Source organism: Pseudophryne corroboree, chromosome 4, assembly GCF_028390025.1.
Source record: "Pseudophryne corroboree isolate aPseCor3 chromosome 4, aPseCor3.hap2, whole genome shotgun sequence".
Classification (NCBI taxonomy): Eukaryota; Metazoa; Chordata; class Amphibia; order Anura; family Myobatrachidae; genus Pseudophryne; species Pseudophryne corroboree.
The window spans coordinates 662,602,382-662,890,739 of NC_086447.1; the positions used below are offsets into that span (position 1 = coordinate 662,602,382).

The 288,358-nt window shown below is 46.6% G+C and overlaps 1 protein-coding gene across 4 annotated transcripts; it reads right to left on the bottom strand.

The window, feature by feature from the left end:
* Positions 1 to 1,791: 1,791 nt before the first annotated feature.
* Positions 1,792 to 213,894, bottom strand: EFCAB2 (EF-hand calcium binding domain 2). Of its 4 annotated transcripts, none has more exons than XM_063919766.1 (8): positions 213,599 to 213,671; positions 124,772 to 124,856; positions 121,231 to 121,389; positions 55,147 to 55,219; positions 8,796 to 8,875; positions 2,268 to 2,310; positions 2,111 to 2,177; positions 1,792 to 1,986 (listed from the first exon to the last, which is right to left on the bottom strand). In XM_063919766.1, exons 3-8 carry the CDS (start codon positions 121,332 to 121,334, stop codon positions 1,871 to 1,873), a joined length of 483 nt encoding a protein of 160 aa, XP_063775836.1. In that variant the 5' UTR covers positions 121,335 to 121,389; positions 124,772 to 124,856; positions 213,599 to 213,671; the 3' UTR covers positions 1,792 to 1,870. The 4 variants fall into 4 exon arrangements, with proteins under 4 accessions (XP_063775836.1, XP_063775835.1, XP_063775834.1 ...); XM_063919765.1 differs by lacking the exon at positions 213,599 to 213,671 and adding an exon at positions 132,454 to 132,546; XM_063919764.1 differs by lacking the exons at positions 121,231 to 121,389; positions 213,599 to 213,671 and adding an exon at positions 213,787 to 213,894.
* Positions 213,895 to 288,358: the final 74,464 nt, after the last annotated feature.

Below are 288,358 nucleotides of genomic sequence, written 5' to 3' on the forward strand. Positions count from 1 at the left end.
GCTGCTGCTTTCACTTAGGCGCAGAACGGAATGCTCGCATTCTCCACCAAGTTGTAACACTGTAGGGGAACAGGGTGCCGTCTCCTGGGGTAGATGGCAGCAAGCAGCAGCTGAGAAATCATACAAGTCCAGGTTTGTGGTACAACTGGGCGCAACCAGTTTTATTAAGCAGAAAATAAAATAAACATCAAAAGAAAATACCTTGCCTGTCCGGTGCTAACTATACACAAGACGTTCCTGACTGTCTCTAAACAAAACACAGCATTTTCCAGTAAATACTGTATGGCTCACTTGTATAAGGAAGCATGTTTCTCCAACAAAGGTTCTGCAGTGTCTCCCCAGGCAGTCTGTGCACACTGATCAGGCTAGCAGCCCTATAACACTCTTGCACAGCTGAAAGCCCTGATTAGCCCTCTGTGAGGCCAAAGACCCGAACTGGGCCCGATGTCTGGAACTTGCCCTCTCTCTCTCTCTCTCTCAGGGCCCTTATCCAGCTTTTCCAACAGACTGAAAAGGTTCTAACAAAACAAAACATTTTCCTGGAAGTTTTCCTTTTTCTAAAACGTGTAAGACAAGAACCTGGGACAAACATACCTGCCCTCAAACACTATTCCTGTGATCTTGTAACAATATATATATATATATATATACACTGTATATATATATATATATATATAAGTAAATTATGGATTAGCTACCATAGGCCAATAAGGGGGTAAATCTGTGGCTCTATGGTATAGAAGAAGGCAGGAATAGTGTTCCTGGCCTTGCAAAAGATCCCAGAAAGGGATTGAAATGCATTGGGATCTGCTTTATACGTGAACACCTAACTGTAGAATATAATTTGTGTTATTTGAATGTAAAAAATAAAAATACAGCTGAAATAGTTGGCAATAAGCGTATCTCTTATCTGCTTTACACTTCCTGTGCTCACATAGTCGGTTGTTGGTAACAAAATCTGCCTGCTTAACAATAGAATGGTGTAGAAGCTCAAATCTCCTGTCTCTTATTATTCTATTAATTAATTTCAAGTTAGTTTTTTATTTTTATTTGCATTTGATTTGCAAATCGGATGTTAGTTAATGAGGAGATCCTATATTTGACTATGGTAAAACATCTATGTTTTACAGAAATTTGATTTTGAGTGGGATTTTAGTGTAATTCTGTTTTATGTTTGATTTGACATTCGATTTTGCCTTTAGTAAGTCTCCAAAGTCAAAATCGAATGGAAATTGAATGTCAAATCCCCCAAAAATGAAAATCAATTATCAGTAAATATACGCCCAGATCCCCACAAATTACTGTACATTCATTAACATAGACCCTCGAGGACTCGCTTTGCTCACCTCACTTCGGGCAAGGTTATGGGTAGGTTACTATTCCCAATCAAATTCCATGTGGAAAGTAAACCAATCAAAGGTTGAACAAAATGTGAAAAACTTGTGTCGACCTTTTGTACTGTCCGCCTTCTACCTGTTGACCTTTTGACCCGGTCGACCATGTGTCTAGATTGACTGTCTATCCATGGTCCAGATGCCGATCCTTACATGGCCACTGAGTTAAAAGCATAATTAAGTATTAGTCAAACAGCTGTTAAAATGTCGTTATTGCTCCCCAATATCCTCATGTGAGAAGAAACAAACTGACATTATTATTAATGACCAGAGCTAGAGTAAGAAATCTTGGGGCACAAAGCAACACACTGGTTTGGGCCTCATTCACACCTCTGTTTGTTTGTGAAAAATAGAGAGGTAACATTGTAAAATATAAAACCAAGAAACAAATACAGCATGAGCATGAAAATTTCACACTTTTAATAATTTCATTTTACAAGTCACATTTGCATATCAGACAATTAGTAATTATTCAGTCAGTAATCTTCTACAACCATCATTGCAGTGTAGTCCTTGTAAGGAACAATGTTTTTGTCTGGGTCCACAGCAGCTGAGATCATCTCTTCCATTTCCTCTTGTGTGAATGGTTCTCCTGAGGGAGTCAATACAACCATTTGTCATATCATTCAAATTTCCCCAAACATACCTTGTCAATAAAAACAGATAATCATTACAAGTACTTATAGAACAACATAAACTAAAGCAATGTGCATTACCTTCTTCAGTCATGTATTTTATAAGTTCTTCTTTAGTGAAGAATCCCTTTTTCTTGTCATCTAAAACCTAGAGAAGAGAACTAGACATGAAATCATCTCCAAACCCTAGTACAAGTAACCATTACTAATAATAATGACATCACTAATAATGCCCAACCTCAAATGCTCGCAGGAGAACATCTCCAGGTATTGGTCTGTACCTGCAAGGAAAAGTGAGAAGGAATCCCTATTATTTCCAATCTGGTACCTGTATATCAGTTTTTTGCAGAAATTTAAGAGTATACATATAATTATATATGTGTGCATGTGTAATAAATGCTTTAACTCAGGCCTATGGAGTGCTGCATATTTTGAACAATTATATACATTTTTGCTCGGGTGTAGTATGGTATGCCCGTGGGCGGGCTCCCGGCGACCAACATGCCGACGCCGGGAGCACGACCGCCGGCATACCAACAGTGTGGCGAGCTCAAATGAGCCCCTTGCAGGCTCGGTGGCGCGCTACGCGCGCAACGCTATTTATTCTCCCTCCAGGGGGGTTGTGGACCCCCACAAGGGAGAATATCTGTCGATATGCCAGCTGTCGGGATTCCGGCGCCGGTATACTGTGCGCCGGGATCCCGACAGCCGTCAACCCAAAGACCACCCCTTTGCTCTGTGTGCTATAATTCGCGTTAGACATAATGCGTGAGTGCCGTTTAACTTGGTAGCGTTGAGCATCTTTTTTTGTGATTTTCGAGTACCGCCACGGCATGGCGCAAATTGAGGGTCTGTTTAGCGTGACTTTAGCAAGGATGTAAGAGGACACATCTGTAGGTTCTAGCATTTATCGGTATCTTCCATGAACATTTTCCTATATTGTACTCTGTATTGTATTTTCCTATATAGAACGTTATATATATATATTTGATACATATAAGTATGCCCTGTGCAGTACTCAGTGGATTTTGAAGCAATGCAATGCAATGAAATAGTTAGAATTGGACTACAATCTCCATCACATCATGTATAATGACACTTTTTGCATTGTACAGTAAAGGTGTGTACACACGGTGAGATCCTTGCTAGATCCGATTTTGACTATGCGATTCCCCTTGAACTTCCCCAGAGCCCAGATAGCACAGATAGTACAGATTTTGACTATCTGTGCTTGAGATTTTGTCTATGTACGATTTTGACTAAGTGCCAATTTTGACTGTACTTTGTATTAGATCCAATTTTGACTGTACTTTGTACACTAGATCAGCAGTGGCCAACCCGCGGCTTTCGAGCCGCATGCAGCTCTTTCATCTGCCGCATGCGGCTCGGTCAGCTCCTGGCCACCGCTGCTCCCAGCCCGAGACACATGCACGCCTCTCTGGCGGCAGTGTCTCTCTTCATACGGCGCCGGCCCGTGAGCCAATCAGAGCTCGCGGACCGGCAGCTAAGGCTCCTGATTGGCTGCCGGACCGCGAGCTTTGATTGGCTCACGGACCGGCGCCTAATTCAAGAGAGACACCGCCGCCGGAGAGTGAGCACTGAGCAGCAGCAGCGCGGTGAGCGGGGCACGGGGGCTGGTGAGCACTGTGGGGACATGTATCTGCACTGGGGGCATATCTGGCACTGTGGGGGCAAGTGTAGCTGGCACTGGGGGCATAGCTGGCACTGTGGGGGCATTTGTAGCTGGCACTGGGGGCATAGCTGGCACTGTGGGGACATGTGCAGCTGGCACTTGGGGCATAGCTGGCACTGTGGGGACATGTGTAGCTGGCACTGGGGGCATAGCTGGCACTGTGGGGACAAATGTATCTGCACTGGGGGCATATCTGGCACTGGGGGCATAGCAGGCACTGTGGGGACATATGTATCTGCACTGGGAGCTTATCTGGCACTGGGGCATATCTGGCACTGGGGGGACATGTGTAGCTGGCACTGGGGGCATAGCTGGCACTGGGGGCATAGCTGGCACTGTGGGGACATATGTATCTGGCACTGGGGCATAGCTGGCACTGTGGGGACATGTGTATCTGGCACTGGGGGCATAGCTGGCACTGTGGGGACATGTGTATCTGGCACTGTGGGTATAGCAGGCACTGTGGGGACATATGTATCTGCACTGGGGGCATATCTGGCACTAGGGCATAGCTGGCACTGTGGGGACATGTGTATCTGGCACTGGGGGCATATGTATCTGCACTGGGGGCATATCTGGCACTGGGGACATAGCAGGCACTGTGGGGACATGTGTATCTGGCACTGGGGGCATAGATGGCACTGGGGGCATATATGGCACTGTGGGGACATGTGTATCTGGCACTGTGGGCATAGCAGGCACTGTGGGGACATATGTATCTGCACGGGGGGCATATCTGGCACTGGGGCATATCTGGCACTGTGGGGACATGTATCTGGTACTGGGGGCATAGCTAGCACTTTGGGGACATATGTATATGCACTGGGGGCATAGCAGGCACTGTGGGGACATATGTATCTGCACTGGGGGGCATATCTGGCACTGGGGGCATAGCAAGCACTGTGGGGACATATATGCCTCCACAGTGCCAGATACACATATGTCCCCACAGTGCCAGATACACATATGTATCTGGCACTGTGGAGGCACCCATTTTTTGTCATTTTCATATTTACTGTACTGGGGCATTGTATGTATGTGGCACTGTACAACATGACAAAAAAACGGGGTTATGATATGAGGTCATACACCTACAAACGTCATACCGAAAGGTGTGCGCACAAAAATGGGGTGTGGCTTTGTGACAACTATGCCATGCCCCCATTTTTACGTGCGCACCATAGGCGCGTGCATGATAGTGGCTCTTGTTCTTGACTACAGATCTTTTCTGGCTCTTTGCTTCTGAATGGTTGGCCACCCCTGCACCAGATAGTCAAGATTGACTTGCCTGCACAGTCTATCAAGCCTTATGATACCGACCCCACGGGAGCATGCATTCAGGACCAACCGACCTAGTACAGTGGGCCTGTACAGATTTTGGACATGGCAAACCTGCCGGGGAATAAGCATGCTGGATAGTAAGCCTGATCCAGCGTGCAATGGACTGCTTTGATGCAGGACACCCAATTTTATTGGGATCATAAAGAACAAACAGCGAGTCCAATTTTCTGTGACGAGCTGTTTGCTTGACATACACCTTCAAAGCCCTCACAACATCAAAAGACTTTGAAGTAGCAGAGGTGTCGGTGACAACCGGAACGACCATAGGTTGGTTGATGTGAAATGCAGACACCACTTTAGGAAAAAATTGCTGATGAGTTCTGAGTTCAGCTCTGTCCTCATGGAAAATTAAATAGGGACTTTTCTAAGACAAAACCCCAGCTCCGACACACGTTTTGCTGAAGCCAAGGCCAACAGTGTGACGGTCTTCCACATAAGATATTTTACGTTCACCTCCTGTAACGGTTCAAACCAGTCCGATTGGAGGAACTACAGCACCAAATTGAGATCCCAAGGTGCCGTGGGAGGCACAAAGGGAGGTTGTATGTGCAGAACACCTTTCAAGAACGTCTGGACCTCAGGGAGAGAAGCCAATTGTTTCTGAAAGAAAATAGACAAGGCCAAAATCCAGACTTTTTTGGAGCCCAGACGCAGGCCCACATCCACACCTGACTGCAGAAAAAGCAGGAAACGTCCCAGATGAAATTCCACCGCAGAATAATTTCTGCTCTCACACCAAGAGACGTATTACTTCCAAATACGATGGTAATGCTTAGACTTTACCCCCTTCCTGGCTTGGATCATAGTCTGGATAACCTTGTTAGGGATCCCTCTCCTGGCCAGAATCAGCCGGTCAACTTCCATGCCGTCAAACAAAGCCGCGGTAAGTCCTGATACACGAACGGGCCCTGTTGCAGAAGATCCTCGCAAAGAGGTAGAGGCCACGGATCTTCGGGGAGCATCTCCAGAAGGTCCGCGTACCAGGCTCTCTTTGGCCAATCCGGAGCAATGAGTATTGCTTGAACCTTTTCCCTTTTTATTCGCTTAAGAATTCTTGGGATCAGAGGAAGTGGAGGAAACACGTACACCATCTGATAGACCCGTGGAGTCGTCAGAGCGTCTACCACCACTGCCTGTAGGTCTCTCGACCTAGAACAATACCGCCTGAGCTACTTGTGGAGACGAGAGACTATCATGTCGATCTGTGGATATCCCCATCGATGTGTCAAGCACCTGAACACTTCCGGGTGAAGGCCCCACTCCCTCGGTTGTAGGCCGTGTCTGCTGAGGAAGTCTGCTTCCCAGTTGTCTACTCCCAAAATGAAGACCGCTTACAACGCCACAGCGTTTTTCTCTGCCCAGAGGAGAATTCTTGACACCTCTGACATTGCTGCTCTGCTTTTCATTCCGCCCTGTCGGTTTATGTATGTTACTGCCGTCACATTGTCCGACTGGACCTGAATGGCCCGATCTTGAAGAAGATGTCAGGCCTGTAGAAGGGCGTTGTATATGGCCCTGAGTTCCAGAATGTTGATTAGAAGGATGACTTCCTGACTTGACCATCTTCCTTGAAACTGCACCCCCTGAGTGACTGCTCTCCAACCCCTGAGGCTTGCGTCTGTGGTTAACAGAATCCAGTTCTGAATTCTGAACCTCCGATCCTCGACGTGGTGAGAAGTCTGTAGGCACCACAGACTTCTATAGTAGCTGTGGAGATCCATTTGTCTAGTTCATCTCCAAATAAGGCCTCTCCTGTGAATGGTAGGCCTTCCACGCCTTTCCTGGCATCTGTGTCAGCAGTCCACTCGCGTAGCCACAAGCCCCTGCGTGCCGACATTGCCGTAGCGGTGGTGCGTGCATTAAGCAAGCCTATTTCTTTTATGGCTTCCACCATAAAGTTCGCAGAGTCCTATATATGCTGCAGGAGTAAAACAACATCCCCCCTAGACAATGAATCTAACCCCTCAGTTAGGTTACCTGACTATTTTGCAATGACTTTTGTTATCCACGCACATGCAATAGTGGGTCTTTGGGCCACCCCAGCAGCTGTGTACAATGATTTGAGTGTAGTCTCAATTTTACGATCAGCCATGTCTTTTAGGGAGACTGCACCAGGAACAGGCAAAACAATTTTACGTAACAGCCTAGAGACTGATGCGTCCACTATCGGTGGATTTTCCCTCCTCCATGTCTGACCTGTCAGCGTGCAGAATATGGGCCAGAGATCGCTTTTGCGGACAAATGGGAGGGGATTGAGACGCTGTTTTGGGGACTGAATTTCTGTTCATAAACTCATCCACAGTCTGCCTCACATCGTTAATGACGCCCTCCCTCGTCTGAACAGTTCAGACGAGGGAGGACGTCGTTAATGAGAGCCATGCTGCAGCCCCCGTTCCCCCCCATCGCTCCTCCCACCATCTCTCCCTCCCCGCCACCATCAGCAAGTGTGTATGCACTTGCCGATGCCGGAACCCCGCCAGGTCCCCACCGAAGCCAATATCGCAGGAAACACACATTGGCTAGTGTGTACCCGGCTTTAATTAAAGGTTACCTCCATTTTTACATGTATAAAATGCTTAGACTCCAGAACAATTTACCTAATAAAAATTAATTACCTGTCTTCTTATTTTGTTAGATGCCCTTTATAGTGTATATAACAGTGGCATCTATCTATCTATCTATCTTCTGTGTTCCAGCGAGGTGGCCACATCTTCACTGCTTCTCCGGATGTTATAGCTTTTGTTTTCTTGTTTTTTAAAACATGTTTTTATTAAACATATCACAAATATACGGAGTACAATTAGCAATGATGTAGTATGTTTTTAAAGAAGTTTCCACTAATCGCATCATCACTGTGCAAGTCCATACCCCAATACAGAAAGGATGGTTACATTACAGCTGGACGCTGACTGCTTCATGTATGATTTAGTACTGTCTTTCTTCATGCTTTTTTATATGTATATGAAGACTATATACTTTGTTTAATGGAGCAATTATGCAAACGTGATGCATTATAAAAGTGGCAAATACTACAAGAGTGGATGAACTCAACCCCCGTCAACTTTCAATTATACAGAGAGAACTTTAATTTCTTAGAAAGCATGGATTAGGTGTAGACGTTATTTGAAAAAGAAAATAAGGTTTCCTCCTGTTTTGATACATGGAAACTATATTACACTTTTATTAACCTCAACACAATCTCAGATTTATCACAGCATATGACTCCCCCAATGGTATGAAACCCAAATTCTCCTGGACAACCCTCCTATTACGTTGCCTGATGAATGAGCACCAACACCTTTCTTTCTCTTTTAAAGTTTACTTGTACAAATTATCTGCACCCATGTTTGAGTATCATATACTTACCTATAGATTATACAAGTCTCAAGCTACATGAGGACCCTTACATTGTACATGTCCTATATCTGACTGCCTTCTGACTGCTTTGCTCGTATATTTATATCTGTATTTGTTATCCTGTCTATACAATGTATGTCTTTGGAAATGCACTATGGATTGCTTATTGTATATTATCTTCTAAGGTGAATACTGGTCGTAATGTTTGTCCCACACACATATGAATTGCTATTTTGTTAGCTGTGTTTTGCATCAATAAAAAAATAAAATAAAAAAAAAGATATATTCATCGCGCCCTACTGGTGCTCTGCACACCGTCGTAAGGGGCTACCTCCATACATAATTGTGTGAGTGTTTATGCTATAAATCTGATACCTTCTCTCCAGTAATACTTTGGTCATCATCGGTAAGAACTTTTCAAAACGAATATACCCAGTTGGCTCTTCTTCCTCCACCTTATTGAAAATAGAAATATAGCAGTGACTAACAACAGAATGAACACATTACACTGGTTGCTACCAAGATATAACAACAGTTGTTGATTATTATTATTATTATTATTATTATTATTTTATATTATCAAAACCATATTTCACACTGTTCTCCATGACTTAGACAACCAGACAAAAACATATACAGTATACAGAGGCAGATTTAGACCTCATGGGGCCCTAAGCAAGATCCCAATTTGAGGCCCCCTTCCTCAAACGATCCTTAGTGTGCCCCCCACCCCCTTCAATTGTAGCAGACAGGTCCTGGTGCCCCCCAGTCAGTGCATGCTCCCCAATTTGCCCATAGGCGATTATACCAGGCGGATGGTAATTGTACTAATGTATTGATTATTATTTATTACCAGTTATTTATATAGCGCACACATATTCTGCAGCGAGTAACAGAGAACATTTTGGCCAGGCAGATGTTAGACACTGTACTTAAAACAACAGTTTCTATCCCCCTCTCCCTTCCCCACCCCTTCATCCCCCACTCACGCCTGTTTGGAATTTTAAGTAGGTGGTGGATATTGTTGAGAAACAGCATTCAATAGATTCAGACTTGATGTGTTACACAGGAGGGACAGCAGGTGGAGCTGTCGTGTATATATATATATATATATATATTATGTGTTTTACAGTCTGTGATGTATGTCTTACACTTGTTTGTTCCTGTATTCTGAAGGTTGCATGAAGGTGAGAGATGGAGCATGCATGATGGCAGCTCATGCACAGATATACTGTTTTGACTATCAGTTTGTATTATGATCCGTTCCAGTTTCAATATATAAACAAATTATACCACAAAGAGCTTTCCTGTGTGTGCCTACATAATTCAAAGATAGCTCAGAGGTGATCCTGACTGCGCTGGTAAAGTACTCTGTAATGACACAAGGGTTATGGGCCCAGACACAGGCAAGAGGATCCCAGTTACCAGGAGCAAAGATTACAAGGATCAAGGCACAAGAAACATCTCTGAGAGATCTGCTCAGCAACTGTGAGTAAACCCAGTATTATTACTAAAGGGGAATAGCAGACAAACAGAAAGAGATGGCAAGCAGCACAGATCTTAGACTGGCAGTAACCAAGCTGTCTAATGATAACTACCAACTGTGGAAATTTAAAGTTGAAATGCTGCTGACTAAAGATGATTTGTGGGAAGTTATAAACACAGCAAGACCAAATGTTGATAACCAGGAATGGGACAAGAAAAACAGATGGGTGGTCTTCAGGTTGCCGACTGTCGGGATCCCGGCGCACAGTATACCGGCGCTGGAATCCCGACAGCCGGCATACCGACAGTTTTTTTCCCTCATGGGGGTCCAAGACCGTACACGCGCCACCGCGCCCGCAGCGTGGCATGCTTTAGATGCAAGAAGATAGGACATTTAAAAAAGGACTGCTCTATATGGAAAGGAGAACAGCAGAAACTATTTTTAAAAGGATCCAAGCAGAAAGTCAAAACTACACTTACAGACATATGCACAAATAAGTGGAATATCACTTTTAAAGCGACAGTAACACATACGAACTTTAGTTGGTACATAGATTCAGGAGCGACAAGTTGCATGACAAGCGACAGAGATTTTTTCACCAAAATTGACACAAGTCATAGAGAAGCAATCTATCTTGCAGATGGTACCAATATCACTGCAGAAGGTAAAGGGCATGGTATGCTCATATGCTCCAGTGCTAATGGAAGTGATAGAATAATACCAATTAAAAACATATTATATGTTCCCAGATTGGAAGGCGGATTAATATCTGTAAAGTGTTTGACGGATAAAGGGTTTACCGTTAAATTCAAAGATAAAGTGTGCATCATTCAAAATGGAACAGAAACAGTAGCCACAGCCAAAGCAGAACAACACCTGTATCATCTAGACACTGCAGCACAACAGGTGAGATTAAGCACACACGGACACACAGACTGTATTCACATGTGGCACAGATGACTAGGACACAGGCACCCAGACAGCATTAAGGAACTACAAAAGAGAGGCCTAACAAAGGACCTCACAGTATCAGACTGTTCAGAAACCATGAGGTGTGAATGCTGTATAAAAGCCAAAGCCACAAGAATGACAATTCCAAAACAAAGTGAGAACAGAGCCCAAAGACCTCTAGATCTCATACACAGCGACGTGTGTGGCCCAATGCAAGTACGTACACCAAGCGGTAACAGATATATAGTGATGACTACTCCAGATATACAGTTACTTATCTGATCAAAAGCAAGGATGAAGTACTGGACAAGTTACATGATTACAAAACAATGGCTAGAAATAAATTTCAAAGAAATCCACTAGTATTTCGTAGCGACAATGGAGGTGAATTCACAGATCACAAAATAGAACACTTCCTGAGAAGACTCAGTATAGAGCACCACAAGACAGTACCCTACACACCTGAACAGAATGGGGTAGCTGAAAGAAAGAATAGGACTCTGACAGAAATGATTAGATGCATGTTAACAGATTCAGGATTACCTGACAAATACTGGGGTGAAGCCGAAACGACAGTCACAAATTTACAGAACAGATTATTCTCAAGAACAGTGGAGAAAACCCCATATGAATTATGGCATGGCAGAAAACAATGTGAAACACATAAGAGTCTATGGATGTAAAGCATTTGTGTATATTCCAGCAGAAAGACGCAGTAAACTGCAGAACCGGGCAGTGGAAGGAATCTTTGTTGGACACAGTGAATGCTCCAAAGGATACAGAATTATGAACCCAAACCAGATACGATAAGCATAAGCAATAGGGGGACCTTCGTGGAGGAACTAAGAAATGAAGTGATGATTCCAGCAGATCTGGATAACGAAGACAACGCTGACTCTAGTGACACCATCACAACAGATGCTGACCAAGAGGTTGAAATTAGTCTCGAACCAGATACCAAAGGTATGCAAGAACGCACCACAGATGAAGTAAGGCGCTCGACCAGAGAGAACAAAGTCAAAGCACCAGTGCATCTCTCATATAAAGCTAGCACCAACAGTATACGTGGACCTGCATCATGGGAAGAAGTATCTGACTTACCAGAAAGGGAAGCTTAAAAATGGATAGAAGCAGCAAAAGAAGAAATGAAATCCATGCGCGACAATCAAACATGGACACTAACAGAACTGCCAGCAGGAAGAAAAACCATAGGCAGCAAATGGACATTAAAAGTCAAATACAACACAGATGGAAAAGTGGAGCGATACAAGGCCAGATTAGTAGCCAAAGGATATTCGCAAAAATATGGAGAAGACTATGATGAGACATTTGCTCCAGTAGTAAAGCACACAACCATAAGGACATTACTTACAGTAGCAACCGCAAAGGATATGCAAGTGAGACACTTCGATCTAAAGACAGCGTTCTTACATGGTGAGCTAAAGGAGGATATTTACATGTAACAGCCACCAGGTTTCAAAGACCCTGAAAGACCAGACCAAGTATGCAAGCTCCAGAAGAGTATATATGGTCTGAAGCAGGCAGCAAGAGCCTGGAACACAAAATTAAATGAAGTACTCATACAGAAAGACTTTGTGAGAAGCAAAGCAGATCCCTGCTTATATGTTAAGAAAATAGCTGACAGGTGGATCTACCTGTTAATCTATGTGGACGAGCTTGTAGTATGTTTCGAGCAAGAAGGGGATAAAGTGGAATTACTGAAGATTCTAAACAAGGAATTCAAAACAAAAGACCTAGGAAATATAACATACTATTTAGGTATTCAAATAGCTAGAGAAGAAAATGGCGACTTTACCTTAAACCAGAGACAAAAAATACAGGAAGCCATTGAGGAGTTTGGGATGCAAGATGCAAAACCGGCAATTACTCCCATGGAGACCAACTACATAAAGGAAATGTACATGGAAGGTACACCATTACCAATCACCAGTACAGAAAGTTAATAGGAAAATTGCTTTACGTTGCCACTATTACCAGACCCGACATTACCACAGCAGTAGCAATTCTAAGCAGAAAGGTCTCCAAGCCGAGTCAGATGGATTGGAATGCAGTGAAAAGGGTTATACGTTACTTAAAGGGAACCATCAGTTTAGGACTTAGACTTCCAGCAAGCAGAAAGTGTAATCTGATTGGATATGTAGATGCAGATTGGGCTGGAGACTCTAAAGACAGAAAGTCCACAAGTGGTTACCTATTTCTACTTGGTGAAGGACTAATCAGTTGGATAATTAGAAAGCAATCATGCGTAACACTTTATTCCACAGAAGCAGAGTATGTTGCGGCAGCTCAAGCAAGTCAAGAGCTAATATGGCTGAGACACATGTTAGCTGATTTGCAGAACCAACAGAAATCTTTGAAGATAATCCATGATGTCTCGCATTAGCACTAACAGAACGTGTAAATCCAAGGACCAAGCACATTGATGTGAAGTACCACTTCTTGAAGGATCTACAGGAACAAGGTCTTCTCAACTTGGAATATTGCCCAACAGAAGAAATGACTGCAGACATTCTCACCAAGCCATTGGCTGGAGAAAGACATCACAGACTATCTAGAATGATGGGTCCCGTGGATCAAGTCTCACCTATTGAGAAGGGGTGTTGAGAAACAGCATTCAATAGATTCAGACTTGATGTGTTACACAGGAGGGACAGCAAGTGGAGCTGTCGTATATATGTTATGTGTTTTACAGTCTGTGATGTATGTCTTACACTTGTTTGTTCCTGTATTCTAAAGGTTGCATGAAGGTGAGAGATGGAGCATGCATGATGGCAGCTCATGCACAGATATACTGTTTTGACTATCAGTTTGTATTATGATCCGTTCCAGTTTCAATATATAAACAAATTATACCACAAAGAGCTTTCCGGTGTGTGCCTACATGATTCAAAGATAGCTCAGAGGTGATCCTGACTGCACTGGTAAAGTACTCTGTAATGACAACAGATAGTATATAAAGTGTAAAAAATACTGGCTCTTCTCTCTAAGCATCTGACGTCATACACGTGTGTCATGACTGGTCACACGCACAGTACTGCAGGACTGGGGACACAGGCATGCACTGGAGCCGGTACCCAACAGCTGTCTAATTACTGACAGCCTGCTGGGAGTATTCAGTCAGCTCAGCTCGCGCACAATTTCAGTGAAGCTCGTGGTCTGCAAGAAATACCCTTTATACAGCCTTCTTGGCGGGCTCCCTGAGACCAACAGGGCCCGGTTGCCTTGTGGTAAATCCTCACGCAAGTGTGTCGTCTCCTGTTGTGATTTATAAACTGGTTATTATAGTTATTATATTACAGCAGTATACAGCTTTAAATCTATTCATATGTATTTTTACAAGTCACAGCACAGCCAACACATACTGTATTTTAAATAAATAAGGAATATAAGAAACTGTTATTGATAATAATAATAATAATAATAATAATAATAATAATATAGAAAAACACTTATCATTAGATACATTTACATTTGTGAACCAGCAGGTGGAGCTATAGGAATACAATTCAAGGTTAGAAAATGGCAAAATAGCTCTAGAATTTTCTCACTTCTCATTTGGCAGTGACTTTCCCATGTTTTGCTAGATCTACACAGATCTCTTCACAGAACAGAATTAACTGACTGTAGCTTTGCCAGCTATATTAATAATAGCTCATACGAAAGAAATTAAGTCCAGGCACTTACACTACCACCAGAATTATAAACTGCCACAAATATAAAAATGCAACACCCCAGATGCCAAGCTTGTATTGCCACAATTTTATGAGGAAAAATTTTTTAATAAATATCCCTAACATGGCTCATAAAACAATTAACAATGTAAAAATGAATTACAAAATGTATTTATTCACTAAATCATATAAAACATCACAGTACACAATAATAAAAATGACCATTTCACTATTGGCAGTTATAAACCCATACCATCCAACATTTTACACAAGAAAACCGGTACAAATTAGAGAAGGGGCGTGGCCACGAGTAAAAGTGATGTGACCACGCCCCTTTCCTATACTTTCAATGTTAATTTCGAGAGTCAAAAATCAGTACAAAGCCCTTTTTGGCAGGTACAGACCATAAAAAAGGTACTGTACCTGCCAGTACAGTACAGTACCGTTGAAGGGTATGTAAACCTAAACGATATTATGCAAAAACAAATGGGAAATATTCCATAAAATGTCCAGCTCCAATAATAACCAGTGTTTGCAGTAATGATTATTGCTTGGGTGATAAAGAGATTAATTATGCTGAATATCTCTTTTATCTGGATCCTTATTAGCAGTCCCTTTAGCACAAATGTTTTGCCATAATAGTGTCCCTCAGGGGAGAGTGCAGGCTGTTCTATGTCATGCAGTGCGCTATACTCCACGCTTACGCTGTCACAAAAAGAGGCAGGCGTTCTAGCTGCTGATGATCTCTGGCTATATCGCTATGTTCTCCTGGCATAAACCAGGTACATACTATATATCTCTGGCTGGCTATAGCGCTATTCTCTCCTGGAGTAAACCAGGTGCATATACCACTAGAAAAGATTATACCTGATGGCGCAAGCGATATAAAATAATTATTGTTGTATAAAATTCTGCCACCTTGTGATCATAAGAAAAATGGTTCTATTTCGTCAGACCCCAGAAGCCTGTCTCTAATGGCTTCAATAAAGCAATTATAGTTAAATGGAAAAGAGGTCGCGCTATAGAACCAATTTAATTGTTCCACACCGTTCTTAATTGTAAATATTTATTAAAACATATAACCATGTAAAAACATCGATGTATAATTTGTTTCTAAAATATTAAGATCTGGTGTGGTCACAACACCCTCAACTGCATACCAATAATCATTTAATAATTCTCATTCGTAAAATTAAGTGTGCTGATTAGAATAATGTCCAGACCGGCAATATATTATGCCACAGATTCAGTCCGTAATAGGATCCTTTATATTAATTTACACCCAATAATAGAAGGACACCGGTGTTTTCATCCAGAAACTGTGCACCACAAATAAATACAGTCACAGGTACCTTTGCTCACTCTGTCCCTTGTGCTTGTGATACGGGACCTGTTTGCAAGTTTGAGGAGCTTTAAGTGTGACCCGAGCGTCCCCGGGATTACACAGTGTAATGGACAACTGTTACCTGTGCGTTGTAGCGGTGTGGTGATATATGAGACAGCTTCTGTGTCCGTGCTGCAGGGTGAAATAAGGTTTCCGTACGGGCAACCCGACTGTTCTCACGAGGGGGCTAATATTGTTGCTCAACCCACTTCAGCAATCAGCCGCCTCGCTACTCCGGCTTCAAAAGATCACTGTTCTCTCCGACACTGTGTGGATATAATTTCCACGGTTTGCTCGTAGCAGGTGCCAAGTGCTCTGGAGATGCCGGAAGACGGTCTGGACATAGGCGGAAGAAGTAACTGGATGTTACGAAACGCGTCTAGGACTCCTCGTTTAAGCGACTGCTGACTGCTGAATTGTCCAGACCGTCTTCCGGCATCTCCAGAGCACTTGGCACCTGCTACGAGCAAACCGTGGAAATTATATCCACACAGTGTCGGAGAGAACAGTGATCTTTTGAAGCCGGAGTAGCGAGGCGGCTGATTGCTGAAGTGGGTTGAGCAACAATATTAGCCCCCTCGTGAGAACAGTCGGGTTGCCCGTACGGAAACCTTATTTCACCCTGCAGCACGGACACAGAAGCTGTCTCATATATCACCACACCGCTACAACGCACAGGTAACAGTTGTCCATTACACTGTGTAATCCCGGGGACGCTCGGGTCACACTTAAAGCTCCTCAAACTTGCAAACAGGTCCCGTATCACAAGCACAAGGGACAGAGTGAGCAAAGGTACCTGTGACTGTATTTATTTGTGGTGCACAGTTTCTGGATGAAAACACCGGTGTCCTTCTATTATTGGGTGTAAATTAATATAAAGGATCCTATTACGGACTGAATCTGTGGCATAATATATTGCCGGTCTGGACATTATTCTAATCAGCACACTTAATTTTACGAATGAGAATTATTAAATGATTATTGGTATGCAGTTGAGGGTGTTGTGACCACACCAGATCTTAATATTTTAGAAACAAATTATACATCGATGTTTTTACATGGTTATATGTTTTAATAAATATTTACAATTAAGAACGGTGTGGAACAATTAAATTGGTTCTATAGCGCGACCTCTTTTCCATTTAACTATAATTGCATATACCACTAATCTATGCTGGAGTAAACCAGGTACATATACCACTATTCTATCCTGGAGTAAACCGGGTGCATATACCACTATTCTATACTGGAGTAAACTAGGTGCATATACCACTATTCTCTCCTGGAGTAAACCAGGTGCATATACTGTACCACAAATCTATCCTGGAGTAAACCAGGTTTATATACCACTATTCTATGTTCGGGTAAACCAGGTGCATAGAACAGTATTCTCTCCTGACATAAAACAGGTATATATAGCACTATTCTCTCCTGGAGTAAACAAGGTTCATATACTACCATTCTCTCCTGGAGTAAACCAGGTGCATATAACACTATTCTATCCTGGAGTAAACCAGGTGCATATAACACTATTCTCTCCTGGAATAAAACAGGTACATATACCACTATTCTCTCCTGGAGTGAACCAGGTGCATATACTACTGTTTTCTGCTAAAGTAAATTATATTCATATATCACTATTTTCTCCTGGAGTAAACCAGGTGCATATATTGCTATTCTCTCGTGGAGAAAACCAGGAGTATATACTACTAATATTCCCTGGAGTAAACCAGGTGCATATACCACTATTTTCTCCTGGAGTAAATCAGGTGCATATGCTGCTATTCTCTCCTAGAGAAAACCAGGAGTATATACTACTATTTTCTCCTGGAGTAAACAAAGTGCATATACTGCTGTTCTCTCCTGGAGTAAACCAGGTGTACTGTATATACTACTATTATATCCTGGAGTAAACCAGATGCATATAACACTCTTTTCTTCCTACCTGCTGCACCAATGGTAGTTCCGTCTCTGCTCCTGGAGTAAACCAGATGCATATACATATACCACCATGGCCGGATCCAGGGCGGAGCACCCGGGCCTGTGCTCCCCCCCCCCCCCCGTCATTTCTGACTTCTTCTTTTTTTCAAAAGGAGAACAGCAGCAGCACCAGTGTTGCCTACCCTCCCGCATTCCGCGGGAGGCTCCCGTTTTTTACTTGACCCTCCCGCTGCCCCGCTAAACCTCCGGATCCTCCCGGTTTTTCAGTACCGACCACCGAAAATGCGGTCTGCGCATGCGCGATCCAGAATGACAGGGGGCGGGGCCTGCACCGCAACGTCATTAAGTAGATCCTCACATTCCCGGACGACGTCACGATAAGAGCAGCATCTTATTCAGATGAAACCAGGGGGCGGGTATGTGGGGAGCAGAGGGCAGCATTTAAATAAAGTCAAGAACACCTCATGACGTCACGGTGCGGGCCCCGCCCCTTGTCATTCTGTACTAGCGCATGTGCAGGTTGCATGTTTGCGAGTCCTGAATGCTGGGGGTGGGGGCTGCACGGACGACATTATAAGGGCGGCATCATATTGAAATAAGTGAAAGCGGGCGGGAATGTGGGTCGCAGAAGCACGCATTTAAATAAAGGACATCCCCTTCATGACATCACGGTGCTGGCCCAGCCCCTTGTCATTCCGGACTCGCGCATGCGCAGATTGCATTTATGCGAGTCCTGAATGCTAGGGGTGGGGCCTGCATGAGTCACCTAAATACCGCCCACTGCGGGTTTCTGGCTGGGTAGCGGTGGCCGCATAAGGTAAAAAATCGATGGTCACTAGCATCAGGTAGAGGCAGGAGCAGAGTGGTGGTCTCTCTCTCACCCCTATAGTAGTATATACTATTATTATAATTAAAGTGTAAGTTAATTAATTTAAACTGCATCATGGAACTGCATGATGGCTGGGGTGGGTTGAGGTGTCGCCTGTGCAGTCCCCGTCCCTGGCATTCCGTACTCGCGCATCGCAGTTCATTTTTTTCAAGAGCTTGCAAGGGGCGGGTCTTCATGGGCGACGTCATGACGTGGATGGTATTTTATGGAAATGTCTTCCACCGCGGGGTTCCGTGCGCTGGGCAGCGGTAGCCACTTGGAAGCGGCTTTTCTGGTGGGCGGCAGTTTCACCAGCAGAGGAGGCAGCAGTGAGGGTCTCTCTCTCCCCCCCCATGGTAGTCTCAAAGAAAATCTCAAGATATTAAATTGTGTCACAGTAGGCATGTGCATTTTCCGGTTCCGGTATGAAGGTCAACAGTCACTATTGGTTGACAATGATATGGTCGACACATGAAAAGGTCGACATGAATTTTTGGGGCATATATGTATCTGGCACTGTGGGGACATGTATATCTGGCACTGCTGGGGGCATATCATGTGTATCTGGCACTGCTGGGGGACATATATGGTTCTGGCACTGCTGGGGGGCACATCATGTGTATCTGGAATTGCTGGGGGACACATCATGTGTATTTGGCACTGCTGGGGGGCATATCATGTGTATCTGGCACTGCTGGGGGGTATATCATGTGTATCTGGCACTTCTGGGGGTGCATATCATGTGTATCTGGCACTTCTGGGGGTGCATATCATGTGTATCTGGCACTGCTGGGGGGTATATCATGTGTATCTGGCACTTCTGGGGGTGCATATCATGTGTATCTGCCACTGTTGGGGGGCATATCATGTGTATCTGACACTGCTGGGGGGCATATCATGTCTATATAGCACTGCTGGGAGGCATTTCATGTCTATGTGGCACTGCTGGGGGGCATATCATGTCTATGTGGCACTGCTGGGTGGCATATCATGTCTATCTGGCACTGCTGGGGGGCATATCATGTGTATCTGGCACTGCTGGGGGGCATATCATGTGTATTTGGCACTGCTAGAAGGCATATCATGTGTATCTGGCACTGCTGGGAGGCATATCATGTCTATCTGGCACTATACTGGAGACATTATGTATAAGGAACACTAACTGTGGCTGTTATGTGTAAGGCTGCTAATTGTGTGTGCAGAGGGGGTGTGAAAATATATTTATGTATTGTTTGATAATATGAAGTTGCGAGGCCACACCCACTTTAACAGAAGCGCGCGCTCCTTCGGCGCACGCATGGGAGGGGGGCTTCGAATTTTTTTCACTCAGGGTGCTTGTAGGCATGGAGCCGGCCCTGGAATATCACATGATACATGATTGCCATCTTCGACTGTACAACTTCTGGAAGTATGCTACACATACACATTCCTGCTCTGATGGTATGTTGCTCTTCGTAATTTTTTTTTCACCTGCCACTGCAGGACACACCCCTGAGTGGAAATAGATACGCCCATAGGTGGAGCTAGACACGCCCCTTGGGTGGAACATGACACGCCCACTCAATGGGGTGCCACACATTCTGCTAACATCTACAATCTCCCTGAAACTACTTTTCAAAAGTAGGCCAGTATGAGCAGCACTAGGACCCGCCGCTGCTCTAACAGCAAGTCCGTGTGGTAACCAATGGGGATGCTGGAGCTGCAGCTCCAGCCTCCCGCTGCTCACACTGCAACCTACCTCCCCCATTGCCAGCAAGCCAGAGTCCAGCCCAGGCGCGGGGTTCAAAATGCCAGCATCGAGTAAGACTGTTACTTATGTCGGCGCAGAAGGCTTCATTAGCCCTCACTGCACCGCACAATAATCCCAGCGCTTCCTCCTCCACTTCCTTTACCACCATGCTAGGTGCAGCCACACACAGCTCAGCTTTGAGAAGGCGGCCCGTGTGATTGTGACAGGGCTGTCCTGCAGATGTCTTATGCTGCTTGTTGAAGATCCAGCTGGCTGCTTCTGCTAATCAAAGATGGGCAGTTTGTGTCCTGCAGTCTGAGTCTCACTGCAGTGCCCAAAACAAGGTATGCTGCACCTGCCACCACCAACTAAAAACTATAATAATTATACTGTGCTGGGGTGCCTTCCAGGCTCCCATAACTAATGGAACCGGTGACCAACACTTCAAAGACCAACATTTCAACCCTTTAGGCAGCTGTCTATGGGTGAGGGACCTGAAGGGGCGGCCCGCAGCCGCCCCCTGTCATCATCCGAACTAGAGTCACACTGACTCATTACAGTTGGTCACGAGCCCTAAAGAAAAAGGAGGAGGCGGTCCGGCTGGAGAGGAGTAGGGGGAGCACGATCACTCCACTTCCCTACCATTCTCCTTTATACCGGATCTGTCCCCCAAGGACAGAAATACAGTGGTGAGTGGTCAGGCGGCAGCCCTCTGGATTTCCTCCCCCTTCTTCTAATAGCCCGGTGCCGCACTGGCCCATCCTCAGTTGAAGGCGATGTGTGATGTCCTCTCTGCCTGACTGCTTCCTTAGTCCCCCACTCCTGCTCTACAGTCTGCACAGCCAATGGCGCACAGACACCTCTTCATCCAGCCCCCCTCAGTAACAAATGCTTGCTGCCGAATGTCCCCCCCCCCCCAGCACGCTGCGCTGCCACGGTGGTTGGTGCCAGTGCACTGAGCCACCCTACTCCGCAGTGGTCTCGGCACCCTCCCTCCTGCAGCAGCCTCCCGGACACAGGTCCTCTACTTCTCTAATTGCTCTTTCCTGTGGCCGCTTCACAATGAGGCTGCATAGTCACTGGATCTCGGATCCTCCTGCTGCTGGCCTCCTATTCAGGCTGTGTCTGGCTCCACGGTGAACTGCCATGTTTACACTCTACTGCATCTGTAGCTCACTCCGAGGTTGACTCGTCATGGTGGTGGTGAGTGACTGGAGAGCCCTGTGCCCTCCACCCCTCCCCCGTGTGTGGCCCCTGTACCCCCTGCCTCTGTGTGTGACCCCCTCTACTCCCCCTGACCATGGTGTGCCTCCCTGACCCTGTGTGTGTGACACCTTGTGCCCCCCTGCCCTCCCCCCTCGTGTTTGACACCCTGTGCCTGCTGCCTTTGTGTGTGTGTGTGTGTGTGTGTGTGTGTGTGTGTGTGTGTCCCAGTGGCCCCCTACCCCTGTTTTACCCTGCCCCCTCATGTGTGCCCCCTGCCCCTGTGTGTGTGACACCCATGTATGGTGCACTGTACACCCCCTGCCACCCATGTGTGATGCACTTTGCATGCCCTGTCCCCCCCCCCCTTGTGGGACACACTGTGCACCCTCTGCCTTTGTGTGTGTCACCCTTTACCGACCCCAGGGGTGAGTTTCTGATCTGTGGGAGGGGTTTAAATTGGCATTTTTGTTGTATTTTTTTTTCACGCCTTTCCTCTCCCCCAGTTAGCATCCGCCGGTTCCTCGGTCCCCTGGTCACAGCCGGGCACAGTCCATCACCCCTCACCCTTTGCCTCCCCAGTCAGGACCCGTCAGACCAAAGCCTCTAACTCAGTTGCATCCCAACACCCATGATCAGGAATGTGCTCACCTCTGTCCACCGGTCACAGCCCATCGCCCTGGGACCTCTGTCTTACGGTCGCAGCCTGTACCCACACACCTTCTGCCACTGGTCACGGGCTGTCGCCTCGCACAGTGTGCCACCTGCTTACAACATCCAACATACAACTGTTGCAGCCAGTCACCCCATACATCTGCCCACTGGTCACGGTCCATCGTCCTATGACCTCAGTACCCTGGTCGCAGTGCATCGCCCCACGGCATCTGTCCACCAACCTGTTGCCACATTGCCTCTGATGTTTTTAGATGTATTTCTACGTGGGTCTGGCATTTTTGTGGTTTTGTGTGGATCTGTTGTTTTGTTTGTGTATTTTCAGTTGATCTGGATTTTTTCAGTGTATTTTTGTGATCTAACTTTTTTCTGTGTATTTTTATGTGGATCTGGCTTTTTATGTGTTTTTGATGGATCTAACTTTGTTTTGGTCTATGGGTGGTCATTCAGAGATGATCGCTCGCTAGCAGTTTTTAGCAGCCGTGCAAACGCTATGCCGCCGCCCACTGGGAGTGTATTTTAGCTTAGCAGAAGTGTGAACGATAGGATCGCAGAGCGGCTACAAAGTTTTTTTGTGCAGTTTCTGAGTAGTTCAAAATCTACTCAGCGCTTGCGATCACTTCAAACTATTCAGTTCCTGTTTTGATGTCACAAACACGCCCTGCGTTCGCCCAGCCACGCCTGCGTTTTTCCTGGCACCTGTGTTTTTACGAACACTCCCTGGAAACGGTCAGTTGACACCCAGAAATGCCCACTTCATGTCAATCACTCTGTGGTCTGCAGTGCGACTGAAAAGCTTTGCTAGACCCTGTGTGAAACTACATCGACCGTTGTAATAGTACGTCGCGCATGCGCATTGCGCCGCATACGCATGCGCAGAAATACCATTTTTTTTGCCTCATCGCTGCACAGCGAACGAATGCAGCTAGCAATCAACTCGGAATGACCCCCATTGTGTAGTTCTGGCATCGTGGATCTGGCTTTTTTCAACATGTCTTTATGTGGATCAGACATTTTTGGTGTATTTTTATGTGGAACTGAATTTTTTTAGATTTATTTTTATATGGATCTAGCTTTTTTCAATGTGATTTTGTGTGAATCTGTCTTTTCAATATGTTTTTTATGTGGATCTGGCTTTTTATGTATTATTAGTGAATCTGGCTTTTTTCAATGTATTATGTGGATCAAGCTTTTTCAATTTGCTTATGGGTCTGGCATTTTCAATGTATTTTTGACTGGATTTTGCTTTTTTAATGTGAGACAGAATTTCACATACTCCACCATCAGGGCCGTCTTAACAGCAGTGTAGGTCCCTGGTCACAGCAATGCAGTGGGCCCCCTACCCATCCTCCAGCGGTAGGGGTGGGGGGTGCTATCAGCGGCAGCTTTGATGTCCAATAGGGGGTGTTCTATCTTCCGCTCAGCATGTAGGACCTGGAGCGGTAATCTCTGCTAATTACTCCTTTACTGCACAGATGGGGCTAGACTGTAGAAGGGGGCATTTGGCTGAATGAAGAAGCTCTGGTACATGACTTCCAGGGGGTGTTTAATATGTAGTTGAGGGTTGGATAGTGGAGTGGGCTTAATATTTATAATTTTCCGGTGGGGGGCAGATTGCTTGACTGCAGATATCTCAAGTTCCTGAAAATATATTTCTTAGCTTTGAATGGGATAAAACAACTAGAGGGTCCCACCTTTCAGGAGGTACTGGAGACTTGGGGATCAGAGTTCAGAAGCCAGAGCAATTCACCAACGAATATCTAAAACTGCATATTTGGCATGTGGAGCTGGAGCAGGGACCAGCTGCTTGAAGGCTGATATCTCTGGTTCTAGTAGAGACAAGCTGCCAGTGTCCACCAAAAAGGAAGAGTCACAGCTTTTGGAGTATACCCTCTGAACTCGAGATATCTGGCTGGGAAGAGCAATTAACAGGCTTGGATGGGGACCACTGCTTTCAAGTCGGATATCTCTGGTTCCCCAGGGACGATTTTAAAAAATCTGGTACCCATGGAAAGAGGAGACCCTCAGCTATCATCCTAGGGCCCTTATACTCCTGGGGCCCTTCTGCAAGAGCCCATTGAGCCCATACATAAAGACGGCCCTGTCCACAATCCAGTCCGGGTTTTGGGATGGCCATTCTTGAGCACTGGTGACTTAGTAGCCATGCTTGAGCACAGGTGACTTAGTGCCTCACTTTGAGTAAGCTATCTGGACTCAAGCATGGATATCCTGGGAGCCTGGACTGTAATGGCGGAGTTTGGGGGGCTCTGGTGGGATCCGTGGTGGCGGTGTCGTCAGTTCATCATTTATCTCTTCCAGTGGCTGCCTGCCCGTAGTGGTGCACCGATTGCTTCCTTGCGTCAATGTATCTCAGCTGTAGATTGTAAACTTGTGAGCAGGGCTTCCCTACCCCTCTGTTATTACCCAGTTTTGTTTTATTAGTATTGTTTACAATTGCAAAGCGCAACGGATTTTGCTGCACTATGGGGGTCATTCCGAGATGATCGTAGCTGTGCTAAACTTAGCACAGCTACGATCATTCACACTGACATGCGGGGGGATGCCCAGCACAGGGCTATCCCGCCCAGCACAGGGCTATCCCGCCCCGCATGTCAGTGCCGCCCCCCCCCCCCCCCCCCCGCAGAAGTGCAAAGGCATCGCACTGCGGTGATGCCTTTGCACTTCAAGAGTAGCTCCCAACCAGCGCAGCTTTAGCGTGCTGGCCGGGAGCTACTCATCGCTCCCCTGCCCGCAGCGGCTGCGTGTGATGTCATGCAGCCGCTGCGGCCCGTCCCCCGTTCGGTCCGGCCACGCCTGCGTTGGCCGGATCGCGCCCACAAAACGGTGGCCAAATGCTGCCGTTACGCCCCCCATCCCCGCCCAGCAACCGTCTCTGCCTGTCAATCAGGCAGAGGAGATCGTAGCAGCCCGACGGCGCACTGCGGCGCCGGGCGCATGCGCAGTTCTGACCCGATCGCACCACTGTGATAAACTGCAGCGTGCGATTGGGTCAGAATGACCCCCTATGTAAGAAACTGTTACTAGATAAAATAATATTGGCCCTCATTCCGAGTTGTTCGCTCGCAAGCTGCTTTTAGCAGCATTGCACACGCTAAGCCGCCGCCTACTGGGAGTGAATCTTAGCTTATCAAAATTGCGAACGAAAGATTCGCAATATTGCGAAAAGACTTCTCTGTGCAGTTTCTGAGTAGCTCGAGACTTACTCTGCCAGTGCGATCAGTTCAGTGCTTGTCGTTCCTGGTTTGACGTCACAAACACACCCAGCGTTCGCCCAGACACTCACCCGTTTCTCCAGCCACTCCCGCGTTTTTCCCAGAAACGGTAGCGTTTTTTCACACACTCCCATAAAACGGCCAGTTTCCGCCCAGAAACACCCACTTCCTGTCAATCACATTACGATCACCAGAACGAAGAAAAAACCTTGTAATGCCGTGAGTAAAATACCAATCTTCATAGCAAATTTACTTGGCGCAGTCGCAGTGCGAATAATGCGCATGCGCAATTAGCAGAAAATCGATGCGATGCAAAGAAAATTACCAAGCGAACAACTCGGAATGACCACCATTGTGTACTACGACTTGTGGTGCTATTTGTTACCTGTGCTCTGTTTTTTAGTTACTGTAATGTTAAGTTCTGTGTACCCTGTATTGTTCTGGTTTGTGCCGTATATACGGCGCTGCAAAACACTTGTAACACCTTACAAAGAATATGTAATAATAATAATAATGTTATGGGGGGGGAGGGGCAGCAGGCTGCAGTTTTGCCTAGGGTGTCGAGAAACCTTGCACCGGCCCTGGCCCGCTCCCCATTGCAGGTAGCAGTGCTCCCCAGGCTCCCAGACTGCAGCGGGTAGTGCTCCCACAGCCCATTCCTCCGGCTCCCTTGCTCCCTTATTGCAGTGGGCAGTTCTCCCACAGCCCACTCAGTGGGGAACTGAGGAGGAGGGGGGGTTCCGAAAACATACTATTTTTGATGAGGACATTACGCAGTGGTGGCTTGACTAGTCCTCAGATCGGACCGCTTTCGGAGCCTCTGTGCATGCCCATGCACCGTTGCGGAGCTCAAGTGAGTGACGCCACTGCAGCTGTGAGTCCTGGTTCCCAAGTCCCTGCTCCGGCAGTGGCACTGAGGTGAGGGCTGTTGGCTGGAGTGCAGCAGTACATCCATCGTTGCTGCTCTGGGACTTTCCGATTCTTCCTGAGCTGGGCTTTTCTCATGTGAGAAGCCACTCCCGACCTGTCCTATGTTGATCTTCCCAGCAAGTAGCGTCAAAGAATTCTGCAAACAACTCTCACTTCACAACTATCCAATCTTCATATCACTCAGGTGCCATGCAGCAAACAATAGTAATGACTGTAATGCCTTGGTGGTGCATTTAATATTATTATATCAGTTTCACCTGTGTTCCAGGGGCTCCAGCATTCTTTAATTACTATACAAATACCTTGCCTAAAACATGCCCACTCTGTTATAGGTCACCTGTACAGACATTTCCACACATTACATCACTACTGGGAGGAGAAAAAAAGGAGCAGGGGGTTATGGAATAAAGATTAGGTATATGGGTCTGGGACTCCAGGTCGACAACAAAAAGGTTGACACACCTTAGGTCGACGCCAATTGTTCGACACACCTTAGGTCGACATGGACAAAAGGTCGACATGGACAAAAGGTCGACAGGAACAAGGTCGACATGGAAAAAAGGTCGACATGAGTTCTTTATGTTTTTTTGGTGTCGTTTTCTTCGTAGAGTGACAGGGAACCCCAATTAGTGCACCGCGTTCGCTCGCCATGCTTCGGGCATGGGCCCTCATTCCGAGTTGTTCGCTCGGTAAATTTTTTCGCATCGCAGCGATTTTCCGCTTAGTGCGCATGCGCAATGTTCGCACTGCGACTGCGCCAAGTAAATTTGCTATGCAGTTAGGAATTTTACTCACGGTTTTTTCTTCGTTCTGGTGATCGTAATGTGATTGACAGGAAGTGGGTGTTTCTGGGCGGAAACTGGCCGTTTTATGGGTGTGTGTGAAAAAACGCTACCGTTTCTGGGAAAAACGCGGGAGTGGCTGGAGAAACGGAGGAGTGTCTGGGCGAACGCTGGGTGTGTTTGTGACGTCAAACCAGGAACGACAAGCACTGAACTGATCGCAGATGCCGAGTAAGTTTGAAGCTACTCAGAAACTGCTAAGAGGTGTGTAATCGCAATTTTGAGAATCTTTCGTTCGCAATTTTAAGATGCTAAGATTCACTCCCAGTAGGCGGCGGCTTAGCGTGTGTAAAGCTGCTAAAAACAGCTTGCGAGCGAACAACTCGGAATGAGGGCCATGGTGCATTCGCTCGGCACAGATTACCGTTCCAATCGTAGTCCATGTGGATCGTTAAGCATGAAAAGGTTCCAAAAAAGAAAAAAATTGTGAAAAACTCATGTCGACCTTTTTCCATGTCGACCTTGTTCCTGTCGACCTTTTGTCCATGTAGACCCAAGGTGTGTCGACCAATTGGCGTCGACCTAAGGTGTGTCGACCTTTTTGTTGTCGACCTGGAGTCCGGATACCAGGTATATGAGGGAAAATGTAAGTGCCCTAAAGAGACAGAGGAATGTAGAAGGGGCATATTTACTAATTTAATAATTACAAGAAGGGGCATATTTACTAATTAGCTGGTTATTCAGAGCGATAATAAATTATATTTTGTCCAAATGTACACGTAGATCATCCATGTAATGTGTAGAAAGTGAAATAATCGAAAAGCAAACATTTCTAAGACCGTAACTAGGGTGATGCAGAAGGTGCCTCACACACCGCACATTTGTTGTCTGGGTGCACCGCCCACAGCCACCTCGATTAGCCATCTATATGTGCTGACAGAAGTAGCGCTGACCGCTGTATACATTACAGCAGCAGGCAGTGCTGTGAGAACCCGTTCACAGTGCTCTCCGCCCATCCACCTCTTCTGTTGCAGTGCGTGAAGAGGGACTTCTGGGTAATGGGAGCGGACTTCTGACAGCTGATGCTCAACACATGGGAGAAGTAATTTAAGCCACTGTACTGTTCCTTCGGGTCCGGGGATGACAAAGCAAACACACAACACACACACCCTCTACCTGGCACCTGGCATGTAATGTGTATAAGGGGCTTTACTGTGGTGTAACGTGTATAAGGGTCTCTACTGTGTGGCAAAACATGTATAAGGAGTACTACTGTGTAGTGTAACATGTATAAGGGGCACTACTGTATGGTGTGAATAACGGACACTAATGTGCAGTGTAATGTGAATTGGTTCTATTCTGTGGCCACACCCCTTTCCCATAAAGCTACGCCCCTACAACTGTACCCCCAAGGATACAGGGCGATAGTAAGTGACAGGGAAATATAAGGGAACTGGACAGGCAGGGATGACCGGGAGATAGGGGGTGACTGAGGCAGGGGTGACAGGGAGATAGTGAGTGAATGAGGCAGGGGTTGAGCGCCAAGCTGTGAGGGTGCCGTCTCCTGCTGTTGCCTCCTGGCCTGCCACTGCCCGCTGGTGCTGACAGATTCTCTGGCTGCCACCTTCCTCCCCACCTGCTATCCTACCCCCAGTGGATATCTGACCATTTAAGGGGTGCCTCTGCTGGTAAGGGGCTTCGGTCTCCAGACTCCAAAGTGTTTAACTCACCCCAACCCCCACTGCAGACAGACTCAGATGACAGCACCCATCACCCCCCCCCCCCCCCATCCCCTCCCCTACTGGAGCGTGCAGCCATCACCAATAGCAGAAGCAGGGGAGGAAATGTCATAGACAGTGGACGCTGCAGTCATTGCACCTCTCTCTACATTGTCCCAGCCAGCTTTTGCCATCACATAATTAGTGCCCATAGCTGCGCCACATGTAATGGAGCAGGAAGGGGGGGGGGGGGGAGGCATATGGGGCAAATGTTTGAGAGCTGCATCTGGATGGTGATTCCTACAGCCTCTTCCCTCCTGACAGCCCTTTTCTGCTTGCCTCCAGGTCCTTCCTCCCCCCTGCACCTAGCTCTGAGAATGTATGGCTTGACGTGGGCTGGCCCCTCCTCTGAGACCAGCCCTGCGCCTATCAATCGTCCTCCCTCTCATGTTCCTCCCCTCTTCTTCCGCCTCAGCTCTCACTCCTTGCCCTTCTCTCTCTCCCCTTAGAACCCAAATGCTTAGCCCTGTTGCGGGTCAGCCTCATTTCCTACTCCCACACACCTTCCTTTCCTTGCATCACCCGACCCCAAGTCCCCTGCCATAGAGCCTGCTGTGCTGTCAGCCAGGCACTGGGAGATTCAGAGCAGCCTGCACTCTGACCCCTCCCTATCTGTCGCAGCCTACCCTCTGACTCCTCCCTACCTGTCACGGCCTGCCCTCTGACCCCTCCCTACCTTTCGCAGCCTGTCCACTGACCCCCTACCGGTCACAGCCTGTCCTCTGACCTCTCCCTACCTATTGCAGCCTGTCCACTGACAACCTCTTGTCACAGCCTGCCCTTTGCCATATACCCAGTAATGGCACAAGGGACATTCCACATGAGGGTACCGCCCCATATTGTTGCTGTTGCTGGCTGCCCCCCATAAGAGACAAAGGGGTAAATTTACTAAGGTGGGAGTTTTTTTTAGAACTGGTGATGTTGCTTATAGCAACCAATCAGATTTTATCTATTATCTTCTAGAAGCAGCTAGATAAATGTTAAGTAGAATCTGCTATGGCAACATCACCAGTTCTATAAAACTCCCACCTTTGTAAATTTACCCCAATGTGTGTATTTTCCCCCGTGGGAGATAATGTGTGTGTCTTTTCCCTGTGAGTGCTGGCCAGACGCATACACAGTGTACGCGGCTGCGTAGAGGGCCAGACTGTAGAGGGTGCTGCTACAGACAGTGAGTCACCACCCTGGACGCATGCCTCTCTGCTAAATGCACAGCTGTGTGACTGCCTGGCTCCTAGCCCTCCCCAGATGCCTGGAAACAGGGAGAGGGAAACACTGCAGCATGTGATGATGAGGGGGAGCTGGAGCTGCCCTATGACAGAGGTGAGAAGGAATGTGCCTCTGCATGGCTGCCAGCTCTCTCTCACCCACTATCTCCTTGTCATCCTTGCCTCAATCACCAACTATCTCCTTGGCCCCCCTGCCTCAGACACCCACTATCTCCCTGCCCCTCCACCAGTCACCCACTGTCTCCCTTGCCTCAGTCACCCACTATCTCCCTGTCACCTCTGCCTCAGTCACCCACTATCTCCCTGTTACTCCTGCCTCAGTCACCCACTATCTCTCTGTCACCCCTGCCTCAGTCACCCACTATCTCCCTGTCACCCCTGCCTCAGTCACCCACTATCTCCATCATCTCTGCCTCACCAGTCACCCACTAGCTCCTTGTCATCCCTGCCTCAGTCACCCACTATCTGCCTGTCATCCCTGCCTCAGTCACCCCATCTCACCAGTTACCCACTGCCTCAGTCACCCACTATCTTCCTGTCATCCCTGCCTCAGTCACCCACTCACCAGTTACCCACTGCCTCAGTCATCCACTATCTTCCTGTCATCCCTGCCTCAGTCACCCACTATCGCCCTCTCACCCCCACCTCACCAGTAACCCACTGTCTCTCTGTCACCCCTGCTTCACCAGTGACCCACTATCTCCCTGTCACCCCCACCTAACCGGTAACCCACTGTCTTCCTGTCACCCCTGCTTCACCAGTCACCCACTATCTCCCTATAATCCCTGCCTCACCAGTCACCTACTCTCTCCCTGTCATCCCTGCGTCAGTCACCCACTATCTCCCTGTCACTCCCGCCTCACCAGTCACCAACTAACTCCCTGTCATCCCCGTGTCAGTAACCCACTATCTCCCTGTCATCCCTGCTTCAATCACCAACTATCTCCTTTTCCCTCCTTGCCTGAGACACCCACTATCTCCCTGCCCCCCTCACCAGTCACCCACTATCTCCCTGTCACCCCTGCTTCAGTCACCCACTATCTCCCTGTCACCCCTGCCTCAGTCACCCACTATCTCCCTGTCACCCCTGCCTCCCCAGTTACCTAATATCTCCCTGTCACCCCTGCCTCAGTCACCCACTATCGCCATCATTTCTGCCTCACCAGTCATGCACTAGCTCCCTGTCATCCCTGCCTCAGTCACGCACTATCTGCCTGTCATCCCTGCCTCAGTCACCCACTCTCTCCCTGTCACCCCATCTCACCAGTTACTCACTATCTCCCTATCATCCCTGCCTCAGTCACCCACTATCTTCCTGTCATCCCTGCCTCAGACACCCACTATCTCCCTGCCCCCTCCACCAGTCACCCACTGTCTCCCTGTCACCCCTGCCTCAGTCATCCACTATCTCCTGTTGCCTCTGCCTCAGTCACCCACTATCTCCCTGTTACCCCTGCCTCAGTCACCCATTATCTCCCTGTCACCCCTGTCTCCGTCACCCACCGTCTCCCTGTCACCCCTGCTTCATTCACCCACTTATCTCCCTATCACCCCTGCCTCATCTCCCGGTCATCCCTACCTGTCCAGTTACTTAATATCTCCCTGTCACTCACTATCGCCCTGTATTTTTGGGGGTACAGTTGTGTGGCCACGCCCCTTTCTTATCAGACCACATACCTTTTTGTGGTGCATGCCAAAGGCACGTGCTATCCCTTTAAAAAGTTTATCAAGGGATGCCAAAATTTATTTTTGCTTACCAAAAAAAATAAGCCCTGCCCTGCTCACGGGCTATCACCTCACACAATCTGCCAACAGCTCACAACCTGTCACCCCACACTATCTACTGGTCACAGTCCCATCCCCTCACAACCTCTGTCCACCAGTCACAGTCCATCACCCCACAACCTCTGTCCCCCAGCCTGTTACCACAGAACCTCTAATAGTTTTAAAATATTTCATTTTATGTGTATCTGCTGTTGTTGTTTTTTAATACAGTTTTATGTGGATGTTTTTATGTTTACGTATTTTCAGTGGATCTGGCTTTTTTAATGTGTGATGTGGATCTGGCATTATAGATCTGGCTTTTTCCAACAAATATTTATGTGGACCAGGAATTTTCAATGTACTTTTATGTAGATCTGTATTTGTTTTATGTATTTTTAGTGGATCTGGCTTTTTTTGCAGCATATTATGTGGATCTGGCTCTTTCAATATATCTTTATGTGAGTCTGGCTTTTTCAATGTACATATGGGTCTGGCATTGTCAATGTATTTTTATTTGGATCTAGCTATTTTTAATGTAGGCCAGAGTTTTGCATACTACGCCATCCAGTCCAGGTTTTAAGGACACCCATGCTTGAGCATAGGTGACTTAGTTATTACCTCAGTCAATTTGATTTAACTATCTATACTCAAGTATAGATATCCTTAAAACCTGGACTGTAATGGAGGAGTTTGTGAAACTGTGATGGGACCCATGGCAGCGGCATCATCAGTTTAAATGAAGGGTAATGAGATCAATCATCATCTTCAAGATGACGACACGACGCTGTGACTAACTCGCAAGCTAGTCTCTGTTGGCTGTGCTCAGCATGCTGGGAGGAAGGAGGAATGGGATTACTTGCTAGGGGCACCAACAAAAATCTTGCCTGGCTCTGCTTGGAACAGATGGAGGGGTAAGTGTATCCATTGTCAGAGTGGAGAGAACAGGGAGGAGATACATTGTAATTTCTCTTACGTCCTAGAGGATGCTGGGGACTCCGTAAGGACCATGGGGTATAGACGGGCTCCGCAGGAGATAGGGCACCTAAAAAGAACTTTGACTATGGGTGTGTACTGGCTCCTCCCTCTATACCCCTCCTCCAGACCTCAGTTAGATTCTGTGCCCAGAGGAGAAAGGGTACAATGCAGAGAGCTCTCCAGAGTTTTTCTGTTTTGAAGAATTTGTTAGGTTTTTTATTTTCAGGGAGTCCTGTTGGCAACAGGCTCCCTGCATCGTGGGACTGAGGAGAGAGAAGCAGAGCTGGCTTGTCAAGTTGGGCACTGTTTTTAAGGCTACTGGACACCATTAGCTCCAGAGGGAGTCGGAACACAGGTCTCACCTGGGGTTCGTCCCGGAGCCGCGCCGCCGTCCTCCTCACAGATGCCAAAGATAGAAGCCAGGTGAGTATGAGAAGGCAAAGAAGACATCAGGCGGCAGAAGACATCAGATCTTCGCTGCGCGCCATTGCTCCCAGTACACACACACAAGCAGGCACTGAAGGGTGCAGGGCGCAGGGGGGGGCGCCCTGGGCAGCAAGTTTCCTCATTTTTTGGCAATATAAAGCAGGATTAGGCTGTGGGACAGTAAATCCTAAAATCCCCCGCCATTTTTTATATATAATTACTGGGACCGAAGCCTGCCGTCGGGTGGGCGGGGCTTGATCCTCAGCACTAACCAGCGCCATTTTCTCCACAGAAACTGCATGAGGATACGCTGGCTCCCTGATCTCTCCCCTGCTGAACTTCACAGGCTGGAAAAAAGAGGAGGGGGGCACTTTGGCGACGCAGTGAGTGGGAATTAAGGTTATATATATAAAAAGCGCTATCTGGTCATATATATTCCAGTGTTTTTAAGCGCTGGGTGTGTGCTGGCATACTCTCTCTCTGTCTCTCCTAAGGGCCTGGTTGGGGTTTTGTCCCCTTATAGGTTAATCCCTGTGTGTGTGGGGTGTCGGTACGTGTGTGTCGACATGTCTGAGGCGGAAGGCTTCTCCAAGGAGGAGGTGGAGCAAATGAGTGGTGTGTCCCCGTCGGTTGTGCCGACTCAGGATTGGATGGACATGTGGCATATGTTGAATGCAAGTGTGGCATCTTTACATAAAAGGCTTGATAAGGCTGAATTAGGGGGGACATCAGGGGGTCAATCCTCGGATTGAACTGACTCACAGGGCCCGTCGGGGTCTCAAAAGCGTCCCTTAATACAAGACACTACTACCGACACGGATTCTGATTCCAGTGTCGACTATGACGAAGTAAAATTGCACCCTAGGGTGACTAAAACCATTCAGTGTACGATTGTGGCAATAAGGGATGTGTTGCATATTGAGGATGAACCCTCGGTCCCCGACACAAGGGTACACATGTTTAAGGGAAAGAAACAGATTATTAATTTTCCCACATCTCATTAATTAAATGATTTCTTTGGAAAAGCTTGGGAGACTCCGGAAAAGAGACCGCAGATCCCCAAAATAATTTATATGGCATACCCCTTCCCTAAACAGGACAGGGAGATTTGGGAATCACCCCCCACTGTGGACAAGGCCCTGACGCGCTTGTCCAAGAAAGTGGCGCTACCGTCTACTGACACAGCGGCCCTTAAGGACCCTGCAGATCGCAGGCAAGAAACTACCTTAAAGTGTATTTACTCTCATACGGGTGCTGTGCTAAGACCGACAATTGCGTCGGCATGGGTGTGTAGCGCAATTGCAGCTTGGACAGATGAGCTGACAGATCACTTTAATAATATGGATAAGGATACTATGGGGGTAATTCCAAGTTGATCGCAGCAGGTAATTTTTTAGCAGCTGGGCAAAACCATGTGCACTGCAGGTGTGGCAGATATAACATTTGCGGAGAGAGTTAGATTTGGGTGGGTTATTTTATTTCTGTGCAGGGTAAATACTGGCTGCTTTATTTTTACACTGCAAATTAGATTGCAGATTGAACACACCACACCCAAATCTAACTCTCTCTGCACATGTTATATCTGCCTCCCCTGCAGTGCACATGGTTTTGCCCAATTGCTAACAGAATTCCTGCTGCGATCAACTTGGAATTACCTCCTATATTCTTAACTCTAGCCCATATAAAAGACGCAGTCTTATTTATGAGGGATGCTCAAAGGGACATTGGATTGCTAGCTTCTAGGGCCAATGCCATGTCTATCTCGGCGAGAAGATCCTGATGGACTCGCCAATGGACGGGTGATGCGGATTCCAAACAACATATGGAAGTACTACCCTATAAGGGAGATGTATTGTTTGGGGATGGGCTGACGGACCTGGTTTCCACAGCTACAGCAGGTAAATCAAATTTTTTACCATATATTCCCCAACAGCAAAAGAAAGTACCACCCTATCAGATGCAGTCCTTTCGGTCGCACAAGTCCAGAAGAGGTCGGGGATCCTCTTTCCTTGCCAGAGGTAAGGGCAGAGGCAAAAGAGCACCTGCTTCGGCAGGTGCCCAGGAACAAAAGTCCTTCCCGGCTGCTCCAAAACCCACAGCATGACGCTGGGGCTCCCCTGAGGGAGTCCGCACCGGTGGGGGCACGTCTTCGACTTTTCAGTCAGGCCTGGGTCAGATCAGACCTGAATCCCTGGGTGTTGGAAATAGTTTCCCAGGGTTACAAACTGGAATTCGAGGAGGTGCCCCCGCGCCGATTTTTCAAATCGGCCCTACTAGCTTCCACATTGGAAAGGGATGTAGTGTTAGCTGCAATTCAAACGCTGTGTATACAGCAAGTGATAATCAAGGTTCCCCTGCACCAGCAGGGAAGAGGTTACTACTCAACCCTATTTGTGGTCCCGAAACCGGACGGTTCGGTCAGACCTATTTTGAATCTGAAATCCCTAAACCTGTACATAAAAAAATTCAAATTCAGAATGGAATCACTCAGAGCGATAATAGCCAACATGGAGGAGGGGGAGTTTATGGTGTCTCTGGACATAAAGGATGCGTACCTTCATGTCCCCATATATGCCCCCCATCGGGAATACCTGAGATTTGCTGTACAGGATTGTCATTACCAATTTCAGACGTTGCCGTTTGGACTTTCCACGGCCCCGAGGATTTTCACCAAGATAATGGCGGAAATGATGGTGGTCCTGCGCAAGCATGGAGTCACAATTATCCCAAACTTGGACGATCTCCTGATAAAAGCGAGATCAAGAGAGAAATTGCTGAGCAGTGTGGCGCTCTCTCTGAGAGTGCTCCAGCAACACGGTTGGATTCTAAATCTACCGAAGTCACAGTTGATTCCGACAACTCGACTACCGTTCCTTGGTATGATACTGGATACGGAACAAATGAAGGTCTTCCTCCCAATAGAGAAAGCCCAGGACATCCAGAACATGGTCAGAGACCTGCTAAAACCGAAAAGGGTGTCAGTTCACCAATGTACTCAAGTTCCGGGGAAAATGGTGGCGGCCTACGAGGCCATTCCCTTCGGAAGGTTCCATGCAAGGACTTTTCAATGGGACCTTCTAGACAAGTGGTCCGGGTCCCATCTGCACTTACATCGGAAAATAACTCTGCCCCCAGGAGCCAGAGTGTCTCTCCTGTGGTGGTTGCAAAGTGCTCACCTGCTGGAGGGTCGCAGGTTCGGAATTCAGGATTGGATCCTGGTTACCACGGACGCGAGCCTCCGAGGATGGGGAGCGGTCACACAAGGAAAAAATTTTCAGGGACTTTGGTCAGACCAGGAGTCCTGTCTACACATCAATGTGTTGGAACTCAGGGCCATTTACAATGGCCTTCGACAAGCGGAGAGTCTTCTTCAAAACCTACCGGTTCTGATTCAATCAGACAATGTCACAGCAGTGGCTCATGTGAACCGCCAAGGCGGGACAAGAAGCAGAGTCGCGATGGCGGAAGCCACCAGGATTCTTCGCTGGGTGGAAAATCATGTAAGCGCTCTGTCGGCTGTCTTCATTCCGGGAGTGGACAACTGGGAAGCAGACTTCCTCAGCAGACACGATCTCCATCCAGGAGAGTGGGGACTTCATCAAGAAGTCTTTGCAGACATAACACGTCTTTGGGGAACTCCTCAAATAGACATGATGGCGTCACGCCTCAACAAAAAACTTCGGAGGTATTGTGCCAGGTCTCGGGATCCTCAGGCAGTGGCTGTAGACGCTCTAATAACACCGTGGGTCACATTAAAAGTCCTTGAGTATTTTCCCTTTTCTCTGTATATGTATAATGATGCAATTCATCCCAGCCCACCTAGAGGCCACCGGCATCTCCCCTCTGAGAGGTGGTGGTGGGGGGATTGCAGCTTAGGGGGCGCTAGACTGAAGATTTGCCTAGGGTGCAGAGAGACCTTGCACCGGCCCTGCGCATGAGGTACACAGGGAGATGATAATATCTTTAGGGATATTTATTGAAGAATGGCATAGAAACTATACTGCAATTAGTTAAACTTGAACAGTTGACAAATGCAGGAAAGGATTAACTTGAACCAGAATAGCAGTACAGACAAGTAAACACTGGATGGATTGCTCTGGGACTGGAATTGCAACACACTCTAGCACACACTGGAGAGATAGCGTAGCTCCTGAAATCACAGTACATGTGCAAGTACTTAATGCTGGAAACACTGAGCTGGCAATGCTGCTGTAATCACAGTACAGGTGCCAGTACTTAGTGCTGGAAACAGTGCTAGCAATGCTGCTGGAGTCTTTGTATAGGTGATATACCTGGAGCTGAATCACAGTGATGGTAATGCTGCTGAAGTCTTAGTGTAGATGAAGTACTCTGAGCTGCATAACAGTGCTGGTAGTACTGCTGGAACTTGGGATCGCTGGTATAGAACAAGGCAACAGGAACATGAAATGATCACTGGAGTCTGAGCCTGAACGTAGCTGAGACAGCGACGTTGATCTGGGCGATTTGCTAGAGCTCTGTCTAGCCCTTTTATTCCCCTTGCTGGTTAACCATTGAACAGTGGAATCATGTGACCAACTGATGCTTGTGGTTGGAGAACTTGCGATCAGCTGAGCCACAGCAACATGGCGGCACCCGTGACAACGGGGGCCAGAGTCAGTGCAGCAGAAGGCAGAATGGGGGGCGACATGGACCCCACGGGACCTCCGGAGTCAGACCAGAGTGCGCACTCTGCAAGGTATGAGATGCTAAGTCCCGGTTCCTGAGAGTACTTCCCCTTTTGAGGGTGGACACCGAACACCTTTTAGGCTTTGAAGGGAAATTACTGTGGAAGGCTTGGATTAAGCGAGGAGCATGTACATCAGAGCCATTGATCCATGCTCTTTCTTCAAGACCATATCCACTCCTATCAATTAAATATTTAAGATGACCATAACGACATCTTGAATCAAGGATTTTCTCAACCTCCAATTCCACACCACGGCTAGTAAGGACCTTAGGAGTCTTTGGCAGTGTTTGTTGAAAACGGTTGAGGACCAGAGGCCGAAGGAGTGAAATATGGAACGAGTTTGGAATTTTTAGATAAGTCGGCAAAGTCAATTTGTAAGCCACTGGGTTAATTACCGGTTCCACAGGGAAAGGTCCAATGAATCGTGGAGCAAATTTCATAGACGGAACTTTGAGTCTAAGGTTACGAGTGGACAGCCAGACTCGATCTCCTGGCTTTAATCTGGGAACAGCTCGTGTCTTTCGATCAGCAAAGAACATAACTGGCAGAAGCTTTTTTCAGAGACTGGTGAATTGGCTTCCAAACTTTAGAGAATTGTTGCAAAGAAGCAGAGGCTGCCAGGACATCAACTGCTGGCAAGGACTGGAAATCTGGAACTCGAGGATGTTGACCATAAACTGCAAAGAAAGGCGTTGAGTCAGTAGCAGTATGATAGCGGAAGTTGTGAGCAAATTCAGCCCAAGGTAGTAACTCTACCCAGTCATCTTGTGACGAAGACACATATAGTCTGAGAAATGTTTCAAGCTCTTGATTCACCCTTTCAGTTTGACCGTTGGTTTGAGGGTCATATGCTGAGGAGAATTTCAACTTGACCTGAAGTGCTGAACAAAGAGCTCTCCAAAACTTTGCCACGAACTGTACCCCACGGTCAGAGATGATTTCTGTTGGAAGTCCATGGAGACAAAAGATTTCACGTAGAAAATGTTGAGCTAATTTGTTTGCTGATGGAAGACCGGAAAGAGGGACAAAATGAGCCATCTTAGAAAACCTGTCGACAATTACCCAGATTGTATTGTAGCCACGGGAAGCAGGTAACTCGGAGATGAAGTCCATGGAAATATGGGACCAGGGTCGAGTTGGAATAGATAATGGCTGCAAACTCCCTGCTGGAGACTGTCGAGAAGTTTTATGCTAAGCACATTTGGAACATGATTGTACAAAATCTTGGATATCGGACCTCATATTAGGCCACCAATAGGCTCTCTGAAGATTCTTGTAAACTTTTAGAACGCCAGGATGCCCAAAGAACTGAGAAGCATGTGCCCAAGTCAATAATTTTTTCCGAAGATCGGGTGCTATAAATATCTTGCCAGGAGGAGGAGTAGAATTTGTCCCTTGAGTGGTAGCAAAGGAGACAGGATTAATGATGGGACGCTCTTCTTGAGAATTTGTCTCTGTATCTGGAACCATGGAACGTGATAGAGCATCAGCTTTCGCATTTTGAGAACCAGGACGAAATGTAATTAGGAAGTTGAATCTAGAAAAAAATAAGGCTCACCGGGCCTGACGTGGGTTAAGACACTGAGCAGACTTTAGATACAACAAGTTTTTATGATCAGTAAGAATCGACACAGGAAGCTTGGCTCCCTCTAGAAGGTATCTCCATTCTTCTAGAGCTAACTTGATTACTAATAATTTTTGATCTCCAATGGAATAATTTCTTTCGGCCGAAGAGAATTTCCTAGAAAAGAATCCACAGGGATGTGATTTCCCATTGTCTGAAGTCTGTGAGAGTATGGCTCCCACACCTACTGCGGAGGCATCCACTTCTAATACAAAAGGTTTCAGGATATTAGGCTGGTGGAGAATTGGTGCAGCAGTGAAAGCTTTTCTTGATGAGATGGAAAGCAGACAAGGCCTCTTCAGACCAATGAGCTGGATCAGAACCTTTACGGGTTAAGGCAGTAATTGGAGCGACCAGTGTTGAGAATCCTTTGATGAACTTTCTGTAGTAATTAGCAAATCCTAAAAATCTCTGCACCGCTTTCAAAGTTGTAGGAAGAGTCCAATTGAGTATCGCATCCAGCTTAGCAGGATCCATACGGAGTTCAGAACCGTAGATAATATATCCGAGGAAAGGAATGGACTGAACTTCGAACGTACACTTAGATAATTTTCCGTACAAACGGTTTTGACGAAGACGACCAAGAACTTCTCTGACTTGTTGACGATGTGTTACAAGATCTTGAGAGAAAATAAGAATATCGTCCAAGTAGACAACAACATACTTGTATAGAATGTCTCTGAATATCTCATTTACGAAATGCTGAAAGACTGCAGGAGCATTACTCAAACCGAAAGGCATCGCTAGATATTCATAATGGCCATCTCTGGTGTTAAAAGCAGTTTTCTATTCGTCTCCTTCACGTATTCTGATGAGATTGTAAGCACCTCTGAGATCCAGCTTGGTGAAGATGGTGGCTCCTTTTACTTTATCAAATAATTCTGTAATCAATGGTAATGGATAGCCATTCTTGACTGTGATATAATTAAGAGCACGATAATCGATACAAGGTCGAAGACCGCCATCTTTCGTTTTTACAAAAAAGAATCCAGCACCTGCGGGTGAAGAAGAAGGCCGAATAAAACCCTTTTGAATATTTTCTTTAATATACTCAGACATTGCTTGAGTCTCAGGAACGGAGAGTGGATAAGTGCGCCCCTTGGATGGAGACTTCCCTGGAATGAGGTCAATGGGACAGTCCCACTCACAATGAAGTAGTAACACATTTGCAGCTTGCTCGCTAAATGCATCAACAAAGTCTTAATAGGCACTTGGTAGCACAGAAGAAGTCTCAGTTTGACGGAGAGGAGTAACATGCTGTAGACAGGACTGGAAACAGGAAGGACTCCAAGCACAAATCTGAAGAGTAGACCAATTAATGGATGGATTGTGTAACTGGAGCCATGGAAGACCTATGACCATCTCATGGTTAGCTTTGGGTATCATGAGGAACTCAATCTGTTCAGAATGGAGAACTCCAATACGCAAGGTCAGAGGTTTTGTCTGAAGATTAATTTTGCTTTCAGGTATACGACTTCCAACTACTGCAGTCAGAGCTATGGGATTGGACAGTAATCTAGTAGGCAGTCCCAATTCCTGAACTACAGAGAGAGTAATGAAATTGCCTGCCGCTCCAGAGTCTAAGAGTGCAGAAAGAAATCTTGTACCATGGGAATATTCCAAGGTTGCAGGCAGAATACAGTCTTTATGTGGAGAAGCTTTCTGAAAATTTCCTAACCTGACTTCCCCTTTGCAGGCTAGGATCTGGCGTTTCCCGGACGAATGGGACAAGCACATAGGAAACGTCCAGGATCAGCACAATAGAGACACAACCTCTCTTGATGTCTCCGAGAACGTTCTTCAGGAGAGAGGCGTGAGTGATTAGTTTGCATTGATTCATCTGCGGATACAAAAGAAGACACACGAGGAGCAAACTGTACTTTAATGGGGTCACTTTTGAATCGCTCCCTGATTCGTTCCCGCATCCGTAGATCAATTTTAATGCACAAGGAAATCAGATCATCTAATTCAGTAGGAAGGTCACTCCAATAGTGAAGGGTATTGCACTACAAAAGGTAGCTATCATACAAAGATATAGGTAAAAAAGAGTCTTCTGTTGAAAAAATGTGCAGTACACATGCACATGCTCTTAAACAATGTCTGACAGTTGGTGAGCAGCTTTATGCCAACCCCAGCTTCATGTGGTGCTAGTGATGTACTCTTGCACAATGGATCACAATGGTGGGGGGCTCTGGTCACCTTATGTGTGTTATCCAGCTCAGGATACTTGTCGATAAATCCACTTACCCAAGTTGAACTTTCCCATTTAACTGATAAATTGTCTGCAGAGTGTTTAGTCACTAGTTCATCCTTTAATTTATCAGAGAGTCCATGCAAAAAGGCTGCCACCAGGGCATCATTGTTCCAACTTAACTCAGAGGCCAGAGTCTGAAACTGGATCACGAATTGCCCAACAGAGCGGGATCCCTGTTGTATCCGAAGAATGTCAGCCGAGGCAGAAGCGGACCTGCCAGGCTCGTCGAAGATTTTCCGGAAAATGCACACAAAGTTCTTGTAGTTAAATAATAGGGAATCAGCACGCTCCCATAATGGTGATACCCAATTTAAGGCGGAGCCGGACAGCAAAAAAACAATATAAGCCATTTTGGTTCTATCGGTGGGAAAGTTATGAGGCAGTAACTCAAAGTGTACTTGACAGACATTTAAAAAGCCTCGGCAGAGTTTTGGGTTGCCATCAAACTTGCAAGGGGTGGGCAGCTGAAGTTGTGAACCCCTGGTGGCGATCGATGCTGGCTGTGTTGAAATGACTGGTGTAGGACTGGATATAGGAACAACTGGGTTTAAGGATGACTGGAAACAATCCATTTGTGTAGAAACCTCTTGCAAGAACTGTACCGCTTGCCACTGGAAGGATTACTGACCTTCAACTCTGGTTATAAGACTTTGAAGAGCCCCCGGACCAACACTCTGATCTTCACTTGAATCCATATACGCCCAGATCAAACTGTCAGAACTCTGATATTTTGTGAACCCAAGTTTGAATCTATGTGTGGTTCAGTGGTAGGCACACGGTGCAGGAAACTCGGTGGATGTAGGTATGTCTTGCGCATGAGGTACACAGGGAGATGATAATATCTTTAGGGATATTTATTGAAGAATGGCATAGAAAATATACTGCAATTAGTTAAACTTGAACAGTTGACAAATACAGGAAAGGATTAACTTGAACCAGAATAGCAGTGCAGACAAGTAAACACTGGATGGATTGCTTTGGGACTGGCATTGCAACACACTCTAGCACACACTGGAGAGATAGCGTAGCTCCTGAAATCACAGTACATGTGCAAGTACTTAATGCTGGAAACACTGAGCTGGCAATGCTGCTGTAATCACAGTACAGGTGCCAGTACTTAGTGCTGGAAACAGTGCTAGCAATGCTGCTGGAGTCTTTGTATAGGTGATATACCTGGAGCTGAATCACAGTGATGGTAATGCTGCTGAAGTCTTAGTGTAGATGAAGTACTCTGAGCTGCATAACAGTGCTGGTAGTACTGCTGGAACTTGGGATCGCTGGTATAGAACAAGGCAACAGGAACATGAAATGATCACTGGAGTCTGAGCCTGAACGTAGCTGAGACAGCGACGTTGATCTGGGCGATTTGCTAGAGCTCTGTCTAGCCCTTTTATTCCCCTTGCTGGTTAACCATTGGACAGTGGAATCATGTGACCAACTGATGCTTGTGGTTGGAGAACTTGCGATCAGCTGATCCACAGCAACATGGCGGCACCCGTGACAACGGGGGGCCAGAGTCAGTGCAGCAGAAGGCAGAATGGGGGGCGACATGGACCCCACGGGACCTCCAGAGTCGGACCAGAATGTGCACTGGCAAGGTATGAGATGCTAAGTCCCGGTTCGTGACACTTTGCATATAGGGGCGTGGCATTGCAGGAAAAGACAACCTTATACCCCAGTTTTGCAACCTGCACGCCCAGACGTTGGCCACCACAGGAAAAAAAATAATCCTGATTCATGCCCCTTACATTATTTGTAATTTTTTCTCCTTATAGTAATGCCCAGTATACATTATGCCACATACTGCAATGGCCCTTAGATATTATGCCACACACCATATTGCCCCCGACACATTATGCCACACACTGTAATGCCTGTGATACATTATGCCACACACCGTAATGCCTGTGACACATTATGACAGGAATCGCAATGCCCGTTATACATTATGCTACACACTGCAATGCCCGATACATTATAGCACATACAATGCCTGTGACACATTATGACACACATCGCAATGTCCGTGATACATTATGCCACACACTGCAATGACCCTAAGACATTATACTACATACCACAATGCCCCGTGATATAGTATACCACACACCGTAATGGGTGGTCTTCAGTATGCCGACTGTCGGGATCCCGGCGCACAGTATATTGGCGGAGGGAGAATAAAATAGCATGGCGAGCGTAGCGCCCCACCGTGCCCGCAAGGGGCTCATTTGCGCTCGCCACGCTGTTGGTATGCTGGCGGTTGGGCTCCCAGTGCCGGTATGCTGGTCGCCGGCAGCCTGGCCGCTGGCATACCATACTACACCCCACCGTAATGCCTGTGACACATACCGCAATGCCCGTTATACCCTATGCCACACACCGCAATGCCCGTTATACATTATGCCCCACACTGCAATGCCCCTGAGACATTATACCACATACCACAATGCCCGTGATATAGTATGCCAAACACCGTAATGCCTTGACACATTATGACACAAACCGCAATGTCTGTGATAGATTATGCCACACACCGCAATGCCCATTACACATTAAGTCCTACAGTAAGGCTTCTAATTACTTTTAAATTACCTGCTCATTGCTAGGAGTTTTATGCTCTTGGTTCCATGCACGGTGCCAGGGGTTTTCATGCCCAGGGTGTCATGCTCGTTGCCTGGGGTTTCATGCGGTAGGTTTTATCAGTGGCGTGCGGTGAGGTCAGTGGCTGGTGATGCACTGCAGCAATAATGTCCGCCGAATCCTGCCGATGACCCCTTCCGCCGCCGAGCCAATGCCCGCTACTGCCCCTGAGCCGATGCCCGCTGCCACAGCCAATGGCTTACAAACTCACCCACCACTCAACTGACCCAGCCCTCTGCCACTAATTTGCATCACTGCATTCTCAATCACTGCCGACAATAGCCAAACACTTCCGGGAAACCATGGAATTCGTAATAAAATTGAGCTTTTTGCTGGTGTGTTGTGATAGTCATGCACGGATCAGTAAGATCTGTGCATGCTTATCTGTGAAAAAGGGTGTGAATGGGTTAAAATTTAAAAAGAAATGCGTGGGGTCCCCCCTCCTAAGTATAACCAGCCTTGGGCTCTTTGAGCTGGTCCTGGTTGTTTAAATACTGGGAAAAAAATTGGACAGGGGTTCCCCATATTTAGACAACCATAGTATAACCAGCCTCGGGCTCTTTGAGCTGGTCCTGGTTGTTTAAATACTGGGGAAAAAATTGGACAGGGGTTCCCCATATTTAGACAACCATATTTAGTCCGGTCCTGGTTCCAAAAATACTGGGGACAAAAGATGTAGGGGTCCCCCGTATTTTTAAAACCAGCACCGGGCTCCACTAGCCAGACAGATAATGCCACAGCCGGGGGACACTTTTATATTGGTCCCTGCGGCCGTAGCATTACCCCCCCAACTAGTCACACCTGGCCGGGGTTCCCTGGAGGAGTGGGGACCCCTTAAATCAAGGGGTCCCCCCTTCAGGCACCCAAGGGCCAGGGGTGAAGCCCGAGGCTATCCCCAGCACCCTTGGGCGGTGGGTGCTGGGCTGATAGCCATAAGTGTGTAAATAAAAAAGGATATTGTTTTTTTGTTGTGGAACTACAAGGCCCAGCAAGCCTCCCCCACTTGCTGGTACTTGGAGAACCACAAGTACCAGCATGCAGGGAAATAACGGATCCGCTGGTACCTGTAGTTCCACAACAACAAAAAATACCCAAATAAAAACACAACACACACACACCGTGAAAGTAAAAAATTATTAAAACACACTTACGAACTCACACATACTTACCTACATCCCACGCCGAGAATCACGTCCACTTGTCCAGTAGAATCCCATAGTGGGACCTGTTAAAATGAGAGATTACTTACCTACATCCCACGCCGATAATCACGTCCACTTGTCCAGTAGAATCCAATAGGGGGACCTGTAGGGGAGAAAAAAGTAAAAAAAAAAAAAAACAAGAGAGGAGAGAGAGAGAGAGAGAGAATAAACATGTGAGAAAGGGCGGGGTGTACTAACCTCTCCGGCAGCGTTAACTGCCTTTCTTTGCGCTCCCCTGACATCTCCTCGGTAACCTGGCTCCTCCCCGTCCCAGCGCTTTTATTCGCTTCTTGTTGTTCACATGCACCACCTCCTCACCGCCGCAACCACTCAGGACTCAGCATTGCGGATGCCGCGCTGAGCCTTGGTATTCACTGGCGACGCATGTGCTCATATCACAGCATCTGGAGAGGTAGCTGTGACATGGAAACAACAGGAGCGAATAGCAGCGCCAGGACGGGGAGGAGCCAGGTTACCGAGATATCTGGGGAGAGTAGAGAAAGGCATTAAACGCTGCGGGGAAGGTTATTACATCCCACCCAAAAAAAGACACAGGGAATGGGAAAGAGATGAGAAAGAGAAGTGGGAGGAAGGAGTACAGACATGAGCTACTTAAGAACAAAGACAATAAAAATAAATTTACCATGGAGGGGGGGGAGACACAGTGTGTGAGAGTGTGAGAGTGAGAGAGAGAGAGAGAGATAGTGTGAGAGGGAGAGACGAACCTCGGATCAGGCGTGCAGCTTCCGGACTCCAGGGTGATTCCAGGTCCTCTCTTGCCGGCGGAAGCAGCAGGTGGCTTCTGTAATCTTCAGGCCGCTGCAGGAGAGACAACTACACGGGGAGGGAGGCGGAAGGCTCCGACCCTCCACCAGGTGTGGATCAGCAGCAAGCGGCCACCACACACTCCGGCGGGGTCACAGAGGTTAACGCACCGGCGGCGGCGCGATGACAGGACAGGAGGAGAGGGAGGTGAGTGACGCTGCAGCGTGTGGGTGATTGGACCAGCGGATCCAGCCCTGGATCCGCTGTTCAATCACATCAGGCCCTGTTGCAGAGGCACTTCTACTAGTGCCGCTGTATCATCGTTTTTTCAATGGGCTTTTGCAGCCCAGTCCTTGGCCCCGCCCCCCACTTTATGCCCATTAACACTGACAACGGGAGGCACTGCTAGCAGTGCCTCCTATACTAGTTTAATGTCTCAAAAGGATTAGAGTATTATAACAAAGATACATACAGTATGACACATAATATGTGTCATATGTATCTTTCTTGCATTATTTTCACCATACATGACAGGGGAGGCACTGCCTCCCCTGACTGCACGTCCCTGGGTTTTATGCTTGTTGCCACAGGTATCATGTGCTGGGTTTCAAGCTTGTTGCCAGGTGGTAATATTCGTAGCCAGAGGTTTCATGCACTGGGTGTCATGCTCGTTGCTAGGGGGTAATGCTTGTTGACAAGAATTTCATGAGCTGGGTGTTGTGCTTGTTGCTAGGGCTGTGCTCCCAGTGCCACATATGCCCCCAGTGCCAGATATTCCCCCACATTGCCAGGTACACATATGCCCCAGGTGCCAAATATGCCCCCCCCCCCCCCCAGTGCCAGGTACACATATACCCCCAGTGCCAAATATGCCCCCCTAGTGCCAGGTACACATATACCCCCCAGTGCCAAACATGCCCCCCAGTACCAAACATGCCCCCCCCCAGTGCCAAATATGCCCTCCCCCAGTGCTAAATATATGTCCATCCCCAGTGCTAAATATGCTCCCCCAGTGCCAGGTACACCCCCCCCCCAGTGCTAAATATGCGCCCTCAGTGCCTGGTACACCCCCCTCAATGCTAAATATGCCCATCCCCAGTGCTAAATATGCTCTCCCAGTGCCAGGTACACCCCCCCCCCCTTCCAGTGCTAAATATGCTCCCCCAGTGCCAGGTACACCCCCCCCCCCGTGCTAAATATGCTCCCCCAGTGCCAGGTACACCCCCCAGTGCTAAATATGCTCCCCCAGTGCCAGGTACACCCCCCCAGTGCTAAATATGCTCCCCCAGTGCCAGGTACACTCCGGCGGCAGCAGCGTGTCTGTTAAATGAAGTGCCGGGCACTTCATTTAACAGACACGCCACTGCCGCTGGAGACCCAGGAGGGACACACAGGAGAGGTGCGCGCTGTGCCCTCTGTGTCCCTCCTTCCCAGCAGAAATCAGTGGCAGCGCTAGGGCGCCCCACAGCCCTGCGCGCCCGCCAATTGCTCGCAGGAGCTGCGGGTCCCTAGTTACAGCACTGCATGCACTGGCTAAAAATGATACCCTAGACCCTTGAAATGTGGCAGAAGTAAGGGAGATTAGGGGACTAGCACATTTATTCTTTTCTTTTGCTGCTCTGGTTGGCTACACCACCTCAAAAGACTGTATGCAGCCCTTTCTTATGAGCCGCCTCTGCAGCTCATCTCCGCAGCTGGTCCCAGTCGTTACTAGGCACCCGGGACGTCACGTCACTCTGTCGCACTGCCCGATGATCCCACTGCCTGAGCGACCAGGACACTGGGCGGCTGCAGGGCACTTTGGGTCTGCCGGATCTTGACAGTCAAGGTCTGGCTGTACATGTTGCGCTCAGCTGCATTGGATCTGTGATTAGGAGGCTGGTCCTCTACGCTGCGGGTCCATTCTCCTTTTATAAATCATTCAGCCCTGCACTCCCATGCCGGTGATATATATCTTAGTGTTTTCTACCTGGTCTGTTCATTGACCTTTTGACCCTGTCGACCTAATGCATGTTTACCATTAGTGGTAGACCTATTGACTGTAGACCTTTTTAGTGTAGATCTATAATCTGTATACCCCATCTCTGCTGTTTATCAGATTCAAGCTGCATATACCTCTGCTTATACAGTGTATCCATCTCTGCTGTTTACCAACTACAAGCTATATGTATAACTTGCTGTTACAGTGTATCCATGTCAGCTGTATCACCATTTGTAAATAATCCTCATTCAGTATATATTATTGTTGGGATTCTGTGCTGTTGCAAATCTACAGACTTTGTTATATTGTGGCTACCATTGCTGTCTACTTCCATCACCTGCAAGTAATTTCACATCTAGTCCTGTCCTGCAATTAACCCAGTAGGTGCTGGCCTTAGTTCTCTATTTTTGCTCTGGTGTATTATTCTGCATCTACTCCAGCCTATACTACTGTGGTCACCTCTTGTATAAGCCACTACTGCCCTGAGCTTAAGTCCTGGTGGTATCCTAAGTACCGATGAGAGCATTTAACACGGGTGGTTGTTATAGGTGGAAGATATCATTAGTTGGCTCTAGGGGTCTTATATATAATACAGGGGTATTTTATAAAACCTTTCAGATTTCAAACTAAGAAAAACCCTAATGTTTGTGGGGGGCTAGGCAGTCCCCAAGCCTCATGCCATTCACTTGGTTCTATGTGGTTTTATACGAACTGTCAGATCTACAATAGTGTTTCACGTTTATCTAAATCTAAAAAATAAAATAAAACAAATTATGTTGGATAAAAACCACAGGCATCAGAAACCATGACCTGAATATACAGATTAAACTACAAAACTTTATTGCCTAACTAATGGTCCCAAGTGGCAAACTGTCAAGGTGACATATGTTCTGAGTCTGACAAGGTATTTGGAATCGGGACCACGCATTACCAAATGTCTAGTTTTGCCTATGCTTCTGGTGTAAAACAGGTGCATATACCTTTTTATCTCCTGGAGTAAAACAAGTGCATACCCTGCTATTTTCTCCTGAAGTAGACCTGTTCTCCAGGCATTTTTACACATGAGATTTAGACACAATTTCTATCAAAGCCAGCCTGCGCCCTACAGGGGCGATTGGCATTCCACACAACAGCAAAGCAAAACAGAAATGGAAGATTGTATGTAGGAGCTGTGCACCCCTATACTGCAAAATGTTGCCACAATCTCACTCACAGCTAACTACAATGCATGTGATTATACTATTATGCTACAGTGCCATAAAGACACCCAATTCTATGTAAACAACAATCAGATCTAAGCACAGAGAGATAATACTCAAACATAGCAGCATTTGTTACTCTTTAGTAATGGAATGTTTTACAGCACTCAATGAGTCCATTTTTGTTTTCAGCATACAACATGATTGGCCATTGCAGCACATTGTTTTCTGCAACAAAAGTACTCTTCATTTAGTTTCCATAGTGCCGTAACTAGACATTTTAGCGCTGTGTGCAAGAAACAGCATCGGCGACCCCCAGAGGCGTCATGAGGGGGGTGCGGGGGTGCGGCCCGCACCCAGGTGTCACCCTTCCATGGGGTGACACCAAATAGAGCAGTGCAGCACACTCACACCCGCACCCCCATCCCATCTACTGACCTGGGACACGTCCGCGGCGGCGGCGCAATCACCGCCCGCACCCCCGCCGACTGTATAGCTACTTTCAAAAGTAGCTATACACCGTGATCCGCCCTCACATCACCACCGCGGCTGGGTCCATCCAACGGCCACACAGCCAAAAGCAGCGGCTCTTCCTGCTTCAGCGCTGCGTGCTGGGAGCGCAGCGTCATAGCAGGAAGGAAGAGCCGCTGCTTCCTTCTGCTGCACTCTGCCCTGCTTTCCCTCTGCCGGCGCCTGGAATGGAGAGATAGAGGTTAGGAGTGTGGTTAACGCAGGCTGAGAGACAGAATTAAGGGGTGGGGGGGGGGGGGGGAGAATGCAGGCTGAGAGATAGAATGAAGGGGGGGGAGAATGGGGCTGAGAGACAGAATGAAGGGGGGGGGGGAGGGGGAGAATGAGGCTGAGAGACAGATTGAAGGGGTGGTAGGGGGAGAATGAGGCTGAGAGACAGAATGAAGGGGGGGAATGAGGCTGACAGACAGAATGAAGAGGGGGGAAGAATGAGGCTGAGAGACAGAATGAAGGGGGGGGGGGGGGTCACAGTCTGAGAGACAGAATGAAGGGGGGGAATGCTGAGAATAAGGGGGTGGGGTGGTAATTCAGTTTGAGAGACAGAATGAAGGGGGGGGGGAATGCAGGCTGAGAGACTGAATGAAGGGAGGGAGGGAATGCAGGCTGAGAGACAGAATGAAGGGGGGAGGGAATGCAGGCTGAGAGACAGAATGAAGGGGGGGGGGGGGCGCATGCTGAGAGAGAGAGACAGAATGAAGTGGAGGAGGCGCAGGCTGAGAGAGAAAGAATGAAGGGGGACATACATGCAGGCTGAGAGACAGAATAAAGGGGTGGGGTGGTAATGCAGGCTGAGAGACAGAATGAAGGGGGGGGGGGGGAATGCAGGCTGAGAGACTGAATGAAGGGGGGGGGGGAATGCAGGCTGAGAGACAGAATGAAGGGGGTAATGCAGGCTAAGAGACAGAATGAAGGGGGGACGGACGCAGTCTGAGAGACAGAAAGAAGGGGGGGGCGCAGTCTGAGAGACAGAATGAAGAGAAACACACGCAGGCTGAGAGACAGAATGAAGGGGTTGGAGACGCAGGCTGAGAAAAAGAATGATGGGGGGAACGCAGGTTGAGAGAGACAGAATGAAGGGAGGGGGGATTGCAGGATGAGAGACAGAATGAAGGGGGGGACATGCAGGCTGAGAGACAGAATGAAGGGACGGACGGATGCAGGCTGAGAGACACAGAATGAAGAGGGGGGGACGCAGGCTGAGAGACAGAATGGAGGGGGGAGACACAGGCTGAGAGAGACAGAATGAAGAGGGGGGGACGCAGGCTGAGAGACAGAATGAAGAGGGGCGGACGCAGACTCAGAGACACACAGAATGAAGGAGTGGAGGAATGAAGGCTGAGAGACACAGAATGAAGGAGGGAGGAACACAGGCTCAGAGAAACAAAATCAAGGAGGGGGGAATGCAGGCTGAGAGACACAGAATGAAGGAGTAGAGGAATGAAGGCTGAGAGACGCTGGGGGGAGATAATGGTGTGGCTGAGAGTATTGGTGGAGAAGACGATGTGGCTGAGAAATCCAGGGAGGAGATGATGGTGTTGCTAGGAGACGCAGGGGGAAGATAATGGTGTAGCTGAGAGACACAGGGTGTAGAAGGGGACACAGCTGGCATGAATCTGGCTGAACCTCTGTTGTATGACTATGACTTAAGTTATATTCCTACACAAACAGGCATCTTACGGACCATGTGATTTCCTAAAGACAATGGCTCTCATTCCGAGTTGATAGCTCGCTAGCTGCTTTTAGCAGCATTGCAAACGCTAAGCCGCCGCCCTCTGGGAGTGTATCTTAGCTTAGCAGAAGTGCGAACGAAAGGTTAGCAGTTCTGCTATTTAATATTTTCCTGCAGTTTCTGAGTAGCTCCAGACCTACTCCTAGATTGCGTTCACCTCAGTTAGTTTAGTTCCTGGTTTGACGTCACAAACACGCCCTGTGTTCGGCCAGCCATTCCCCCGTTTCTCCAGCCACTCCTGCGTTTTTGCCTGACACGCCTGCGTTTTTTAGCACACTCCCGGAAAACGCTCAGTTACCTCCCAGAAATGCCCCTTTCCTGTCAATCATTCACCGATCAGCAGTGCGACTGAAAAGCGCTGCTCTGACCTGTGTAAAATTGCTTTGTTTGTTGTAAAATTACTTTGCGTGTGCGCACTGCAGCCCATGCGCATGCGCAGAAATGCCAATTTTAGCCTAATCACTGTGCTGCGAAAAAAATGGCAGCGAGCGATCAACTCGGAATGACCACCAATGTCTGACCAGGGAGGATACATTTCTTCAGAGGGTCCCCATTCTTCAGAGAAACCACCATAAAGGTAAGATGCATATGGATTGGAATGTAAATTAATGTTCCCAGAGTGACGAGAAATAGGGGCGTGTCATGTCGACAAGCCCATTTTCACTGACCTCGCCCCTTTGTGGCACATGGACACACCCATTTTTTCAGCACGCGCCTATGGCACGCGCGCACAGTACCACTAAGACATTTTTTTCTACTTACACCACTGGGTGTTAGCAATGCTCCTGATACCTGTAGTTATTGCAGTAATGTTCAGGCCGCTAGCGGGTGCGTGCATATACACACACCTGTGACTATTAGCGTATCAATGGATTTTGGGCCTAATTCAGACCTGATCGCAAAAGGAAAATCTTTCTCTAATGGGCAAAACCATGCTGCACTGCAGGCGGGGCAGATATAACATCTGCAGAGAGCATTAGATTTGGGTGGGTTATATTGTTTCTGTGCAGGGTAAATACTGGCTGCTTTATTTTTACACTGCAGTTTAGGTTTCAGTTTGAACACACCCCACCCAAATCTAACTGTCTCTGCACATGTTATATCTGCCCCCCCCCCCCCCCCCCCTGCACATGTTATATCTGCCCCACATGCACTGAACATAGTTTTGCCTATTAGAGAAAAAATTTGCTGTTGCGATCAGGTCTAAATTAGGCCCTTTGCTAGCTGCGGGAGGCTAAGGCAGCAAGAGTTTTAGAGGACACATCTGTAAGTGCGAGTCTGCAAATGCATTTTTTTGTAATGAAACAGACGTCCGCATGAATGTACATACCTGAAGGTGGCCATACTTTAGAAAGATGAATCGCATGTGATCATCGCATGCGATTTCTCTTGAACTCCCCAGAAGCTCCCCAGCAGTCCTGGACTCACAATATCGTACAGAAATGCTCTAAAACTAGTACAAAAACATTACTAAGGGTTCCGTGTGTGTGTGTGATACGGAAGGAGGTCCATGGGGGTGACACCATGAGTTACCATACCGGGTGACACCAACCCTAGTGACGCCTCTGGCGACCCCCCTCCCCCATATATACAAAACTAGGCCAGTGCACATCGCAGGTGTGCATCAAAAATATAGAAGCGTGGCTTCATGGGGAAGGGGCGTGGCCACAAAATAATACAAATTCATATTCGCTGTACAGTAGTCTCCATTATTCAAATTACGCCACACAGTAGCACCACTTACACACATTACACCAGGTAGAACCCCTTTTACACATTACGGCAGGTAGAGTACCCTTTTACACGTTACAGCAGGTAGACCCCCTTTTTACACATTATGCTGGCAGAGACCCCCTTTTTACACATTAGGCTGGCAGAGACCCCTTTTTACACATTAGGCTGGCAGAGACCCCTTTTTACACTTTAGGCTGGCAGAGTCCCCCTTTTTTCACATTAGGCTGGCAGAGACCCCCTTTTTCACATTTGGCTGGCAGAGACCCCCTTTTTCACATTAGGCTGCAGAGACCCCCTTTTTTCACATTAGGCTGGCAGAGATGCCTTTTTACACATTAGGCTGCCAGAGACCCCCTTTTTACACTTTAGGCTGCCAGAGACCCCTTTCACACTTTAGGCTGGCAGAGACCCCTTTTTAAACTTTAGGCTGACAGAGACACCCTTTTTTCACATTAGGCTGGCAGAGACCCCCTTTTTACACATTAGGCTGGCAGAGACCCCATTTTTTACACTGTAGGCTGGCAGAGTCCCCCTTTTTTCACATTAGGCTGGCAGAGACCCCTTTTTTTCACAATAGGCTGGCAGAGACCCCCTTTTTTTACATTAGGCTGGCAGAGAGCCCTTTTTACAAAAAGAGAGAGAGAAAGAAAGAAAGAAAGAAAGAAAGAAAGAAAGAAAGAAAGAAAGAAAGAAAGAAGACACATACATCTGCACTCACCGGTCACTGGGAAAGGGGGTCAGCACTCTCCCTCCAGTGCTGAGGCTGGCCAAGTGCTGTGCTGCTGCCGGGATCGTGGACTGGCAGCTGGCAGGCTTTCTCCTCAGTGGCGGCGGGGGCTCAGGCAGGCTGCAGACGAGGCCCTGGCTGGTGCTTGTAGGCGGGTAGGCAGGTACACCACGTGTCGTAGCTCACACCACTGCGACTGCTCCCAGAATGTTGTGCGCGAAGACCTCACGCCCACACCGGCATTCTGGGAAGGTGGGACATTCTGGAAAGGGGTAACTAGACGCTACCGGGTGCATTGTGACTGGGAGTGTCGAGTGGGAGGCGGGGCAGCTCAGGCAGGCAAATGGACAGCACAGGAGCTGTCCTGCTTGCTTATTCCTCCATTCAGTGTAGTGGCTCCCAGCTGACCCCGAAGCACAGTGATGCGCTCCCTCCACAAGTGCGCTGTGTGCAAGGCACACTTCGCACACACCTAGTTACGGCTCTGAGTTTCCAAGTCAGGATTTTGTAAGCAGCATGTTTTTAACCAAACAGGAAAGGCAAGGAAACATATATCAGTGACCTTTACACTAAAGATAAGGCCTCTTACCTCTGCAAGCATGTCATGCAGCTCCCCTTCAGTTGGGCAACACCCTAACGACCGTATGATTGTTCCAATCTCCCTGTGAAATACAACAGTTGGGAATAAACATGAAAATTCTTTCAAAGAATCACAGAAATGAACATTGGGCATAATTCAGAGTTGATCGCAGCAGCAAATTTGTTAGCAGTTGGCAGGGCCGCCATCAGGGGGGTGCTGGGGGCACAGCTGTCCCGGGCCCAGCCTCTATGACAGAGAAAGGAGGGCCCGGGATGCTCATGCAGCCACCTGCCCGCCAGCCGCCGTACCTGCCGTTCCGCGGTCGTCCCCGCTGTTCCGCCGCTGTCCTCCGACCCTCCAGCAGCTCTACATTGAAAACTTCCCTCCCAAAATGGCCACCGCCACAGAGGAGACAGTTATTCAAGATACTAGAGGAGCCCTCTAGTATCTTGAATAACTGTCCTCTCTGTGGCGGGGGCCATTTTGGGAGGGACGTTTTCAATACAGCTGCAGGAGGACGGAGGAGAGCAGCAGAACAGCGGGGATGGAGGAGGGCAGGCAGAAGCAACAGCATCCCGGGTCCTACGGACAGTGCACATGTATGTATGCATGCATGTGTGTGTATATAATACACACACACACACACACACACACACACACACACACACACACACACACACGTGTTAACTGGTGCTATTCTACAGTGGGGGGGGGCACTGCCTATTTTGTCAGGCCCGGGCCCTGCAATTTCTGATGGCAGCCCTGCCTGTCACCCACTATCTCCCTGTGTGGCCATGCCCCTTTCTTGTCAGACCACACCCCTTTTTGCAGTAAGTGCCGCTGTCCCTATATAAAGCTTATTCCATCAAGGGCGCCAAACTCTCTATTCGCTATATTCTCTCTCTCTCTCTATCTCTACATGTCTGTCTATCTCTTTCCCACCTCATGCCTTCCTCTCACCCCACGTATCCCCCCATTTCTCCCTTAGCTTTGTGTGTATTCTCTCTCTCTCTCTCTCTCTCTCTATATATATATATATATATATATATATATATTCATATCTGGCCCTTCCCCCTCCTTCCTAGAAATCCATGGTTTGCCCCTGATTACTGTTTGAGGCGTAAAAGGGGCATTACAGTGTTTGGAGTAATGTGTAAGAATATTAGGGGTGATTCCGAGTTGATCGCAGCCAGCAACTTTTTGCTGCTGGTGCGATCAACTAATCCTCACCTATGGGGGAGTGTATTTTAGCTTAGCAACCTAGGAGTAAGGCTTGAGCTATTTACCCTGTGCAACGGATCCAGTGACGTTCCTCCCGGCTTTGACGTCAGACACCTGCCCTCCGTTTGCCTGGACACACCTGCATTCAGATGACCACTCCCCGAAAATGGCATCCAACGGTGAGTATCCTCCCCGGAATGCCTCTCCGCTGTCAATCTTCATGCGATTGGCGCTGCGTCCTCTTTTTCCGCTGTGCATGTTGTTGCCCGGCGGCGCATGTTGCTGGGCAACGACGTGCGTGTGCAATGTGCATGCCGCGCATGTGCAGTTCCGACCCGTTTGCCCTGCAGCGAAGAACCACTGCGTGCGAACGGGTCGGAATGACCGCCATTATTGTATGGTGCATAATGTGTAAGGGGCATTATGGTGTGTGGCATAATGTGTAAGAAGCAGGAAAAATGGCGTAATGATGTAAGTGGCATGAATCAGCAACGCAAATATAGTGCTATAGATTGTTTGAGGGAGGGGGCCCCAAACCAGTATCTTGCCTAGGGCCCCATAGGGTCTAAATCCACCTCTTCTCCAGACCGTATCATGTTTCCTTGCCCCAGGCCCTGTACTGTCTCCTCTCCCCCTTGCTCTCTTATATCTTCATGCCCCCTAGCACTCTCATGTTTCTTTACCTCCTAGCCCTATAATGTCTTCATGCCACAAGTTCTTCTAATGTCTCTTTGTATACTAGCCCTAACATGAATCCTTGCCACATGGCTCTCTCATCTATCTTTACTGAAGGCCTTCTCATGTCTCCTTACCCCAGACTTTATTTCTCCTTGCCCAGATGGAAGGGGTGAAGCTATGCTTTCTGTCACTCAGGACAAAGACGCATCTCGGCGTCCCACCCTTGTCCCATTAGCTAGTCACCCTCTACCTATATGACTACCATATAATACAGACAGCATCAGTGACTAACCACCATATAATACAGACAGTAATAGTGACCACCATATAATATAAACAGCATTAGTGACTGCCAAATAATATACAGTGCATCCGGAAAGTATTCACAGCGCTTCACTTTTCTAACATTTTACAGCCTTATTCCAAAATTGAATAAATTCATAATGTCCGACATTTATTAGCCATAATATAATAAAATAATTACATTGAAGTACATTAAATTACTAATTACATTCCTCAGTCTCATAAAAAACTTTAATCCTAATTAACCCCAGTAAATCATTACCCACTCCTAATTGTTAGTTTTACCTTCCATAATCTATATAAACTATACCCAACCTCCCCTTCCCACCCATATACCCTATTTGTTCTAGATCTAAACTGACCGTTTCCTGTTGCAGCCACTGTGAGCAGGAAGCATCATCAAGATGCTGCCTGTCAGGCAGGTCCCGTAGGGGTTGCTGCTGTCAGTGAGGAGGGGGCAAGCCCATGCACAGACATGGGCTGTACAGTCTAGTGCTAATGAGCACAGCCATGGTTCCCGGCATCACAGCTGTGCAGGCTGAAATTCAACATCCAAACCCCAACAGGCACCTCCCTCCCTCTGTTACCTGGAGCACGTGCCCCATTTGCCCCATTCTAGTGTCTTCAATTCCAGGTGCTCTCATGTCTCTTTGCCACTTGCCCTCTCATGTCTTCTTATCATCTCATTGCCACTCTTCATGATTCACTGCTGTCCTCCTACATTCAACCCTATGCCCCTGACCCCTAACTTCACAATTATGAATAGTTTATTTTCTGAATACACTGGTGTTTGGTATTCGGTCTATTGATCTACACTAAAAAGGTCTACAGTCAATCGGTCGACCACTAATGGTAGATATGCAAAAGATTGATAAGGTCAAAAAGTCGACATAACAATGGTCGACATGGGGGTTTTATTTCAATTTTTTTCTTCAATTTTTCCAACATTTTCATACTTTACCATCCACGTAGAATAGTAACCTTGCCCATGTGAGGGGACGTGGTACACTAATGGGGCTTGTTTGTGGCAGAAAAGTGACAAAACACAAAACACCCCCCCCCCCCAAAAAAAAAAGTGTCTACCTTTTTTGTTGACCATTTCCATGTTGACCTTTTGACCCTGTCGACCTTTTCTGCTGTCTATTCTGTGACAAGCTTTTGACCTTGTCGACCTTCTGACCCTGTCAAGCTAATGCATGTCTACCATTAGTGGTAGACCTATTGACTGTAGACCTTTGTAGTGTAGATCTAATAATCCACGTCCCTGGTGTTTATCTTAAACTGGGTACACATTAGACGACCAGCAAATGATGCAATGTCATCAACGATTTCCCTCTAACTCCTGGACAAACAACGTGTGTACACACTGTACAATCTTGCAAAAGATATCGTCAGTGGTTACATCAAGCAGTATGCCGTCGTTGACGACATTGTCAGATTTTGCTGCATACAGGTACGAACAGAAGACATCGCTGACGACCAAGAGAGCACGACAGTAGTCCATATACACTGGAAGATTTGAACGATTTGTTGTTCCGATCCATCGGAATCGACCAAATCGTTTAAAAAAAAAGTCTAATGTGTACACAGCTTTAGACATGATCAAATTCTATTACTACTCATTCTACGTATGATGCAATTTCCTTTATAGTATCATACAATTTTTAGGCAACATATATCCTGAGGTGTATTATTGTATTTTCAGATTTTTCTGATTAACAAGACTCCAATGTGCCCCAAAGTTTTAGGGACTGTGCAGGTGGTCACTAATTAAATACAGGTGAAACTCAGAAAATTAGAATATCGTGCAAAAGTTCATTTATTTCAGTAATTCAACTTAAAAGGTGAAACTAATATATTATATAGACTCATTACATTTAAAGTGAGATATTTCAAGCCTTTATTTGTTATAATTTTGATGATTTGTGGCCTACAAAATCTCCGAAAATTTGAATATACATAAAATTAATAAAAAAAGGATTTTAAATACAGAAATGTCAGCCCTCTGAAAAGTATAATCATGCATATGTACTCAGTACCTAGTTTGGGCCCCTTCTGCATGAAATACTGCCTCAATGCGGCGTGGCATGGATTCTATCAGCTTGTGGCACTGCTGAGGTGTTATGGAAGGCCAGGGTGCTTCAATAGCGGCATTCAGCTCTTCTGCATTGCTCAGTCTCATGTCTCTCATCTTTCTCTTAGTAATGCCCCATAGATTCTCTATGGGGTTCAGGTCAGGTGAGTTTGCTGGCCAATCCAGCACAGTAATCCCATGGTCATTGAACCAAGTTTGCTACTTTTGGCAGTGTGGGCAGGTGCCAAGTCCTGCTGGAAAATGAAGTCAGCATCTCCATAAAGCTTGTCTGCTGAAGGAAGCATGAAGTGCTGTAAAATGTTCTGGTAGACGGCTGCGTTGACTATGGACTTAATAAAGCACAGTGGACCAACACAACAGATGATATGGCTCCCCAAATCAACACAGACTGTGAAAACTTCACACTGGACTTCAAGCATCTTGGATTGTGGGCCTCTCCATTGTTCCTCCATACTCCTGGACCTTGGTATCCAAGTGAGATGCAAAATTTGCTCTCATCGGAAAGGAGGACTTTGGACCACTGAGCAACAGACCAGTTCTTTTTTTCTTCAGCCCAGGTCCAGGATCCGCCTGTTTGTGGTGGCTCTTGATGCACTAACTCCAGCCTCAGTCCACTCCTTGTGAAGCTCCCCCACACTTTTGAATGGCCTTTTCCTGACAATCCTCTCCAGGCTGAAGTCATCCCTGCTGCTTGTGCACCTTTTTCTTCCACACTTTTCACTTCCACTTAACTTTCTATTAATGTGCTTTGATACAACACTTTGAGAACATCCAGCTTCTTTTGCAATTTCCTTTTGGGGCTTTCCCTCCTTGTGGAGGGTGTCAATGATGGTTTTCTGCACAACTGTCAGGTCAGCAGTCTTCCCCATGATTGTGAATTGTACTGAACCAGACTGAGAGACCATTTAAAGGCTCAGGAACCCTTTGCAGGAAGTTTGGATTAATTAGCGGATTAGAGTGTGACACTTTGAGCCCACAATATTCTAATTTTCTGGATTTTGGATTTGGGGTTTTCTTATATTGTAAAGCACAATCATCAAAATTATAACAAACAAATAAAGGCTTGAAATATCTCACTTTGCATGTAATGAGTCTATGTAATATATTAGTTTCACCTTTTAAGCTGAATTACTGAAATAAATGAACTTTTTCACGATATTCTAATTTTCTGAGTTTCACCTGTATATTACTTGGAATTTTCTCTGATTTCTAAGTATCATCTGAATGTATGTAAGTTTTTCGATTTTATTTATCAGGGTAATTTTTTCGCTAAATTTTACTTGTCTGGATTTTTTCCAACTTCTATTGAAAATGAATGGGAACCTTATGCATCATTGTTTTTTCGTGTAAATTGTCTGAAACTTTTCATAACTATTTTTCGCCAGCTTTTACTGGCGAGTTTTGCAAAAGGCAAATGATTGTTCTTGTAGTTACACCTGTAAATTGTGTTTTTTTTCTAAAAGTATATGCTTAAATTAATATTTTTTTAAATTATATATATATATATATATATATATATATATATATATATATATATATGTTAAACTAGTTTAAAACTGCTGTACTTAATTTACTATGGGCTGCATTCAAATGATATATCACACCCAATTTCCCTTCTAAAGTGATCCCCGTTATTGCGCATATTGCACCCACAGTAATCAGGTTTAGCTGTGTAAAGGGTGGGGCGCCCTCGCTACCCCAGGGGTAGCGAGCTAAAATAATGATACCACGCTTATCAGCAGAAACAGAACAGGTGTAAAAGGGGGTGAAAAGAATTGAATACCGCCTTATATGTATACTTGTAAAATTATATTTATATAAAAATTTCTCTCATATATGTATTATAAGGGCACGGTCGTGCCCTTATATTAAGGCTGAATCGAACAAACGGAATTCTCCCATAGGGAACTTCTGAGATGGGGGCATGGTGTTTGAGGGGCTACACCTCAAAAGTGATTAGACGTACTGAGCTGAAATTTGTCATGGATGCGTAGAATCGTCACCCGGTGCTGCATGCCAAATTTCAGGGTAAAATTATAAAAAATGAGGAATTGGGAGTAACCTAAAGTTCCAACTGTCAGTTTTTTTCTGCCACTCCCTCTGTGGCTTTTTGACATGGTTTTCCTATAGAGTGAATGAGGAGATTTTTGGGAAGGCATAACTCAGGATAGTGGACGAATTAAGACTTGGGGTTTGTTTTATTAGATAGAGTATGTCCCTGTGTAGTGCCTTTTGGGGTTGTGGTTTTTCAGAAAGTTATAGTTTTTTTTTAATTAAGTAAAATATGCCCCATTATAGAGATAGGGCTTTTCAATTTGTTGCGGCTGCTCAGTGGCCGCCAGCAGGGGGTGTACAGTGGCAGCTTCACTTGGGTGTACTAACATGGACGACTTTTTCCTCGCCTCCGGTTTCTGTTGGTAAACTGGAGGTGAACGGCCTACACTTGGGTGATACAGTGGGGTAAGGGGGTGTTTTGGGGTTACTGGGGGCATAGTGTGACAATAATAGGCCCTGGCACGGCTCACGTTAGTTTTATTGTTCCGTGGTGTAGGAGCGGTGGCAGGGCCGGCTCCTACACCACGTGATCACAGCACAGTCAGCCAGGGGCGGGAAGTTCAAAAGTGCTTAGCACTGTGCAGTATTTACCCAGTCATCATAGACGCAGCCTCGCACTGCAGCCAGACTCTGGGTCCCCATCCTCCTCCTCCTCTACAGGTTCACACGCAGCAAGAGCACTCCGATCCCCCCTCCAACCCACCTCTCTGCTCTCCGAATTCTCTGCCTCTCCATGCTCCAAACCCCCCCCCGTGTCTCTCTCCGTCTGCAGGAATAGGCCCCGCCCCCTTCTTCATTACTTTCTTAGGAAAGGGAGGAGGAGCCGAGGAGGAAGGTGTACTCGGGGAGGCCGGGAGCTGCGGCGGTGTAGAGGGGCTGATGAAACACTTTGGCCACTCCCCATCCAGCGGACCTTGGAAACAGCACCTTATAGGGGGAGAAGACCCGGACACCTGCATTCTACCACCCCCTTCCCCCGCTGCTTCAATGAAGACAGCTCTGCCAGGCCAGTCACAGTGGCGTGGAGAAGAGAGGGGGGAGGCGCACTCACAGATCTCATCTAGCACACAGCGGCAGAGGTGTCTGGGTAAGAAAACAGTGGCATGTGATCAACGTCTGGATGTGCCCAGCACAAGGCTGACTGGCAATTACTTGCCACTCAGCAGCACTGCTCAATTCCCTGTTCCGCACCTCTTCCCAGCACCTTCCCCCTGTTATGTGTTGTGTCCACTAGTGTGACCTGCTGGCACTCCAACTCTCATGTCGTGTGAGCTGTTTTACTTAGCCTCCAGCTCACCAACCCCCCCCCCACGTAATGTGCACCTATAGCCAGACTCCAAATTCCCCTCCCTGCTGTGTGTCCGGCCAACCCCCCTCCTCCTCCCTGCTGTGTGTCCGGCCACACCCCCCTCCCCCTCCCTCCTCCCTGCTGTGTGTCCAGCAACCCTCCTCCTCCCAGCTGTGTGTCCGGCCGCCCCCCCCCCCTTCCCTCCCAGCTGTGTGTCCGGCCGCCCCCCCCCTTCCCTCCCAGCTGTGTGTCCGGCCGCCACCCCCCCTTCCCTCCCTGCTGTGTGTCCGGCCGCCCCCCCCCTTCCCTCCCAGCTGTGTGTCCGGCCGCCCCCCCCTTCCCTCCCAGCTGTGTGTCCGGCCGCCACCCCCCCTTCCCTCCCTGCTGTGTGTCCGGCCGCCCTCCCCCCTTCCCTCCCTGCTGTGTGTCCGGCCTCCCGCCCCCCCTCCCTGCTGTGTGTCCGGCCACCCCCCAGACACGCAGTGCCTGACACACACAGACATGCAGCGCCTGACACACACGCACACACGCAGCACCTGACACACACACACAGACGCAGCACCTGACACTCACACGGACCTGACACACATGCACACACTCACACGTACCACCTGACACACACAGACACGCAGCGCCTGACACACACAGACACGCAGCGCCTGACACACACAGACACGCAGCGCCTGACACACACAGACACGCAGCGCCTGACACACACAGACACGCAGCGCCTGACACACACAGACACGCAGCGCCTGACACACACAGACACGCAGCGCCTGACACACGCAGCGCCTGACACACGCACACGCAGCGCCTGACACACACGCACAGGCAGCACCTGACACTCACGCACAGGCAGCACCTGACACTCACGCACAATCAGCACCTGACACACACGCACAATCAGCACCTGACACACACGCACACTCAGCACCTGACACACACGCACACTCAGCACCTGACACACACGCACACGCAGCACCTGACACACACGCACACGCAGCACCTGACACCCACGCACACGCAGCACCTGACACCCACGCACACGCAGCACCTGACACTCACACGCACCTGACACACACACTCGCACCTGACACACGCACTCACACGCAGCACCTGACATACTCACACGCAGCACCTTACACACACGCAGACATGCAGCACCTGACACACACACACGCAGCACCTGACACACACGCACAGGCAGCACCTGACACACACGCACAGGCAGCACCTGACACACATGCACACTCACCACCTGACACACACGCACACTCAGCACCTGACACACACGCACACGCAGCACCTGACACCCACGCACACGCAGCACCTGACACACGCACACGCAGCACCTGACACTCACACGCACCTGACACACACACTCACGCACCTGACACACGCACTCACACGCAGCACCTGACATACTCACACGCAGCACCTGACACACATGCAGACACGCAGCACCTGACACACACACACACGCAGCACCTGACACGCAGCACCTGACACACACGCAGACACGCAGCACCTGACACACACACACGCAGACACGCAGCACCTGACACACACACACACACACAAACACGCAGCACCTGACACACACACACACACACGCAGACACGCAGCACCTGACACACACACACACGCAGACACGCAGCACCTGACACACGCAGGCAGCACCTGACACACACATGCAGCACCTGACACACACACACAGCACCTGACACACACACACACACACATACGCAGCACCTGACACACAGACATGCAGCACCTGACACACACATGCAGACATGCAGCGCCTGACACACAGACGCAGACATGCAGCACCTGACACACACATGCAGCACCTGACAGACACACACACGCACCCACACACACAGACATGCAGCACCTGACACACCCACACACACAGATATGCAGCACCTGACACACCCACACACACAGATATGCAGCACCTGACACACCCACACACATACAGACATGCAGCACCTGACACACCCACACACACAGATATGCAGCACCTGACACACCCACACACATACAGACATGCAGCACCTGACACACCCACACACACAGATATGCAGCACCTGACACACCCACACAGATACAGACATGCAGCACCTGACACACCCACACACACAGATATGCAGCACCTGACACACCCACACACATACAGACATGCAGCAAAGCACCTGACACACACACACAAAGGCAGCACCTGTCACACATATATACATGTAGCATTTAACGCACACACGCACAGCACCTGACACACAATCATATACACTCAGAGCACCTAACACACACATACACTCGCAGCACCTCACACACACTCGTATACACATGCAGCACCTGACACTCACACATATATACACATGCAGCACCTGCCACTCCCACATACATGAACAGCACCTGACACACACATATACACATGCAGCACCTGACACACATACGCGCGCAGCACCTGACAGTCACACACATACAGATGCGACACCTGACACAAACACATACGCGCTCAACAACTGACACCCACGTGGCAGCTGACGCATACAAATGCAGCACCTGAGATACACACATATACACGTGCAGCACCTGAGATACACACATATACACGTGCAGCACCTGAGACACACACATACACTTACAGCACCTAACATACACACACACACATGTATGTACACACGCGGCTCCAGGCACACACATACGTACGTACACACGCGGCACTTGACACACACACACACACACACACGTACACGCGCGGCACTTGACACACACACACACACGTACACGCGCGGCACCTGACACGTACGTACGTACACGTGTGGAACCTGACACACACATACGTATGCACACGCGTGGCTCCTGACACACACACACACACACACACACACGCGCGCGTGGCTCCTGACACACACACATGTACGTACACGCGCGGCTCCTGACACACACACACACACATATGTACGTATACGCGCGGCACCTGACACCTACACGTATGTACGTATACGACCGGCTCCTGACACACACGCATGTACACGCGCGGCTCCTGGCACACACACACACACACACACACGGCACCTGACACATACACGCGTGTACGTACAAGCATGCACAGCACCTGACATACACACATGTAGGTATGCGCCACCTGACACACACACACGTACACGCACGACACCTGACACACACGTACGTGCACGCACGGCATTGACACACACGTACATACTAGTGTTGAGTGGGTTCGGTTCGTCGGAATCCGAACCCCCCGAACTTCACCCATTTTACACGGGTCCGAGGCAGGTTTGAACCTCCCCGCCTTGCTCGGCTAACCCGAAAGCGGCCGAACGTCATCATCCCGCTGTCGGATTCTCGCGAGATTCGGATGTCTGCATTCGTGGAAAGGGGTCCCATGTGTAAACATGGGACCCCTTTCAGTCCGTCTGGTCCGGGTGTTCGGTTTGTTGTTTTGCCAAGTACGAGGATTTAATCTGGAACCTGGATCAGGTGAGTATAATTATCTTTTATTTTCAGGTACCCGTGGATTCTACTTGGAGAAGAGGACCGACTGCTTCGTGTCAACATAGGTAAGTATGTGTGTGTCGGCAGGTGTGAAATAAAGTTATACTTTCACGGTGTCTGTGTCCTGTTTTTATTTGGGTATTTTTTTTCCAGTAGAACTACAGGTACCAGCGGGCCCGTTTTTCTCCCGCATGCTGGTACTTGTGGTTCTCCAAGTACCAACTTGCGGGGGAGGCTTGCTGGGACTTGTAGTACTACTGGAAAAAACAATATTCTTTCAATTTTCTCAAGGCTATCAGCCTCCCATCCGCAGCCCTTGGATGGGGGGGACAGCCTCGGGCTTCACCCCTGGCCCTTGGGTGGCTGGGGGGGGGACCCCTTGATTGAAGGGGTCCCCACTCCCCTAGGGTACCCCGGCCAGGGGTGACTAGTTGGATGTTTAATGCCACGGCCGCAGGGCACTGTATAAAAGTGACCCCCGGCTGTGGCATTATCTGTCCAGCTAGTGGAGCCCGATGCTGGTGTAAAAAATACGGGGGACCCCTACTCTTTTTGTCCCCCGTATTTTTTGCACCAGCACCAGGCGCAGAGCCCGGTGCTGGTTTTAAAAATACAGGGGATCCCCTGTCCGTTTTTCCCCCGAATTTTTAGAACCAGGACTGGCTCGAAGAGCCCGAGGCTGGTTATGCTTTGGAGGGGGGACCCCACGCCATTTTTTTTCCGGGTTTTTCACATTCCTTTTATAAATAAATAAATAATCTTTTCAAAAATATATAAATAATACTTGTGCCTCCAAAAAAGACAAACCAAGTACCTAATCCAGGCATTCCCAACCGCGGTCCTCAAGGCACACCAACACTGCAGGTTTTAGTGATATCCAGGCTTCAGCACAGATGGTTAAATCAAAATAACTGAGCTACTAATTAAGTCACCTGTGCTGGAACCTGGATATCACTAAAACCTGCACTGTTATAGGCCCTACACACTTGGCGATATTTTGAAAGATATGAACGATCTCGTTCATAAATGAACGAGAACTCGTTCATATCTTTCAGTGTGGAGACTTAAGCGATGAACGATGCGCGTCCCCGCGCTCGTTCATCGCTGGTCTCCTGTCGGCTGTGCATGCAGGCCAATATGGACGATCTCGTCCATATTTGCCTGCACTTCAATGCAGCCGGGTGACGGGGGGAGTGAAGAAACTTCACTCCCCCCATCACTGCCCCCCCGCCGCCGGGTTGCTCGTCGGCCGTATCGGCCGTCGGGCACCTCGGCGGCACATCGCCAAATGAGTAGGGCCCTTTAGTGTGCCTTGAGGGCCGCGGTTTGGAATGACTGACCTAATCCCTTCTAATATAAATAGATATGCTATTACCAAAAAAAAAAAAAAAACAGCAAAAAAAACATGTTTTTACATTTTTTAGTAGATTCCGCCAGCTAAGTGTGGCGGATTGAAAATGACGAATTTACTGTTTAAAAGCACTGTTGTTGAATTTACAAACTTCAATGGAATATACTTTTGTCGAATTGCCGCATTTGTACCATTGCAGAAAAGTCAAATTTGTCAAATGTCGAATTTTAAAAAGTAGAATTTTGAAAGCCTGTAAGAATAGGCCCGGCCCCCTTCTTCACATCAGCCGTCCCCTTCTACCCCTGTACCTTGCTCTCTCCTGTCTGTGCTCTCTCCCATCTGTAGGACTAGGCCCCGCCCCCTTCTTACCCTCCAGTGCCTGCTCTCTCCTGACAAGTGGACCAGGCCTGCCCCCTACACGCTGCTGGTGTCTTCATTGTTACTTGGTCTGGAGCTCCGTTGGGGAGAGAACTCACGTGAGCTCATTAAGAATGAGGAACTGGGATGTTTTAATTTTATTGTGAGTAGTGTAGTGTAGTGTGGTGATGTAGTATGTTGTATGGGGGGTATAGTGTAATTATGAAGTGCAGCATATGAGAGGGCTATAGCATAGTGATGTAGTGTGGCATATGGTGGGTGGTAGTGCATAGGCGTGCGTACAGGGGGTGCCTGGTGCGCACAGGCACTCCCTAATGTCCAGCACCGCTGCACGCCACGCTTGCTGTAGCACAGTGATCGCTGAGTGTGTGATCGGTGGAGCCTAGCCTGCAGCTCATTTCCGTACCTCCCACCACCGCTGCGCCCGCCCCCCCCTCTGCCTGCTGCTAATACTATGCTGAGTGCATTCATCGGCGGCCTCACTGGGAGGACTGGCGTCACCTTGCAATGTGACGTGGTGATGTCCGCCCATGCTCTCCTCCCGCCCATCTGTGCTTTCCTCCCGCTGCAGTCTCTCAGTCCTAGTGTTCCGTGGCCACCACACCACTGGCAGTGTTCCTCTAGGGGGGACTGGGAGCCGCCGGCAGACACATTCTGCTGAGACTTACTTGTCAGTGCGGGTTCCGGATGGCAGGCGGCGGGTGAGAGGGCAGACGGGGAGCAGGTGTCACAAGGAGTGTGTGGGTAACTAATTCACAATACTTCCGCTCAACGTGGCACTGCTGGTCCTTCATCTCCCATGTCTTTTCACCAGGTGGCGGGCGGCCCGGAAATTAAGTGATGTGTTGTGCAGCAGTCAGTGTGAAGTGACTGTGAGTAACACTGGTGGTGCTGATGATGCTGCTGCAGAATCGGGAAGCAATTAATTCATAAATATAATGTACTCTATCAGTGTATTATACATACATAAACATGTACATACGTGTATTTGTGTATACATGTATATGCATGTATATACATGAGTGTGTGTGTGTGTGTGTGTGTATATATATATATATATATATATATATATATAAAAATAAGACTTGGGGTTTGTTTTATTAGATAGAGCATGTCCCAGTGAAGTGCCTTTTGGGGTTGTGGTTTTTCAGAAAGTTACAGTTTTTTTTTTAATGAAGAGAAATATGCCCCATTATAGAGATAGGGCATTTCAATTTGTTGCGCCTGTGCAGTGCCCGCAGCAGGGGGGGTACTAGAGTGCCTTCACTTGAGAGCCGCAATATGGCCGCCTTCTCCCCGGTTATTCTGTAAATAGGAAAATAACCTCACAGGTTCACATAGGGCAGAGTTGCCACTACTAGTGCAGGGCTGTAACGTACAGTACTAAGGAAAAGCCATATACTAAAGCGGCACGGTGACCTCACCCCTCTCAGAGACACCAGGGCGCAGCACACTGTATGGGGTACACTTGGTACACACACCTGTTAGCTCAGGGCAGCACTATAGGACCCTCCTGTAATGCTGTGCTGGCGGCGTGTAGTGATCAGGGCACTGGGAGACTGGCTGGCTGGTCTCCGTCTCTGCTGCCTATAGAACTTCCACCTCTGTTATATATCAGGGCTGCTCTCCTGTGTGTTCTCTTCCTCTCCTACCCCACACTGGAACTGGCCGCCCAGAGAACGAGAGGGCAGCGGCTGACATCAGAGAGGGTGCAGCAATCTGTGTGGGCAGAGCCCCTCACAGCAAGGTGTCCTTATGCTGTGCCCCGTGTAATCACTGTGATCCATACAGACTCTCACCCTGGTATGCTCTCTATTTATTATTTATTTTTTTACTCTGTGACATGCTCGACGGAAGGGAGCAGGCACCCCACCATCACTGCCGAGCCGGTCAGTGTTCCGGCGGCAATGAGCAGTAGGCAGCCACCAGCAACAACAGTCAGGAAGCTGTTACTCTCGGCAGCAGTAGCATCAAGCTGCAAATCAGCCAGCGGCACGATGATCCGGGAGACAGTGGCAGCACAGGGAAGCAGTACCCCCTCCAATCACTGCACCAACCAGGAGACTGAGGCAGCAACCCGTCCCCAGCAGCAGCAGCACCCTGATGATAGGTAAGATGCATTTTGGTGTCACAAGAAGGTAGCCGGAGTAGTGGCTGGCTGTGGTCACACCCCGGGGAAAAGTGATAGTGATTTCAGTGTTCCCTTGCGCGGGGATTGGATGTGTAGATGTATGGAGGCTATGTATGTATAGATGTGAGCGGAAGTGGTTGGATGTATGAGAGCGGCAGTGTGCGGTTGTATGAGAGCGGCAGTGTGCGGTTGTATGAGAGCGGCAGTGTGCGGTTGTATGAGAGCGGCAGTGTGCGGATGTATGAGAGCGGCAGTGTGCGGATGTATGAGAGCGGCAGTGTGCGGCTGTATGAGTGCGGCAGTGTGCGGCTGTATGAGTGCGGCAGTGTGCGGATGTATGAGTGCGGCAGTGTGCGGATGTATGAGTGCGGCAGTGTGCGGATGTATGAGAGTGGCAGTGTGCGGATGTATGAGAGTGGCAGTGTGTGGATGTATGAGAGCGGCAGTGTATGGCTGTATAACTGCGTTGGTGTGTGGATGTATGAGTGCGGTGGTGTGTGGATGTAAGAGTGGCAGTGTGTGGATGTATGAGAGCGGCAGTGTGTGGATGTATGAGAGCGGAGTTGTACGGATGTATGAGAGCGGGGTTGTACGGATGTATGAGAGCGGCAGTGTATGGATGTATGAGAGCAGCAGTGTACAGTTGTGTGAGAGCGGCAGTGTGCGGATGTATGAGAGCGGCAGTGTATGGATGGCAGCGTCATAGGGAGGGATGTCGGAATGCTGTTATAGGGTTCCTAATACAAAATGGAATCCGTATAGTGGGCGGGGCTGGCACCATGGCACCACGTTGGGCTTGATGGGCAGGTAGTGCGGCAAGCACACCCAAATTGGCGTCTGAAGTCGCCCGCAGTCCACACTGTTGTGAGGAGTCAGAGTTAATTTTGACTGTGTAGTGTACTCACAGAGGACCTACCGCCCGTCCCCTCCTCGCATCTGAGCAGCAGGTCAGGCTCTTATTTTCTTTTTAATCAGGAGAGGCTGAGTGAACTGTGAGCAGGGGGGCAGAGCTACATGGGACCCAGAGGGGCTGCTGTGCTGTCAGAGAGGGAGAGGAAGAGAGAGATGAAGCTACTGCAGATCCCCAGCTGATTGTGAGGTGCCGGGTTGAAGGGTGATGTGATCACCCTTCTCCCTCGCTGCCGCTGGGGACCGCATCTAGGCTTCCTCCATCGAGGGCATGCGGCGCAGCAGTGGGCAGCGTGTAATGAGTTTGTCTGACTGATTATACTGCTGCCTGTTGTGGACACCTCCGTCCGTACGGACTTGTGTACATGCCCAGCACAGAGGTGACAGTGTTGGTGGAAGTGCTGCCCAGCTCTGACCCTGCAGGCCTCCGTGATCTGGCTGCGGCCGCTGCTGCTGCGGCCTGAAACCCCTGCCGGTCCCCTCCATAGACTTCCGCCTGGCCAGCGCTGAGGTACTAGGGGTAGCCCAGCTGCGGGAAGGGTATGTCTCTGGTTTTCTCTCCGGCAGGGGAAGGTGACAGCGGCGGAGGAAGTGCTGCCCACCTCAGACACTGCAGGCCTCCCCGATCCAGCTGCGGCCACAGCTGTTGCTGCCAGAATCCCCTGCTGGTCTCCTTTGTTGACTGCCGCATGGCCAGTGCTGAAGTACTGGGGGTAAGCCAGCTACGGGAAGAGTGTCTCTGCCTCGGGCTCTCTCTCTCTCTGGCAGGGGAAGGAAGGGTTGATTCTCTGGCACAACAGGGAGGGCTGGGCTGCAGGAACACAGCACTGGAAGAAACAGGAGGCCGAACTCATGACCAAAAAGTGAGCAGTGCAGTGATCAGCCACCTGGTCTTTCCCTCTCTCTGGGTGCAGAGCTGTATTCTACAGAGAGAGCTGGGATGGGAAGAAGGGGAACGGCACTTGACATACACATACACGCGCAGCACCTGACACACACACACATACACGTGCGGCACCTGACACACACACACGTAGCATCAGACACAATAAAATAAACATGCAGCACCTGACACATGCATATACACGCAGCACCTGACACATACATATACACGCAGCACCTGACACATACATATACACGCACACCATCAGACACACACATACACATGCAGCACCTTACTCACACACACATAGACACGTGTAGCACCTGACGCACACACATGTACACGTGCAGCACCTGACGCACACTCATGTACACACGCAGCACCTGACGCACACTCATGTACATGCGCAGCACCTAATGCACACTCATGTACACACGCAGCACCCGACGCACACTAATGTACACGTGCAGCACCTAATGCACACTCATGTACACGCGCAGCACCTGACGCACACTCATGTACACGCGCAGCACCTGACACAGACATAAGTATTCATGCACAGCACCAGACATACACTTGTACACACGCGGAGCACCTGATACTCACACACATATACACCCGCAACACCTGACACACACACACGTGCGGCAGCTGACGCATACACACGCACCATCAGACACACTCATATATACACGCAGCACCTGACACACACATACACACACACAGGAGCTGATACACAGGCAGCACCTGACACACACACACATATACACGCGCAGCACCTGACACCACGCACTCACAGGTACAAGCGATGCATTTGACGCCTACCTCCAGCCTCAGTCACAGGCTGCTGCCGCCTACCCCCCTCCCTGCATCAGCTGCAAAGGCAGCAAAATATTTTGACCACACATTAAACGATGTTTCCCCTCCCGGGCCGGCCGGCGGCCGACTGTACACACTGAGCGATATGACCGCTCATATCGCTCAGTGACGTCACGCCCCCGCCAGCCCTGCATGAAGGTCGTGGACGACAGTCCACATCCTTCATGCAAGCCCTACCGACAGCGACGATTGTTGCCGACCCGTTGGGCCGCGCATCGTTTGTCGCTGGCTGCATACACACTTAACGATAAAATGAGCGACGTCGCTCAAGGAGGGGGAAAATGAGCGACGTCGCTCATTAAATCGTTAAGTGTGTACGGACCTTAAACAATTCGGTTTGGTTAATAAAATTATTTTGCACAGAACAGTGATGTTATACGAACATTTTCATTAAACATTTAAAAAATCAAATGTTTATTCTTACAGTGAAATTTTACATTTCTGAATAAAAATAAATAAATTAAAAAAAAGCGATGAAATTCCATAGACAAAAAACCTTACGGTTTCACATGTCCCATTAAGGCTTCTTAGACATGATCGAAATTTCAGAAACCTGTTGTAACTCTTCCACTCAAACTCCAAAAAGCAATGAAATTCTGATCATTAAGGCTGACGCCTTAATGGACGTGTTCCTTGCGCAATACAGATATGGTATGCCATCACAGCCTGTGGGTAAGTGCAGATTCAGCACTCTCACAGAGTGAGATTGCTGTCACTCACACAATGGTGGAGCTGCTAATTCACAGATTTGTGTGCTCATTGGAATACACACATGCAGTCTATGCAACTGAAGGTCTGAGCGGAAGACAAAGCTGCTCAGATGAGGTAAGAGTGTTGTTGATTGGAGGGAGGAGAGCGGTGTGGATAGGGGAACAGAAGTGTGTGGATAGAGGGAACACTAAGCAGCACTGATGGGGGGGACAAAGAAACACAGGGGGTAATTCAGACCGCAGCAGCAGCAATCGCAGTCTGAATTAGTTTGTGAGGTGCGCACGTGCAATGGCCGCACTGCGCGTGCGTACCCCAGGAGCCCAGTGAGATGCTATCAGCATCTCACTGGCTGCGATCACCCTGCCTGATTGATAGGCAGAGGTGGTTGCGGGGAAGGAGGGGGGCGTGCAAACAGCGTTAGCATGCCATTGGCAGGGCATGGTCTGCACAACGGAGGCATTTCCGGACCACTGGGGGGTGGGCTGTAGCGGTTATCCCCCTGCCAAGAGCGCAGGATCCACGAAATTTACCTTCAGGATGTCAGCTACATGAATGGGGTAAGAGTGGTGTGGATAGGGGGTAGATTAAGCAGCAAGTATGGGAAGGGAGACAGAGCGGTGCAGATGGGGGAAATGGTGCAGATGGGTTAAAAACACTGGCATGGATGGGTAGAAAACTGGTGCAGATGGGAGAGAAGATAGTGTGCCATGTACTGAAGGAGGCAGAGTGACGTTGAAGAAGGAAACACTGAGCAGCACAGAGAGAAGGAAACGGTGGTACAGACAAGGCACAGGTGGGGAAAGACAGATGGTACAGATAAGTTAGTACAGACTAGCAAAGATGGGAGAACACAGCAGTAGGGATTGGGGAAGACAGGGCAGCATGGGGGTGTATAGGGGAAGTAAGTGTAGATGCATAGACCGTAGATAGGGTATTATAGTTTTAGCAATAACCAAGATGTTTGAGGGAGCTAAATGTGTATACTAAGTGAGATGGATGTATGGAGTTAGAAGGATGTTGTAACAAGGTGGGATTGTTGTGGTGACCGAATGGGATGGTTGTGGGCACTGTGTGGGATGGGAGCACCACAAAACTGCTCAGACCTTCAGTTGCATAGACTGCATGTGTGTATTCCAATGAGCACACAAATCTGTGAATTAGCAGCTCCACCATTGTGTGAGTGACAGCAATCTCACTCTGTGAGAGTGCTGAATCTGCACTTACCCACAGGCTGTGATGGCATACCATATCTGTATTGCGCAAGGAACACGTCCATTAAGGCGTCAGCCTTAATGATCAGAATTTCATTGCTTTTTGGAGTTTGAGTGGAAGAGTTACAACAGGTTTCTGAAATTTCGATCATGTCTAAGAAGCCTTAATGGGACATGTGAAACCGTAAGGTTTTTTGTCTATGGAATATATATATATTTATATATATATATATATATATATATATCCTCCTTACGTGCGGCACTGATACTGAATAAAGACACACGCTGTAGCTGAATATCAATGTTTCAATCAAAAGATTTTCGTCATACTCAGTATCAGAGTGCTGCCTTCATCTTAGTAACATGATGTTCTTAGCAGTCATTTGAATAACCAATAGAATAGTCTCATTAAAAGTTCCCTCCGCTTTCATTGTTTTCTTATAGTGTCCCCTAGTAAAATAGCTATCCTTTTCTCCAGCTCTGAAACAGAGCATGCGTACTTCATTTATTTTTTTCAAAATGCGATAAAACCACCGAAAAGTAGATTGCGATATTATCGCACTTTTGGGCTTTTATTACAATCACATTTTCAATAAAAAAAAATAATACATGCTTCGAAAAAATATCGAAAAAGTCCCCCAAAAAATAGGATTTTAAATACCTACCAATAAATCCTTTTCTCGTAGTCCATAAGGGATATTGGGGACAGATTAATACGATGGGGTATAGACGGGTCCAAAGGAGCCAGTGCACTTTAAATTTCTTCATCTGGGTGTGCTGGCTCCTCCCCTCTATGCCTCCTCCTACAGCTCAGTTATAGGTAAACAGTGCCCAAAGGAGAATGACATACTTGAGAGAAGGAAGATAAAACAAAAAGTGTGGTGAGATTTTCACACCAGCACACCAATATATAAGTTAGCCAGCAACATCTGGCAACATTAACAGCAACAGCTGAACAGGAACACATAACAGAGAACCTGCAGAAAGTCACCACACAGAGGCGGGCGCCCAATATCCCTTATGGACTATGAGAAAATAATTTACCGGTAGGTATTTAAAATCCTATTTCATATCCATAAAGGATATTGGGGACAGATTAGTTCCATGGGGATGTCCCAAAGCTTCCGGAACGGGCGGGAACGTGAGTAGACATCTGCAGCACCGCTTGCCCAAACTGGGTATTCTCTTTGGTCAGGGTATCAAACTTGTAGAACTTCACAAAGGTGTTCTTCCCTGACCAGGTAGCAGCTCGGCACAGTTGCAGGGCTGAGACTCCATGGGCAGCCACCCAGGAAGAGCCCACCGATCTTGTAGAGTGGGCCTTCAGAGACTGCAGAACCAGTAAGGCTGCCGACGCATAGGCCTGTTGGATAGTAAGCCTAATCCAACGAGCCATAGACTACTTAGAAGCAGGGCAAGCCTTTTTCTGCGCATCATAGAGCACGAACAAGGAATCCGTCTTTCTGATCCAAGCCATCCTTTTTTATATAAATTTTCAAGGCATGCACAGCATCCAATTCCTCCGGAGGAGCAGAAGTGTCAGAACTGGACGGAATCACCATAGGTTGATTCAAGTGAAACGCGGAGCCCACCTTCGGCAGGAACTGCTGTCTAGTCCCGAGTTCCGCTCTGTTCTCGTAAAAGACCAAGTGCGGACTTTTGCATGACATGGCCCAATTCTGAGACATGCCTAGCAGAAGCCAGGGCAAGTAACATCACCGTTTTCCACGTGAGGTACTTATCTTCTACTGTCGCCAGAAGTTCAAACCAGGAGGACTGTAGAAAACGTAACACTACATCCAGATCCCAAGGTGCTGTAGGCGGCACGAATGGAGGTTGTATGTGAAGCACCCCTTGCAAGAGGGTCTGAACTTCTGGCAAGAGAGCCAGCTTCTTCTGGAAGAGCTGAAATCTGGACCTTAATGGGTCCCAGACATAAGCCTTTATCCACTCCAGCCTGCAGGAATCGTAGGAACCTTCCCAAGTTGAATTCTTCAGAGGAATATGTGCGTTCCTCGCACCAAGAGACATATCTCCGCCAGATATGATGATAGTGTTTTGACGTCACAGGTTTTCTGGCTTGCACCATAGTGGCAATGAACTTTTTGGAAAGCCCTTTGTGAGCTAGGATGTTCCGCTCAACTTCCATGCCATCAAACGAAGCTGCCGTAAGTCCAGGTAGACGAAAAGTCCTTGTTGAAGAAGATCCCTTCTTAGCGGTAGAGGCCAAGGGTCCTCTACGGACATGTCCAGAAGAGCCACGTACCACGTTCTTCAGGGTCAATCCGTGGCAATCAAGACTGCTTCCACTCTTTGATCTGCTTGAGCACCCTTGGGATCAGCAGAATTGGAGGAAACAGGTAGTCCAGCTGGTAAGGCCAAGGCGATGTCAGCGCATCCACTGCGCTCACCTGCGGGTCCCTGGTTCGTGAGCAATAGCAGCGAAGCTTCTTGTTGAGACGAGAGGCCATCAATTCGATCTGTGGGCATCCCCACCTGTCGATAATATGCTGAAACACCTGAGGGTGTAGTCCCCACTCCCCCAGATGGAGGTGGTGGCGACTTAGAAAGTCTGCTTCCCAGTTGTCCACCCCCGGAATGAAGATTGCGGACAGTGCTCTTGCATTTCTTTCTGCCCAGAGGAGTATTCTTGACACTTCTCACATGCAGGCCTTGCTTTTCGTCCCTCTTTGTCGACTGATGTACGCCACCACCGTGGCGTTGTCCCACTGCACCTGGATCGCCTGATCCCGGAGTAGAGGGGATGCCTGAATCAGAGCATTGCAGATAGCCCGAAGTTCCAGAATGTTGATCGGAAGAAGGGCCTCTTGGGCAGACCACCTGCCTGGTACTGAGCCCCCTGGGTGACAGCTCCCCATCCTCTCAGACTCGCATCCGTCTTGAGGAGAATCCAATCCTGAATCCCAAAGCGTCGACCTTCCAGAAGGTTGGAAGACTGTATCCACCACAAGAGAGAGATTCTGGCCTGAGGTTACAGCCAAATCATCCGGTGCATCTGAAGGTGGGAACCGGACCACTTGTTCAGGATGTCCAATTGGAACGGTCTGGCATGAAATCTTCCAAATTTAATTGCCCCGTACTAGGCCACCATCTTTCCCAACAATTTTATGCAAAGATGAATGGAGACTCGAGCAGGTTGGCGCACCATGCGAACCATTTCTTGAAGTGTTCTTACTTTGTCCTCTGGGAGGAACACTTTCTGTGCTACAATATCCAGCAGCATCCCCAGAAATAGGAGCCGTTAAGACGGTTCCAGGTGAGACTTCTGCAGATTGAGGATCCACCCGTGGTGTGACAGAATTTGGATAGTGCGATCTATATGGAGCAATAGAAGCTCCCTTGAGCTCACTTTTATCATGAGATTGTCCAGGTATGGAATAACATTGACCCCCTGGACCCTGAGTTGAAACATCATTTCCGCCATCACCTTCGAAGGGTAATGCCTGAAATTGGTAGTGATCGTTCAGCAGGGCAATCCTCAGATAGGCCTTATGAGGAGGCCAAATTGGGATATGTAGGTAAGCGTCCTTGATATCCAGGGACACAAGTAATTCCTGTTGTTCCAGGCCTGCAATCGCTGCTCTCAAAGATTCCATCTTGAATTTGAAAACCTTCAGGTAAGGATTCAAGGACTTTAGATTCAGAATGGGTCTCACAGACCCATCTGGTTTTGGTACTATGAACAGACTGGAGTAGTAACCCTGTCCTCATTGTAGTAGGGGTACTGGAACAATGACCTTGGACTGGACCAACTTGTTTATGGCCAGCAGTAGCATACGACGCATATTTTCTAAAGCTGGTAAGCTTGATTGGAAAAATCGTTGTGGGGGAGTACCGTTGAACTCCAGCTTGTAACCCTGAGAGATAAGGTCCTTTACCCAAGCATCTTAGCAGGAACCATCCCAGATGTGGCTGTAGTGATGTAACCGAGCTCCCACCACGAGATCCCCTCGGGGTGGGTGGGCACCGTCATGCTGGAGTCTGGTTTCTTAGGTTTACCTCTGGAGCCTCTAGCTGCGTTGGAGGCCTCTCTGGTCCTAGATCGAAATCTGGAGGACCGAAAGGACTGAGTAGATGGTCCCGTGTAGGTACGTCTAGCAGGCGGAGCTCCCGAAGGGAGAAACGTGGATTTTACAGCAGTAGCTTTGGAAATCCATGCGTCCAATTCACCTCCAAAGAGCCATTCACCTGTGAAGGGAAGAGATTCCACATTATGTTTGGAGTCAGCATCAGCAATCCACTGATGGAACCATATAGCTCTGTGCACAGACACAGCCATAACCATGGTCCTAGCATTAATGCTGCCAATCTCTTTAAGGGAGTCACAGAGGACTCATGCCGTGTCCTGAATGTGATTCAGGAAAGTAACAGTATTAACTAAGGTCACATCACCCAAAAGAACAATGAAACAATCTTATTGTCAAGGACAGGAGGGGAGGGGGAAAGCACAGAGCATCTTCTAGGAGATTGTATGTTTTCAGCATTGATTCTTTTGTTTTGTTTGTGATACATACAAAATGCTGTGTAATAATTTCTTTGCCTATAAAAACCCTGGACAACGAACCAATACAGATTCATTCTGAACATACCTCCTCCGTGTGTGATGTTTACTGTGAGTCTCCCAATGCATTGGTAACAGGTATTTACACAGACAACCGAAGGAAGTTAATACAGTATTATCTCCAAAATTACATGGGGGCTCGTCTGGGATCACTAACAGCTCCTGCCAGTGGATGACGAGACAGCTAACGACGATCGTGCATAACAACTGATAAAACCCGGGTGAGTGATTCAAACTTGATCACTCTTAGTTTTTATGTTCTGTCTATTGGTCTGTTCATCTATGCGCAGGTAAGCTAAACGTGATTATATTTTGAACCCGTTTTGTCTGTTTAAAAGGTGCACATTTTTTATGTTTCTGTTCTGTGTTTTTTTGTTGGTACAGTTAAAACAGGTTTTGCTGCAGTTATGGGCTGTCATATTAATCCTGATATATTATTGCAGTTCGTTGGTGGGGCTTATCTCTATTGTTTACGCTTATTACCTATTAATTATTTGTCACCAGAATTTGTTCAAATAATTTTTACGTTAAAGCTATTATTGACAAAGGTAATTTATTCATATCTCAGTGGTTAAAGAGGTCTTTGTGGACTAGGTAGAGTCAAGTCAGTAATAACAAAGTTTTGGTTTGTTTGGTATCTACCTATAAGTAAACAGGGTGGGATTCAAATGATATATCACGCCCAATTTCCTTTCTAAAATGATCTTCGTTAATGCGCATATTGCGCCCATAGTGATCAGGTTTAGCTGTGTAAAGGGTTGGGTGCCTCACTACTCTGGGGGTAGCGAGCTGAAATAATGATACCACGCCCCTGAGGGTAGAAACAGAACGGGTGTGGAAAGGGGTGAAAATAATTGAATCCCACCCTTAAAGTCATAAGTATGATGTTTAAAAGAGCAGGTCTTTTAAACTGAGAAGCACTGACTTTTATTATTCGATACTGCGCAGTACAAGTAAAGGTGCGGCCCTGAAGGATTTCGCAAAGTGAACTGAAGGGACCGCATAACATTGAGCCCCTGGAGATCGTCAGTGCTAGGGAGGGGAAACAGGCACTTCATGGTATTAGTGCAATTTGTTTAAGGGGCAAACTTCCCAGAGGAAAGGAAGGGCTGACCAATGAAGGAGATTTGAAGCAAACAACAAACACTGGATTAATAAAACAAGGGTTTTTCTGACACTGTAAAAATTTGGCCAAAGAACAATATTTAATCCTTTGTTATAATTTTTATATTACATGCACATCACTGTATATGTACAGGGAAGCAGCAATATGTACATGTAATGAAAACTGCAGGTCTGCTGCTCCCTCGTTTATAGCTAAAAGGTTTTAAATGTGGCTCAGGAAAAATAAAAGGAACAGTATGTGTAGATAATGCTTCTACATCAAAGAGCATACTGTAATAGTACATACATACGGATGTAAAATGTTTATGACTGCTAAATATGGATGATATGACAGTAAATAAAAGTTGCATGAAATTAAATGCCTTATAAAATTTTAAAAGATAATAAGAAAGCAGTGAGTTTAATTAAATAGAACATGCTACTGCAAATTATATTAATGGGTAATCACGTAGATTTATACATTCCCATGTGTCATTTTACATATAAGAAACATAGTTGTCATAACTTTATATGCAAGTTAAATGTTTTGTTTTCGCAGCATTTTACAGTATAGTACTAAATTACTTACTCTTTTTAAGATTATTTATTCCTACAAGTACTTGTATGGGTATGTATGTATGTATGTATATGGATATATGTGTATGGAGTTTTCTTGGAACATAATCAAAAGCCATTTGTTTCCTGAATGTTAAGCATGATATGTAAGCACATATAGCTTGGACAATGAGAAAATATTTATTTAATTCTCCCAGGGAAGACGGCTGCTAAGAGCGAAGTTTTGGCTGAAGAAAGCTGGAAGATCGATGAGCAAGTGCAACCATGTCACCTTCACAAATCCGAACAATAACTTGGGGGTTAAAGCCTATTTGTCTTAAGAAACTGCCTAAAAGGGACTGGTTTTGTGTAAATTGTGTTTTAGCTGCTGTCTCACGTATGAATAAAAAGTTAGAAGTGTATACAAATGTCGACAGGTGACGTATGCTCGGTGTGTTTGTGTGTAGCATTTATAGAAAAGAAGGGGCAGGGCCCTTTTATCTTAAGAGCTATTTCATTTTGTGCTGATCCAGGGGTGTGGATAAACACTACTGACTCAGTGGAAAGTGTTTATATATTGATGGGGTGTCACTTTGTCCCAAAACTGAGCGATATCGGCAAAGAGTGGTTGAGTTTCCTTGCTGATTCAGGAAATCGAGCTCACAGCTGGATATCCCACGATCCTTTAGATCCTGGATATTGATACTTGGAAAAGTATCGACGTGTTAATATTACTTAAGTTTGACATACTTGAGTGTTAAGAATACTTAAAAGGTTTAATTGTACCCAACCTCCATAATAATTTTAATATGTCATCCACAAGAACAGTGGGTCCAAATTGTTCCCCGATTTATACAAAACTATCAGGATGCAAAGGTACCAAGAGAGATTGTCAAAATTGTAATGTTCCTAGGTCTGAAAAATGCAAAACTAATAAGTTTGGGGTACTGTCCACAGCACGTAGTACTAGACACTGTGATAAGGAAAGGTTAAGGGTTACTCCCTATACGCAAGGTTCCTGGAAATGTGAATGTTCTCAGACCAAGTTATGCGTGACAATACGTTGTCTAGGTTGCAATAGCAAAAAGAAAGGAACCGACAAGCAAAGTAATCATACAGAACCACAGCTACAACCCGTTTATGTTGTAAATCCCACAGGGAAGCCACAAAAGCTGGTTCCGTATGGGCAAAGTACTAGTATAAAAATCCAGAATATTACAAAATCAGAAAAATAGATAATTGATATATACAAGTTTATTGTAATAGTAATATTATAAATTATAATCTGTTATTCTATGTGCTTTGTAAATATACAGGTTAGGGATGCCAAAATATCGGATACTTACTGAGTGATGAAGCCAGTGTCTAGATTTTCGTGCACACATTGCACTGCATATGTTGTAATTCCACATAGAAGTCCCATACATGATATTGTTAATTTTTTCCTTGTATTTGACACTAAATCTACCAACATTATTTATGTTTTGGTATATTGTAAGGTGTTTAGCGGCAGCCAAAAGCACTGGTTGGCCACATTGTATAGACGAATCCACAATTACACTACACTATAGGTCTTTGGCCTAAGAGAATCCCACCATGATATTAAGTATGTTGTCAAAAGTCACAGGGAACACAGTGTGGAGGTGGCATAATCTTGTATAAGTACCAGCTGATGTCTATCGCTCCACTAAACCTGTTTCCAAGAACCTGTTTCCATATTAGATTTTCATTGGCACATGCTCAAATTCTATAGTAAGCCATGCCTGAGAGAAAAGAAACGAGTAACGAATTTTGAGATGTGCACCGGACATTTTTTGTGTTTTGTGTTTTGGTTTTGGATTCGGTTCCGCGGCCGTGTTTTGGATTCGGACATGTTTTGGCAAAACCTCCCTTAAAAAATTTTGTCGAATTCGGGTGTGTTTTGGATTCGGGTGTTTTTTTTCAAAAACCCTCAAAAACAGCTTAAATCATATAATTTGGGGGTAATTTTGATCCCATAGTATTATTAACCTCAATAACCATAATTTCTCATACGTCCTAGAGGATGCTGGGGTCACTTCAAGAACCATGGGGTATAGACGGGATCCGCAGGAGACATGGGCACTTTAAGACTTTCAAAGGGGTGTGAACTGACTCCTCCCTCTATGCCCCTCCTCCAGACTCCAGTTTAGAATTGTGCCCAGGCAGACTGGATGCACTCTGAGGCAGAGCCGGATTAAGACCATGGGGGGCCCGGGGCACTTAAGACAGTGGATCCCCTAATAAAGAGAAGGCAGATGAATATATATATTTCATATATATATATATATATATATATATATGTGCGGCAGCTTAGTAAAACTTGCCTCCCCAAGCAGCACACGCTGACCTCCTGCCCAGTGGTGCAAGTAGAAAAAATGTCTTATAGGTACTGTGTAAATGGGTGTGGCCAAATGTCACATGGGGCATCGCCAATGAAAATGGGGGTGTGAACACATATTGGGGGAGGATGGTAGATACACATATGATCCCAATAGTGCCAGATACACGTTGCCCCACAGTGCCAGATACACATTGCCTCACTGTGCAAGATACACAAATGCCCCAAGAGTGCCAGGTATACATTGCCTCACAGTGCCAGATACACATTGCACCACAGTGCCAGATACACATTGCCTCACTGTGCCAGATACACAAATGCCCCCAGAGTTCCAGATACACATTGCCTCACAGTGCCAGATACACATTGCACCACAGTGCCAGATACACATTGCCTCACTGTGCCAGATACACATTGCCTCACTGTGCCAGATACACAAATGCCCCCAGAGTTCCAGATACACATTGCCTCACAGTGCCAGATACACATTGCCCCACAGTGCCAGATACACATTGCCTCACTGTGCAAGATACACAAATGCCCCCAGAGTGCCAGGTATACATTGCCTCACAGTGCCAGATACACATTGCACCACAGTGCCAGATACACATTGCCTCACTGTGCCAGATACACAAATGCCCCCAGAGTTCCAGATACACATTGCCTCACAGTGCCAGATACACATTGCACCACAGTGCCAGATACACATTGCCTCACTGTGCCAGATACACAAATACCCCCAGAGTTCCAGATACACATTGCCTCACAGTGCCAGATACACATTACCCCACAGTGCCAGATACACAAATACCCCCAGAGTGCCAGATATAAATTGCCTCACAGTGCCAGATACACAATGCCGCACAGTGCCAGATACACATTGCCCCACAGTGCCAGATACACAAATGCCCCCACGTTGTCAGATATACATTGCCCCCCAGTGCCAGATACAGAAATGCCCCCACAGTGCCAGATATGCCCCCAGTGCCAGATACATATATGCCCCCAGTGCCAGATACAGAAATGCCCCCAGTGCCAGATACAGAAATGCCCCCAGTGCCAGATACACGTCCCCACAGTGCCAGATATGCCCCCCAGTGCTAGATATGCCCCCAGTGCCAGATACAGAAATGCCCACACTGATAGATACAGATATGCCCCCACAGTGCCAGATATTCTCCCAGTGCCAGATATGCCCCCAGTGCCAGATAGAGATTCCCCCGTGCCAGATACAGAAATGACCCCAGTGCCAGATACACATGTCCCCGCAGTGCCAGATATGCCCCCAGTCCAGGTACACATGTCCTCATATATAATAGTCAATACTGTGATATAGGCTTAATAGCCTATGTTGCCCCCTATCTAGACAGGAACAACCACGAGCACACCATGGCAATTGTTGTTGGTGTCCCCTTCCACCGCTGACTGCCCCTACATGAACCGCGGTGCTGTCCTGCTGCGTAGGAAGTCCCCTCCCGGATAGCTGTCTGTTTGTGCAAGCGGCGGCAGCAGTAGCTGATTGCGGACACTGGCGGTGGCTGGGTCTGTGGAGTGGTGGCGGGCGCAAGCCGGCGTCACTGTTCCCCCGGCGGTGACCGCACTACAGGAGCAGAAGATGATCTTTGGAGCAGTGCCGGGCGCAGGCCAGTGGCACTGTTCCCCACGTGGCGGTAGCGCTAGAGTACAGCCGCGAGAGCAGCAGGTGATCTATGGAGTGGTGCCCAGCAGCACTGATCCCACCCCCCAGCGGCGGCAGCGCTACAGTACAGCCGCAGGAGCAGTAGGTGAGCTGCAGCGGAGGGAGGGAGCGGCGGCCCGGCGGCAGTGGGTACAGGGTACGCCGTACCCGTGAGTATCCAACCACTTGCACCGCTGCTCCTACCCTTCACTCCGGTCTCCACTGCAGCAGCGGCCACACAGACAGTACAGCTGAGCTGAGCGACGGCTCAGCTGTCCAGTAATGTATGGATGAAGCAGCCTGCCGCTCAGTCATTGGCTGGGCACGCAGGCTGCTTCATTCATACATTATTGGACAGCTGAGCTATCGCTCAGCTCAGCTGTACTGTCTGTGCAGCCGCTGCTGCAGTGGGGACGGGAGCCGGGGACCACAGCACCACAGATCGGATCGGAAGAGAGATCCGATCTGTGGTGTGGCAGGGGGCCCTTTTGGAAACGGGGGCCCGGGGTACGTACCCCTCGGGCCCCCTCCCCCCCTTAATCCGGCTCTGCTCTGAGGAGCTCTACTGAGTTTCTCTGAAAAGACTTTAAGTTAGGTTTTTTATTTTCAGGGAGTACTGCTGGCAACAGTCTCCCTGCTTCGTGGGACTTAGGGGAGAGAAGTCAGACCTACTTCTGTGAGTTTAAAGGCTCTGCTTCTTTGGCTACAGGACACCATTAGCTCCTGAGGGTCTGATCGCTAGGTACGCCTAGATGCTCGTTCCCAGAGCCCGCCATCACCCCCCTTGCAGAGCCAGAAGTCAGAAGACAGGTGAGTAGAAGAAGATCAGAAGACTTCAGTGACGGCTTTGAGGTACCGCACAGCAATCGCGCTGCGCGCCATGCTCCCACTACACAGCGGTACTGCAGGGTGCAGGGCGCGGGGGGGGGGGGGGCACCCTGGGCAGCATATCTAGCCTCAATAACCACACCAGCCTCAGGACCCCCGCCAGTATAATTTCTTTTTTAAAAAGAGCGGGTCTGAAGCGTGCCATTATGGGGGCGGAGCTTAGCCCTCACAGCACACAGCCCGGCGCCATTTCTCTTCACAAGGCTGCAGAGACGCTGGTCCTTCCTCACACTGCTGTACGAGCAACAGGGTGCAAAACGGGGGGGCACAGTGATTTTGGTGCATTATACGTATATTATAAAAGCAATGCAGGTCTGGGGCATTTTCTGAGGTTTTTCAGACCGGGATTGGGCGCTGGGGTGTGAGCTGGCAATAACTCCCCCTGTGTTTCTCTGACAGGCTTTACTGTGGGTCTGTCCCCTATAGGCCCAGTGTGTTTGCGTGTGTTGCATGCACGTGTGTCGACATGTCTGAGGCGGAGTGCTCTTCCAAGGAGGAGACTATGTTAGGGACACAAACGGCTGTGGGAGTGACCCTGTCGGCAACGCCGACACCTGATTGGGTGAATGTATTAAGTGCTTTGAATGCTAATGTGGCTCTGATAAATAAGAGATTGGATAAATCTGAGGCTCAGAACCAGGCATGGAAGAAATCCGTAGAGGATGTGTTTTTCAAGTTCAGACCCCCTCGGGGTCACAAAAACGTTCATTTGCCCAGCTGGCTGACACGGATACCGACACGGACACTGACTCAAGTGTCGACTATAGTGATGCCAGATTAGACCCAAAACTGGCAAAGAGCATTCAGTACATGATTGTGGCAATAAAATACATTTTACATATCACTGAGGACCCTACTGTTCCTGATTCTAGGGTCTGTATGTATAAAGGAAAGAAACCTGAGGTAACGTTTCCTCCCTCTCAAGAACTGAACACGCTTTGTGAAAAGGTTTGGGAAAATCCTGACAAAAAGTTTCAGATTCCCAAAAGGATTCCACTGGCGTATCCGTTTCCCTCTGGGGATAGGGAAAAATGGGAGTCACCCCCCGTTGTGGACAAAGCTCTATCTCGGCTGTCCAAAAAAGTGGCTCTTCCGTCCCCTGACACGGCAGCCCTAAAGGATCCTGCGGATCGTAGGCAGGAAAATACATTGAAATCCATTTATATCACCACAGGTACGCTACTCAGACCAGCCATTGCTTCTGCGTGGGTGAGTAGCGCTATCGAAAAAATGGGCAGATAACTTGTCATCTGAATTAGATACCCTGGATAGGGATAGCGTTCTTTTGACACTAGGTTATATCAGGGATGCAGCAGTTTACCTAAAGGAAGATGCGAGGGATATCGGCCTCTTGGGATCAAGGGCTAATGCCATGGCAGTCTCAGCTAGGAGAGCATTGTGGATTCATCAATGGAATGCTGATGCTGACGCTGACTCGAAGAAAGCTATGGAGTCTCTACCGTATAAAGGTGGTGTATTGTTTGGTGACGGCCTCGCTGATTTGGTGTCTACGGCTACCGCGGGTAAGTCATAATTTTTACCTTATGTGTCTGCACCACAAAAGAAAGCACACCACTATCAGATGCAGTCCTTTCGGCCAAATAAATACAGAAAAGGCCGAGGGTCTTCCTTCCTTGCCACTAGAGGAAGGGGAAAAGGTAAACGATCACTGGCCGTGGCCGGTTCCCAGGAGCAGAAGTCCTCCCCGGCTTCTGCCAAGTCCACCGCATGATGCTGGGGCTCCTCTGCGGGAGTCCTCACCGGGAGGGGGGGGGGCACGTCTCGAACTCTTCAGTCAATTCTGGGCTCATTCGGCCATGGATCCATGGGTTTTAGAAATAGTGTCCCAGGGGTACAAACTGGAGTTTCAAGACGTTCCCCCTCACCGTTTTTTCAAATCGGCCTTACCAGCTTCTATTCCGGACAGGGAGGTGGTATGCACCACAATACAAAAATTGTGCCACAATCAAGTCAGTCTCAGGGTTCCCTCGTCGCAACAGGGAGAAGGCTTTTATTCGAGCCTGTTCGTGGTCCCGAAGCCAGACGGCTCGGTCAGACCAATCCTGAACCTCAAATCCCTCAATTTCTACCTAAAATAATTCAAATTCAAGATGGAATCTCTCCGGGCAGTGATCTTCAGTCTGGAGGAGGGGGATTTTATGGTATCAGTGGACATAAAGGATGCCTACTTACATGTTCCCATTTATCCTCCACATCAGGCTTACCTGAGGTTTGCAGTTCAGGATTGTCATTACTAATTTCAGACGTTGCCGTTTGGTCTGTCCACGGCTCAGAGGATTTTCACCAAAGTAATGGCCGAAATGATGGTTCTCCTGCGCAATCAAGGAGTCACAATTATCCCGTACTTGGACGATCTCCTGATAAAGGTGAGATCCAAGGACCAATTACTGCAGAACATTACGCTCTCCCTGACAATTCTGCAGCAACATGGTTGGCTCCTGAACTTGCCAAAATCACAGTTGGTTCCGACGAGATGGCTGTCATTTTTGGGAATGATTCTGGACACAGACTTACAGAGAGTTTTTCTTCCAGTAGAAAAGGCGCTGGAAATTCAGAACCTGATCAAACAAATTCTGAAGCCAGCGAGAGTATCGATCCATCAATGCACTCGGTTGCTGGGGAAGATGGTGGCGGCCTACGAGATCATTCAGTTTGGCAGATTCCATGCCAGAGTGTTTCAGTGGGACCTGTTGGACAAGTGGTCCGGGTCCCATCTGCACTTGCACTGAAGGATAATCCTGTCTTCCAAGACCAGAATCTCATTCCTGTGGTGGCTGCACAGATCTCACCTCCTAGAGGGACGCAGGTTCGGGATCCAGGACTGGATCTTAGTGACAACAGATGTGAGACTCCGAGGCTGGTGAGCAGTCACACAGGGGGTAAGCTTCCAGGGAAGATGGTCAAGCCAGGAAATTTGTCTACACATAAACGTTCTGGAGCTAAGTGCCATTTACAACGGCCTTCTGCAAGCAGAACATCTTCTTCGCTATCGGCTCGTCTTGATTCAGTCGGACAACATAACAGCAGTAGCGTACATAAACCGACAGGGCGGAACAAAGAGCAGAGCGGCAATCGCAGAGGCCACAAAGGTTCTCTGCTGGGTGGAAAGGCATACATGCGCTCTGTCAGTGATCTTCATTCCAGGAGTGGACAGCTGTGAAGCAGACTTCCTCAGCAGACACGATATCCATCCAGGAGAGTGGGGTCTTCATCAAGAGGTCTTTGCAGAAGGGACAAGTCTCTGGGGAATTCCTCAAATAGACATGATGGCGTCTCGCCTCAACAAGAAACTTCAGACATATTGTTCCAGGTCGAGAGACCCTCAAGCAATAGCAGTGGACACCCTGGTGGCACCGTGGGTGTTTCAGTAGGTGTACATGTTTCCTCCGCTTCCACTCATTCCAAAAGTGATAAAGATAAGAAGAAGAACAAAGGTTCAAGCAATCCTCATTGTTCCAGACTGGCCAAGGAGGGCTTGGTATCCAGATCTTCAGGAATTACTCATAGGAGATCCCTGGCCCCTTCCTCTACGAGAGGATCTGTTACAGCAAGGGCCGTGCATGTTCCAAGACTTACCGCGACTTCGTTTGACAGCTTGGAGGTTGAATGCCGGATCCTAGCCCGAAAGGGTATTCCCAAGGAAGTCATCCCCACTCTTATTCAGGCCAGAAAAGGTGTAACGTCTAAACATTACCACCGTATTTGGAGAAAATACGTGTCTTGGTGTGATTCCAAGAAGGCTCCTACGGAAGAATTTCAGTTGGGACGTTTTCTCCATTTTCTACAAGCCGGTGTGGATGCGGGCCTAAAGTTGGGCTCCATTAAAGTACAAATTTCGGCCTTATCGGTTTTCTTCCAGAAACAATTGGCCTCCCTTCCAGAAGTTCAGACGTTTGTGAAAGGCGTGTTGCACATCCAACCTCCCTTTGTGCCCCCTGTGGCACCGTGTGATCTTAACGTGGTGTTGCGATTCCTTCAATCTCATTGGTTTGAACCCTTACAGAATGTAGAGTTGAAATTCCTCTCTTGGAAAGTGGTCATGCTGTTGGCCTTGGCATCCGCAAGGCGGGTGTCTGAATTGGCGGCCTTGTCTCACAAGAGCCCTTATTTGATATTCCATGAAGATAGAGCAGAGTTGAGGACTCGTCAGCAATTTCTGCCGAAAGTGGTTTCGTCGTTCCACTTGAACCAACCTATTGTGGTGCCAGTGGCTACTGACGCCTTGCTGAAATCAAAGTTTCTAGACGTTGTCAGAGCTTTGAAAATTTATGTGGCCAGAACGTCTCAGTTTAGGAAAATGGAGGCTCTGTTTGTCCTGTATGCTCCCAACAAAATTGGGGCTCCTGCTTCCAAGCAAACTATTGCGCGCTGGATCTGTCATACGATTCAGCAGGCTCATTCTACGGTTGGATTGCCGTTACCAAAATCGGTGAAGGCCCATTCTACCAGAAAGGAGGGCTCGTCGTGGGTGGCTGCCCAGGGGGTCTCGGCATTACGGCTTTGCCGAGTGGCTACTTGGTCGGGTTCAAACACCTTTGCGAAGTTCTACAAGTTTGATACCCTGGCTGATGAGGACCTCATGTTTGGTCAATCGGTGCTGCAGAGTCATCTGCACTCTCCCGCCCGTTCTAGAGCTTTGGTATAAACTCCATGGTTCTTTAAGTGTCCCCAGCATCCTCTAGGACGTATGAGAAAATAGGATTTTAATACCTACCGGTAAATCCTTTTCTCTTAGTCCGTAGAGGATGCTGGGCGCCCGTCCCAGTGCATACTGTATCTGAAGCTATTAGTTGTGGTTACACACATGTTGTGTTACGTTTATAGTCAGCCTGTTGCTGATGTTGTTCATGCCGTTGACTTGTGTTGTGTTAAATGCCATGTTGTACGGCGTGCTTGAGGTGTGAGCTGGTATGTATCTCACCTTAGTTTAACAATAAATCCTTTTCCTCGAAATGTCCGTCTCCCTGGGCACAGTTCCTATAACTGGAGTCTGGAGGAGGGGCATAGAGGGAGGAGCCAGTTCACACCCCTTTGAAAGTCTTAAAGTGCCCATGTCTCCTGCGGATCCCGTCTATACCCCATGGTTCTTAAAGTGACGCCAGCATCCTCTACGGACTAAGAGAAAAGGATTTACCGGTAGGTATTAAAATCCTATTTCTCCTACGTCCTAGATGATGCTGGGGTTCCAAAAGGACCATGGGGTATAGACGGGATCCGCTGGAGACATGGGCACACTATAAGACTTTGAATGGGTGTGAACTGGCTCCTTCCTCTATGCCCCTCCTCCAGACCTCAGTTAGACTTTGTGCCCAGAGGAGACTGGACACACACACTAGGGGAGCTCTCCTGAGTTTCTCTAAAAAGACTTTATGTTAGGTTTCTTATTTTCAGGGAGACCTGCTGGCTACAGGCTCCCTGCATCATGGGAGTGAGGGGAGAGAAGCAGACCTACTTCTGTGAGTTTCAAGGCTCTGCTTCTTAGGCTACTGGACACCATTAGCTCCAGAGGGTCTGATCACTTGGTTCACCTAGCTGCTCGTTTCCGGAGCCGCGCCGTCACCTCCCTCACAAAGCCAGAAGAAAGAAGCCGGGTGAGTATTAGAAGAACAGAAGACTTCAGTGATGGCAGAAGACTTCAGTGTCTCGGAGGTAATGCGCAGCGGTCACACTGCGCGCCATTGCTCCCACATACCAGCGGCACTACAAGGGTGCAGGGCGCAAGGGGGGCACCCTGGGCAGCAATATACCTCACAGTTTAACCCTGGCAAAGATGTATACAGTGCATAGGCACTGTATATGGACCCCCGCAGGTATAAAACTGTAAAAAGATAGCGGGGCTGAAGCTCGCAGAGAAGGGGCGTGGCTTAGCCCTCACAACTTCTGTACAGCGCCATTTTCTCCTCTCAGAGATCCTGGTCCCGCCAAAACACCTAACAGTGTAAAATGAGCAGGGGGGCACAGTTATGTAGTGCAATTATTGGTTCACCAAGAGGCACTATAGATATATGTATATAAGGTGCGTGTGTACACAGAGTTGGTTAGAGTTTTCTATGGTTTCCCTGTCAATGCTGGTCGGTATTTAGTACACGTGTGTCGACATGTGTGAGTGATCTACCGCAAACAGATATGGGTATCCCTCTGTCGGCAGTGCCGACTCCAGTGCCAACTATGATGACTGGGTGTAAAAATATATGTAAGCAACCTATACCTGTAGGTGTATATATGTATGGTACCTTGCAGTGAGCTGTAGCTCGAGCACAGACGTGATAGTATTTGTGGGGGTGTCCTAGTGAAATTAGGTATATGTTCCCTCAGATCCTTCGGGGTCACAAAAATGTTATTTTGCCCAGTCACTACTCCCGGTCGTCGACACGAATACTTTGTTCTATGTCGGCCATAATGTTTCCTGATTAGATCAACAACATTGGCATTCAGTACATGTTCATACACATTCAGAACACATAAATGTCACTAGGGACCCTGATGTTCCTGACAGATTATATATATATATATATATATATATATATATATATATATGAGATGTATATATAGGTAAATGTGTATATATGTGTATTTAAATGTGTACAGTTATATTACAATTTATTATGAATGCTGAAGTAATGTTATTCCTTCTCATGTGCTGGTCGCTCTGTCGATGAAGCTCTAGGTCAGCCATGACAAGATGGTCTCGAATTCTCACGAGGAGTCCGAGTGTTTATTCTTTTCCCGCAGTGGATAGAATAAAGTGAATGTCTACCCCTGGTCTACACGGGGCCATGTCACCAAGGATCGTATACAGGAAGCTAAGTTATAATTTTAATTATATGCTTTGATGATATTTGCATTACATGCGCATGGGGGTGTACTTGTATTCAAAGATGGTCGGTTACTTTGTTATCCGATATAATTACCCTGGGGAGAAATGGGATATTCCTTGGGTCTTGTCTAGAACATTGCAGCATGCTGCCGTGCGACTACAAGAGGTATGCACTGACTCCGAGAAATACTGGAGCATCTTCCCTATGAAGGGATAATCTGGTTTGGGGATGGCTTGGTTAAATGGATCTCGGCAGATACCACTGGTTTGTCTACCGTCCTGAGCTATGTTCCCTCACAACGGTTGGTGACGCACTGTTTGTGGGATGCAGTCATTTTGACCGGTTCGATACCGTTTTGTTTTCCCCTTCTTTGCAGGTAGAGGAAGGTGAAAAGGTATGAGGTCTGCGGCCTTTTCAAGTTCGCAGAGCAAGATATCGTCCTATGTTTCTACCACGTCCGCCGCAGATCGCTGCGTCTATCTTGCTGGAGCCCACACCAGTGGGAACTCGTCTAATACTCCTCAGTCAGTCCTGGAATGGACTTGGCACAGTGAGTTAAGAATACAGTCCAAAGGGGGACATGCTCGAGTTTCCAGATGATTCCCCTCGCTGATTTTTAAAATAGATCTTACCGATTCTCCTATGAACGGGGAGTTAGTAGGCGACGCCATACAAGGCTTGGTTCAGGGTCAGGACATTGTCCTGCTGTCCCTGTCAAAAAAAAAAAAAAAAAGAGGGAATAGGCTGTTATCCAGTTTTTTTCGTGATTCTGAGACCGGACAGCTCGGTCAGAACAATCCCAAAACCTTTCTTCTTAAAAGGGTTGAACAACAGGTTGGAATCTCTCAGGGCAGGGATTTCCGACCTGTAAAAGAAGAAAGAGGTTTTCAGTGCGGTGTCATCCGCATTAAACTTACCTATTTTTGCTATTCAGGATTGTCATTGCCATTTCACCTGAGTGATAGTGGTATGATGGTTTCTTTTTATAGTAAGAGCCATTATTTTTCAGTACTGGGACGCTCTCCTGACTGCGGCGAGGTCAAGAAAAAAATGGTACAATTCGTTGTTTTCTCTCTGACAGTTCTTCGTCACAAAGAATTGCTGTTGAGTCCAACGACGCTGAGATCGGAGTTGGGAATAAGTTTAGATACTGATCGGTTAAGAGTTTGTTTTTTCCTGTGGAAAGAGATCTGATGATCAAGAGTCGGATCAGGTTTGCAACAGTGTAAACCCGTCGATACCTTTCGTTGATGCGGAAGATAGTTGCGGCCTACAGGGTCATTAGGTGAGCAGGTCAAATGCCAGAGTTGTTTTGCGGGACCAGTTGGACATATGGTCCGGGTATTACCTGCACATGCACCGGTAAATATTCCTATTTTACAGGACCAGGATATCTCTCCTGGGGTAGCTTCACAGTTCTCACCTCCTACAGAGACGATGGTTCGGGATCCAGTCTTAGATCCTGGTGTCCATGGTTACAAGTCTCCGAGGCCAGAGAGCAGTTTTTCCAAGGGAAGTTCAAGCCGAAAAGTTTGCCTGCAATAAGCATTCTTGGATTAAGAGCTATTTACAACGGAACATCTTCTTTATGTTCTGCCCGTCTTAATTCTGTCGGACAACTGAACAGCAGTGGCATAAGTAAGCCACTAGGGCGGAATGAGAAGCAGAGCGAAAATGGTGGAAGCCACAAAAGTTTCCGATGAGCGGAAAGGCAGGTAAGCGCTCTATTAGAGGTCGTCGTTCCGGGTGAAGACAACGGAGAAATAGACATCCTCAGCAGACACGATCTTCATCCAGGAGATTGGGGTCTTCATCAAGAAGTTCACAGAAATGTCAAGTCTTTGGGGGAATTCCTCGATTAGACGTGAGGGCGTTTTCGCCTCAACAGGACACTTCGGGGATGTTGTTCCAGGTCAAGGGACACTCAAGCTATAGCAGTGGACCCACTTGTGACACTTTGGGTGTTTCAGTCGATCTATGTGTTCCCTCCACTTTCACTCTTTCCGAAGGTGATAACCATAAGAAAAACAAAGATTCAGGCGATCCTCATTGTTCCGGTCTAGCCGAGGAGGGCTTGGCATCCAGATCTTCAGGACTTACTTATAGAAGATCCCTGGCCTCTTCCTCTAAGAGTTATCCTGTTACAGCAAGGACAGGGTGTGTACCAAGATTTACCGGGGCTGTGTTTGACGGCTTGGCGGTTGAACGCCATATCCTGGCCCGAAAGAATATTGCCGGTGAAGTCATTTCCACATTTCTTCAGGCTAGTAAAGGAGTAACGGTGATGATTTACCACCGTATTTGGTGGAAGTATGTGTCTTGGTGTGAACCCAAGAAGGCTCTTACGGAAGAATTTCTGCTGGGTCGTATTCTCCATTTTTTGCACGCTGGTGTGGATGCTGGCCTAAGGTTAGGCTCCATTAAAGTGCAGGTTTCGGCCTTATCAATTTAAAAAAAAAAAAAAAAAGTATGGGCCACCTTTCCAGAAGTTCGGACTTTCGTGAAAGGAGTGCTGCACTTCCAACCTCCATTTGTGCCCCCAGTGGCACCATGGGACCTTAATGTGGTGTTGCAGTTTCTTATGTCACACTGGTTGGAACCTTTACGTAAGGTATAAATTTCTCTCTTGAAAAGTGGTCATGCTATTGGCATTGGCATCTGCAAGGCGGGTGTCGGAATTGGCGGCTTTGCCTCACAAGAGCCCTCTTTGAACTTCCTTGTGGATAGAGCGGAATTGAGAAATTGACAACAATTTCTGCCTAAAGTGGTTTCTGCGTGTTCACAGGAACCAACCTATTGTGGTGCCTGGGGCTACTTAAGCCTTGGCTGATTCGAAGTCTCTTGTGGTAGTCAGAGCTTTGAATATTTGAGTCGCCAAAACGGCTCAGATTGGGGAAACATGGCCTCTGTTTATCCTGTCTGCTCCCAACAAAATTGGGGCTCCTGCTTCTAAGCAGACTATTGCCCACTGGATCTATGATACGATTCGGCAGGCTCATTCTACGACTGGATTGCCGTTACCGAAGTCGGTGAAGGCCCATTCTTCCAAGAAGGTGGGCTCTTCTTGGGCGGATGCCCGTGGGGTCTCGGCGATTCAACTTTGCTGAGCAGCTACTTGGTCGGGTTCAAACACTTTTCCTAAGTTCTGCAAGTTTGATACCCTGGCTGAGAAGGACCTCAGGTTTGCTCAATCGGTGCTGCAGAGTTGTCCGCACTCTCCCGCCCGGTCTGGAGCTTTGGTATAAACCCCATGGTCCTTTTGGAACCCCAGCATCCTCTAGGACGTAGGAGAAAATATGATTTTAATACCTACCGGTAAATCCTTTTCTCTTAGTCCATAGAGGATGCTGGGCACCCGTCCCAGTGCATACTGTATCTGCAGCTATTGGTTGACGTTACACTCATGTGGTGTTTCTTTGCAGTCAAGTTTGTTGCTGCGGTTATTCGTGCCATGACATGCGATATGTGATTATCGGTCATGATACACACAAGTTGTGTTACGTTTTCGGTCAGCATTTTGCCGAATGATTTTTCCATGCCGTCAGCTAGTGTTCTATTGAATGCCACGTTCTGCGGCATGTTCGAGGTGTGAGCTGGTATGACACTCACCGTGTTTAAACAATAAATTCTTTCCTCAAAATGTCCGTCTCTCTGGGCACAGTTTTCTAACTGAGGTCTGGAGGAGGGGCATAGAGGGAGGAGCCAGTTCACACCCATTCAAAGTCTTATAGTGTGCCCATGTCTCCTGCGGATCCCGTCTATACCCCATGGTCCTTTTGGAACCCCAGCATCCTCTACGGACTAAGAGAAAAGGATTTACCGGTAGCTATTAAAATCCTATTTTTCCACTCATTTTACACCTCACACCTCACAATGGTGGTCATTCCGAGTTGTTCGCTCGCTAGCTGCTTTTAGCAGCATTGCAAACGCAAGGCCGCCGCCCTCTGGGAGTGTATCTAAGCTTAGCAGAATAGCGAACGAAAGATTAGCAAAACTGCTACTAAATAATTCCTTGCAGTTTCTGAGTAGCTCCAGACCTACTCCTAGATTGCGATCAACTTAGTCCGTTTAGTTCCTGGTTTGACGTCACAAACACGCCCTGCGTTCGGCCATCCACTCCCCCGTTTCTCCAGCCACTCCTGCGTTTTTACCTGGCACGCCTGTGTTTTTTAGCACACTCCCTGAAAGCGGCCAGTTTCCGCCCAGGAACACCCACTTCCTGTCAATCACACTACGATCATTCGAGCGATGGAAAAACGTCGCTCGAGCTTATGCAAATCTCCAAAGTTTTGTGTTCAATTATTGAACGCATGTGCGCTGCGTACCATGTGCAAGCGCATTTTCCACCTAATCCCTCTGTTGCGAAAAACGGCAACGAGCGAACAACTCGGAATGACCACCAATATTATTTTTAGTCCTAAAATTTGCAACAGGTCGCTGGATGACTAAGCTAAGCGACCCAAGTGGCCGGCACAAACACCTGGCCCATCTAGGGGTGGCACTGCAGTGTCAGACAGAATGGCACTTAAAAAATTGGCCCCAAACATCACATGATGCAAAGATCAATAAAAAAAAAGAGGTGAAAGATGGAATTGTCCTTGGGCCCTCCCACCCACCCTTATGTTGTATAAACAGGAAATGCACACTTTAACAAACCCATCATTTCAGCGACAGGGTCTGCCACACGACTGTGGCTAAAATGACTGCTTGGTTTGGGCCCCCACCAAAAAATAAGCAATCAATCTCTCCTTGCACAAACTGGCAGAGGCAAGATGTCCACCTCCTCCTCATCGACCGATTCCTCACCCCTTTCACTGTGTACATCCCCCTCCTCACAGAGTATTAATTCGTCCCCACTGGAATCCACCATCACAGGTCCCTGTGTACTTTCTGGAGGCAATTGCTGGTAAATGTCTCCACGGAGGAATTGATTATAATTCATTTTGATGAACATCATCTTCTCCACATTTTGTGGAAGTAACCTCGTACGCCGATCGCTGACAAGGTGACCGGCTGCACTAAACACTCTTTCGGAGTACACACTGGAGGGGGGGCAACTTAGGTAAAATAAAGCCAGTTTGTGCAAGGGCCTCCAAATTGCCTCTTTTTCCTGCCAGTATACGTACGGACTGTCTGACATGCCTACTTGGATGCTGTCACTCATATAATCCTCCACCATTCTTTCAATGGTGACAGAATCATGGGGGTCATTCCGAGTTGTTCGCTCGCAAGCTGCTTTTATCAGCTTTGCACACGCTAAGCCGCCGCCTACTGGGAGTGAATCTTAGCGTATCAAAATTGCGAACGAAAGATTAGCAGAATTGCGAATAGACACTTCTTAGCAGTTTCTGAGTAGCTCCAGACTTACTCGGCATCTGTGATCAGTTCAGTGCTTGTCGTTCCTGGTTTGACGTCACAAACACACCCAGCGTTCACCCAGACACTCCTCCGTTTCTCCTGCCACTCCCACGTTTTTCCCAGAAACGGTAGCGTTTTTTCACACACACCCATAAAACGGCCAGTTTCCGCCCAGAAACACCCACTTCCTGTCAATCACATTACAATCACCAGAACGAAGAAAAAACCTCGTAATGCCGTGAGTAAAATACCTAACTGCATAGCAAATTTACTTGGCGCAGTCGCACTGCGGACATTGCGCATGCGCATTAGCGACTATTCGCTCCGTTGCGAGAAAAAAATAACGAGCGAACAACTCGGAATGACCCCCCATATGCAGTGACAGTAGACGACATGTCAGTAATCGTTGGCAGGTCCTTCAGTCCGGACCAGTTGTCAGCTATCGCTCCTGGCTGCCCTGCATCACCGCCAACGGGTGGTTTGGAAAATTTGATCCTTTTCCTGGCAGCTCCAGTGGCGGTAGAAAATGAAGGAGGAGCTGTTGGCGGGTCACGTTCCGCTTGACTTGACAAGTGTCTCACCAGCAGGTCTTTGAAAATCTGCAGGCTTGTGTCTGCCGGAAAGAGAGATACAACGTAGGCTTTAAACCTAGGATCGATCACAGCGGCCAAAACGTAGCGCTCTGATTTCAACAGATTGACCACCCGTGAATCCTGGTTAAGCGAATGAAGGGCTCCATCCACAAGTCCCACATGCCTAGCGGAATCACTCCGTTTTAGCTCCTCCTTCAATCTCTCCAGCTGCTTCTGCAAAAGCCTAATGAGGGGAATGACCTGACTCAGGCTGGCAGTGTCTGAACTGACTTCACGTGTGGCAAGTTCAAAGGGTTGCAGAACCTTGCACAACGTTGAAATCATTCTCCACTGCGCTTGAGTCAGGTGCATTCCCCCTCCTTTGCCTATATCGTAGGCCGATGTATAGGCTTGAATAGCCTTTTGCTGCTCCTCCATCCTCTGAAGCATAGAGGGTTGAATTCCACCTCGTTACCACCTCTTGCTTCAGCTGATGGCGGGGCATGTTCAGGGCATGTTCAGTGTTTGTTGTGCTCCAGTCTATGGCACGCGGTGGCTGAATGCCGAAAGTGGCCCGCAATTCTTCGGGCCACCGACAGCATCTCTTGCACGCCCCTGTCGTTTTTTAAAAAATTCTGCACCACCAAATTCATTGTATGTGCAAAACATGGGACGTGTTGGAATTTGCCCACATGTAATGCACGTACAATATTGGTGGCGTTGTCCGATGTCACAAATCCCCAGGAGAGTCCAATTGGGGTAAGCCAATCTGCGATGATGTTCCTCAGTTTCCGTAAGAGGATGTCAGCTGTGTGCCTCTTATGGAAAGCGGTGATACAAAGCGTAGCCTGCCTAGGAACGAGTTGGCGGTTGCGAGATGCTGCTACTGGTGCCGCCGCTGTTGTTGCTGCAGGAGGCAATACATCTACCCAGTGGGCTGTCACAGTCATATAGTCCTTAGTCTGCCCTGCTCCACTTGTCCACATGTCCGTGGTTAAGTGGACATTGGGTACAACTGCATTTTTTAGGACACTAGTGACTCTTTTTCTGACGTCTGTGTACATTCTCGGTATCGCCTGCCTAGAAAAGTGGAACCTAGATGGTATTTGGTACCAGAGACACACTACCTCAAGAAATTCTCTACGTCCCTGTGAACTAACGGCGGATACCGGATGCACGTCTAACATCAACACAGTTGTCAAGGCCTGAGTTATCCGCATTGCAACAGGATGACTGCTGTGATATTTCATCTTCATCGCAAAGGACTGTTGGACAGTCAATTGCTTACTGGAAGTAGTACAAGTGGTCTTCCGACTTCCCCTCTGGGATGACGATCGACTCCCAGCAGCAACAACAGCAGTATCAGCAGCAGTAGGCGTTATACTCAAGGATCCATTGGATGAATCCCAGATAGGAGAGGACTCGTCAGACTTGCCAGTGACATGGCCTGCAGGACTATTGCCGTTCCTGTCTAAGGAGGAAATTGATACTGAGGGAGTTGGTGGTGTGGTTTGCAGGATCTTTGGTACAAGAGGAAGAAGGGATTTAGTTGTCACTGTCAGTGGACTGCTTCCACTGTCACCCAATGTTTTTGAACTTGTCAATGACTTCTGATGAATGCGCTCCAGGTGACGTATAAGGGAGGATGTTCCTAGGTGGCTAACGTCCTTACCCCTACTTATTACAGCTTGACAAAGGCAACACACGGCTTGACACCAGTTGTCCGCATTTCTGTTGAAATAATTCCACACCGAAGAGGTGATTTTTTTGGTATTTTGACCAGGCATGTCAATGTCTTTATTCATCCCATGGACAACAGGTGTCTCCCCGGGGTGCCTGACTTAAACAAACCACCTCTCCATCAGAATCCTCCTGGTCAATTTCCTCCTCAGCGCCAGCAACACCCATATCCTCATCCTGGTGTACTTCAACAGTGACATCTTCAATTTGCATATCAGGAACTGTACTGTGGGTGCTCCTTCCAGCACTTGCAGGGGGCGTGCAAATGGTGGAAGGAGCCACCTCTTCCCGTCCAGTGTTGGGAAGGTCAGGCATCGCAACCGACACAATTGGACTCTCCTTGGGGTTTTGTGATTTAGAAGAACGCACAGTTCTTTGCTGTGCTTTTGCCAGCTTAAGTCTTTTCATTTTTCTAATGGAAGGATGAGTGCTTCCACACTCATGTGAAGCTGACCCACTAGTCATGAGGAACATAGGAGAGGGCCTTAGCCGTTCCTTGCCACTCCGTGTCGTAAATGGCATATTGGCAAGTTTATGCTTCTCCTCAGACGCTTTTAATTTAGATTTTTGGGTCATTTTACTGAACTTTTGTTTTTTGGGTTTTACATGCTCTCTACTATGACATTGGGCATTGGCCTTGGCAGACGACGTTGATGGCATTTCATCGTCTCTGCCATGACTAGTGGCAGCAGCTTCAGCACTAGGTGGAAGTGGATCTTGATCTTTCCCTATTTTACTCTCCACATTTTTGTTCTCCATTTTTTAATGTGTGGAATTATATGCCAGTAATATATCTGGAATTAGACAGCAGTAATGTCTGGAATTAGATACCACTAGATAGATACCAGATACCACTGTGACTGGAATGATGATGACCTATGCACAGTGACAGGACACTACCACAGCACCCTACAGCAGCAAGATGCAGCACAAGACATTGGACTTTTAGTCACCACAATGCAGCACTGATAATAGTGAGCACAGATACACTGTTCACTGTTCAGGATAATAGAATTAACACTGGGCAGCGAGAACAGCACTGGACTACTGGAGTGTACTACCATATACTGGTCAGTGGTCACCACAATGCAGCAATGATAATAGTGAGCACAGATACACTGTTCACTGTTCAGGATAATAGAATTAACACTGGGCAGCGAGAACAGCACTGGACTACTGGACTGTACTACCATATACTGGTCAGTGGTCACCACAATGCAGCAATGATAATAGTGAGCACAGATACACTGTTCACTGTTCAGGATAATAGAATTAACACTGGGCAGCGAGAACAGCACTGGACTACTGTACTGTACTACCATATACTGGTCAGTGGTCACCACAATGCAGCAATGATAATAATGAGCACAGATACACTGTGCACTGTTCAGGATAATAGAACTGAGTGACAGTGGGCAGCGAGAACAGCACTGGACTACTGTACTGTAATACCATATACTGGTCTCCACAATGCAGCACTGATACTGAGCACAGATATTGAGCTGAGATTTGCTGATATTGGGCTATTCGGACAGAGAACGTAGCCACGTCCTCTCTCTATCTCGACAATGCACAAGTGAAAATGGCTGCGACGTGCAGCTCTTTATATGGAATCCGAATCTCGCGAGAATCCGACAGCGGGATGATGACGTTTTCCCCCGTTCAGGTTTTGCATGTAAGGTGGGAAGAACCGAGGCTGACTCGGACTCGTGTAAACCACATGAAGTTCGGGGGGGTTTGGATCTCGACAAACCGAACCCGCTCATCTCTAGTTATAATACATCAGAGCACAGTCTCCTCACAGGCAAACAGCAATGTTGGGAGTAGCTGGCATGATATGAAGCCTGGTGAGTTTATGAATAGTCTGTAAATCTCTTTTCAGGTCTTCCTACAGATCATTGGGGAAGGACCATGTCAAAGACTACCTCCATTTCCAGAAATGTTGCTGAGAGAAGCCCACTTGGAGAAGCTAAAAGCACCAATAAGGGGGGCTGATCTCACCCTAGCTTTGGAGGTACTGTTTAAAGGACAGTAAATAGTTCCATGCCTTGGATGTGGGACAGATGACACTGTCCTGCAGGCCTGAATGAAATACATAAAAAGGATCACTAATCCCTATAAGGAGTATAATGTTTAAAAATAGATCTGCCCATAGTAAATTGGATGGCAAATATTATATACTACATATGTTTCATGCTTGGTTGAACAAGGGGGTGGGGGTGGGGGTGCAGGACAGGGAGCTGAATCAAGTTCCTGGTACTGTGACAAGTAATGTAACAATTCGACTGTGTGTACTATGTGATTAATGACATTTCTCCCTACACCATGGTCCATAATGGCTTAACATATGGTATGTTCCCCACACTGATCATTGCATATAAAAATATAATGAGTAACGCTAGGACTATGTACAAAATAATGTTTCGATAAGATACTGATAAATATGCACTTCAGCAGAAGCTTTTACCAGCATTAATAATAAAATGTGTTGAATCTCAAGATTCAATAGGAGAAACAGATTATCTTCTCCATTGATGGATCAGCAAGAAGTTCATAAGGACCAGGAGGATGGTCCAGAATTCTAATAATCAAATTTTTTCTTTTTCCCATGATGATTATGTGGCTTTAATGGAACAAGAAACGCAACCCTTGCCACATGTTACAGATACAGGGAAAAGTTGGTTAGAGTGTTTACCAATAACTTTGTTCAGTATTAGAACCACACCCAGTAAAACTACAGGTTATTCGCCTTATGAAATCTTGTTTGGTAGCATACCTAAGTTAGGATGTTATTAAATTTGACTGCATATATTAAAGAGTCTTACTGAAAAACTAACATCTTTGCATTCTCAAGCTTTTGCGTCTCTCCCAGATTCAGAAGCAGAACTGAATCCCCACAGGCTTCAACCAGCAGATTGGGTGTATCTGAAAAGACACGTGAGAAAGTCACTTGAGCCCAGATTTGATGGTCCATACCAAGTGCTGTTGACCACGCCCACTTCTGTGAAGGTTAAAGAGAGGGGAACTTGGATACATGCATCCCACTGCAAACTTGCTCAAGTTAAGTTTGGATAAACAAACCCACTCACACATAATCATGCAAATATTATTTGGACCTAAGCCAGACAAGCCATTATGGAGAGTCATATTGGAACCTCAGTCATTATGTCAGAATCCGTTTGGATTTCCCATTGTGAGAACATATTAGCAGGGACTGATGTTCACGGTACAATAGCAAGTTTATTAAAGCAGTGTACAACTGTAAACAATATATATAAATCAGGAATAACTAGAGAACACAAAATGAAAGGGAGAACTGAGGGGACATGGGATGCCAGGAGACTGAGTACACGGGATGCCAGGAGACTGTGAGTACATGAAAACGGTGTAGACTGTGGAAATACTAGAGACACTGTGGACTGTGAAGGCACTTTGCAATAGGATTGTTCAGTAGCGGATATTGCACCATAGCAGGATGCACTTGAACAGGGAATGCAGGGTTGCAGGATTGCACTGTGGTAGACTATGTAACATACCAGGATAACACGATTGCACTGTAGCAGGATCACAGGATAGCACTGTGGTAGAGTATGCACTGTAGCAGGATAACAGGATTGCACTGTAGCAGGATCACAGGATAGCACCGTGGTAGAGTATGCACTGTAGCAGGATAACAGGATTGTACTGTAGCTGGATCACAGGATAGCACTGTGGTAGAGTATGTACTGTAGCAGGATAACACGATTGCACTGTAGCTGGATCACAGGATAGCACTGTGGTAGAATATGCACTGTAGCAGGATAACAGGATTGTACTGTAGCAGGATCACAGGATAGCACTGTGGTAGAGTATGCAACGTAGCAGAATAACAGGATTGCACTGTAGCAGGATCACAGGATAGCACTGTGGTAGAGTATGTACTGTAGCAGGATAACAGGATTGCACTGTAGCTGGATCACAGGATAGCACTGTGGTAGAATATGCACTGTAGCAGGATAACACGATTGCACTGTAGCCGGATCACAGGATAGCACTGTGGTAGAGTATGCACTGTAGCAGGATAACAGGATTGCACTGTAGCAGGATCACAGGATAGCACCGTGGTAGAGTATGCACTGTAGCAGGATAACAGGATTGTACTGTAGCTGGATCACAGGATAGCACTGTGGTAGAGTATGCACTGTAGCAGGATAGCAGGATTGCACTGTAGCTGGATCACAGGATAGCACTGTGGTAGAGTATGTACTGTAGCAGGATAACAGGATTGCACTGTAGCTGGATCACAGGATAGCACTGTGGTAGAATATGCACTGTAGCAGGATAACAGGATTGTACTGTAGCAGGATCACAGGATAGCACTGTGGTAGAGTATGCAACGTAGCAGAATAACAGGATTGCACTGTAGCAGGATCACAGGATAGCACTGTGGTAGAGTATGTACTGTAGCAGGATAACAGGATTGCACTGTAGCTGGATCACAGGATAGCACTGTGGTAGAATATGCACTGTAGCAGGATAACAGGATTGTACTGTAGCAGGATCACAGGATAGCACTGTGGTAGAGTATGCAACGTAGCAGAATAACAGGATTGCACTGTAGCAGGATCACAGGATAGCACTGTGGTAGAGTATGCAACATACCAGGATCACAGGATTGCACTGTAGCAGGATCACAGGATTGCACTGTAGCAGGATCACAGTATAGCACTGTAGTAGAACCTGGCAGTTCTATGGATAATTTAGCAGTAGAGACCAGCATAACCAGGACCAGGAACTGAGACAGCCTTGACACGATGAACTGGCAACAGGGAGCCTGTGTGGCTGGCCTAAGTAGTGAGTTCAGGTGCTGCTCACATCTGTGGTAACAGCTAATAATCAAGCTGTAGATACAGAGCAGAGTGCTGAGCACCAGAGCAGAGAGCGCCACCCCAGGCATGGAGGAGAAACTGCATGGATCGTGACAGTACCCCCTCCCTAAGGAGCGGATTCCAGACGCTCAACACATGTCAGAGTCAATCAAAAGGTAGAGGGCATATCAGGGTATCCTCATGCTGCCAAGGAAGTCCAACAGTGGCTTTCAACTTAGACTTTCCCTTTTTCTTCTTTCTCCTTTTTGTAGATTTCCCAGCAGGAACAGTAGACTGAAGCTGAAGAAAACCAACAGGTAAGCTGATTGCTGGAGTCTCTGAGCTGGCAACAGGATTCTCGGATGAACCAAGATAGATAGGAACCTTAGATGGCCCCGGCTGGGCAGGAACCTCAATTGAGACTGAAGACTGATAAGACCATGAATTTAATTTCTTAATTACCACCTTACTGAAGGCCACAAGATTGAGAAGAACTGGGTCATTGGTTTCAATTAGTGGACTAGCCCATTCCAAGGCTTCTCCTCTGAAGGTCAGGAATAAAAATGTAACTTTGTGGGGTGGAGTAATTCCGAGGGAAGGGTCTGTCTCCATCATGGAAAGATATCGGTTAACTAGTGCGAAGTATTGCGTTAAATCTCCATCAAAGTAATCCAAAGATGGAGCATTGGATGAATTCTGTGAAGTGGAAGCTTGATTTTCTGGAAACACTGGAGATGGAATAAAAAATGGAGCATCAGGACACTGAGGAGGGGATAGACTTCCAGGAGACTGGTCAGGAATACACGATGGTCCTAACCAAACGTTGACTAGAGATTTGGATGGCACTTTCTGGATTTGGTCCTTCCTGGAAGTCCTGTGAGACTGAGTTGTACCCAAATCACGAGCCAATAAGTTAGTAGTAGGATTGGAACCCAGGACTACAGCAGTGCTTACATGCCTAGACATATGGCCTGTGTTGTGAGAAACGGGAGTACTAGATTCTTCTTCGGGGATTGGCATAATGCTCAGAGCCCCCTCTTCACGGGGCTGGGCTGAGGCAGGAGCCCCCTCTTCATGGGGCTGGGCTGAGGCAGGAGCCCCCTCTTCGCGGGGCTGGGCTGAGGCAAGAGCCCCCTCTTCGTGGGGCTGGGCTGAGGCAAGAGCCCCCTCTTCACGGGGCTGGGCTGAGGCAAGAGCCCCCTCTTCACGGGGCTGGGCTGAGGCAAGAGCCCCCTCTTCACGGGGCTGGGCTGAGGCAAGAGCCCCCTCTTCACGGGGCTGGGCTGAGGCAAGAGCCCCCTCTTCACGGGGCTGGCTGAGCCCCCTCTTCACGGGGCTGGGCTGAGGCAAGAGCCCCCTCTTCACAGGGCTGGCCAGCGCTCTGAAGACTCTCTGGCTGGCCAGCGCTCTGAAGACTCTCTGGCTGGCCAGCGCTCTGAAGACTCTCTGGCTGGCCAGCGCTCTGAAGACTCTCTGGCTGGCCAGCGCTCTGAAGAATCTCTGGCTGGCCAGCGCTCTGAAGACTCTCTGGCTGGCAAGCGCTCTGAAGACTCTCTGGCTGGCCAGCGCTCTGAAGACTCTCTGGCTGGCCAGCGCTCTGAAGACTCTCTGGCTGGCCAGCGCTCTGAAGACTCTCTGGCTGGCCAGCGCTCTGAAGACTCTCTGGCTGGCCAGCGCTCTGAAGACTCTCTGGCTGGCCAGCGCTCTGTAGACTCTCTGGCTGGCCAGCGCTCTGTAGACTCTCTGGTTGGGCAGCGCTCTGTAGACTCTCTGGCTGGGCAGCGCTCTGTAGACTCTCTGGCTGGGCAGCGCTCTGTAGAATCTCTGGCTGGGCAGCGCTCTGTAGAATCTCTGGCTGGGCAGCGCTCTGTAGAATCTCTGGCTGGGCAGCGCTCTGTAGAATCTCTGGCTGGGCAGCGCTCTGTAGACTCTCTGGCTGGGCAGCGCTCTGTAGACTCTCTGGCTGGGCAGCGCTCTGTAGACTCTCTGGCTGGGCAGCACTCTGTAGACTCTGGCTGGGCAGCACTCTGTAGACTCTCTGGCTGGGCAGCACTCTGTAGACTCTCTGGCACTGGATCCTCTGAACCCCTCACTGGGGCTGGACACTCTGAAGAACCCCCTCCTGGGGCTGGACACTCTGAAGAACCCCCTCCTGGGGCTGGACATTCTGAAGATCCCCCTCCTGGGGCTGGACACTATGAAGAACCCACTCTTGGGGCTGGACGCTCTGAAGAACCCCCTCTTGGGGCTAGATGCTCTGAAGAACCCCCTCCTGGGGCTGGACGCTCTGAACACCCTCTTGGGGCTGGACATTCTGAAGAACCCCCTCTTGGGGCTGGACACTCTGAAGAACCCCCTCTTGGGGCTGGACACTCTGCAGAACCTCCTCCTGGGGCTGGATACTCTGAAGAACCCCCTCCTGGGGCGACAGGCTCGGAAACTCCTCCTGGGGCAACAGGCTCGGAAACTTTAGGTGGCAAACCAGTTTTGTGACAGATGGTATTTAAAGATTGGAGATGCACTCTGCCCCCATTTCTTGGTTTTCGAATGGGGCAAGTTAGAATAAAATGTCCTTGACCCCCACAATACAGGCAAAGTTTATTGTCTCTGCGATGCTGGCATTGTTTCTGAGAGGCTAGGTCGAGGGAAACTTTGGAACCTGCCTCTTGTCTGTGGAGGAGAGGTGCCCCTAACATGCCTAGTCCATGGGTCAGAAGAAAACTCCTTTTCTGGAGCTATTTTACTGGGGTCCACCAGTCTCCCCAGGAATTCAGGTAGAATGCATAGAATACTGGATACTAAAGTCTGTAGCTGGTCTAACTTTTCCTTTAAAATCCCCAGTTGTAAGAAATCTAAAGAAGGAGATGTCCTGGGAGCTGAGGGGTTAACGAGCTGTGAGAAAACTCCCTCAGGCAGACTGCAATTATGTCCCCTGCTGTTTGTTTTTGGCCAGTTCATACTGTCAGAATCCGTTTGGATTTCCCATTGTGAGAACATATTAGCAGGGACTGATGTTCACGGTACAATAGCAAGTTTATTAAAGCAGTGGACAACTGTAAACAATAAATATAAACCAGGAATAACTAGCGAACACAAAATGAAAGGGAGAACTGAGGGGACATGGGATGCCAGGAGACTGTGAATACACGGGATGCCAGGAGACTGTGAGTACATGAAAACGGTGTAGACTGTGGAAATACTAGAGACACTGTGGACTGTGAAGGCACTTTGCAATAGGATTGTTCAGTAGCGGATATTGCACCATAGCAGGATGTACTTAAACAGGGAATGCAGGGTTGCAGGATTGCACTGTGGTAGAGTATGTAACATACCAGGATAACAGGATTGCACTGTAGCAGGATCACAGGATAGCACTGTGGTAGAGTATGCACTGTAGCAGGATAACAGGATTGCACTGTAGCCGGATCACAGGATAGCACTGTGGTAGAGTGTGCAACATACCAGGATAACAGGATTGTACTGTAGCAGGATCACAGAATAGCACTGTGGTAGAGTATGCACTGTAGCAGGATAACAGGATTGCACTGTAGCAGGATCACACGATAGCACTGTGGTAGAGTATGCACTGTAGCAGGATAACAGGATTGCACTGTAGCTGGATCACAGGATAGCACTGTGGTGGAGTATGCACTGTAGCAGGATAACAGGATTGCACTGTAGCTGGATCACAGGATAGCACTGTGGTCGAGTATGCACTGTAGCAGGATAACAGGATTGCACTGTAGCTGGATCTCAGGATAGCACTGTGGTAGAGTATGCACTGTAGCAGGATAATAGGATTGCACTGTAGCTGGATCACAGGATAGCGCTGTGGTAGAGTATGCACTGTAGCAGGATAGCAGGATTGCACTGTAGCTGGATCACAGGATAGCACTGTGGTAGAGTATGTACTGTAGCAGGATAACAGGATTGCACTGCAGCTGGATCACAGGATAGCACTGTGGTAGAATATGCACTGTAGCAGGATAACAGGATTGTACTGTAGCAGGATCACAGGATAGCACTGTGGTAGAGTATGCAATGTAGCAGAATCACAGGATTGCACTGTAGCAGGATCACAGAATAGCACTGTGGTAGAGTATGCAACATACCAGGATCACAGGATTGCACTGTAGCAGGATCACAGGATTGCACTGTAGTAGAACCTGGCAGTTCTATGGATAATTTAGCAGTAAAGACCAGCATAACCAGGACCAGGAACTGAGACAGCCTTGACACGATGAACTGGCAACAGGGAGCATGTGTGGCTGGCCTAAGTAGTGAGTTCAGGTGCTGCTCACAGCTGTGGTAACAGCTAATAATCAAGCTGTAGATACAGAGCAGAGTGCTGAGCATCAGAGCAGAGAGCGCCACCCCAGGCATGGAGGAGAAACTGCATGGATCGTGACACATTATTGTCCTAATTAAATACTTTGCATTTCTTTGAGAATAAAACAGGTGAAATAAGGGGAAATTTTACTCACCAACCTTTTCCCCATGAAAATCATAGCAACCGTGTAAGAGATAGAAGAAGTGCTACTATCTGGCCAAACTCATTGGTCCAGTCTCACTTTCAAGTAGCCAAGGCACTTAATTTGTCCAATTGTTGGGTATGCACCCGTCCACCAGTAAGTGCCCGATCCATGCATTGGTATGCGGTCCCCCTAACACTACGTGAGTTCCAGTCCTTGAATTATTCACTAGGGGAGTGCTATATCAAATCCATGGCTGGAAGACCAGTGAGCTTACTCACAGCTGAAATGACCAGTCTGACTAGCTCTTGTATACAGGCACCACCCACCACCAAAATCCGACCTATAAGTGATGGGATAATTTTAAAACCAGTCACTCGAAAACTAGGTAATGTAGATTGTTCCCAAACCCTAGAAAATTTCACAACTAACAAGGGGTTGGACATCACCACATGCGAGAGAGGAAGCTATACTTACCCATTTCCCCTTAGAGACATTAAAGTACAGGCAAATTCTTCTAATCCCCAAATAATTGAATGGCTTAACAGTTCAGAATGCAGCTCACATATTCATTCTAAATCTAGTTTTACAGGCAAAAAACAGGCTGAATACTTCCAATCCCCACAACCTGAATGGCTTAATAGCTCCATTGAAGGCATGTTCATTATAAATCAAGGTCATTCAGGCCCACTGTACATCCTACAGATTGCATATGGGGTAGTAATTAATGTGCCCTATATTTTACAACCAGATGTGTATTTTCTATGTGGGAAAAGGGCTTATAAATGGATACCCTATGGAGGACAGGGTACCTGTACCCTAGGGAAGGTAATACCTGCAGTTAGATCAATAGATAATCCCGAGATGGAAGATACCTCAGCCCATCTCAGTCCCTTAAAGAAAAGGGAACTAAAAAAGAGCAAGACTCAAGTCCATGATCTTATTTACATTCCATGGTACAAGAAAATGGAATTAGCCCTTGCGGGAGGAACGGTTCAGAACTCCAATAACATAGAAGCATTAGCAAAACTACTTGATAACATTACTGCTATGTATGATGACACATTTAAACTAGTTTTAGAAGACCTAAAAATGGTAAAGCGAGAGGTGCAGGCTCACAGAATGGTTTTGGATTACCTAACAGCCAAGTAAAGAGGAATGTGCATGATAGAACCAAACCACCTCTATTGAGGAGGCCATAGAAGATCACCTAAACAAAGTGCAAGAACTTAAAGATACATTCAGGGAAAAGCACAATGACCCTGAATATGATTTGGATGGGGAAGGGTGGTTATCTTGGCTAAACCCAGCTAACTGGTTCAGTGGGATTAAAGGTTGGATTGATGAATTTTAATGTTTTTGCTTAAAATTGTTGGCTTAGCAATAATTATATATCTGTTTTAATTAGTGATGTGCACCGGAAATTTTTCAGGTTTTGTGTTTTGGTTTTGGATTCGGTTCCACGCCGTGTTTTGGATTCGGACGCGTTTTGGCAAAACCTCCCTGAAATTTTTTTGTCGGATTCGGGTGTGTTTTGGATTCGGGTGTTTTTTTTACAAAAACCCTCAAAAACAGCTTAAATCATAGAATTTGGGGTAATTTTGATCCCATAATATTATTAACCTCAATAACCATAATTTCCACTCATTTCCAGTCTATTCTGAACACCTCACACCTCACAATATTATTTTTAGTCCTAAAATTTGCACTGAGGTTGCTGGATGGCTAAGCTAAGCGACCCAAGTGGCCGACACAAACACCTGGCCCATCTAGGAGTGGCACTGCAGTGTCAGACAGGATGGCAGATTAAAAAAATTGTCCCCAAACAGCACATGATGCAAAGAAAAAAAGAGGTGCACCAAGGTCGCTGGATGGCTAAGCTAAGCGACACAAGTGGCCGACACAAACACCTGGCCCATCTAGGAGTGGCACTGCAGTGTCAGACAGGATGGCACTTCCAAAAATAGTCCCCAAACAGCACATGATGCAAAGAAAAATTAAAGAAAAAAGAGGTGCAGGCATCGCAACCGACACAATTGGACTCTCCTTGGGGATTTGTGATTTAGAAGAACGCACAGTTCTTTGCTGTGATTTTGCCAGCTTAAGTCTTTTCATTTTTCTAGCGAGAGGATGAGTGCTTCCATCCTCATGTGAAGCTGAACCACTAGCCATGAACATAGGCCAGGGCCTCAGCCGTTCCTTGCCACTCCGTGTCGTAAATGGCATATTGGCAAGTTTACGCTTCTCCTCAGACGCTTTTAATTTTGATTTTTGGGTCATTTTACTGAACTTTTGTTTTTTGGATTTTACATGCTCTCTACTATGACATTGGGCATCGGCCTTGGCAGACGACGTTGATGGCATTTCATCGTCTCGGCCATGACTAGTGGCAGCAGCTTCAGCACGAGGTGGAAGTGGATCTTGATCTTTCCCTATTTTACCCTCCACATTTTTGTTCTCCATTTTTTTATGTGTGGAATTATATTCCAGTATCAATAGCAAAGGCCTACTACTATATATACTGCGCACAACTGAAATGCACCACAGGTATGGATGGATAGTATACTTGACGACACAGAGGTAGGTAGAGCAGTGGCCTACTGTACAGTACTGCTATATATTATATACTGGTGGTCAGCAAACTGTGCAAAACTGAAATGCACCACAGGTATGGATGGGTAGTATACTTGACGACACAGAGGTAGGTAGAGCAGTGGCCTACTGTACCGTACTGCTATATATTATATACTGGTGGTCAGCAAACTGTGCAAAACTGAAATGCACCACAGGTATGGATGGATAGTATACTTGACGACACAAAGGTAGGTAGAGCAGTGGCCTTCTGTACCGTACTCCTATATATTATATACTGGTGGTCAGCAAAATTATGCACTGTACTCCTACTATATACTACAATGCAGCACAGATATGGAGCGTTTTTCAGGCAGAGAACGTATAATACTGGTGGTCACTGGTCAGCAAAACTCTGCACTGTACTCCTCCTATATAATACTGCTGGTCCCCAGTCCCCACAATAAAGCAGTGTGAGCACAGATATATGCAGCACACTGAGCACAGATATGGAGCGTTTTTCAGGCAGAGAACGTATAATACTGGTGGTCACTGGTCAGCAAAACTCTGCACTGTACTCCTCCTATATAATACTGCTGGTCCCCAGTCCCCACAATAAAGCAGTGTGAGCACAGATATATGCAGCACACTGAGCACAGATATGGAGCGTTTTTCAGGCAGAGAACGTATAATACTGGTGGTCACTGGTCAGCAAAACTCTGCACTGTACTCCTCCTATAATACTGCTGGTCCCCAGAATAAAGATATTTGCACTTTTGCAGCCCCCTGAAACAAAGTGAGAGGACGCCAGCCACGTCCTCTCACTATCATTTCCAATGCACGAGTGAAAAATGGCGGCGACGCGCGGCTCCTTATATAGAATCCGAATCTCGCGAGAATACGACAGCGGGATGATGACGTTCGGGCGCGCTCGGGTTAACCGAGCAATACAGGAGAATCCGAGTATGCCTCGGACCCGTGTAAAATGGGTGAAGTTCGGGGGGGTTCGGATTCCGAGGAACCGAACCCGCTCATCACTAGTTTTAAGATACTATTTTGTTTCCTTTCAGCGTGCAAAAAGTCCATAAACTAGATTTGAAACCTCCAAGTTTAAGCAGCTACAGAAGAGCTTGGCAAGAAAGAGCCGTGAGCAGTCTACCTTGATGGATATGAGTGAACGGTCATCAACCCTCCGTCGGATAAAGTGAAAAGCACCATCATAGCTAGACTGTTTGCCTAGACTCGTTAGGTGGAGATTTTGTAATGCCTCATAGCTCAAGTGTAATGTCAGATTATTATAAAAAGGAGGGACTGAGAGGGATAGCATTGTACTACAGCAGTTATCAGCCATCTTGTATAACAGCAGCCATTTTAGAGATGTTTTCAGGCTTCATAATGAGTTATAAGTAATGCTGACATTTCAAATAGAAAGAAATTTCTGTGAGAAGCAAAGTCAAATGGACTTTCTGAAGACATATTGTGAAACAATCTTACTGTCAAGGACAGGAGGGGAGGAGGAAAGCACAGAGCATCTTCTAAGAGATTGTATGTTTCTTTTCAGCAATGATTCTTTTGTTCTGTTTGTGATACATACAAAATGCTGTGTAATCATTTCTTTGTCTATAAAAACCCTGGACAACGAACCAATACAGATTCATTCTGAACATACCTCCGTGTGTGATGTTTACTGTGAGTCTCCCAATGCATTGGTAACAGGTATTTACACAGACAACCGAAGGAAGTTGATACAGGAGGAGTCTTATCTCCAACAGACTGCAGGTAGAGCACATTTCTGTGCACCTGTAGTAGACAGGGGGGATGTTTAGCAGCTAGACTTGCCACTGCTTGTTGCAGTTCCTGAGTCTTATTTGCATTTGCAGTGAGCTGAGATGACATATTAGACATCACATTTTTGATAGCCCCCAACCAGGAGGGCTCTGGACTCTCCCCCACATTGAAATCAGCATTCTGAGATGGCGGACTACACTGCTCACATGATATTGAGCCAGATGAACTAGGAGAGAATCTAGCATTACATACACTGCATGACTTCTGTTTTACCATTGTGATTCAGAAAAACAGGTATACTACACATACAGCACAGCCTGATATTGATATATTGCAAGCCTGACCTACTGCATGTGAGAGGAGACACAGGAGAAAGGACCCCAACGCACCCAGCGCTGCACAGCCCCAGTACAACAATGTGTAAACACAGTGAGACTGTAATATGATAAAATCCCTCAGGGGGATGTTATTGTGCACTAGTATAGCGGCTCTCCCCCTCTATACCCGGTACCAGCGATCCAGGGACTGTTTGGAGGAGCTGTGGAGGTTGCTGCTGCTGCTATGCAAAGAAAAGCGACAAAATGCCGCTGAGCACGCTCTCGTGCAGCTCCACCCTCCGCCATGGCGCCAGAGCTACTTCTGTATATTTATACTGGCCATGTCTCCCAATATGTACAACCTCACATAAATGTTTGGTTTACTATATTTAGCCAGTCTCACGCAGGGGCTATAGCGGTTCCCCCCCAGGAGGGACCCGTACACCACACCTGCACAGTAAAACTGGGGGACCCCCCTAGTGGGGCCCCCTGTTGGTACTCACCACCGATCATCACCTTCAGACAGCGTTAGGGGTGTGCAGCATGCTGCGGCTGCGACAGCCAAGGCGCCATGCCCCGCTGAACAAACAGCCCCTCAGGACCGGGAAGTGGCTCTGCACCTCAAAAGGCCGGTGACCATTTCCCCCCTAACTCCCGTGGTGCAGGTATGCTGTTGTCCAAATAGCATACCGAAAGAAAAAACACTTTTTAAAAAAAATTGAAGAAAAACTCTGGAGCTTGCAGAGTGTGCATCCTCTCCTGAGAGCACTTTTTTCTAAACTGAGCTGTAGGAGGAGGCATAGAGGGGAGGAGCCAGCAAACCCAGTTGAAGAAATGTAAAGTGCACTGGCTCCATTGGACCCGTCTATACTCCATCGTACTAATCTGTCCCCAATATCCCTTATGGATGCTAGAGAAAGAACCAATAAGTGACAGAATAAATTTAGAAACTTATCACATTTTTTATACAGCTCCATTGTTTGATAAATTGGCCACTGAATCCCTAACTGAGAAGAATAGTGCTGGGAGAGGGCACAATCCAGCAGACCTCTTCTGTAGGTACAGAACCCGAGGAGCAATGAAGCATTATTACCATTATTATTAGGTCCCGAGGCTGTGAGAAGCTGGATCTCCCAAGAAGAATTAAACTTATTTGTTTCCAAACTCAAGACCTGGGGATAGATTAACTAAAGCTTCTAAAAATAAGAATTTACTTACCGATAATTCTATTTCTCGGAGTCCGTAGTGGATGCTGGGGTTCCTGAAAGGACCATGGGGAATAGCGGCTCCGCAGGAGACAGGGCACAAAAGTAAAGCTTTACGATCAAGTGGTGTGTACTGGCTCCTCCCCCCATGACCCTCCTCCAAGCCTCAGTTAGGATACTGTGCCCGGACGAGCGTACACAATAAGGAAGGATTTTGAATCCCGGGTAAGACTCATACCAGCCACACCAATCACACTGTACAACCTGTGATCTGAACCCAGTTAACAGTATGATAACAGCGGAGCCTCTGAAAAGATGGCTCACAACAATAATAACCCGATTTTTGTAACTATGTACAAGTATTGCAGACAATCCGCACTTGGGATGGGCGCCCAGCATCCACTACGGATTCCGAGAAATAGAATTATCGGTAAGTAAATTCTTATTTTCTCTATCGTCCTAGTGGATGCTGGGGTTCCTGAAAGGACCATGGGGATAATACCAAAGCTCCCAAACGGGCGGGAGAGTGCGGATGACTCTGCAGCACCGAATGAGAGAACTCCAGGTCCTCCTTAGCCAGGGTATCAAATTTGTAGGATTTTACAAACGTGTTTGCCCCTGACTAAATAGCCGCTCGGCAAAGTTGTAAAGCCGAGACCCCTCGGGCAGCCGCCCAAGATGAGCCCACCTTCCTTGTGGAATGGGCATTTACATATTTTGGCTGTGGCAGGCCTGCCACAGAATGTGCAAGCTGAATTGTATTACACATCCAACTAGCAATAGTCTGCTTAGAAGCAAGAGCACCCAGTTTGTTGGGTGCATACAGGATAACAGCAAGTCAGTTTTCCTGACTCCAGCCGTCCTGGAACCTATATTTTCAGGGCCCTGACAACATCCAGCAACTTGGAGTCCTCCAAGTCCCTAGTAGCCGCAGGTACCACAATAAGCTGGTGCAGGTGAAACGCTGACACCACCTTAGGGAGAAACTGGGGACGAGTCCGCAGCTCTGCCCTGTCCGAATGGACAATCAGATATGGGCATTTGTGAGACAAAGCCGCCAATTCTGACACTCGCCTGGCCGAGGCCAGGGCCAAAATCATGGTCACTTTCCATGTGAGATATTTCAAATCCACAGATTTGAGCGGTTTAAACCAACGTGATTTGAGGAATCCCAGGACTACGTTGAGATCCCACAGTGCCACTGGAGGCACAAAAGGGGGTTGTATATGCAATACTCCCTTGACAAACTTCTGGACTTCAGGAACTGAAGCCACTTCTTTCTGGAAGAAAATCGACAGGGCCGAAATTTGAACCTTAATGGACCCCAATTTGAGGCCCATAGACACTCCTGTTTGCAGGAAATGCAGGAATCGACCGAGTTGAAATTTCTTCGTGGGGCCTTTCTGGCCTCACACCACGCAACATATTTTTGTCACATGTGGTGATAATGTTGTGCGGTCACCTCCTTTCTGGCTTTGACCAGGGTAGGAATGACCTCTTCCGGAATGCCTTTTTTCCCTTAGGATCCGGCGTTCCACCGCCATGCCGTCAAACGCCGCTGCGGTAAGTCCTGGAACAGACATGGTACTTGCTGAAACAAGTCCCTTCTTAGCGGCAGAGGCCATAAGTCCTCTGTGAGCATCTCTTGAAGTTCCGGGTACCAAGTCCTTCTTGGCCAATCCGGAGCCATGAGTATAGTTCTTACTCCTCTACGTCTTATAATTTTCAGTACCTTAGGTATGAGAAGCAGAGGATGGAACACATACACCGACTGGTACATCCACGGTGTTACCAGAACGTCCACAGCTATTGCCTGAGGGTCTCTTAACCTGGCGCAATACCTGTCCCGTTTTTTGTTCAGACGGGACGCCATCATGTCCACCTTTGGTATTTCCCAACGGTTTACAATCATGTGGAAAACTTCCCGATGAAGTTTCCACTCTGCCGGGTGGAGGTCGTGCCTGCTGAGGAAGTCTGCTTCCCAGTTTCCATTCCCGGAATGAAACACTGCTGACAGTGCTATCACATGATTTTCCGCCCAGCGAAAAGTCCTTGTATTTGCCATTGCCCTCCTGCTTCTTGTGCCGCCCTGTCTATTTACGTGGGCGACTGCCGTGATGTTTTTCCCACTGGATCAATACCGGCTGACCTTGAAGCAGAGGTCTTGCTAAGCTTAGAGCATTATAAATTTACCCTTAGCTCTAGTATATTTATGTGGAGAAAAGTCTCCAGACTTGATCACACTCCCTGGAAATTTTTTCCTTGTGTGACTGCTCCCCAGCCTCTCGGGCTGGCCTCCGTGGTCACCAGCATCCAATCCTGAATGCCGAATCTGCGGCCCTCTAGAAGATGAGCACTCTGTAACCACCACAGGAGAGACACCCTTGTCTTTGGATATAGAGTTATCCGCTGATGCATCTGAAGATGCGATCCGGACCATTTGTCCAGCAGATCCCACTGAAATTTTTTTTTTTTTTGCGTGAAATCTGCCGAATGGAATTGCTTCGTAGGAAGTCACCATTTTACCAGGACCCTTGTGCAATGATGCACTGATTTTAGGAGGTTCCTGACTAGCTCGGATAACTCCCTGGCTTTCTCTTCCGGGAGAAACACCTTTTTCTGGACTGTGTCCAGAATCATCCCTAGGCACAGCAGACTTGTCGTCGGGATCAGCTGCGATTTTGGAATATTTAGAATCCACCCGTGCTGTTGTAGCAGTATCCGAGATAGTGCTACTACGACCTCCAACTGTTCCCTGGACTTTGTCCTTATCAGGAGATCGTCCAAGTAAGGGATAATTAAGACGCCTTTTCTTCGAAGAAGAATCATCATTTCGGCCATTACCTTGGTAAAGACCCAGGGTGCCGTGGACAATCCAAACGGCAGCGTCTGAACTGATAGTGACAGTTCTGTACCACGAACCTGAGGTACCCTTAGTGAGAAGGGCAAATTTGGGACATGGAGGTAAGCATCCCTGATGTCTCGGGACACTATATAGTCCCCTTCTTCCTGGTTCGTTATCACTGCTCTGAGTGACTCCATCTTGATTTGAACCTTTGTAAGTGTTCAAATTTTTTTAGATTTAGAATAGGTCTCACCTAGCCTTCTGGCTTCAGTACCACAAAATAGTGTGGAATAATACCCCTTTCTTGTAGGAGGGGTAATTTGATTATCACCTGCTGGGAATACAGCTTGTGAATTGTTTCCCATACTGCCTCCTTGTCGGAGGGAGACCTTGGTAAACCAGACTTCAGGAGCCTGCGAAGGGGAAACGTCTCGACATTCCAATCTGTACCCCTGGGATACTACTTGTAGGATCCAGGGGTCCTGTACGGTCCCAGCGTCATGCTGAGAGCTTGGCAGAAGCGGTGGAACGCTTCTGTTCCTGGGAATGGGCTGCCTGCTGCAGTCTTTTTCCCTTTCCTCTATCCCTGGGCAGATATGACTCTTATAGGGACGAAAGGACTGAGGCTGAAAAGACGGTGTCTTTTTCTGCAGAGATGTGACTTAGGGTAAAAACGGTGGATTTTCCAGCAGTTGCCGTGGCCACCAGGTCCGATGGACCGACCCCAAATAACTCCTTGCATCACCTGACCACTGTCGTGTCCATAAACATCTTCTGGCAGATATGGACATCGCACTTACTCTTGATGCCAGAGTGCAAATATCCCTCTGTGCATCTCGCATATATAGAAAATGCATCTTTAAATGCTCTATAGTCAATAAAATACTGTCCCTGTCAAGGGTATCAATATTTTTAGTCAGGGAATCCGACCAAGCCACCCCAGCTCTGCACACCCAGGCTGAGGCGATCGCTGGTCGCAGTATAACACCAGTATGTGTGTATATACTTTTTATGATATTTTCCAGCCTCCTGTCAGCTGGCTCTTTTGATAAGCGTGTGAGCGCCTTATCCACCCTAAGGGGTGTTTCCCAACGCGCCCTAACTTCTGGCGGGAAAGGGTATACCGCCCATAATTTTCTATCGGGGGGAACCCACGCATCATCACACACTTCATTTAATTTATCTGATTCAGGAAAAACTACGGTAGTTTTTTCACATCCCACATAATACCCTCTTTTGTGGTACTTGTAGTATCAGAAATATGTAACACCTCCTTCATTGCCCTTAACGTGTGGCCCTAATAAGGAATACGTTTGTTTATTCACCGTCGACACTGGATTCAGTGTCCGTGTCTGTGTCTGTGTCGACCGACTAAAGTAAACGGGCGTTTTAAAACCCCTGACGGTGTTTTTGAGACGTCTTACTAATTGTTTGTCGGCCGTCTCATGTCGTCAACCGACCTTGCAGCGTGTTGACATTATCACGTAATTCCCTAAATAAGCCATCCATTCCGGTGTCGACTCCCTAGAGAGTGACATCACCATTACAGGCAATTGCTCCGCCTCCTCACCAACATCGTCCTCATACATGTCGACACACACGTACCGACACACAGCAGACACACAGGGAATGCTCTGATAGAGGACAGGACCCACTAGCCCTTTGGAGAGACAGAGGGAGAGTTTGCCAGCACACACCAAAAATGCTATAATTATATAGGGACAACCTTATATAAGTGTTTTCCCTTATAGCATCTTTTTTATATATTTCTAACGCCAAATTTAGTGCCCCCCCTCTCTGTTTTAACCCTGTTTCTGTAGTGCAGTGCAGGGGAGAGCCTGGGAGCCTTCCCTCCAGCCTTTCTGTGAGGGAAAATGGCGCTGTGTGCTGAGGAGATAGGCCCCGCCCCTTTTTCGGCGGGCTCGTCTCCCGCTCTTTAATGGATTCTGGCAGGGGTTAAATATCTCCATATAGCCCCCGGAGGCTATATGTGAGGTATTTTTAGCCAAAATAGGTTTTCATTTGCCTCCCAGGGCGCCCCCCTCCCAGCGCCCTGCACCCTCAGTGACTGCCGTGGGAAGTGTGCTGAGAGGAAATGGCGCACAGCTGCAGTGCTGTGCGCTACCTTAAGAAGACTGAGGAGTCTTCTGCCGCCGATTCTGGACCTCTTCTCGTTTCAGCATCTGCAAGGGGGCCGGCGGCGAGGCTCCGGTGACCATCCAGGCTGTACCTGTGATCGTCCCTCTGGAGCTAATGTCCAGTAGCCAAAGAAGCCAATCCATCCTGCACGCAGGTGAGTTCACTTCTTCTCCCCTAAGTCCCTCGTTGCAGTGATCCTGTTGCCAGCAGGACTCACTGTAAAATAAAAAACCTAAGCTAAACTTTTCTAAGCAGCTCTTTAGGAGAGCCACCTAGATTGCACCCTTCTCGGCCGGGCACAAAAATCTAACTGAGGCTTGGAGGAGGGTCATGGGGGGAGGAGCCAGTACACACCACTTGATCGTAAAGCTTTACTTTTGTGCCCTGTCTCCTGCGGAGCCGCTATTCCCCATGGTCCTTTCAGGAACCCCAGCATCCACTAGGACGATAGAGAAATGAAAAATGGTGGTGATGCCCACCTCAGATTCTGTCTATCATTTTCTAGGATGCAATACAGATCTGATTGCTATGGGCAAAACAACCACATATTAAATCTACCCACAGGGGTAGGTGTTAAATCAGCAGGGGTAGGTGTTAAATCAGCAGGGGTTCCTACCTGCCTGTAGGAGGGGGGCTGCCCGGAGAGGAGAAAGCCATGGCAGATGGGTCCCGGCACTTGTGCAATGAATCTGGCAGGCTCCGGGAACAGCGCATGTGCATAAGCAGCAGAGGGACCGCGCATGTGCAAATCACCAGATTCTATGGACTGCATCAGCTGCAGCATAAAAAAAGAAACAAAGATGTATATGTTGGATATTGCTTGTTTCTTCTTTTGTTGTATATAGGGCAGATGTGTAATCCACACGACTGATTGGTGGTGTGTTTTGGATGGAATACATACCATAATTTTAAACACTTATTAAAAGTGGCAAAACCAAAAAAAGGGAGTACATAAAAACTCCAACATTTTTTTTTTTAGAAATTTATGTTTTTCATGTGTATTTATAACAAAAGGTGGTGAAAAGAGCATCGATATTTCCCTATACCAAACTATTGACAGGTGAATTGTGGGAAATTCCATTCCGAATACCTAACTTTATTTTCTCGCTACTGCGATAACAATTTGATGTTAGATGTGCTATTTTTTTGAGGATTAACCTGTATATGTCACATGAAGCCTTGCATTTTAAAATAAGTAATTAAAAGTTCATTTTTAACAAATTAATTACAAGTGTTCCCCAGAAAAGGCATTGTCGCTTTCTTTTTACGTCTTCTGTAAAAACCCTTTTCTCCATATAAGGTGAAGTGATTAGCCCAGCTGTGGCTTACTACAGATTCAGCTAAAACCATGACTGTATTCCATCTGTACTGCTGCTCCAATCCTGCAAATCCTGCCGTTCCACATTAACCTCATGTGGAATCATGCTGACCCTGCCACACATGGTGCTTGGTGTGATTACAGCATCTCCATTGCAGCTGGACAACAGAATGACAACACTTCCGGCCGCCTGGAGGGTGCCGTGACCAAAAGTTATCAACTCAGTTCCTCGGGATCACATGCACGTGGAGACAGCTGCAGGGAATCATGGGGTAAGTTCTATTGTATTTAGATTTCACATTTTGAATTGACTCACTTGTTTGTATTATCCTGAAGAAGAGGAGCACATCCCCGAAACAATGATACGGAATAAAGTAGCACATCACTTTAGAATAAAGTCTTGGAGTGCCGCGTTCATCTCCAATGCTGATATATATATATATATATATATATATATACATACACACACACACACACACACACACTTTGTTCCTACTATGGACTTTTGACATCACTTTCTGTGACCTTCATGTCTTTTTACGGCCATGGAACTCCTCGGAAACATCACTCTTATTCTTTGCAGTAGAGGCGGAAATAGGGGTTTATTCAGACCTGATCGATCGCTAGCGTATTTTGCTGCGCTGCAATCAGGTCAGAACTGCGCATGCATATGCACTGCAATGCGCAGGCGTGTTGCACGGGTACAAAGTGGATCGTTGCTGTGCGATGGGTTTTACAAAGAACACAAAAGGCTGGGACTGCGCAAATCAATCTGATGTGGATATTTATTTTTACATAGAATTACTTTCTACACATATACATACAAACTGCTTGATACCGGCCAGCATCACATAAAATATTCTTACATAAAACCAATTAATATAATAATAGATTTAATAATAGAAGATATCCTTCAACTCCAATTTAAGTAGCTAATATATTCCGTACCCTTAGCTCATATACTTTAAATGAACCATTTATAACTCTCTCATGCAATATTAGTAATACTGTAAACAATTTAGGCAAACGTGAAATGTCCAGCGCTTTTGGTTAGTGTCATGCAACCATGCAAAGGTTTTTCCTTACAGATGTTAGCATTTCATCAAAGCATGCATTATTGTAAATCCTTAATCCCAGATGAAACTTTTCTCTCTCTCCTCAGGTTAAGGACAACCACACTTATTAGTCACTTAGAACCGCTTTGTCCACAGAAAGGGCTTCTGCCGTTTAGCTAAGCAGATCATGCGTGATTACAGCCTTTTATATAGCAATTCATAGCGTTCAAATGATCAAAGTATGATACTATGCCTGTGCAGTGTCCTGGGACAAACCCCTCCCGGCTGGTTAAAGCCTTATCTGGAGCCTCCGGGTTCTTTCAAAAGCGTGTTTTCCTCCCCAAATATCAATGGGGTTTCTTACACCTGTGGCCGGCCGGCCCGCTGATGTCTCTACTGTTGAATCCTGTATAGGGAATAATGACAGGCGCGTTTCCCCGCCTTTGATTACGTCGGCGGCTTCCTCAGTGTCGACACTGAGGAAGCCGCCTACGTAATCAAAGGCGGGGAAACGCGTCTGTCATTATTCCCTATACAGGATTCAACAGTAGAGACATCAGCCGGCCGGCCGGCCACAGGTGTAAGAAACCCCATTGATATTTGGGGAGGAAAACACGCTTTTGAAAGAACCCGGAGGCTCCAGATAAGGCTTTAACCAGCCGGGAGGGGTTTGTCCCAGGACACTGCACAGGCATAGTATCATACTTTGATCATTTGAACGCTATGAATTGCTATATAAAAGGCTGCAATCACGCATGATCTGCTTAGCTAAACGGCAGAAGCCCTTTCTGTGGACAAAGCGGTTCTAAGTAACTAATAAGTGTGGTTGTCCTTAACCTGAGGAGAGAGAGAAAAGTTTCATCTGGGATTAAGGATTTACAATAATGCATGCTTTGATGAAATGCTAACATCTGTAAGGAAAAACCTTTGCATGGTTGCATGACACTAACCAAAAGCGCTGGACATTTCACGTTTGCCTAAATTGTTTACAGTATTACTAATATTGCATGAGAGAGTTATAAATGGTTCATTTAAAGTATATGAGCTAAGGGTACGGAATATATTAGCTACTTAAATTGGAGTTGAAGGATATCTTCTATTATTAAATCTATTATTTTATTAATTGGTTTTATGTAAGAATATTTTATGTGATGCTGGCCGGTATCAAGCAGTTTGTATGTATATGTGTAGAAAGTAATTCTATGTAAAAATAAATATCCACATCAGATTGATTTGCGCAGTCCCAGCCTTTTGTTTTCTGTAGTTTCTGTACTAAGGGTTAAAACCAAAAACCCTTGGGGATTGCTGCATCCATCTGTAATCAATCACAGCGCCAGGGGATTGTGGCTTTGTATTGTCTTGTGGGTTTTACAAAGAATCCATTTGCACAGCCGATCGCAAGGAGATTGACAGGAAGAAGGCGTTTGTGGGTGGCAACTGACCATTTTCTGGGAGTGGTTGGAAAAATGCAGGCGTGTCCAAGCGTTTGTAGGGCGGGTGTCTGACGTCAGTTCTGGTCCCGGACAGGCTGAAGTGATCGCAGCAACTGAGTAAGTCCTGGGCTACTCAGAAACTGCACAAGATCTTTTTGTACCGCTCGGCTGCACATGCGATCGCACACTTGTACAGCTAAAATACACTGGGTGGTGACTATGCGAACTCAGGACTGCAAAAACCAGCTAGCGAGTGATCAGGTCTGAATGACCCCCATTATCCAGCATACAGTATAATGCTTATGTGTAATATATAGGTGAGTGAAAGGGTTAAATGCATAGCAGCCTTACCTGACATCTACAGTTTTGTTGCTTTCATGGTCAAAAACTTCAAACGCTTCTGTGATTTTCTTTTGTAAATCTGACACAAGTGCCTCTGTAAAAGACAAGTATAAAATAGTATAAAACATAATGAGCAGTGCATTTTTTTCCAACCACAATGCTCCTATTTCTACCTTTTTCTAATGTCCCCAAATATACTGTATAAGAATATCCTAATCTGTTAATGGTTTTGTTTATGTTTTATGTAATTTCTAATAGATTTACATTTATCTGCAGTGAATAGATGCTGTGTGCATGTGTGCAGTGTCTATTCACGGGAGACAGTGACTGGGGGCATGTCCAGCAGCTCCCAGGGGGCGTGGCAATTCATGTAAGTCCACGTCCCCTAGCTTTAAGCCCAAGCCCCGGAGCTGGCCCTAGGCAAATGCCTAGGGGCACAAGCAAATTCTGCTGATTAAAATGATATGCGGCATGCCTATATTCTGTGTGTGATCGCAGCTGTATGTGCATACAAAATGCTACGTTACAGTGTATTCCTGGAAATCACTATAACGTAGCATTTCGCACACAGAATATAGGCATGCTAATGATCTTTGTAATCAGCAGGAGCTGCTTGTGCGTCCTAGTCACATAGCAAAGAAAATAAGATGCATTTTCTGCAAAAAAGGCACCCAACATTAGCAGAGCTGGATGGGAGCAACAAGGCATATTGAGGCAAGATGTAGGAGGACACATTTGTATCCAAGCAGAGGCAGAGGTCACAGTGTTAGCAGCTGTGTGAGTGCTGTGTGTGGGTAGGTTCATTGTGTTTGGCATATGTGTAAGGGGCATTATGTGTGTTATGTGTATAAATGTATTTATAATGTGCAACATATGTGTAAGGAGCATTATGTGTGTCATTATGTATATAAGGGCATTAATAATGTGTGTCATATGTGTAAGGGGCATTACTGTAAGGTATTATGTGTATAAAGGCATTACTAATGTGTGGCATTATGTGTATAAGGTGCTCTACTGTGTGCCATAATGTGTAGAAAAGGCACTACTGTGTGGTCTAATGTGAATAAAGAGCAATATAGTATGGTGTAATGTCAATAAGGATCAATTCAGTGTTTTGTAATGTGAATAAGGAGCACTACTGAGATTAGTAATATATATAAGTTAAAGTGGTTCTACTGTGTGATGTAACGTGAAGAAGGGACACTATTGCATGATATAATGTGAATAAAGTTGCACTTCTGTGTAGTGTAATTGGAATTAGGGGAACTATTGTGTGGCCATGCATCTTCCCAAAAGAACACGCCCCTTTTTGGGCTGCGTGCCGTATGTGCGCACTGTTTCTGTTTAAAATATAGGAGGAAGGGAGGTATGGCTTGGCTAGCAACTGAGCCAGACGTGTATGCCGTGAGCTCCTCCACATCTGCCCACAAAAAGGGTCCCCAAAACAGTATTTCCATGATTTGGCCCTACTTACAGCTCCCCCATCACTATCTGCATGCTTCCTGATAGTGGGCATAGGCTCCATAGCCGGAGGACGGGTCTCTTCGTCCTTGCGGGCTGTGACCTACCCACCTCTCTGGAGTCGGGGCCTCGATATCTGATCTTCCTGCCGAGAGTTCTGGAGCAAAGAGGACCAGTGGTGACATTTCCCCTGCACGGCGGCTAATCACCTACGGCTGCCGATCCGGGACTTACTGCGAGCACTTCAGGCGTGGGAGCCCAAGCTGTGTAGGCAGCGAGAGCGTCTGTCCGCTGGAGACCTCAGGTGGTGGCTATCTTACGTTGCTGGGAGACGCTGTGTGCTACAGCTGCTGCTGGCCGGCTGCTGCAGAGTTATTGGCACTAGCTGAGTGGTGCCCGGACCTCTTTACAACTGAGGCTGTAGACTCGCTGACTGCCTGCCTTGTTGGAATCCTGAGGGAGGTGAGTGTGGAGACACTGTGCTCTGGGTGTTCTCTAACTGTTCCTCCCCCTTCAACCTTGTCTTCAGGGGATTACTGAGACTTTCTGCTGGTGGCATCCAATATATGTATTCCTGGCTCCTAAGGCTGAGGCTGTGACTATGTCTATTGTTTACATGAGTCCTCACAGAAAGTTCACAGTCCCTTATCTCAGCTCTCCTGTCCCAGGCCCTGGCGTCTGCTGCAACTAGCCCACGCCACATATCTTCACACATAGGAGACTATGCCTTTCACTACAGGACATTTGGTCTGCAATAGCCTGTACCATTTAGAGTGCTAGCCTCTCAAGTGCTAGAACCCCCTCTGGTGTTCATACGGCAATACTGCACTCTTGTATTTAGCTTTGACACCCTCCCATTTGCATGTATTGGAATGGTATTCTCACCTTTTGGAGACACTACTTACAGAGAGGTGACACCGTACATCCTGCCTTTGTGAACCCCATCTTTTTGTGAAATATCTCTGTGGAGGTGCGCCCACTTCCAAGGATATGCTGCTGACTCTTCCTTAATGGCTTGTTGTTGCCAATCCACTGGGAGTCACCGTACTAAAGTCATCTATCTATACACTATGTGAACACACTACTAGTGTACATCGTATCCTTTGGAGCTTCCGCTTCTTCCTTTTAACTACACTATGGTCAGGGGCAGGAAATCTTCTCAAAAAGAAGACATGCCTCGTCCAAAAGAAACCATGTCCCAGACGGATATGAGATTGTTTCTACAACCCGCTCCGTCCAAGCCTGTCGACAACCTTCCTGCTTCCAGCCCCTCCGCCATCTCTTAAATCCCCCCCCCCATCTTCTCCATCTGCAGATAGGCCTCACCCCTCCGTCAAGGGGGACACCAATCTTCTAGATGTTCTGGCATTCATGAAAACCCTCCCTACAAAACAAGATCTCCAAGATACTATCAGACGTGAATTGGCAACCATTAGACAAGATATTGCGCAGCTCTCTGACCGCATGTCTACATCAGGATTCCACTGATGGGTTCCTGAGTTCTCTTAAAGATGTAATTTCGGCCCAATCTGATGAGATCCGATCGATACGCACACAGTTGATGGACCTTGACAACAGGGGTAGGAGAAACATTCGTGTTAGGGGCTTACCGGAAGACGTCCCACAATTGGGGTTGGTGGATGCCATTACGAAGATTTTCAATGCGATTATGGGAAACAAGCCTAACGACACTAACCTTTGACAGGGCCCACCGTGCTCTTAAGCCAAGGGGGCTCCCTACGGATCACCCTTGTGATGTCATCTGTCGCTTACACTATTATTCCCAAAAGATGATATGCGTAAAGTTCGACAGCTAGACAGAGTTGATTTCAACGGCACGACAGTCAATATTTATAAAGATCTGTCTTGGCACAGCCTTCATCAGAGGAGAGCCCTTAAACCTGTTACAGATGAACTCCGAAAGCATCAATTAATGTACCCATGGGGTTTCCCCTTCAGCTTGCAAGTCTTCTCTTCCAGGAAGATTAACCACTCCTTCCAGCCTCTCCTCATTCTGCTCTGGGCTTACTGAAATTGGAGATCCCCAACTGGGAATTTACTGTTCCTAATCTACAACCCCCACAGCTAGTGGTCCTTCGCTCATCATGGCAAGAAGTGCACAATGTTGGAAGGAAGAGGTCGGAAGTTCCCAATGCTATTCGTGACTCCAGCATAACTTGATTAACATTCCTACTACAGTAGATGGTGTTATTTTTTCTCCTTTACACTGGTATAACTGAACTCTACTGTGTCAATATTGGTGAAATCAATCCTACTTCACTTTATACTGTTGATATTCCACCTGTTATGTTTTTCAATTTATTTTTCAGGATTACGCTAGTTGTGATGTCTCTCTGTATTTCACTTCCTCTGTATATTTTATGTTGATAGTTGTGTTTACACTACTTCTGAACAGCTAGATGCTATAGTTGTTTGCAGTAGCATAATTTATCGAGCTCATAATGTACCTTTAGTGGTGACTCCCATTCCCCATTCTCGCATATGGCCCTAGGGCCTATTTGGGTTACTGGTCTCTCCGGTTTCCAGTATCCTCGGAATTTTCTTGATGTTATTACAGTTGTTATTTCCCATTTTTTGTCCTCTGTTCCTTCTCTTTCATACCTCTTTTCTTGGCCTCTCTTTCCAGAGCCATCCGAGAGCTGCAGCGCATTCCATTAATTCATGGACCATATGACACCTCCGGGTAAACTTAAAATTGCATCAATAAATGCTAGAGGTCTCAACATCCTGGAAAAAATGCTCCACTCTTCTCCGCTCTCTCTCGCACAACAGGGTGGATGTTGCCTTAATCCAAGAGACTAATTTTAGAATTTCTGCTCACACTCACTCACTGGTCAGCCTCCGTTGCCCACTAGCGTTTTACTGTAAATTGTAAGGTAAATCCAAAGGAGTAGCGATTCTGTTCTCTAAAAACGTGCATGTTACTGATATATCTGTCCATAATCCAGTCCTTGGCAGGTTAATGGTTGTAAATTGTAAAATTTACACACAAGCTTACACATTTATAGTGCTCTACGCTCCCAACCGAGATCAAACATCCTTTTTCCAGTCCCATCTGCTTCATCTAGATTCTCTACTCACAGGTATTGTTATACTGGGAGGGGATTTGAACTGGGCTATGGATCCGTCCCTTGACACCTCTTCCAAAGCCCCTACATTTCCTGCATGAAAATATCGCCAGGTTAGGTGACTGTTACACGAGCTTCAGCTAGCTGACTCTTGGGGGGGGGAATTCAAATGTTTGAAAAGTCGGTTGGGTGTCTGTTTTTTCCTGTCTATTAGATAGGAAAAAACAGACTCCCAACTGACTTTTCAAACATTTGAATCTCCCCCTTGGAGGGTGATGCACCCATCTGGACGTGATTACTCTTTTTATTCTAAACCGCATCAAGTTTATCCGCACCTAGACTATTTGTTTTTAAGTCCCAGACACCTTCCCCTGCTACCAGAGACATCTGTAGGCTCAATAACATGGTCGGACCATGCTCTGGTGTTTATGACCCTATCAGCGATATTACAACCCATAGGTATGTGGACATGGTGTCTTAATGAAACCTTACTGCATGATAAATACTGCAAGGGCGAAATAGACAAGGCATTATCTGAATATTTTTTTTTTTAATGAGACAGCCGAGATTTCTAAAATTATTCTTTGGAAAGCTCATAAATGTACCTTGCGAGATAAACTTATCCAACTTGGCTCTTTCATGAAAAAAACAAAGATCAGCCAGATTAACTAAACTGCTGAAAACAATCCATTCACTGGAGACTTCGCATAAGTCTTCTTTGTCTGAGATTGAGTTTGTGGAGTTGTCTGAGGCTCGGGCTCAACTGAACAAAATCCTAAACGATAGTGTTCAACTCTCTATCTGTAAATGTAGTAATAACAGCCAATAAGCCGGGTTGGCTTCTCGCTTAAGCTCTTAGAGCCCAATGTGCGACTTCCTTCATTAGTATTATGAAATAGCGGCCTGCTTCAAACATTACTACTCCACTTTATATAACTTAGACAACCCTTCCCTAGGCACTGATCCTCTCACAGACATTTTTAGGTCTAAAACTTATCTGGAAAAGGTTGCTTACCCCTCTCTTTCACCTCCTGAAAGAGATACATTAGAAAGTCCCTTTACTCTTCAGGAAGTTGAGCATGCTATTACTTCTTTACCCTTAGGCAAAAGCCCTGGCCCTGACGGATTTTCAACCACCTATTACAAAATGTTTAAAGACACACTAGCCCCCAAACTTCTTCAAGCTTTTAATTCCATATCAGCAGACACCCACTTTTTAGAACAATCCCTGGAAGCCCACATAACTGTTATCCCCAAATAGGGTAAAGATCCCTTGGTATGCTCCAGCTACCATCCCATTTCTCTACTGAATATTAATGTCAAATTGTTTGCGAAATTGTTGGCGAACAAGCTGAATTCATTTCTTCCTTCCCTTATTCATAATAATCAGGTGGTGTTTGTACCAGGCCATGAGGCGAAGGACAATACTACCAAGATCCTTAACTTGATACATCTAGCCTCTGGAGGCCAGATCCCCACTATGTTACTATCTACTGATGCCGAGAAGGCATTTGACAGGATTAGCTGGAGTTTTATGCAGTCGGTGTTGGAGCACATCGGGTTAGGCCCACGGGCACTTAGTTGGATCATGGCCCTCTATAGCACTCCTTCAGCTAGAATCCGTATTAACGGGTCCCTTTCTGACTCCTTTTCTATAGGTAATGGGACTCGGCAGGGATGTCCTTTGTCCCCTTTAATCTTCATCCTCTGCATTGAGGCATTAGCTAGAGCTATCAGAGCCAATGACCATACTTCTGGCTTGCAGGTTGGGGTTACTGAATATAAACTTGCAATGTTTGCTGATGATTTGCTGACAATTATTACATGCCCTACTCACTCCCTTCCCCATTTTATGCAGGAATTAAGCCCTTTTGGTGATCTCTCAAACTTCAAGGTTAGTACGTCGAAGTCTTGTGCCCTGAACATTACAGTTCTTTCCTCCATAGTTGCTAAGCTGAAATGTTCCTTTCCATTTATCTGGAGGGACTCTCGGATTACCAGGGGCATAGCCAGAACTTTGTGGGCCCTATAGCAACATTTTGAAGGGGACCCGTCCCAATGCTTCTAGAGAGACACTTCTCTGCAGCAGTTGTTAATTTTTTGCCCTATAATAGTGCCCTAGTTCATTTTCTGAACCATAGTAGAGCCTTATTTAATGTTATGCACCATACTAGTGCCCTAGTTTCTTTTATGAATCATAGTAGTGCTTAAGTTCACCCTATGTCACATTTCAGAGCTGCCATTACACATTATGCCGCACAGTACCACCAATTCACATTATTATATAAAGTGTTCCCCGTTCATATTGTGACTCATTACAGTGCCCCGGTTCATATATACATATGGCTTATATAACATTAAAATGCACTACGGTTCATTTTATACCACACTACAATGAGCAGGTCCAGGAGCAAACCTAGATATATTGCAGGCCCCAAGGAAAAAGTTTGAAAGGACCCCTATATAGCACCCAATGGCAAAAAATGTATATAGCACATGTTACTTTGACATGCAAGGTGGGCCCCTCTCAGCTCTGGGCCCTATAGCAGCTGCACTGCCTGCACCTATGGTAGCTAAAGATTTGTATCGTTTATTTTTCCAGAATTTCCAACCGCTCCTCCACATGGTGAGGGCTGATTACAGTAGATGGCACCTCAAGCATCTTTCTTGGTTAGGCAGGGTAAATGTGGTTAAAATGAACACTCTTCTTAAATTGCTTTATGTACTTCAAACATCGCTGATACAAATGTCAGATTCCTGGTTCAGATCCATTTGACTCCTAATCCAACTATTCATTTGGTTTCGTAAGAGACCCAGAATTAGTAGAACCACCATGTCACGACCAGTTCGGCATGGTGGATTTCAATTACTAGATATAAAAAATTATTACTGTGCTATTTTGCTTAATAGTCCTGGATTGGACCAGGAATCGCGAATCCAAACAGTGTGTGGGATCGGAAGGTTTATGTATGCAACAATACCCTGAAATTTTTCCCTGGCATCCTTCCCTGCCGAAACCCCTTTCCCCACACCCAACTATTTCTCCCACCCTTTCTTTCTGGAAGAAGGTGCGCCGCCAAACATTTATCTCATCTGAGTTCGGACCTCTAACTTCCTTCCTAGGTAATTCCGATTTCTTACCTGGTTCCTCTCTTTCTCATTTTAGTACGTGGGCGGTAGAAGGACTTTTTAGAGTGGGTCAGCTTGTGACATCTCAATGAGTCAAATCATTCTCTGAAATTAGAACGAAATGGGAAGTTCCATAGACAGACTTCTGGAAATACCTACAAGTCAGGCACTTCTTAAACTCTCATACTAGGTCCCTTCTGGCTTCTAGAGATCTGACGCATTTTGAGAGACTTTGTGTAGCTCCTACTGTTCCCAAACACACAGGCCTCCCTGTATCAATTACTACAAACCTCCAGCCTCCAGGCCCTTCCCTTATTTACTCAAGCTTCTGAAGGAGATTTAGGTACCACATTATCGGATAAAGATTGGGAGACTATTTTTCTCAAAGCCCATAGTAGTTCCATACATAGGCGTGCGCAGATAATTTTATTAGGGGGTGCACCGTCGGAGGGGCATGTCTAGCACCGCCTTTTGGGTGTGTCTAGCACCACCCAGGGACAAGTCTAGAACTATTTTACATTCTTTCAGTAAAATCACATGGCTTAATCTAATTTCTCCCTAGTTACTAATAATAAAGTCGATATAATACACCCCAGAGAAATAAAATGAAACATAATGGTGCGACCACCAGCCAATACTATTAGTCCACTACAGCATATCCCTGAGTCCTAGCTGCTGCTGCACCCTATCGCTGCTTACACTTTCCCAACCTATCCCTGACCCAGTGGTGGAACTAGAGAGTGATGGGCCTAGGGGAATATACATTCTCTCCCTCCCCCCCACACACACACACACATCCCACCCCTTGCATTCCCCAGCACCTACACTCTGATTTGGAGTGGGCCACTCTGAAAAGTATGGGCCGAATGGGAGGCGATCACGAGACCGACTGTCGGAATACCGTTGCCGCAGGCTTTTCTCCCTCTGTGGGTGTCCACAACACTCATAGAGGGAGAATAGATCCTGTGGTGAGCGCAGCGAGCCACCATGCCTGCAGCGTGGTGAGCCCGCAAGGGGCTTTCTAGTGCTTACCCCGTTGCCGGCATACTGGTGGTCGGAATCCCGCTGTCGTGATCATGACAGCTGGGATCCCAGCCACCGGTAAAAGATATGTGTTCCGGGTCGAACATTTCCGTTTTAATATAACACAAGAAAGTTTTTAATTTACACATGTTGAAGTCGGAAAATATTATGGTACACACATCACGTGCAAACACCACACAGATGGCCTCCGTGCGCGTCCTTGTTCTGCCGTGCGTACACATACACGCAAGCTACGTATAACCGCTCACGTGGTCTTGCGTGTTAGCACGTGGTATGAGTAAATACGGTAACATACGGATTCGCACAGAAAAGTCATCAAAAGCCATATTCAATATTTTACCCATATAATGCATAAATCACACACTGTCTGTACATCCTTCTAGTATCAAGTTACAGTTCACACATAAATTATCCTCCTAGAAACTCCAGCACAATGTACCAGACTAACTTGTTTATGCGAAGCTTTGTAATCCTATGAAGAAGGCAAATACCTTTGGTTACCCCCATTTTTCTAGAGTTGTCCAGTATCTGTTGAAGACAGTAAAAACTGGATTGTCATTGTCTTATTTGAAAACAGGGCAAACAAGAAGACAATATCCAGGAACCTAGTTTAACTGGAAAGAACTCGATTAGAAACAGCTGACAAACCACATACCAGACTTTTAGATATCTAAGGAAATAACATTCATGGTCTGAACTCTTGAAAATATATATAAATATGTAAATTTATATATATATATATATATATATATATATGTATATATATATATGTTTCCTAACAAATTGTAATAGCAGGAATGTATGTGCATGTATGTATATATATATATATATATATATATACACTGCTGAAAAAATAAAGGGAACACTTAAACAACACAATGTAACTCCAAGTCAATCACACTTCTGTGAAATCAAACTGTCCACTTAGGAAGCAACACTGATTGACAATCAATTTCACATGCTGTTGTGCAAATGGAATAGACAACAGGTGGAAATTATAGGCAATTAGCAAGACACCCCAATAAAGGAGTTGTTCTGCAGGTGGTGACCACAGACCACTTCTCAGCTCCTATGCTTTCTGGCTGATGTTTTGGTTACTTTTGATAGCTGGCGGTGCTTTCACTCTAGTGGTAGCATGAGACGGAGTCTACAACCCACACAAGTGGCTCAGGTAGTGCAGCTCATCCAGTATGGCACATTAATGCGAGCTGTGGCAAGAAGGTTTGCTGTGTCTGTCAGCGTAGTGTCCAGAGCATGGAGGCACTACCAGGAGACAGGCCAGTACATGAGGAGACGTGGAGGAGGCCGTCGGAGGGCAACAACCCAGCAGCAGGACCGCTACCTCCGCCTTTGTGCAAGGAGGAACAGGAGGAGCACTGCCAGAGCCCTGCAAAATGACCTCCAGCAAGCCACAAATGTGCATGTGTCTACTCAAACGATCAGAAACAGACTCCGCCCGACATCCACAGGTGGGGGTTGTGCTTAAAGCCCAACACCGTGCAGGACATTTGGCATTTGCCAGAGAACACCAAGATTGGCAAATTCGCCACTGGCGCCCTGTGCTCTTCACAGATGAAAGCAGGTTCTCACTGAGCACATGTGACAGACGTGACAGAGTCTGGAGACGCCAAGGAGAACGTTCTGCTGCCTGCAACATCCTCCAGCATGACCGGTTTGGCAGTGGGTCAGTAATGGTGTGGGGTGGCATTTCTTTGGGGGGCCGCACAGCCCTCCATGTGCTCGTCAGACGTAGCCTGACTGCCATTAGGTACCGAGATAAGATCCTCAGACCCCTTGTGAGACCATATGCTGGTGCGGTTGGCCCTGGGTTCCTCCTAATGCGAGACAATGCTAGACCTCATGTGGCTGGAGTGTGTCAGCAGTTCCTGCAAGACGAAGGCTTTGATGCTATGGACTGGTCCGCCCGTTCCCCAGACCTTAATCCAACTGAGCACATCTGGGACATCATGTCTCGTTGTACCACAGACTGTCCAGGAGTTGGCGGATGCTTTAGTCCAGGTCTGGGAGGAGATCCCTCAAGAGACCATCCGCCACCTCATCAGGAGCATGCCCAGGCATTGTAGGGAGGTCATACAGGCACGTGGAGGCCACACACACTACTGAGCCTTATTTTGACTTGTTATAAGGACAATACATCAAAGTTGGATCAGCCTGTAGTGTGTTTTTCCACTTTAATTTTGAGTGTGACTCCAAATCCAGACCTCCATGGGTTAATAAATTTGATTTCCATTGATAATTTTTGTGTGATTTTGTTGTCAGCACATTCAACTATGTAAAGAACAAAGTATTTAATAAGAATATTTCATTCATTCAGATCTAGGATGTGTTGTTTAAGTGTTCCCTTTATTTTTTTGAGCAGTGTATATATATATATATATATATATATATATATATAGATATCCTCCTCACAGTAGTCCGGCACTCTCCACTCCCACTGGGTGCTGGCTCCGGTGCCTTCCTCAGGGAATAGGTGCCCTTCTATATGCTCCGAAATCAGGCGGCACTCAGAGACTGAGTCGCATCACAGGAAGCCATGTCACCACGCAACCCGGCGGCGCCCCGCCGGGCTGCATGGTGACGTGGCTTCCTGTGATGTGACTTCCTGTGACGTGAGGGAACCACAACCGGAAGTCCGGGACCCGGAGCCGGGGCGGCGCCTTCACCCCGGCGGCTGGCATTTCTTGGAAGGGTGAGGTATTTAAAGCTTGTGACTTGTATTGTCACTGTTGTAGTGTGTCTTCCTGAAGATGGGGGCACGACCCCCGAAACGTTAAATAAAGCACTGGTCGATGTTTTCACCATTTGACTCTCTCTGAGTGCCGCCTGATTTCTGAGCATAGATATATATATATATATATATATAGATATATAGATATATGGATATCTTGAGGATGGAAATGGATAATCATATCATGTGTGGGATCATATTGTTCAGGGTCACATAAGCAGTAATCTGGTGGGTATAAGAATATTGTCACATATTGCAACAATACGTTATTAATAATACCAGATTTATGTATGATTAATGTGAGGGGTTTAACTGGTCATGGGGCGGGAATTCAGATGCAAACAACAGAAATCATATCTCAAGACTTAGCCATCGCCCACCGCTTGAGCTGACCAATGATCCCCGATGCACAGGATATGTCCCACCCCCGAACCAATGGAAGAAGAGCATACAGTGTCTATTGTATTGTGTTTTGACCAACTGTATAAAAAGCCAAGCTGCCTAGCTGGTCAGTAATCTCTCTCTGAAGGTCATCTTGCTTGACTGATCTGAGCACTGGACCGTGTGGCACTGGCGAAACCAAACGTATGTACCATTGATTGTAGCCTCTTTTCTGTTATTGTGATTGTATATCTGTTGTAACCCCCTTTCAGCAATTATATGTTGGTGGGTCGGATCCCAACATTTTAAATACAATTGGTGTCGTGTCTCCTTCCTGCTAAGGTATAAAGTGTATTTCAGACACACGTGTAGCTGCTTAGTGCTCTCAGTGTGTTGGTGTGTGTGTGTGTATGCACTGCATGTACTTTGTACGTCCAACGCGGCGTGTGTACGCATAGTGTTTACACGGTATGGGCCTTTGTACGCTAACTGTGTAAAAAGTACGTAGGTTAAGGATTACATACAGCGGCCGCAGCTGCTCGAATTTAAGTGTATTGCTTTTAGTCCTGTAAGTAAATCAGCATTTACAATTGGGGACTCGATCCGGTTTTTCACATGCTCATAGGCTAGCAGATCATAGCAGACTTTAATCTATCAGCAAAGGGTGGAAATACATCTTTAAGTTAAACCTTTTCCTGGTTGCTTGGATGTTTTAAAACTCTATTTTGTGCTGTTAGATTGCGTCTGCTCTGTCTGGTCTGCAGAGGTGCTGAAAGGACCCGGAGGTAAACAGGAAAAAAGCTATTTAAAAATCTGTGTACATTTTCTGGCGCCAAAAGCGTACACAAAGTGTACCAATATTTTGCATACTCTCCCACATATTGTTGCCATAGGTTATTAGTCATTTTAGACCTGTGTGAAATCGGATACATTTGTTTGCTATATAGATAAATTTGAAATAAATGTATTAAGGGTGTAATTATAAAACACAAAATGCAGTTCTGGCCTAGTTGTTTTAGGTTTATACAGAAAAAGTGTGGGTTGTGTTAAGTGAGCGATTATAGTTTGTATTGCTCACATTTATAGAGATTGTGTGATTTGTTTTACTGTGGACATACGTTTGTACACGTGGGACGGACAAAGTACAGGGTCGCACACGTGGCGTAAAAGGCACGCATGGTCGCGTGTTTAAAAGGCGGGATAGTATACAGTTAATACAATAGCACATAACTATCTGATTTCAAAAACAGGTTACCTTAAATATTTTGTTTAAATCTGTAAGTACCTCTGGGGTAAAGTAACCAACCTAAGGGAGTGGTAATTTCTGTACAGAAAAGAAAAACAAGGTGTATTTGAGTGAGTGAAAGTGGAGTGAGTAGATTTGAACCCCGGAAATCGGGTCCCGTGGTACACCAAGTATGTGGAGGCTTGGTGGCGTGAGGCGGTTGACTTACGTTAAATACAGATAGAAATAACATGCAAATCGTGAGATTTGCAGAGGAGCGTGATATAGAATTGTGCATTGTGAAGTTTAGAAATTGTGAAATTGAAGTTTAAAGGTTTTGTATTACGCTCCGGCTGAGGAGCGCAGCTTGTATATTCGACTCCAGTGATCGTAGGGCAGATAAGTAACAAGTACCTATACACTGTGCGATTGGACTGCATGTTTGTGGGTGCGATACATAGCGCAACTTGATACCCCTTTACGAGCTTTGCGTAAAATCGCGGTATCATTAGCACTGTGTAGAGCATACGCAAGCGTGATTTGTGTACGTCAAAAAGGGAAGCTTTTTCGCTGGTCTCTCTCAGGAAAATCTTCAACTGTGGATATTCACTGGAAAAGGTAAGTTACTTCAAAAACTTCCAGTGAATAGAAGCCAGTTAGGGCCTCACTGGGTATGCGGTGGTCACTATTGGAGTGAGTCGTGGTACATCAGCGGAGACGGAGCAAGTGAAAGCATTAGGTGTCTTTCACTGTCTATTTGTGTTGTGCATTTGGGGATTGTGTTTACAGGCAAAATGTCCGCGATGGGATCCAATTGCACAAGCAGTGGGCATTTGGTAGCTAGGGTTCAGGCTGAAGAATTGAGACCGAGATGTTCAGAATTGCGGCCGAGAGGGTCAGCAAGGTTTATTATGTGTGAGAAATATGGTTCACACACGGAGGCTTTTTGCAATGAGTGGGTATGTATGACTGCTGAAGATAGGGCCTCATTCACACAGGGTGGGCAGCTTTGAATCAGAGGTACTGCAGAATGTAGGTATTAGAATATGTCTGATCAGATCTAGAAAACAAAGGATCAGACATAACGACTGTTTAAATCTGTGGCAACAAGAGGGGGAGGTGCAAAGGGAACTAACTCGCACAGCAAGTTCCAAACCTGGCAGGAATTCGAGTATGAGCACACCATTATCGACACAAGTCGAAGGGGAGGAAATGGCTACAATCAATGGTACATCTGTAAATTATAGTAGAATGCAGAAGCAATGTGTTAACCCTAACCCTTGCAAGTTGTATCCTGTTTTGAAATCTCTCCAAGGTTATAGGTCACAGGAAGATGAAGGATCCAGCCTCATCTCAGCTCTCATTCAGGCAGTCACCTTACAGGAAACTCAGGTGGGCCCTGCCCAACCAGTAAGAGCAGTAACAGTATCCCTCACTGAAAGGACTGGTGAGATCACAGCTACCGGTAAATGTGAGACTGTTCATTACACAGAGACATTAATACCTCACAGTGAGCAAATTAGGAATGGAATGGTAAGATTACATCCTGTCTTGGAAATAGTAACTCCCAATAGGAGGACCGATAGTCAGGGAATAATCCTCAACAGGAATAATGCAATGTATTGCCCGTGGTCCAGATCAAAGCTGCGGTCAATCATTTCAGAATTCCCCGATCCCCAGTAGCATTTAGCCAGATGTCAGAAGTTTATCAGGGATCTGGGTAATACCCATGAACTGGCAAACAAAGATTGGCGGACATTCTTGAAAGAGTGCCTACCCCCTAATATTGACACCCAAAAATGTATTACGGATTGTAAATTAGAGTCGGATGGTCCTATTACTGACGAACACAAACAGGAGAACGCGGAACGAATTAACATACAACTAGGATTGTATTTCCCCACTACTGTTAAGTGGAGCAAACTTTTCTCCATAAAGCAGACAGAAAATGAAATGACATCTGAATATTTCCATAGGGTTTTGCAAATAATGGCTAGATGCACTGGGGTATCGGATATAGGGAACGATGATAATTACAGGGAGGTGGCTGTCTCTGTGCTAATGGACGGGCTCAGTAAGGCATTGAGGGCCAGAGTGCAAACCTCTTTGCCAAATTGGAGAGGGGTCACAGTAGATAATCTCATAGAGTGCGTTATGGAACATCACAGAAATATCGCTATATGCAAAGAACAACAGGAGGAGAGGCTGAGGACTGAAAATATACAGGCTCTTACAGCAAAGTCCCATCTACCTAAACCCCAGACCCTTGATGTTTGGAAAAGATCAAAACTATGTTACATTTGTAGGAAGAAAGGAAATTTTGCCAAGAGATTGTAGGAGTAGTAGGACACATAGTCAATATAGACCCCCTAGACAACACAAGCCACATTATTAAACACATAGACGGGACCAAGGGACATATAGTAAAGATTCAAAAGCCATATAGAAAATACAGATTCGGCTAATGGGAAGAACAAAATAAACGCAACATTACCCTTTGACAAAACTTGCTGGGGATAAGATGGAGCCTCTAAACTTTTGCTTCTTTTTCCTAGCAGAAATGGCCCCTGATTAACTTAACAGGAGCCTTGTTAGATATGATATACATATAATGTGCTCCCGTTCAGGAAGTACAAAGTATATTAGACACCCACGAAGAATAATGTTACATTTCACTGTTCTAGATTCATGTCCATCACAGGTAGAGGAAATTATCTCACAGATACCGGGTTCCCTATGAACTTAGGATGGGCAGGACACTGGATTAATGGCTGGGATAGTCCCAGTAGAGATACAACACACATAGAATTTTTTTTAAGGGGAGTAGACCAATTAGAGAATCACTTCCCCGTAGTGCCCAATCCAGTTGTCAAATTTTATAAAATCTTCTTTACCTCTACAAACTTATCTGTCACCAACTTCTATTCTGTTTCTCCACAATGCCTCTTCATCTTTTTCGTTCACACAGGGTTGTCCAATACATGGACCCGATTACAGTTCAAACACCACATGCCTACTCGGTCCTTCAGAGTTCTGCCCAAACCCAGTATATCTCACCAACAGGATGACACCAGTATTATTGCAGTGTGCCTTGTCATGCACAAAGGGTGGAGAATGGGAATACTGGAGAAGGGAGATTGTGTACAGACATTGATATGCATGATGGTGTGACGGACTGTTGGTGAATGACAAACCTGACATTTTCTTTTTCATTTTCCCTCTCTTCTCTCATCCAGAGATGTTTTTACTTCACACAACTGATAACATGAAATAATTAAAATTGAAATTCAAAATTTTGTGTTCCCTAGAGGAAAGGGCAGTCTGGAAGGCGAAGGGATATGGTCAGGAGTCCTCAGGACTTTGGACAGACGGACACGGTAAGCCAGTGGCCCACAGAGCATATCTTCCAAGTCTAGCTGAGGCGGCACACGGTCTGACTTATCTGGGCAAGGAGGGTATGCGCAAGCTGGTAAGAGCCTACTGGAGTGCGCCAGGATTCTCTTCTCATGCAGGTAAGAAAGCAATGACATGTCTTACTTGCTTGAGGAAGAATATTGGTAAGGCAATACCAACGGAGCCATCCCATATCCCTCCTACAGATGGACCTTTTCAGGTAATACAAATCGACTTCATACAGTTACCACCCTGTAGGAATTTGAAATATGTGTTAGTGTGTACTGATGTGTTTTCCAACTGGGTAGAAGCATTCTCTGCTGCCACAAATACTGCTGTGTTCACTGCAAAGAAAATCGTGCAGGAATTTGTATGCAGATATGGCATCCCTAGAATGATTGAAAGTGATAGGGGTACCCATTTTACAGGTGAAGTCTTTCAGGTCATGTGCAAACTGATGGGAATTAATAGCAAGCTGCATACTCCGTACCGGCCACAGGCGAGTGCGAAGGTGGAGAGAATGAACAGCACTATTAAGAATAAGCTGAGCAAAGTGATGGCTGAAACTGGATTGCTGTGGCCAGAAGCTTTGCCACTAGTGTTGTACAGCATCAGAACCACTCCCAGGTCACCGCTTAACTTATCACCCTTTGAAATTCTTTTTGGTCGACAACCCCATGTAATGATAGACCCCCAGGATGATTTGAAATGCAATAACGAAATAACTGTGAAATATTTGGTTAGGATGAGCCGGCAGCTGAGAAATCAACAAAGAAATCTAAAGTGATTCCTGACCTACCGAACAGTAATTGTCATGACATTGAGCCTGGGAATTATGTGATGATTCAAAAAATTTTACGCTCAGGTTGCCTCATAGGCAGGTGGGAAGGACCGTATCAAGTCTTGTTAACCAGCACGACAGCACTAAAGGTCGCCGAAAGAGAGACTTGGGTCCACTCGTCCCACTGCAAGAAGGTCGCTGACCTGGAGAAAACTTGTGACAAAGAGCAAAGTGAAGAGAACCTCATATCACTAGAGTGTTTGTTCCGAGAAAGCTGAGAGGCAGGACTGTTGAAAAGGGCACCTGAGCACGGAGAACAACAAGATCAAAGACGGTTGTCGTACCATTTCTCTTTTTTCACCTCCCACTGCCCTTTTCTCTCTCTCCCCCTTCTTATTTCCCTAACGACATGGAACTACCTCAAGAGACTGTGTTTCGGGTTTGTCTGGTAATTCTGTTTTTGCTCAGGACAATTTGTTTTGGTGAGGGTCCCAGAGAAGTCGAGCAAGGATCTGGAATGGGTTCTGATGGTAAGTACAGATTTGTAGGATCTCAGGAGCAGCACATCACTCGAGTAAAGGCTGGTATCAGTAAGTGCTCTGGTAGTCATGGAGCTCCGAGGCAATGTGAGGGGTTACTGTCTGATGAATATTGTATTTGTAGAAATTGTGAGAACATAGTCAAAGATGGGTGCATCCAAAGACGTCACTCCAACATTAATGCCGACATGGACCGACATTCGTTGAGTGATTACCACTCATTAGTGGGTAAGGTCTTAAACCAGACAATGTTGGGTGTGCTCACAGGTACCTCAAGGACAGAGTAAGTCAGGATTAGTTCCATACCCTTTAGCAATAGATGAGGTACTCGAATTACGGGGTGGTAGACCGGTGGACAAGAAATTCAATATATCTAGGCCCCCTAGTTTGAAGCTCCACCAGTATCATGTAGATAGGTCACTGTTGTGATTTAATGTTTCCAATTTCCGAAAACCAGGAAATTGGGAAGTGACGTGGAATAACCAGACAATGACCTTTTCGCACAGAGCTGAAGGGATACCTATCAACTCTGAACTTGTACGCAAAATAGCCAACAGTGGGAAGTATTTTCAGTACCGGTATACATGTGGGAGTAAAACCATGTGGGTTGGAAAGGTATCGCAGGGGTATTGTGCCCATATCATCCAGCCCAATACTTGTACTGAGCAAATGAGAGAACTAGGGATTAGTTTCTTTACATGGAAAATTTGCAATATGGTGATGTTACATTTTGTCCCCTATGTTCTCCCAGATGATGCCTATTTCATATGTGGGAGGAAAGCGTACAAGTAGTCTACTCCAAGCTATGAGGGATTGTGTTATATTGGGTGAGTACTACCAGAGGTCATGACCATAACCCACGACAAAATGAAAGACGTTCACCGCAGCACTCAGACTCCTTATACTCATACCCATTATGAACACATCATCAAGATACACCTCATAGATAGGGCAGAGCATGCAGCCTCTGATTTGATCCATGAATCCACCTGGATTCAGTTCCTTCTCGCATTAGATATCACCCGTACTGCCAGAGGAACTATAACTTATAGATACATCCATATGCTAGCGAACTTGATAGATTATATCACTGAGATGTATGATGACAACTTCAGGTATACAGGAAGGGAGTTACAAGCCTACAAGACGGAGCTGGTCCAGCACAGGATGGTCCTGAATTATGTCACGGCTGTGACAGGTGGGTACTGTGTTACCCTGGCAACTCAATATGGCGTGAAGTGCTGTACGTATATTACGAACAGCACTGACGACCCCACGGAGATCATCGATCAAAAGATGGATGAGATCCTACAGTTGAAGTGGGAGTTCAGGAGGAAGCACAACCTTACCTTGACAGCTGTGGCCTGGGTCTCATGGTTGAACCCACGCAAATGGTTCTCAGGGTTAGGAGAGTGGGCACAGAATGTTATTATGACTCGTGATGTGCACCGGAAATTTTTCGCGTTTTGTGTTTTGGTTTTGGGTTCGGTTCCGCGGCCGTGTTTTGGATTCGGACGCGTTTTGGCAAAACCTCACCGAAAATTTTTTGTCGGATTCGGGTGTGTTTTGGATTCGGGTGTTTTTTTCAAAAAACCCTAAAAAACAGCTTAAATCATAGAATTTGGGGGTCATTTTGATCCCATAGTATTAATAACCTCAATAACCATAATTTCCACTCATTTCCAGTCTATTCTGAACACCTCACACCTCGCAATATTATTTTTAGTCCTAAAATTTGCACCGAGGTCGCTGGATGGCTAAGCTAAGCGACACAAGTGGCCGACACAAACACCTGGCCCATCTAGGAGTGGCACTGCAGTGTCAGGCAGGATGGCCCTTCAAAAAAATAGTCCCCAAACAGCACATGATGCAAAGAAAAAAAGAGGCGCACCAAGGTGGCTGTGTGACTAAGCTAAGCGACACAAGTGGCCGACACAAACACCTGGCCCATCTAGGAGTGGCACTGCAGTGTCAGGCAGGATGGCCCTTCAAAAAAATACTCCCCAAACAGCACATGATGCAAAGAAAAAAAGAGGCGCACCAAGGTGGCTGTGTGACTAAGCTAAGCGACACAAGTGGCCGACACAAACACCTGGCCCATCTAGGAGTGGCACTGCAGTGTCAATCAAGACAGGATGGCCCTTCCAAAAAATTGTCCCCAAACAGCACATGATGCAAAGAAAAAAAGAGGCGCACCAAGGTCGCTGTGTGACTAAGCTAAGCGACACAAGTGGCCGACACAAACACCTGGCCCATCTAGGAGTGGCACTGCAGTGTCAATCAAGACAGGATGGCCCTTCCAAAAAATTGTCCCCAAACAGCACATGATGCAAAGAAAAAAAGAGGCGCACCAAGGTGGCTGTGTGACTAAGCTAAGCGACACAAGTGGCCGACACAAACACCTGGCCCATCTAGGAGTGGCACTGCAGTGTCAATCAAGACAGGATGGCCCTTCCAAAACATTGTCCCCAAACAGCACATGATGCAAAGAAAAAAAGAGGCGCACCAAGGTGGCTGTGTGACTAAGCTAAGCGACACAAGTGGCCGACACAAACACCTGGCCCATCTAGGAGTGGCACTGCAGTGTCAATCAAGACAGGATGGCCCTTCCAAAAAATTGTCCCCAAACAGCACATGATGCAAAGAAAAATGAAAGAAAAAAGAGGTGCAAGATGGAATTGTCCTTGGGCCCTCCCACCCACCCTTATGTTGTATAAACAGGACATGCACACTTTAACGAACCCATCATTTCAGTGACAGGGTCTGCCACACGACTGTGACTGAAATGACTGGTTGGTTTGGGCCCCCACCAAAAAAGAAGCAATCAATCTCTCCTTGCACAAACTGGCTCTACAGAGGAAAGATGTCCACCTCATCATCATCCTCCGATTCCTCACCCCTTTCACTGTGTACATCCCCCTCCTCACAGATTATTAATTCGTCCCCACTGGAATCCACCATCTCAGGTCCCCGTGTACTTTCTGGAGGCAATTGCTGCTGGTGAATGTCTCCACGGAGGAATTGATTATAATTCATTTTAAAGAACATCATCTTCTCCACATTTTCTGGAAGTAACCTCGTACGCCGATTGCTGACAAGGTGAGCAGCTGCACTAAACACTCTTTTGGAGTACACACTGGAGGGAGGGCAATTTAGGTAGAATAAAGCCAGTTTCTGCAAGGGCCTCCAAATTGCCTGTTTTTCCTGCCAGTATACGTACGGACTGTCTGACGTGCCTACTTGGATGCGGTCACTCATATAATCCTCCACCATTCTTTCAATGGTGAGAGAATATTATGCAGTGACAGTAGACGACATGTCAGTAATCGTTGGCAGGTCCTTCAGTCCGGACCAGATGTCAGCACTCGCTCCAGACTGCCCTGCATCACCGCCAGCGGGTGGGCTCGGAATTCTTAGCCTTTTCCTCGCACCCCCAGTTGCGGGAGAATGTGAAGGAGGAGATGGTGATGGGTCACGTTCCGCTTGACTTGACAATTTTCTCACCAGCAGGTCTTTTAACCTCTGCAGACTTGTGTCTGCCGGAAAGAGAGATACAACGTAGGTTTTAAATCTAGGATCGAGCACGGTGGCCAAAATGTAGTGCTCTGATTTCAACAGATTGACCACCCGTGAATCCTGGTTAAGCGAATGAAGGGCTCCATCCACAAGTCCCACATGCCTAGCGGAATCGCTCTGTTTTAGCTCCTCCTTCAATGCCTCCAGCTTCTTCTGCAAAAGCCTGATGAGGGGAATGACCTGACTCAGGCTGGCAGTGTCTGAACTGACTTCACGTGTGGCAAGTTCAAAGGGTTGCAGAACCTTGCACAACGTTGAAATCATTCTCCACTGCGCTTGAGTCAGGTGCATTCCACCTCCTTTGCCTATATCGTGGCCAGATGTAAAGGCTTGAATGGCCTTTTGCTGCTCCTCCATCCTCTGAAGCATATAGAGGGTTGAATTCCACCTCGTTACCACCTCTTGCTTCAGATGATGGCAGGGCAGGTTCAGGAATGTTTGGTGGTGCTCCAGTCTTCTGTACGCGGTGCCTGAATGCCGAAAGTGGCCCGCAATTCTTCGGGCCACCGACAGCATCTCTTGCACGCCCCTGTCGTTTTTTAAATAATTCTGCACCACCAAATTCAAGGTATGTGCAAAACATGGGACGTGATGGAATTTGCCCAGATGTAATGCACGCACAATATTGCTGGCGTTGTCCGATGTCACAAATCCCCAGGAGAGTCCAATTGGGGTAAGCCATTCTGCGATGATCTTCCTCAGTTGCCGTAAGAGGTTTTCAGCTGTGTGCCTATTCTGGAAAGCGGTGATACAAAGCGTAGCCTGCCTAGGAACGAGTTGGCGTTTGCGAGATGCTGCTACTGGTGCCGCCGCTGCTGTTCTTGCTGCGGGAGGCAATACATCTACCCAGTGGGCTGTCACAGTCATATAGTCCTGAGTCTGCCCTGCTCCACTTGTCCACATGTCCGTGGTTAAGTGGACATTGGGTACAACTGCATTTTTTAGGACACTGGTGAGTCTTTTTCTGAGGTCTGTGTACATTTTCGGTATCGCCTGCCTAGAGAAATGGAACCTAGATGGTATTTGGTACCGGGGACACAGTACCTCAATCAAGTCTCTAGTTGGCTCTGAATTAACGATGGATACCGGAACCACGTTTCTCACCGCCCAGGCTGCCAAGGCCTCAGTTATCCGCTTTGCAGCAGGATGACTGCTGTGATATTTCATCTTCCTCGCAAAGGACTGTTGGACAGTCAATTGCTTACTGGAAGTAGTACAAGTGGTCTTCCGACTTCCCCTCTGGGATGATGATCGACTCCCAGCAGCAACAACAGCAGCGCCAGCAGCAGTAGGCGTTACACTCAAGGATGCATCGGAGGAATCCCAGGCAGGAGAGGACTCGTCAGACTTGACAGTGACATGGCCTGCAGGACTATTGGCTTTCCTGGGTAAGGAGGAAATTGACACTGAGGGAGTTGGTGGTGTGGTTTGCAGGAGCTTGGTTACAAGAGGAAGGGATTTAGTGGTCAGTGGACTGCTTCCGCTGTCACCCAAAGTTTTTGAACTTGTCACTGACTTATGATGAATGCGCTGCAGGTGACGTATAAGGGAGGATGTTCCGAGGTGGTTAACGTCCTTACCCCTACTTATTACAGCTTGACAAAGGCAACACACGGCTTGACACCTGTTGTCCGCATTTGTGTTGAAATAATTCCACACCGAAGAGCTGATTTTTTTTGTATTTTGACCAGGCATGTCAAGGGCCATATTCCTCCCACGGACAACAGGTGTCTCCCCGGGTGCCTGACTTAAACAAACCACCTCACCATCAGAATCCTCCTTGTCAATTTCCTCCCCAGCGCCAGCAACACCCATATCCTCATCCTGGTGTACTTCAACAGTGACATCTTCAATTTGACTATCAGGAACTGGACTGCGGGTGCTCCTTCCAGCACTTGCAGGGGGCGTGCAAATGGTGGAAGGCGCAAGCTCTTCCCGTCCAGTGTTGGGAAGGTCAGGCATCGCAACCGACACAATTGGACTCTCCTTGGGGATTTGTGATTTTGAAGAACGCACAGTTCTTTGCTGTGCTTTTGCCAGCTTAAGTCTTTTCTTTTTTCTAGCGAGAGGATGAGTGCTTCCATCCTCATGTGAAGCTGAACCACTAGCCATGAACATAGGCCAGGGCCTCAGCCGTTCCTTGCCACTCCGTGTCGTAAATGGCATATTGGCAAGTTTACGCTTCTCCTCAGACGCTTTTAATTTTGATTTTTGGGTCATTTTACTGAACTTTTGTGTTTTGGATTTTACATGCTCTCTACTATGACATTGGGCATCGGCCTTGGCAGACGACGTTGATGGCATTTCATCGTCTCGGCTATGACTAGTGGCAGCAGCTTCAGCACGAGGTGGAAGTGGATCTTGATCTTTCCCGTTAACCTCCACATTTTTGTTCTCCATTTTTTAATGTGTGGAATTATATGCCAGTATCAATAGCAATGGCCTACTACTATATTTACTGCGCAAAACTAAAATGCACCACAGGTATAGAATGTAGATGGATAGTATACTTAATGGATGACGAGTGACGACACAGAGGTAGGTACACAGCAGTGGCCTACCGTACTGCTATATATAGTATACTGGTGGACACTGTCAGCAAACTGCAAAACTGTCTAAAATGCACCACAGGTATACAATGTAGATGGATAGTATACTTAATGGATGACGAGTGACGACACAGAGGTAGGTACACAGCAGTGGCCTACCGTACTGCTATATATAGTATACTGGTGGACACTGTCAGCAAACTGCAAAACTGTCTAAAATGCACCACAGGTATAGAATGCAGATGGATAGTATACTTAATGGATGACGAGTGACGACACAGAGGTAGGTACACAGCAGTGGCCTACCGTACTGCTATATATAGTATACTGGTGGACACTGTCAGCAAACTGCAAAACTGTCTAAAATGCACCACAGGTATAGAATGTAGATGGATAGTATACTTAATGGATGACGAGTGACGACACAGAGGTAGGTACACAGCAGTGGCCTACCGTACTGCTATATATAGTATACTGGTGGACACTGTCAGCAAACTGCAAAACTGTCTAAAATGCACCACAGGTATAGAATGTAGATGGATAGTATACTTAATGGATGATGAGTGACGACACAGAGGTAGGTACACAGCAGTGGCCTACCGTACTGCTATATATAGTATACTGGTGGACACTGTCAGCAAACTGCAAAACTGTCTAAAATGCACCACAGGTATAGAATGTAGATGGATAGTATACTTAATGGATGATGAGTGACGACACAGAGGTAGGTACACAGCAGTGGCCTACCGTACTGCTATATATAGTATACTGGTGGACACTGTCAGCAAACTGCAAAACTGTCTAAAATGCACCACAGGTATAGAATGTAGATGGATAGTATACTTAATGGATGACGAGTGATGACACAGAGGTAGGTACACAGCAGTGGCCTACCGTACTGCTATATATAGTATACTGGTGGACACTGTCAGCAAACTGCAAAACTGTCTAAAATGCACCACAGGTATACAATGTAGATGGATAGTATACTTAATGGATGACGAGTGACGACACAGAGGTAGGTACACAGCAGTGGCCTACCGTACTGCTATATATAGTATACTGGTGGACACTGTCAGCAAACTGCAAAACTGTCTAAAATGCACCACAGGTATAGAATGCAGATGGATAGTATACTTAATGGATGACGAGTGACGACACAGAGGTAGGTACACAGCAGTGGCCTACCGTACTGCTATATATAGTATACTGGTGGACACTGTCAGCAAACTGCAAAACTGTCTAAAATGCACCACAGGTATAGAATGTAGATGGATAGTATACTTAATGGATGACGAGTGACGACACAGAGGTAGGTACACAGCAGTGGCCTACCGTACTGCTATATATAGTATACTGGTGGACACTGTCAGCAAACTGCAAAACTGTCTAAAATGCACCACAGGTATAGAATGTAGATGGATAGTATACTTAATGGATGATGAGTGACGACACAGAGGTAGGTACACAGCAGTGGCCTACCGTACTGCTATATATAGTATACTGGTGGACACTGTCAGCAAACTGCAAAACTGTCTAAAATGCACCACAGGTATAGAATGTAGATGGATAGTATACTTAATGGATGACGAGTGATGACACAGAGGTAGGTACACAGCAGTGGCCTACCGTACTGCTATATATAGTATACTGGTGGACACTGTCAGCAAACTGCAAAACTGTCTAAAATGCACCACAGGTATACAATGTAGATGGATAGTATACTTAATGGATGACGAGTGACGACACAGAGGTAGGTACACAGCAGTGGCCTACCGTACTGCTATATATAGTATACTGGTGGACACTGTCAGCAAACTGCAAAACTGTCTAAAATGCACCACAGGTATACAATGTAGATGGATAGTATACTTAATGGATGACGAGTGACGACACAGAGGTAGGTACACAGCAGTGGCCTACCGTACTGCTATATATAGTATACTGGTGGACACTGTCAGCAAACTGCAAAACTGTCTAAAATGCACCACAGGTATAGAATGTAGATGGATAGTATACTTAATGGATGATGAGTGACGACACAGAGGTAGGTACACAGCAGTGGCCTACCGTACTGCTATATATAGTATACTGGTGGACACTGTCAGCAAACTGCAAAACTGTCTAAAATGCACCACAGGTATAGAATGTAGATGGATAGTATACTTAATGGATGACGAGTGATGACACAGAGGTAGGTACACAGCAGTGGCCTACCGTACTGCTATATATAGTATACTGGTGGACACTGTCAGCAAACTGCAAAACTGTCTAAAATGCACCACAGGTATACAATGTAGATGGATAGTATACTTAATGGATGACGAGTGACGACACAGAGGTAGGTACACAGCAGTGGCCTACCGTACTGCTATATATAGTATACTGGTGGACACTGTCAGCAAACTGCAAAACTGTCTAAAATGCACCACAGGTATACAATGTAGATGGATAGTATACTTAATGGATGACGAGTGACGACACAGAGGTAGGTACACAGCAGTGGCCTACCGTACTGCTATATATAGTATACTGGTGGACACTGTCAGCAAACTGCAAAACTGTCTAAAATGCACCACAGGTATAGAATGTAGATGGATAGTATACTTAATGGATGACGAGTGACGACACAGAGGTAGGTACACAGCAGTGGCCTACCGTACTGCTATATATAGTATACTGGTGGACACTGTCAGCAAACTGCAAAACTGTCTAAAATGCACCACAGGTATAGAATGTAGATGGATAGTATACTTAATGGATGACGAGTGACGACACAGAGGTAGGTACACAGCAGTGGCCTACCGTACTGCTATATATAGTATACTGGTGGACACTGTCAGCAAACTGCAAAACTGTCTAAAATGCACCACAGGTATACAATGTAGATGGATAGTATACTTAATGGATGACGAGTGACGACACAGAGGTAGGTACACAGCAGTGGCCTACCGTACTGCTATATATAGTATACTGGTGGACACTGTCAGCAAACTGCAAAACTGTCTAAAATGCACCACAGGTATACAATGTAGATGGATAGTATACTTAATGGATGACGAGTGACGACACAGAGGTAGGTACACAGCAGTGGCCTACCGTACTGCTATATATAGTATACTGGTGGACACTGTCAGCAAACTGCTAAACTAGTCTAAAATGCACCACAGGTATACAATGCAGATGGATAGTATACTTAATGGATGATGAGTGACGACACAGCGGTAGGTACAGCAGTGCACTCTGCACTGTACTACTCCTATATAATATTAATTATACTGGTGGTCCCCAGTCCCCACAATAAAGCAGCACACTGTGAGCACAGATATGGAGTGTTTTTCAGGCAGACAACGTATACTGGTGGTCACTGTCAGCAAAACTCTGCACTGTACTCCTGCTATAGCTGCTCCCCAGTCCCCACAATTAAGCAGTGTGAGCACTCAGCACAGATATATCATGCAGCACACTGAGCACAGATATGGTATGGAGCGTTTTTTTCAGGCAGAGAACGGATAAAAACTGGTGGTCACTTATCAGCAAAACTCTGCACTGTACTCCTCCTAACAGCTGCTCCCCAATCCTCCCCACAAATAAGAAATAAAGTAAACCAATCAACTTCTACAATAAACGGAGAGGACGCCAGCCACGTCCTCTCCCTATCATCTCCAATGCACAAGTGAAAATGGCGGCGACGCGCGGCTGCTTATATAGAATCCGAATCTCGCGAGAATCCGACAGCGGGATGATGACGTTCGGGCGCGCTCGGGTAAGCCGAGCAAGGCAGGAAGGTTCTAACCTGCCTCGGACCCGTGTGAAAAAGGTGAAGTTCGGGGGGGTTCGGTTTCGGAGAAACCGAACCCGCTCATCACTAATTATGAGTGTGGGAAAGTTTCTCCTTTGTATCCTGGGTGTCATCATAATTATCGGCTTGATATTCAGGTGTGTTCAAATTCTAACGCGGCGCAAGCACGGCACAAATTTGATGAGTCTAAGGAGCGAGGGCGTTGTCACAGCAGCAGATTTGGTTTATGACCCATCCATAGAAACAGTGTTATGATAAGGATTGCAAATGAATTTCATGGCCTGTTTCTTTCACCATTTTTCTCTGTCTCCCCCTTTTACCCAGAAACATCCAACCGGAAAAGACGTCAACCCTGCCCAATGTTTATGTGAATGTATTTTTTTTTATATATATATATATATATATATATATATGTGTCTTATCTTCATCTCTGCAACCCTCAGTTAATGGCAGACATAGTCGACAGGTGTTATACACATATAGTAGCATTCACATATGTTCCCCCTCCATGTATCATCAACTAAATGTGCTCCCCATTTGTTGGTATTATAAGCTGAAGAGGTGAGGTGTTTGTTTGCCCAAGTACAGACCCTTAATACGGGATAAGAAGGATTTAATGTATACTTTGCAATACCTCGAAGCTTACTTAGATCATATACGGCACGATGATACATGCCCCTCAGACATTGAGTCATACATACATGGTTTTACTATCCCACTAGGCTATACATTACCCACCTACAACTCTCCCCCAATCATCCATGCTTTGTATATATTGTATAGGTAATATTTTTAGTTTACTAGTTAAGAGTGGCAGTTATTGATGACTGCCAAAGGGTGGACTGTCGAAGTCGGAAAATATTATGGTACACACATCACGTGCAAACACCGCAGAGATGGCCTCCATGCGCGTGCTTGTTCTACCGTGCGTACACATACAATAAGCAAGCTACGTATAACCGCTCACACGGTCTTGCATGTTAGCACGTGGTATGAGTAAATACGGTAGCATACGCATTCGCACGGAAAAGCCATCAAAAGCCATATTCAATATTTTACCCATATAATGCATAAATCACACACTGTCTGTACATCCTTCTAGTAGCAAGTTACAGTTCACACATAAATTATCCTCCTAGAAACTCCAGCGCAATGTACCAGACTGACTTGTTTACGCAAAGCTTTGTAATCCTATGAAGAAGGCAAATACCTTTGGTTACCCCCATTTTTCTAGAGTTGTCCAGTATCTGTTGAAGACACTAAAAACTGGATTGTCATTGTCTTACTTGAAAACAGGACAAACAAGAAGACAATATCCAGGAACCTAGTTTAACTGGAAAGAACTCGATTAGAAACAGCTGACAAACCACATACCAGACATTTAGATATCTAAGGTAATAACATTCATGGTCTGAACTCTTGGAAATATATATATATATATATATATATATATATATATATATATATATATAAAGAACCGGTCAGCAGCACTCCTTATTTGGAACATATATACTTTGTAATTAGCCGGTGCCCTCCATTTGAAGGAGAAATCCTCAATAATATAGCAATGCACAGCGGGCGGCACTCACGGCTTTAAGAAGAAACACAGGAATCCACCTGAGCGTGTCAACGTTTCAAAGTTTATAATCAAACTTTTTCTTTCTAACTAACTGAATATCGGCACAGGGGTATCTAAAGACTGCTCTATACCTCCAAAATTTCTGCTGCATGTGCCCAGCAGAAATTTTGGAGGTATTGGGCAGTCTTTAGATACCCCTGTGCCGATATTCAGTTAGTTAGAAAGTGATATCTGACTTTAGTTTAAAACATATAAGAGGTGCTATGGTACGTTCCTATGTTGTTTTTAATTGGTGGTGGTAATACTAAGTAGCACTGTAAAGGTAGTCACTTGATTAGATTACTGATCACGGAGCTAGGTTGCTCCATTGTATATTCACGGCACTGTAACAGTTTCTGTTTCCCTGTCTCCATAGTAACGGTACCCCTGGCAACAGAGAGCTGGCGCACGCAGGCCAATCAGAGAGGACGCAGCGGTGAACGTCATCACGCCCGCTACGTCCAACCGGAAGTGCTGCGAGACGCGGCTCCCGGTACCAGGAGGACGCCGGCATGGAGGGGAGGCAGTCTTACTCATACACCCTTTAAAAGGTAAGGAAATACAACTGTAATGTTAGTTGGTTTTTGTTTTACACTACACAGCATAGCACCTTGACAAAAACGCCCAGGAGGCGTTGAAACGTTGGTGTCCACTATACTTGTCAATGCTTGATTTATTTTGAATACATTTTTAATTTATTTAAATCCGTGGAGTGCCGCCTGGCTCTTTATGCATAGAGGAGAGGAGCAGTAATCCATCCCAGAGAGCCAGCACTTGCTATATATATATATATATATATATATATATGTTTCCTAACAAATTGCAATAGCAGGAATGTATGTGTATGTATAGTTATATGTGTATGTATATATGTGTATATATATATATATATATATATATATATATATGGATGGATATATGGATATTTTGAGGATGGAAATGGATAATCATATCATGTGTGGGATCATATTGTTCAGGGTCACATAAGCAGTAATCTGGTGGGTATAAGAATATTGCCACATATTGCAACAATAAGTTATTAATAATACCAGATTTATGTATGATTAATGTGATGGGTTTAACTGGTCATGGGGCGGGAACTCAGATGCAAACAACAGAAATCATATCTCAAGACTTAGCCATCGCCCACCGCTTGAGCTGACCAATGATCCCCGGTGCACAGGATATGTCCCACCCCCGAACCAATGGAAGAAGAGCATACAGTGTCTATTGTATTGTGTTTTGACCAACTGTATAAAAAGCCAAGCTGCCTAGCTGGTCAGTAATCTCTCTCTGAAGGTCATCTTGCTTGATTGATCTGAGCACCGGATCGTGTGGCGCTGGTGAAACCAAACGTATGTACCATTGATTATAGCCTCTTTTCTGTTATTGTGATTGTATATCTGTTGTAACCCCCTTTCAGCAATTATATGTTGGTGGGTCGGATCCCAACATATTAAATACAATTGGTGTCGTGTCTCCTTCCTGCTAAGGTATAAAGTGTATTTCAGACACACGTGTAGCTGCCTAGTGCTCTCAGTGTGTCGGTGTGTGTGTGTATGCACTGCGTGTACTTTGTACATCCATCGCGGCGTGTGTACGCAAAGTGTTTACACGGTACGGGCCTTTGTACGCTAACTGTGTAAAAAGTACGTAGGTTAAGGATTACATACAGCGGCCGCAGCGGCTCGAATTTAAGTGTATTAAGGTATTGCATTTAGTCCTGTAAGTAAATCAGCATTTACACACATGTGCCATCAGAGCCACATTTGCCTCTTTTTATGCCATCAGACCCCTCCTCTGCAATACACAAGCATTTGTCACACGTCACCATGCTCACCAGCTACTGACAGTAGTGCCCCTTATTCACATTACACCCGACAGTATGAGGCGATATTCACATTACGCCCCACAGTATGAGCCAAAATTCACATTACGCCCCACAGTATGAGCCGAAATTCACATTACGCCCCACAGTATGAGCCGAAATTCACATTACCCACACAGTATGAGCCGAAATTCACATTACGCCACACAGTATGAGCCGAAATTCACATTACCACACAGTATGAGCCGAAATTCACATTACGCCACACAGTATGAGCCGAAATTCACATTACGCCCCACAGTATGAGCCGAAATTCACATTACCCCACAGAGTATGAGCCGAAATTCACATTACACCACACAATATGAGCCGAACTTCATATTATGCCCGCAGTAAGACCCGAAATTCACATTACGCCCCACAGTATGAGCCGAAATTCACATTATATATATATATATATATATAATGTAGGTATTATGGGCGGCACTCATACAGACTCTGCAGCGTGTGAAGAAAATGATGCTTTATTCTGCCAACATGTTTCGGGGACGTAGCCCCGTCCTCAGGGCCAGAAACATGTTGGCAGAATAAAGCATCATTTTCTTCACACGCTGCAGAGTCTGTATGAGTGCCGCCCATAATACCTACATTATCTATCTGGGATTGCAAGCATCCCCCACAGGGAAGGCACCTCAGCAGTTGTGATCATTGGGAGTGGAGTGCCGGGCTGTTTCCATTTGCTATATATATATATATATATATATATCCATTGTAGAAGAGCCGCACTCACATGTCGTTAACAATCACAGTTGCTGGGGTGCAAAATCCAGGAACAGGTCCTATCAGAACAAAGTTCCACGATACATGTGCACAAATAAGGATGCACTCACCAGACTTCTCCAGGGTGAAATTGATAGATTTTAATCCAGACAGCACATACTCACAAACAGAAGGTCAACGTTTCGGCTCACAGCAGTTTTTTATAGGTTTTGGGGATCTATGTTTAGCACTATGTTTAGTCATTTTTAAATGTATATACTTGCAATGCCCTGATGACTATTCTGATGGGTGCCTGTGTGCTATTGGTGCAGCCCGCCTGTTAATCATACTATCGATTGTGACATTCCTGTTTACTTTGGTAGTAAGGGGATAGGGTTGGTTCTTGCTGACCCTTACGTATGTGTGCTATATATTGGGGGAGTTCAACAGCCGTGTACATTTATGCACAATGTTTTTTCAATCTGAGGTTAACGTAATTTGTGTTAGCAACTGGGTATTTGCTGCCTGGCTACAAGCGACCGGAAGTGATGCGGTATAGAAATCCCTGTGGCAGCTCAAATACCACAGGTTGCTAGGTAATCGATTGATTTATCCTGATTATGTATCTGGCCTATATGAGGATCTGTAGTGGATACTTTGGTTGTTCACTCCGATGTGGTTTACATAAGCTAATGTGGTCTGCTTTACTCACTGCGCCGTTACTTGGCAACGCTGGACGGGAAGTGATGCGCGGCTCACAGGAAGTGCCGTGCGTGTCACTGTACCGGCGTGCGTTCCACACACGATGTTGGACTCCTTGTGTGGCCACAATGAGTTGTTTTAAAATCAATTTATGTGTGTGTCTGGTTTGTGCTGTGTATATGTATTTGGCCTCATCCTGTGACAGCTGGCTGATATTAGCTTAATGATGGCCTGTTTGTTCATGCTGCTAATTGGATGATTGGGGGGTGTGGCTGCACCAAGGGTATATATGGTTTCACTATTCAGAGCAGTGCTAGGGAGATGGCAACCTGGTAATCTGGTCTTGACAAAGGCTCTGCTGTGAGCCGAAACGTTGACCTTCTGTTTGTGAGTATGTGCTGTCTGGATTAAAATCTATCAATTTCACCCTGGAGAAGTCTGGTGAGTGCATCCTTATTTGTGCACACACATATATATATATATATATATATATATATAAAAACACAAAAGTATCTTTATCTTGCGCCAACACAGGAGCGACACACTGGGAGAGGTCTTTGTTGGGAGACCTCACAAACATACAGAGAAAAACACAGATTCCCAAGTGCGCTAATGATAAAATGTAGTTACACAATTCTTCCAGCGTTTATTTCGTCGGAAAATGTGGACTGGAGGATGTTTAGATCTGGGGACCTGTAACAGACACCCCTCACCAAAAAGTCACCCAAACAAGAGGCCAACAGGCCAATTAATAAAAAGTTATTTTAATAACGTATGAATGAACATATGAATTCTAATACACAATCTAAAATTGTATCAATAAAACACAACCACAGCCAACATGTTTGTAAGATGGATCCTAGATACTCCCTCACCTTTTTCAAGGTGCGAGCTCGAAGGGAGTATCTTCACAAACTAAGGTGCGATTTCCTGACTGACAAACCCAACGCGTTTCATCTTATCGACTTCATCAGGGGTGTCGCATATAGAAAAAAGGTTAATTTGCTCTCGGTGAATTTATATGGCAGATCTTAACCTCAAAATATGAATTAATCAAAATCTCCTTTATCAGGATTTAGTGGGTGGAGTTCCTGTATTCAGGTTCTTAGCCGGAGCTTGAAAGATATTCCTTTTAGGATCTAAAATCTATAAAATGGTAGTGTTTCTATAAACACTGCCTTCAAACTAATTGAGCATAATTCCTTAGGGGCCGTCTAAAAATGCTCTTGATTATAGTCCGTTGGGAATGCCGACAACCATATGTCGGTGTTTTTTGCCGACTGCTAAAGTATGGTCTCCAACTCCTATGACCAAGATAATTATTGGTTCGACTGTTGTCTCACGTAAAATTCAAGACTTAAATAGCTGGTTTGATAATCACAAGGATATAAAAGGTGCGACGTCCTCAATAGGTCTCAAGGAATCAATCCTGGAGAAAATGTGGCTATGTGTAGAAGTCATATATATAATGTGTGTGTGCATGTAAACACAGGCTTCTTTCTTTTTTTTCTTTTTCATTGTTCTTTTTCCTGAGCCCCTACAGTCTACAGATGTCCTATTTGTTTATTTGGGGGGGGGGGGGGAGTAACAATACATATACATATATATATCCCACAAATCTAATTTATTGAGGTTGGGCAACCAATATATACTACAACATACATAATTTTATACCCCATGGCTGGCCTGCTCTCCCCCACTCTTTCTACTGCAGAAGGAGCACATACAGGCTCTGCTGCAGCACACAGTGAGCTGTCTCAGTGACATACTGACAGATAGCGTGTGTCTTACCCTCTCTGCTGAGTGCTGAACTGTCTCAGGCTCGCTCAGGTGTGTCCTCCACTCCGTCTACGGCTCAGATTCCTCCTGAGAGGAACGCTGCCTGGGCTGGGCCTGTGATGTTGGAGTGGCTGGCGGCGGCAGTTGCAGGACAGTGAGAACACACGTGGCGGGAGGAGACTGGAGAGCATGGGCGGGAGAAGATGGAGGGTGCGCGGTGTGACATCAACACGTCACATCGTGACCTCAGTCACCTCCTAGGCGGCCGCTGGGCAGCCATTAACACAGTGACAGCAGCAAGCATAGTGCCTCTATACCAGTGATTCCCAATCTTTTTCAGTTTATGGCACCCTTAGTGTCTCTGACTTAATTCACGGCACCCCTAGCTGCAAATTCATCTAGTGTTAAACCTCAATTAATGTAACACTAGCAACAACAAGCAAGGTTCTCTTACCATAATCTCCTGTGTGTGTAGGAATATCAGTATGATGTCCCGGCAGACGGGGTGCCGGCGGTCACAATACTGATGCTGGCATCCCGATAGTGTAGATAGGCAGGGGGAAGGTAAGACTGTCCCCCCCCCTCAACCCTACCTCCTAACCCTCCCTTTCCGCAGCCTAACCCTAACCACCCCCCAGTGGTGCCTAACCCTTCCCCCTTTTTGCCTAAACCTAATCCCCCCCCCCCCCCCGAACTTCCCCCGCAGTCTAACCCTAACCTCCCGGGTGGTGCCTAAACCTAACACTTCCCCCTCTCCCCCCCCCCCCCCCGACCCTCACCCGCCTGCTATACTTATGGTTGGGATTCCGACATCGGCATTCTGACGGCGGCAATTTAACCGCATCCCATGTGTAGAGGTTAACTGAACCCCTGCTAGCAGTTTCATATGGAGACACTCGGAAATCAGAAAATATAGCTTACCTGCCAACCTTTGGTTCACTTCACTTATGCAGTGTTGGGCATGGCTATACGTCTAATGCTTCCCCCTGCCTCTTCTACTCTCACTGCACAGAAGGGGAGGGGCTGTGCGATCCATTAACCCAGTAGTTCCAGTGAGTGACTGGCACTCACTCCCACATAACCCTGTGACGTTCCCCCACCTGCTAGTGCACATACGTAACTTCCCAGAGTTTCCCTAGTTAGGCGCCTTTGAGCCACTCCAGCACCGTGATTGGCAGCTCCGGTCCCTCCCTACTACCAGCAGCTGCACAAGAGAGTGGTATCCCTGCTGACCAATGGAAGTGGTCTGGGGTCCACCTGAACAGCGGCTGATTATAACATGCGGGAGCCGACTACGGACGGAGGCTCGACCGGAAGTGACTGGTGTGTTTAAAGGTTCGCACACTGTAGTTGCACAACCTTATGACTTGCCGACCCAAATAATTTGATTTGAGACCGGACTTAACCTCCCACCTGTGGCACCCCGGTAAGTGCGTCGTGGGCGTGGCACACTTCGGTGCCGTGGTGCAAAGTTTGAGAAAAGCTGCTCTGTATTGTATATTGTCCGCAGTGGTGGCCAGCGGCAGCAGCAGCACAGTGTGTCAGTGGTGACAGACTGCAATGAGAAGCGCTGCGATCGGCGGCATATCGCGGCCCATGGCGAGCATCACAGGCATTGCAGGCGTGGAGTGCGGGGGGTGCCAGACATTAGAGGGTGCGTGTGCGCACCAGGCACCCCCCATGCGCACGCCTATGGTTCCGTATGTGTACAAGTTAGGGAAACACAGTACAAAATATTAATGAGATGGTACAGGTACCCTTCCCTTCTCCATACTATATACCCTGCGGTATCTGCCAAATGCTGGAAATGCCATAACGCTGTAGGTTCTTTGATACATATTTGATGGAGCTGTCCCTTAATCAAGAATTACTGGAATGATATTATTGCTACTTCCTGAGATATACTTCTACTCCCTCTGACCCTGCCTTTTAGCCTTTTGTCTATTGAATTATTCTCCCATGGTGTTGTCCAGCTATAAATCCTCATTGTTGCGTCACTTAAGCAACGCTGCACGAGCTATGATACCTACCTTATGGAGATCCCCTAATCCCCTGAGGAAAGCTTGGTTTTCTAGGCTTGACTATTATATGAACATGGAGGATATCCTTTTGACCTCCGAGGATAAACTTACTGACTTTGTCGCAGTTTGGCTTCCCTGGCTGGAATATAAATCCTCAAAACATTACAAGGTCCACATAGCTTCTGTGAGGGACTGAGGCCATATACCCCTACTTATTGTGGTTTATTGCATTTTCACCAAATTGTGACTCCTTGGACTTGGATCACTCTTCTTCTTTCTCTCTTTTCTGTTTAACTCCTTTGCTCTTTCCTCTCCCTCTCCTTCTTTTCCCCACCCTCTGTAACCTCGAGGAAGAATTAAGAAATTGTTACCCTAATCTTATACCTGGTTTGTAATGTGTGCAGCAACTCATTGTTTCCCATGTACTTGTGCATGATGTCTTTGACTTCTTCTTTGATTATATTTTTCCAGCTGTGTTTCGGAATGTATCCTTCGTTGTTTTAAAAAAAAAAAGATATATATATATATATATATATATAGGGTAGGAGCAGCAAAATGAGGACTGCTATGAAAGATGGGTGATGTGGTGGGAAAGGGGTACAGGGTCAGAGGCGGAACTAGAAGCGGTGATAGGGGGCACCAGCCAAAATCTTGCCTAGGGCATCATATTGATTAGGGCCGGCTCTGCCAAGCCCCCTAACTTCAGGCATGCATAGCTGTCCCTCTTCACACTGGGAGAAAGTTGGAAGCTATGCACCTCCAACCCCCCCTCCCAACACACACACATACATACTGGAGATGATGTTCCATTTTGGTGGGGGCTGGCTATTACTCCCAGATTTGGCTATGTCACTCCCCAGTACTGAGCCCCTATGGAGGTCTTGACGGCCCTAACCAAAAAATGTGTATATGTACCCATCTGCAAAGCTGTAAGCATCCCGGAAACTGATTGCATCTGTTCGTGCCTTATGCTTTTAGTCATCATTATCAGTTTGGACCTGCTGTATAGAAAGTGCAATAGCATTGCCTCCAGGCACGCAGAATTTGCTTACATCACATCCAGCTCTGCATAGCCCGCATTTGTGTGATCACACTTTCAGAGCAGCTGACAGCAATACTGCCTGCCTGAGGACTTTTGCCCGGGGCGCCGCCTTCCAGAGGGCGCCGGCGCCATCCAGAGGGCGCCGCACCATGGCAAGATCCGCTGCTGCTGTGCCCCCCGCTGCCGCTGCCCGCTATCCGCTATGGAGGGAAACTAGACGCTACGTGTCTAGTTTCCCTTCGTCGGCTGCCCGCTGTGAAAGGAAACTAGACGCTACGCGTCTAGTTTCCCTTCGTGGAGAGGACCTTTACTGTAATGATGTGTGGTGCGCGTTGATGTCATCGCGCACCGCACAGCAAAGGTCCTCTCCACGAAGGGAACTAGATGCTTAGCGTCTAGTTTTCCTTCGTGGAGAGGACCTTTGCTGTGCGGTGCGCGATGACGTCATCGCGCACCGCACATCCTTTCAGCGGCGCTACTACAGTACAGGGGGCGTAACTGACCATGCCCCCTGTATGAAGTCATGCCCCCTATTGCCGCCTGGGGCGCAAAAAGCCCCTGAACCGTCCCTGCTGCTAGCCCTGCATATATCTGTACATGCATGACAACTTATTTAGACTTAAAAGCTGTAATAGCAAACTCAATGCGTATTGCTTTTCTAATAGCTGCCAGATTCCTCAGGAGCTCCTGAGGAAGCTGGCAGCTATCAGACCAGTGAAACGGGTTGAGATTGCTATTACAGTTTTTAAGCCCAATACCTCCAAATCTCCAGCTCTGGCACAATTTGGATTCTTTTGCCTCCATTCATCCCCCTGGACAATCTGGATCTCCATCTGAATAGCGATTACCATTGAGGACTGCAATCAGACTGATCGGGCAATACCACTGCTATAGACAAAACTTGTGGCTATATTGTGGATTGAGTCCTAGCCAGAATCTGTGTCTAAAACACATTGAGGAGGATATAAGTGGCTTTTTTATGAGAAAAACTTTTATGAATAGAATGTTGGTAAGGATTTGTGGCATTTTGGAATGTACCACACATATTGGATACATGAGTGTAACATATAGTGCTTGCAAGGGGTACCCAGAGATTTAGAGGGGCCTGGACTATAAAGTTGCATACCAAGCCGGCGTTCGGGATGCCAGAAAGCAGAATATCGACTGTGGTAAGTATACTTACCTCCACCCCCCCGGCCCCCTAACCCACCCTCCCTGTAGCCTAAACCTAACCCCCCCTTCCCCCCCCCCCCCCGCAGCCTAACCCCAACCCTCCCTGGGGATGTTTAAACCTAACTCCCCTCCCAGCAGCCTAAACCTAACCCCCCCCCCTTCCCCCCGCACAGCATAACCCTAACCCTTCATGGGGGGGGTGCCTAACTGTAACCCCCCTCCAGCAGCCAAAAGTGACCCCCCCCCTGGGATGTATCAGAACCATAACCCACCCCCCACAGCCTAAACCTGACACCCCCCCCCCACCCCACCCCCCCCTTACAGTGGCTTACCTGACCAGCAGAGCGGTGTCTTCTCGATCAGCATCCCAGCTGTCGGAATTCTGGCGCCAGGATGGTGAACCTATTCAGTATGCCGGTGTTGGCATTCTGAATAGTGGGGGTTATTCAGAGTTGTTAGCATACCAAAAACGTTAGCAATGGAGCAAAACCATGCCGAACTGCAGGTGGGGCAGATATAACATGTGCAGAGAGATTTAGATTTGTGTGGGCTTTATTTTGTTTCTGTGCAGGGTAAATATTGTTTGCTTTATTTTTACGCTGCAATTTAGGTTTCAGTTTGAACACACCCCTCCCAAATCTAAATCACTCTGCATATTACATCTGCCCCACCTGTAGTGCAGTATGGTTTTGTGCAATTGCTAACTTTTTGGGTTTGCTAACAACTCTCAACTCTGGCATCAGTATTCTGACTGCCAGGATCCCGACTGGATCCCAAACAATTGGGTCTGATCCATTACTCAGCCTGAATTTTATGACATTACATTTGCCGGTGTTGGCATTCTGAATAGTGGGGGTTACTCAAAGTTGTTAGCAAACCAAAAACGTTAGCAATTGGGCAAAACCATGCTGAACTGCAGGTGGGGCACATGTAACATTTGCAAAGAGATTTAGATTTGGGTGGGTTTTATATTGTTTCTGTGCATGGTAATTACTGGCTGCTTTATTTTTTACACTGCAATTTAGATTTCAGTTTGAACACACCGCACCCAAATCTAAATCTCTGCATGTTACATCTGCCCCACCTGCAGTGCACATGGTTTTGTCCAACTGCAAACTTTTTGGGTTTGCTAACTGAACTGGGGCACTCTAATGCACAATATGAAATGGGGGCACTATTGTGTGACATGATATGAACTGGGGCACTGTTCCATGGCATAATTTGAACTGGAGAGCACTCTAATGTGGCACAGTATGAACAGGGGGCACTATAATGTGGCATAATATGAACTCGGGACACTGTAGGCCGGAATGTGAAATGGGGAAATTGTGTGGCTTAATGTGTACTGGCAGCCCTATAATGTGACATAATGTAAACTAGGAAACTATGATGATTCATAAAATAACCTAGGGCACTACTATGGGGCATAATATTAACTAGGGCACTACCATGTTTCAGAAAATGAACAAGGGCACTATTGTTGGGCATAAAATGAATAACTGCTGTGTAGAGGTCTCTTTCAAGAATCATTAGGACAGGGGACCCTTCAATGTGCTACTATGGAGCCCACAAAGTTCTGGTTATGTCCCTGATTGTAGAATTATATTTTAACACTGCAACTTGAAAGTTAGGCTTGGGAGCATCTTCCTCAAATCTAAGAGGTAAATGTAACAGCCTGCGACTTACAGGCATTGGCGAGTTCCCACTGAGTCTGCCTGATATTATAAACGGCAAAATAATTTCAAAGGAAAAAATGTTGGTTGCCACTATAAAACATTGGGCAGACTCGCTGGGAATTCGTTGATGCCTGCAAGTTGTAGGGTATTACATTTACATCTAAATCCCATTTTTTATTTCACCCATCTGCAGTGCAACATGGTTTTGCCAAGTTGCAAATGTAGTCCTTTTATTGCTTTGCTCACAATTCAGTCAGCCCCATAGTCTTAAAATTATAATCACTCATCGGCAAACTCAATCCAGAGTTCTTTCTATTGCCTCTTTTATGATGTAATATTAGTCCCCTGTTGAGGGTTGTCATCCTATAGAATGTTTGCATTTTTACTTAACTATGAAAAACATAACAGTTTACTGACATGTTATTTAAAATAATTCTAAAATGTATGAAAATGTTAAAATCAGCATAAAAAAGATGAACTAACATAGAATAAATACCAGACGAGCCAGTATTGTGCATAACCTTTGTGGCATCACCACCACAGATGCACCCGGAATGCAGGGCCATAGCGGGGTGCAATCCAGAAAAGGGCGTTATCAGGGAAGCAACCGTCCCGCCACCAAGTGAACAACGCAGCCCCCTAAACCTTATGCCCTGGGCCAGTGGCGTCACAACGTGGGTGCGGGGGGTGCGGCCCGCACCCGGGTTTTCCCCTCTGAGGGGTGACACCAAAGTGCCGGCTCCTGCTCAGTGGCAGGAGCTGGATGCTGCAACCCGGCTCCTGTCACAGTGCAGAAGCCAGCACTGCAGATTCAGCAGTCTCCGGGTGAAGCCCGCATCCCCTGGACCCACAGTGTGCCGAAAAGGGGGTCGGGACGCGAAGCCACGCCCCCTTCCGCGAAGCCACGCCCCCTTTTCACCCGCGACCGCACCGGGTGTTTTAAAAGTAAGTGACGCCTCTGCCCTGGGCAGTGGCATCAGTCATACACCCCTCTATTGCCCTGCTGAATATGATGCCAATTATGCATAACTATCACATGTAAAGATCTACACAAAGAATATTTCAGTAAAAACACACTGGTATGCAGATGTAGGAAGGCTGTGATCAGTGCTGTGTGATACACTAAGGACCCTATTTATCACAATCTGCATTCTTCTAATGTGGATGAGATCATTTTCTTTTGCCTGCCTATCATGTACCCCCCACATGATAGGCAGCCCATCACACTCAGGTGGTGATTCAGATCTGATCGCTGCTGTGCGTTTTCACACAGTGGGCGATCAGGTACCAACTGCGGATGCGTATGCACCGCAATGCGCACACGCATCGGACAGCGACAAAGGGCATCCCCAGTCAGCGATAGGATGGTGCGAAAAATCCGTTTGCACAGTGTATGCAAGGTGATTGGCAGGAGGAAGCCGTTCGTGGGTGGTAAATGACGGTTTACTGGAGTGTCCAGAAAAACGCAGGCGTGCCCAAGCGTTTTCAGGGAGCGTGTCTGACGTCAGCTCCGGCCCCGATCAGCCTGATGTGATCGCACTGTAGGAGTAAGTCCTGGACTGTGCAGAGACTGCACAAAGTGGATTTTTGCAGCTCAGCGTACATATAGGATCACACACTTGCACAGCGAATATACACTCCCCTTGGAGGCGGCAACTTTCTGAACGCAGGACAGCAAAATTAGCAGCCCAGCGATCAGGTCTGAATCACCCCCTCAGTACACTGCATTCATTCATTCATTCATTCATTCTGTTATTCCATCTCTGCAAAACAGCAACTCTGCCCCGCCAGTGATGCTGCCATGGCTGCACAATATGTTATACTTCTTGCATTGCCTATGTCGGGCCACTTCTACAAAATTTTACAGGGCCACTTTTAGTTCCCAATCTGCCCAAGGTCTCAGACACAACTGCAGCAAAAGACACACCAATTGCGTACAATAAGGCCCTATAAGAGGGATTCCACCCCCCTCAATAGACCCCACCCCCCTCATCAGACCGCACCCCCATAGGACTGCTTTCATAAATTTCCCTGGCTGGTTTTCTATCCTAATCCGCCCCTGGGACCAGGTATATTTGCAGGTACCACCGGAAATGGGTTACTGGGGCTATTTCACAAATATTGTTTAATATGCCCATAAAAGATTATTTTAAAGAGAGAGAGAGATTCCATGATGGTAAAAGTGTACCTCTAAAATAGAATATTTTGCTTTTGAATACAATGATCCAGAATTGTGACGTATTGTGAAGTGGAATAGGATAACTATGGATGCCATACACGCATGCTGCATATAAAAAAAGACAATGTAAATGTACTGCACAAAATGCAGTTGGTGTGTGGCAGGTTAAACCCAAAACATGTATGCTATTCTTTACTTTTAGGTTGTTTAAATATTCTATTCAGTTGCAAAAGAGATAAGAGAGATCCTGACTGCGAGATTGCATTTTCTGGCAAACACAAAAGAAGAGAATCAATTCAGTCACATATCAATGCAGTGTAATTAGATGAGCATTAGCCTATAAAAGAAATTGGAATTTGTCTTCAATAGCTTTATATGTGGGTGTCTAGTTTTGGTTTATACTACTGTGTTTAGGAGATATACCTATTGGTAGAGGTGCCAAGTGGAAAATATTCCAGTGCTCGGTTTTACCAATATTGTACATGGTACCAGATGTGTGGCAGTATTAATGGCATGTTATTATTATTACCAGTTACTTATATAGCGCACACATATTCCGCAGCACTTTACAGAGAATATCTGCCCATTCACATCAGTCCCATAATGTATGCAAAACAGAGACTTTTGCTATCAGCGTTAACAATAATATGCTGCAAATCTGTGTGTAAAACAAAGGGGATTTTGACATATTTTGATCAAAACATTTAAGCTCGCAGCCCATCATCAAGGGACCCCAATATTCTGCATGCCCCTACACTAGCATATATGCCCAGTACACCATTACATTGCAGAGGGAAACATCTATACAAGGACTGGATAATTAGCCACACCCAACTAGGCCTTATAGCCTTAATTGAAAGTTTTTATGATAACATTAGGCAATATTTTTTTGAAACAAAACAGAAAACAAATATGCCCTGCGCTCGGGTTTTACCCAAATTGTACATGGTACCAGCTGTGTGGCAATATTAATGCCATATATGTATATAAAAACAAAAAGACTTTTGCTGTCAGCGCTAACAATAATGTTTTGATCAAAATATGACAAAGGGGGTAATTCCAAGTTGATCGCAGCAGGAATTTTGTTAGCAGTTGGGCAAAACCATGTGCACTGCAAGGGAGGCAGATTTAACATGTGCAGAGATAGTTAGATTTGGGTGTGGTGTGTTCAATCTGCAATCTAAATTGCAGTGTAAAAATAAAGCAGCCAGTATTTACTCTGCACAGAAACAAAATAACCCACCCAAATCTAACTCTCTCTGCACATGGTATATCTGCCTCCCCTGCGGTGCACATGGTTTTGCCCAACTGCTAACAAAATTCCTGCTGCGATCAACTTGGAATTACCACCTAAATCTCCTCTGGTTTATTTGCTACATATACACAGATTTGCAGTATGTTCTTGTTAGAGCCAATAAGAAAAGTTTTTCTGTTTTGTACCCAGAAGCAGGTGCAAAGGACAGTGCTTCCTACATGCAGCCCCATCTGGAGGCTGGTCCATGCACAAATGCCTGTACAAGACCAAGTTGCTGCAATTGCTTCTTTCTCTTACGCCCTAGAGGATGCTGGGGTCCATTTTAGTACCATGGGATATAGACGGTTCCGCAGGAGCCTTCGGCACTTTAAGACTTTTTAACAGTGTGAACTGGCTCCTCCCTCTATGCCCCTCCTCCAGACCCCGGAAGACTGGATGCACACCAGTGGAGCTCTACAGAGTTCTGCTGGAAAAGACTTTGTTAGGTTTTTTATTTTACAGGAAAACTGCTGGCAACAGCATCCCTGCTTCGTGTGACTTAGGGGGGGAAGTAGGAACCAACTTCTCAATTAGTTCAATGGCTCTGCTTCCGCTGACAGGACACCATTAGCTCCTGAGGGTACTGAACACAGCCCAAGCCTGGCTGCTGCTCAATCCCACAGCACTGCTGCCACCCCTTAACAGAGCCAGAATTCAGAAGGCTGGTGAGTATTTACCGGAGACCTGCAGAGAGGGGCCCTCCGGTCATCATGGCGGCATTAAGGTACCAGCTCAGCGCGCGACGCTGCGCACAAACATGTCTCTCAGCAAAGGGTGGAGGGCGCGCGGGGAAGGGGGGCGCGCTCTGAGGGACATGAAAAATAAAATCCTTACTCGCACTGGCGACAAAGTACACACAAGGGAGCCGCTGGTGTACATACCCCTGCCAGTATAAATATTGTGTTCCTGAGGCTGAACCGTGCCATTACAGGGGGCGGGGCTTCTCCTCAGAATTGCTAGTAACACTTTGGCGCCATTTTCTCCTCACAGAGACACCGGAGCGCTGATCCTGAACGCTGCTTCTCCTCACACATCGCTGATACAAGTGCCAGGGTGTTATAGAAGGGGAGGGGAGCGCATAGTTTATTGAAGTCTGCGGGCTTCTTATTGGATAAATAAGCACTGTGGTTGTGTATTTTATTGTATGCAATACATATAGGGCGCGTGGTGTGGACTGGCATTCCCATCTGGGTTTCTCTGACAGACTTTAGGTAGATCTGTCCCCAATAGCTCTCCTGTGTGTGTGAGAGGTGTAACTGTACACGTGTGTAACATGTATAGAGAAAGTTCTTCCCCAGAGGAACCCATTTTGGAGGCACAAAAGTGTTCTGAGCCTGTGTGGGTGAGATAGCTGTAGAGTAATATGTAAATTCTCTGAGTCTGAACAACAGACAAAGCAATAGAGACAGTCTGTGGAGGATGCTCTGTTTGCTGATTCCTCCACGTCACCCACTCGGGACCCCTCCTGTTCCCAGAAAAGGTCTCTGACCCAAATTATGCAAAGGGACACTAACACAGATTCCGACACTGAAGTCGACACTGGAGATTTGAGGGGGGTAGATCCCAAACTGGCTAAGAGCATTCAATGTATGATAGTCACTATAAAAGAGGTGTTGGAATTTCCGGACACAACACATCCACCTGAGGAAAAAGATTATTTTAAATTAAATAAAAAAACAGGTGGTGTCTTTTCCTCCGTCTAAGGATAGCGTACCCTTTCCCTGAAGAGGATAGGCGTGAGTGGGAGTCACCCCCAATGATAGACACCTCAGTCTCTAGGTTGTCAAAGAAAATCATTTTACCTGCCCCAGGGTCAGCTTCATTAAAAGAACCTGCTGACCGCAAATTAGAGATGATTTTAAAGTCCATCTATGTGCTACGGGTACGTTACTGAGGCCCGCAATTGCTTCTGCGTGGGTAGATCACGCAGTGGAAAAGTGGGCAGACAATTTAATTGTTAATATTGACACGGTCGATAAAGATGATATGCTGCAAATTCTAGGTCATATCAAAGATTCTGCAGGTTACTTGGTTGAGGCTATGTAGGACGTAGGCTTACTGGGCTCAAGGGACTCTACTATGGCGATTTCAGATGCAGGGTGCTCTGGATCCGCCAATGGAACGCTGACACTGAATCCAAAAGAAATATTGGGGCTCTCCCCTACAATGTTGAGGCCCTCTTTGGAGAGAAACTAGATGCCATGATATCAACTACTACATCTGGCAAGTTAGCATTTCTGCCGTCGGCAGCTACACAGGCTAAAAAAGTATATCATTGACATACTATGCAGTCCTTTCGGCCCAACAAGTACAAAAAGGCTAAGAGTACCCCTTTTGTCACAGGAAAAGGGAGAGGAAAAGGTAGAAAATCTACAACACCGTAAGGCTCCCAGGAGTAGAAGTCAGCAACTACCTCTGCAAAACCCACAGCATGCCGCTGTGGCTCCTCTGCGGGAGTGCGATCAGGTGGGGGTACGTCTATTATTTTTCAGCCAGGTCTGGCTTCACTCAGACCTGGATCCTTGGATATTAGAGATAGTATCCCAAGGTTACAGGTTGGAATTTCAAGACCTTCCCCCATGCCAATTTTTCAAATCAGCCTTGCCAGTTGCTGCTCAGGACGGCACAAATGTCCTGAACGCAATACACAAATTATGTCAAGACAAAATAATTTCCTTGGTTCCTGCCGAACAAAGAAACCAAGGTTTTTTATTCAAGCCTGTTTGTGGTGCCGAAGCCGGATGGCTCGGTCAGATCGATTTTAAACCTAAAATCTCTGAATCTTTATTTGAAAAGGTTCAAATTCAAGATGGAATCCTTGAGAGCAGTGATTTCCAGCTCGGAAGAAAAGGAATTTCTGGTGTCAGTGGACATCAAGAATGCTTACTTGCATTTCCCCATTTACCCGCCACATCAAGCATACCTGAGGTTTGCGGTTCAGGATTGCCACTACAAATTCCAGACATTACCGTTCAGGCTCTCCACGGCTCCGAGAATATTCACCAAGGTGATGGCGGAGATGATGGTTCTCCTTCGCAAACAAGGAGTCAACATAGGGGGTAATTCCAAGTTGATCGCAGCAGGATTTTTGTTAGCAATTAGGCAAAACCATGGTGGTCATTCCGAGTTGTTCGCTCTGTATTTTTTTTCGCATCGCAGCGATTTTCCGCTTAGTGCGCATGCGCAATGTCCGCAGTGCGACTGCGCCAAGTAAATTTGCTATGTAGTTAGGAATTTTACTCACGGCTTTTTCATCGTTCTGGTGATCGTAGTGTGATTGACAGGAAGTGGGTGTTTCTGGGCGGAAACTGGCCGTTTTATGGGTGTGTGCGGAAAAACGCTACCGTTTCTGGGAAAAACGCGGGAGTGGCTGGAGAAACGGAGGAGTGTCTGGGCGAACGCTGGGTGTGTTTGTGACGTCAAACCAGGAACGACAAGCACTGAACTGATCGCAGATGCCGAGTAAGTCTGGAGTTACTCAGAAACTGCTAAGAGAGGTGTAATCGCAATATTGCGAATACGTCGTTCGCAATTTTAAGAAGCTAAGATTCACTCCCAGTAGGCGGCGGCTTAGCGTGAGTAAATCTGCTAAAAGCAGCTTGCGAGCGAACAACTCGGAATGAGGGCCCATGTGCACTGCAGGGGAGGCAGATATAACATGTACAGAGAGAGTTAGATTTGGGTGGGGTGTGTTCAATCTGCAATCTAATTTGCAGTGTAAAAATAAAGCAGCCAGTATTTACCATGCACAGAAATAAAATAACCCACCCAAATCTAACTCTTTCTGCACATGTTATATCTGCCTCCCCTGCAGTGCACATGGTTTTGCCCAATTGCTATCAAAAATCCTGCTGCGATCAACTTGGAATTACCCCCATAATTCCATACTTGGACGATCTCCTCATAAAAGCGAGATCCAGAACATAGCATTGTGTTAGGATCTCCTGCTCTGTGCTGCCACGTCGCCATGGCAACCGGGAGGCAAGTGTTAGCGAAGTAACCTGAGCGCAGCTGATACTCCGGTCCGGGTTTTTACTGTGTAGTGGTTACAGGCTCTGTGCACGGCAGGGAATCCGGCGCTGGTTTTGTGCTCACAGTCTGTGAGGTCTGAGTGGGGCGTGGACAGCACCTGCTATATAAACCATCCTCTCAGGCTAGGCAAATGCTGCTGAATCTTTGTTTGTTAGTCAGTTCCAGAGAGTTAGCTAGTACTGTGTGACTGAGACTCAGGCTATGGCAGAGTACATTCAGGAGAACTTGGCTAAGGGATTTATCAGACCCTCACAGTCCCCAGTTGGGTCGGGGTTCTTCTTCGTGGGTAAAAAGGACGGTTCGTTGCGACCCTGCATCGACTTCAGGGAATTGAACCGTATCACGATTAAAAACTCGTACCCACTGCCTCTCATTTCGGTTTTGTTTGACCAGCTTCGTACTGCCACCATTTTTTCTAAGATTGACCTACGCGGTGCTTACAATCTAATCCGAATAAGAGAGGGGGATGAATGGAAGACTGCCTTTAATACCCACTCAGGGCATTATGAATATTTGGTGATGCCTATTGGGCTCTCTAATGCCCCGGCAGTCTTCCAGGAATTCATGAACGATGTGCTCAGGGAATATTTTGATAGATTCTTAGTTGTTTATCTAGATGACATCCTAATCTTCTCTCATTCCCTGGAGGAACATCGGAAGCATGTACGCTTAGTCCTCCAGAAACTCAGAGACCACCAGCTTGGGGCGAAGCTGGAGAAGTGCGAGTTTGAAGTCCAGCAAATCGCATTTCTAGGGTATATTATCTCCTCAGAAGGTTTCCAAATGGAGGGTTCTAAGGTACAGGCAGTCCTGGATTGGGTGCAGCCCACTAGTTTGAAGGCACTTCAGCGTTTTCTGGGCTTTGTGAATTTTTATAGACGGTTTATCGCTGGATTTTCGTCTATAGTGGCCCCCTTGGTGGCACTCACTAAGAAAGAGGCGGATGTTGCTCACTGGTCTTGTGAGGCCAAAGCGACCTTTGCCCATCTCAAAAGGGCATTTGTCTCGGCCAAGGTGCTGCGACACCCAGATCCAGAGCGTCCTTTTGTGGTAGAAGTGGATGCCTCTGAGATAGGTATTGGGGCAGTGCTCTCTCAGATGGGGGTGTCTGATAATCGCCTTCATCCCTGTGCTTACTTTTCCCATAAATTTTCGTCTGCCGAGATGAATTATGATGTGGGTAACCGGGAATTGTGGCTATAAAGGATGCACTCGGGGAGTGGAGACACTGGCTTGAGGGGGCTAAGTTTGTGGTCTCAATTCTCACCGACCATAAGAATCTGGCATATTTAGAGTCAGCGAAGCGGCTCAATGCCAGGCAGGCACGATGGGCTTTGTTTTTTGCTCGCTTTAATTTTTTGATAACATATCGCCCTGGGTCAAAAAACATCAAGGCTGATGCGCTCTCGCTGAGTTTTGCTCCAGTTCAAGAGACCACCGAGGAGCCATTGCCCATTGTGTCCCCATCATGTATTAAAGTGGGCATTACCTAGGACCTCTTGTCATTAGTCCTTAGAGCACAGGAGCAGGCTCCTCCAGACCTTCCGGTAGGTCTCTTGTTTGTGCCTCCCAGGTTAAGACAGCGAGTGTTCCTGGAATTCCATGCCAAGAGGTCGGCAGGGCATCCGGGTATTGCCAGAACTCGGGAGTTGCTGTCTAGGGCGGTGTGGTGGACCTCGGTGGCTAGGGATGTGGATCAGTGGGTTCGGGCATGTGACGTTTGTGCCCGAAATAAAACTCCTAGAAGGGTTCCTGTCGGCCCATTACATCCACTCTCTATTCCGTCTAAGCCATGGACCCACATTTCCATGGATTTTGTGGTGGACTTGCCCAAATCCTCGGGGATGACAGCCATTTGGGTTGTCGTTGACAGGTTTTCGAAGATGGCGCATTTCGTTCCACTGGTTGGGTTGCCATCGGCCAGACGCCTGTCTGAGTTATTTATGCAGCATGTTGTGCGCCTCCACGGGTTGCCACTTGATGTGGTCTCTGACCGTGGATCCCAGTTTGTGGCCAAATTCTGGAGGGCATTTTGTTCTGATCTCCAGATTTCTGTGAGCTTGTCGTCAGGCTACCATCCACAGTCTAATGGGCAGACTGAGAGGGTGAACCAGTCCTTGGAGCAGTTCCTCAGGTGTTATGTCTCCAAGTGTCATACTGACTGGGTTGCTCATCTGTCCATGGCGGAGTTTGCCTATAACAATGCGGCTCACTCTGCTACAGGGATCTCTCCCTTCCTTTGTGTGTATGGGCATCATCCTAAGGCCAATTCTTTTGACCCCCTGGATTCCACGCCTGGTGGTTCCTCTGTTGTTTCGGTCCTAAGGGGTATTTTGAGGAAAGTGAAGAAAGCCCTTGTGTCTGTGTCATTAGTGACCAAAAGGGTTTTTGATAAGCGGAGAAGACCCTGCAGCTTCAAATTAGGAGACTTCGTCTGGTTGTCCACCAAAAATTTGAAGTTGAGACAGCCATCTCATAAGTTAGGCCCCCGGTTCATCGGCCCTTATAAGATCACCAGGGTTATCAATCCGGTGGCATTTCAGTTAGATCTGCCCCGTTCATTGGGTATCAATAAAACATTTCATTGTTCCCTTTTAAAACTGGCGGTTAGTAATCCTTCTTCCAGTGGAAGACCTTCTCCTCTTCTGATACGGGGTCAGAGGGAGTTTGTGGTTGAAAGGGTTCTTGACTCCAAGATGGTTCGGGGTCGGCTGTCATTTTTGGTGCACTGGAAGGGGTATGGCCTGGAGGAGCGGTCGTGGGTGCGCAGTTGTGATCTTCATGCCCCCAGACTGATACACTCTTTCTTCTCGCAGTTCCCCGATAAACCCGGTGGTAGGGGTTCTTTGACCCCTCGTCAGAGGGGGGTACTGTTAGGATCTCCTGCTCTGTGCTGCCACGTCGCCATGGCAACCGGGAGGCAAGTGTTAGCGAAGTAACCTGAGCGCAGCTGATACTCCGGTCCGGGTTTTTACTGTGTAGTGGTTACAGGCTCTGTGCACGGCAGGGAATCCAGCGCTGGTTTTGTGCTCACAGTCTGTGAGGTCTGAGTGGGGCGTGGACAGCACCTGCTATATAAACCATCCTCTCAGGCTAGGCAAATGCTGCTGAATCTTTGTTTGTTAGTCAGTTCCAGAGAGTTAGCTAGTACTGTGTGATTTTGTATTTACTTGTTGCTTACTGCGAATAGGCCTTGGGATTCTGTACTTCATTCTGCCAATCCGGACCTAGCAGTAAGACTGGAGTCAGTTGTTTGACCTGCTGGGGTTCTTTTGCTATTCTGTGAACCCAGCAGGTTTGCGGCTGTACTCTCAGACCTGCTTGCTTAATCCTCCCTCACTGTGCAGGGCGTCCAGGTGTCAGTTTAGTGGCAGTAAGCTGAACCTGTGCCCTGCAAGTGGGGGTTAGGATTGTGGATACTCTCCTTGTGTCTATATTTCTATCTCTGACCAAGGAGTTTATTCCCACACCCGTTGGTAACCCTTTGGGGTTTTTTCTGTTGCTCTTAGCAACATCATTTCAGGTGCTCCACATGTTAAATCACTACACCTCGCTTCATTGTCCGCTCTATTCCATCTGAGCATTCCTGACACTAGGGAGACACCCAATTCCTGAGCCTTTGGGCTTCTCCGTTCACTTTGTGTTTATTAGTTATTCCATCACCTCCTGTGTATGTTATGTTATACTGTCTGTGAGTTCGTTTGCTTCGCTTCCCTCTCTGTTCATACACCGGTATACTCCTGTTAGCACTGGTGTGCGTAACACATTGTCCCTGAAGGTGCTTCAACAGCACGGTTGGATCATCAACTTTCCAAAATCCCAGTTGGAACCGACAATGAGATGATCATTTTTGGGAATGATACTGGACACCGAGGTACAGAGAGTATTTCTACCGCTGGAAAAGGCTCAGGAGATCCAGAGCATGGTCAAACAACGTTTGAGACCAAGAACAGTATCAATTCAGCAGTGCATTCGCCTGTTGGAGAAAGTGGTAGCGGCTTACGAGGCACAACAATATAGCTGATTCCATGCCAGGGTCTTCCAGTGGGACATACTGGACAAGTGGTCCGGGTCGCATCTCCACATGCATCAAAGGATAACCTTGTCAGCGAAAGCCAGAATGTCGCTCCTGTGGTGGCTACAAATTTCTTACCTCCTGGAGGGACGCAGGTTCGGGATTTAGGCCTGGATCCTGGTGGCCATGGATGCAAGTCTCCGAGGATGGGGAGCAGTCACGCAAGGCGAAAGCTTCCAAGGAAGATGGCCAAGTTAAGAAACTCGCCTTCACATAAACATTCTGGAGTTGAGGGCTGTGTACAACAGTCTTCATCAAGCGGCACACCTTCTTCAAGGTCGTCCCATACAGATCCAGTCAAACAATGTAACCGCAGTAGCTTACATAAACCGTCGAGGCGGAACAAAAAGCAGAGCGGCAATGGCAGAGGTGACAAAGATACTCCTCTGGGCAGAAAGACATGCAAAAGCTCTGTCGGCAATTTTCATTCCGGGAGTGGACAACTGGGAAGCAGACTTCCTCAGCAGACACGATCTCCATCCAGGAGAATGGGGCCTCCACCCAGAAGTCTTTGCGGAGGTATCAAGTTGTTGGGGTGTTCCTCAAGTGGATATGATGGCATCATGCCTCAACAAGAGTCAGAAATATTGTTCCAGGTCAAGAGACCCAAAAGCAATCGCGATAAATGCAATGGTGACCCAGTGGGTGTTTCAGTCGGTGTATCTGTTCCCTCCACTTCCACTTATTCCAAAAGTTCTCAAGATCATCAGAAGAACAGAAGTTCGGGCAATACTCATTGCTCCGGACTGGCCAAGGAGGGCTTGGTATCCAGATCTTCAAGAGTTATTAATGGAAGATCCTTGGCCTCTTCCTCTTCGCGAGGACCTGCTTCAGCAGGGGCTGTTAGTTTATCAGGACTTACCGCGGTTGTGTTTGACGGCATGGCTGTTGAGCGCCAGATCCTACCCCGTAAGGGTATTCCCAATGAAGTCATTCTCACACTTATTCTGGCCAGGAAAGGGGTAACGTCCAAACATTACCATCGTATTTGGAGAAAATATGTATCTTGGTGTGAATCCAAGAAGTCTCCTGCGGTGGAGTTTCAATTAGGATGACTTTTCCTATTTCTACAGGCAGGTGTGGATGCTGGATTGAGATTAGGATCTATCAAGGTTCAGATTTCGGCCTTGTTAGTTTTCTTTCAGAAACAAATGGCTTCTCTTCATGAGGTCCAGACGTTCCTGAAGGGGGTTTTGCGCATCCAACCTCCCTTTGTCCCTCCTACGGCACCATGGGATCTTAATGTGTTGTTGCAGTTCCTTAAATCGGACTGGTTTGAGCCTCTGCAAGAGGTTGAGTTAAAGTTTCTCACTTGGAAAGTGGTCATGCTATTGGCCTTGGCTTCAGGCAGACGAGTGTCTGAGTTAGGAGCTCTGTCACACAAGAGTCCTTATTTGATATTTCATGAAGATAGAGCTGAACTGTGAACACGTCAGCACTTTCTTCCGAAGGTTCTGTCTTCTTTTCATATCAACCAACCAGTGGTGGTGCCAGTAGCTTCTGACACCTCAGCCGTCTCAAAGTCCTTGGATGTCGTCAGAGCGTTGAGGACTTATGTTGCAAGAACGGCTCGGATAAGGAAAACAGAATCTCTGTTTGTCCTCTCTGACCCCAACAAGATTGGGGGTCCTGCTTCTAAGCAGACTATTGCGCACTGGATCAGGGGTACCATTCAGCACGCTCATTCCACGGCAGGATTGCCGTTACCGACTTCTATAAAATCCCACTCTACAAGGAAAGTGGGTTCATCCTGGGCGGCTGCCCGGGGGGTCTCGGCTTTGCAAATCTGCCGAGCTGCTACTTGGTTGGGTGCAAACACATTTGCTAAGTGTTATAAGTTTGACACCTTGGCTGCTGACGACCTTCAATTTGGTCAGTCAGTTCTGCAGGAACATTAGCACTTTCCCGCCCGTACTGGGAGCTTTGGTATATCCCCATGGTACTAAAATGGACCCCAGCATCCTCTAGGACGTAAGAGAAAATAGGATTTTAATTACCTGCCGGTAAATCCTTTTCTCGTAGTCCATAGAGGTTGCTGGGCGCCCGTACAGTGCTCACTTTTCCTGCTGATTACGTTTATCTTTTTGCACACGTGTTCAGATGTTGACAGCTGTTGCTGTTGCGTTATACATGCTGGTTGGCATGAGTTATGTTATTGGCCATGTTAGCCGACATGTTTTTTATGTATGGTGTGAGCTGGTGTGAATCTAGCCACAATTTTAATAGTAATTCCTCTCTCGAGAATGTCCGTCTCCTCGGGCACAGTACTGAGGTCTGGAGGAGGGGCATAGAGGGAGGAGCCAGTTCACACTGTTAAAAAGTGGAACCGTCTATACCCCATGGTACTAAAAGCATCCTCTACGGACTAGAGGAAAAGGATTTACCGGCAGGTAATTAAAATCCTATTTTTTTCTACCGCTCAGCAATGTAATCAATGTGTTGGTGGGGATGGTGGAGAAGGAACAGGTCACTGTTATTGAAAGGACAGGTTCACTATATGGAGACCGCAGGGCCAGCATAACAATGAGGCAAATGGGACTACAGCCCCAGGCCACCACATATAAATAGACAGCAAGATTATAACCAGCAGCCCAGCTGGCCACGAGGTCGCCCATAAATCATAAGTATTAAGGGCCCCATACACTACAGCGATATGTCTGAGGCTGAAGTCGGAGGCGATTCCCTTGAACTCTCCGGGGAGCTTCCCGGGAGTGGTTCCATACGATTCCATACGATTTGGTACATTTTGCATGCGATATATCGTATGCGATCCCAGCCATGCCTGCGGGTACCGACATACCACGGGTGCAGCACTAACGATCTAGGGGAGCCAATCCGACCCTCACGGGAACGCGCATCGGATCGGATCGGAAACACATCCAAAATGCCCAATATCACCCAATATATCGGCCCAAATGCCCGAAATTGGATGAAATCGGGTATTATCGTTCTAGTATGGGCCCCTTATGAATTGTGCTATTTTTTTTTACTTTTACATACAGTAGGTAAAATAACTATTGAACACATCTACATTTTTCTCAGTAAATATATTTGTAATGAAATTTTCACCAAATGTTAGCAACAACCCATGCAATCCACACATGCAAAGAATCCAAACCATAGGAAATGTAGCCCACGGTCTGAATAATGGGTGGTATTCAGGTGACCGGCGGTCGGGAGACAGACGGTCACATGACCTCTACCAACATCCCACCCCCTCACTGTCCCCGACGGTTGGCATGCCGACAAACAGGGACTATTTCCACTCATGGGTGTCCATGACACCCATAGAGTGGGAATAAAACCGCAGGTCGCCACCGAGCCCGCAAGGGGCTTGTTGCACTCGCCCCCACCCGCCGGGATGGTGTGCTGCTGGTATCCCGGCGTCGGTATGCTGACCGGCGGTCTCCTGACCGCTGGTTAGCCATACCACACCCCACAATAACAGGGATTAATATTTCAAAAAGACTGCATCCAGTAAATAAACAGCCAGACAGTACTTGACCTAACTTATCAAGCTAAAGGTTCACTTGGCCAATTCATCATCCTGGGTGCTATCACTTCCAAAACAGTGTTACTTCCAGATGTAGCAAATACAGCGAGTGAGGATGAAGGCGACAAGACATTCCCCAAGTTACCACAATCTGTTATCTTAAATCAGAGGCTGCAATGTTTATTTATTATTTATTAACAGTTTTTTATATAGCGCAGCATATTCCGTTGCGCTTTACAATTAGAACAGTAATAGAACAAATGGGGTCATTCCGAGTTCATCGCTCGCTAGCTGTTTTTAGCAGCTGTGCAAACGCTATGCCGCCGCCCACTGGGAGTGTATTTTAGCTTAGCAGAAGTGCGAACGAAAGGATCGCACAGCGACTACAAAAAAAAATTGTGCAGTTTCAGAGTAGCTTCAGACCTACTCAGCGCTTACGATCACTTCAGACTGTTTAGTTCCTGTTTTGACGTCACAAACACGCCCTGCGTTCAGCCAGCCACGCCTGCGTTTTTCCTGGCACGCCTGCGTTTTTTCGATCACTCCCAGAAAACGGTCAGTTGACACCCAGAAACGCCCACTTCCTGTCAATCACTCTGCGGTCAGCAGTGCGACTGAAAAGCTTTGCTAGACCTTGTGTGAAAATACATCGGCCGTTGTGAAAGTACGTCGTGCATGCGCATTGCGCCGTATACGCATGCACAGAAGTGCAGTTTTTTTGCATCGTCGCAGCGCAGTGAACATTTTCAGCTAGCGATCAACTCGGAATGACCCCCAAAACTGGGTAAAAACATAAAGACATAGAGGTAGGAAGGCCCTGCTTGCAAGCTTACAATCTATAGATCCAACTTCCAGGTAAAATAATCAGTGTCATGCCACTGAAGCTATTCCTCTGCACATATGTCAATGACATTTCCACAAATACCAACATCCTTTCTCAATATAAACATCTGGTCATTTTAAAACATTACTAAAAAACAAAAACATTTATCTTTTTTGTTGTTGTTTGGCTGGTTGATGGGTTTTTGCTCTCCCTAACTCTCTTTCCTTCTCTTTTTTTTTCTGTTTAGTTATTTTCTCTCTTTCTCGTTCTCTTTCTTTTCTGTATATTTTTCTATCCCTTTCACTCTTCTGCTTAGTCATTATTTTTCTCTTTTGTTCTCTAATGTTCTACCTTCTTTTATCTCTTTTTGTTTCTCTCTCTGCTCTTGCCTCTCCTTTTCACTTATTTCTTAAATCTGCTGCCTTCTTATAGTAGCAATCAGTGTCACTTTTTTAGTTTTGAGTTCTGCAAAATGTTAGACACCATGATGACAAATGAAATCAATAAAGGATGTGGCCATGCCCAAATTCCACTATCATAACCAAAGTAGAAATTAGTTAAATATTACATGGAATGATTTTGAAGATTTTACCTGTGTCTATCAGACATGATAGATAACTAGCTCTGATAAATATTTGTATGATATTGAGTGAGTGCTGATAGAAAATTGGACTTTTCAGAGCTATTTTATCATGTAGACCTTGTTATCAGCAAGGGAATGCCAGTGTAAAAAACTGTGGGTACTTGGTAAGTGTAATTTATCATATTTAAGGCTTGGTGCTTCACACAGTGGAAGAAATTGTTGACGAGTTCGTAATTCTGCCCTAACTTCATGGAAGATCAGGTAAGGGCTCTTGTGAGACAAGGCCCCCAACTCAGACACCCGCCTTGCGGATGCCAAGGCCAAAAGCATCACCACTTTCCAAGTGAGAAACTTCAATCCTATCTCCTGCAGAGGTTCGAACCATTCTGATTGAAGGAACTGCAACACCACATTAAGGTCCCATGGTGCCACTGGAGGCACAAATGGAGGCTGGATGTGCAGAACCCCTTTCACGAACTAGAGATGAGCGGGTTCGGTTTCTTTGAATCCGAACCCGCACGAACTTCACTTTTTTTTTCACGGGTCCGAGCGACTCGGATCTTCCCGCCTTGCTCGGTTAACCCGAGCGCGCCCGAACGTCATCATGACGCTGTCGGATTCTCGCGAGACTCGGATTCTATATAAGGAGCCGCGCGTCGCCGCCATTTTCACACGTGCATTGAGATTGATAGGGAGAGGACGTGGCTGGCGTCCTCTCCATTAGAATAGATTAGAAGAGAGAGAGAGAGAGAGAGATTGTGCAGACAGAGTTTACCACAGTGACCAGTGCAGTTGTTGTTAAGTTAACTTTTATTTAATATATCCGTTCTCTGCTATATCCGTTCTCTGCCTGAAAAAAACGATACACAGCAGTCACACAGTGTGACTCAGTCTGTGTGCACTCAGCTCAGCCCAGTGTGCTGCACATCAATGTATAAAAGCTTATAATAATTGTGGGGGAGACTGGGGAGCACTGCAGGTTGTTATAGCAGGAGCCAGGAGTACATAATATTATATTAATTTAAAATTAAACAGTGCACACTTTTGCTGCAGGAGTGCCACTGCCAGTGTGACTAGTGGTGACCAGTGCCTGACCACCAGTATAGTAGTATATTGTTGTATACTATCTCTTTATCAACCAGTCTATATTAGCAGCAGACACAGTACAGTGCGGTAGTTCACGGCTGTGGCTACCTCTGTGTCGGCAGTCGGCACTCGGCAGGCAGTCCGTCCATCCATAATTGTATAATTATATACCACCTAACCGTGGTATTTTTTTTTTCTTTCTTTATACCGTCGTCATAGTCATACTAGTTGTTACGAGTATACTACTATCTCTTTATCAACCAGTGTACAGTGCGGTAGTTCACGGCTGTGGCTACCTCTGTGTCGGCAGTCGGCAGGCAGTCCGTCCATCCATAATTGTATTATTATAATATATACCACCTAACCGTGTTTTTTTTTTCATTCTTTATACCGTTATAGTGTCATACTAGTTGTTACGAGTATACTACTATCTCTTTATCAACCAGTGTACAGTGCGGTAGTTCACGGCTGTGGCTACCTCTGTGTCGGCAGTCGGCAGGCAGTCCGTCCATCCATAATTGTATTATAATATATACCACCTAACCGTGGTTTTTTTTTCATTCTTTATACCGTCATAGTGTCATACTAGTTGTTACGAGTATACTACTATCTCTTTATCAACCAGTGTACAGTGCGGTAGTTCACGGCTGTGGCTACCTCTGTGTCGGCAGTCGGCAGGCAGTCCGTCCATCCATAATTGTATTATAATATATACCACCTAACCGTGGTTTTTTTTTCATTCTTTATACCGTCATAGTGTCATACTAGTTGTTACGAGTATACTACTATCTCTTTATCAACCAGTGTACAGTGCGGTAGTTCACGGCTGTGGCTACCTCTGTGTCGGCAGTCGGCAGGCAGTCCGTCCATCCATAATTGTATTATAATATATACCACCTAACCGTGGTTTTTTTTTCATTCTTTATACCGTCATAGTCAGTCATACTAGTTGTTACGAGTATACTACTATCTCTTTATCAACCAGTGTACAGTGCGGTAGTTCACGGCTGTGGCTACCTCTGTGTCGGAACTCGGCAGGCAGTCCGTCCATCCATAATTGTATTACAATATATACCACCTAACCGTGGTTTTTTTTTCATTCTTTATACCGTCATAGTCAGTCATACTAGTTGTTACGAGTATACTACTATCTCTTTATCAACCAGTGTACAGTGCGGTAGTTCACGGCTGTGGCTACCTCTGTGTCGGAACTCGGCAGGCAGTCCGTCCATCCATAATTGTATTACAATATATACCACCTAACCGTGGTTTTTTTTTCATTCTTTATACCGTCATAGTCAGTCATACTAGTTGTTACGAGTATACTACTATCTCTTTATCAACCAGTGTACAGTGCGGTAGTTCACGGCTGTGGCTACCTCTGTGTCGGAACTCGGCAGGCAGTCCGTCCATCCATAATTGTATTACAATATATACCACCTAACCGTGGTTTTTTTTTCATTCTTTATACCGTCATAGTCAGTCATACTAGTTGTTACGAGTATACTACTATCTCTTTATCAACCAGTGTACAGTGCGGTAGTTCACGGCTGTGGCTACCTCTGTGTCGGCACTCGGCAGGCAGTCCGTCCATCCATAATTGTATTACAATATATACCACCTAACCGTGGTTTTTTTATACCACCTAACCGTGGCAGTCCGTCCATAATTGTATACTAGTATCCAATCCATCCATCTCCATTGTTTACCTGAGGTGCCTTTTAGTTCTGCCTATAAAATATGGAGAACAAAAAAGTTGAGGTTCCAAAATTAGGGAAAGATCAAGATCCACTTCCACCTCGTGCTGAAGCTGCTGCCACTAGTCATGGCCGAGACGATGAAATGCCAGCAACGTCGTCTGCCAAGGCCGATGCCCAATGTCATAGTACAGAGCATGTCAAATCCAAAACACCAAATATCAGAAAAAAAAGGACTCCAAAACCTAAAATAAAATTGTCGGAGGAGAAGCGTAAACTTGCCAATATGCCATTTACCACACGGAGTGGCAAGGAACGGCTGAGGCCCTGGCCTATGTTCATGGCTAGTGGTTCAGCTTCACATGAGGATGGAAGCACTCAGCCTCTCGCTAGAAAACTGAAAAGACTCAAGCTGGCAAAAGCACCGCAAAGAACTGTGCGTTCTTTGAAATCCCAAATCCACAAGGAGAGTCCAATTGTGTCGGTTGCGATGCCTGACCTTCCCAACACTGGACGTGAAGAGCATGCGCCTTCCACTATTTGCATGCCCCCTGCAAGTGCTGGAAGGAGCACCCGCAGTCCAGTTCCTGATAGTCAGATTGAAGATGTCAGTGTTGAAGTACACCAGGATGAGGAGGATATGGGTGTTGCTGGCGCTGGGGAGGAAATTGACCAGAAGGATTCTGATGGTGAGGTGGTTTGTTTAAGTCAGGCACCCGGGGAGACACCTGTTGTCCGTGGGAGGAATATGGCCGTTGACATGCCAGGTGAAAATACCAAAAAAATCAGCTCTTCGGTGTGGAGGTATTTCACCAGAAATGCGGACAACAGGTGTCAAGCCGTGTGTTCCCTTTGTCAAGCTGTAATAAGTAGGGGTAAGGACGTTAACCACCTCGGAACATCCTCCCTTATACGTCACCTGCAGCGCATTCATAATAAGTCAGTGACAAGTTCAAAAACTTTGGGTGACAGCGGAAGCAGTCCACTGACCAGTAAATCCCTTCCTCTTGTAACCAAGCTCACGCAAACCACCCCACCAACTCCCTCAGTGTCAATTTCCTCCTTCCCCAGGAATGCCAATAGTCCTGCAGGCCATGTCACTGGCAAGTCTGACGAGTCCTCTCCTGCCTGGGATTCCTCCGATGCATCCTTGCGTGTAATGCCTACTGCTGCTGGCGCTGCTGTTGTTGCCGCTGGGAGTCGATGGTCATCCCAGAGGGGAAGTCGTAAGCCCACTTGTACTACTTCCAGTAAGCAATTGACTGTTCAACAGTCCTTTGCGAGGAAGATGAAATATCACAGCAGTCATCCTACTGCAAAGCGGATAACTGAGTCCTTGACAACTATGTTGGTGTTAGACGTGCGTCCGGTATCCGCCGTTAGTTCACAGGGAACTAGACAATTTATTGAGGCAGTGTGCCCCCGTTACCAAATACCATCTAGGTTCCACTTCTCTAGGCAGGCGATACCGAGAATGTACACGGACGTCAGAAAAAGACTCACCAGTGTCCTAAAAAATGCAGTTGTACCCAATGTCCACTTAACCACGGACATGTGGACAAGTGGAGCAGGGCAGGGTCAGGACTATATGACTGTGACAGCCCACTGGGTAGATGTATGGACTCCCGCCGCAAGAACAGCAGCGGCGGCACCAGTAGCAGCATCTCGCAAACGCCAACTCTTTCCTAGGCAGGCTACGCTTTGTATCACCGCTTTCCAGAATACGCACACAGCTGAAAACCTCTTACGGCAACTGAGGAAGATCATCGCGGAATGGCTTACCCCAATTGGACTCTCCTGTGGATTTGTGGCATCGGACAACGCCAGCAATATTGTGTGTGCATTAAATATGGGCAAATTCCAGCACGTCCCATGTTTTGCACATACCTTGAATTTGGTGGTGCAGAATTTTTTAAAAAACGACAGGGGCGTGCAAGAGATGCTGTCGGTGGCCAGAAAAATTGCGGGACACTTTCGGCGTACAGGCACCACGTACAGAAGACTGGAGCACCACCAAAAACTACTGAACCTGCCCTGCCATCATCTGAAGCAAGAAGTGGTAACGAGGTGGAATTCAACCCTCTATATGCTTCAGAGGTTGGAGGAGCAGCAAAAGGCCATTCAAGCCTATACAATTGAGCACGATATAGGAGATGGAATGCACCTGTCTCAAGTGCAGTGGAGAATGATTTCAACGTTGTGCAAGGTTCTGATGCCCTTTGAACTTGCCACACGTGAAGTCAGTTCAGACACTGCCAGCCTGAGTCAGGTCATTCCCCTCATCAGGCTTTTGCAGAAGAAGCTGGAGGCATTGAAGAAGGAGCTAACACGGAGCGATTCCGCTAGGCATGTGGGACTTGTGGATGCAGCCCTTAATTCGCTTAACAAGGATTCACGGGTGGTCAATCTGTTGAAATCAGAGCACTACATTTTGGCCACCGTGCTCGATCCTAGATTTAAAGCCTACCTTGGATCTCTCTTTCCGGCAGACACAGGTCTGCTGGGGTTGAAAGACCTGCTGGTGACAAAATTGTCAAGTCAAGCGGAACGCGACCTGTCAACATCTCCTCCTTCACATTCTCCCGCAACTGGGGGTGCGAGGAAAAGGCTCAGAATTCCGAGCCCACCCGCTGGCGGTGATGCAGGGCAGTCTGGAGCGACTGCTGATGCTGACATCTGGTCCGGACTGAAGGACCTGCCAACGATTACGGACATGTCGTCTACTGTCACTGCATATGATTCTCTCAACATTGATAGAATGGTGGAGGATTATATGAGTGACCGCATCCAAGTAGGCACGTCACACAGTCCGTACTTATACTGGCAGGAAAAAGAGGCAATTTGGAGGCCCTTGCACAAACTGGCTTTATTCTACCTAAGTTGCCCTCCCACAAGTGTGTACTCCGAAAGAGTGTTTAGTGCCGCCGCTCACCTTGTCAGCAATCGGCGTACGAGGTTACATCCAGAAAATGTGGAGAAGATGATGTTCATTAAAATGAATTATAATCAATTCCTCCGCGGAGACATTGACCAGCAGCAATTGCCTCCACAAAGTACACAGGGAGCTGAGATGGTGGATTCCAGTGGGGACGAATTGATAATCTGTGAGGAGGGGGATGTACACGGTGATATATCGGAGGGTGAAGATGAGGTGGACATCTTGCCTCTGTAGAGCCAGTTTGTGCAAGGAGAGATTAATTGCTTCTTTTTTGGGGGGGGTCCAAACCAACCCGTCATATCAGTCACAGTCGTGTGGCAGACCCTGTCACTGAAATGATGGGTTGGTTAAAGTGTGCATGTCCTGTTTTGTTTATACAACATAAGGGTGGGTGGGAGGGCCCAAGGATAATTCCATCTTGCACCTCTTTTTTCTTTTCTTTTTCTTTGCATCATGTGCTGATTGGGGAGGGTTTTTTGGAAGGGACATCCTGCGTGACACTGCAGTGCCACTCCTAGATGGGCCCGGTGTTTGTGTCGGCCACTAGGGTCGCTAATCTTACTCACACAGCTACCTCATTGCGCCTCTTTTTTCCTTTGCGTCATGTGCTGTTTGGGGAGGGTTTTTTGGAAGGGACATCCTGCGTGACACTGCAGTGCCACTCCTAGATGGGCCCGGTGTTTGTGTCGGCCACTAGGGTCGCTAATCTTACTCACACAGTCAGCTACCTCATTGCGCCTCTTTTTTTCTTTGCGTCATGTGCTGTTTGGGGAGGGTTTTTTGGAAGGGCCATCCTGCGTGACACTGCAGTGCCACTCCTAGATGGGCCCGGTGTTTGTGTCGGCCACTAGGGTCGCTAATCTTACTCACACAGCTACCTCATTGCGCCTCTTTTTTTCTTTGCGTCATGTGCTGTTTGGGGAGGGTTTTTTGGAAGGGCCATCCTGCGTGACACTGCAGTGCCACTCCTAGATGGGCCCGGTGTTTGTGTCGGCCACTAGGGTCGCTAATCTTACTCACACAGCTACCTCATTGCGCCTCTTTTTTTCTTTGCGTCATGTGCTGTTTGGGGAGGGTTTTTTGGAAGGGACATCCTGCGTGACACTGCAGTGCCACTCCTAGATGGGCCCGGTGTTTGTGTCGGCCACTAGGGTCGCTTATCTTACTCACACAGCGACCTCGGTGCAAATTTTAGGACTAAAAATAATATTGTGAGGTGTGAGGTATTCAGAATAGACTGAAAATGAGTGTAAATTATGGTTTTTGAGGTTAATAATACTTTGGGATCAAAATGACCCCCAAATTCTATGATTTAAGCTGTTTTTTAGTGTTTTTGGAAAAAAACACCCGAATCCAAAACACACCCGAAACCGACAAAAATAATTCGGTGAGGTTTTGCCAAAACGCGTTCGAACCCAAAACACGGCCGCGGAACCGAACCCAAAACCAAAACACAAAACCCGAAAAATTTCAGGCGCTCATCTCTATCACGAACGTCTGAACTTCTGGAAAGGAGGCCAATTGTTTTTTAAAGAAAACTGATAAGGCCGAAATCTGGACCTTGATTGACCCCAATCTAAGGTCCGCATCCACACCAGCCTGCAGAAAATGGAGAAAACATCCCAACTCAAACTCTTCTGTAGGAGCCTTCTTGGATTCACACCAAGACACATATTTTCTCCAAATACGGTTGTAATGTTTAGACATTACTCCTTTCCTGGCCTGAATAAGTGTGGGGATGACTTCCTTGGGAATACCCTTTCGGGCTAGGATCCGACGCTCAACAGCCATGCGGTCAAACGTAGCCGCGGTAAGTCTTGATACACACACGGCCCCTGCTGTAGTAGGTCCTCTCGAGGAGGAAGGGGCCGAGGATCTTCTATGAGCAACTCCTGATGATCTGGATACCAAGCCCTCCTTGGCCAGTCTGGGGCAATGAAGATTGCTCAAACTCTTGTTCTTCTTATTATTTTGAGAACTTTTGGAATCAGTGGAAGTGGAGGGAAAACATATACCGACCGAAACACCCACTGGGTCACCAGTGCATCCACTGCTATTGCTTGAGGGTCTCTCGACCTGGAACAATATCTCTGAAGCTTCTTGTTTAGACGAGATACCATCATGTCTACTTGAGGAACTCCCCATAGACTTGTCACCTCTGTGAAGACTTCTTGGTGGAGGCCCTACTCTCCTGGATGGAGATCGTGTCTGCTGAGGAAGTCTGCTTACCAGTTGTCCACTCCCGGAATGAAAATTGCTGACAGAGCTCTAACATGTCTTTCTGCCCAGAGGAGAATCCTTGTCACCTCTGCCATTGCCACTCTGCTTTTTGTTCCGCCTTGCCTGTTTATGTACGCGACTGCTGTTACATTGTCTGACTGGATCTGCACGGGATGATATTGAAGAAGATGTACCGCTTGTAGAAGGCTGTTATAAATGGCTCTCAATTCCAGAACGTTTATGTGAAGGCAGGCTTCCTGACTTGACCATTTTCCTTGGAAGCTTTTCCCCCTGTGTGACAGCTTCCCAGCCTCGGAGACTTGCATCCGTGGTTATTAAGACCCAGTCGTGAATCCCAAACCTGCGTCCCTCTAGTAGGTGAGAACTGTGTAGCCACCACAGGAGCGAAATCCTGGCTTTGGGGGGACAGGATTATTTTCCGGTGCATGTGTAGGTGGGATCCGGACCACTTGTCCATCAGGTCCCACTGGAATACTCTGGCATGAAATCAGCCAAACTGTATTGCCTCGTAGGCCGCTACCATTTTCCCCAACAACCGAATGCATTGATGGATCGACACGCTTGTTGGGTTCAATATTTGTTTGACCATTTTTTGGATTTCCAGAGCCTTTTCCACTGGAAGAAATTGTCACTGACCTAGGTTGGGGGTGTTGTGAACTCGGGTGTTCTCCCGATGGTAGGGGAGAGGAACCACAGTTGGGTCGGAACAGGGATGGCTAAATATAGGTCTTCCTCATACAGGACTCTGACAGTAAAGCTTGGTGAAAATATTAAAGAACTTTATTGCAGGAAGAGGGCAACACAATGTCACATAGCAAAGAAGGAACGTATGGGGAAATGTCCAGGCCTATAGGAGCACTTGTAAGCAATGCTAAGGATTCCAGGGAAAGAAGTACTTGTGAGTGTTGGTACAAGTTCTTCAGTCATTATTATCTTGTAAGTGATGTTTTTAAAGATACTGGAGATTTGAAGAACTGGTGAACGGTGGTTAAAGACTCTGACGATTTGAAACACTTGTGAGCGGTGGTTAAAGACACTGATGATTTGTATGACTTGAGAGGGTTGATTAAAGACACGGATGATTTGTAGAACTTGAGAGCGGTGATTAAAGACACTGATGATTTGTAGAACTTGAGAGCGGTAATTAAAGACACGGATGATTTGTAGAACTTGAGAGCGGTGATTAAAGACTGATGATTTGTAGAACTTGAGAGCGGCGTGTAAAGACACTGATGATTTGTAGAACTTGAGAGCAGTGATTAAAGACACTGGTGATTTGTAGAACTTGAGAGCGGTGTTTAGCCTGCGGCACACGCTGACTCCAAGAAGCACTGGTGACTGGATTGCAGAGAAACACACCAGCCGCAGTATACGCTGAACTGTGCAGCAACTGGCACCTGGAAGTGCCGGAGACACTGGGGTACGACTGCAGAGAGATACGTCGGGAACAAGAGCACTGGCATCCACGTCAGGGGAAAAGACGATACTCAGGCGCCGAGGCTCTCCCCGGCGTCTGACTTTGAATCTCGCGCCTCCGCTGGATTGGCGGAACAGTCTGATGACGTCACCTGCTCCCCACCCACGTGATGCCGGGTGTCATGGCGGCGCCCCTGCCCCGGGGAACCGACAGGAGCCGCGCCAGCCAGGCTCCAGAGCCCATGGACCACCGAAGGCGGAGGCCGCAACACAGACCAGCAGGCACGCAGGGGTAAGCGCGGTGAACGCCGCCTATGGCGTGTGACAGTACCCCCTCCTCCAGGAGTGGCCCCCGGACACTTTCCAGGTTTTGTTGGATGTCTGGAATGGAAAATCCGCACTAGTCGGGGAGCCATAACTTCAGTAGCCTTGACCCAGCTCCTCTCCTTGGGGCCAAAACCTTTCCACTCCACTAAATACTGTAGATTCTTGTGAAGATAACGAGAGTCAAGAATAGCTTTGATTTCAAAGTCCGTTCCAGCTTCAGACTCTGCAGAGGTTGGCCTCGGGGACTTTAAATGGAACCGGTTTAAAACAAGGGGGCGAAGGAGAGAAACATGAAAGGAGTTTTGTATCCGGAGGGGGGAAGGCAATCCCAATTTGCAGACAACCGGATTCAGAATTTGTAACACGGGGTAAGGACCAATAAACTTTGGGGCGAACTTCATAGTGGGCACCCTTAACCGGAGGTTGCGGGTGGAGAGCCATACGCTGTCACCAACCTTGTATTGGGGAGCTGCTCGTCGCTTCCTATCCGCAAAGAACTTATAGCGGTCGGAGACTCTCTTGAGATTAGCATGAACTCTACTCCAAATTTGACTGAAGTGCCGAAGAGTAGAGGCTGCAGCAAGAACATCCTCCAGAGGACAAATGGGTAATTCAGGAACTTGAGGATGGAATCCATAATTAATGAAAATTGGGGACTCACCAGTCGAAGAGTGGTACAGATGATTATGGGCAAACTAGGCCCATGGCAACAGTTCCACCCAATCATCTTGCGAGGGAGAGAGATAAACACGGAGAAAAGTCTCTAAATCTTGATTGACGCGTTCAGTTTGCCCATTGGTTTGTGGATGGTAAGCGGATGAAAACTTGAGTTTTATTTGTAAGGCCGTACAGAGAGCTCTCCAGAATCTTGCAGTGAATTGTACTCCCCGGTCAGAGACTATTTCCTGAGGTAAGCCGTGCAGGTGGAAATGTTCTCTGATAAATAACAAAGCCAACTTGGGAGCTGATGGTAACCCGGTCAAAGGTACAAAATGTGCCATCTTAGAGAAACGGTCGATAATTACCCAGACAGTATTGTGACCCTTGGAGTGGGGCAATTCAGTGACAAAGTCCATAGAGATATGGGTCCAAGGCCTCTGAGGAATGGACAGTGGATGCAACAACCCCGCAGGAGTCAAACGTGGAATTTTGTGCTGAGCACACTGAGGACATGAATTGACATAATCTTGAATATCCTTCTTCATAGTGTCCCACCAGTAAGACCTTCGTAGAAACTCCCACATCTTTTGAACTCCAGGATGACCGGAAAACTTGGAAATATGAGCCCACTGCAACAACCTTGGTCGAAATTTAGCTGGCACAGACATACTCCCAGGAGGAGGACCCAGAGCGGTGGGAGCCACCGACATAGAAACTGGACTGAGAATCAAAGCCTTCTCAACGGAATTCTCCTCATCCGAAGCTGTTAAGGAATGGGATAAAGCATCGGCCTTGGTGTTAAAAGTCCCAGCCCAGTACTTAATGACAAACGAAAACCGAGTAAAGAAGAACGCCCATCTAGCTTGACGGGGATTCAAGCACTGGGCCGTCTTGAGGTACAGCAAATTCTTATGATCAGTGAAAATTGTAATTAGGTGTTTAGCACCTTCCAAAAGATATCTCCATTCCTCCAAGGCAGATTTTATTGCCAAAAGTTCTTTGTCTCCAATGGTGTAATTCTGTTCCGTAGGAGAGAATTTGCAAGAATGGAAACTACATGGATGTAACTTCCCATCTGGAGCGTAATGCGAAAGCACAGCACCTATGCCTACTGTGTAAGCATCAACCTCCAAAAAGAATGGTTTTGAAAAGTCTGGTTGCTGAAGTACTGAAGCGGATATAAAGGCTGCCTTTAACTGAGCGAACGCTGCTATAGCTTCGGAGGACCAATGACTTGGGTCAGAACCCTTCTTGGTTTGGGCTAGTAATAGGTGCCACGATGGTAGAGAATCCCTTTATGAATTTCCGGTAGTAATTTGCAAAGCCCAGAAATCGTTGTACCGCTTTCAAAGAAAGAGGCTGAGTCCAGTCCCGGATGGCAGTGAGTTTCTCTGGATCCATACGAAGCTCCGTGCCCGAAATGATGTAACCAAGAAATGGAATAGAAGAAACCTCAAAGGTACATTTGGAAATCTTGCCATAAAGATGATTCTCTCGTAATCGAAGAAGTACCTCTTTGACCTGTATTCTGTGCTCTGTGAGATTTTTAGAAAATATCAGAATGTCATCCAAATATACCACGACACTTAGGTATAGCATATCCCGAAAGACTTCGTTAATGAATCCATGGAAGACGGCAGGGGCGTTGCTGAGGCCAAACGGCATTACCAGGTACTCGTAATGCCCGTCCCTGGTATTGAAGGCCGTCTTCCATTCGTCTCCCTGTCGGATACGTATCAAATTATAAGCTCCCCTTAAATCAAGGTTGGTGAAAACTCTGGCTCCGCGAACTCTATCAAAGAGCTCCGTAATGAGCGGCAAAGGATACTTATTCTTAATGGTGACATCATTTAGACCACGATAGTCAATACATGGTCTTAGCCCTCCGTCCTTCTTCTTCACAAAAAAGAAACCCACCCCCACCGGGGAGGTAGAGGGGCGGATGAATCCTTTCTGCAGATTAGACTTGATATAGTCCGACATAGCTTGGGTCTCGGGTAATGATAAGGGATAAGTGCGACCCCCGAGGTGGCATTTTCCCCGGAATGAGTTCAATGGGACAGTCCCAGGGTCTATGCGGTGGTAGCAGATCGGCCGCTTGCTCCGAGAACACGTCAGAAAACTCCCGATAGGCCTCCGGAATGAGCCCTTCATCTGACTTGGAAGATACACGGAGCGGATAGACAGGGTGAGACAATTTGAATGACAAAAAGGACTCCAAGATGTTATTTGTGTCGAACTCCAGTCGATGTGAGGGTTGTGAAGTTTAAGCCAAGGAAGGCCAAGAACCAGATCGTGGGGCATCTCCCGAATCACTAGGAACTCCAGATGTTCTTGATGCAGAGCTCCCACTTGCAGTTTGATTGGTACTGTACAACTTGAAATCAGACCTTTAGAAATTTGGGTACCATTGATAGCAGTCAACGTAATAGGTCGTTCGACCGACCGTAGCTGAAAACCCAGATTCTGAGCACAGGAAAGGGAAATAAAATTTCCTGCAGCCCCTGAGTCCAGCAGAGCCTTATTTGAAAAGCGCTGCATTGAGCAGGAACCAGCTTTGGCAGAGTTTTGTTTCCGCTCCGGGAGAGACCAGGTGGAACGCATACGTCATTTTGCGTTCCACAGACCGGAAGTCTCGTGCCCCCGATCGCGATAACTAGAGACAGGTCTTTCAAATACAGATCTATACTTCCAGGAACGGCGGTGGACCGCAAGATAAGGTTTGCGGTCCACGTCAAAAGAAAAAAGACAATATTGTTCCTAGTAATCCTGATACGTCACCGGAAACCGGATATGCCGTGCGTTCCACGGCCATGGAACGCACGCCAATGCAGGCTGTAAATGACTCCTTTTTAATTAATTTTTTAATGATTATTGAGTTATGGATTATTTATAAATATTAAATGGAAATGTTTTATAAGGATATAATGTAATGGATGAAGAAATTAATCACAAAACTGTTTTTTTGGTCCAAATTGATCCCTGTCCAATCAAAGCACACCTAAAGGTATAAATAGTCAGTATACCACATATACACCACACACCTTGAGGAAGGCTCACTTATAAGAGCTGAAACGCGTTGGTGATTGATTGGAGAAACCTTCCATGACCAGAGGGGAACAAGAACCAGCCGAGAATCCGCAGTGGTTATTTTGGTTGCTGCAAATCCCGGGAAGTAACCTTCCATGCGCTTCTGGGTGGGCTATCTGACACCCCACACAATCTGGTACGCAGGTCCACATAATTTGTGGTGGATTTTTTTCATTTCTTCATCATTCATATGCTGCTATTATTCATATGCTGCTAACTTTATGAGTTATATTTTGCCTATTTGCACATTGGATAACCATACCATCTGTAGCATATTTGCACTTAAGTTTTAGCATATTTGCACATTTGTCGAATAAAAATACTGTACTTCACCATATGCGAACCTTCTCCTTATATTTTTTGGGACCCCTATGTTGGTGGAATTGGTGAAGTGTCCGGTGGAGAAGAGGAATCTAAGATTTGTGAGTTCGTCCATCTCCTAATGCTGATGAACTTATATAACCCCATATATTGACTGGTAAAAATCCCTATATTGGGGAACTGGTGAGGTGTCGTGTGGAAAAGCGGAGACTGTGATTTATTGACCCGTCTATCTCCAAGCACCGTTGAACATATATGACCCTATAGACTAATCGATAAGTAAGAATATCCACTTTAACCCAGGGAGCGCACCACAGCGAAAACAAAGAAACATTTTAAGCTACTCAAGGGACTGAGGTGACCGTCCTGTCTGTTAGGTTGCTGCACCTTTGTATTGAAGCGCCATCTGTACATTTGTTTTTTATACTATTGTTTACAGTCACACGTTTAGATTGGCTGCATCATGCTGGGTTATAGGGGACAAAGAAATTTACTGTTAAATTCAGTGTTTACTATGGATACATTAGTTGAACATCATGAGAATGTAGATAAGGAGGAAGTTGATTTTAAAGAAGTAGAGAGCAATATGAGAAAGTTGGAATATATCCTACTTAAAGAAAGTAGGTTATGGTGGGAGACCACCACACTAGAAAGGTATGTCACAGAAAAAATGATTCCAAGAGGCCTAAAAATAGACAAGAAACCTGCCTCAGACCAGGAGAGTACAGAATTTTATGAAAAATGGGAAACCATTTTGGAAGAGTGTTCATTGGCTCTAATCAACCTGATTATTCAAGAGAGAAAGAAGAACCTAGCACATTTAGAATGCCAGATAGAGGAATACACCGAGTTACTAACACCATACAGAGAATTAGACGAGTACATAAAGATGGAAGGAGATATGGAAAGGAGGATAGTTAGGAAAGAGAAGGAGATTATATTGCGGAAAAAGAGAAAGTTTGTTAGGGACAAATCCGAGAAAAAAGGTAGAGAAAAAGACCGAAGGGAATCGACCCATAAAAATACAACAAAATCTATTGGGGAATCCAGAAACAGAACCCTTTGTGAATGTGAGAGAAGCCCGACTCCAGAGGGATTTACCACACCAAAACTAAAAAGAAAAAATTCATACCAGAACAACAACACCAGGAGGTATTCCCCAAGAATTAGAGAAACAGACCAAAGGAGGGGAGCACGAATGAAACACCAACAGGATAGACCATATAAGAGAACCTATGGAAATAGAAATAAATTCTATACAAAGGACGAATGGAGAAGAAGTGAGGAGTACCGATCAACTCCCCCCTTGACGACGGAGAACAGGTATCGAGCATTGGATAATGATAATTTTTTAGGATGGAACAGGAGGAGGCAAAGAAGGTATTAGTCTTCACCAGGAGAAAGAAGAAAAGGGGGAAAAGAGGAAGAGGCCACATGAAAGAAAGGATAGAAAAAGAGACAAACAAAGAGAAAATCACCATTTTCAACTTAAGTAAACATCAATTATCTAAAGAAGAACAAAATGTGTTAGAAAAAGGGCTAAAGTTTGCCCCTGACAACAAACTGAACAAGTTCGAAACATATCTGGATATCCAGAAATTCGTGAGGAAAGTGTCTCTGAAAAAATATTTCCTCACGCAGAAAGGAGAAACGACACAGACAAGGGATCCTTTTAGGCCTAAATCAACTTTTAACCCCACTTTTAACCGAGGTTGCTTCATCGAAAGTTTTAATAAAGCAGTCTCTACAGACCTGGATAAAGCTCACTTGAAAGTGAATCGGAACTCCAATATAACAAAAGCACAAAGAAAAGCCATAGATAGCCTGAATGAAAATATCAACATCATCATCAAACCAGCGGATAAGGGAGGGGGCCTGGTAGTGATGGATGTGGAGAAGTACGATAATGAAATAAAAAGACAACTAGAAGATAAAGGGACTTATATCCCACTAAGAGGTAACCCCAGCGAAAGAATAGAAAAGAATCTCCACAGTTTAGTAGCCCAATATAGAGAAAGAGGAATTTTATCAGAGAAAGAAGAACAGTATATCAGAGTAAGTGACCCCAGTCTCCCTGTTTTCTATGTACTACCAAAGATACATAAGGACTTAGAAAACCCGCCGGGAAGACCTATCGTGGCGGGAACCAACTCCATCACGTCGAATTTATCGCATTTCATCGACTACCATCTCCAGCCTGAGGTTTTAAAGATAAAATCATACATTAAAGATACGACAGACATTTTAAATAAATTAGATCAAGTAATTTGGAATGATAATTTGATTTTATGCACCGCGGATGTAAGTAGCCTGTATACTATTATTAAACATGAAATAGGTATATAGGCGGTCCAATACCATTTAGAAAAGAATGAAACTATGAAGAAAATATCCCCCTTTTTAGTAGAAGGCATCAATTTTATTTTAAACAACAATTTCTTTTGGTATAGCGGAAAATTTTATCAGCAAGTTAGGGGGACTGCTATGGGCACCCGGTTTGCTCCCTCATATGCAAACTTGTTCATGAGTTTATGGGAGGACACTCATGTTTGGGAGAATAATTCTTTTTTGTCTAATATCAAATTTTGGTACAGATATATAGACGATATTGTTTTTATATGGGAGGGCGAAAGTCACCAATTGGAACAATTCTGCAGATCGTTAAATATTAACGATTTTAATATCAATTTGGTTTTTAATACTAGTAAGATGGAAATCAACTTCCTGGATTTGACAATATATATAAAGGAGGGACAAATTCATACCAAATCCTTTTTTAAAAGCACTGACAGTAACTCCTATATACCAACGGACAGCAATCATCATCCAAATTGGATCAAAAACATACCGAAAGGACAGTTCCGTAGGATGAGAAGGAACTGTACTGAAGTAGAAGTGTTCAAAGATCAGGCCAACAAATTGAAAGAAAAATTTCTGACAAAAGGCTATTCAAAAGAGCCAATGAATAAGTACATTGATGAGGTGACACATATGGAAAGAGGCGACATCCTCAAATCTAAAGATAAAATTAATGAATCTTCGGAAGAAATGATACTACCATTTATCACATCATTCAATAGCCAATACAAGAGTATGGAAAAAATTGTGAAGAAACATTGGCATCTGCTTGTACGTGATCCAATTTTGAAAACCATTATCCCTCCAAAACCGAGATTTATATACCGGAAAGCCCCCAATTTAAAACAAAAAATTACTAAAAGTGCTATCCCACCAAAGAAATCCAATAGAATAAAGACGACGGGTTTCCACAGATGCGGATTATGTAAGATGTGCCAAACACACACCGCACAAACATCAAAAGTGGAAAATTATGTGTCAACGTCTTCAGGGAAAAATTATGTGATTAAAGATTTTATCACATGCAACACCAAAAACTGTATTTATCTTATAGAGTGTAAATGTGGCCTGCAATACATCGGGCGTACCTCACGACCACTCAAAACAAGGTGGTCTGAGCATGTACGAAATATAGAGAAAGGACTAACTACACATTCAGTTTCCAACCACTTCAGAGAAATACATAGGAATAACTGTGATGGCCTAGCCAAAGTAATAGGAATAAAAACTGTTCATAAACATTGGAGAAAAAATAATGGTGAACAGTTATTAGCCCAAACTGAGATGAAATTAATATATGAGATAGGCACACTGAGTCCAAAAGGGTTAAACTTGGACTTTGAGTTGAAGTGGTTTCTATAAGATAATACATGTTTTCAGATTATGCACCTTCCCTTTTTTTCCTTTTTCCTTCTTCCTTTATTACTCTGTTTTAAACGTTTATTTTTGGGTAATTTATACAGCAAAGATGTAGGTTATTATGTAGGGGAAGCGCTTCATATTTGAAAAGCGCTGCATCGAGCAGGAACCAGCTTTGGCAGAGTTTTGTTTCCGCTCCAGGAGAGACCGGGTGGAACGCATACGTCATTTTGCGTTCCACAGACCGGAAGTCTCATGCCCCCGATCGCGATAACTAGAGACAGGTCTTTCAAATACAGATCTATACTTCCGGGAACGGCGGTGGACCGCAAGATAAGGTTTGCGGTCCACGTCAAAAGAAAAAAGACAATATTGTTCCTAGTAATCCTGATACGTCACCGGAAACCGGATATGCCGTGCGTTCCACGGCCATGGAACGCACGCCAATGCAGGCTGTAAATTACTCCTTTTTAATTAATTTTTTAATGATTATTGAGTTATGGATTATTTATAAATATTAAATGGAAATGTTTTATAAGGATATAATGTAATGGATGAAGAAATTAATTACAAAACTGGTTTTTTGGTCCAAATTGATCCCTGTCCAATCAAAGCACACCTAAAGGTATAAATAGTCAGTATACCACATATACACCACACACCTTGAGGAAGGCTCACTTATAAGAGCTGAAACGCGTTGGTGATTGATTGGAGGGACCTTCCATGACCAGAGGGGAACAAGAACCAGCCGAGAATCCGCAGTGGTTATTTTGGTTGCTGCAAATCCCGGGAAGTAACCTTCCATGCGCTTCTGGGTGGGCTATCTGACACCCCACACAATCTGGTACGCAGGTCCACATAATTTGTGGTGGATTTTTTTCATTTCTTCATCATTCATATGCTGCTATTATTCATATGCTGCTAACTTTATGAGTTATATTTTGCCTATTTGCACATTGGATAACCATACCATCTGTAGCATATTTGCACTTAAGTTTTAGCATATTTGCACATTTGTCGAATAAAAATACTGTACTTCACCATATGCGAACCTTCTCCTTATATTTTTTGGGACCCCTATGTTGGTGGAATTGGTGAAGTGTCCCGTGGAGAAGAGGAATCTAAGATTTGTGAGTTCGTCCATCTCCTAATGCTGATGAACTTATATAACCCCATATATTGACTGGTAAAAATCCCTATATTGGGGAACTGGTGAGGTGTCGTGTGGAAAAGCGGAGACTGTGATTTACTGACCCGTCTATCTCCAAGCACCGTTGAACATATATGACCCTATAGACTAATCGATAAGTAAGAATATCCACTTTAACCCAGGGAGCGCACCACAGCGAAAACAAAGAAACATTGTGTATAAAGTGCTCTGCCTGGTGCAATGTGTATAACGTGCTCTACCTGATGCATTGTGTATAACGTGCTCTGCCTGGCGCAATGTGTATAACGTGCTCTGCCTGGTGCAATGTGTATAACGTGCTCTACCTGATGCAATGTGTATAAAGTGCTCTGCCTGGTGCAATGTGTATAACGTGCTCTACCTGGTGCAATGTGTATAATGTGCTCTACCTGATGCATTGTGTATAAAGTGCTCTACCTAATGCATTGTGTATAAAGTGCTCTGCCTGGTGCAATGTGTATAACATGCTCTACCTGATGCAATGTGTATAAAGTGCTCTACCTGGTGCAATATGTATAACGTGCTCTACCTGGTGCAATGTGTATAATGTGCTCTACCTGATGCATTGTGTATAAAGTGCTCTGCCTGGCGCAATGTGTATAACGTGCTCTACCTGGTGCAGTGTATATAATGTGCTCTACCTGATGCATTGTGTATAACGTGCTCTACCTGGTGCAATGTGTATAATGTGCTCTGCCTGGCACATAGTGTATAACGTGGTCTACCTGATGCAATGTGTATAATGTGCTCTGCCTGGCGCAAAGTGTATAACGTACTCTACCTGGTGCAATGTGTATGATGTGCTTTAGCCGCAGCAATATGTATAATGTGCTTTACCTAGTGCATTGTGTATAATGTGCTTTACCTGGTGCAATGTGTATAATGTGCTCTGACTGGTGCAAAGTGTGTACCGTGCTCTACCTGGCACAAAGTGTATAACGTGCTCTACCTGGTGCAATGTGTAGAAAGTGCTATACCTGGTGCAGTGTGTATAGGAGGTTCTACCTGGTGCAATATGTATAATGTGCTTTACCTGGTGCATTGTGTATAATGTGCTCTGCCTGGCGCAAAGTGTATAATGTGCTTTACCTGGTGCAATGTGTATAATGTGCTCTGCCTGGTGCAAAGTTTATACCGTGCTCTTCCTGGCACAAAGTGTATAACATGCTCTACCTGGTGCAATGTGTATAACGTGCTCTACCTGGTGCAAAGTGTATAACGTGCTCTACCTAGTGCAGTGTGTATAGGAGGTTCTACCTGGTGCAATATGTATAATGTGCTTTACCTGGTGTATTGTGTATAATGTGCTCTGCCTGGCGCAAAGTGTATAATGTGCTTTACCTGGTGCAATGTGTATAATGTGCTCTGCCCGGAGCAAAGTGTATAACACGCTCTATCTGGCGGAATATGTATAACGTGCTCTACCTGGCGCAGTGTGTATAGGAAGTTCTACCTTGTGCAATGTGTATAAGCGGCACTACTGTGTGGTGTAATGTGAATTGGCACTATTTGGCCACTCCCCTTCCCCACAAAGCCACGCCACTAAAATTTTGCTGTGCGCCGCAGGCGTGCACTGTCCATGCATACATCTAATCAGGCCTTCTGAGCAGTAATTCCTCCCATTTCACAGACTCCACCCCCTCCACAGACCCCACCCCTGTTAGGGCTGCTTCCATAAATTTCCCGAGCAGGTTTTCAATCCCAATCCGCCCCTGCACATTACACACCATTTTCTAAGGTATCACACATGGGTAATAACATTATTAGTAAACCAATAGTATAATCCTTCATGGACTCCTGACTCTTCATCCCTTTTACTTTAGTGATCAAAGCATAAGATTTAAAACAAAGTGATATACTGTAAATAAACAAGTAAATGTAATTACTAACATTGTTTAGCGATACTTCTCATAGTAAATATAGTAGACAATCAATATTCATGTCTGTGGTTATGACCTTCCTAGCCAAAACAGTTTCTAGATACATTGTAAATAAATAAATAAATAAAATAAGAATTTACTTACCGATAATTATATTTCTCATAGTCCGTAGTGGATGCTGGGAACTCCGTAAGGACCATGGGGAATAGCGGCTCCGCAGGAGACTGGGCACAAAAGTAAAGCTTTAGGACTACCTGGTGTGCACTGGCTCCTCCCCCTATGACCCTCCTCCAAGCCTCAGTTAGGATACTGTGCCCGGACGAGCGTACACAATAAGGAAGGATTTATGAATCCCGGGTAAGACTCATACCAGCCACACCGATCACACCGTACAACCTGTGATCTGAATCCAGTTAACAGCATGATAACAGAGGAGCCTCTGGAAAGATGGCTCACAACCACAATAACCCGATTTTTGTAACAATAACTATGTACAAGTATTGCAGACAATCCGCACTTGGGATGGGCGCCCAGCATCCACTACGGACTATGAGAAATAGAATTATCGGTAAGTAAATTCTTATTTTCTCTGACGTCCTAGTGGATGCTGGGAACTCCGTAAGGACCATGGGGATTATACCAAAGCTCCCAAACGGGCGGGAGAGTGCGGATGACTCTGCAGCACCGAATGAGAGAACTCCAGGTCCTCCTCAGCCAGGGTATCAAATTTGTAGAATTTAGCAAACGTGTTTGCCCCTGACCAAGTAGCTGCTCGGCAAAGTTGTAAAGCCGAGACCCCTCGGGCAGCCGCCCAAGATGAGCCCCTTTCCGTGTGGAATGGGCTTTTACAGATTTTGGCTGTGGCAGGCCTGCCACAGAATGTGCAAGCTGAATTGTGCTACAAATCCAACGAGCAATAGTCTGCTTAGAAGCAGGAGCACCCAGCTTGTTGGGTGCATACAGGATAAACAGCGAGTCAGATTTTCTGACTCCAGCCGTCCTGGAAACATATATTTTCAGGGCCCTGACTACGTCCAGCAACTTGGAGTCCTCCAAGTCCCTAGTAGCCGCAGGTACCACAATAGGCTGGTTCACGTGAAACGCTGAAAACACCTTAAGGAGAAATTGAGGATGAGTCCTCAATTCCGCCCTGTCTGGAAGATCAGATAAGGGCCTTTACAGGATAAAGCCCCCAATTCTGACACGCGCCTGGCCGAGGCCAGGGCCAACAACATGACCACTTTCCATGTGAGATATTTTAACTCCACAGACTCAAGTGGTTCAAACCAATGTGACTTTAGGAACTCCAAAACTACATTGAGATCCCAAGGTGCCACTGGAGGCACAAAAGGAGGCTGTATATGCAGTACCCCTTTTACAAAACGTCTGAACTTCAGGAACTGAAGTTAGTTCTTTCTGGAAGAAAATTGACAGGGCCGAAATTTGAACCTTGATGGCCCCAATTTTAGGCACATAGACACTCCTGTTTACAGGAAATGCAGGAATCGACCTAGTTGAAAATTCCTTCATCGGGGCCTTACTGGCCTCGCACCCCGCAACATATTTTCGCCAAATGCGGTGATAATGCTTTGCGGTTACATCCTTCCTGGCTTGATCAGGGTAGGGATGACTTCATCCGGAATGCCTTTTTCCTTCAGGATCCGGCGTTCAACCGCCCTGCCGTTAAACGCAGCCGCGGTAAGTCTCGGAATAGACAGGGTCCTTGCTGGAGCAGGTCCCTTCTTAGAGGTAGAGGCCACGGGTCCTCCGTGAGCATCTCTTGAAGTTCCGGGTACCAAGTCCTTCTTGGCCAATCCGGAGCCACGAGTATAGTTCTTACTCCCCTCCGTCTTATAATTCTCAGTACTTTTGGTATGAGAGGAAGAGGAGGGAACACATACACTGACTGGTACACCCACGGTGTTACCAGAGCGTCCACAGCTATTGCCTGAGGGTCCCTTGACCTGGCGCAATACCTGTCCAATTTTTTGTTTAGGCGGGACGCCATCATGTCCACCTTTGGTTTTTCCCAATGGTTTACAATCATGTGGAAGACTTCTGGGTGAAGTCCCCACTCTCCCGGGTGGAGGCCGTGCCTGCTGAGGAAGTCTGCTTCCCAGTTGTCCACTCCCGGAATGAATACTGCTGACAGTGCTATCCCATGATTTTCCGCCCAGCGAAGAATCCTTGCAGCTTCTGCCATTGACTGCTTCTTGTGCCACCCTGTCTGTTTACATGGGTGACTGCCGTGATGTTGTCCGACTGGATCAACACCGGCAGACCTTGAAGCAGAGGTCTTGCTAAGCTGAGAGCATTGTAAATAGCCCTTAGCTCCAGGATATTTATGTGAAATGATGTCTCCAGGCTTGACCATAAGCCCTGGAAATTTTTTTTTATTTTTTTTTCCCTGTGTGACTGCTCCCCAGCCTCGCAGGCTGGCATCCGTGGTCACCAGGACCCAGTCCTGAATGCCGACTCTGCGGCCCTCTAGAAGATGAGCACTCTGCAACCACCACAGGAGGGACACCCTTGTCCTTGGTGACCGGGTTATCCGCTGATGCATCTTAAGATGCGACCCGGACCATTTGTCCAGCAGGTCCCACTGGAAAGTTCTTGCGTGGAATCTGCCGAATGGCTTTGCTTCGTAGGAAGCTACCATTTTTTCCAGAACCCTTGTGCATTGATGCACTGAGACTTGGCTCGGTTTTAGGAGGTTCCTGACTAGCTCGGATAACTCCCTGGCTCTCTCCTCCGGGAGAAACACCTTTTTCTGAACTGTGTCCAGAATCATCCCTAGGAACAGAAGACGAGTCGTCGGAACCAGCTGCGATTTTGGAATATTGAGAATCCAATCGTGCTGTCGCAACACTACCTGAGATAGTGCTACACCGACCTCCAACTGTTCCCAGGATCTTACCCTTATCAGGAGATCGTCCAAGTAAGGGATAACTAAAACTCCCTTCCTTCGAAGGAGTATCATCATTTCGGCCATTACCTTGGTAAAGACCCGGGGTGCCGTGGACCATCCAAACGGCAGCGTCTGAAACTGATAGTGACAGTTCTGTACCACAAACCTGAGGTACCCTTGGTGAGAAGGGTAAATTTGGACATGAAGGTAAGCATCCTTGATGTCCAGAGACACCATGTAGTCCCCTTCTCTTGAATTTGAACCTCTGTATGTAAGTGTTCAAAGATTTTAGATTTAAAATCGGTCTCACCGAGCCGTCCGGCTTCGGTACCACAACAGTGTGGAGTAATACCCCTTTCCCTGTTGCAGGAGGGGTACCTTAATTATCACCTGCTGGGAATACAGCTTGTGAATGGCTTCCAACACTGCCTCCCTGTCTGCTTGTAAAGCCCCAGCGTCATGCTGAGGGCTTGGCAGAGGCGGGAGAGGGCTTCTGTTCCTGGGAACTGGCTGATTTCTGCAGCCGTTTCCCTCTCCCTCTGTCACGGGGCAGAAATGAGGAACCTTTTGCCCACGTGCCCTTATGGGAACGAAAGGACTGTGCCTGATAATACGGCGTCTTCTTATGTTGAGAGGCGACCTGGGGTAAAAAACGTGGATTTCCCAGCTGTTGCCGTGGCCACCAGGTCTGAAAGACCGACCCCAAATAACTCCTCCCCTTTATAAGGCAATACTTCCATATGCCATTTGGAATCCACATCACCTGACCACTGTCGTGTCCATAACCCTCTTCTGGCAGAAATGGACAGCGCACTTACTCTTGATGCCAGTCGGCAAATATCCCGCTGTGCATCACCCATATATAGAAATGCATCTTTTAAATGCTCTACAGGCAATAATATACTGTCCCTATCTAGGGTATCAATATTTTCAGTCAGGGAATCCGACCACGCCAACCCAGCACTGCACATCCAGGCTGAGGCGATTGCTGGTCGCAGTATAACACCAGTATGTGTGTAAATACATTTTAGGATACCCTCCTGCTTTCTATCAGCAGGATCCTTAAGGGCGGCCATCTCAGGAGAGGGTAGAGCCCTTGTTTTGACAAGCGTGTGAGCGCTTTATCCCCCCTAGGGGTTGTTTCCCAACGCACCCTAACCTCTGGCGGGAAAGGATATATGCCAATAACTTTTTTTTAGAAATTATCAGTTTTTTTTATCGGGGGAAACCCACGCTTCATCACACACCTCATTTAATTTCTCAGATTCAGGAAAACTACAGGTAGTTTTTCCTCACTGAACATAATACCCCTATTGGTGGTACTCGTATTATCAGAAATGTGTAAAACATTTTCCATTGCCTCAATTATGTAACGTGTGGCCCTACTGGAAGTCATATTTGTCTCTTCACCGTCGACACTGGAGTCAGTATCCGTGTCGACGTCTGTATTTGCCATCTGAGGTAACGGGCGCTTTAGAGCCCCTGACGGCCTATGAGACGTCTGGACAGGCACAAGCTGAGTAGCCGGCTGTCTCATGTCAATCACTGTCTTTTGTAAAGAGCTGACACTGTCATGTAATTCCTTCCAGCAGTTCATCCACTCAGGTGTCGACCCCCTAGGGGGTGACATCCCTATTACAGGCAATTTGCTCCGCCTCCACATCATTTTCCTCCTCATACATGTCGACACAAACGTACCGACACACAGCACACACACAGGGAATGCTCTGATAGAGGACAGGACCCCACTAGCCCTTTGGGGAGACAGAGGGAGAGTTTGCCAGCACACACCAGAGCGCTATATATATATACAGGGATAACCTTATATAAGTGTTTTCCCCTTATAGCTGCTGTATTGTTTATACTGCGCCTAATTAGTGCCCCCCTCTCTTTTTTAACCCTTTCTGTAGTGTAGTGACTGCAGGGGAGAGCCAGGGAGCTTCCCTCCAACGGAGCTGTGAGGGAAAATGGCGCCAGTGTGCTGAGGAGATAGGCTCCGCCCCTTTCTCGGCGGCCTTTTCTCCCGTTTTTCAGTGTAATCTGGCAGGGGTTAAAATTCATCCATATAGCCCTGGGGGCTATATGTGATGTATTTTCGCCAGCCAAGGTGTTTTCTCTATCGTCCTAGTGGATGCTGGGGTTCCTGAAAGGACCATGGGGGAATAGCGGCTCCGCAGGAGACAGGGCACAAAAAGTAAAGCTTTACGATCAGGTGGTGTGTACTGGCTCCTCCCCCTATGACCCTCCTCCAAGCCTCAGTTAGATTTTTGTGCCCGGCCGAGAAGGGTGAAATCTAGGTGGCTCTCCTAAAGAGCTGCTTAGAAAAGTTTAGCTTAGGTTTTTTATTTTACAGTGAGTCCTGCTGGCAACAGGATCACTGCAACGAGGGACTTAGGGGAGAAGAAGTGAACTCACCTGCGTGCAGGATGGATTGGCTTCTTGGCTACTGGACATCAGCTCCAGAGGGACGATCACAGGTACAGCCTGGATGGTCACCGGAGCCTTGCCGCCGGCCCCCTTGCAGATGCTGAAGTAAGAAGAGGTCCAGAATCGGCGGCAGAAGACTCCTCAGTCTTCTAAAGGTAGCGCACAGCACTGCAGCTGTGCGCCATTTTCCTCTCAGCACACTTCACACGGCAGTCACTGAGGGTGCAGGGCGCTGGGAGGGGGGCGCCCTGGGAGGCAAATGAAAACCTATTTTGGCTAAAAATACCTCACATATAGCCTCCGGAGGCTATATGGAGATATTTAACCCCTGCCAGAATCCGTTAAGAGCGGGAGACGAGGCCGCCGAAAAAGGGGCGGGGCCTATCTCCTCAGCACACAGCGCCATTTTCCCTCACAGAAAGGCTGGAGGGAAGGCTCCCAGGCTCTCCCCTGCACTGCACTACAGAAACAGGGTTAAAACAGAGAGGGGGGGCACTAATTTGGCGTTAGAAATATATAAAAAAGATGCTATAAGGGAAAACACTTATATAAGGTTGTCCCTATATAATTATAGCGTTTTTGGTGTGTGCTGGCAAACTCTCCCTCTGTCTCTCCAAAGGGCTAGTGGGTCCTGTCCTCTATCAGAGCATTCCCTGTGTGTGTGCTGTGTGTCGGTACGTGTGTGTCGACATGTATGAGGACGATGTTGGTGAGGAGGCGGAGCAATTGCCTGTAATGGTGATGTCACTCTCTAGGGAGTCGACACCGGAATGGATGGCTTATTTAGGGAATTACGTGATAATGTCAACACGCTGCAAGGTCGGTTGACGACATGAGACGGCCGACAAACAATTAGTACCGGTCCAGACGTCTCAAAAACACCGTCAGGGGTTTTAAAACGCCCGTTTACTTTAGTCGGTCGACACAGACACAGACAGGGACACTGAATCCAGTGTCGACGGTGAATAAACAAACGTATTCCTTATTAGGGCCACACGTTAAAGGCAATGAAGGAGGTGTTACATATTTCTGATACTACAAGTACCACAAAAGAGGGTATTATGTGGGATGTGAAAAAACTACCGTAGTTTTTCCTGAATCAGATAAATTAAATAAAGTGTGTGATGATGCGTGGGTTCCCCCCGATAGAAAATTAGGGGCGGTATACCCTTTCCCGCCAGAAGTTAGGGCGCGTTGGGAAACACCCCTTAGGGTGGCTAAGGCGCTCACACGCTTATCAAAACAAGTGGCGGTACCGTCTATAGATAGGGCCGTCCTCAAGGACCAGCTGACAGGAGGCTGGAAAATATCATAAAAAGTATATACACACATACTGGTGTTATACTGCGACCAGCGATCGCCTCAGCCTGGATGTGCAGAGCTGGGGTGGCTTGGTCGGATTCCCTGACTAAAAATATTGATACCCTTGACAGGGACAGTATTTTATTGACTATAGAGCATTTAAAGGATGCATTTCTATATATGCGAGATGCACAGAGGGATATTTGCACTCTGGCATCAAGAGTAAATGCGATGTCCATATATGCCAGAAGATGTTATGGACACGACAGTGGTCAGGTGATGCAGATTCCAAACGGCACAAAGGTGTATTGCCGTATAAAGGAAGAGGAGTTATTTGGGGTCGGTCCATCGGACCTGGTGGCCACGGCAACTGCTGGAAAATCCACCGTTTTTACCCTAAGTCACATCTCTGCAGAAAAAGACACCGTCTTTTCAGCCTCAGTCCTTTCGTCCCTATAAGATCATATCTGCCCAGGGATAGAGGAAAGGGAAGAAGACTGCAGCAGGCAGCCCATTCCCAGGAACAGAAGCGTTCCACCGCTTCTGACAAGTTCTCAGCATGGCGCTGAGACCGTACAGGACCCCTGGATCCTACAAGTAGTATCCCAGGGGTACAGATTGGAATGTCGAGACGTTTCCCCTTCGCAGGCTCCTGAAGTCTGCTTTACCAAGGTCTCCCTCCGACAAGGAGGCAGTATGGGAAAAAATTCACAAGCTGTATTCCCAGCAGGTGATAATTAAATTACCTCTCCTACTACAAGAAAAGGGGTATTATTCCACACTATATTGTGGTACTGAAGCCAGAAGGCTAGGTGAGACTTATTCTAAAAAATTTTTTGAACACTTACAAAGGTTCAAATCAAGATGGAGTCACTCAGAGCAGTGATAACGAACCAGGAAGAAGGGGACTATATAGTGTCCCGGGACATCAGGGATGCTTACCTCTATGTCCCAAATTTGCTCTTCTCACTAAGGGTACCTCAGGTTCGTGGTGCAGAACTGTCACTATCAGTTTCAGACGCTGCCGTTTGGATTGTCCACGGCACCCCGGGTCTTTACCAAGGTAATGGCCGAAATGATGATTCTTCTTCGAAGAAAAGGCGTCTTAATTATCCCTTACTTGGACGATCTCCTGATAAGGGCATAGTCCAGGGAACAGTTGGAGGTCGGAGTAGCACTATCTCGGATACTGCTACAACAGCACGGGTGGATTCTAAATATTCCAAAATCGCAGCTGATCCCGACGACACGTCTGCTGTGCCTAGGGATGATTCTGGACACAGTCCAGAAAAAGGTGTTTCTCCCGGAAGAGAAAGCCAGGGAGTTATCCGAGCTAGTCAGGAACCTCCTAAAAACAGTGCATCATTGCACAAGGGTCCTGGTAAAAATGGTGGCTTCCTACGAAGCAATTCCATTCGGCAGATTTCACGCAAGAACTTTTCAGTGGGATCTGCTGGACAAATGGTCCGGATCGCATCTTCAGATGCATCAGCGGATAACCCTATATCCAAGGACAAGGGTGTCTCTCCTGTGGTGGTTATAGAGTGCTCATCTTCTAGAGGGCCGCAGATTCGGCATTCAGGATTGGATGCTGGTGACCACGGAGTCCAGCCCGAGAGGCTGGGGTGCAGTCACACAAGGAAAAAATTTCCAGGGAGTGTGATCAAGTCTGGAGACTTTTCTCCACATAAATATACTGGAGCTAAGGGTAAATTTATAATGCTCTAAGCTTAGCAAGACCTCTGCTTCAAGGTCAGCCGGTATTGATCCAGTGGGAAAAACATCACGGCAGTCGCCCACGTAAACAGACAGGGCGACACAAGAAGCAGGAGGGCAATGGCAAAAACTGCAAGGACTTTTCGCTGGGCGGAAAATCATGTGATAGCACTGTCAGCAGTGTTTCATCCCGGGAATGGAAACTGGGAAGCAGACTTCCTCAGTAGGCACGACCTCCACCCGGGAGAGTGGAAACTTCATCGGGAAGTTTTTTCCACATGATTGTAAACCGTTGGGAAATACCAAAGGTGGACATGATGGCGTCCCGTCTGAACAAAAAACGGGACAGGTATTGCGCCAGGTCAAGAGACCCTCAGGCAATAGCTGTGGACGTTCTGGTAACACCGTGGGTGTACCAGTCGGTGTATGTGTTCCCTCCTCTGCTTCTCATACCTAAGGTGCTGAGAATTATAAGACGTAGAGGAGTAAGAACTATACTCATGGCTCCGGATTGGCCAAGAAGGACTTGGTACCCGGAACTTCAAGAGATGCTTACAGAGGTCTTATGGCCTCTGCTGCTAAGAAGGGATTTGCTTCAGCAAGTACCATGTCTGTTCCAAGACTTACCGCAGCTGCGTTTGTCGGCATGGCGGTGGAACGCCGGATCCTAAGGGAAAAAGGCATTCCGGAAGAGGTCATTCCTACCCTGGTCAAAGCCAGAAAGGAGGTGACCGCACAACATTATCACCACATGTGGCGAAAATATGTTGCGTGGTGTGAGGCCAGGATGGCCCCACAAAGAAATTTCAACTCGGTCGTTTCCTGCATTTCCTGCAAACAGGAGTGTATGGGCCGCAAATTGGGGTCCATTAAGGTTCAAATTTCGGCCCTGTCGATTTTCTTCCAGAAAGAATTGGCTTCAGTTCCTGAAGTCCAGAAGTTTGTCAAGGGAGTATTGCATATACAACCCCCTTTTGTGCCTCCAGTGGCACTGTGGGATCTCAACGTAGTTCTGGGATTCCTCAAATCACATTGGTTTAAAACCAGTCAAATCTGTGGATTTGAAGCATCTCACATGAAAAGTGACCATGCTCTTGGCCCTGGCCTGTACCAGGCGAGTGTCAAATTGGTGGTTTTTTCTCAAAAAAGCCCATATCTGTTTGTCCATTCGGACAGGGCAGAGCTGCGGACTCGTCCCCAGTTCTCTCCCTAAGGTGGTGTCAGTGTTTCACCTGAACCAGCTTATTGTGGTGCCTTGCACCTACTAGGGACTTGGAGGACTCCAAGTTGCTAGATGTTGTCAGGGCCCTGAAAATATGTTCCAGGACGGCTGGAGTCAGGAAAACTGACTTGCTGTTATCCTGTATGCACCCAACAAACTGGGTGCTCTTGCTTCTAAGCAGACTATTGCTAGTTGGATGTGTAATACAATTCAGCTTGCACATTCTGTGGCAGGCCTGCCACAGCCAAAATATGTAAATGCCCATTCCACAAGGAAGGTGGGCTCATCTTGGGCGGCTGCCCGAGGGGTCTCGGCTTTACAACTTTGCCGAGCGGTTATTTAGTCAGGGGCAAACACGTTTGTAAAATCCTACAAATTTGATACCCTGGCTAAGGAGGACCTGGAGTTCTCTCATTCGGTGCTGCAGAGTCATCCGCACTCTCCCGCCCGTTTGGGAGCTTTGGTATTATCCCCATGGTCCTTTCAGGAACCCCAGCATCCACTAGGACGATAGAGAAAATAAGAATTTACTTACCGATAATTCTATTTCTCGGAGTCCGTAGTGGATGCTGGGCGCCCATCCCAAGTGCGGATTGTCTGCAATACTTGTACATAGTTACAAAAATCGGGTTATTATTGTTGTGAGCCATCTTTTCAGAGGCTCCGCTGTTATCATACTGTTAACTGGGTTCAGATCACAGGTTGTACAGTGTGATTGGTGTGGCTGGTATGAGTCTTACCCGGGATTCAAAATCCTTCCTTATTGTGTACGCTCGTCCGGGCACAGTACCTAACTGAGGCTTGGAGGAGGGTCATAGGGGGAGGAGCCAGTACACACCACCTGATCGTAAAGCTTTACTTTTTGTGCCCTGTCTCCTGCGGAGCCGCTATTCCCCCATGGTCCTTTCAGGAACCCCAGCATCCACTACGGACTCCGAGAAATAGAATTATCGGTAAGTAAATTCTTATTTTTATTGCTGCTCAGGGCGCCCCCCCATAGCGCCCTGCACCCTCAGTGACCGAAGTGTGAAGTGTGCTGAGGAGCAATGGCGCACAGCTGCAGTGCTGTGCGCTACCTTGGTGAAGACAGGATGTCTTCTGCCGCCGATTTTCCGGACCTCTTCTTGCTTCTGGCTCTGTAAGGGGGCCGGCGGCGCGGCGCGGCTCTGGGACCGGACTCCATGGCTGGGCCTGTGTTCGATCCCTTTGGAGCTAATGGTGTCCAGTAGCCTAAGAAGCCCAATCCACTCTGCACGCAGGTGAGTTCGCTTCTTCTCCCCTTAGTCCCTCGATGCAGTGAGCCTGTTGCCAGCAGGTCTCACTGAAAATAAAAAACCTAAAATTTACTTTTCACTAAGCAGCTCAGGAGAGCCCCTAGTGTGCACCCTTCTCGTTCGGGCACAAAAATCTAACTGAGGCTTGGAGGAGGGTCATAGGGGGAGGAGCCAGTGCACACCAGGTAGTCCTAAAGCTTTACGTTTGTGCCCAGTCTCCTGCGGAGCCGCTATTCCCCATGGTCCTTACGGAGTTCCCAGCATCCACTAGGACGTCAGAGAAATATAAATAAAAACATAAATGCAGAAAATAAAACAAACAGATGCATTGTAAAGTTAATACATTTGCAACACATTACATAAATATGTTAATTAGCACTTTAGCTGGATTGATGAACAGCTGTAAGATTAAAATGAGATGGTACATGTATGAGCATGTCCTGCATAGCTGAAAGCATTTCATCATAATGTACTGGGGACTCGGGGAGCCTGTGCCGCCGGGACGGTGGGAAGGAGTAGTGACTGTGCACCACACCATAACACAGAAAGTCTCCTGTTTTCCAGCATTCCTTACACTCTTCTGTTAATAAATATTCATGTATAGCAAAGAGCTGCACCTTATATACGCACCTTATATACACACAGTGAACACTGAAAACAGGGAAATTTCCAAATGCTACAGGTCCCAGGGGGTAAATCCTTACTTCGGACACTAGAAATAAGTGGCAGTAGGCGCCTAGGTTTTTACTCTTACAATAAATATATTGCCTTTAATCATTTCCATATCAGTATGAAAGTTGCTGCATCTCATTACTCACCGGCTGTCTCCTTTTCGTCAGACATGATTGTTGTCTCTGGTTACCGTGACGACGCGACCTCAACGTACAGTATGCGGGATATGCTACCGCCATCTTGAAAACGGTATAATGCCCTAACAAGAGTAGCCGAGCTCATCCCCGATGTTACCGCTGTAACAAAAGTTGCGTACTTGCACTGTATGAGTATCGCGATGAACACAATACTTTACAATCTCTTACTGTATCTGCCCTTGCTGTATCTACCACTAGTTGATATTATATAGATCATGATGACAGATGAAAAAGATGAAAGTGTTACAGTCAAATAATAATAATAATAATAATAATAATAATATTATTATTATTATTATTGTTCCACCTTATAATGCAACATGAATGATGCATGTAATATGAGAATGCCAGTAATGAATCTTCTACCGGCAGTCATTTCACCCTTTGTGCTGATGCTTGGCTGCCTTTCTGTACTAAGGACAGCCTGTGAAATTATATGTCCTCATCCGTCTCTCTCTGCCAATTGTTCCTACATTCTGTTTCTGGACCATCTGTCATTGTAAACCTACCTTCTGACCCGAGGCTCCCCCACACTATTGCACTCTAATTAAATGAATTACAATAATGTTACACAAATAACAATGTGATAACCTGCATGTATAATTAACATAAAAGAAAAACCTAATTAAAAATATTCTAAATCAGTGGTTGCCTCTTAATAATTATCATTTAGCGACGCTACGAATTCCACAGTCCACAAACATACTGGTGGGGCAATCGGATTCTGCCAAAAGGAGCCCTAGTGATTCTTAGTGTGCTCGTGTGGTAATGAATATAGATAGTAGGCTATTATTGCTGTACTGTGTAGTATATAATTGGCAAATAAATACAGGTTAGCAACAAACAAAGGGCAAACAATAGCAATACAGGGCTCAAACAAGTGGGACAATCTGATTTTCCACATATAGCAAGATTTGCGTGGTGTGTGTGTGCGTATGTATGTATGTATGTATGTATATATATATATATATATATTAACTGAATACCCGTGTTTCGCTACGGAATTGAAAGAATAATGCCAATCTTTGTCAGGTCACATCTCTGGGCTTCCCCGGATAGTTGCTGTCAAAATGCTGGTGCTGAGGGGAATAATCTGCCTCCTTCTCTGCCCCGTCACGCCTCTGATGCTGCCCTGCTCAGTGCTGTAAACACTGGGACGACAGGCCAAGCTCAGCCCGCTGTTTGTTAAATTTGTAAAGTTTGCAGGCTGACTCTATTTCAAAGGGCCCTAGGCAGTGGCGTAACTAGAAATTTTTCTCCCCCAAGCCAAAAAATCCTTTGGCGCCCCCCCCCCATACCCCCCGTAATTGGCACTAGCAAAGGTAGAAAAATGGGGTGTGGCTTTGTCGAAATGGGCGTGGCTTTGCATGGAGGGCGTGGCATTGCAGGAAAAGACTACCTTATACCCCAGTTTTGCAACCTGCACGCCCAGACGTTGGCCACCACAGGAAAGAAAAATAATTCTGATTCATGCCCCTTACATTATTTGTCATTTTTCCTCCTTATAGTAATGCCCAGTATACATTATTCCACATACTGCAATGGCCCTTAGACATTATTCCACACACAATAATGCACATGACACAATATGCACACACTGTAATGCCCCAGACACATTATGCCACACACCGTAATGCCTGTGACACATTATGACAGGAATCGCAATGCCCGTTATACATTATGCTACACACTGCAATGCCCCTGATACATTATAGCACATACAATGTCTGTGACACAGTATGACACACACCACAATGATCCTGAGACATTATACCACATACCACAATGCCCGTGATATAGTATACAACACACCGTAATGCCTGATACATTATGACACACACCGTAATGCCCATTACACATTAAGTTCTACAGTAAGGCTTCTAATTACTTTTAAATTACCTGCTCGTTGCCAGGGGTTTCATGCTCTTGGTTCCATGCACGGTGCCAGGGGTTTTCATGCTCAGGGTGTCATGCTCATTGCCAGGGGTTTCATGCACTGGGTGTCATGCTCGTTGCTAGGGGGTAGTGCTTGTTGCTAGGGCCATGCTTCCAGTGCCACATATGCCCCCAGTGCCAGATATTCCCCCACAGTGCCAGGTATATGCCCCTAGTGCCAGATATTCCCCCACAGTGCCAGGTACATGCCCCCAGTGCCACATATACCCCCTCAGTGCCTGCTCCCCCCAGTGCCAAATATTCCCCCACAGTGCCAGGTATATGCCCCCAGTGCCAGATATTCCCCCACAGTGCCAGGTATATGCCTCCAGTGCCAGATCTTCCCCCCACAGTGCCAGGTATATGCCCCCAGTGCCAGATCTGCCCCCACAGTGCCAGGTATATGCCCCCAGTGCCAGATCTGCCCCCACAGTGCCAGGTATATGCCCGCAGTGCCAGGTATATGCCCCAAGTGCCTGCTCCCCCCCCATGTGTTGGAGGGACACGGAGCGCATCGCGCGTCTCTCCTGCGTCCCTCCTGGCTCTCCCCCCGGCTGGTCTAATAAAGGAAGTGCCGGTTCGTGAGCCAATCAGAGCTCACGAACGGCACTTCCTTAGACCGGCCGGGGGAGAGCCAGGGAGGGACACAGGAGAGACGCGCGATGTGCGTTCCGTGTCCCTCCAACACAGCAGGGAGGGAGAGGAGACCGCAGATTGACATGCGGACGCTCGTCCGCATGTCAATCTGTTCTAAGTCAGTGGCTCCCCCGCAGCCCCTCGCCCCCAAGCCACCGCGAGGACTGCGGGGGCAGTAGTTACGCCACTGGCCCTAGGTCTCCTTGCTTAGCTTCTCGTTCTCCCTAGGGCTCCGCGTTTGAGGTAAAACGGTAAAGATTTTTGCACAACACTTAAGGTCACCGGGAGAGCTGTTGGTACCATTTACACAGCAGATAAGCAGTTGCTGACTATCAAACTTTCCAGGAACAGATCATTGTGTCCTCCGTCCTCCGTGACTTGGTAGCACCGGCACCAGAGGCGGAACTACCGGCAGTGCAAGCAGTGCGTTGCACTGGGGCCCGCCTCTGTCCAGGGGCCCAAGCATGTAATGAGTCAAACTGACTCATTACATGCCGCTGTGCGCTGCGGGCAACCGCTGCCCGCAGCGCACAGCCGCCCGGAGAGGAGCAGCGGCACGGACGGGGGAAGGAGGAGGAGGGAGGTGAAGGAGGGAGCCGCAGCAGCGCTTTGTTACTGGTGGAGGCGCTGCTGCTGCTGCCCCTCTGCTTCACTATAGGCTGTCTTCCGAGAACAGCCTATAGTGAAGCAGAGGGGCAGCAGCAGCAGCGCCTCCACCAGTAACAAAGCGCTGCTGCGGCTCCCTCCTTCACCTCCGTCCTCCTCCTTCTCTCCAGCCCGGGAATCGTCTGACGCTGCACCGAGGAGCCTGAGCCAGCGGAGAGGGTAAGTATAATTCTTCTTTCTTTCTTTCTTTCTTTCTTTCTTTCTTTCTTTCTTTCTTTCTTTCTTTCTTTCTTTCTTTCTTTCTCTTTCTTTCTTTCTTTCTTTCTCTTTCTTTCTTTCTTTCTTTCTTTGTTGGGACTGCCTGCCGCTATGTGTAAAAATGGGGGACTGCCTGCCGCTATGTGTAAAAATGGGGGACTGCCTGCCGCTATGTGTAAAAAGGGGGAATCTGCCTGCCGCAATGTGTAAAAAGGGGGAATCTGCCTGCCGCAATGTGTAAAAAGGGGGAATCTGCCTGCCGCTATGTGTAAAACTGGGGAATCTGCCTGCCGCAATGTGTAAAAATGGGGAATCTGCCTGCCGCAATGTGTAAAAATGGGGAATCTGCCTGCCGCAATGTGTAAAAAGGGGGGACTGCCTGACGTAATGTGTAAAAATGGGGAATCTGCCTGCCACTATGTGTAAAAAGGGGGAATCTGCCTACCGCAATGTGTAAAAAGGGGGGACTGCCTGCCGCTATGTGTAAAAATGGGGAATCTGCCTGCCGCTATGTGTAAAAAGGGGGAATCTGCCTGCCGTAATGTGTAAAAAGGGGGAATCTGCCTGCCGTAATGTGTAACAAGGGCACGCTGTCTGCCGTTATGTGTAAAAAGGGGACGCTGTCTGCCGTTATGTGTAAAAAATGTACGCTGTTTGCCGTAATGTGTAAAAAGGGGACGCTGTCTGCCGCTATGTTTAACAAGGGCACGCTGTCTGCCGTTATGTGTAAAAAGTGTACGCTGTCTGCCGCTATGTTTAACAAGGGCACGCTGTCTGCCGCTATGTGTAACAAGGGCACACTGTCTGCCGTTATGTGTAAAAAGGGGACGCTGTCTGCCGTTATGTGTAAAAAGTGCACGCTGTCTGCCGTTATGTGTAAAAAGAGGAATCTGTCCGCTGTAAGGTGTAAAAGGGTCTCTACCTGGTGTAGTGGTGCTACTGTGCGGCGTAATTTGAAGAATGGAGACTACTGTGCACCGTTCTATGAATTGGTATTATTTTGTGGCCACACCCCTTCCCCACGAAGCCACGCCACTATGTATTTTTGCACGCGCCGTAGGCACGCACTGCCCCTGTTTTGCATGCAGGGGTGGGGCTCCGATGCCGTTTCTTGCACACAGTGCTAAAATGTCTAGTTATGGCACTGTTGCTAGGTATCCATTTCTCTGGCCCTGAGCAGGTCCCCCTCACCAGATCCTCTCCAGGGGTGAGGGGGTGGACTTGGATGGGATGTGTGTGTGTGTGTGTGTGTGTGTGTGTGTGTGTGTGTGTGTGTGTGTGTGTGTGGGGGGGCATTTTGTCGCACCTGGGCCCACCGCTCGCTAGTTCCGCCACTGACCGGCACCATGACTCTCCTTTGTGAGGGGGACATTTCCAATAATCATCTCACCCCTTTTAACCCCTATGTGTGTGGAATTTTGAAAAAAGCCTTCTTAGTGGGTGCCTGCGTCACAACGGCAAGCTCCTGTCCAAATGTCCCTATGGTTCAGGAGATTTTGTGATGAGTCAGTGGTATATGCTATATATACTACCTTTTTGTCCACGACTACGCCCGCACGGAAATCTTACCGCAATAAGACTATTTTCATTGCGCTCATTTTCAAATTTAAGTTTACTACCCCTTCTCACCCCCCATGCTGATGGGGGCTGAACTTGGACTGAAACGGCATTGGGAGTCTCACTAATGATCTCAGCGACCCTGAAAGGTATGGATTTTTACATGTCACCCCCTTCCCACTCCCACCCCTAGGGGTGCTAGAGGTGTCTTACCATATATATATATATATATATATATATATATATATATTGTCGAAGTCAAAAATATTACATACACACCACATACAAACTTTTCACACAGACAAGCCACAAAGATATATTCAACACATATTTCATACCACACATAAAGTAAACATGTCAAGCACCAGACATTATAATGTATTTATATAAGAGAGTTATAACATCAGATATATATGTATTATTGGAACGGAACAAGATAAACATGTCATGCTTGGAGTCAAAATGATCAAGGGAATGAGTGTGTTAATTTGACAGCTGTGGTTAGATTGTAGCACATTGCAGCGATTAGTTATGATTACATGTATGAAATCTAAAGTCACTCTTATTAGAACAAAGACAGCATGTGTGCAGCAGAAACCAGTGGCTAATCCCTATGATGTCATCTCCAAGGCTGGACGTTGCTTGCATATGAACTGACCAATAACACATCATGAATGAGAGATCACCCTCCCCTGGACCAATAACCGAAGACTCAGTCCCAGATATGTACTTCCCCCAATACACAGTATATAGGCAGTTTCTAGGACTTAGAGAGTTAGTTGCTGTTGCTTGCTGAGAGGGAGAGATGGAGGAAATGTTCTATGGGAAAAGGTAATGTATGTATGCTGGCTGTAATTGATCCTAATGTAGCTACAACTGCTGTTAGTGTAATTGTAACTCTGTAACCATATTTATATATATATATTATAACTGAATGATATATATTGCACATGTGATATATTGTATACATACCCTTTTAATATCAAATATATATATCTCTGAGCGTTGGACCTCAATCTACAATGTGTGCGAGTACTTGTTTTCTCTTAAGGGATGTAGTGTTTGCGACGTACAGCGCACTTTTATCGTATATGGTAATAAGATGCGCCTTGCGTCTGCAGCATATATTAATGCTGGCATTTTAAATATTTATTAGAAATAATCTGTACTTCTCAGTTGGGGGCTGCGTCCGCGATATCACGTACTTAATGATGCGCTGTACAGATGCTGCTGTGGTCTACCAGCTAAAGATGGACGTATCTAGATGCTGCTGAACTGCATGCCATTTGTTTTTTTGTGTTATCAGTAAGGCGCTGATATGAAATTCAAGGGACAATATATTTCTTTGTTGTGAGTGTGACAAAAAAACGCACAATATTTGAAATGCTACAGCGGATTTTTATTGTTGCTAAACAAAGTTCAAATAAGTCATATAGTGTTTGATTCAGATTGGATTGTTTATCTGTTACGTAAATTTAAAGAGCATTTAAAAGTTGGTGCATAGCTATGATATAGCTGTGTTAGCATGCTGCATCCTATTCGCATACTGCTAACATATGCCTAAAGTAGCAAAGCTTTGTTCGCACTGAAAAAAACGTGTGGAAGCGTTGTTACCATGCAGTGGGAATTGTCTATTAGGGCAACTTCAAGTGCTTGTATAAATTGAGATTTATTTGTGACAAAAGAGCTAGCCGCATGGTATTCTGGCCGCATGGTGTGACCACCATTTTGTCCATGCACATGGCTTGGGAAAGGGGGAGGAGCCATGGCCATTTTAGGTAAAGTCACTCTCTATCCACTTAGCTAACAGCTGACTTTCAGTTTAGTTAAACAATCTGTTTCCTTTGTCACAAATAAACAATATATATGTACAAATCCAACACCATTTAAAAGCTACCAATGAATTTAACTAACCCATGCCATAGTCAATTACAAATAGTGTTTCAATTGGACCTAGTGAGAGTTAATAGTGAGATGAATACTTGATGTAAGAATTACACACAGATATAAAAAGTTTTTTTTTTCTCCAGGATTTGTTAACCCTCAATTGAAATGTTAATGAACCTGTTCAACCACTTTGGTACAACAAGCATGTGAACATCTGTTGATATGCAAATTAGAGGCTCTGTAGAAGCTGCATTCATTCAGTATGTGTGTACGAATACATGTGCTGTGTGGGGGTTCTATGAGAGTCAAGTGGTGTGTGTGTGTGTATATATATATATATATATATATATAAAATATAAAATGTGTATATTTATATCAGTGTATGTTCTGCAAGATAGCTATCCAATCTGAATCATAGCATTTAAATTATAGTCAATAGTCATTATAGATCTGCATAGAATCAGATACATTTATTTGTTATACATTTTCTGTATTTCTTTAAGTGGGTAATTGTAAAAACACAAAACGCAGTTCCGGCCTAAAAGTTTAGGTAGCACTCAAAGGAGGATTACCCTTGTGGGTGACTTCCAGCGGGTGTGAGGAACAAAGGTGTATTGTGTAGTGAGCAGTAGAATTTTGCTTACATTGATCGTGATACGTGTGGAATATTTAGGTGCGAACACACGGCATACACAGGGTATGGTAGAAAAAGTACGTGAGGTGAGTGTACAAAAACGCGCACGTGGTGCGAGAACACGCACGGTTACGTGGTTACGCATGGTTGCGTAAAATAGCGAGTACACTTTTCTTTTATCCACACAATAGAAGTTCAATTTAAGGTGGGATAGAATACATAGTTTAACATTAACACAGGGGTGGCCAAAAGGTAGATCGAGATCTACCAGTAGCTCGCGGAGCATCCACCGGTAGATCACGACCAACTTAACTAAACTTAACCAGTTCCCAGTAGTGCAGCGCATCGGTGACATCATGATATCACCTGTGCACTGGGAAGAGCCCACTGCCGCTGCTTCTCTTCCTTCGACTGCCTGGCCTGCCTGTCGTGGCATGCTGCCATAGTCAGCTGCTGTTCTGCCTGCCTGGTAGGTAGTATTTGGCAGTGTTATTAAAGTGTTATATGGGTGAGAAGGGAGGGAGGAGGAGCGGGGGCCGAGACAATTTAATATATGTTTTCATTTTTTTGTGGGGGATTTTTTGTTTTTACTTGTATGGGGCAATATATTATTACTACTGTGTGGGGGCAATGCATTTTTACTACTGTGTGGGGGCCAATGTGTTTTTACTCCTGTGTGGGGGCCAGTGTGTTTTTACTCCTGTGTGGGGGCCAGTGTGTTTTTACTCCTGCGTGGGGGCCAGTGTGTTGGCTCCTGCGTGGGGGTCAGTGTGTTTTTACTCCTGCATGGGGGTCAGCGTGTTTTTACTCCTGTGTGGGGGTCAGTGTGTTTTAACTCCTGTGTGGGGGGTCAGTGTGTATTTTCTCCTGTGTGGGGGTCAGTGTGTATTTACTCCTGTGTAGGGGTCAGTGTATTTTTACTACTGTGTGGGGGTCAGTGTGTTTTTACTACTGTGTGGATGCCAATGTGTTTTTACTCCTGTGTGGGGGCCAATGTATTTTTACTCCTGTGTGAGGGTCAGTGTGTTTTTACTCCTGTGTGAGGGTCAGTGTGTTTTTACTCCTGTGCGGGAGTCAGTGTGTTTTTATTCCTGTGGGGGCATCAGTATGTATTTACTCTTGTGTAGGGGTCAGTGTGTTTTTACTACTGTGTGGGGGCAAATGTGTTTTTACTACTGTGTGGGGGTCAATGTGTTTGAAGTTTTTACCTGTGGGGGTCCAATTTTTGATTTCAGCTAAGACCTACACCCTGTGCAGCGAGGAGGTCACTCCCCCTTTTTGTTATGCCACACCTCCTTGTTCAGGCACACACCTTTGGCGCATGCTATTGTCCCACCTAGGTAGATCACGAAAGCTTTTCAGATTTTAAAGTAGATCGCCAACTCCAAAAGTCTGGCCACCCCTGCATTAATGTAACTATCCTATTTTAAAAGCAGATTACTATAATATTTGTTTAAAGTGTACTACCTCTGGGACAACCTACAAATTAAAAGGGAGTGCAATTTTTCTGTACAAAAAACATTGTGTATTAGTGTGAGTTGAAAGTAGGTGTGGATGTATTGAACCCCGGAAACCGGGATCCCGTGGGAGACGCTGAGTTAGCAGAGGCTTGGCGGCGTGAAGGCTAGCAACCTTGCATATTGATATTGAGGCACGTAGTTTTACAGGAAAAACATGCAGAGGAGTGTGATAGATTGTGATAGATTGATTTAAGGTTTTGGTGTTACGCTCCGGCTGTGGAGCACAGTTTGTGAATTCGACTCCTGTGATCGTAGGGCGTATAGATAACAAGTATCTATAAGCTGTGCGATTGGACCGCACGTCTGTGTGTGAGATACGTGGCGCAATGTGATACCATTTGCATTATTTTGCGCAAATTGCGTCATCATACGCGCTGTGATAGCATACGCAGACGTGAGTTGTGTAAAGAAAAGGAATTTTTAGCTGACTCTCTCTCAGGAAAACATTCCAACAGGCCTTCAACCTCCACTGAAAAAGGTGTGGTGTTAATTTTGTTAATGCTCCATACTTCCAGTGCAGGGGTCTGGTAGGATCCTCACTGGGTACGCGGGGGACATTAATGGAGTGAGTCGTGGTACATTCCAGCGGAGAAGGAGCCGGTGAAAAGCGCTCAAAGGAACTTTTCACCATCGTCTCGTGTGGGCCATTTGGTGAGTTGTGAAAAAAGCCCACAATGGGAGCCAAATGGGCATGCAAGGGGCGTTTCGGAGCCAGGGTTCAGGCTGAGGAGCAGAGGCCAAGAGGGTCCGCTCAGTTTATAATGTGTGGGCAGTATGGTCCACACGCAGAGGCTTTTTGTGACAAATGGGTACGAATGACTGTTGAAGATAGGGCATAATTTCCAGTGATTGGTGGTTTTGATCCTGAGGTATTGCAGGTAGTATGTTTAACCAAAGTCATATAAGACAAGAACGAAAACATAATAACTGTTTGAACTCGTAGCAACAATAAATAAGTAGAAAAAAGAGAAAGCAAGTACACTGCCATATGTGGATGTGGAAGCAGTTACAACCAGCATACAAACTATAGAAAACAATAAAAATAAAAATATGAAAAATGTGAATGTAACCTATATATGTACTAATGAATGTCAAAGTTTTAGATAGGAGGAGAAGGTGACCCAACTCTGGTTTCAGCCATTTCTCATGCACTCAGAGGAGTATCCAACCGGTAAAAGAGGAGCTGTAGCCGGCAGGGGAAGTGGCTGAGACCAGTGGAACTGGTAAGTATGGAGCCATTCAAATACATATATTGTAAAACCCAAAAATAAAATAAAAATCAAGAAAGTAATGTCATGAATGGAGAATATCCTGTCCGCACATTAGTATTTCCCAGTAGGAAAGCGGACAGAGATAGGGTAACCCCAAGGGTATTTCTTTTAATTACCACATAAGAAGTATTCATTTCTAGAAATGCCCTAGTCTAGATAAGCTCGGAAATGTTTGTTGGACCATGTACAGACCCTTAATACGGGATGAGAAGGATTAAATGAATACTTCGCATGATCTAGAAGCTTGTTTTTTTTTTTTTTTTTTTTGCAGTACTAGAAAATTCTCCGTCAGGATAAGATCACTGGTAAACGCTAATTCGGCAAATGGGAGGAACGAAAGAAGTGCAACATTACCCTTTGACAAAACCTGCTGAAGTTATGATTGGGCCTCTATGATGCTAAATCCTTTTCTTTTTTTTCTAGCAGCAGTGGCCCCTGACTAACTTAATCGACAGAGATTTTGTTATGTAAATTGAAAAATGAAATACATATATTGTACTCCCACTCAGGAAGTACAAGGTATGTTAGATACTCCTCAAAGACTAATGTTGCATTCCACTGTTCTAGATTCACGTCCATCACAGGTAGAGGAAATTATCTCACAGATACCGGGTTCCCTATGAATTTAGGATGGACAGGACACTGGATTGATGGCTGAGGTAGTCCCAGTAGTAACACAGCAAGCACAAGCTTTAAGGGGGTAGACCAAGTATTTAAGAATCAATTCCCCGTAGTGCCCAATCCAGTTGTCATTTTAATAAAATCCTCTCCACCTCTACAAACTTATCTGTTACAAACCTCTATTCTGTTTCTTCACAGTTTCCTCTTCACCTTTGCATTCACAAAGGGAGTACAATACATGGACCTGATTTTCCCAAGGTTTCGAGTGACAGCCTGAGTATTGTCTCCCAAGCCCTACATGACTGTTAAAGCCTAATTATTTTAAAAGAATTGGGGAGTCTCCATTGTGATGATATTCAGCATATAGAATTTATTATCAAAGAAGAGGCCACGCCCATTTATCTGCGCAGAGAGAGACGTGACCCAAGACAGACTTCATCAATGATGCCCGTCCCTTCAGGGGAATTCAGGCTCACAGTCCTTTCAACCTGAGAATGGGTCGGTGCTGACACAATATGTTGATGACTTGTGCGCTGATTCATTTGAGTCGCCCCTGGCAGATACAAAACAGTTTCTGTTTCATCTCTTCCAGACAGGACACCAAGTCTCAAGGGATAAACTACAGTTGTGTTGGACAAGGGTCAAATACCTGGGACGTAGTACTGGTCAGTGCCGTAACTAGGTGTGGGCCAGCGGTGCGTTGCACACAGCGCATCTGCACTGAGGGCGCATCCTCTGGCACACACAAGAAGCGGGCAAGCATGGTAATATTATTTACCCTGTAGGTGCCTTCACTTCCCTCGCTATCAGCCAGATTTTTTAACAGCAGTGCAGCGCCGCCGCTGTCGTTCCCACCCTGCATCCCAAGCCAGAATGCGCAAGACCTTCTGGGAGCAGCAGCAGGAGGACAGAGACCGGCAGCGGAAGGAGTCAGGACAGGTGGCAGCGGGAGGACAGAGAGCGGCAGCGGAAGAAGTCAGGACAGGCAGCAGCGGGAGGACAGAGAGCGGCAGCGGAAGGACGGACTACAGCGGCAGCGGGAGGACAAAGAAGTCCGTCCTTCCGCAGCACAGCGCATCTCGGCATTGGGAGTGGTTCCAAACACCGGTGCGCTGCATCCCGCCTCCCTGACTGAGCCCCTCAAATGCAGGAACTGCTGTGTGACGGACGGTCCTAGGGCTGACTGCGCTGGGAGATGGAGTTTGCCACCTGTGAGGATTTCTGTAAGTGCGCTGTCAGAGTGGGGGGCTGTGTGTGCATGTGGAGGGGTTGTCAGTGTCAGGGGGAGGGCAGGAAGGAAGGTGCTTGCATATAGGAGACGCTGTCTGCTGTACTGTGTAAAAAGGGACGCTGTCTGCCGTAATGTGTAAAAAGGGGGACGCTGTCTGCCGTAATGTGTAAAAAGGGGGACACTGTCTGCAGTAATGTGTAAAAAGGGGGACGCTGTCTGCCGTAATGTGTAAAAAGGGGGACGCTGTCTGCCGTAATGTGTAAAAAGGGGGACGCTGTCTGCCGTAATGTGTAAAAAGGGGGACGCTGTCAGCCGTAATGTGTAAAAAGGGGGACTCTGTCTGCCGCAATGTGTAAAAAGGGGGATGCTGTTTGCCGTAATGTGTAAAAGGGGATCTACCTGGTGTAGTGGTGCTACTGTGCGGCGTAATTTGAATAATTGAGACTACTGTGCACCGTAGTATGAATTGGTATTATTTTGTGGCCACGCCCCTATTTTTTTTGCGTGCGCCTGTAGCGCGCAACATCCATGTTTTACATAGGGGGGGCGCCAATGCCGTTTCTTGCACACAGCGCTGGAATGCCTAGTTATGGCACTGGTACTGGTACATGATTTGACAGTTTATACACCACTTGCCGTATTGGACCTTCAAAGTTCTGCCCGAACCCGGTATGTCTCATAAGCACGATGGCACCAGTATTACTGCAGTGTGCCTTGCCATGCACAAAGGGTGGAGGATGAGGATACTGGTGAAGGAAAATTTTGTATAGACACTGATATGCATGATGGTGTGGAATATTTGAATCAGACCTTTACTACGAGACCGGATATAAGTGACAGCCCGTTGGTGAACGCAGACCTGATATTTTTTTTTTTCCTTTTTCCCTCTAGAGATGTTTTTTTCTTTTTTTTTTGAGTTATGCTCATGGTACTCTACATTTGTAAACACACAACAATTAAATTGAGATGCAAATTTGTGTTCCCTACAGAAAAAGGAGGTCTAGAAGGCGAAGGAGTATGGTCAGGAGTCCTCAGGACTCTGGAGAGATGGACAAGGTAAGCCAGTGGCCCCAAGGACATATCTCCCAGGCCTAGCTGAGGTGGCATGGTGTGACTCACCTAGGGTAGGGAAGTTATGTGCAAATTGGTAAGAGCTTACTGGCATGCACCAGGGTTCTCTTCTCAGGCAAGCAGGAAAACAATAACCTGTCTTACTTGCATGAGGAAGAACATTTGGTAAGGTAGCACCAACAGAGCCATCCCATACTCCTCCTACAGACGGACCTTTTCAGGTAATACAAATCGACTTCGTACAGTTAACACCCTGTAGGAATTTGAAATATGTATTGGTGTACACTGATGTTTTCTCAAACTCAAACTGGGTAGAGGCATTTCCTGCCACCACAAATACTGCTGTGTTTACCGCAAATACTGCTGTGTTTACCGCAAATAAAATTGTGCAGAAATTTGTGTGTAGATATGGTATCCTTAGGAGTAGGAGCAAAGTGATAGCTTGAAACTGGACTATTATGGTCATAGACACTGCCACTAGTGTTATGTAGCATAGGAACAACTCCCAGATCCCCAGTCAATGAATTACCTTCTTTGAAAAAAAATTTTTTTTTTTTTTTTTTGCTTTTTTTGGAAGACAACCTCATGTCATGATTGATCCGCACCATGATCAGAAATATACCAATGAGGTGACAATACAGTACCTTATCGAGATGAGCCAGCATTTGAGAACTTAACAAAAGAACATGAAACTGTTGATTCCTGGCATGCCAACTACTAACTGTCTTGATTGTGAACCAAGAGACTGTGTGATTGTTCTTACGCTCAGGTTGCCTAATAGACAAGTGGGAATGACCGTACCAAGTTTTGTTGACAGCACGATCCCAGTGAAAGTAGCCGAGAGAGAGACTTGGGTCCACAAATTCCCATCGCAGGAAAGTCGGTAGTCCAGAAGGAACTCGTAAATGGAGTGAGATCGCAGAAGTATCACCCGAGAGTCTGTTAAGTGAAGACTGAGAGGCAGCACTGTTGAACACTACCTGAGCGTACTAAAGGATTACAGAAAGACCAGTCGTTATAATGGATTTGCTATGGGCAAAATGTGTTTTGTTCTTTCTTTTTCCCGTTGACAAACAATATTTTTTTTCAGGACATTCTATTTTTGTGAGGTTTTCATGAGGAGTCGAGTGTGGGACTGGAACTGGTTCTGGAGAAAGGAGTGATGTCTTTAAAGGGTCCCAGGATCAGCCTATCACTTTGTTAAAGCCAGAGAAAATCAAAGGTCTAGTAGTTACGGAGTTCGGAGGTAACGTGATAGGCTATTGTCTGAGGAATACTGTATTTTGTAGTTATTGTGACCCCATAATTGAAGTGCATCCAGAGATGTCAGTCTAGCAATAAGGCAGCATTTTACAGACATCCCTTGAGTGATTACCACTCACTAGTGGGTAAGGTCTTAAGCCAAACGGAATGTTGGCTGTGCTCACAGGTACCTCTAAGACCAAATAATGCAGGATTAGTGCCATATACTTTAGTGTTAGCTGGGATACTTGAATGACACTGAAAGCGTGGGGTGGGGGGGGGAACTGTGGACAAGGAATATAATATAACTATACCCCCTTGTCTTAAGATCCAGCAGTTCCATAGATAAGTCCCTGCAGTGGCGTAAGTTTGTCCCAGTTGCCCGGAGGCAAGAAAAATATTGGTGACCCCCCCCTATATATATATATATATATAAATAAACACAAATTCCCAAGTGCGCTAAAGTGGAATGTAATTACACAGTTCTTCCAGCGTTATTTTCGTCGGAATGTAGACTGGAGGGTATTTAAATCTGGGGACCTGTAACAGACACCCCTCACCAAATAGTCACCCAAACAAAAGGCCAACAGGCCAATTAGTTAAAAAGTTATTTTAATAACGTATACACAGTTCAAAGTATAAAATTGTGTCAATAAAATACAACTAAAAGAGTACACAGCCAACACGTTTGTAAGGTGGAATCTAGATATCCCTTCACCTTTTGCAAGGTGCGAGCTCGACAGGGAGTATCTTTACAGACTAGGTTGTTATACTCTGACTGACAAACCCAACGCGTTTCGCCTTATCGACTTCATCAGGGGTAACGAATATAGGAAAAGGCTAATTTGCTCATGATGAATTAATATAAAGGATCATAACCTCTAATGTACGATTATTCAGAATCTCCTATATCTGGACTTAGTGGATGAAGCTCTTATATCAGGGCTCCTGATTAGAGCTTAAGAGGTATTCCTTCTTAAATGTGTAATCGGTTGGATAATGTTGTTTTGTATAAACTACCTTAAAACTAATTGGGCGTAAATCCTTACAGGGTCGCCTAGGAATACTATTGGTTATAATCTCTTAGGAGTGCTGACAACCATATGTCGGCATTTTTGCAAACTACCTAAAGTGTGGTGTCCAATTTTAAATTCAAGACTATTTCTGATTCGGATGTTGACCAACGTACAACGATATTCAAGAATTATATAGCTGGTTTAACAATCTCAAAAGTATAAGTGGTGTGGCTTCCTCAATAGGTCTCACAGAATAGATCCTGGAAGAGATTTGGCTGCATGTGGAAATCAAGGATCTATTCTGTGAGACCTATTGAGGAAGCCACACCACTTATACTTTTGAGATTGTTAAACCAGCTATATAATTCTTGAATTTCGTTGTACGTTGGTCAACATCCGAATCAGAAATAGTCTTGAATTTAAAATTGGACACCACACTTTAGGTAGTTTGCAAAAATGCCGACATATGGTTGTCAGCACTCCTAAGAGATTATAACCAATAGTATTCCTAGGCGACCCTGTAAGGATTTACACCCAATTAGTTTTAAGGTAGTTTATACAAAACACCATTATCCAACCGATTACACATTTAAGAAGAAATACCTCTTAAGCTCTAATCAGGAGCCCTGATATAAGAGCTTCATCCACTAAGTCCAGATATAGGAGATTCTGAATAATCGTACATTAGAGGTTATGATCCTTTATATTAATTCATCATGAGCAAATTAGCCTTTTCCTATATTCGTTACCCCTGATGAAGTCGATAAGATGAAACGTGTTGGTTTTGTCAGTCAGAGAATCACAACCTAGTCTGTAAAGATACTCCCTGTCGAGCTCACACCTTGCAAAAGGTGAGGGGATATCTAGATTCCACCTTACAAACGTGTTGGCTGTGTACTCTTTTAGTTGCATTTTATTGACACAATTTTATACTTTGAACTGTGTATACGTTATTAAAATAACTTTTTACTAATTGGCCTGTTGGCCTCTTGTTTGGGTGACTATTTGGTGAGGGGTGTCTGTTACAGGTCCCCAGATTTAAATACCCTCCAGTCTACATTCCGACAAAATTAACGCTGGAAGAACTGTGTAATTACATTCCACTTTAGCGCACTTGGGAATTTGTGTTTATTCTTGTATGCTTTTGAGGTCTCCCAACAAAGATCTCTCCCGTGGTGCCGCTTCTAGGTTGGCGCAAGATAAAGATACTACTATGTTTATATATATTTGCTCCTGCATAGCAAGCCTGCAGATTCTAACTATATGAAGATACTACAAAACCGTTGCAACTAGGCAGATCTTTGTAGGGGTCCAGCCACACACTACATAGATCTGCTCAGTCACTCACAATGCTGATTATTTCTCTGACAATTGATTTGCAAGTGTCATATCCAGGATTAGAACCCACAACCTATTACACTGGAAGCAGGCACCTTACTGATGGAGACATTTGCTCTTGCATAGGAAGCATGAGAATTCTAACTATATGAAGTTACTTGTAATAGTCAGATAAATAACTTCATATAGTTAGAATTATCATGCTTCCTTTACAGGAGCAAATAGCTTCATCAGTAAGGTGTCTGCTTCCAGTGTATCTATAATAAAGAGGGTGTGATTTGTAAGGTGTAGTGACTAGTGGAGAATTCGGCTACAGAAGAGATACCAGCTGCTGTCAATTAACTTAATTGATTAATGTCGCTGAACACACAGAACCAGAGGAGAAGCGCCCCCCTTCAAAGCAGGAGCCCGGCGGCAGTTGACTCCGTTGCCTCCCAAAGTTCTGCCTGAGTCCCTGGTATGTTTAAATCACACCAATTTCAGGAAATAAGGAAATTGGGAGGTAATCAGGAACAATCAGACAATGGCTATTCACACATAGCAGATAAAGAGCTCATTAATATATGTGGAAGAAAGGTTTATGAGTAGCTCTCCCCGAACTCCAAAGATTTATGTTATCTAGGAAGGATACTACCTGAAATAACAACCCTTGTTCAATGATGAAACAGACCTAACTTACGATCCAGAAATGGAAACAATGTTCAGAGAGTGATAGGAATATACACCATGAAAATTTTATATGTCTCTTTCACGATTTGTTTGTGTTTTCTCCCTCTACCCAGCAAAACCTCTATCGAATCCGAACATCAGTGTACAAAGACGTAGGTACATATATGTTTGCAACGTTCATTCAAATCAGACATCATAGGCCATAGCACTGTCCCAGCATACTCTATAGGTTGAATGTCGTCCCACACCCAACCAGTGGTCCCGTGACCGCCGAGTGCATATAGAGGATGTCCCATCCTCCTCCCTGCCTTCCCCAAATATAGTCAATGTCTGATTTGCAAAATGAATACATATGTCTGTCTAGGTGTCACGATCCGGGTATCTGGACGTCATTTCTTACCCATCAGATGCCTCCTAAGGCTGGCTCAGCGCTCCAGGACCGGATCCCATCTGTTATCCTGATGTGTACATTCCTGTATCCTCTCTTGTCACTCTGGGACGCTGTCACAGTAAACGCCATATTACACCTGGCATGGCGTCTCCCGCGGCCTCCGCCGCCGTCCCTGAACTTCTGCATGCAGAGTGTCTGAGTGGCGATTACGTCAGCCGCGGCCTCCGCTGTGTCCGCGTGGTTGGATGTGCATCTGTCAGCCTGGCGCCTCCTGTCTCCGGTGGCCGGCGCCGCCATTACTGTTTTCATTACCACATGGATTACAAACCAAACTTCCCTCCAAGTGTCTGCATGGGCGCAGCCATCTTGGATTCTGTCAGCTGATCATTTCCACCAATCTGTTCTCAGTATTGATAATCTGCATAATTGCCTAGCCAATCCCTTCCTTGCTGCAGGTATAAATACACTGTGCCTGAGCAAGGAAGGCGTCAGTGCTTTGGTTGTCAAACCTAGTTCCTGTTTGTCTCTCTCCTGTGATTGTCTTCCAGGTTCCAGCTCCTGTCTCAAGACTTCCACCATAGAGACCCGCACCAGCATTCCACCTGCGGTGTAGCCTGACTCTCCAATCCATTGTGGATTCATCTGTTTCCAGCTACAACATTACCTGCTTCCAGCTCAGCTTCCAGCAGAGTACAGCTTCCCTTAAAGGGCCGGTGTCCTTTCTACACTTTACCACTCTCCACCGGTATTATTATTTCTCCGCTCTCAAGTTCTACATTTCAGTTCATATTTCATCGCTCCCAAGTTCATTTATTATTTAACTGGTTCCAGCCAGTATCCACTCCGTGCTAACAACAGTCTGGTTCCAGCCAGTATCCACAGCAGCTGTTTTATCTTCAGCAACCCAGCTTTCCTGGAACACCAGCTGGCACAATCCTGGGTTATCTCCATTGCTACAGTCGGGCCTGGTAAGGACTTTCCATCTAGAAGATCATAAGAACTATCTCACACTACCAGTGCCCTGTGGCTCCTGCCATCCTGTAGTACCCAGGAACTGTATTTATTCTTTGCTGACTTTTACGTTTTCTTTTACTACTGCTGTGTTGCGGAGTTGTCATAATAAACATCATTGACTTTTATCCAAGTTGTCGTGGTCACGCCTTCGGGCAGTTATTATTCATGTTACTTACATGTCCAGGGGTCTGATACAACCTCCCAGGTTCCGGTACATCTCAGCCCCTACAACTGAGGCTGCCTCCCGTCAGCTCAGGCCCTCAGTTGTGACAGTAAGCACTGACCTAATGAATCCAGCCGGAGACCAGGATCAAGCGGCCAGGCCGATGCAAGAACTGGCAGCCCGACTAGAACATCAGGAGGCTGCACAGGGCCACATCATCCGCTGTCTCCAGGATCTCTCTACTCGGCTGGATGGGATTCAGACAACTCTCCGTGGATCAGGCGCGTCTGGTGCGTCAACCACAGTGACTCCAGCTATAACCCCACCCACCTTACCCATTTCTGCTCCACGTCTTCATCTTCCAACGCCAGCAAAATTTGACGGATCTCCAAGATTCTGCAGGGGATTTCTCAACCAGTGTGAGATTCAGTTTGAGCTACAACCTGGCAATTTTCCCAGTGACCGTACAAAAATTGCCTACATTATTTCTCTTCTCAGTGGCTCAGCCCTTGATTGGGCATCACCGTTATGGGAGAGGTCCGACACCCTGCTATCTTCCTACACTGCCTTCGTGTCAACATTCAGGCGCATCTTCGACAAGCCAGGCCGGGTAACCTCAGCTTCATCCGAGATTCTCCGTTTACGCCAGGGGTCACGTACTGTAGGACAATATCTGATACAGTTCCAGATCCTGGCATCCGAACTGGCATGAAACGACGAGGCCCTGTATGCTGCATTCTGGCATGGCTTATCTGAGCTTATTAAAGATGAGTTAGCTACCAGAGACTTACCTTCTAAGTTAGATGAGCTAATCTCACTCTGCACGAAAGTTGATTTACGTTTCAGAGAGAGAGCAATTGAGCGTGGAAGATCATCTGCTCCAAAATCTTCTGCTCCTCCTCCTCGCCAACTGTCACCAACTAAAGATGAGCCCATGCAAATTGGCCGTTCCCGTTTAACTCCTGCTGAGCGCCGAAGACGTCTCTCCAAGTCTCTTTGTCTTTACTGTGCAGCTCCGTCTCACACCATCAATGCCTGTCCCGAATGTCCGGGAAAACTCCAAACCCTAGCTCGCCCAGGAGAGGGCCGGCTAGGAGTAATGATCTCCTCTCCATCTCCTCATGATTGTAATCTCCCAGTGTCGCTCCAAATTGCTCAACGTTATCGGAACGTCATTGCCCTCCTTGATTCCGGAGCAGCTGGGAACTTTATTACCGAAGCCTATGTTAAACGGTGGTCCCTACCCACCGAGAGACTCCCTTCGTCCATCTCCTTAACTGCCGTGGATGGCAGCAAGATTTTTGATGCAGTTATTTCCCTAAGGACTCTACCAGTTCGTCTGAGAGTGGGAGTTCTTCATTCTGAATTTATTTCTTTTTTAGTGATTCCAAGAGCCACACATCCTGTGGTCCTGGGCCTTCCATGGCTCCGTCTTCACAATCCTACAATTGATTGGACGACTACGCAAATCCTGGCATGGGGTTCCTCCTGTGCTGAGACATGTTTGTTTAAAGTATTGCCTGTCTGTTCTTCCTCCCCCAGGTCGTCTGATGTTCCACCTCCTCCATATCAAGATTTCACGGATGTGTTCAGTAAAGCTTCTGCTGATATCCTTCCTCCTCATAGAGAATGGGACTGCCCGATTGATCTCGTTCCAGGGAAGGTTCCACCTCGAGGCCGAACTTATCCGTTGTCTCTGCCTGAGACGCATTCTATGGAGGAATACATTAAAGAGAACCTAGCAAAGGGGTTCATTCGACCTTCTTCTTCTCCAGCCGGCGCAGGCTTCTTTTTTGTAAAAAAGAAAGATGGTGGTCTGCGGCCGTGCATCGACTACAGAGGTTTGAACGACATTACCATCAAGAACCGTTATCCTTTACCCCTGATTACTGAGCTCTTTGACAGAGTTAGCGGAGCTACCATCTTTACAAAGCTGGACTTGAGAGGTGCATACAATCTCATCCGGATCCGTGAGGGTGACGAGTGGAAGACCGCCTTTAACACCCGTGACGGACATTATGAGTACCTCGTCATGCCCTTCGGATTGAGCAATGCTCCAGCTGTCTTCCAGCATTTTGTCAATGAGATCTTCAGAGACATTCTATACCGTCATGTCGTGGTCTATCTAGACGATATCCTCATTTTTGCCAACGATTTAGAGGAACATCGTTTTTGGGTTAAAGAGGTTCTGTCCCGTCTCCGTGTCAATCATCTCTATTGCAAATTAGAAAAATGCGTCTTTGAAGTCAAGTCCATTCCGTTTCTAGGGTACATTGTGTCCGGTTCCGGACTAGAGATGGATCCTGAGAAACTACAAGCAATCCAAAATTGGCCGCTACCCTTAACCCTCAAAGGGGTCCAGAGGTTCTTAGGGTTCGCCAACTATTACCGAAAGTTTATACGAGACTTTTCCACCATTGTGGCGCCTATTACTGCTTTCACTAAGAAGGGTGCTAACCCGTCCAAATGGTCTGAAGAAGCCATGCAAGCTTTTCATCTTTTAAAACAAAGGTTCATCTCTGCGCCTGTTCTGAAACAGCCTGACATCGACTCTCCTTTCATCTTAGAGGTGGATGCCTCCTCCGTTGGAGTAGGAGCGGTGTTATCTCAGAGGGCTAAAGATGGCCATTTACACCCTTGCAGTTTCTTCTCCCGGAAATTCTCCCCAGCTGAGCGCAACTATGCCATTGGCGACCAGGAGTTGCTGGCCATCAAGCTCGCTCTAGAAGAGTGGAGGTATCTGTTGGAGGGAGCTTCTCATTCAATCACCATACTTACAGACCACAAGAACCTTTTATACCTGAAGGGCGCACAATGTCTCAACCCTCGTCAGGCCAGATGGGCACTTTTCTTTTCCAGGTTCGACTTTAAACTCCAGTTCTGTCCGGGCTCTCAGAATCGCAAGGCCGATGCCCTTTCCCGCTCATGGGAGCAAGAAAATGAGTCAGAGTCTTCAGACAAGCATCCTATTATAAATCCGTTGGCATTCTCCACGGTAGGGATGGACTCTACGCCCCCATCAGGGAAAAGTTTTGTGAAGCCGATGCTAAGGAAGAAGCTCATGCATTGGGCCCATGCTTCCCGTTTTGCCGGACATACAGGTATCCAAAAAACCCTGGAGTTTATCTCTAGGTCCTATTGGTGGCCAACTCTGAAAAAGGACGTCTTGGAGTTTATTGCATCTTGCCCAAAGTGTGCCCAACATAAAGTATCCCGCCAGTCGCCTGCGGGGCAACTGGTTCCACTATCCGTTCCCCGTCGACCATGGACCCACTTGTCGATGGATTTCATTACAGACTTACCCATGTGCAACAAGTTCAATACCATCTGGGTGGTAGTTGACCGGTTCACCAAGATGGCACACTTCATTCCTCTCACCGGTCTTCCGTCAGCTTCCAAGTTGGCTCAAGTATTCATACAAGAGATCTTCCGACTCCACGGTCTTCCTGAAGAAATTATCTCAGATCGAGGAGTTCAATTCACAGCCAAATTCTGGCGAAGTTTATGTCAAGCCCTCCAAGTCAAGCTAAAGTTTTCCACGGCTTACCATCCTCAGACCAATGGTCAAACCGAGAGGGTGAATCAGGACTTGGAGGCCTTCCTCCGCATCTATGTGTCCTCCTCTCAAGATGACTGGGTTCAATTACTTCCCTGGGCCGAGTTCTGTCATAACAACCAGTATCATTCTTCATCTGCTTCAACACCATTCTTCACTAACTTTGGATTCCACCCTAAAGTCCCTGAGTTCCAACCGCTTCCAGCAACTTCTGTTCCCGCAGTGGATATTACCTTGCATCAGTTTGCCAATATCTGGAAGAGCGTACGATCAGCTCTGCTCAAGGCATCGTTCAGGTACAAGAAGTTTGCGGATAAAAAGCGTCGAGCAGTTCCTGCTCTCAAGGTGGGTGATCGGGTATGGTTATCCACGAAGAATTTGAGGTTAAGAGTTCCCAGTATGAAGTTTGCACCTCGCTATATCGGTCCTTTCAAGATTGAACAAGTCATCAATCCTGTTGCTTACAGACTCCAGTTGCCTCCCTTCTTAAAAATACCCAGGACATTCCATGTTTCCCTGTTGAAACCGCTGATCTTGAATCGGTTTCATTCCTCACTTCCTCCAACTCCGAAAGTCCAAACTCAACGAGGCGTTGAGTATGAAGTGGCCAAGATCCTGGACTCACGTCACCGTTACGGTCAACTACAATATCTTATTGACTGGAAGGGTTATGGTCCTGAGGAACGTTCATGGACCAATGCTTCTGATGTCCATGCTCCTGCCTTGGTCCGGAGATTCCATTCCAAGTTTCCTCAAAAGCCAAAGAAGTGTCCTGGGGCCACTCCTAAAGGGGGGGGTGCTGTCACGATCCGGGTATCTGGACGTCATTTCTTACCCATCAGATGCCTCCTAAGGCTGGCTCAGCGCTCCAGGACCGGATCCCATCTGTTATCCTGATGTGTACATTCCTGTATCCTCTCTTGTCACTCTGGGACGCTGTCACAGTAAACGCCATATTACACCTGGCATGGCGTCTCCCGCGGCCTCCGCCGCCGTCCCTGAACTTCTGCATGCAGAGTGTCTGAGTGGCGATTACGTCAGCCGCGGCCTCCGCTGTGTCCGCGTGGTTGGATGTGCATCTGTCAGCCTGGCGCCTCCTGTCTCCGGTGGCCGGCGCCGCCATTACTGTTTTCATTACCACATGGATTACAAACCAAACTTCCCTCCAAGTGTCTGCATGGGCGCAGCCATCTTGGATTCTGTCAGCTGATCATTTCCACCAATCTGTTCTCAGTATTGATAATCTGCATAATTGCCTAGCCAATCCCTTCCTTGCTGCAGGTATAAATACACTGTGCCTGAGCAAGGAAGGCGTCAGTGCTTTGGTTGTCAAACCTAGTTCCTGTTTGTCTCTCTCCTGTGATTGTCTTCCAGGTTCCAGCTCCTGTCTCAAGACTTCCACCATAGAGACCCGCACCAGCATTCCACCTGCGGTGTAGCCTGACTCTCCAATCCATTGTGGATTCATCTGTTTCCAGCTACAACATTACCTGCTTCCAGCTCAGCTTCCAGCAGAGTACAGCTTCCCTTAAAGGGCCGGTGTCCTTTCTACACTTTACCACTCTCCACCGGTATTATTATTTCTCCGCTCTCAAGTTCTACATTTCAGTTCATATTTCATCGCTCCCAAGTTCATTTATTATTTAACTGGTTCCAGCCAGTATCCACTCCGTGCTAACAACAGTCTGGTTCCAGCCAGTATCCACAGCAGCTGTTTTATCTTCAGCAACCCAGCTTTTCCTGGAACACCAGCTGGCACAATCCTGGGTTATCTCCATTGCTACAGTCGGGCCTGGTAAGGACTTTCCATCTAGAAGATCATAAGAACTATCTCACACTACCAGTGCCCTGTGGCTCCTGCCATCCTGTAGTACCCAGGAACTGTATTTATTCTTTGCTGACTTTTACGTTTTCTTTTACTGCTGCTGTGTTGCGGAGTTGTCATAATAAACATCATTGACTTTTATCCAAGTTGTCGTGGTCACGCCTTCGGGCAGTTATTATTCATGTTACTTACATGTCCAGGGGTCTGATACAACCTCCCAGGTTCCGGTACATCTCAGCCCCTACAACTGAGGCTGCCTCCCGTCAGCTCAGGCCCTCAGTTGTGACACTAGGTCACCGATTATTGTTTGAAATATTTTTTTGTAATTATGTTTAGTGTGACAGTTATGACAATTATTGTCTACTGTCAAAGGGTGGACTGTTGAAGTAAAAAATATTACATACACACCACATACAAACTCCAAACAGATTGGTCGCTGTTCATGACCATACACGCAGCGTGCACAGCGATATATGGTAGCATATGCATTCACACAGACAAGCCACAAAGATATATTCAACACATATTTCATACCACACATAAATTAAACAGCTCAAGCACCAGACATTATAATGTATTTATATAAGAGAGTTATAACATCATATATATATATGTATTATTGGAACGGAACAAGATAAACATTTCATGCTTGGAGTCAAAATGATCAAGGGAATGAGTGTGTTAATTTGATAGCTGTGGTTAGATTGTAGCACATTACAACGATTAGTTATGATTAAATGTATGAAATCTAAAGTCACTCTTATTAGAACAAAGACAGCATGTGTGCAGCAGAAACCAGTGGCTAATCCCTATGATGTCATCTCCAAGGCTAGACGTTGCTTGCATATGAACTGACCAATAACACATCATGAATGAGAGATCACCCTCCCCTGGACCAATAACAGAAGACTCAGTCCCAGACATGTACTTCCCCCAATACACAGTATATAGGCAGTTTCTAGGACTTATGGGCCCTACTCACTGGCCGAGGTGCCCGACGGCCGATACGGCCGACGAGCGACCCGGCGGCGGGGGGGGGCAGTGACGGGGGGAGTGAAGCTTCTTCACTCCCCCCGTTACCCGGCTCCATAGACGTGCAGGCAAATATGGACGAGATCGTCCATATTGGCCTGCATGCACAGCCGACAGGAGACCAGCGATGAACGAGCGCGGGGACGCGCATCGTTCATCGCTTAAGTCTCCACACTGAAAGATATGAACGAGATCTCGTTCATTTATGAACGAGATCGTTCATATCTTTCAAAATATCGGCCAGTGTGTAGGGCCCATTAGAGAGTTAGTTGCTGTTGCTTGCTGAGAGGGAGAGATGGAGGAAATGTTCTATGGGAAAGGGTAATGTATGTATGCTGGCTGTAATTGATCCTAATGTAGCTACAACTGCTTCTAGTATAATTGTAACTCTGTAACCATATTTATAAATATTATAACTGAATGATATATATTGTACATGTGATATATTGTATACATACCCTTTTAATATCAAATATACATCTCTGAGCGTTGGACCTCAATCTACAATGTGTGCGAGTACTTGTTTTCTCTTAAGGGATGTAGTGTCTGCGACGTACCGCGCACTTTTTTATCGTATATGGTAATAAGATGCGCCTTGCGTCCGCAGCATATATTAACACTGGCATTTAAAATATTTATTAGAAATAATCTGTACTTCTCAATATATATATATATGTGCTGGTCTCATCTACAACATAGCCCCAGCTGGAGCCTCATGATGTGGTTGTATCCATATTGAAAAGTCTTTGACCGAGCACCCTTTTTGGAGTCTTATAGTGTTGTGCGGCCCACGCTGTCTATTATATATATATATATATATATATATGGTGCAAAACGACCCGGCACTCAGCAGTCCCTTGAAATAAAATATAGTGCTCACGGTGCCCTCCCACAGGGCCACAGCCCAGCAATAGAAGAAACAAAATGGGCGGCACTCGGAGTCTCAATCTTAATAATCAAAGTGCAGTGACTTTATTGTCAACATAGACTTCAACGTTTCGGGGCCGCAGCCCCGTCGTCAGGATAAGTGACATACATATAATACAGTGTTTAAATTCCTTAGAGTGTAGGATGACTCCTCCCGTCAGTGTGGAACACGCTGCCCGGATCCCGGCCGCGTCGCTCGATCCCTCCGGAAATGACACAGCGCCGGTCCGCCCAGCACGGCGCGTTGACACTGTGAATAGGGTTGTCATGGTTACTCACAACATAAATGAAGAGGAAGTGTTTTAATACTCCCATGAACAGTTCTAAACAATAAATATGAAGATGATATACTGTAAAGTGCAAACGTGCCAGAAAATAATAAATACTGTGCAAAAAATATGTGAACTAAAAAACACACGAACAAGAAAAACGTAATCATTTAAAAAATTATTATAGTTAATATACTTTATGGCAAATTTTGTTGCTCAACTTCCTTCACATAATTCAAATAAAAAATCCATAAAATAATAATGACCTAATGGGGCACGGGGACTGTATGGTGCTACTTGTAAAGCACTTCCTATACACATTACCAACTATGGATAATGTGTGGGGAAAGTGTTGTTCTGGCAGTGTTAGAGTCATAACTAGACTCATCATAGGAAGCAACGAAGATTCAGGGACTCATTAAGACCTTTAGGATGAACAGTATTTAGTCTATGGATCCATCTGGATTCCAATTGCAGCAACTTCTTAGATCTGTCCCCCCCTCTAAGAGACTTGGGAACATGATCAATAATTTTATATCTTAACGTGGCCATGCTGTGTTTGGCATTTGCAAAATGCCTGGCCACGGGTTGCTCACTGTCCCCTTTCTTGATAGCTTCCCGTATGGCATATTTCACAATCACAAATTTCGAATCACACGATGACGGATACAGGATTGTGTATATTTTGCCAGTATGCGGATGTCTGAAATTATCACCTTGGATGAGATGGCTACATGTCGTGCAGCCACTACAGCGGTAACATCCTTGTTTCCTACTTAGGAAATGTGCTTTCGGTTTCTCAAATTCAGAGATGTCAGTTTTGATATATCTCCTGACTTGTCCGTGCGGATTAGCGTATGTGGGCAAAACAGACTGTGCCTTCAAGACACGAATGGCACAGCACAGATATGCCATACGGGAAGCTATCAAGAAAGGGGTAAGTGAGCAACCCGTGGCCAGGCATTTTGCAAATGCCAAACACAGCATGGCCACGTTAAGATATAAAATTATTGATCATGTTCCCAAGTCTCTTAGAGGGGGGGACAGATCTAAGAAGTTGCTGCAATTGGAATCCAGATGGATCCATAGACTACATACTGTTCATCCTAAAGGTCTTAATGAGTCCCTGAATCTTCGTTGCTTCCTATGATGAGTCTAGTTATGACTCTAACACTGCCAGAACAACACTTTCCCCACACATTATCCATAGTTGGTAATGTGTATAGGAAGTGCTTTACAAGTAGCACCATACAGTCCCCGTGCCCCATTAGGTCATTATTATTTTATGGATTTTTTATTTGAATTATGTGAAGGAAGTTGAGCAACAAAATTTGCCATAAAGTATATTAACTATAATAATTTTTTAAATGATTACGTTTTTCTTGTTCGTGTGTTTTTTAGTTCACATATTTTTTGCACAGTATTTATTATTTTCTGGCACGTTTGCACTTTACAGTATATCATCTTCATATTTATTGTTTAGAACTGTTCATGGGAGTATTAAAACACTTCCTCTTCATTTATGTTGTGAGTAACCATGACAACCCTATTCACAGTGTCAACGCGCCGTGCTGGGCGGACCGGCGCTGTGTCATTTCCGGAGGGACCGGGCGACGCGGCCGGGATCCGGGCAGCGTGTTCCACACTGACGGGAGGAGTCATCCTACACTCTAAGGTATTTAAACACTGTATTATATGTATGTCACTTATCCTGACGACGGGGCTGCGACCCCGAAACGTTGAAGTCTATGTTGACAATAAAGTCACTGCACTTTGATTATTAAGATTGAGACTCCGAGTGCCGCCCGTTTTGTTTCTTCTTATATAAATATATATATATACTTTTTTCCCACCCTCTCACCCCCCATGCTGATGGGGGCTGAACTTGGACTTAAACAGCATCGAGAGTGTCACTATTCATCTCCGCAACCCCGAAAACTATAGATTTCTACATGTCGCCCCCTCCCACACCCACCCTTAGGGGTGTCTTATCCCCACAGTATGTTTTTTCCAGATTGTAAATCATATGTGTACCAAGTTTGGTGTATGTTGCTCCAGGCATACCAGAGTTATGCTGGAACATACATAAACACATACATACACACACGCATCTGTTTTCCATTTGTATATGTGTGTATGTGTGTATGTATATATATATATATATATATATATATAAAATGGAGGATAGCCCTACAGATACAGTGCTGTATGTATTACCGATATATAGGATCATAGTGGGATACAGGGCTTTATGTTCCAGCTCATGGAACATCTGGAGAGGCATAAAATACAGAATTTTGGGGTAGAAGGACCCTCTGGCTGGCCAGGGACCCTCCCACTACACTGAGGCTACCACCACGGCCGCAGCCCAGGGGAGAGAAATACACTGGGGTACGTACCCAGCTCAAACTCAGGGATCTGGGTCTGGAAGTCTGCTCCCACCATCATGCCCACATCTGCAAAGGAAAACAGGAGATGGCTATAGCGGAGAAGGCCGGCCGGACCCGGCCACATACTCACACTCAGGCAGGAGAGGGGGGGACAGGGGAGGCACATTCACTCAGTCTGAGGCTACCACCGTGCTCATCGTCACTGCCGCTCTCCTCCGAGCAGTGTCCGTTGGAGGTGCTAGATGGGCTCTTGGTGCCATTGGAGCGGCTCTTGGCCAGGAAGTCGGTGCTCCTGTCCATCATGCTCAGCATGGCAAGTCCCAGGGTAGTCATCAGGGACTCCTTGGTAGTAGATAGATGGAGGCTCCGGGCTGCCAACAGCGCACTCACACTCAGCCTCAGCACTCTGCCAGACAAGGAGTATCACTGCGCCGGCCAAGCGGATCCTGTCTACACCTCCCTCGGGCAGCCCGGCGTGATCGGAAGGGGGAGTGGGGTTACAGGAGGCGGCGAGCCATGACTATGTGACAGGCAGAGATCCTGCCCGTGCCTGGGCTTAATAATCTCCGCAACCTCAAAAACTATGGATTTTTACATGTCGCCCCCTTCCTGCCCCCACCCCTAGGGGGGCTAGGGGTGTCTTATCCCCACAGTATTTTTTTTTCAGGTTTTAAGTCATATGTGTACAAGTTTGGTGTAAATTGCTTCAGACATTCCAGAGTTATGTTGGAGCATACGTACACACATCCATCCATTTTTATATATATAGATAAGGAGCTTTGCACACTCCTTCAATAGCTGCCATTAGCTGTACTGTTACAGCCCCTTGATTGGTATTCTCTTAGTCATAATCTACTGTACTATATATATATTTATTAGTGATGTGCACCGGATATTTTTCGGGTTTTGTGTTTTGGTTTTGGATTCGGTTCCGCGGCCGTGTTTTGGATTTGGACGCGTTTTGGCAAAACCTCTCTGAAAATTTTTTGTCGGATTCGGGTGTGTTTTGGATTTGGGTGTTTTTTTACAAAAAACCCTCAAAAACAGCTTAAATCATAGAATTTGGGGGTCATTTTGATCCCATAGTATTATTAACCTCAATAACCATAATTTACACTCATTTTCAGTCTATTCTGAACACCTCACACCTCACAATATTATTTTTAGTCCTAAAATTTGCACCGAGGTTGCTGGATGGCTAAGCTAAGCGACACAAGTGGCCGACACAAACACCTGGCCCATCTAGGAGTGGCACTGCAGTGTCAGGCAGGATGGCACTTCAAAGAAATAGTTCCCAAACAGCACATGATGCAAAGAAAAAAAGAGGCGCACCAAGGTCGCTGTGTGACTAAGCTAAGCGACACAAGTGGCCGACACAAACACCTGGCCCATCTAGGAGTGGCACTGCAGTGTCAGACAGGATGGCACTTCAAAAAAATAGTCCCCAAACAGCACATGATGCAAAGAAAAAAAGAGGCGCAATGAGGTAGCTGTGTGACTAAGCTAAGCGACCCAAGTGGCCGACACAAACACCTGGCCCATCTAGGAGTGGCACTGCAGTGTCAGACAGGATGGCAGATTTAAAAAATAGTCCCCAAACAGCACATGATGCAAAGAAAAAAAGAGGCGCACTAAGGTCGCTGTGTGACTAAGCTAAGCGACACAAGTGGCCGACACAAACACCTGGCCCATCTAGGAGTGGCACTGCAGTGTCAGGCAGGATGGCACTTCAAAAAAAATAGTCCCCAAACAGCACATGATGCGAAGAAAAAAAAGAGGCGCACCAAGGTCGCTGTGTGACTAAGCTAAGCGACACAAGTGGCCGACACAAACACCTGGCCCATCTAGGAGTGGCACTGCAGTGTCAGGCATGATGGCACTTCAAAAAAATTGTCCCCAAACAGCACATGATGCATAGAAATAAAGAGGCGCACCAAGGTCGCTGTGTGACTAAGCTAAGCAACACAAGTGGCCGACACAAACACCTGGCCCATCTAGGAGTGGCACTGCAGTTTTCTAGCGAGAGGATGAGTGCTTCCATCCTCATGTGAATCTGAACCACTAGCCATGAACATAGGCCAGGGCCTCAGCCGTTCCTTGCCACTCCGTGCCGTAAATGGCATATTGGCAAGTTTACGCTTCTCATCAGACGCTTTCAATTTTGATTTTTGGGTCATTTTACTGAACTTTTGTTTTTTGGATTTTACATGCTCTCTGCTATGACATTAGGCATCGGCCTTGGCAGACGACGTTGATGGCATTTCATCGTCTCGGCCATGACTAGTGGCAGCAGCTTCAGCACGAGGTGGAAGTGGATCTTGATCTTTCCCTATTTTAACCTCCACATTTTTGTTCTCCATTTTTTAATGTGTGGAATTATATGCCAGTATCGATAGCAATGGCCTACTACTATATATACTGCGCACAACTGAAATGCACCACAGGTATGGATGGATAGTATACTTGACGACACAGAGGTAGGTAGAGCAGTGGCCTTCCGTACCGTACTGCTATATATACACTGGTGGTCACTGTCAGCAAACTGCAAAACTAAAATGCACCATAGGTATAGAATCTAGATGGATAGTATACTTAACGACACAGAGGTAGGTAGAGCAGTGGCCTTCCGTACCGTACTGCTATATATACTGGTGGTCACTGTCAGCAAAACTCTGCACTGTACTCCTCCTATATAATACAGCTGCTCCCCTGTCCCCACAATTAAGCAATAAGCACAAATATTTGCAGCAATATTAATAAACGGAGAGGACGCAGCCACATCCTCTCCCTAACATTTCCAATGCACGAGTGAAAATGGCGGCGACGCGCGGCTGCTAATATAGAATCCGAATCTCGCGAGAATCCGACAGCGGGATGATGACGTTCGGGCGCGCTCGGGTTAACCGAGCCATACGGGAGAATCCGAGTATGCCTCGGACCCGTGTAAAATGGGTGAAGTTCGGGGGGGTTCGGTTTCCGAGGAACCGAACCTACTCATCACTAATATATATATATATATATATATATATATATATATAATTGGTTTTCTAGAATAAATTCCCAGCTATGGTTGATCATTTGAATTAATTAGATTCTCCCATTAGATTTACCAGTCATACACATGATGTACTGATTAATTTTTTGGATGTTACTATTTTTCAAGAGGGGGCTGGATTAGGTACCACCTTGTATCGAAAGGACACTGATAGGAACACCCTTCTACATTCAAGGAGCCATCATCCATCCACATTAAAAGAGAGTCTACCTATCTCCCAATTTTTGAGAATACTAAGAAACAACTCTGTTCCATCTACTGCTGAAGTGCAACTTGAGGAGATGTCTCTTCGTTTTGAACAAAGGGGATTTACTCCTACATCCATTAAGAGGTGTCTTACCAAAGCAAGGCTGCGATTTTCAAAGGATGATGAAAAACGCGTAGATCGACTAGATCCCTCACGTATGATTTTCACTAGCACATACGATGTGGCGGCTAACCAAGCTCGTAAAATAGTAACTAAACATTGGCCGATATTGTCTACGGACGCAACGCTGACTGCTATAGGTTCAGCACCGCCTGTTTTTTCCTACAGTCGAGAAAGAAGAAATTTAAAAGATCTGCTGATGAGACCTATGCTTAAACCCCAGATACAATGCGACAGTTTGTTGCCAAGGGGTAGGAATGGTTGTTTTCGATGTGTAGATTGCACTACTTGCAGATCGATGCTTACAGCAGGGACGTGCAGTCAGGGGAGGCAGTGCCTCCCCTGTCATAATGATTAAAATAATAAAAAGAAGATATTTATAACTAGTGATGAGCGGGTTCGGTTTCCGAGAAACCGAACCCCCCCGAACTTCACCCTTTTTACACGGGTCCGAGCCATACTCGGATTCTCCCGTATGACTCGGTTAAACCGAGCGCGCCCGAACGTCATCTTTCCGCTGTCGGATTCTCGCAAGATTCGGATTCTATATAAGCAGCCGCGCGTCGCCGCCATTTTCACACGTGCATTGAGATTGATAGGGAGAGGACGTGGCTGGCGTCCTCTCCGTTTATATACGAGACAGTTGATCTGATTGCTTTGCTTGTTTATTTTACTATTGTGGGGAGGATTGGGGAGCAGCTGTTAGGAGGAGTACAGTGCAGAGTTTTGCTGATAGTGACCACCAGTTTTTTATCCGTTCTCTGCCTGAAAAAAACGCTCCATACCATATCTATGCTCAGTGTGCTGCATGACATATCTGTGCTGAGTGCTCACACTGCTTAATTGTGGGGACTGGGGAGCAGCTATAGCAGGAGTACAGTGCAGAGTTTTGCTGACAGTGACCTCCAGTATACGTTTGTCTGCCTGAAAAACACTCCTGTGGCTTTTTTTTTTTTATACTAGTAGTTTAGCAGTTTGCTGACAGTGTCCACCAGGTCCATTATACTGTATATAGCAGTACGGTAGGCCACTGCTGTACCTACCTCTGTGTCGTCACTCGTCATCCATAAAGTATACTATCCATCCATCTACATTGTATACCTGTGGTGACTTTTTTTTTTATACTAGTAGTTTAGCAGTCTGCTGACAGTGTCCACCAGGTCCATTATACTGTATATAGCAGTACGGTAGGCCACTGCTGTACCTACCTCTGTGTCGTCACTCGTCATCCATAAAGTATACTATCCATCCATCTACATTGTATACCTGTGGTGGCTTTTTTTTATACTAGTAGTTTAGCAGTCTGCTGACAGTGTCCACCAGGTCCATTATACTGTATATACCAGTACGGTAGGCCACTGCTGTACCTACCTCTGTGTCGTCACTCGTCATCCATAAAGTATACTATCCAACCATCTACATTGTATACCTGTGGTGGCTTTTTTTTATACTAGTAGTTAAGCAGTCTGCTGACAGTGTCCACCAGGTCCATTATACTGTATATAGCAGTACGGTAGGCCACTGCTGTACCTACCTCTGTGTCGTCACTCATCATCCATTAAGTATACTATCCATCCATCTACATTGTATACCTGTGGTGGCTTTTTTTTATACTAGTAGTTTAGCAGTCTGCTGACAGTGTCCACCAGGTCCATTATACTGTATATAGCAGTACGGTAGGCCACTGCTGTACCTACCTCTGTGTCGTCACTCGTCATCCATTAAGTATACTATCCATCCATCTACATTGTATACCTGTGGTGCCTTTTAGTTGTGCGCATTAAAATATGGAGAACAAAAATGTGGAGGTTAAAAAAATAGGGAAAGATCAAGATCCACTTCCACCTCGTGCTGAAGCTGCTGCCACTAGTCATGGCCGAGACGATGAAATGCCATCAACGTCGTCTGCCAAGGCCGATGCCCAATGTCATAGTACAGAGCATGTAAAATCCAAAACACAAAAGATCAGTAAAATGACCCAAAAATCAAAATTAAAAGCGTCTGATGAGAAGCGTAAACTTGCCAATATGCCATTTACGACACGGAGTGGCAAGGAACGGCTGAGGCCCTGGCCTATGTTCATGGCTAGTGGTTGAGCTTCACATGAGGATGGAAGCACTCATCCTCTCGCTAGAAAAAAGAAAAGACTTAAGCTGGCAAAAGCACAGCAAAGAACTGTGCGTTCTTCGAAATCACAAATCCCCAAGGAGAGTCCAATTGTGTCGGTTGCGATGCCTGACCTTCCCAACACTGGACGGGAAGAGCTTGCGCCTTCCACCATTTGCACGCCCCCTGCAAGTGCTGGAAGGAGCACCCGCAGCCCAGTTCCTGATAGTCAAATTGAAGATGTCAGTGTTGAAGTACACCAGGATGAGGATATGGGTGTTGCTGGCGCTGGGGAGGAAATTGACAAGGAGGATTCTGATGGTGAGGTGGTTTGTTTAAGTCAGGCACCCGGGGAGACACCTGTTGTCCGTGGGAGGAATATGGCCATTGACATGCCTGGTCAAAATACAAAAAAAATCAGCTCTTCGGTGTGGAATTATTTCAACACAAATGCGGACAACAGGTGTCGAGCCGTGTGTTGCCTTTGTCAAGCTGTAATAAGTAGGGGTAAGGACGTTAACCACCTCGGAACATCCTCCCTTATATGTCACCTGCAGCGCATTCATCATAAGTCAGTGACAAGTTCAAAAACTTTGGGCGACAGCGGAAGCAGTCCACTGACCAGTAAATCCCTTCCTCTTGTAACCAAGCTCCTGCAAACCACACCACCAACTCCCTCAGTGTCAATTTCCTCCTTACCCAGGAAAGCCAATAATCCTGCAGGCCATGTCACTGGCAAGTCTGACGAGTCCTCTCCTGCCTGGGATTCCTCCGATGCATCCTTGAGTGTAACGCCTACTGCTGCTGGCGCTGCTGTTGTTGCTGCTGGGAGTCGATCGTCATCCCAGAGGGGAAGTCGGAAGACCACTTGTACTACTTCCAGTAAGCAATTGACTGTCCAACAGTCCTTTGCGAGGAAGATGAAATATCACAGCAGTCATCCTGCTGCAAAGCGGATAACTGAGGCCTTAGCAGCCTGGGCGGTGAGAAACATGGTCCCGGTATCCATCGTTAATTCAGAGCCAACTATAGACTTGATTGAGGTACTGTGTCCCCGGTACCAAATACCATCTAGGTTCCATTTCTCTAGGCAGGCGATACCGAAAATGTACATAGACCTCAGAAAAAGACTCACCAGTGTCCTAAAAAATGCAGTTGTACCCAATGTCCACTTAACCACGGACATGTGGACAAGTGGAGCAGGGCAGACTCAGGACTATATGACTGTGACAGCCCACTGGGTAGATGTATTGCCTCCCGCTGCAAGAACAGTGTCAGGAATCGACTTACCAGGCTGACATCCGTCCGCCGCTGCGGACTCCGTCCTGGCTCCCTGCGGTCACCTGTCACCTATGCCCCTGCCATGGGACATCATCAAGGGCCTGGGAACACTCCTGAGACAGCGGGCATGTAGCGCGCCGCGTCCCTGCTAGGCCGCAGCGTGGGCGCCGCCATGACAGTCTGTAAACAGCCAGTATACTGCGGCCAATCCGGTGCTTGGCCGCACCCACTTTCCTTCACTCATCCAATCCCTGTGCACCATGGGGTACATAAGAGACTGCAGGATCAGTCTGCAGGCATCCTGGACTTTGTGTCTCTCCAGCGACCCATGTGAAAGGATCTGTTCCTGTTCCTCCTGTGTTCCTGGTTCTCTGCTTAAGAACTTGTACTCCTGGTTACTCTGCACAGCTCCGTGGAACTTCAAGGCCCAGCAATACCTGCAACCTGCAAATAAGGCTTCACACTCATCACCACCTTGTGTGCTTCAGCCTGCAGTTGAAGACTGACTCCAGGTGTGTTTCATTCCTCCACCTGTGATACAGCTTGCTGCTGCCAGTGCCTCATCACCTGCACTGTGAAGTCAGACTCCTGCCTCTGCTCAGGTTTGCCATTCTACACCTTGCTGCCTAAGTTTCCTGTTTTAAAACCTGCACTGGTTTCCAAACCAGAACCATTTCACAAACACTTGTTCTTCTGTTTATATATTACCGGATATTATTTTCTCAAGTCATCTGTCATCCATTGCCATAGACTTTCAGTTATCATACTGAGTGATTGACTTTATTCATCTGTTATTATTGTTTCTGCTACCATTCTGTGTTATATCATCTGCCAAATAAAATACCATTGCGCTCATGCGCAGGAACGTTATCCAGCCTCCTCGTTTTCTCCCATCTACCTCCACTGACCCACTAGCGCCCCCTCCGGGGACACAGCCCAAACACAATCTGACAGTAAGTCCAGGATCCATGGACTCGGATGGTGGACGGAGTGTGGGGTCAGAGGCCTTGCAAAATCTGGTCTCCCGTCTGGATGGTCAAGAGGTTGCGCAGCAGCAGATGCTTCAATTCCTGCAAGGGATGTCCTCCCGATTAGATACACTACAGCAATCCCTGCCTAGTGTACTCTCTCCTACTGTTCCTGTTACTCCAGCACCTGCCAGTGCTGTGAGTTCTTCTATGCCGGCTGCATCAGCTCCAGTGTCACGTCTGCATCTGCCCGTGCCGAGCAAGTATGATGGCAGTCCTAAGTTATGTCGCGGGTTTCTCAATCAATGTGAAATACAGTTTGAGTTATTGCCACATAATTTCCCCACGCCAAGATCCAAGGTTGCCTACATCATCTCCTTACTCTCTGGATCTGCTCTGAGTTGGGTGTCTCCTCTGTGGGAACGTGCTGACCCTCTGATTAACAACTACACAGACTTCGTGTCAACCTTCAGACGGATCTTTGACGAGCCTGGTCGTGCGACATCAGCTTCGGCAGACCTGATCCAACTTCGTCAAGGTACCCGAAGCATGGGACAATATGTCATCCAGTTCCAGACGTTGGCTGCAGAGGTTCAGTGGAACAACCAAGCTCTGGTAGCAGCTTTCTGGCACGGACTCTCGGATCGGATCAAGGATGAACTGGCGACCCGTGACATTCCTGTTCAACTGTCTGATTTGATCTCCCTGTGCATTAAGTTGGACTCTCGCATCCGCGAACGCAATAATGAACGCGCTCGGAGTGAGCCACGCAGATCAAGGTTCATACCTTCTGTACAGTTCCAGTCTCCCTCTTCTGACGAGCCTATGCAGATAAATAGGTCCCGCCTAACTCCTGAAGAGCGGGCAAGAAGAATACGTGAGAGACTCTGCCTATACTGTGCTGCTGCGGGCCATCAGATTAACTCCTGCACGGTGCGTTCGGGAAACGCCAGATCCTGACTTGTAAGGGAGGAGTCAAGTTAGGATCTTTCAGTCAAGCTCCTTTTCAACAAGACCTCATCCTTCCAGTGATGCTAGAGACTCCAGTTGGGCTCCAGTCTGCGTCAGCATTAGTGGACTGCGGTGCTGCAGGAAACTTTATCACCCAAGCTGCGGTAAATAAATTTTGCCTATCTACCTGTGAACTTTCTTGTCCAGTTTACATTACTGCTGTGGATGGCAGTCGAATCTCCAAGGGGAACATTTCTCATCAAACTGTTCCAGTGGTTCTGGGAGTTGGATTTCTCCATTCTGAACTGATCAAGTTCCTGGTCATCCCTCAAGCCACCCAGGAGATTGTCTTGGGCATGCCCTGGCTCCAGCTACATAATCCACAGTTTGACTGGTCAACGTTGCAGCTTACCTCATGGGGTTCACATTGTCATCAATCCTGCTTAGCCCAAGTGTGTCCCATTAAGTCTACCGAAGTAAAGACACAGTCAAGTCTCCCAGCAGCTTATCAAGACTTCTCAGACGTCTTCTGTGAAAAGGCTGCTGATATCCTGCCGCCCCATAGGGAATGGGATTGTCCCATCGATCTCCTTCCTGGCAAGAAGCCACCTAGGGGGCGCACCTACCCATTGTCTGTTCTTGAAACTGAGGCGATGAGTAATTACATCAGAGAGAATCTTCAGAAGGGATTCATCCGTCCGTCATCATCTCCCGCTGGTGCAGGTTTCTTCTTTGTTAAAAAGAAGGATGGAGGACTGCGTCCATGCATTGACTATCGGGGTCTCAATGACATTACTATCAAGAATAGTTATCCATTACCACTCATTACCGAATTATTTGACAGAGTTAAAGGAGCCCGCATCTTCACCAAGTTAGATCTCCGCGGTGCCTATAATCTCATCAGAATCCGGAGTGGTGACGAGTGGAAGACAGCTTTCAACACTCGAGATGGCCATTATGAATACCTGGTAATGCCATTTGGGTTGAGTAATGCTCCAGCAGTGTTCCAACACTTTGTGAACGAAATCTTTCGTGATGTCCTGTATAAGTACCTCGTTGTTTACTTAGATGATATCCTTATCTTCTCCCAAGACCTTCCATCTCATCGTCTACAAGTTTGTGAAGTTCTCCGACGTCTTCGTGAGAACCGGCTCTACGGGAAACTATCTAAATGCACCTTTGAAGTTCCCTCTATACCCTTCCTGGGTTATATAATTTCCGGATCGGATCTTCAGATGGACCCGACAAAATTGGAAGCTATTGCCAATTGGTCCATTCCAAACTCTCTCAAGTCTATCCAGCGATTCCTGGGTTTCGCCAACTACTATAGGAAATTTATTCGAGGATTCTCCACTATCATCGCTCCTATTACCAACCTGACTCGGAAAGGGGCAGACCATTCCAACTGGTCAGAAGAAGCCTTGGCAGCCTTCCAGAAGATCAAGCTAGCCTTTATGTCTGCTCCAGTGCTGTCTCAGCCAGATGTCAACAGACCATTCGAGTTAGAGGTAGATGCCTCTACAGTTGGGGTTGGAGCTGTTCTCTCCCAGAAGGGATCTGATGGGAAAGTCCACCCTTGTGGATTTTATTCTCGAAAGTTTCTTCCTGCAGAAGCTAACTACTCCGTGGGAGATCAAGAACTACTGGCGATCAAGCTGGCTCTCGAGGAATGGAGATATCTCCTAGAAGGGGCCAAACATCCGTTTAATATCTACACGGATCATAAAAACCTGCTATATTTAAAGGCAGCTCAGTGCCTTAACCCTCGCCAGTCCAGATGGGCTATGTTTTTCTCACGTTTTAATTTCAAGCTTCATTTCCGCCCAGGTTCGCAGAATGTGAAAGCCGACGCGTTATCCCGATCCATGGAATCTGAAGAAGGAACATCTGACTCAGTGCCACATTCCATCCTGAGTCCCGTGGTTTTCGCTGCATCTCAAGTCTCCCCAGCTCCTCCTCCTGGTAAGACTTTTGTTTCCCCAGATCTCCGTCCCAAGTTGCTATCTTGGGCCCATCAATCCAAGTTCACTGGTCATCCTGGGGTCCTGAAGACCTTCAAGTTCCTTTCTGCTACATATTGGTGGCCAAAGATGAAGATGGACATCCAGGATTTCGTGGCATCCTGTCCTAAATGTGTGCAGCACAAGACTCCTCGTCAGTCTCCAGCAGGTCAGTTACAACCACTGTCTATCCCTAGTCGTCCCTGGTCACACCTGTCCATGGATTTTATCACCGACCTTCCTCCTTCTCAAGGACATAATACCATTTGGGTTGTAGTGGACAGATTCACCAAGATGGCTCATTTTGTTCCTCTCCAGGGCCTCCCTTCTGCCCCAAAACTTGCCCAAATCTTCCTACGGGAGATTTTCCGCTTACATGGTTTACCCTCTGAAATAATATCTGACCGGGGGGTACAGTTTGTAGCGAGGTTTTGGAGGGCCCTCTGTTCTGCCATGCAGGTCAAACTGAAGTTTTCATCTTCATACCATCCTCAGACGAATGGGCAGACAGAGAGGGTCAATCAAGAACTTGAGACTTTTTTAAGATTATATGTTTCATCTTCCCAGGATGACTGGTTCGATCTGCTCCCATGGGCCGAGTTTGCCCACAACTTTCGATACCATACTGCCACTGAAACGACACCATTCTTTGCAGTATATGGGCAACATCCCCGTGTACCTGATTTCCAAGAACTCCCTCATATGGATGTTCCTGCTGCCACTAATGCTCTGACTCAGTTTTCATCTATTTGGAGAAAAATTCACGTTTCCCTCAAAAAGGCCTCCAGTCGGTACAAGGTCTTTGCCGACCGCAAGAGACGTGCGGTTCCCCATTTGAAACCTGGGGACAAGGTTTGGCTATCAACCCGTAACCTCCGTCTCAGGGTCCCATCCATGAAGTTTGCACCACGCTTCATTGGTCCTTACCCTGTCGAAAGAGTCATCAACCCAGTGGCCTATAAATTAAAGTTACCATCTTCCCTTCGTATACCTAACGCTTTTCATATTTCTCTCCTCAGACCTCTAGTCCTAAACCGCTTTCAGAATACTCTTCCAGTAGGTCCCAAGGTTCGAACTCAGCGGGGCGTGGAATTCGAGATCAACAAAATTCTGGACTCCCGTTGTCGGTATGGACGTCTCCAGTACCTGGTCGATTGGTCCGGTTATGGCCCAGAGGAGAGAAGTTGGGTGAATTCGTCCGATGTCCATGCTCCTAGGTTGGTCCGTGTCTTCCACAGCACTCATCCCTCCAAACCACGTGGGTGTTCGGTGTCCACCCCTAAAGGAGGGGGTACTGTCAGGAATCGACTTACCAGGCTGACATCCGTCCGCCGCTGCGGACTCCGTCCTGGCTCCCTGCGGTCACCTGTCACCTATGCCCCTGCCATGGGACATCATCAAGGGCCTGGGAACACTCCTGAGACAGCGGGCATGTAGCGCGCCGCGTCCCTGCTAGGCCGCAGCGTGGGCGCCGCCATGACAGTCTGTAAACAGCCAGTATACTGCGGCCAATCCGGTGCTTGGCCGCACCCACTTTCCTTCACTCATCCAATCCCTGTGCACCATGGGGTACATAAGAGACTGCAGGATCAGTCTGCAGGCATCCTGGACTTTGTGTCTCTCCAGCGACCCATGTGAAAGGATCTGTTCCTGTTCCTCCTGTGTTCCTGGTTCTCTGCTTAAGAACTTGTACTCCTGGTTACTCTGCACAGCTCCGTGGAACTTCAAGGCCCAGCAATACCTGCAACCTGCAAATAAGGCTTCACACTCATCACCACCTTGTGTGCTTCAGCCTGCAGTTGAAGACTGACTCCAGGTGTGTTTCATTCCTCCACCTGTGATACAGCTTGCTGCTGCCAGTGCCTCATCACCTGCACTGTGAAGTCAGACTCCTGCCTCTGCTCAGGTTTGCCATTCTACACCTTGCTGCCTAAGTTTCCTGTTTTAAAACCTGCACTGGTTTCCAAACCAGAACCATTTCACAAACACTTGTTCTTCTGTTTATATATTACCGGATATTATTTTCTCAAGTCATCTGTCATCCATTGCCATAGACTTTCAGTTATCATACTGAGTGATTGACTTTATTCATCTGTTATTATTGTTTCTGCTACCATTCTGTGTTATATCATCTGCCAAATAAAATACCATTGCGCTCATGCGCAGGAACGTTATCCAGCCTCCTCGTTTTCTCCCATCTACCTCCACTGACCCACTAGCGCCCCCTCCGGGGACACAGCCCAAACACAATCTGACAAACAGCAGCGGCGGCACCAGTAGCAGCATCTCGCAAACGCCAACTCGTTCCTAGGCAGGCTACGCTTTGTATCACCGCTTTCCAGAATACGCACACAGCTGAAAACCTCTTACGGCAACCGAGGAAGATCATCGCAGAATGGCTTACCCCAATTGGACTCTCCTGGGGATTTGTGACATCGGACAACGCCACCAATATTGTGCGTGCATTACATCTGGGCAAATTCCTGCACGTCCCATGTTTTGCACATACCTTGAATTTGGTGGTGCAAGAGATGCTGTCGGTGGCCTGAAGAATTCCGGGCCACCTTCGGCGTTCAGGCACCGCGTACAGAAGACTGGAGCACCACCAAAAATACCTGAACCTGCCCTGCCATCATCTGAAGCAAGAGGTGGTAACGAGGTGGAATTCAACCCTCTATATGCTTCAGAGGATGGAGGAGCAGCAAAAGGCCATTCAAGCCTATACATCTGGCCACGATATAGGCAAAGGAGGTGGAATGCACCTGTCTCAAGCGCAGTGGAGAATGATTTCAACGTTGTGCAAGGTTCTGCAAGGTTCTGCAACCCTTTGAACTTGCCACACGTGAAGTCAGTTCAGACACTGCCAGCCTGAGTCTGGTCATTCCCCTCATCAGGCTTTTGCAGAAGAAGCTGGAGACATTGAAGGAGGAGCTAAAACAGAGCGATTCCGCTAGGCATGTGGGACTTGTGGATGGAGCCCTTAATTCGCTTAACCAGGATTCACGGGTGGTCAATCTGTTGAAATCAGAGCACTACATTTTGGCCACTGTGCTCGATCCTAGATTTAAAACCTACGTTGTATCTCTCTTTCCGGCAGACACAAGTCTGCAGGGGTTCAAAGACCTGCTGGTGAGAAAATTGTCAAGTCAAGCGGAACGTGACCCATCAACAGCTCCTTCTTCACATTCTCCCGCAACTGGGGGTGCGAGGAAAAGGCTAAGAATTCCGAGCCCACCCGCTGGCGATGATGCAGGGCAGTCTGGAGCGAGTGCTGACATCTGGTCCGGACTGAAGGACCTGCCAGCGATTACTGACATGTCGTCTACTGTCACTGCATATGATTCTCTCACCATTGAAAGAATGGTGGAGGATTATATGAGTGACCGCATCCAAGTAGGCACGTCAGACAGTCCGTACGTATACTGGCAGGAAAAAGAGGCAATTTGGAGGCCCTTGCAGAAACTGGCTTTATTCTACCTAAGTTGCCCTCCCTCCAGTGTGTACTCTGAAAGAGTGTTTAGTGCAGCCGCTCACCTTGTCAGCAATCGGCGTACGAGGTTACTTCCAGAAAATGTGGAGAAGATGATGTTCATTAAAATGAATTATAATCAATTCCTCCGTGGAGACATTCACCAGCAGCAATTGCCTCCAGAAAGTACACGGGGACCTGAGATGGTGGATTCCAGTGGGGACGAATTAATAATCTGTGAGGAGGGGGATGTACACAGTGAAAGGGGTGATGAATCGGATGATGAGGAGGAGGTGGACATCTTGCCTCTGTAGAGCCAGTTTGTGCAAGGAGAGATTGATTGCTTCTTTTTTGGTGGGGGCCCAAACCAACCAGTCATTTCAGTCACAGTCCGTGTGGCAGACCCTGTCACTGAAATGATGGGTTCGTTAAAGTGTGCATGTCCTGTTTATACAACATAAGGGTGGGTGGGAGGGCCCAAGGACAATTCCATCTTGCACCTCTTTTTTCTTTCATTTTTCTTTGCATCATGTGCTGTTTGGGGAGTATTTTTTTTGAAGGGCCATCCTGCCTGACACTGCAGTGCCACTCCTAGATGGGCCAGGTGTTTGTGTCGGCCACTTGTGTTGCTTAGCTTAGTCACACAGCGACCTTGGTGCGCCTCTTTTTTTCTTTGCATCATGTGCTGTTTGGGGACTATTTTTTTCAAGTGCCATCCTGTCTGACACTGCAGTGCCACTCCTAGATGGGCCAGGTGTTTGTGTCGGCCACTTGTGTCGCTTAGCTTAGCCATCCAGCGACCTCGGTGCAAATTTTAGGACTAAAAATAATATTGTGAGGTGTGAGGTGTTCAGAATAGACTGAAAATGAGTGGAAATTAAGGTTATTGAGGTTAATAATACTATTGGATCAAAATGACCCCCAAATTCTATGATTTAAGCTGTTTTTTGAAAAAAACACCCGAATCCGACAAAAAATGTTCGGTGAGGTTTTGCCAAAACGCGTCCGAACCCAAAACACGGCCGCGAAACTGAACCCAAAACCAAAACACAAAACCCGAAAAATTTCCGGTGCACATCACTATTTATAACACAGTCTGTGATAAATATCTTCATTTATTATTTGAATCATTTTCCCCCTGTGTATGTGGCTGCGTGTGAGGGTTGGAGGCAGCGGGAGAGGTGCCCCCCGCTGCTAACGTTAAAGTCCTGGCAGCGGGAGGCGGGCAGGGCGCAGCAATGGGCTGTGAAAGCCCATTGAAAAAGAATGGGGAAGCGGCACCTTTGCTGGTGCCTCAATGACAGCCCTGTTGAATGCACGCCTCTGTCATTCCCCCAGATGTGATTGGCCCAGCGGATCCAGTGCTGGATCCGCTGTCCAATCCCCCCCCCCGGCTGCAGCTGGCGCCGTGGGCTGTGTGGGCGCCCGCTGCAGCCGGCGTCGCTGAGATAACTGTGGCCAAGCCCCTTCCCTATGAAGAAGCCACGCCCTGGGCGCCACAAGGTCTAGAACCGGCCCTGTGTCCAATCACCCACAGGCGGCGCTGGAAGTGGAAGTGGCGGTGCCTGTGTGCCTGAGACTGAGTTCCTCCTCCAGCGCGGCGCCTGTGTGCGGTGGCCGGGTAGGAATTTCCCCCTTGTTCCTCCTCCGGCGCTTGCTCCGTCCTCCCAGCCAGCAGCAGCACTCTCCCCTGTCTGTGCTAACGTTCTCCCGCGTCAGTGCGTGCATAATATTCATTAATTTCTCTATTTCTCTCTCTCTCCTTCTCTCTCTCTCTCTCTCCTCCTGTGGATTACTTCGTTTGTAAGTATAATTTTCATTTTTACAGGTACCCCAATTGGATTCTACATGGACAAGTGTACGTGACCAGTGTGGGATGTAGGCAGGGCCGGTCCAAGGTTGCTTGGCACCCTAGGCAAAACTTCTTCCTACTGCCCCTTCCTCCCTGGTTCCGGTATGAATGGTCGACCATGTTATGGACGACAGTCATTAGGTCGACCACTATTGGTCGACATGGACATGGTCGACATGGACGACACATGAAAATGGTCGACACATGAAAAGGTCGACATGAGTTTTTTTAACTTTTTTTGGTGTCGTTTTTTGCGTAAAGTGACTGGAAACCCCAATTAGTGCACCGCGTCCCCTCGCATGGTGTCTTCGCTTCGCTCGGCACAGATTACCGTTCCAATCATAGTCCACGTGGATCGTAAAGTATGGAAAAGTTCCCCAAAAGAAAAAAAGTTAAACTCATGTCGACCTTTTCATGTGTCAACCTTTCATGTGTCGACCATGTGTCCATGTCAACCATGTCAATGTCGACCAATAGTGGTCGACCTAATGACTGTTGACCATAACATGGTCGACCATGTGAACGGATACCTGCCTCCCTACCCACCCCAAAAGTCTGTTGCATGGCAGCTGCTCTATCCCTCCACCCCCCACCTCCCATCCAATGTGCACGCTGCTGCTGTTCCCCACCCCCATTATGTTGCATGGCTGCTCTCTTTGCCCCACCTCCCATGTCTGTGTGGGTCAGACTCTGGTAATAGCCAGTGCCTCCTGAGCCATTTATCTCACCGCACGTCCCTGGTGTGGGTGCCTGCTGCTTCCCCCCCTCACACACACACACTGTTAAATGGCTGCAGTTCTATCCCCCCACCTCGCTGTTTGTGTGCATGCTGTTGCTCACCCACCCATTTGTGTGCATGCCTGCGGCTCATTTACCCCCCTACCCCAGGCTGCTGCTCTCCTCTGCTTCAGTTATCAAATGCAGACAGTGTACTCTGCAGCCACCTCACCTGCGGGCCGCAATGCAGAGTTGGGACTGAGTAGCCTGGGAAGGAACCTGGAATGAAGGGCAGCGCTGCACGTCTCCCCCGGCTAGGGCTCCAACTTTCAAAGTTATGGCCTGTGCCGGGTGAAGCCGTAGCTGGTGATTGCAATATGGGATCACTTGGCGGCCATGGTTATTGTAAGATAGGGTCCTGGGAGGGTTGCAGCGGCTGTTACCGGTGACACAACAAGGTGTCCGCCGCCTTTTCCAGGCAGCCTCAGCAGGCCGCCCCCTCAGGTCCTGTCGCCCCTAGGCAATTGCCTAAAGCTGCCTAGTGGAAGAGCCAGCCCTGGATGTAGGGAAGTATGTGTGAGTGTGTAAGTGTGTTTTAATAAATTTTTACTTTCACGGTGTGTGTGTTGTGTTTTTATTTGGGTATTTTTTTGTTGTAGTACTACAGGTACCAGCGGGCCCTTTATTTCCACGCATGCTGGTACTTGAGGTTCTCCAAGTACCAGCAAGCGGGGGAGGCTTGCTGGGCTTTGTAGTTCCACAACAAAAAACAATATTCTTTTTTTACACACCTATGGCTATCAGCCCGGCACCCACCACCCAGGGGTGTTGGGGACAGCCTCGGGCTTCACCTCTGGCCCTTGGGTGCCTGGAGGGGGGGGCTTGATTTAAGGGGTCCCCACTCCTGCAGGGAACCCCGGCCAGGGGTGACTAGTTAGGGGGGGTAATGCCACGGCCGCAGGGACCTACATAAATGTGTCCCCCGGCTGTGGCATTATGTCCCTGGCTAGTGGAGCCCGGTGCTGGTTTTAAAAATACAGGGACCCCTACATCTTTTGTCCCCCTGTATTTTTGGAGCCAGGACCAGACTAAGAGCTTGGTGCTGGTTGTCTAAATACGGGGAACCCCTGTCCAATTTCCCCCCCAGTTTTTAAACAACCAGGACCGTCTCAAAGAGCCCGAGGCTGGTTATATTTAGGAGGGGGGACCTCACGCATTTTATTTAAATTTTTTTAACCCATTCAGACCCTTCTCCATTAAGTTAATGGAATCCCTGGACAACAAAATAGCATTCATGTCCTCCTCCCACTCCCTTCCCAGTCCCTAACACTAATTTTTATTTTTTTTCTATAAAAATGTACAATATATCACAAGTATGATGAGCAGGCAGGCAGAGGGCATTGGCGGCATCAGAGTGAGATGCAAATTAGTGGCGGAGGGCTGGGTCAGTTGATGGTGGGCGAGTTTGCAAGCCATTGGCGGTGGCAGCGGGCATCGGTTCAGAGGCAGTAGCGGGCATTGGCTCGGCGGTGGTAGGGGTCACCGGCAGGATTCGGCGGACATTACGGCTGTAGTGCCTCCAGCCACTGACCTCACCGCATGCCACTGGCTTACAGGGTCCTATATAAAGCATCTACATAGTGGAAAGAAGCTGCCAATTAGACATAAACTGCACTGCAGGATGGACTTTGTAATATATGTCCTAATCTGCCCTTGTGGGCTCTACTATGTCGGTATGACGAAAAGATGCTTCTGCGATCGCATGGCGAACCATCGCTTTACTATTAGGGCTGCTTTGGAAACAAGGTCATCGGACAAACCTGTCGCTATGCATTTTCAGGAAGCAGGACATTCCGTTGCTAGCCTACGTTGTATGTTAGTGGCCCATGGGGGTCATTCCGAGTTGATCATAGCTGTGCTAAATTTAGCACAGCTACGATCATTCACACTGACATGCGGGGGGACGCCCAGCACAGGGCTAGCCCGCCCCGCATGTCAGTGCCCCCCCCCCCCCCCCCCGCAGAAGTTCAAAGGCATTGCACAGCGGCGATGCCTTTGCACTTCGAGAGTAGCTCCCGGCCAGAGCAGCTTTAGCTCCTCGGCCCGCAGCGGCTGCATGTGACATCACGCAGCCGCTGCGGCCCGCCCCCCGTTCGGTCCGGCCATGCCTAGGAAACGGCAACCAAACGCCGTCATTTCGCCCCCTCCCGCACAGCGACCACCTCTGCCTGGCAGGCAGAGGCGATCGCTGCAAAAAAATATATAACCCCTCGCACTAATAGAATCAAATTGAGGCAACAGAACATGAATATACTCAATACATTAATACCTTTATGATATTTTTCATATCTATAAAATCAATCATATAAAGACAAAATAACATCAAAAAATTAATATGCGCATATAAAAACCCCAATAAAAATAGTAGTGATGTGCACCGGAAATTTTTCGGGTTTTGTGTTTTGGTTTTGGGTTCGGTTCCGCGGCCGTGTTTTGGGTTCGGACGCGTTTTGGCAAAACCTCACCGAAATTTTTTTGTCGGATTCGGGTGTGTTTTGGATTCGGGTGTTTTTTTCAAAAAACCCTAAAAAACAGCTTAAATCATAGAATTTGGGGGTCATTTTGATCCCATGGTATTATTAACCTCAATAACCATAATTTCCACTCATTTTCAGTCTATTCTGAACACCTCACACCTCACAATATTATTTTTAGTCCTAAAATTTGCACCGAGGTCGCTGGATGGCTAAGCTAAGCGACACAAGTGGCCGACACAAACACCTGGCCCATCTAGGAGTGGCACTGCAGTGTCAGGCAGGATGGCACTTGAAAAAAATAGTCCCCAAACAGCACATGATGCAAAGAAAAAAAGAGGCGCACCAAGGTCGCTGTGTGACTAAGCTAAGCGACACAAGTGGCCGACACAAACACCTGGACCATCTAGGAGTGACACTGCAGTGTCAGGCAGGATGGCCCTTCAAAAAAATACTCCCCAAACAGCACATGATGCAAAGAAAAAAAGAGGCGCAATGAGGTAGCTGTGTGACTAAGCTAAGTGACCCAAGTGGCCGACACAAACACCTGGCCCATCTAGGAGTGGCACTGCAGTGTCAGACAGGATGGCACTTGAAAAAAATACTCCCCAAACAGCACATGATGCAAAGAAAAAAAGAGGCGCAATGAGGTAGCTGTGTGACTAAGCTAAGCGACCCTAGTGGCCGACACAAACTCCTGGCCCATCTATGAGTGGCACTGCAGTGTCAGACAGGATGGCACTTGAAAAAAATACTCCCCAAACAGCACATGATGCAAAGAAAAAAAGAGGCGCAATGAGGTAGCTGTGTGACTAAGCTAAGCGACCCTAGTGGCCGACACAAACACCTGGCCCATCTAGGAGTGGCACTGCAGTGTCAGACAGGGTGGCACTTGAAAAAAATACTCCCCAAACAGCACATGATGCAAAGAAAAATGAAAGAAAAAAGAGGTGCAAGATGGAATTGTCCTTGGGCCCTCCCACCCACCCTTATGTTGTATAAACAGGACATGCACACTTTAACGAACCCATCATTTCAGTGACAGGGTCTGCCACACGACTGTGACTGAAATGACTGGTTGGTTTGGGCCCCCACCAAAAAAGAAGCAATCAATCTCTCCTTGCACAAACTGGTTCTACAGAGGCAAGATGTCCACCTCCTCCTCATCGTCCGATTCATCACCCCTTTCACTGTGTACATCCCCCTCCTCACAGATTATTAATTCGTCCCCACTGGAATCCACCATCTCAGGTCCCCGTGTACTTTCTGGAGGCAATTGCTGCTGGTGAATGTCTCCACGGAGGAATTGATTACAATTCATTTTAATGAACATCATCTTCTCCACATTTTCTGGAAGTAACCTCGTACGCCGATTGCTGACAAGGTGAGCGGCTGCACTAAACACTCTTTCGGAGTACACACTGGAGGGAGGGCAACTTAGGTAGAATAAAGCCAGTTTCTGCAAGGGCCTCCAAATTGCCTCTTTTTCCTGCCAGTATACGTACGGACCGTCTGACGTGCCTACTTGGATGCGGTCACTCATATAATCCTCCACCATTCTTTCAATGGTGAGAGAATCATATGCAGTGACAGTAGATGACATGTCAGTAATCATTGGCAGGTCCTTCAGTCCGGACCAGATGTCAGCACTCGCTCCAGACTGCCCTGCATCACCGCCAGCGGGTGGGCTCGGAATTCTTAGCCTTTTCCTCGCACCCCCAGTTGCGGGAGAATGTGAATGAGGAGCTGTTGACAGGTCACGTTCCGCTTGACTTGACAATTTTCTCACCAGCAGGTCTTTGAACCCCTGCAGACTTGTGTCTGCCGGAAAGAGAGATACAACGTAGGTTTTAAATCTAGGATCGAGCACGGTGGCCAAAATGTAGTGCTCTGATTTCAACAGATTGACCACCCGTGAATCCTGGTTAAGCGAATTAAGGGCTCCATCCACAAGTCCCACATGCCTAGCGGAATCGCTCTGTTTTAGCTCCTCCTTCAATGTCTCCAGCTTCTTCTGCAAAAGCCTGATGAGGGGAATGACCTGACTCAGGCTGGCAGTGTCTGAACTGACTTCACGTGTGGCAAGTTCAAAGGGTTGCAGAACCTTGCACAACGTTGAAATCATTCTCCACTGCGCTTGAGACAGGTGCATTCCACCTCCTTTGCCTATATCGTGGCCAGATGTATAGGCTTGAATGGCCTTTTGCTGCTCCTCCATCCTCTGAAGCATATAGAGGGTTGAATTCCACCTCGTTACCACCTCTTGCTTCAGATGATGGCAGGGCAGGTTCAGGTATTTTTGGTGGTGTTCCAGTCTTCTGTACGCGGTGCCTGAACGCCGAAAGTGGTCCGCAATTCTTCGGGCCACCGACAGCATCTCTTGCACGCCCCTGTCGTTTTTTAAATAAGTCTGCACCACCAAATTCAAGGTATGTGCAAAACATGGGACATGCAGGAATTTGCCCAGATGTAATGCACGCACAATATTGGTGGCGTTGTCCGATGTCACAAATCCCCAGGAGAGTCCAATTGGGGTAAGCCATTCTGCGATGATCTTCCTCAGTTGCCGTAAGAGGTTTTCAGCTGTGTGCGTATTCTGGAAAGCGGTGATACAAAGCGTAGCCTGCCTAGGAACGAGTTGGCGTTTGCGAGATGCTGCTACTGGTGCCGCCGCTGCTGTTCTTGCAGCGGGAGGCAATACATCTACCCAGTGGGCTGTCACAGTCATATAGTCCTGAGTCTGCCCTGCTCCACTTGTCCACATGTCCGTGATTAAGTGGACATTGGGTACAACTGCATTTTTTAGGACACTGGTGAGTCTTTTTCTGAGGTCTGTGTACATTTTCGGTATCGCCTGCCTAGAGAAATGGAACCTAGATGGTATTTGGTACCGGGGACACAGTACCTCAATCAAGTCTATAGTTGGCTCTGAATTAACGGTGGATACCGGAACCACGTTTCTCACCGCACAGGCTGCCAAGGCCTGAGTTATCTGCTTTGCAGCAGGATGACTGCTGTGATATTTCATCTTCCTCGCAAAGGACTGTTGGACAGTCAATTGCTTACTGGAAGTAGTACAAGTGGTCTTCCGACTTCCCCTCTGGGATGACCATCGACTCCCAGCAGCTACAACAGCAGCGCCAGCAGCAGTAGGCGTTACACTCAAGGATGCATCGGAGGAATCCCAGGCAGGAGAGGACTCGTCAGACTTGCCAGTGACATGGCCTGCAGGACTATTGGCTTTCCTGGGTAAGGAGGAAATTGACACTGAGGGAGTTGGTGGTGTGGTTTGCAGGAGCTTGGTTACAAGAGGAAGGGATTTAGTGGTCAGTGGACTGCTTCCGCTGTCACCCAAAGTTTTTGAACTTGTCACTGACTTATGATGAATGCGCTGCAGGTGACGTATAAGGGAGGATGTTCCGAGGTGGTTAACGTCCTTACCCCTACTTATTACAGCTTGACAAAGGCAACACACGGCTTGACACCTGTTGTCCGCATTTGTGTTGAAATAATTCCACACCGAAGAGCTGATTTTTTTTTGTATTTTGACCAGGCATGTCAATGGCCATATTCCTCCCACAGACAACAGGTGTCTCCCCGGGTGCCTGACTTAAACAAACCACCTCACCATCAGAATCCTCCTTGTCAATTTCCTCCCCAGCGCCAGCAACACCCATATCCTCATCCTGGTGTACTTCAACAGTGACATCTTCAATTTGACTATCAGGAACTGGACTGCGGGTGCTCCTTCCAGCACTTGCAGGGGGCGTGCAAATGGTGGAAGGCGCAAGCTCTTCCCGTCCAGTGTTGGGAAGGTCAGGCATCGCAACCGACACAATTGGACTCTCCTTGGGGATTTGTGATTTCGTAGAACGCACAGTTCTTTGCTGTGCTTTTGCCAGCTTAAGTCTTTTCTTTTTTCTAGCGAGAGGATGAGTGCTTCCATCCTCATGTGAAGCTGAACCACTAGCCATGAACATAGGCCAGGGCCTCAGCCGTTCCTTGCCACTCTGTGTCGTAAATGGCATATTGGCAAGTTTACGCTTCTCCTCAGACGCTTTTAATTTGGGTCCTTTTACTGAACTTTTGTGTTTTGGATTTTACCTGCTCTCTACTATGACATTGGACATCGGCCTTGGCAGACGAAGTTGATGGCATTTCATCGTCTTGGCCATGACTAGTGGCAGCAGCTTCAGCACGAGGTGGAAGTGGATCTTGATCTTTCCCTATTTTTTTAACCTCCACATTTTTGTTCTCCATATTTTAATGTATGGAATTATATGCCAGTATCAATAGTCTAAAATAGTCCAAAATAGTCTAATAAAAAGCCACCACAGGTATACAATGTAGATGGATGGATAGTATACTTAATGGATGACGAGTGACGACACAGAGGTAGGTACAGCAGTGGCCTACCGTACTGCTATATACAGTATACTGGACCTGGTAGACAGTGACAGCAAACTGCTAAACTAGTCTAAAAAAAAGCCACCACAGGTATACAATGTAGATGGATGGATAGTATACTTAATGGATGACGAGTGACGACACACATTTAGGTACAGCAGTGGCCTACCGTACTGCTATATACAGTATACTGGACTTGGTGGACACTGTCAGCAAACTGCTAAACTAGTCTAAAAAAAGCCACCACAGGTATACAATGTAGATGGATGGATAGTATACTTAATGGATGACGAGTGACGACACAGAGGTAGGTACAGCAGTGGCCTACCGTACTGCTATATACAGTATACTAGACCTGGTGGACACTGTCAGCAAACTGCTAAACTAGTCTAAAAAAAGCCACCACAGGTATACAATGTAGATGGATGGATAGTATACTTAATGGATGATGAGTGACGACACAGAGGTAGGTACAGCAGTGGCCTACCGTACTGCTATATACAGTATACTGGACCTGGTGGACACTGTCAGCAAACTGCTAAACTAGTCTAAAAAAAAGCCACCACAGGTATACAATGTAGATGGATGGATAGTATACTTAATGGATGACGAGTGACGACACAGAGGTAGGTACAGCAGTGGCCTACCGTACTGCTATATACAGTATAATGGACCTGGTGGACACTGTCAGCAAACTGCTAAACTAGTCTAGAAAAAAGCCACCACAGGTATACAATGTAGATGGATGAATAGTATACTTAATGGATGACGAGTGAAGACACAGAGGTAGGTACAGCAGTGGCCTACCGTACTGCTATATACAGTATAATGGACCTGGTGGACACTGTCAGCAAACTGCTAAACTAGTCTAAAAAAAAGCCACCTCAGGTATACAATGTAGATGGATGGATAGTATACTTAATGGATGACGAGTGACGACACAGAGGTAGGTACAGCAGTGGCCTACCGTACTGCTATATACAGTATACTGGACCTGGTGGACACTGTCAGCAAATTGCTAAACTAGTCTAAAAAAAAGCCACCACAGGTATACAATGTAGATGGATGGATAGTATACTTAATGGATGATGAGTGACGACACAGAGGTAGGTACAGCAGTGGCCTACCGTACTGCTATATACAGTATAATGGACCTGGTGGACACTGTCAGCAAACTGCTAAACTAGTCTAAAAAAAAGCCACCACAGGTATACAATGTAGATGGATGGATAGTATACTTAATGGATGATGAGTGACGACACAGAGGTAGGTACAGCAGTGGCCTACCGTACTGCTATATACAGTATAATGGACCTGGTGGTCACTGTCAGCAAACTGCTAAACTAGTCTAAAAAAAAGCCACCACAGGTATACAATATAGATGGATGGATAGTATACTTAATGGATGACGAGTGACGACACAGAGGTAGGTACAGCAGTGGCCTACCGTATTGCTATATACAGTATAATGGACCTGGTGGACACTGTCAGCAAACTGCTAAACTAGTCTAAAAAAAAGCCACCACAGGTATACAATGTAGATGGATGGATAGTATACTTAATGGATGACGAGTGACGACACAGAGGTAGGTACAGCAGTGGCCTACCGTACTGCTATATACAGTATAATGGACCTGGTGGACACTGTCAGCAAACTGCTAAACTAGTCTAAAAAAAAGCCACCACAGGTATACAATGTAGATGGATGGATAGTATACTTAATGGATGACGAGTGACGACACAGAGGTAGGTACAGCAGTGGCCTACCGTACTGCTATATACAGTATACTGGACCTGGTGGACACTGTCAGCAAACTGCTAAACTAGTCTAAAAAAAAGCCACCACAGGTATACAATGTAGATGGATGGATAGTATACTTATGGATGACGAGTGACGACACAGAGGTAGGTACAGCAGTGGCCTACCGTACTGCTATATACAGTATAATGGACCTGGTGGACACTGTCAGCAAACTGCTAAACTAGTCTAAAAAAAAGCCACCACAGATATACAATGTAGATGGATGGATAGTATACTTAATGGATGACGAGTGACGACACAGAGGTAGGTACAGCAGTGGCCTACCGTACTGCTATATACAGTATACTGGACCTGGTGGACACTGTCAGCAAACTGCTAAACTAGTCTAAAAAAAAGCCACCACAGGTATACAATGTAGATGGATGGATAGTATACTTAATGGATGACGAGTGACGACACAGAGGTAGGTACAGCAGTGGCCTACCGTACTGCTATATATAGTATACTGGACCTGGTGGACACTGTCAGCAAACTGCTAAACTAGTCTAAAAAAAAGCCACCACAGGTATACAATGTCGATGGATGGATAATAGTATACTTAATGGATGACGAGTGACGACACATAGGTAGGTACAGCAGTGGCCTACCGTACTGCTATATATAGTATACTGGACCTGGTGGACACTGTCAGCAAACTGCTAAACTAGTCTAAAAAAAAGGCACCACAGGAGTGTTTTTCAGGCAGACAAACGTATACTGGTGGTCACTGTCAGCAAAACTCTGCACTGTACTCCTGCTATAGCTGCTCCCCAGTCTCCACAATTAAGCAGTGTGAGCACTCAGCACAGATATATTATGCAGCACACTGAGCACAGATATGGTATGGAGCGTTTTTTTCAGGCAGAGAACGGATAAAAAAACGGTGGTCACTATCAGCAAAACTCTGCACTGTACTCCTCCTAACAGCTGCTCCCCAATCCTCCCCACAATTATAGTAATAAACAAGCAATTCTACTAGTATTAGTATATAAACGGAGAGGACGCCAGCCACGTCCTCTCCCTATCATCTCCAATGCACGTGTGAAAATGGCGGCGACGCGCAGCTGCTTATATAGAATCCGAATCTCGCGAAAATCCGACAGCGGGATGATGACGTTCGGGCGCGCTCGGGTTAACCGAACCATACGGGAGAATCCGAGTATGGCTCGGACCCGTGTAAAAAGGGTGACGTTCGGGGGGGTTCGGTTTCTCGGAAACCGAACCCGCTCATCACTAAAAAATAGTAATAATAATTGAGCATAAGAGGTGGATCATATATCTATATTGCTATAATTGACCACAGTGGACTAATCCGATAATTGTAAAAAATGGTGATGTCCTTATTTTATTCCTAAATAGGACAGTCCCATAGGGTATGCTATAAATAGTCTCCTGAATTGGATATCATATAGTGTAGCATGAGTGAAGTTTTTTTTTACCTCACTAGGGGAGAGATGTCCTGAATCCTGGAGGATGAAATAAGACACCCGGGGCTCGGCGCACCGCAAGCGCCTGATTGCTGATAAAGCTCCCGTTCTCCAACCACCACAACTGGCATCCTCCATCTCCCACTAGACTGCCTCACATGAGCAGTGCACACACCTTCTGGCTTTGGAGGATATAGTCCAGCACCCGGAACTCGGCGCACCGCAGGCGCCTGTCAGCTGGTTGTGCTCCCATCTTCAAGCCACCGCATGTAGCGTCCTCCCTTCTCCAGCTTGTCAGCCTCAAACAACAGCGATGCACATGTATTCACACCAACAGGGACCAACAACTGGTGTCATCACAAATAGGGCACTTTAACTGACGCGTTTCGCTCCCAATTGAAGCTTCCTCATAGAGTAAAAAACTGTAAAAATGTAGCCCTTTTTAAATAACAGCCTCATAGCCAATTGGTGCAATCATCCACATAGATATAGAACACCTGTCTTAGATCCACCTCCTGATCCACCTCTTTGCTCACCTTGTTCTTAATTAAACCTCCAACATTAAATCATTATATGCCCACCTGTCTACAAGTTCACATACATTTATAAAATAATAATAAAAGTATATATACACACATAAATAAATAAATCTACTCCCATATACAAGAAAACTAATCCTTGTAAATAATAATATAATATGCATACACATATATATTCAATCCACAATCATAATTGACAATAAACAGGAATAATATAAATGGTAATTTCCATACGTGTATGCAAATGAAATCAAATTAAATGAAACAAAAATGAAAAAAATAAATCTATACAAAACAACAATCTTCTCATATCAAACTAGAGAATATGTACCATCTGGGAATCGAACTCCAAAACCAATGCACTACCTCAAAGCTATCCTCAATCTTAGTCTAATACTTAATTTTCAATGGAGATGGAGATGAATTCAACCTATATAGTTATTTTAATCCACATACAAAGCCTAATATAAATACAAAAATCGCAATCATATTAATAACATATATAATTATAAATGATCTGTGCTAATTATCATGTTCATGGATACAAAGAATATATACAGAAAATATACATGACCTTTTTATAATCTTAATGGTTTGTCACAGCGGGATCTGATCCCATGGCTCTCATTCTTGGAGACCGATATTCTACCTTTACTCTATCTGGTCATGACTTTGATCTCTATAATCCTACTCTACTAAAAGACCATCATCCCGTGTCTGTCATATTGCTCTCTATCTACCTATATAGACTCCCCCCAATGACCCAATGGTGTTAGTGAAACTAAATCCTCTATAACCCTTTAATATTAAACGCTCCCCCTCTCATATATCTTCAAATAAATTTAATTGGAATCCCCCATAGGCGTGAGACCCGGGAATGGCCGGTAACTGCTGGACCACCATCCCCGTCACATACTATGTAGGACCCAACTTATATATTTAAAAAAAAAAACTTTGTTGCCACCCCCCCTTTATGTAAGTACCTCAATTGTGTGCTCTATATATTAGTTGGCGAACGATTCAAAATCTATACAATCGTTCAGCCCTAGAGGGTATAAAGTTCTCAATCGGAATATCCACAATGCTTCTTTTGCGCACAGATTGCAATATCTATCTCCCCCACGACTGGTGGTTTTGACGTGATGAACCCCTATCATGCGTAATCCATCAATCTTACCTTGATGGGCAGTGGAAAAGTGGTAGGTTGTGATAAGGAAACTGTTTGAGAATATTTAATCTATGCTCCCTAAATCTAGTCTTAAGTTAGCGAGTGGTTCGACCCACGTACTGCAGGCCACACGGGTACTGTAGGTGGTATCGCAATTAATAAATTCACTTCGGCCATCTGGCATGCGCCGGCGCACTACGTCGCCGGCACATGCGCAGTAGAGACCCTTTTGCTCGGCTGCGATAAACAGCAGCGAGCGAACAGGTCAGAAAGACCACCCATATCCCCATCTTTTGACGTGGTGGTGACCGTCTAACTGCCCTCCGAAAAAGTGAAGCTCGTTGGATTATGAATTGGATACACTGGTACCCCTTTCCCCTTTCCCCGACTGCCGAGACCCCCCGTGACTCCTGTCACAGAGGGTCCCTTCAGCCAATCAGGGAGCGCCACGTCGTGGCACTCTCCTGATTGCCTGTGCGCTCCTGAGCTGTCAGTCAGGCTGCGCACGGCAGAGATACAATGTAGCGCATAGGCGCTACATTGTATCCAATGGTGGGAACTTTGTGGTCAGCGGTGAGGTTACTCGCGGTCAACCGCTGAGCGCAAAGTTCCCACCATTGGATACAATGTAGCATCTATGCGCTACATTGTATCTCTGCCGTGCGCAGCCTGACTGACAGCTCAGGAGCGCACAGGCAATCAAGAGAGTGCCACGACGTGGCGCTCCCTGATTGGCTGAAGGGACCCTCTGTCACGGGGAGTCTCGGCAGTCGGGGAAAGGGGTCCCATGTGTAAACATGGGACCCCTTTCAGTGCGTGGTTCGGGTTTTTCGGTTTGTTTTTTTGCCAAGTACGTGGATTACAAGCTCAGAAGAGGAACGATCTACACTGGATTTTTGTGAGTATAATTTTATTCACAGGTACCCCATGGATTCTACTTGGAGAAGTGGACCCACCCTCGTGTGAACATAGGTAAGTATGTGTGAATGTAGGTGTGCATGTATGTAATAAAGTTTTACTTTCAAGGTGTGTGAGTTCTGTTTTTATTTGGGTATTTTTTTCGTAGTAGTACTACAGGTACCAGTGGGCCCATTTCCCCCCCGCGCATGCTGGTACTTGTGGTTCTCCAAGTACCAGCTTGCGGGGGAGGCTTGCTGGGACTTGTAGTACTGCTACAAAAAACAATATTCTTTTTTTACACATGGCTATCAGCCCCCCATCCGCAGCCCTTGGATGGGGGGACAGCCTCGGGCTTCACCCCTGGCCCTTGGATGGCTGGAGGGGGGGACCCCTTGATTTAAGGGGTCCCCACTCCTCCAGGGTACCCCGGCCAGGGGTGACTAGTTAGTGATTTAATGCCAGGGCTGCAGGGACCTATATAAAAGTGTCCCCCGGCTGTTGCATTATCTCTCTGACTAGTGGAGCCCGGTGCTGGTGTGAAAAATACGGGGGACCCCTACGCTTTTTGTCCCCCGTATTTTTGGCACCAGGACCAGGCGCAGAGCCCGGTGCTGGTTGTTCAAATATGGGGGAACCCCTGTCAATTTTCCCCCCATACTTTTGCAACCAGGACCGGCTCAAAGAGCCCAAGGCTGGTTTTGCTTAGGAGGGGGGACCCCACGCAATTTTATTTTCAAGTTTTTACAGTAAACAGACCCTTTCTCATAGATAACCATGCACAGATCTCACTGATCCGTGCATGATTATCCAAACTCGCCTGGAAAAAGCAGGTCTATTTTTTTGCTGCTTTTTTTAACGAATCACAAAAAAATACACCCGCACTTGAGCACTCAGAGACTAACACCCAAATACGAATGAATAGTGAATACCCGTGTTGTAGGAAATAACAGCCGCGTTTGACCGATGGTCTATTCATTCGTATTTCTGAACTTTGTCATTCAAACCATTACGAATAGTCCAAACACTGCCGAGATTTGTGCTTAGTGAATTCCCGTGTTGGGACTTAGAAAAAAAAAACACAAATCGGACAAACTCAATTTTTTAGTAAATTTTTGCCCTAGTGACAGTTTACTGAATTACATAAGTGTCCTAGCCAAGTTTCCTGAACTATACAGGAGTACAGAAATGGAATTTCTTTTGTATTGCAATATACATATACATCTCTATTGGTGGCAATTAGAGATGAGCGGGTTCGGTTCTCCGAGAACCGAACCCCCCCGAACTCCACGTGATTTACACGGGTCCGAGGCAGCCTCGGTTCTTCCCGCCTGACTCGGAAACCCGAACGAGGAAAAACGTCATCATCCCTCTGTCGGATTCTCGCGAGATTCGGATTCCATATAAAGAGCCGCGCGTCGCTGCCATTTTCACTCGTGCATTGTAGAGAGAGCGAGAGGACGTGGCTACGTTCTCTGAGTGGAAAGCTCAATATCAGCTCAATATCAGTGCTTAGTATCTGTGCTGCATTGTGGTGACCAGTATACTACAGTACAATAGTCCAGTGCTGCAACTCGCTGCTCAGTGTCAGTTCTAGTATCCTCATCAGTGTTCAGGATCACTGCTCATTGTCTTGTGCTGCATTGTGGTGACCAGTATACTACAGTACAATAGTCCAGTGCTGCATCTTGCTGCCCAGTGTCAGTTCTAGTATCCTCATCAGTGCTCAGAATCACTGCTCATCAGTGACGTAACTAGACATTTTAGTGCTGTGTGCAAGAAACAGTATCGGCGCCCCCCTCCCCCAACAAATATAAAACAGGGCCAATGCGCGTCATAGGCACATGCCAAAAATATAGGAGTGTGGCTTCATGGGGAAGGGGTGTGGCTACATACAGAAGGCAGAGCTTCCTTTCACACAGTACGGCAGGTAGAGACCCCCTTTAACACAGTATGGCAGGCAGAGTCCCCATTTTACACAGTACGGCAGGCAGAGTCCCCTATTACACAGTAGTCATGTAGAGTCCCCCTTTTACACATTAGGCAGGTAGAGTCCCCCTTTTACACAGTACAGCACGTAGAGTCCCTCTTTTACAGAGTACGGCAGGTAGAGTCCCCCTTTTTTACACATTAGGCAGCAGAGTCTCCTTTGTTACATATTACAGCAACAGAGCCTCTTTTTTCTATACATTAGGCAAGGAGAGAGAGTGTGTGTGTGTGTGTGTGTGTGTGTGTGTGTGTGTGTGTGTGTGTGTGTGTGTGTGTGTGTGTGTGTGTTTTGTTTTTGGGACGATCCAGCAGCAATGGGTCTCTCAGGCGCAATTACAACAATGGCTCAGAAAGTCGGCTAATTGGGCAACTACTGAGTAAGGGGAGAAAGATAGAAATGGGGAATATATACCTGGACAGTGACAGATTGTAGGTGGGTGTCACCAATCATGACTAGAAAGAGTGTGTGGAGTCAAAGACATGAAACCTGTAAATAAATGTGTGGTGAGGGCTGACTTACAGGTGAAACGTATAACTGTGTGGTGAGGGCTGACTCACAGGTGAAGGAGCAATAACTGTGTGGTGAGAGAGCTAACTCACAGGTGAGGAGCTGTAAGTGCGCGGTGAAGGCTGATTCACATGTGAGCAGCTACATAAGTGTTGGTTATATAGTTGGCTTTCAGGCATGCTATAAGTGCGTGATGAGGGCTAACTCAAAGGTGATGAGCTATATATGTGTGGTGAGGCCTAATGCATGGGTCTCTCAGGCACAATTACAACAATGAGCTGGCAGCTGCAAGAGCACTCCCACTCCCCCTTCATTACACAGGAGGCGTAGCCGGGTCTCACGGGCTGACTTACCAAACGCAGCGGAGGCTCATACATGGGAGCTGGTGCCTCCTGTAGCACTCACACACCTTCTCCATTCAACAGCCGGCGGCTGGTCTCAAAGGTGGAAATACCGCATGGGGGCCTGTGTAACACCATATGCCGCCTGCGACACAGCTCCTTGTCCGGAGGCGGTGGCAGGAGACAGGCACCTACGGACAGCTGAACTCTCAGTACTACCTCACAAAATATAACGGCCATACGTGGGGGTTTGCTGCCAGATGGTGCGCCTCCACTGCAGTTGCTCTGTGGGCAAGGCACCATCAGCAAACACCTAGTTACGGCCCTGCTGCTCATTGTCTTGTGCTGCATTGTGGTGACCAGTATACTACAGTACAATAGTCCAGTGCTGCATCTTGCTGCCCAGTGTCAGTTCTAGTATCCTCATCAGTGCTCAGTATCACTGCTCATTGTCTTGTGCTGCATTGTGGTGACCAGTATACTACAGTACAATAGCCCAGTGCTGCATCTCGCTGCCCAGAGTCAGTTCTAGTATCCTCATCAGTGCTCAGTATCACTGTTCATTGTCTTGTGCTGCATTGTGGTGACCAGTATACTACAGTACAATAGTCTAGTGCTGCATCTCACTGCCCAGTGTCAGTTCAAGTATCCTCAACAGTGCTCAGTATCACTGCTCATTGTCTTGTGCTGCATTGTGGTGACCAGTATACTACAGTACAATAGTCCAGTGCTGCATCTCGCTGCCCAGTGTCAGTTCTAGTACCCTCATCAGTGCTCAGTATCACTGCTCATTGCCTTGTGCTGCATTGTGGTGACCAGTATACTACAGTACAGTAGTCCAGTGCTTCATCTCGCTGCCCAGTGTCAGTTCTAGTATCCTCATCAGTGCTCAGTATCACTGCTCATTGTCTTGTGCTGCATTGTGGTGACCAGTATACTACATACAGTACAATAGTCCAGTGCTGCATCTCGCTGCCCAGTGTCAGTTCTAGTATCCTCATCAGTGCTCAGGATCACTGCTCATTGTCTTGTGCTGCATTGTGGTGACCAGTATACTACAGTACAATAGTCCAGTGCTGCATCTCGCTGCCCAGTGTCAGTTCTAGTACCCTCATCAGTGCTCAGTATCACTGCTCATTGTGTTGTGCTGCATTGTGGTGACCAGTATACTACAGTACAATAGTCCAGTGCTGTTCTCGCTGCCCATTGTCATTTCTAGTATCCTCATCAGTGCTCAGTATCACTACTCATTGTCTTGTGCTGCATTGTGGTGACCAGTATACTACAGTACAATAGTCCAGTGCTGCATCTCGCTGCTCAGTGTCAGTTATAGTATCCTCATCAGTGCTCTGTATCACTGCTCATTGTCTTGTGCTGCATTGTGGTGACCAGTATACCACAGTACAATAGTCCATTGCTGCATCTCGCTGCCCAGTGTCAGTTCTAGTATCCTCATCAGTGCTCAGGATCACTGCTCATTGTCTTGTGCTGCATTGTGGTGACCAGTATACAACAGTACAATAGTCCAGTGCTGCATCTCGCTGCTCAGTGTCAGTTCTAGTATCCTCATCAGTGCTCAGTATCACTGCTCATTGTCTTGTGCTGCATTGTGGTGACCAGTATACTACAGTACAATACTAAAAGTCCAGTGTCTTGTGCTGCATCTTGCTGCTCTAGGGTGCTGTGGTAGTGTCCTGTCACTGTGCATAGGTCATCATCATTCCAGTCACTGTGGTATCTGGTATCTATCTAGTGGTATCTAATTCCAGACATTATTGTCGTCTAATTCCAGATATATTACTGGCATATAATTCCACACAAAAAATGGAGAACAAAAATGTGGAGGGTAAAATAGGGAAAGATCAAGATCCACTTCCACCTAGTGCTGAAGCTGCTGCCACTAGTCATGGCAGAGACGATTCAATGCCATCAACGTCGTCTGCCAAGGCCAATGCCCAATGTCATTGTAGAGAGCATGTAAAATACAAAAAACAAAAGTTCAGTAAAATGACCCAAAAATCTAAATTAAAAGCATCTGAGGAGAAGTCATTCCAGAGGGGAAGTCGGAAGACCCCTTGTACTACTTCCAGTAAGCAATTGACTGTCCAACAGTCCTTTGCGAGGAAGATGAAATATCACAGCAGTCATCCTGTTGCAAAGCGGATAACTCAGGCCTTGACAACTATGTTGGTGTTAGACGTGCGTCCGGTATCCGCCGTTAGTTCACAGGGACTTAGAGAATTGCTTGAGGTAGTGTGTCCCCGGTACCAAATACCATCTAGGTTCCACTTCTCTAGGCAGGCGATACCGAGAATGTACACATACCTCAGAAAAAGAGTCACCAGTGTCCTAAAAAATGCAGTTGTACCCAATGTCCACTTAACCACGGACATGTGGACAAGTGGAGCAGGGCACACTAAGGACTATATGACTGTGACAGCCCACTGGGTAGATGTATTGCCTCCCGCAACAACAATAGCAGCAGCGGCACCAGTAGCAGCATCTCACAAACGCCAACTCGTTCCTAGGCAGGCTACGCTTTGTATCACCGCTTTCCATAAGAGGCACACAGCTGACAACCTCTTACGGAAACTGAGGAACATCATCGCAGATTGGCTTACCCCAATTGGACTCTCCTGGGGATTTGTGACATCGGACAACGCCACCAATATTGTGCATGCACGTCCCATGGTTTGCACATACAATTAATTTGGTGGTGCAGATTTTTTTTTAAAAAGACAGGGGCGTGCAGGAGATGCTGTCGGTGGCCCGAAGAATTGTGGGCCACTTTCGGCATTCAGCCACCGCGTGCCGTAGACCGGAGCACCAGCAAACACTCCTGAACATGCCCTCCCATCAGCTGAAGCAAGAGGTGGTAACGAGGTGGAATTCAACCCTCTATATGCTTCAGAGGATGGAGAAGCAGCAAAAGGCCATTCAAGCCTATACATCTGCCTACGATATAGGCAAAGGAGGGGGAATGCACCTGACTTAAGCGCAGTGGAGAATGATTTCAACGTTGTGCAAGGTTCTCCAACCCTTTGAACTTGCCACACGTGAAGTCAGTTCAGACACTGCCAGCCTAAGTCAGGTCATTCCCCTCATCAGGCTTTTGCAGAAGCAGCTGGAGAGACTGAAGGAGGAGCTAAAACCGAGCGATTCCACTAGGCATGTGGGACTTGTGGATGGAGCCCGTCATTCGCTTAACCAGGATTCACGGGTGGTCAAACTGTTGAAATCAGAGCACTACATTTTGGCCACCGTACTCGATCCTAGGTTTAAAGCCTATGTTGTATCTCTCTGTGCAGATGTTCAAAGACCTGCTGGTGAGACACTTGTCAAGTCAAGCTGAACATGACCCGCCAGCAGCGCCTCCTTCATGTCGTCTACTGTCACTGCATATGATTCTGTCACCATTGAAAGAATGGTGGAGGATTATATGAGTGACAGCATCACTGTAGGCATGTCAGACAGTCTGTACGTATACTGGCAGGAAAAAGAGGCAATTTGGAGACCCTTGCACAAACTGGCTTTATTTTATCTAAGTTGCCCCCCCTCCAGTGTGTACTCTGAAAGAGTGTTTAGTGCAGCCGGTCACCTTGTCAGCGATCGGCGTATGAGGTTACTTCCACAAAATGTGGAGAAGCTGATGTTCATCAAAATGAATTATAATCAATTCCTCCGTGGAGACATTTACCAGCAATTGCCTCCAGAAAGTACACAGGGACCTGTGATGGTGGATTCTAGTGGGGAAGAATTAATAATCTGTGAGGAGGGGGATGTACACAGTGAAAGGGGTGAGGAATCGGACGATGATGAGGAGGTGGACATCCTGCCTCTGTAGAGCCAGTTTGTGCAAGGAGAGATTGATTGCTTCTTTTTTGGTGGGGGCCCAAACCAACCAATCATTTCAGCCACAGTTGTGTGGCAGACCCTGTTGCTGAAATGATGGGTTTGTTAAAGTGTGCATGTCCTGTTTATACAACATAAGGGTGGGTGGGAGATCCCAAGGACAATTACATCTTGCACCTCTTTTTTTTATTTATTTATCTTTGCATCATGTGCTGTTTGGGGACTAATTTTTTAAGTGCCATCCTGTCTGACACTGCAATGCCACTCCTAGATGGGCCAGGTGTTTGTGCCGCCCACTTGGGTCGCTTAGCTTAGTCATCCAGCGACCTCGGTGCATATTTTAGGACTAAAAATAATATTGTGAGGTGTGAGGTGTTCAGAATAGACTGGAAATGAGTGGAAATTCTGGTTATTGAGGTTAATAATACTATAGGATCAAAATTACCCCCAAATTCTATGATTTAAGCTGTTATTGAGGGTTTTTTTTTTTAAAAACACCGAATCCAAAACGCACCCGAATCCGACAAAAAATTCTTAAGGGAGGTTTTGCCAAAACGAGTCCGAATCCAAAACATGAACGCAGAACCGAATCCAAAACCAAAATACAAAACCCGAAAAATGCCCGCTGCATATCTCTAGTGGCAATAATCCATGTACTGTTTATTATTTTTGCATCTGCATATTTTAGAGAAGGGATTTTATTCTCTTTGTTATTTTAGATAATAAAATCAGATTATTTTAATTTTAAACCAACCGTCCATTCATTATTTATGTAATTCAGCCAGCGCTGGTATACCCACCAGTTTTCTTAGATTTCCAGAAGGCTGGGCAGAACCAGCACAGCAGGTTTTCCAGAAGCTGGATTGAACCAGCGGAGTAGATTTGCAGAAGGCTGGGCGGAACCAGCACAGCAGGTTTTCCGGATGCTGGACGGAACCAACAGAGTAGATTTGCAGAAGGCTGGGTGGAGCCAGCACAGCAGGTTTTCCAGATGCTGAATGGTGCTGTATCAGCGCAGCAGGTTTTCTGGATGCTGGTCGGAACCAGCAGTCACTAATGCCACTAAGGCATGCGGAACAGTCCCTCTGGATCACTGGAATGGCATACCAGTGAATCTAGAGATGCTGCTATGTAATAGCAGTAATGGCCCTTTAATCATCCAGGGAGTCAGGTAGTGCAAGAGGTGACTATTGCACTATGGGGGTCATTCAGACCTGATCGCACACTAGGATTTTTCGCTGCGCTGCGATCAAGTCAGAACTGCGCATGCGTATGCACTGTGCAGGCGCATTGCACGGGTACAAAGCGGATCATTGCTGTTCAATGGATTGTACGGAGAATCCATTCGCACAGCCGATCGCAAGGAGATTGACAGGAAGAAGGCATTTGTGGGTGGCAACTGACTGTTTTTTGGGAGTGTTTGGAAAAACGCAGGCGTGTCCAAGCGTTTGCAGGGCGGGTGTCTGATGTCAATTCCGGCCCCGGACAGGCTGAAGTGATCGCTGCGGCTGAGTAAGTTCTGGCCAACTCAGAAACTGCACAAAACTTTTTTGTACCGCTCAGCTGCACATGCGTTCGCACACTTGCAAAGCAAAAATACACTCCCCTATGGGCGGCGACTATCTGCTCGCAGCAGTGCAAAAGAATCCTAGCGAGCGATCAGGTCTGAGTTAGGCCCTATGTCTTTATCAGCAGCTCCAGACTGAGAGACAACAAAGCACTGACAGCTTGTCTCTGCTGGGTCTCAGGATTTATCCCTCTGGCTGGCTGCTGATTGGCAGAGAGAATCACGTGATGAGGAAGTAGCTCCGGAATGGACTTTGAGTGGACAGCTAACCTGGCATTGTCATGGCGACGTCCATAGCTGGTTTTGGAGAGAACTCCGGCGTGGTGTGTGCATAGACAGACAGTAATGGTCGCAGGCCCTGAGAGCACAGGGAGGTGTATCTGGTGACCACTGGACTTGTGGATGCTGGCACGGAAGTAAAGGACAGCATGAAGAGACCTGCTGAATTCAGCATTCACACAGAAGGACACAGGTGCAGCTCGTTAGCAACTCTCACCATCCAGATAGAGAACTCAGCACTCAGAGAACTCATGGTACTGGTGAGCTGTTTATCCCAGCCAGCAGAAAACACACAGGATACAGGACAGATGGCAGAGGTAAGTCACCAAATGATATGATTTTAGTCAGGATTGTGACAGTACCCCCACCCACCCTTTATGGGTGGACTCCAGACACTCTTGTAGAGACTTGAAAAATAACTTGCACACAGAAATTCAGAAAAGTGGATTTCCATTTCCAAAGTTGTGTGAGGACTCTGGAATAGAGTCAAAGGATGCATAACAAATTTTTAAATCAACAGCCTAATGTCTCTGAACTGTCTTTGAAGTCCTCCAAATTTTGTAATTCTTGAAATCTTTGATGTATTGATCCAACAGGGCTTGATCTTGCTTAGAAAGTGATGGATCGGAGAACTGATCAATGGGCAAATTTTCTGTAAGCTGAGTGAATGCTGGACCCAAGGCATGGGTACTTACAGAAGGGCTGTAGTTTGATGGAGACAGAGTAGAATATGCAATTCTCAAATCAGAGGTCAGAGAGTCCTGCTTAAGCAGTGATGCCGCAGAAGACGTAGCTGTAAGTGGGTCCCTGGTTGATTGAGGGAAATGTTGGATGGTTCCAAGTGGACTGACTTTGAAGCAAATTCTTGTTGGACTGCGTTTAGGAAAGCAGGAAGATCATTTAACATTGGATCTTTGGACTATATGAGATGATTTGCCCATTCCAAAGCTTTGCCTCTAAAGAAGAGTAGAAAATATTTAATTGCGCTATCAGGAATTATACTTATCGAAGATGCTGACTCAGTCTCAGTAAGGTATTGGCGTGCTAATGCACAGAACTGAGAATAATCCCCATAGAAGTAATGGGAGCTGGAGTATCAAGTGGATATATTGACAGGAGTCCATTACTTGAATCACTAGATTGAACCAGACCGGGTTCGGAGGAGCTGGAATCAGTAGGAACCGAATGAGACTTTGGACAGGCGGATGGAACTGGGACTTGTTCAGGGGTACTTGAATCGGATGGAACCGATGGAGGCTGATCTGGACTGGCAGATGGGACTGGGTTTGGTCTGGAAAAGCTTGAACCGTCTGGGACCGGAGAAGTCTTCGGACTGATGGATATACCCGGTTTAGGTCCGCAGAAACTTGAATCAATAGAAGTAGAATCTGGGTGTTCAAGCAGTTCACCTTGAAGCTGGACCGTGCTGGATGCACTTTTAGAAGATGATGGACTGAAGTTCATGTCTACACCTGGGACCTTAGCACTGGATACCTCCTTTGGGGCTGAAATGCTGGAAATCTCCCTTGGAGCATGCAAATCCAGTGCCCCTCCTGGGGTTAACAGACTAGACGCTTCTCTTGGGGTAGGAGACTCCGATGCCTCTTCTTCATCCTGAACAATGGATACCCCACCAGGGGACAGCAGAATGGATACTTCTTCTGAAGCTACAGGGTCGGACGCCCCTCCTGGGGCTAAACAATGGAAACCCCCCATCTAGAGTTAGAATATCAGATGCCTCTCAAGGGGCTGCAGGAACAGATGCCCCACTTGGGGCTATGGAGTCAGAGTACTCTTTAGTGTGAAAAGTTTTTAGAGCAAAATATGTTTATTAAGATATTAATCAATGAGTTACAGAGAGGACATATACAGAAAGGCATAATAGAATACTAACATTGTCAGGAATTCCTATAATCAAACAACTGTTGTAAAGGAATTTGCATCGAGATACATTTGAGTACAATCAGGTCCCGAGATCAAAAAACACACAAACAATGATATAGGTCAGGAACCGAAGAAAATAATATAACCTGACTGAATCATAAAAATCGTAATGTACAGTGCATCCAGAAAGTATTCACAGCGCTTCACTTTTTCCACATTTTGTTATGTTACAACCTTATTCCAAAATGGAATACATTTATTTTTTCCCCTCCAAATTCTACACACAATGGTGGTCATTCTGAGTTGTTCTCTAGCTGTTTTCATTTGCAGCACAGCAATTAGGCAAAAAAGCGGCACTTCTGCACAAGCGTATGTGGCGTAATGCGCATGTGTGACGTAATTTCACATCAGCCGATGGTTTTTACACAAGGTCTAGCGAAGCTTTTAAGTCGCACTGCTGGCCGCAGAGTGATTGACAGGATCGGGGCTTTTCTGGGTGTCAACTGACCGTTTTCAGGGAGTGATCGTAAGAACGCAGGCGTGCCTGGAAAAACGCAGGCGTGGCTGGTCGAATGCAGGGCGTGTTTGTGACGTCAAAACAGGAACTGAATGGTGTGAAGTGATCACAAGCGCTGAGTAGGTCCGAAGCTACTCTGAAACTGCTCAAAAATATTTTGCAGCCGCTCTGCGATCCTTTCGTTCGCAATTCTGCTAAGCAAAAATACACTCCCAAAGGGCGGCGGCTTAGCGTTTGCATTGCTGCTAAAAGCAGTTAGCGAGTGAACAACTCGGAATGAGGGCCAATATCCCATTATGACAATGTGAAAAAAGTTTTTTTTAAATTTTTGCTAATTTATTAAAAATAAAAAAATAAAAAATCACATGTACATAAGTATCACAGCCTTTGCTCAATACTTTGTTGATGTACATCTGGGAGCAATTACAGCCTCAAGTCTTTTTGAATATGATGCCACAAGCTTGGCACACCTATCTTTGGGCAGTTTTGCCCATTCCTCTTTGCAGCAGCTCTCAAGCTCCATCAGGTTGGATGGTAAGCGTCGGTGCACAGCCATTTTTAGATCTCTCCAGTGATGTTCAATCGAATTCAAGTCTGGGCTCAGGCTGGGCCACTCAAGGACATTCACAGAGTTGTCTTGAAGCCACTCCTTTGATATCTTGGCTGTGTGCTTAGGGTCGTTGTCCTGCTGAAAGAGGAACCATCGCCCCAGTCTGAGGTCAAGAGTGCTCTGGAGCAGGTTTTCATCCAGGATGTCTCTGTATAATGCTGCATTCATCTTTCCCTCTATCCTGATTAGTCTACCAGTTCCTGACGCTAAAAAACATTCCCACAGCATGATGCTGCCACCACCATACCTCACTGTAGGGATGGTATTGACCTGGTGGCATTTTGGCAAACTCCAGGTGGGCTGCCATGTGCTTTTTACTAAGGAGTGGCTTACTTCCAGCCACTCTACCAAACAGGCCTGATTGGTGGATTGCTGCAGAGATGGTTGTCCTTCTGGAAGGTTCTCTTCTCTCCACAGAGGAATGCTGTAGGTCTGACAGAGTGACCATCAGGTTCTTGGTCACCTCTCAGACTCATCAGGTTTTTGGACACCTCTTGGTCACCTCTCTGGGCCCTTCTCCCCCAATTGCTCAGTTTAGACGGCCGGCCAGCTCTAGGAAGAGTCCTGGTGGTTCCGAACTTCTTCCATTTACGGATGATGGAAGCCACTGTGCTCATTGGGACCTTCAAAGCAGCAGATATTTTTCTGTACCCTTCCCCAGATTTTTGCCTCAAGACAATCTTGTCTTGGAGGTCTACAGACAATTCTTTTGTCTTCATGCTTGGTTTGAGCTCAGACATCCACTGTCAAGTGTGGGACCCTACATAGACAGGTATGTGCCTTTCCAAATCATGTCCAATCAACTGAATTTACCACAGGTGGACTCCAATTAAGCTGTAGGAACATCTCAAGGATGATCATTGGAAACAGGATACACCTGAGCTCAATTTTGAGCTTCATGGCAAAGGCTGTGAATACTTACGTACATGTGATTTCTTTTTTTTTAAAAAAATTGTATTTATTAAACAGAAGAAATATAACACACATGTAATAATACAATATGGAACATTAAAGGCGGACAGTCAAAACACCTGTCCGTACATTACAGTGATATGTTTAATTGTATAATACTATGGAGCAAAATAATAAATTCCCCAATGGGCATGAAGAACAGTATAACAATACGTAACAGTTACGCAAAAGCATGGTAATGAGTGAAGGTGTAATAGATATCTAATAGTGAGAGTCCCGTTTAAAGAAACTCAGAATGGTGGCGACACATCAGTAAGAATTGCTACATTATACCAAGTTGTTAATCTAACCACCTTACGGATACTCTCTTTGGTAGCAACAGGCAATGTGAGTAAAAAAGGAAGCCAAATCGCAAAAAACATTGCAGCATGGGATTCAACATCTAAAGAACATTCAGCCCAATCCATTTAGAATAGAAATAATAACCGGGGTAACATAAGGGAAATAGGGATATGGTCTTTTTGTATCCATTGGGATAATATCGTTTTCTTTGCTGCAGCTGTGATGCGAGCCAGGAGCAGCCGTGTACCCTTGGTTAGTGCAGGGGTTTGGGTTTCTGTATAGTTCCAAAAGGCCCATGCCATTGTTAATGTAAATGGAATACCTAAGTTGGTCTTAATGTACATCTGTATCAGATCACAGAATGATTGTATAACTGGGCAAGACCATAAACAATGTATAATATCAGCATCAGGGGACCCACATTTGAAACAGAAAGAGTCGGCTGCAGCCCCAGTTGTTACGTTCCTGGTGCTCAGAACTAGAGAGATGTTGCGTAGTGAGTCCAGAGCACCAGGACGTGATGCTGAAATAAGGTGTGGTACGGAAATAGCCCCTAGCACCCTACCTCCATTGTTTTACCCGTGTGGTCAGTTCACGCCTGAGTGACTATAGTTTCTTGGGCCCACGGCAGCCGCGTTTGAAGGGCGGATTAGGTCTGCCCAACTCCGATGCCCCCAGGTCTTAGAGTGAGACAAGGCGTGAACCGAGACAGGATAATAACAAGGGGACCTCTAACTAAAGCAAACAGAAAGCTAGGGGCTACTAACAACCCTAAAACTAAATATATGTGCGTCACGCCGCCAAAGGAAAAGAACAACAAAAGATACCACTGTCCACACCCCCACACGGCACCGTCGTGTACCGGGGAGGACAGTGAAAAGGGGAAACGTCCGCAAAACCACCAGTACAAAATAAACACACGGACTAAGCGGCCTAGGCCGCAACACGCGGCAGAAGCTGCTACTCGCGAAACCGGGAGAGAACCCCAATAAGCGAGAACCCCCAGATGACTGCAACAGGTTCACTTGGACTGGAAGGATTCCCAGGACCGGCTTCAGAACTCCAGGACTCAGGAGCACAGGGAGCAGGATCGACCAGATACAGCTGACCAGGAACAGACATTGCAAGGCAGGAACAGCATACAGGAAGCTATCACCGGCGAGGCTGCAGTGTGCTGTGACAATGCTAAATTCCTTTGTCGTATAAACAACCCTTTATGAAGCTAAGAACACTGTACGCTGTTTACTTAAGAAGTACCGTAATGGTACGCTAGTTGCGTAACGATCGCTCAGCCGTAGGCGAGACGCTCAAGCGTCACGTTCGCTCGCGGCCCAGCGATCACAGGACACGTTATTGGCTATGACTAGAGTAATGATTCGCTATGGCGTAGCTTACGCTCGAGACCACGAGGAGGTCACCAGCGGCGCAGACGCTCACAACGCTATACCTTAATGTTTAAACCTTATACCAAAGAAATACAAAGAATACCTTAATGTGAGTACAGGGTGTAAGTGCAACCTTGTGTAACCTGACTAACTACAAAGCTGCTTGAGCGTCACCGACGCTCAAGTGAACACTTAACGCTATAGAAAACACACAGATACTGGTTTAGGTTCCAAAGCCTATTAACTGTATTATATCTAATATACTTGTAAAAGGGGATAACAGTACAAATGATACACTACAATATAACAGAGACTTCCTAACCACAGAACTAAAATACAAAAAGACAATACTACTCTGACCTAAATGAAATACAATACAATACTATAATACTATGGGAGATATAAGAGAAAAGAGGAGAGAGAGGGAGAGAGAGAGAGAGAGAAAGATAGAGAGAAGTTGGCTCACAGAAAGACAATGATTACGGAGAGAAACTTACGCACAAGGGGAAACGATCGCATGCGCCTGGACATCCAGCACCCGATTTTCAGCAATGAGAACCGTTGAAGAGTGAGAGCTGGATGTGGTCGGCCTGCCTATTTATGCCCCACACACAATGCAATCTCCTGGTCCTACAATCCCATTGTCCATTGGCCGAAGGAATTCGGCCCTGTATCATAACAAAAGGTCATAGGGTGATTCATACAGGTGGGCTGTGACGATTTCCAACAGCTCAGGTGGGTGGGAAACTGGGTTTCCCGCCGCATACCTGAGTATGTGTAAATAATAGAAATGGACATAAACTTCTTATGTCCATAACTATTCGCACGAGCGATTAATACGCTCCAAACCAACACCGGAATATTGCTAATTAAATACTCCACCGATGGGTACCAAACACTGCTGTATGATTCCTGTTAGACCCTTCGTACGATATAAAGAGGGATTCCTCAGCTCTGGGACATTGTATTTTAACCAAACTTTCAGAATCTATCAAAGGGACCATGATCTATAAACTACATTAATTGTGAACATTTGTAACGAATGAGTCGCACGCTACGACTACATAAACTCTACCGTAAATACGCATACCGCGCCTGCGAGTGCACGCTATTGCGGGTATGCGCCTCCACGGGAGAGCGTACGCACGCGCAGCGCGGACCAGTGTGCGGTGCAAATATGGCAACGTGCATTGAGACATTTTTCTGACTTTGACAGTCCACCCTTTGGCAGTCAATAATAACTGCCACAAAACATTTAAGGAGAAAAATGCAAGTCAGGGGTTAATTGATTTCCATGGTTGGGTAAGGGAGGAGAGAGGAGAAGGTGTGAAGAGGGTATGACCTAGTGAGATAGCAGAAGCATGTGTGTATGAATCCATGTTTGGGGGGTCATGTATCATCGTGCCGTACGTGTTGTAAATCAAGCTTCGAGGTATTGCGAAGTATACATTTGAATTCCTTCTTATCCTGTGGTACAGGTCTGTGGATGGGCTGTCAAACTTTACCGAGCTCTTTTCGGATTTTGAACAAAATGGGGAGCACATTTTAGTTGATGATACATGAATGGGGGAGGTATGTGGTTGCTGATATCTGTGCCTGTATTCCCTATCGTCTATGTGTGTCGTTACCTGAGGGTTGTAGAGATGAAGATAAAGAACACTTACGGAAAATGCAATGATATTCTATGTCAGGGAAATGTACATCTGTCGTCGAAGTTGTGTTCGGTATCTGTTGAGA

Coding starts and splice junctions, on each gene's coding strand:
- EFCAB2 (XM_063919764.1), bottom strand. CDS start 213,811: ATGTCTGACGAAAAGGAGACAGCCG. Junction 55,220..124,771: donor AACAAAACTGTAGATGTCAG/GTAAGGCTGCTA, acceptor TGTATTTCACAG/GGAGATTGGAACAATCATAC. Junction 8,876..55,146: donor TGCATGACATGCTTGCAGAG/GTAAGAGGCCTT, acceptor ATTTTCAATAAG/GTGGAGGAAGAAGAGCCAAC.